At 32.7% G+C, this 222,868-nt stretch overlaps 10 protein-coding genes and 2 long non-coding RNA genes across 18 annotated transcripts; 4 read left to right on the top strand and 8 right to left on the bottom strand.

Annotated features, from left to right (window-relative positions):
• Positions 1-321: 321 nt before the first annotated feature.
• Positions 322-31,815, bottom strand: LOC132714648 (hydroxyacid-oxoacid transhydrogenase, mitochondrial-like). 3 transcript variants are annotated; one of them, XM_060697553.1, is made up of 13 exons: positions 31,414-31,815; positions 29,542-29,564; positions 28,365-28,456; positions 27,642-27,796; positions 26,856-27,052; positions 26,123-26,200; positions 25,366-25,471; positions 24,573-24,725; positions 23,453-23,551; positions 22,758-22,836; positions 22,335-22,431; positions 4,400-4,557; positions 322-1,800 (listed from the first exon to the last, which is right to left on the bottom strand). In XM_060697553.1, the coding sequence occupies exons 1-13, from the start codon at positions 31,476-31,478 to the stop codon at positions 1,717-1,719; spliced, it is 1,386 nt and encodes a 461-aa protein (XP_060553536.1). In that variant the 5' UTR covers positions 31,479-31,815; the 3' UTR covers positions 322-1,716. The 3 variants fall into 3 exon arrangements, with proteins under 3 accessions (XP_060553536.1, XP_060553534.1, XP_060553535.1); XM_060697551.1 differs by lacking the exon at positions 4,400-4,557 and adding an exon at positions 21,809-21,966 and having other exon boundaries at positions 31,414-31,808; XM_060697552.1 differs by lacking the exons at positions 322-1,800; positions 4,400-4,557 and adding exons at positions 17,426-18,959; positions 21,809-21,966 and having other exon boundaries at positions 31,414-31,806.
• Positions 31,816-36,094: 4,279 nt separating this feature from the next.
• On the top strand, positions 36,095-50,179 carry LOC132714649 (zinc finger protein 780B-like). 2 transcript variants are annotated; one of them, XR_009623588.1, is made up of 11 exons: positions 36,095-36,198; positions 39,008-39,212; positions 39,712-39,821; positions 40,646-40,796; positions 41,378-42,528; positions 42,944-43,120; positions 43,416-43,568; positions 44,710-44,843; positions 45,546-45,730; positions 46,410-49,561; positions 49,716-50,179. XR_009623588.1 is itself a non-coding variant. In XM_060697554.1 (10 exons), exons 2-10 carry the CDS (start codon positions 39,014-39,016, stop codon positions 46,682-46,684), a joined length of 2,535 nt encoding a protein of 844 aa, XP_060553537.1. In that variant the 5' UTR covers positions 36,095-36,198; positions 39,008-39,013; the 3' UTR covers positions 46,685-50,179. The 2 variants fall into 2 exon arrangements, 1 of the variants encoding a protein (XP_060553537.1); XM_060697554.1 differs by having other exon boundaries at positions 46,410-50,179.
• Positions 50,180-51,789: 1,610 nt separating this feature from the next.
• On the bottom strand, positions 51,790-83,971 carry LOC132714651 (X-ray repair cross-complementing protein 5-like). Its single transcript, XM_060697555.1, is given in 22 exon segments — positions 51,790-53,269; positions 54,403-54,533; positions 55,572-55,668; positions 56,789-56,901; positions 58,020-58,092; positions 58,557-58,650; positions 59,710-59,903; positions 61,233-61,308; positions 62,385-62,445; positions 64,931-65,039; positions 66,062-66,199; positions 68,544-68,606; positions 69,439-69,548; positions 70,552-70,687; positions 71,233-71,347; positions 71,860-72,021; positions 72,992-73,020; positions 73,022-73,118; positions 74,264-74,312; positions 79,286-79,469; positions 80,660-80,773; positions 83,941-83,971. Coding segments are annotated over 22 exon segments (2,175 nt in total). The 5' UTR covers positions 83,956-83,971; the 3' UTR covers positions 51,790-53,254.
• Positions 83,972-88,016: 4,045 nt separating this feature from the next.
• Positions 88,017-89,437, bottom strand: LOC132714659 (uncharacterized). The gene is made up of 2 exons (XR_009623590.1): positions 88,939-89,437; positions 88,017-88,307 (listed from the first exon to the last, which is right to left on the bottom strand). It is a non-coding gene; the product is annotated as an uncharacterized LOC132714659 (long non-coding RNA).
• Positions 89,438-90,859: 1,422 nt separating this feature from the next.
• On the top strand, positions 90,860-121,347 carry LOC132714652 (protein Mpv17-like). Of its 4 annotated transcripts, none has more exons than XM_060697556.1 (8): positions 90,860-91,051; positions 103,429-103,544; positions 106,983-107,072; positions 107,753-107,848; positions 108,599-108,631; positions 109,311-109,363; positions 114,122-114,330; positions 120,772-121,347. In XM_060697556.1, the coding sequence occupies exons 1-7, from the start codon at positions 90,976-90,978 to the stop codon at positions 114,285-114,287; spliced, it is 630 nt and encodes a 209-aa protein (XP_060553539.1). In that variant the 5' UTR covers positions 90,860-90,975; the 3' UTR covers positions 114,288-114,330; positions 120,772-121,347. The 4 variants fall into 4 exon arrangements, with proteins under 4 accessions (XP_060553539.1, XP_060553540.1, XP_060553543.1 ...); XM_060697557.1 differs by having other exon boundaries at positions 114,122-114,299; XM_060697560.1 differs by having other exon boundaries at positions 114,122-114,230.
• A 644-nt stretch (positions 121,348-121,991) lies between these two features.
• Positions 121,992-122,851, top strand: LOC132714654 (uncharacterized). The gene is made up of 2 exons (XR_009623589.1): positions 121,992-122,464; positions 122,547-122,851. It is a non-coding gene; the product is annotated as an uncharacterized LOC132714654 (long non-coding RNA).
• Positions 122,852-126,399: 3,548 nt separating this feature from the next.
• On the bottom strand, positions 126,400-129,248 carry LOC132714661 (vitelline membrane outer layer protein 1-like). The gene is made up of 3 exons (XM_060697565.1): positions 128,950-129,248; positions 127,108-127,317; positions 126,400-126,678 (listed from the first exon to the last, which is right to left on the bottom strand). The coding sequence occupies exons 1-3, from the start codon at positions 129,139-129,141 to the stop codon at positions 126,436-126,438; spliced, it is 645 nt and encodes a 214-aa protein (XP_060553548.1). The 5' UTR covers positions 129,142-129,248; the 3' UTR covers positions 126,400-126,435.
• Positions 129,249-141,511: 12,263 nt separating this feature from the next.
• Positions 141,512-144,140, bottom strand: LOC132714657 (uncharacterized). Its single transcript, XM_060697563.1, has 3 exons — positions 143,487-144,140; positions 142,151-142,759; positions 141,512-141,805 (listed from the first exon to the last, which is right to left on the bottom strand). The coding sequence occupies exons 1-3, from the start codon at positions 144,138-144,140 to the stop codon at positions 141,512-141,514; spliced, it is 1,557 nt and encodes a 518-aa protein (XP_060553546.1).
• Positions 144,141-165,292: 21,152 nt separating this feature from the next.
• LOC132714662 (uncharacterized) lies at positions 165,293-170,345 on the bottom strand. Its single transcript, XM_060697566.1, has 5 exons — positions 170,180-170,345; positions 169,323-169,679; positions 168,781-169,011; positions 168,126-168,223; positions 165,293-165,644 (listed from the first exon to the last, which is right to left on the bottom strand). Exons 1-5 carry the CDS (start codon positions 170,295-170,297, stop codon positions 165,558-165,560), a joined length of 891 nt encoding a protein of 296 aa, XP_060553549.1. The 5' UTR covers positions 170,298-170,345; the 3' UTR covers positions 165,293-165,557.
• Positions 170,346-179,374: 9,029 nt separating this feature from the next.
• Positions 179,375-189,290, bottom strand: LOC132714658 (uncharacterized). Its single transcript, XM_060697564.1, has 6 exons — positions 188,947-189,290; positions 185,816-185,983; positions 183,279-183,470; positions 182,229-182,266; positions 180,665-180,730; positions 179,375-179,962 (listed from the first exon to the last, which is right to left on the bottom strand). Exons 1-6 carry the CDS (start codon positions 189,008-189,010, stop codon positions 179,435-179,437), a joined length of 1,056 nt encoding a protein of 351 aa, XP_060553547.1. The 5' UTR covers positions 189,011-189,290; the 3' UTR covers positions 179,375-179,434.
• Positions 189,291-191,806: 2,516 nt separating this feature from the next.
• On the top strand, positions 191,807-200,980 carry LOC132714655 (uncharacterized). The gene is made up of 4 exons (XM_060697561.1): positions 191,807-191,950; positions 194,710-194,808; positions 199,546-199,636; positions 200,415-200,980. Exons 1-4 carry the CDS (start codon positions 191,863-191,865, stop codon positions 200,587-200,589), a joined length of 453 nt encoding a protein of 150 aa, XP_060553544.1. The 5' UTR covers positions 191,807-191,862; the 3' UTR covers positions 200,590-200,980.
• Positions 200,981-209,388: 8,408 nt separating this feature from the next.
• LOC132714656 (phosducin-like protein 3) lies at positions 209,389-217,995 on the bottom strand. Its single transcript, XM_060697562.1, has 6 exons — positions 217,837-217,995; positions 212,597-212,729; positions 212,182-212,272; positions 211,311-211,454; positions 210,515-210,723; positions 209,389-209,655 (listed from the first exon to the last, which is right to left on the bottom strand). Exons 1-6 carry the CDS (start codon positions 217,840-217,842, stop codon positions 209,516-209,518), a joined length of 723 nt encoding a protein of 240 aa, XP_060553545.1. The 5' UTR covers positions 217,843-217,995; the 3' UTR covers positions 209,389-209,515.
• Positions 217,996-222,868: the final 4,873 nt, after the last annotated feature.

The following is a 222,868-nucleotide window of genomic DNA, read 5'->3' on the forward strand; positions in this document are numbered from 1 at the left end:
TTTGTCAGACTTGAAGCTCGTCTGCTTAGCTCAACAGGGTAGATCGTTGGACTGTGAACCCGCCAACCCTGGTTCGATTCCCGGACGATGAGGGTCACTTTCGTTTTTATTAATCATGAAATCCTTTCAGCGATCATCCGCACTGTACCTTTCCTCCGGCATGTACAGAAATTATCGGTTCCTTGCGAAAGTGAAGGCTACTAGGACTGTAGTAGTAAACAGCTAGACAGCCTGCCCAGGGACGATGCTCAGTGTCAATTCCTCGAAGATAGTTAAGGTTCGAAATTGATATAATATGTTAATAAATCCAACAAAATCATGTCAGGTTGCAAACATTTATTTCAATATTACTTCAACAAATATATATACATTGAACCCTAAGTAAACAAATCGCCTATTATTACGTTTATAGTTGCATGTTTAAACGAGGATGTTAATTGACAACCACTTGAAAACTTTATCTAGCAATTTCAAACTTCTTCTATTAATACAATGCAAACAAGTTAATTAATAAAAATAAGATAAAATCAAGGTTTAATTCTTACACCCCATTCATAAAAAGCGTCAGAAGTAAAATGTGGGGAGACAAATTTATTAGTTCTGCAAAAATGGATCTAGTTCTTTTTCAAATACAGAAACACATACATCGGGTTTAACTTTCCCCATATTCCACACCTTGTGTTGCTTGAGTCGTTACGTCATATAACTGTCATTATAAGTTCAGCTTTGTTAACGCATTTTACAGAAAAATGTAATCTCTATATGTGTTAAAGTAGAAGGAATACAGCACGAATGCACTAATCTGGTGAATTCTATCAATTGTTGATTGCGTAAAGTTATATTCACACTGGCCCATAAGTACATTTTATTTAAAAAATACAATTCTACCAATCAACTCGAGCAATATAACCTCTCGTGTAATATATACGTAACATATTTTATCGCCAATCGTCCCTTAGTTTAGTTAAAACATATTTAATTCCTTAACCATATTCGTCCCTCATATGTTCGTATGTTGCAAAACATGACATTTTCTTGTCATTGGAAGTAAAAAGAGGAGAAAGGATACAGATTTTTGGTACGTATGCTTTTTAATTGTGCACACCATAGAAAATGCATTGGTGTTCTAAGATAGATCAAAAGTAAATGTTAACGTTTTACAGTAATGTAATTACTTGTTTTGTTTTTAACTCCATGTTTATAAAGTCGGTTTTCATTGGACGTTCGTGAAGTGTATATCATTTATATATACAGCTACTGTAGATGAATTACTGAGCCATAGAACATGTCAGAATTGTTCATAAGAAGTTATATTATTTATTGCAAGGGTTATATTGCAATTAACCGTATATACGTGGGCATATAAACATGTCAAAAATCCGTATAACAAATTAATAATTCATTACAACTCTTTCCTTTGAATTAAAAATGAAAAATAATCAATAAATTTACAACAGCAGTACAAAATAATCCGTTGCATTGAAAAAACGACCGGAAGTACTATTTTCTCGTGCATGTTTTGGGCAAGAGTATGATGTAAATGTCACGGTTATCCAATGAAAATTGACGTTACAAACGTGCAGTTCAAAGGTATCATAATAAGCATTATTATCGCAAACACAATGCTTTTCTTTTCTTAAAGCCTGGTCCCGAGTTTACAGGTCATTCGTAATGTTTATAACTGTTTGATTTTAGCTGAAATATGTTCCAATATGGCTAGTAAATTTTCATGGACTTCTCGAAGAGTTCGCTCATGTTATCCTCATGTACTTCTCGTGGTGACAGCTTAATCAATCGGTGCTGAAATAGATAAAAAAAACACCATAAAATATGTAGAAAGGCACAGGGAAACGTATTTTTTATAATCATACAAAGACAGTACACATAACATTTCTATAATATTAAAAACATGTATATAGATACTCTAAAAAAATGACGTGTGGCATTACTGATTATCCCCAAGAATTCATATAATTAAATTATAGGCAGAAGGACATTCTGGTACATTTATCAGATATTAATTTAATGATGCCAACAAAGCACGCGCCAGACAAACAAACATCGGAAGAATATTAGCCTTAAAGCACTGTGATATTTCTTGTCATAAACAATTTTGTCAGCTAAATGTACAATTTGTTTCATTTTCGTTCGAATACAATGTATGAATTTTCAGATATTTTAAGTTTGTTACAACAGTCATTTCATGCTGTTTTTTATGTTAAACTAACAATGTAAATGTAATGTGGCGACTCCAGGCCCAAGCGTGCACATGTGTAGGACCGCGAGCTTTCTGCGATACAGGGTCAACCGTATTTACAACGTTTGTTTTCGATTTGTTTCACTCAATAGTACAATACTCTAAATAAATAAATGAGCCGCGTCACGACAAAACCAACAAAGTCGGTTTGCGACCAGCATGGATCCAGACCAGCCTGCGCCTCCGCGGATGCGCAGACTGGTCTGGATCCATGCTGGTCGCAAACGCATTATGTTGGTTTTATCATGACGCGGCTCAAATAAGCCAGTTCTTAAAGTTTACACCTTCTACCATATACTGTCAAACCAGCATCGGAACCTACATGTAAAAAGCACTATAAACACAGTCAGAACCGTTATTCTACATCTTCAATTTAAAGGCCCGTTATGCCTCAGATATGCTATCATTTTCATTTCTTTAAAACATTTTATTTTTTGGTATCTTGTAACAGTTTCCAAACAATTATCCATTTGCCATATATATAAACTACATTTTACTTCTGTTGCTCTATTAGCAATTGGTATAATTATAGTGAATAAGTACTGTTTATGGCAGTGAAAGTACTATTTTGCTTACAATTCGCCACCTTTACGACATATTACTTCACGTTCAATGCTATTTTCTTCAGTTATTAAACATCTAACATGCTCTAAATCTATTATAAAAATATTATTTAAAGATATACTATGCTCAAATTTGATTTCAGGAATTATTGGTAATTGCTACACAGTCTCTTTGTAAAAGTAAAATAAACATGTTTTGACTTCACACAAAGTAGAAACTGGCAGTTTTGTAAAGAAAATACCAACTTTACTTGTCCTGTAAAAGGGAACGCGACTTCCAATACATAGTTAATTTATCTTACTCAAAGATGAGCATAGTATATCTTAAACACACGTTTTACAGTTTAAAGAATAAAAAAACGAATTTATGAGGTATCATGTGTCTTTAAAAAGCACGATAAAGTTTCATGATATGATATTTTGAAGCAGACATTAATTTGTCTACATTTTCCTATCAACACACCCTGTTTTAATGAAGCTGAAACCTACAGGTTTTGAATATATCACGTTTTGTCAATACTTTAACAGACGTATATTTCAGGGAAATAAGAAACTTAATTAAGATCGTGAGGTTTAATATCTGCTCAAACGGACTTATTAAAGGACGGCATTTGAGCAAATTAACTGCTGGAAATGAAAAATATCTCCAATTGCACGCAAAGTACCATATTTAATCCAAAAACATGAAAATTCCTTTTCGAAAATTATTTATTTGATATCAACAGCGATTTAGATATGCTATAGAAAAACGTTGACAGTTCAAATGTAACAAAAATGATACGTTCTCCAAAAGGAAAGACCAATTTAATCAACAGCAATGCGGGCGTATGACGACAGTAAATTAATGAATTAATAAGTAACTTACGTACATACTTAATAATATGAACAGAAGAGAACAGAATTTCTGTGCTAATCATTTAACTTGTCAAGTTTAATACAAATTAATTATAAAAATTACTATCTAACCTTAAATGCCCGATAATGTAAAGATTATAGACTCGATTACAAATGTATGAAAATGGCAAATGAATCAAAACAATCTTTAAAAATAAGACAGGTGTCTAAATGTTAAAAGTTTCTGACAGTCAACAAGGTCGGTGCAGGATGGGGAACATGACTCTTAAAGAGTCTTTGACTCAAACTCGTATTATAATGAAATTGGAACGTGGCGTAAAATCATGACGTTGACAAAAACTACAAAAACATCAAAATTATTTCTTGAATTGTAAAAGTTTTGTCTTTTTACTTTTCTTAGAACCTTAGTACATTTTTCTCAAAGTTGATTTTCTTGATATATTTTGGCTCATCTGCATTTCCATAAAGTGTAGTCGAGAGTATATTTGAACATTACTAAGTATCCATCCATGTGACCATACAATGGCGATTATGGTCCATATAATGTTGTACAAATGTACTTGTAGTATGATATTACTTAATTGGTCACGTGAAAACTCAAATTTTTATTTCACACGTTTTCGTCTGCCCAGATAAAACATCAGCAGACGGAGCACTGACTGTATGAAACGTACGTTGTCTCCCTTTAAACTGCTTCTACCATATCTACAATGTTTGTTCATACCTGCGGCATAGCGCCGGCAACCATTGTTTTCACGTCGTCGTTGGAATAACAAACCGCATTTAGAACATTAGGTACCTTCAACTCATCAAGTATATTCCGCAGACAGTCAGACAAGATCTTACCAGCGTCCTCTTTTCGTGCATTGCTAATATCAACACCTGAAAAATAATTCACATTACATATATCACATGTGGCATTGACCTTGACATTATGACCCTGATATCTGGCATTACAGGACGAACTCATAAAAGTGTATCCGCATATCAAGTTTTCAAAGTCAAAGTTGAAATTATTGAACATAAACAAAAACTAAATAAAAAGTTCTCGTCGTTTTATATAGGGAATTACATAGTTAATGCGACTATTGCTCGCTTCAACACTTAGTTCTATTATGTTTGTTCATTTAATTCTACAGATGCCACTTCATTGCTTTAATACTAAATAAAGAATATTTACAAGTTGACACGTTCAAAATTACAAAAATTTGAAATATGTGTCCAAGCAATTAAAACCAGTGCCCATGTGATACTGCTATCGTGTGCACATCTATGCTTATCAACTGAGAAAAGAGTTCACCTTTTAAAGTCGATGCGAGAAATATACTACATATTCTGGTGAATGGAGAAACGCTCCTGTATTGAAAATAGGTGCTTGTAGACTATTATAAAAAATGAAAATATATTACATCTTTTCTACAGATTATGTGTTTCAAACACAGACACTTGTTTAGAAGCGAATATAAGGCATTTATAATGGCATTACTTCAGTATATACTATTAAATAACACACTTGTTTAGAAGCGAATATAAAGCATTTATAATGGCATTACTCCAGTATCTACTATTTAATAACACACTTGTTTAGAAACGAATATAAGGCATTTATAATGGCATTACTCCAGTACTATTAAATCATTTAAGGCAATCCGGATATAAGCCAATCCGAATAAAAGTCAATCCGAATAAGCCTTTTAAAAGTTTTAAAAAATCAGCATCTGTGTTTAATGAATAATTTGTTTTTAGTGATCCAGGAGCACTTGACATTCTTGAATTACAAGTTGTTTAAATAACCTTTTTTTTAGATATTCTTCAATATTTTCAAACGATCTTGTCTGTAGTTATTGCTTAATGTTTTGTCTAATTTTGTCAAATAATCAATTCAAGTCTTTCATGATGATTTCTAAATGTTTTCTCCATCAGCATTTAATGTCACGATTTTCAATAAAACTAGATTAATCAGTGTGACAATACTGTGATGTTTATGAAAGATACGACATCAGTCAATTCCAGATTCATGTCATTTGAATACTTCAGCCAACAGGACTCCAAAAATATTGCAAAATTAACCCTTTTTATAAGATGAGTCTAATTGCCTACACTTATTGTACATAATTATCATTATAATTTGATTTACAAGACTGTTTTTGTTGCTTTTTATCGGTTTTTTTTTTCTTCAAACGATCGGTTTCCTTCTCCGTTTTACTGTTGGTTACCCGCGGGGAATAATACGTGCAACGCTCTGCTCACTGTTGTGAATGGAGCCACCGTGAATACTTTATCTTATAATCTTGGCATCGTCGGAACACACGGTGCACAAACTCTGTATACTACATACGTTTTAATAGTGGACGGAGACAAAACGATCACAAAATAGTAAGAGGAGTAAATTGTCAAGGCTCAGTAGATTTATATCAATTTTAAAAGTTGCTATATAAAGATGTTGGACTACACAACAGCATTTCAATCAATGCTTTAATCATTTGAGAAGTTCCTAAGTATACTACTATATGTTATTTATTTTTTATCAAGAACAACCCTATTTATTATTTAATTGAGATTATTTAACTTACATATTTTATATGAGGTTGGTTGAAGTAAACGATAAACAAAGTCCAGTTTAGTGCTGCAAAGCTAAGCATTGGTGTACTGACCAGAGTAGGAGCAGTACCTATTCTAACTAACAATTGTGATGGCGTTAATAGTTTTTACTTTGGATCACGGTAGAAGGCAACAACAACATAACATGGATTGTTTATCACAAACACATGAACCTGTCAATATAAAACAATGACATCAATTCTAACTGTTCTTGAATTGTTCAAGCAGACTATGGTTGACTTATGTTTTGAATGTAAAACCATTTGAATGCTTTTTAAAACATGATATTAATGGCATGACACCACCCCCGCCTGCATTTGTTCAAAGAAAGTAAATTTTGTTTCAAACAAGCGTGACTAAATCAATATATTTCCCCTGCATATTCTTTAGAGATTATTTTCTATTCATGTATAATTAAAGGCACGTTACTAATGGCGATTAAGCCTTTAATACACTTCATTACTCAAATAAGCCGATTATATACTACATGTTCATAATGAAGTCACTCTTGCTTCCATCGGTCAAAGCTTTATGATAGGTCTAGATGTATGTATAATATATATGAGCTGCGCCACGACAAAACCAACATAGTGCGTTTGCGACCAGCATGGATCCAGACCAGCCTGCGCATCCGCGCAGTCTGATCAGGATCCATGCTGTTCGCTATCAGTTTCTCTACTTGTAATAGAGTTGGTAAGCGAACAACATGGATCCTGATCAGACTGCACGGATGTGCAGGCTGGTCTGGATCCATGCTGGTCGCAAACGCACTATGTTGGTTTTTTTGTTACGCGGCTCAAATGAAAGCAGCAAAGAAATAGCCAGTGTAAGGATTTTATCCTTTGTAAATAAGATTCAATGTCGATCCGAGAAATTATCTAAATATTCTGGCGAATAGAAAAACGCTCCTATATTGAATATCGGTGCTTGTAAACGTTTTTAAATGAAAATATAGTACAGCGTATCTGCAGATTATGCGTTTCGAATGCTGTATGATCAGATACTGCTGAGTTTGTTATTAAGCACTTAGTCGCACACCTTACGTCATAATCCCCAGGCATCCAGCAGCTTGTTAACAACATGTGAAGGTGAATGATTTTAGTTTAAATCAGGTTATCCAAGGGACATTCGTACTAGAACTCGTGCATTTCGTATTTGTTTTTGTTCTAAATTTTCATATAATTATTATTTGTGTCTTTTCGCCTTTTTTTGTTTGTTTGTTTTGTTTTTGTTTTTTGTTGTTTTTTGGGGGGTGGGGTTGGTTGTTTTAATCAGGGGGTGGTTGTTTTAATCTAAGGCAATCCGAATTTATGGCAATCCGAATTTAAGGCTATTCGAATCTAAGAATTTCCCGAATCACATAATTTTAGGCAATTCGAATCTAAAGCCATCCTAATCTAAGACAACCCAAATTTTAAGAGATCTGAATTTAAGGCAATCCGAGTCCAAGCAAACCGAATTTTAGGCAATTAAATTTAAGGCAATCCGAATCGAAGGTAATCCGAATCACATCATTTAAGGCAATCCGGATTTAAGGCAATCCGAATAAAAGGCAATCCAAATCACATCATTTAATTTCTTTGTAATTCATCAATAAAAACAAAATGATATTTCCTCATATTTTCTTTAACAGAAGAATCATTTTATACAAGTTTTCTTTTTAAAAATAACCTCAGCATCTGTGTTTATGTTTTGAGTGATCCAGGAGCACTTGAATGCCAAGATGTTCATATAACCTGCTTTTTCTAATAATTCTTCAACATTTTCAAATGATCTTCTCTGACACCAGTGGCTTTCAGATTGTGTCATTTGAATGCTTTAGCCAAGAGGACTACAAAAATATTGCTATATTAACACTTTTTATAAGATAGTTCTAATTGCCTTCATATGTTGTACATACATGTACCACTGTACACACAATATAATTAGATTTACAAGTGGTTTTTATTAAAAAATGGTCAGTTTTATTGTCCGTTTTTCTTTGATTTAACTGAGTATAATAACAATTAACTTAAGTTTCATTACAATTATTGACTTCTTTATATCATTGATTTCTTTATATTGATTGCACTGAAATGTACACGTTACTTGAAAATTATTTTGTATATATTTTGATATACTATGTACAAATAAAAAAAGCTTCCTACTCAATCCGTAAATTTATTTCATGTACCTTATTATGTAAATGTATGGATTATTAATAAATATTGTTTAAACCAAACTAAATCAAAGAATAAATGTTCTGTCCTATGAAAATGATTTTACGAAATGTATATGGTCAGGAAATGAACAATATAGATTATTAAGGAAATCACTATCATATATAATATATCACTATCCTGAAAGTATATGTAATGTGAAAGTGAGAAAATTTCCGATACAAACAGTCATTCTATGTGTCACGTAAGGTATACAGTTAACAGTGAACTATATTACTGGCGTATGTATACATTAGCTGTTTAACACTCTCATGAGGATGTTACACTATGGATTTGTTATTTATTCGATAAGTTGGTTTTCTGATTTTGAAAGGTATGTAAAATTTCTCCAGGATATATATTGTTTTCTTTCAAAAATAATGAAAATAATAAGGGTTAGAAAACATAGAAAACAACAAGTATTTAAGGTATCTATCATTAAAAAATATATATGATTGGTTGATTGGTTGATTGGTTAATTGATTGAATGAATGAATGAATGAATGAATGTGCGTGTGTGTGCGTGTGTTTTCTGTAAAAATAGTTAACTTAACCTATTTATTGATGACTAAAAAAGGTTGCCCATCACTTTAATCGTAAGTGAATGTTAATACGGTCATTTTTGTTGCATTTTTACGAAATTTCTACGAACTATCGATACGATGAACCTTAAATGCTTCTCAAACTTTGTATATGATCACTAACTTAATCAGAGTTATTATGGATTATTACTGAATGGAAAAAAATCGATATTTATGGCAAAAATTAAAAGCTATATAATTCTTCATATAAATGCTCAATCTAAATCACCAATGCCTTCGTCAGCAATATTTTATAAGGATATATAATTGATACGTTTTTTGTTTTTGTTTTTATCAAATTTCGAAATATCTATAGAAATTGTGCCAATTGTAGACAAACCCACTTTAATAACAACATAATGGCAGAATATCTTCTGAATTCGTCAATATTTTATAACCCTCATTATTGGACTATAAAATTATCAGTTTATAAAATATTTATAGAGCACTCTCAAAACAAAGGAACCGGAATGAAAACAATCCTTATTAATATCAATATAGTTGGGCAACATCTCCCCGTTGGTATGGATATGATCACTCTACAGTGGTATTTCCGTAAATTTAAAAATAGGCTTGCTAATTGATTCACACATAAAAAAGGAAAAATAAGCATGCTAATTTAGATACAACACCAGAACAAACGCTCATTTAGTTATAAACAACAGACACAACGCCAGTCTGTTATATTGCCTAGCTGTTCTCAGAAAGGTTGGTAAACAGATGTTTTTATTTGAAACTGTTTTGATAGATTTATTTGAAAATTTCAAATGATTTTATGATACTTGCTACCGTTTGAATATTTATTTAAAAAAAAACACCACCGTACAATTACATATTTATTGTTCATAATTTCCTAAAGAATTTATGAAATATTTACACGTTTTTTTGTTGGTTGTTTTATGTACGTTTATTTTTGTTCTTTTTTAATCGTTTTTTATTTATTTGTTTATGTTTGTTTGTTTTGTTATTTTGTTGGGTTTTTTGTTATTGTTGTTTTTCATTTTATTTTTTTCTTCGTTTCATTTTTTTTCTTCTATCTGTTCTTATTATTGTGATATTGAAGAAATTGTTGTTGTTGTCGTCGTCGTTGTCGTCGGAAATTTCTTTTTCTGGTTGTTGTCTGGGACTTAAAATATCTTAAGTCCCGGTTGTTATATTGTAATAATCTACATGTAATTTGTTTATCAGCATGTACATGTTTGTTGCCAGCAATAACAAGAATTAAATCCTCATGAAAACATCGTTCACTGGTAGAATTAACTTGTTGGAATAACTACTTGCGTTATAATTGAGACCACATGTTTCTGTGCTTGCTTTGCTGCCGTATTTTTCTGCATGCAGATTAATATGCGTAAAAATGAAATAAACAGACACATGGCTACATATAAATTATAAATAACGTTGTTGTAGAAATATTAACATATGAAAACAAACACTAATTAATAGTCTACGGGAACGTCCTGGTGTCAATATATGATGTTCTATAAAAAAAAGGATAACTCCTACGTAGGAGATAAAATATCCTAATTAGGAGTTTAAAACTCATACCTAGAACTTTATAACTCCTACGTAGGAGATAAAAAAAAAGCTAATAAGGACTTTTTTACTCCTACGTAGGACTTAATAACCCCTACGTAGGACGTTATAACACATACGCTGGAAAGAAAAAAAGGCCTAATTAGGAGTTAATAATTCCTTCGAAGGACTTAATAAGTCTTATATAGGACTTTTCAATTCCTACATATGAGATAAACAAAAACCTAATTAGGAGTTTATAACTAAGGACTTAATAACTCATACATAGGACTTTGTAACTCCTACACATAGGAGATAAACAAATCCTTATTATATATAGGAGTTTATAACACCTTCGTGTGACATAAAAACTGATTCATAGGACTTTTTAACTCCTACCTAGGAGATAAATAAAAGTCTAATTAGGACGTAAATAGCAGCAGCAGCCAGCGTCAAGTACAAATTAGAGACCTATATCTTTGTAAAATATTTGATTTGTCAAGAAATGTATTTACATTAAATATTGTCAGAAACTGGCAGATGGACATGAACATTGTTTGCCGAAATAGAAAACTTAATGTGTATTACAATTTTATTTTGTATAATGATTTTTCAGTTGATAATGTTATTTTCTATAGTGAAGGAAAGTTAAAGTATCCGGTAGCTTACTTGAAAATTGATAATACAATCCTTTAGTTTTCTTTTCAATAATAAAAACGTCGGGATGCCGCCTTAATTGGTGATGTATCTCCTGGCAACTGGTCGATCCTTTCTCTTTCGTTCATTGACATATCATGTTTGAAGTTTATAATGTTATACTATGTGTACAAAGTGTGGAAAAGGGTGTATTTCCCAGCGTTAGTTTTATCTTCATTTAATTGTGTATTTCAGAAACATTAGACATTGGTATGTTGAAAATGGCTTCTGCGGTAAAGCCGTGTTGTCTTGCAAAACATGTCGGTAGTGTACAAGAACTTGCAATTATGGTAATGGGGCGCATGCGCGAAGACGAGTCAAAACTTATTCGCCAAATGAAAAAACTCATCAAGGACCGGAAAAGCCTTGCCGTGCAAATATTTTTAACCAATATCGACGGGTGGACACCAGTGCACGCTTGCGCATTTAGAGGATCTAAAAATCTTTTAAAAGTGTTCTTAAGTTCAGGAATTGACATTAATTCGAGAATGGGTCAACCGGAAGGGCTACCTGGCAACTGTACATTTTTGCACTTGGCATGTTTACGGGGCGATATGAAGTTGATAGAATATATTGTCTCTGAGAAAGCTGATCTTGAGGCAAAGGACAGTAACCACATGACCCCTGTGATGTACGCAGCACGAAGGAAACATAGAAGAGCCATTCTGTTCCTTCAAGAGAAAGGTGCCAATATGGCCGGTGTGGAACTTCCGGCTTATGACTGTATTACTCCGCAACCAACAAGTGCCAAATTCTGCTTCTTTTGATATAGAAATATGGGTGTATGAAAATGTTTCGTGAGTAGAGGATCGTTTAAAAACATAAAATGGATTCCACAAATACTTATTTCATCATTTAAGTCTTATTTCAGTCAATGAAAACTTGATAAATGAGTTGTTGAACAAAAGAGAATACCTTACATTCAAGGAATCAAAAATCTCTCTGTTGTTTTGTGGAAAAGGGGTATAATGAAAATATCCGGCTTAATTTCACACTTAGGACAATCCTCTCCAGTGGTAGCATCTGCTATGTGTTAATTTATGTTGAAATGTCAGGTGTGAATAATTAAAGTTGTTTTACACTGGAAATACTATAAACAATTTTAAAATATTTTAAAGAATAATTTGTATTCAATTTTGTTGGAATTGAAAAACAAAATCTTGGAAACGGGAGCATGGGGAGCGATGGCCTAGTGGTTAAGGTGTCTGCCTCTCAACCAAGGGATCATGCATGGGTTTGAGCCCTACTCGGGTCACCACCATGTTTCTTCATACGACACCAGTACTGTTCTGGTACTAGTTGGTTCCAGAAACCGGACTCGAAAGTGATTGATATAAGTTGCAAGAACTTGTTTCGCAATCGAGCTAAAATAAATAGCTATGTTTAAACCAATTTGACGGTAGCCGGATGTATACGTAATATAATTAACACGATTAACCAATGAAAAGCACAAATGTGAATGAACAATTCTGGTGTTACAGCATCTGTTGTCTATTCACTTGTTTTGTTTTATTATCTTTATTATCATCAGTTTTATCATTATCTCATTATCTTTACCTTTATCTATAGCCCAATTTAGGTAACCTCGTCTTATAAAAATTTAATCCAAAGTTACAGGCACCTTATCCCTCAGGAATTCATATCTTTAAATTCTTTAGAAATGCTAAACATCTGTTTAATAATGAATGTTTTAATAATTGATTAAGATGTAAAATGTTTAATCATTCAAAAGAGTAGCACTGAATGTGCTTCACACCAAACAATCATACTCATTTTTCTTCTGAAAAGATGTTACAGATGTTAATAACCATGAATAAAACTTGCACTGTGTAAGTATAATAAAAATGTTAGCATGTGCGATTTTTGATTTTGACTATACTCATTGGGACTTTGGGAAAACATTAAATTAAATGTCATATGTAAGCATTGTTATAGAATTGCATACATTCTGCAATTTAACGCCATGTTTTTGCTTTTTTTTTGTGTGTTTTTTTTTTACCGTCGAAGGATGAAACGTTATGGTTTTTGATGTCATTTTAGTTTGTTGTTGATTTTTTCCATTACTCTGAAAAAGATTTGCTAAATCGCACTAATAAATGTTGAAGATAAAAGTAATGTGTTTTGTTTGTGTATTTATGTTTATATTTTTTGACTTACAATAAAAAGCTTGTTAGTCTTACTTGCCGTTCACTTGCCCTTTTGGAGTTTATGGTCTCATGTCGCATGCGAGCAGCGGTAAAACTTCATCCAAACCATATAAGCACCATCTGATAACACTATTATCGAAATAAAATGTACTTTCATTCATTCATTCATTCATTCATTCATTCATTCATTTCTTTTTTTTTTTTGTTATTGTTGTTGTTTTTGTTTTTTTGTGTGTGTGTTTTTTGTGTGTGTTTTTTTAGGGGAGGGGGTCGGTTGTGTCGTAAACACGCTCACAAATTCATGAGAGAAACACTTGCCGTGTTATCTTTTCTACTTTATTATATCCAGAAACAGTTTCCCTAATGTCCTGCTGAAATATAGACAAATGAAATTTTAATTATAATGACTTGAAATGTAATGAGATCTACACCCAGTGCACCCTATTGTCTATTGTTGACTAAAAGATGCTCCGATAATTAAGTACATTATCCGAGTGCATTTTTATCATTTTGATTTTGAACTTTATCAAAATTTATGACACACGTGCAAGATAATTCAAAGGTTAAATTTTAAGTATTTTCCGGATATCTCTTAAGGTTGATACATTGATCACTAGCAGTAAATGTTGATAAGATGGTTATAATTGTGGCTGTAAACGTTGTATTCTCGTCCTGGTACAAAAATGTTGTGTCCTCGTATCTGGCTGAAAAAAAACTTGTTTTCTCGTATCGGCGAAGTCTATGGTAGCTGAAAATAATGTGTCCTCGTATCTGGCTGAAAATGGCGTGTCCTTGTATCGGCGCTATCTCTGGTGGTGGAAATGCTGTGTCCTCGTATCGGCGCTATCTCTGGTGGTGGAAATGCTGTGTCCTCGTATCGGCGCTATCTCTGGTGGTGTAAATGCTGTGTCCTCGTATCGGCGCTATCTCTGGTGCTGGAAATGCTGTGTCCTCGTATCGGCGCTATCTCTGGTGGTGGAATGCTGTGTCCTCGCATCGGCGCTATCTCTGGTGGGTGGAAATGCTGTGTCCTCGCATCGGCGCTATTCTCTGGTGGTGGAAATGCTGTGTCCTCGCATCGGCGCTATCTCTGGTGGTGGAATACTGTGTCCTCGCATCAGGCGCTATCTCTGGTGGTGTAAATGCTGTGTCCTCGTATCGGCGCTATCTCTGGTGGTGGAATGCTGTGTCCTCGTATCGGCGCTATCTCTGGTGGTGGAAATGCTGTGTCCTCGTATCGGCGCTATCTCTGGTGGTGGAAATGCTGTGTCCTCGTATCGGCGCTATCTCTGGTGGTGGAAATGCTTTGTGTCCTCGTATCGGCGCTATCTCTGGTGGTGGAAATGCTGTGTCCTCGTTATCGGCGCTTATCTCTGGTGGTGGAAATGCTGTGTGTCCTCGTATCGGCGCTATCTCTGGTGTGTAAATGGCTGTGTCCTCGTATCGGCGCTATCTCTGGTGGTGGAAATGCTGTGTCCTCGTATCGGCGCTATCTCTGGTGGTGGAAATGCTGTGTCCTCGTATCGGCGCTATCTCTGGTGGTGGAAAATGCTGTGTCCTCGTCATCGGCGCTATCTCTGGTGGTGGAAATGCTGTGTCCTCGCATCGGCGCTATCTCTGGTGGTGGAAATGCTGTGTCCTCGTATCGGCGCTATCTCTGGTGGTGGAAAATGCTGTGTCCTCGCATCGGCGCTATCTCTGGTGGTGGAAATGCTGTGTCCTCGTATCGGCGCTATCTCTGGTGGTGGAAATGCTTAGTGTGTCCTCGTATCGGCGCTATCTCTGGTGGCGGAAATGCTGTGTCCTCGTATCGGCGCTATCTCTGGTGGTGGAAAATGCTGTGTCCTCGTATCGGCGCTATCTCTGGTGGTGGAAATGCTGTGTCCTCGTATCGGCGCTATCTCTGGTGGTGGAAAATGCTGTGTCCTCTCGTATCGGCGCTATCTCTGGTGGTGGAAATGCTGTGTCCTCGCATAGGCGCTATCTCTAGTGGTGGAAATGCTGTGTCCTCGTATCGGCGCTATATCTGGTGGTGGAAAGGCTGTGTCCTCGTATCGGCGCTATCTCTGGTGGTTGGAAATGCTGTGTCCTCGTATCGGTGCTATCTCTGGTGGTTGAAAATGGTGTGTCCTCGTATCGGCGCTATCTCTGGTGGTTGAAAATGGTGTGTCCTCGTATCGGCTGTGTCTATGGTGGTTGAAATGAACCAATACAAGTACTGTCGCCTGATATATATGGAAGCTGAATTGTTGTGTCCTCGTATCTGGCTGAAATGAAAATTCAGCTTCCAGAGATATCAGGCGACAGTATTGTTATTGGTTTATTTTGTCTGGGGTTTCCATTTGAAACAAAAGTGAAAGGGAAACAAAAGTGAAAATGGCTGGGGCGACATCTCGGGATGTTTCTGCAGAAAATTGTCTCGGACTAACGACCTCGCCAATTTTTTTAGCTGAAACATTCTTCGATGACGCCCCAGTGTTATATTCTCGTAACTTACAAGTTTCATATACTATAACTATTACAAAGACAAAAAATCTTTACTTATATGTTGCATGATCAAATGTTATGAAGTCTTTTTTCCAGCAATGACACTGTAACCTTGATAAAGAGGGGATTCAACCCCTCGAAACGTTGGAGTGCAATAGATAGTTGATTACTGTAACCTTTGTCAGAAGGTGTTTATTAGATATCACGTATCATATTAATGTAAATATGGAGATCAACAATTTTCTACAAAATCTCGTAAAATCTCGCAACATGATGCGCTAGAAATGTTATCTGTATTTACATCTCAGTGCAGTATTTCCTGATAAACAGTAAATTCCGCGTCTTTTATCGGATTTAACAGCGATACGAAATAATAATAAGATTTAAAATGCTTATGTCGGTTTTAATATGATATTTATAATGATATATAGGAGTCTAATGCTATAGATCGACAGTCAGTTTCTAGTTGTCGTATTTAAGCCTATAATGTTTAGTTTCCGACGTGTATAAGCTAGAAAGACTGTCATAGATTAAGAAGTGCAAGTTGAATGGAGTGTGTTTGTATGTGTCTGTATTTGATTTGATTTATACCCGCCACCGGTGCCCATATGGGCGAGTCCCCCATAGAATATTAGACGACTTTGGTGGATAGTTCAAGAAACAGATAAAGAAAGATGCCCGAATTACAGAAGCTTCTTCTGGTTCTTAAGCGTACCCAAGGGACGCCGATTTAAAGTTTCATCCGGAAGACTGTTTTTGTTGGCCAGCATGGGAATCGAACCCACAATGTCGAGATCACAAGTCTCAGGTTCTAACCGATTATGCTATGCGGGCTGGTATGGGGTGTGTTTCTCGTGAAGATGTTGCAAGTGACATAGTATTAAAATACGTATCATGTACTGCTTAATATGAAGACTTGAAGGACGTGTCGTTGGTTGAAAAAAAAGAAACTCAATTTTCAAAGTGTATGCCACATTTTAGGTTGACATTGGACGTAAAGTTTGCATTTTTCTGAAAGGTATCATTTTTGTGAAGGCCTACCCTGTGCTCAACTCTTGAAGATGTGTCATGGCCCCTTAGGTGTACTGTTGGCTTTGTTTGCGATATGTCAGAGGGCGTGCCATGATGTATTACTGTATAGAAGGTATGTCAGGCTTGAATGTTATATTGTAGCCTAAAAAGTGAATCATGGGCTAAGAGTGTGTGACTGTATAAAAGGTATGTCATACTTGAAGTTCGTCCGCTAAGCTCAACAGGGTAGGGCGTTGGACTGTGAATGCGGCGACCCTGGCTCGATTCAGGTCATTTTCGTTGTGATTGATCATGAAATCCTTTCAACGATCATCCGCACTGTACCTCCGTTCTGACATGTACAGAAATATCGGTTCCTTGTGAAAGTGAAGGCTACTAGAACTGTAGTAGTAAACGGCTGGACAGCCTGCCCAGGGAATGTGTTCTGTGCGATTTTCTCGAAGGCAGTTCAGGTTCGAAATTGATACATGTTTAAAAATTAAGCAAAATCATGTCAGGTTGCAAACATTTATTTCAATATACAATAACAGATTATATACATTGAACCCTAAGTAAACAAATCGCCTAATATTATGTTTATAGTTGCATGTTTAGACGAGGATGTTAATTGACAACCACTTGAAAACTTTATCTAGCAATTTCAAACTTCCTCTATTTATACAATGCAAACAAGTTAATTAATAAAAATAGGATAAAATCAAGGTTTAATTCTTACACCCCATTCATAAAAAGCATCAGAAGTAAAATGTGGGGAGACAAATTTATTAGTTCTGCTATATAATTAATACTTAATATAAAGCAAAAATGGATCTAGTTCTTTTTCAAACACATACATCGGGATTGACTTTCCCCATATTCAACACCTTGTGTTGTTTGAGTCGTTACGTAATAAAACTGACGTTATAATTCTTCAATTTTTGTCAAGCTAAAGTTTGTTTACGCATGTTACAGAAAAATAAACATGTAATAATAGAAGGAATAAAACACGAGTGCACTAATCTGGTGAATTCTATCAAATGTTGATTGCGTAAAGTTATATTCACACTGACCCATAAGTACTTTTTATTTAATAAATACAATTCTACCAATCAACTCGAGCAATACAACCTATCAGAACAGCTCACTGGTGTAACATATATTATCGCCAATCGTCCCTTAGTTTAGTTTAAACATATTAATTTCCTTAACCATATTCGTCCCTCATTTATTCGTATGTTGCAAAATATGATATTTTCTTGTCATTGGAAGTAAAAATAGAAGAATGGATACAGATTCGACGTACGTATACTCTTAAATTTTTCACACCATTGAAAATGCATTGGTGTTCTAAGATAGATCAAAAGTAAATGTTCACGCTCTACAGTAATGTAAATACTTGTTGTTTTTTTTTTTGTTTTTTTTTTAAACTGCATGTTTGTAAAGTCGATTTTCATTGGACGTTCGTGAAGTGTATATTATTTATATATACAGCTACTGTAGATAAATTACTGAGCCATATAACCTGTCAGAATTCTTCATAAGTAGTTATATTATTTCCCGCATGGGTTATATTGCAATCAACCGTATATACGCGGGCATATAAACATGTCAAAAATCCGTATAACAAATTTATAATTCATTACAACTCTCTCATTTGAATTAAAACTAATTAATGAATTTACAACATCAATACATATAGACCTTTTTATCACGCGGTCCGTTGCAATGAAAAATATTATTTTCTCGCACATGCGCAATCTGCGTAGGACAAAAAAGCATTTTATAAATGTCACGGCTATCCAGTGAAAATTAACTTTACAAACGTGCAGTCCAAAGTCATCATAATAAGCATTATAAAACAAACATAATGCTTTTCTTTTCTTAAAGCCTGGTCCCGAGTTTACAGGTCATTCGTAATGTTTATATTAACTGTTTGATTTTAGCTGAAATAAGTTCTAATATGGCTAGTAAATTTTCATGGACTTCTCGAAGAGTTCGCTCATGTTATCTTCATGTACTTCTCGTGGTGACAGCTTTATCAATCGGTGCTGAAATAGATAAAAAAACACACACCATAACATATATACAAAGGCACAGGGAAACGTATTTATTACATGCTTTTCGGTGGTTTATAGAAATATATCCGTGATATAAAACTGGTAATTTCACTGTTTGAAACAGTGAAATTACCACTTTGATAATTTCACTGTTTTGAATTTAAGCCCCTTACGTTGTTTCAGTGAAATACCAGCGTGCACAGTACTGGGTACCAACTTAATGACGTAACGTCGTAAATGACGTCACGTTGTGTTATTATTTGGCGCGCTTTTCATTCAGTATTAGGTTCAATGTCTTTTTAAAACGTTTCTTTGCATATAATAATAAGGAAATTTGTTTAGTTTAGTGTAAGACTGAAATATATTTCACCTTGTGAACACCAAAAGTTCATATTTCACTCGTGGCTGCGCCACTCGTGAAATATACCTTTTGGTGCTCACTCGGTGAAATATATTCCGATCTTACACTGAAGTAAACAAATATCCTCTATTTATTTATAATCATACAAAGACAGTAACATTTCTGTAATATCAAATACATGTACATTAGTATATAGATACTCTCAAAACATGACGTGTGGCATTACTGATTATCCCCAAGAATTCATGTAATTAAATTATAGGCAGAAGGACATTCTAGTACATGTATCAGATATAAATTTAATGATGCCACTCACTACCAACAAAGCACGCACCACGCAAACAAATATCGGAAGAATATTAGGCTTAAAGCACTGTGATATTTCTTGTCATAAACAATTTTGTCGGCTAAATGTACAATTTGTTTCATTTTCGTTCGAATACAATGTATGAATTTTCAGATATTTTAAGTTTGTTACAACAGTCATTTCATGCTGTTTTTTTATGTTAAACTAACAATGTAAATGACATGTGGCGACTCCAGGCCCAAGCGTGCACATGTGTAGGACCGCGGGCTTTCTGTGATACAGGGTCAACCGTATTTACAACGTTTGTTCGATTTGTTTCACTCAATAGTGTAATACTCTAATTAAATAAATGAGCTGCGTCACGACAAAACCAACATAGTGGGTTTGCGACCAGCATGGATCCAGACCAGCCTGCGCCTCCGCGGATGCGCAGGCTGGTCTGGATCCATGCTGGTCGCAAACGCATTATGTTGGTTTTATCATGACGCGGCTCAAATAAGCCAGTTCTTAAAGTTTACACCTTCTACCATATACTGTCAAACCAGCATCGGAACCTACATGTAAAAAAGCATTAGCAACACAGTCAGGACTGTTATTCTACATTTTCAATTTAAAGGCCCATTATGCCTCAGATATGCTATCATTTCTTTAAACATTTTATTTTTTGGTATCTTGTTACAGTTTCCAAACAAGTACCCATTTGCCATATAAACTACATTTTGCTTCTGTTGCTCTAATAGCAATTGGTGTAATTATAGTGAATAAGTACTGTTTATGGAAGTGAAAGTACTATTTTGCTTACAATTCGCCACCTTTACGGCACATTTCTTCGCGTTCAAGGCTGTTTTCTTCAGTTATTAAACATCTTACATGCCCTAAATCTATTATAAAAAAACATTATCAAACACACGTTAACAGTTTTAAAGAAATAAAAAATACGGATTTATGAGGTATAATGTGTCTTTATAAAGCACGATAAAGTTGCACGAGCAGACATTAATTTGTCTATATTTCCCTATCAACACACCCTGTTTTAATGAAGCTGAAACCTACAGGTTTTGAATATATCACGTTTTGTCAATACTTTAACAGACGTATATTTCAGGGAAATAAGAAACTTAATTAAGATCGTGAGGTTTAATATCTGCTCAAACGGACTTATTAAAGGACGGCATTTGAGCATATTAACTGCTGGAAATGAAAAATATCTCAAATTACACGCAAAGTACAATATTTAATCCAAAAACATGAAAATTCCTTTTCGAAAATTATTTATTTGATATCAACAGCGATTTAGATATGCTATAGTAAAACGTTGACAGTTCAAATGTAACAAAAATGATACGTTCTCCAAAAGGAAAGACCAATTTAATCAACAGCAATGCGGGCGTATGACGACAGTAAATTAATGAATTAATAAGTAACTTACGTACATACTTTATAATATGAACAGAAGAGAACAGAATGTCTGTGCTAATCATTTAACTTGTCAAGTTTAATACAATTTAATTATAAAAATTACTATTTAACCTTAAATGCCCGATAATGTAAATATTATAGACTCTAGTACAAAGGTATGTAAAATGGCAAATGAATCAAAACAATCTTTAAAAATGAGACAGGTGTCTAAATGTTAAAAGTTTCTGACAGTCAACAAGGTCGGTGCAGGATGGGGGACATGACTCTTAAAGAGTCTTTGACTCAAACTCGTATTGTAATGAAATTGGAACGTTGCGTAAAATCATGACGGTGACAAAAACTGCAAAAACAGTCATTAATTCCATTATATAACATCTAAATTATTTCTTGAATTGTATTTTTGTTTTACTTTTCTTAAAATCTTAGTACATTTTTCTCAAGATTGATTTTCTTGATAAATTTTGGCTCATTTTGGGTACATGCATTTTTAAACAAAGGTTCAGTCGGATGTTTATTTGAACAGTACTAAGTATCTATTCATGTGACCATACAATGGCGATTACCGACCATTTAATGCTGTACAAATGTACTCGTATTATGATATTACTTAATTGGTCAGGTGAAAACTCAATTTTTATTTTACACGTTTTCGTCTGCCCAGATTAAACATAAGCAGACGGAGCACTGACTGTATGAAACATTTGTTGTCTCCCTTTAAACTGCTTCTACCATATATACAATGTATGTTCATACCTGTGGCATAGCGCCGGCAACCATTGTTTTCACGTCGTCGTTGGAATAACCAACCGCATTGAGACCATTTGGTACCTTCAATTCATCAAGTATCTTCCGGAGACAGTCAGACAAGATCTTGCCAGCGTCCTCTTTTCGCGCATTGCTAATATCAACACCTAAAATAATTCACATTTTAATATACCACATGTGGCATTAATCTTGACATTTTGACCCTGATATTAGGCATTTCAGGACGAACTCATAAAAGTTTTAAAGTCAAAGTTGAAATTACTGAACATAAACAAAAACTTAATAAAAAGTTCTCGTCATTTTATATAGGGAAAGACATTGTTAATGTAAATATTGCCGCTTCAACACTATTATTATGTTTATTCATTTAATTCTGCAAATGCCGCAGTATTACTTTAATGCTAAATATAGAATTTACAAGTTGACATTTTCAAAATTACAAATCGTGTCACTATTCTATACAGCAGAGAGGTTTTATAACAGAAAACATAACAGCGACATGAAATACACCTGCCTAAAGCTTCTGCGGCTCCCAAATGTCTGTCTGGGCAGGCTGGTGCCGTAAACTCGAACACGGCTGGAGCGGACACAACTACTGATAAACCATGAGGCTGAAAGAGGAGAAATGATAATAACATGTGAATGATATAGAAAGGTACAAAAATATTAAAGTTTAAACATACGAACACATGATTTTAAAAGTGAGACAATGCTTTATCCGGTGTAATCGTTTACTAAATTAGACGATCGAATTGGAAGTTGACAACAAAACGATCTTGCCAGCATATACATGTAGTTGGATACAGCAAACATAACTGTATGATTTCTTTAAACTATTTGTAACAGGCATAATAGGAATATGGTTTATATATTTCTTTTTACAGCAAACTTTCAAAGACTGGTAAAGTATTAAGTATTAAGTAAGTTATTAACTTACAATAAGAGGCAGATCTGGGTTATATCCCTTTTCAATATAACTTTTAACATTTCCCGAAATAGGATACGACATTCCATGGCTAGAAAGATAGAAAACAAATTTAAATACATGTATCATGGCTTGCTATAGTAAAAAAACGTGTTTTTTTTCAGTATGAAAAGGTTTTTGTCAACTGAATATATATGATAAGATTTAATGTTCTTCGATAAAAACTATCGTAGTTAAGCCTAGCCCGGGTGGCCTCGTAGTTAAGCCTAGCCCGGGTGGCCTCGAGTGGCGGCATGACCAAGTGGTTAAGGCGTAGGACTAGTAATATGAGGATCGCTTGCCGTGTGGGTTCGAAGCCCGTCCGGGGAAAGCCAATGTTTCTTTGCACTCATTGCTCAGTACTGGATTGTTCCAGGAACAAATTCGAAGATGTGTCTAAAAGATTATAGGTTCCTGCACTATCGAACTAAATAAATCCTGTACAAACTTTAGTGACTTTTTTGTTTTACCTATCTCCTGTAACAATTACATTATGTAAACTCTCACTTGATATGTTACTATACATGGCATCGTATATCAATTATGTAAACTACATACTATTATAAATGAACTCGAGATTGTTTAGATGACTTTTATGAAAACGGAGGAACTCGTACTTGGATAAGAGTAATTTAAAGTTAAATATAAAACATTCAAAAAAGAAATACCACAGATGACACCCAGCGTTTCCAAATCCGACGCCAGCATATGCACTGGCAAGATGCATCGCAGCTCTTGCTTCAAAATCGTCAGCATTAAATGTGGCTCTGTTAAGTGTAGAAGACTTATATCATTGTCAAGATACAAAATTCATATATGTTGTGATTATGTAGATAGGATATAATTCTATTGGAATAGAATTGCATTTAATGCAACTTTAAAATGCACTTTTCTAGATCAAGGTATATGCAATCTAATTTAACAAACTAATAAATAAGTCTACGTTACTTGGAAAACATAAGAAGATCTGATACACTTAACAAATATTCAAAGTACTCCGAATGTATATCTCCTGGGCCAAATTGTAAGTTATTTTGTGTTGTTTAAAAATAATGAAGTATGGGGTGTGTTCCACAGATCATGACCGCTTAAAATAGATTTTTGACTGCATTTCACGTTTTATTTCTCAAATGAAAAATGCGTTGTTGGACATGTAAAAGTTATAAGAAATCAAAATTCCTTGTATGTCTCTTACCTAAAAAGAGTAGAGGGTGTGTGAAATTTCGTGTTCTCTTTTATATTAAAAAAAACAAAACAAAAAAAAAACAAGGAATTTTGTTTCACATTTTACGTAAATGGCCTCCCAGTAGGAATACTGACCAATTTTCTTCCATGGAGCAAGCATTATGAAAATACTCGAAAGATTAATAGGTCAAGTTTGACGCCGAATGCTACCAAGCCGGATGTGTCAATGATGAAAATAACAGGAAATGGTGTATAATACAAATGTATATAATTATTATTTCACAATCTAATTTTGTTAAGTACAATATAACACCAGAGTACTTAGCACTTTAGTTAAGTGTATAAAGTCAAACTCGGTCACATGCCTAGTGATACGATAATTTTATAGTGATAAGATAATTTTATAAGTTGAGGAAAATGTACAACGCTATAACTTTAACTCTTTATGCACTAGCCGCATTCCTGACATTAAAAGCCACCAATATGGGGTCATGTTAGCCTGTGAAATGTTAAAATGCCCAACTTCACTATCTATTAAATAACCAACGTGCAAAAAATTGTTGTCTTAGTAAAGTAGGGCAATGTACTTAATAGAAGCCTTACCTTTTGATGAACTTTGAGGTAAGTTTTAACGCATGAAGAGACCAAATGTCGCTGATTGGATTACAACCTTGGTATGCTGGTCTTAGCAGTGGGTCGGTCGGCCGTGGAGAACGCTCGAGATAAAATTTAGCAGTGTATGATTCTATAGCATGGCTGAAAATAAACATTTAATTTATAGATACGCGCTTAATATATACATGAATTTTGTTACTAAAACTTTAACAATATGTTGTGTAAACGGTAATATGATTGAATCGTCATGTTATACCAAAGATTGTTCAGATATATATAATAAAAACATTATTTTGCAGGAGTTTAAAGGCCCGTATGACACGTTCGTAGTTGAACTTACGTTCGTAGTTGAACTTACGGAATCATACGAACTACAGAACGTAAGATTTTGTTCGTGAAGAACTCAAGAGTAATTATGTACACATTTCTTTTTAATGATCTCAAATTAACCAAATCTGTTCTGTTTTTGGAATTAAGTATGACCCTGCATGTTTAAATTTAACCAGGAAACTATTTTTGTCATAACAATTAGTTGAACTGTTATACAGGTCAACGCATTATTTTATGAACTCCAGACACTGTAATCTATGACCGGGTAGTGGCATGTTAAGCTGGTAAATAACCGTTCAATTAGCGCCACAAGGTCATGTTTGAAGATAGGATCTTATGTCAAAAATTTAGATTATATCATTACATATGATATAATATTAAACTTATCTACGATTAATTTACAGCTTGACGATGCTTCAATGCTATGTTAAAAGCAAACGTATCTACCTACCACAATACGTCAATTCCGGAATAGCACGCGACACGTTCGGGCATGGTTACTAAATGTTCGGGATCCACAATTCCAAGTGTGGGTCTAAGAGCTCTATTAGCAATGCCTGTAAAATAGAGAAATATAGAATAAAAAGCTTTTGATGGGCTTCAGGAGATTTTTTACCCAGCAGATTAACAGGGACAGGACATGTTACAAAACAAAAACATATAGAATCTACTGGTAAGAGTATATAGTACAAGTACAATGTATATATACATGTATAAGATTGAGAATATTATGGTTTAGCCGGTGCTTGGGGAGCCTGAGGGATGTTGCTCTTTTTCATTGTATATAATCTCATGTGCAGACTCAATCAAACGGAGTCCATAATTTTCATGTAATATTTTTGTGATTATTGCTTTCGAGGGATAACATTTTATCAAGATTTTGATGTATTATACATGTATTAGGTTTGCCTGGCTAAAGTGAGAAAGCTTTCTTTGAGCTGTGTAAACCCTTATTTTGCAGGACCTATATCAGATAAATGTATCATATAGTAAATATCTCTAAAAATAGGCTTTGTTCAAATATGGCTACCTAATATATCCTATGAATACAGTATATCAGCTTCTCCATGTTCTCCGAGGCCAAAGGCTTAAAATAATAATAATAATATCCTTTTTCAAGAAGGTAACATATAAGCGCACATCTAAAATACATCTAATTTTCATATGGCAAAAACAGGTACAATGTCATATATGGGTTTGTCTATTACCTGTTTTGGCTTTCATTGGAAGATAATCAAACACTGCAACACCAGTTGTTTCACTTCCGGTTCCAGCAGTAGTAGGGACTGAAAGATCATAATAAGGGATTATTTCCAATTTGGAGAGAAAATTCAGAATATTTAACAACTATTTTCCACTTTACTTTTTAAAGTCGCAGGACGTTTGGCGACATACTTAAAAAAAATAAATTAACGAATTTAACATTTAAAAAAACCTTATATAATTGCTGTTAAGTTTCACTTATGTCGTATAAGATATTCATATAAAAATTTATAAGATTGGTACAAAATGCCATGCCTTAAATCTGAATTCCTCCAGATGAGCCGATATATTTTAGGAAAAACAGAATTGGGAAACTATAATAAGATTTTAAGAAAAGTAATAACATTCACAAATTAAGAAATAATTCACATGTTATTTGCAATAAATTGTATATTTTATCAGCATATTTCTAATGAGTGATTTACGCAGTAATGGCTATTTTTTCATTCCAACCATTTTTTGGTATTTTCTAGATTTATAGTGCCGTTTGCAAAGTGTTAATTACCGTCTTAGTTCACTTGACAATATTCTACTTTATAATACATTTAAAAAGAATAATCAAAATTGGAATGAATCTGAAGGCATGCTGCTTTAAACCTATTACATGTATTACAATGAAATACATTTACATCTAACATAACTTTACCTTTTCGTGGAAAAAAAAAGACCTTGTCTTACCTGCGATCAAAGGTTTGAGCTGATGTGTAATTGGGAGACCTTTGCCAATTGGAGCATTCACAAAATCTAGTAATGTTGCGTCTGGTTTTGTAGAATACAGATTAGCTGCTTTACAGGTATCTATTACACTTCCCCCACCCACCGCCAGAAATACGTCAAAGTTATCGGCCTTTGCAAAGTCGATACATTCCTTGAAACTGTATAACAAGATAACAAAAATAATTTTGATGCACAACATCATAATCGCCGCACATGTTTATGTAATAAGTTGAAGTAATGAAATGTCATAATCATATCTAAAAAAAAAGCATGTGCAAACATTTCTTTAGGTAATGTGTAATACAAATGCATTTAGTGGTCTATTCATTTTCGTACAGTAGGTATTTATAAATATTTCAAGTGGTAGAAACATCATTCAACTTTGGAGCGCTTGTTAAGGTCCGTAAACTAGCTTATAAAAAACCATGGCCTACGAATTTTGGGATCAGTGATTAATATACATATATTACATGTGTATAAACGTATTCAGAACGGTAAAACAAATACGTATTCAAAATCTCAGTATTCCAAAATCATTAGTTTGGACGATGCAAATTTATATTTTATTTTTAATTATAATATAATAGCTGATGCTCCCAAAACGATTGCACAAATTTCCTGAGTGTTATAGTTTGCCGCCGCGTGAAATAATCTGATTACGACTTATGTGACATACCTATTTGGGTGATAGCTAATTTATATTGAAAACAATGTCGTTGATCAAAAGTTTGGTACCAAAAAATTTACCTTTCATCTGTAGGTTCAACAGCTACTTTGTCGTAAAGTTTGAAAGGTACACCTTGTGAACTAAGGGACTCTATAACCGTCTGAACTGGCTTCATTTTAGACAATCTACTGTCCGTTACCACCATCACATTCTTAGCACCCATGTTCTTACAGTCCTGTTATGAACAAACATTCCTTGGTTCATAAATAAACGTACAATAAATGGACGTGCTTTTTAGAACATTCATGTCTCAATATATCAAGTAATTTATACAAATATTTTGCCGGTCCAGTTTAGTTGTCTGTTTTGAATTTTGTCCTAACTGCAAATTTATTTATTTATTTATTTACTTAGTTATTTAATGGCTTCATAGTGACTTGATACTAATTTCGGTGTATTGGTAAGTCATGTTCTTTCATTAAATAACGCTGAACAATTACATAATATCTATAATGTACAGAATTTCAGAATTGATCTGCAAACAGTTATAAATCTGATAATATCTCAAAATCATCATTTGAGAGTCGTGGTTCTATTTCATGAACATCAATTCCAACTTTCGTAAAATTGAGCTAGGGACAAAAGCTAGTTCGGTGCTTCTTGACGGCGTGTATGTGGTAGTCAATGACTCATGACTCATAAAATCATACGACATAGATGTGGTATGTACGGAATATATACCGTGGGTTATCGACAATGTAGTCACTGATGCTTAATTGCTAGTTATATCTAACAATACTTACCATACCTACTTCCCGCGTCGACCCAGCGCCATACCTGATGTTGGAGCAAGCCATTTCGATGGCGTATTCTGTGTCCGGGGACGAACTGTACGCTGTAATTATTGTTATCAGAAGTTATTATTTTATGATATAAAAATACATGTATATCAAGATAGATAGTCACGTTTTGACACAAAGTTATTTTAAGAAATACTATGTGGGACTGTGTGTAACCGTGTTAAAATGAAAACTATGGGTAGTCGTGTTAAAGTAAAAACTCATTTCAAACAACGTAATAAAGATATTGATGGACCCTGCCATGGTTTTGGTCCTTAACACATATGAAAAATGTTATACGAGATCCGTGCTTATTAAATTATGAAAATTTGATTTGCTTATTTGGCACCGTGATAAAGAACTTCGGAAAAAATCGCCATTTCCGTCATAAAGACCATAATATATATAACCAAGATCATGATCAATAGAAAGCTGAGAGTACGTAATTACTGCGTTCAAAAGATCTGCAGAGAGTCGATCGAATTTATAGATCTACTAAATGGGTTGAATACCTTAAACATATTTCGTCCCACTTGGTAAGTTTAATTATGTATGGCCTTGATTTACAAAATCAAAACAAAAGAAAATTTAAAAGGTCTAAGGCTTTACAAACTTATATTTTGTATGGTAGTATAAAAGCATTTGTTTACATTTACCACCCCTTTGAAAAATTACTTTACATTCAGCGCTATTTTGTTATGGCGAAAAGCCTCTTATATGTTTTAAATCTATTATCAAAAAAATATAATTAAACACATGTCTTCTTTTTCTTCTAAATAAAATAATATATTCATCTCTGAGGCATATTGTGCCTTTAAATAACATAGAAAAACTATGGACTATGTTAAATCATTGCTAATGCACTTTTAAAATAAGCAATAGAATGTCTTGATTTGCCACTTACAGCTTTCCACTCTTTGAATATAGACCTTTTTACAATACAGTATTTCCATAGAAACGGAAGTAGAATTCCGCGCATGTACATTCTGCGTAGGGCAAAAAAAGCAATAACGAAATAATAGATTCTATCAGTTTTCAACAGTTTGATATAGTCTAAATGATTAAACATAATTAAGTTTAAAACAGTTTGTTTTACGTTTGCAATACAAAAATATCTTTTAAATTAATATGATATACTAACCTTGAAGTCGAGAAAGAACACATCTGAAACAAAATAAAAAGAATATAATTCAATATCGTGTACAGATATGTCTTTTTTGTTACTTTTCTGTGTTCTAAATATCATTACTGTGCCATTTTTTGGGTTTGTATGATAATACTAAATAGGTTTAAGGTCGTTTATTGAATTTTCAGAATTTGGTTGTGGAGACCTTTAGATGTCCCTTCTTTCGTTGCTTTGAAACAATGGAAGCCTATATTAGAATACAGTGTATTTCATATGGTATTATACAACCAACCTAGATTTAAAACCTACATTCTGATCCGCTGTCATATTATCATTGCTTTTCCGTTGTGCATTCCGCCGGTGTGCAGATGATATATATTGGTCTTACTCTCTTTATCATTACAAACAATAATTCAAGTGTTTACAAACTTGTGCAAAGTTATAACAAGATAAAAGTGACATCTTTAAATTGATAAACGCCGAGTGATCAGTTTTGATCGTTCAATTAATGTATAAACTAAAAAGGGCCGGTGAATTTATGCAAAAACAAAGAAGGGCCGGTTAATGTATGCATTATAAACATGCAAGAAGCAGGAATTCAAAATGTCAGCTTTTCTTCCATCATCAAACTGTTTATTTCAGACAGACCTGTAAATACTTGCTTACGTTTGACGGCACATGGCCAGAAAATCTTTGTATATCGGATGCGATGTTGATTAAGCAAAAAAAAAGAAGAAAGAAAACATTTTCAAGTCATGCAGGAATCCTGCTTGTAATTACATGCGTCAACATGAACCGAGTCCGCATGTTATAAAATATATGAACCGTGTTTTTTTATTATTATTATTTTGTTCGACGGATTTTACTAACATTGGTGAAAAAAAAACGATTATGTTACACCATTTTAAAATGACATGCATGCCTAATGCTAATTAAAATATGGATAGCAAAATTCACATCTACTTTTGATTTGATCTTTATTATACACAGGCAAATTAGAGTATATTTCGAGTGAAGAAACGGAATTCCTCGTCACTATTACATGTATAAGTAGAACTGCAACTTTTACATACACAAAACAATTTCATTTTGTATAAAACAGTATGTTAATTCACTGGAAATTAATCAAAATAAATATTTTGTATATGACACACAGTATACAATGTATATGTATTAATTAGATACATATTGTACCAATCACTGTTGCGAGTACTATGTGCAGGTGTGTGTTGTAAGTACTGTAAAACAAAAGGAGAAATTCACAGCAATATAAGCAATATATGGTGTACTTGTGAGAAAAATTATTATCAAAACAAACATCGCTGATAAAATGATCAAATATTCGATAAAACGTGTTGAACGTGTTCAAAAAAACCCTGGTCTTATTCCAGTAATCCCAAGGACATGTGCGGGTAAAGAGGTCACTGACTGAAATGAAAATACATGTTAAACTGCTTTAAGTATGCACAAACTCTGGATAAAAAAGGGAAAATGAAATAAACAGTCGTTAATTTTCCAGCAATTATGGTTACTGTATCCTTGATAAAGATGTGTTTAACCGTTGGTGATTTTGATTGCATTATTCCATTAGATATAAATCATACCCTTCAATCACTTAATATATACACTTGCTTATTTACTAATCAAAACATTTTTTTTATTAAATTAACGCAAAACTGGAGGTGCGCTGCTTTAAAGTTTGTTATCAAGGGAGGTAACTCGTATACCGGATAACAACATTAATTAGACCGTTGAACGTGTCCTACTTATTATTAAATAAACAAAACTATAATGCAATGGTGGATATTTACCATATTTAAGAAGACTTTATAATTTATATAAGTAGAAATTAAACAGTATGTAGATTTCTAATAAAGAAGGACTTGCCTTGCAGAATTGTTTCGTAAAAGCTGACTTGCTTCACATCTAAGTATTTTCCCAAGGCTTGCCATAGTTATTAAACTCCTGAAACACGACTGAACTGTAATCCGATAATAGTTTTAACCCAGTCGTTCACACTTGTGACCCGCTGTACATAACAGTATCCTTGGCGAGATAACGAGTGTGGTTTTACTTAACAGCCTATTTAACACTGGGTGATAAACTAGGTCGCAAAATGCACGTCTGATGCACATTGACACTCTATCTGATTTCCTACCAGCTGTTAATAATGTGTAAAAGTTGAGATTTGTATCTAGGATGCGAATTTGTTTTTATTTCATTCGTTTTCCACTTGGTTAATCACGAGAAAGAAAACAAAAACAAGAAAGCATTTAAAACGAAATTGGAATTGTTTTCATATTACCAAGGATCACTACCACGTAGAAAGTTTGCGCGATTGTAATATATGTTTAACCAGGAAGGTTTATTTACATGCCCTGGCTAACACATACAAATCAGGGCCAATCAACAAGTGGCTACTGTTTAATGGACCTGATACATTCACGCATGGAAAATCTCGAGACTTATATTGTGGATTTCCATGTAATAAAACGTAAAAAACACATTATTGAGAGATTTCGAGAACTCCATGCGTATTTAATGCCATTTTCACGGTAACATTGACCAGTACATAATGCGCGACATCTTAATATATCCCTAAATATTTACAGACAGCTATATCATCTCCAGGTGCTCGACATGATATTAATAATTTTCTATCAAGATGTATAGTTAAAAACAGTTATACAATTAAAGGGACTCCACTGATGTTTAAAAGCGTAAAAACATGCATAACATGTGAATCTCATACATAAATGAGCTGGGGCATTTTGAAAAGAAATAAATACAAAGATAGTTAAGAAATATACTTTGAAATAAATTGGAAATCGCATTTTTATGCTTTTCTTAGCCCGATTTGAATGAAAAGCGTAATTTAAACGCTTTTCATTTTGGGTCATTTTTTTACAATTTGAATTATTATTCTGGAAAAACGAAGTGCGCGAATGATCTAAAATTTTGCACAAAGATTAGTGGTCTAAACCTACATCAAATGGTACATTTATCTGGAAAAAATATTTTCAGTCCAATCATGTCAAAAAACCTCAGTGGAGTCCCTAAGTTTTCTATCATTCTATCAGTTGTTATGTCCATAAAATCACATGAAATGTAATATAGAGAGGTCAAGTTTTAATTTGATGCTCGCATAATACATTCATTTGGATAGAAGCCGGGCTGAATCAAACCTAGCTAGGTGATTAAATGAATTCTCAATGATTCTTTGCTTGTTCAACCCAGTCGAGTGTGAGGCTGTACGATTATGTATATTGTTTCGTACTTCTCGCTAAGTCTGCGCTAATTAACAACCGTTTATCGACCGATGAATGGGTAAATATTGTTTTGGACTACAAGATCAATATTAAAATGTACCGGTGGTGGTGGGGGTGGTGTTGGTAGTTTTCACCCCGAATCACGACAGTAAGCCACATTGAATTCACCAGAGCAGAGTTCAACCACCGCATCGTTCCTGGGCAGGCTGTCAAGCAGTTTACCAGTACTAGTTGCCTTCACTTTCGTAAGGAACTGAAACTTCTGAGCATGCCAGAGCAGAAATACAGTGCGAATGACCGTAGAACGGATTTCATGATCAATCACAACGAAAGAAACTTGAGCCGTCCGGGAATCGAACCCGGGTCACCTATTGCAACGATCTACCTATTTATTTATTTATTTATTTATTTATTTATTTATTAGTTTATTACAGTCTCATCAATGTACACAGTTAAAATACATATAAAATACAATATAAATGTACATTGCCAATCTATAAGATTTACAAGAGACTAAAGGTTGACTTACTATTTACATATAAAATTCTAAAAATCTAAAATACCCTTGCTAATTTAAACCAGAGTAGAACATATGATAAAATGAATCTACTGATGTAATTTTTAAAATATTGAGGTAGCAAAGTACTTCCAAATTCTATATAGAAATTATGTTGTGGTTAAATTTAATCAGAATCCGGTTTAGAAGATTATTAGCAAAGGTATTTTCTAAATCGTACATGTATATCTAAGAACACATAAAAGTTATTTAAAATAATGTCAGTTGTATAAAATTAGTTTTCTTCTATTCAATATGTTAAAACAGGTTTTGGCAGTTAAAAATACAATGTCTGCATTGGAGAGAATATATCCTACTTTATCAATGTCTGAGAGGCATCAAAAACCATCGTTTAGCATTTGTGCTTCTCGAATCAAGTCGTTACGAATGGAATCGTATAGAGGGCAATATAATAATACATGCTTTTTATCCTCTACAATAGTTGACAGTGGAGCACAATCGTCGTTCCACTGGCAAACCATTGTAGCGTCCTAACTCTATACCGATTGGAGTTGTGCCACTGCGAAATTTAGCTAAGGCACCCCTGTGTGACCTGTTCAAAATTAACTTACAATAATTTTCAGTTTCAAAGTTATTCTTGAATGTTTTATATAATCTTAATTTGTTTCTACCAGAGCCATTTCGGCCTGATTCTTGATTAACAGTACAGTTCCAATTATGAATGTAATCTTCTAGTACTTTAGGCAATATAATATTAAACAACTCTTGTTTTTGTATCGGATTTTCAACATTGAGCTAACCGGACGGCTCTTGAAATGTACCGTGCTTCTGTTCCCCTTTTATGTCTTCTTGTAAGTCTGCCCAGATTCTAATAAACTCCCCAATCAGAATGAAGAGATTTTCAAATGTGTCTACATAAGATAACAACAGAACATATTGAGTGGTAATTAATGGAGCAATAATGTTCTAATATACATGTATATATAATTTATCATAATAGAAGCATTTTGAAAACATGTAAAAGCATTATACTAATATTAACATATGTAACGTGTATAAATGCAATGATCCTAAAAGTGCTGTAGTACCTTTCGTGTTTCATTCGCGTTGGACAATATTATACCCTTAAGAAAATTAAACTTTAGTGTGATGCTAGCAATGATTGTTGCTTTTTTCTACATTTATAAATATGTAACTGTCTACCATTTTGACATTCAAGCCTAATTTCCTTTCTCTTTAGTCGAAAACGTGATTTCTACATTCGTATTTTGGCGGGAATACAATATGTGGTTTAATTTATTGTTCCTCATGTTTTTATCCTATTTTCAAAACATATCTGGGATTGAGTCATCCGAATACAAATTTCGAGCCTGAAAGCAGGTTCAATGACTTAATTCAAGACTTAAAATACATACATTTAGGTGTGTAAATGTGTCCCTGCTTCCATCTAATAGCATTGCATCGCCCAGTTTCAGAAACTGCGCGAAGAAGTAAAGTTCATTAGAGTACAGTTTTTCTAATGACGGGGAGGTAACTGCCTGAAGATATGTTTGTTTAAGCTCTACCAAGGACCATTTTCTAATCTACAATTAAAAAAATAGATAAATAAACACCAACCTGACATATTATATCAACCTAAAATCGCTACCCGTGCCGTGTGTTTCTCTCCCTATCCCCACATCCCGAAGATGTGCTAGTTCTACGTGTTGAGAGAATTCAGCTAGTTTATGCCTACTCTTAATATATACATACATGAATGTATATCAATAAGCCAGTCTGGTAATTTTGTACCAAATGAGAAGAATACGTCTGTATCTAATGCGTATTTTTTTCCTTTTATCTCGTTTACTTGTACTAGTACAGCTACTGCTGCTGCCAATACTGGTGTTGCTATTGCTGCTGCTGTTGCTGCTATATGATTTCTGTCACTTCTGTCGCTACTGCTGTCACAAATACAAACAAACTGAAATACTGTCAAATGTAGAAAGGGTCTAATGCTCTTGAGGTGCACATTAAAATGCACTGGAAATGCACATGCAGTGCACACCAAGTGCATTTTGTGTAACCTCTGGTGTGAACTCAATTGTACACCAAATAATATACCACCACCACGAACACGAACACCACCTCTACCACTACAACTACTACTACATTTTTTTCTTCTTCTTCTTCTCCTTCTTCTTCAAAATACGGAACATAAATCTAATCTGGATTCAATTTGTCCAAACGAAGGTACAGTAGGGATAATGAACTTATTAGGCCTCCGTGGCCGAGTGGTTAGAGTCGTTGACTTGAGATCACAGGTCCCTCACCACTGTAGGTTCGATCCTCACTCGGGTCGAAATCTTTCATGTGAGGAAGCCATCCAGCTGGCTTACGGAAGGTCGGTGGTTCTACCCAGGTGCCCGCTCGTGCCTGAAATAATGCCCGGAGGGGCACCTGGGGTCTTCCTCTACCAATAAAGCTGGAAAAGATCGACGAAAAATCTCGGCGGGGCGCTCTAGGATGACCCGACATGAGTGTACGGTCGCCCATATGGGCTTTCCGGCGGCGACCTTAAATAAACGCATAAAAAAAAAATGGCCTAAAGCCATATTGTATTTCGTGTCTTCAATTGATAGGAGCTAGACTAACATTGTCTTAGAAAAGAGGAATAAACACTATAATTCTTACGTTGTTTTTCACTTTTGTTGGATAAGAAATTTCTTTCTTAGACGCTGTTGCGCAGTTGGACTAATTTTGCACAAAAAAATATTTGGTGGTGTTCAATCTTAAAAATGTTATGCAGGGGAGATAATAAAAAAAATGCAAAATTATGCTACAAGTATATACGTAATTCTCGTCGATTATTGTTGAATAACCAAAAGGTTTAACTGTTTTTAAAGGGTAATTATATAAAACAGTTTTTGTTGTTTCAATATATATTGTCCTAAATGACTTCGTCATGTCGCCTAAGTCGCTTGCCAATATTAGATATTGTGACATTATTCGGACAGACCAATTTTCGGTTACAAATTTATTTAAAAACTAACTTAAAATCTATGGACATTTCTCCTATTCATAACACTAATTATCAAATCACAATAACTAATTTTTTTTATCTGTGTATATATGATATTATTGTTGAACATACATTAGGCAAAAATTTGATCTTGAGTATGATAATGTTGACATCTGCTATACTTAAAGGTCTAGACATGTTTTACTAAGTACTGTCATACAAACTCACTAATACAGTTACACCTAATTGTTATTATAATTCAGGGACATCATAGGATAACTATATAGCTATCAATTATGAAAATTAAAGTTGCGGCAATCATCCGTTCATCGTTATAATTAGTTATTAGAAACAATAACAACGTTTTATTGCATTATATTGCACTATATTGCATTATATTGGCCTACGGCCTGGTCTCGGCCAAAAGTGTATTAAAAAAGACTCTAACTTTAGTTAAAGTGCTAAAATGCTTTTCAATTTGACTTAAAGTGGGAGAGTTCACATGTATGCTGCTATATTTTAACTCTGACAAGTTTGATTATGAACAGAAATCTACATGTATAATTATATACTTTTTACAGCAGTATGACATTAACAAAAAAGGGCCAACTTTTAATTGGACATTCTATAGGGGTCATTAATGTATACAAGAAAGAGGAGTCAAAGCACTAACTCCTGAAGGGCTCCAGAAGTAACCTGTACATCTTTAGAGAGGGATCCATATCCATATTATTCTCATATAATTCTGTAGTCTCAATATTTCAGCTGCATGACAGACCTATTTTACAAATTGATATTACATACATGTAGATCTATATCTGAGAATAAGGGGCATCATATATAACAAGAAGAATATCAGCCATAAATTTGGTAGATCAAGGGCCCTGTATTCATTATCTGATATGACAGTGACTTTTTTTTTCAAATTTCCAAACAACCTGTGGCTTTCTGAAGGGGAAAATATAGTGTGATAAATCAGAAAAGGGGTTAATAAAATTATGGAATTTACCCACACTTTTTTCATAAATTTTTTAATTTCAATTCAATTCTACATACAAGGTATACAGTAGAGGCTATCTATAGGGACAGCTTTCTGTCTTCTAGCTGATAAAAGTCAGCTGCTGTTAAGTTCTGGTTCTGGTGAAGAATGTGCACAGGGCATTTTAGGGGAAAATATTAGCATTTTCAGGGGAAAATATACCTATTTTGGGCTAGGGGAAACTGCCTTTATTCGGCTGTAAAATACAGGAAAAAAATCACTGTATGAATATATTTCATGTTAATTTTGTGAATGTACACAATAGTAAATTGTGATTATTGTCACGGTTTAAAACTGTTTACTATTTAGGGGAAAAAATAAGCGGCCAAATAGTTCATTTGGTTAAGGCGCAGTACGGTATTCCAAGGATCCATGGTTCAAGTCCCGGTCAGACTGCACATTTTTCTCACCCTGTAACATTTGGAGCCCAACATGGGACAGTGACTACATTTAGCTCAAAGTTTAATTTACATTGCTTTGTAACTCTGTGAAATTCTAAACGAATTTCAATATAGCAAAAAAGTATGTTACGGTTCAAAACTGTTCACTATTTAGGGGGAAAAATGTGTAAGCTGCAAAATAGCACAGTTAGTAAAGCTGTGGTATGGTATTCCAAGGGTCCCGAGTTCAAGGCTGCACATTTTTATCACCCTGTAACATTAGGATAGAGAAGACAAAGATGTGTATATTCTGTAAGATTCTTTTTTATATGCCCAAAAGAATTTCGGGCATATTATGTTATACCCCCTGGCGTCCGTCCGTCCGTCTGTCCGTTAGCAATTTGGTTTCCGGAGCATAACTTAAGTTCCATTTGGACCACAATATTCAAACTTCATAGAATGATTGTCCATATTGGGTAGAAGACCCCTATTGATTTTGGGGTCACAAGGTCAAAGGTCGAGGTCACTATGACCTTTAAACTGAAAACAGTTTCCGGAGCATAACTTGAGTCCCATATGGCCCACAGTGTTCAATCTTTATAGGATGATTGTCTATATTGGGTAGAAGACCCCTATTGATTTTGAGGTCAAATGTCAAAGTCACTATTACTTTAAAACTGAAAACAGTTTCTTGAGCATAACTTAAGTTCCATTTGCCCCACAGTGTTCAAACTTCATAGGATGATTGTCTATATTGGGCAGAAGACCCCTTTTGATTTTGGGGTCACAAGGTCAAAGGTCAAGGTCACTATTACTTTGAAATTGAAAACAGTTTCTTGAGCATAACTTAAGTTCCATTCAGTCCACAATATTCAAATTTCATAGGATGATTGTCCATATTAGGTAGAAGACCCCAATTGATTTTGGGGTCACAAGGTCAAAGGTCAAGGTCACTATTACTTTGAAATTAAAAACAGTTTCTTGGGCATAACTTAAGTTCCATTTGGACCACAATATTCAATTTTCATAGGGAGGATTGTTATTTGAAGGAGGTAATACTTTATTCAATTCCAATGTAATACAAATGCTTCATCTTTACTAAAAGAAATCACTTTCGGGCATATAATGCTCTGCCTAGCGGTGCTCTTGTTAATACATGTACCATTAGCATGAATTATCTTATATTTTTCTTTCACTCTGTTTCAGATACGTTTGAATAATTACATATATATATATATATATATATTCTAATTTCTCTTGTTTATCTTTTAACAGAGAGACATGTTGCTATTTGAGAGACACAACGAAGATTTACAACGGCACATGTACAAGTTGTACCAAGATGGTGACATGTGCGACCTTGAATTGTTTTCTCAAGATGGAGTCTCATACCGAGTTCATAGACTTGTTCTCACGGCATCATCTAAATATCTGTATAACCTTTGTATACAGTCCACTGATTTTACCAGTTTTCCTTTAAGTAAGTTACTTTAATAGTGTCGTCCCTACAGAGTAGAAGGGACATATAGCCTTAAGAATAACTTCTTTTTTCAGAGTAAAGGCCCTTTAAAGATTTATATTTTTAAAGTTTGTCTGGACTACTCTTATACAACTAATGCATTTTCAATGAAACTTTACAGGATTGATCTGTAGCTCAAGCACTTGCACATATAACACAGGTTTTGTGGTTGAACAATTTTGGGCTGAGTTACTGCCCTTCAATAAAAAATGTGTTTTGCAATATTAATGATTATTGTGTCTCCTGCTACACAGTACATTTAGCTGCAACATGAAATTGGCACATATGATCACTGATTGCTCTTGTATTTATTTTAGCTCAGATCCTCAAATAAAAAGTGTGCATTAGCAGGTATTCATTAACAGAGAAGATGACATGCTTTAACAGACATAATCATTTGAGCATGTTCTGTAAAATATAAGTGTAAAGTTTGACAATAATTATAATTTTCTAATGACAGATATTAAGGGTGATGTACTGCATGTTTTGCTGGAGTTTTGTTACACAGGCAAGTTATTCCTGACAGCAGAAAGATGGGCAGATCTACAGGAGGGTGCAGTTATATTACAGGTATTACCAGTAACATTTTTATTAGACCATATCCTCATCGGTCGAGCTGGTTAGATAATTACTGTAAAATCATTTTCTATGGGATTTATTTACATGAAGAAGCTATAAATCTGATTAAAGGGTCAGTGGTTCTGCTCATGTGTTGTTATAAGCCTGTGATTAATTCTGTGTCTTCCACCAAGAATTATGTTTCCAAAACAGTCAGAGTGACTCAAAACTTGTTTAGAAAGAAAAAAGAAACAAAGAGATGAATCTTGTTTTCAGGCCTTTGTCAGAAATCAAATATTTTGAAGTTGACTGAGAGCTTGTAGCAGTGGTGTCACACTTTGGTAAAGTTTTTGCATGCAAGTTGCTATCTCCAAAACTACTGAAGGGTATTGGTTGAAACTTCACACATTTGCTCTCTGAGATTATCAGACATGATGGGCACAGATCCCATAACTCTCTTTTACCTTTTTACAGAGTTATTTAGAGGCATCCATGGCTGAGTGGTTAGGACTGTTGACTTCAAACAGATTGCCCCTAAATGCTGTGGGTTTGAATCAGGACAGGGGTTTTGGATTCTTACATGTAAGTAAGCTATCCAGCTAGCTTACTGAACATCTGTGGTTCTGCTCAGATGCCAGTTCAAACCTGAAATAATGCACAGAAGGGCACCTGAGGTTTTCCTCCACCAGTAAAGCTGGAAAATCCCTATGTGACCTATACTTTGTGACATAAAACCCAAGAAAAATAACAAAAATAAACAGAGTTATGCGCCTTTTCTAACCATCAGGCACTGAATATATAGTTGAGCACACAGACAGCTCTTGTTATGTTTTCAGATGTACAATGTTCTTGAATTGCTGAGCAAACAAAAAGGTGGAACCAGTCACATAAATGAGAATATAGAAGTAGGGAACCAGTCACAGACTGGTGATTATCGTGTAGATAATAACAAGGACAATTCAGCTACTAGTCAATATAAACTTGAAGGTATATTACAATCATTGTATTAAAATTTATACAAGTAGATGAATGCAAAAGGCACAGTGTAAGGTCTGCTGAATTTTTTGTGCCATAACTTTGAAAGTGCATGATACAAAAAGTATTGTTTGGATTTTAAAAAAGAATACTGCCAAAATGCTTGTATAAAATAAATATGGTAATTAATTGCCTTAAAGCAAGTGGTGCATGCACATAATCATTGCTAAACGGATAAAACCTTACTTAAAATAGCAAAATAATATTCTGTTCCGAAACATTTTATTCTGTTTATGTACATTATTCATGTGTGATAAATAACAGAGACATTCCATGTTACAACTTTTTCGGGAATCAACCATATGATAATGGAACCAATGTAATTTTACTGTTGATCAATTTTATGAAATTATTTCATAAGATATAGCTTTATACCCATTAAGCTAAACGCTGTAATTTACAATAGAACTGAATGTTGTTATTTACACCAGAACTGAATGTTGTAAATTACACAAGAGCATACTCAGATTTATTTATCTGTACAACATTTAATAGGGTGAACATTGTTTAATTCTGAATTTTTACATTTATAGGTCAAACAAATATTGATGATAATGAAACACTTGAAGGAAACCAATCTAATCAAATTATTATTGTAAAAGAGGAGGTGCCCATGGTTAATGAGGAGGGTAATCCACAGGGTTCATCGTCTTATAACAATACTGAAAAGGTCAGAATCGCAAAATATAAAACTCGGTCATGCTCAAAAGTCAATGAAACTAAAAATGATGTAAAAGACGTTGAATATCTAGATGACCCTAATCACAGTAAAAGGTCAACAGCATTTACAGGGGTCAAAGGTCGTAGATCATCTTCAAAGGTTAACAGTAGTGATCCAGATTATGAACCCGAGATTAAAAAGGTTAAAATAATGAAAACTAGAGTGATCAAGACAAGAAGTAAAAAAAACTGTAAGGAAACAGAAAATGTTAAAATATTCAATGGATCTGATGAAAAAAGACAGATTTTTATAAGAATTAAAAATTCCAAGATTAAAAAGTCTGTTGGGTGCAACAGGAGGAAAAAGGCAGGCCGTAGTATAAATAGGAAAGTTTTTGTCCCTAAAGGTACAAGCAGAAGTTGTCCAGATTGTAGCAAGACCTTCATGTCCTCAGTTTTACTTCATAGACATCAATTATGTGTACATTTTACCAAAAACTGTTCTGGTTTACGGCATATTCATACCGTAAAATTATCAAAACATAGCTCTGATATTAGTAACTGTGAGATAGATAAAACCTTTCCTCCGCCACTTATGAAATTTAAATGTAGAGTATGTAATATTAGGTTTACGAAATATTGCCAGTTTACACTGCATCATCGTAAAAGACATAAAAACCTTACAAGACCGCTGGAGAGTTGGTTAAGATATTGTTCAGTTAAACTAGCTATGCAAAAATTACTTGTGCCATTTGCAAAGGATAGAAATTGTAATAGTGGTTTAGTAAGTACAACAAAGGGAAGTGGTAGGAAACAAAAGGAAAGGACATTTCAGTGTACGTATTGTAATAAAATGCTCCTAACACATTACACACTGGAGGCACACAAGAGGAATATGCACGGAGATATGGGGGGACGGGAAATAATACGTAGAGAGAAGATCGTGCCACCTGAGCCACTGTTTGTCTGTGCCGATTGTAATAAATCTAAAGGGACATTGCGGGCACTCAATCATCATTTACAGGTAAAAGTCATATTGCTATATGTATTAGGTAGTACAAAATAACATGATATGATGAAAATATCACAAACCGACATAGTTTATCAAAACATGTTTCATTTTAATATGCTTCATCAGTTGATATGATACATGTAAGTAACAAAGGAAATGACGGAAACATACCAAACAGACGTCAATGTTAAAAGATGCCACATTTGGCGTGTAAAAGATAGGTTATAAAATAAATCGTCTATAACATTAATAAAATATTGTAACATGGGGGTTTTTATTAAATAAGAATATGTTACAAAGGTCTGTAAAAGAAGTTACATAGTAAATGTTACCTTTGGAAATTTAACCAGATTCATAATCATGATGAAGTCCATGGCTAATAGTTGATTATTGCTTGAAAAATTAAGTTTTCTGCAATCTCTTTTAGCTTCAACACAAGTACAGCTCTAGTGAAGCAAACAGTATACAGCACTGGCTGCCAGCCAGTCTACCATGTGAACACTGTGAGTACAAGACACGGGATCTACAGATAATGAAAACACATGTGACTGAGGCACACCCGTTTGTAAAATACCAGTGTACGGAATGTTCCCTCACATTTAAGGTAAACAAATTTACAGGCTTGTTTTGTTAGTTGTGCTATTTTAAATAATGTTGCATTTTTGACAATGCAGGACAAGCTTACCTATGAAATGATCTACTTAAAAGTTAGTCTGATAGCTTCCTCACATGAAAGAATCCAAAGGTGGTGCTGGGATTCAAACCCACAGCGGTGCATGAGTGTCAAGTGGTTTGAAGTCAATGACCTTAACCAATCGGTCACAGACACCCCTATTATATACTTGATCTTTTTATGATAATATATGTACGTACATATACATTTTTGTATATGTTTCTAGGTTCTTCTGCTAATGAAGCGTCATAGATTTAGTTGTCACGTGATAGGAAAATATAACTTCCACTGTCAGCACTGCGAGAAGTCATTTAAGAAAGGATCTATGCTGAGAAAACATGAGTACTTTAAACATGGTATTGAGCACGATGATGTGAAGGTATGTATATGTGTGTATAATGTCACTAATTATGAATTCAATTTATCTGTAGATAGTATTACTGTAATAATAATCTGTAGATAGTATTACTGTAATAATAATTATGAATGGAGATGCTAAAATCCAGCACAAATATTTTAAACTACATTGTATATGTATACATATTGCATAATACACTGCATGTTTGTAATGTTGATTTAATCACACAATTGAGATGGTTATATATATGGCTGGTGCAAATATTTTCATAAAGTTTTTGTCTTTTCCAAAGCAATACTGATGTGCATTATTAAAAATTTGTTATAAAAACTTGAAACAGATTAAATGGTCATATATAAACAATCTTTTGCTATATATCCTTGTGAAACCATTCTTACTTGGCGAAATAACCTGTCAGATATATACAATATCTAGACCTAGGTGGCAAGATAGCTCAGATGGTTACACCACAGACTGTCACTCCTGAGGTTCCGGGTTCGATCCTGGGTAACACCCTTGAGATTTTGCAGAAACACCTTCAGTGTTTCCCACCTACCTAAAGGTTAACTGGTACTAAACCTAGATAATCCTTGCATGTATAAGTGCTATACACTTGGCATGTAAAAGAACCAAGAGGTCTATTCAATAAGAGCTAGGGACTCATTCCCGGATTCCCTTATATCTCATAACTGTCTCTGGAGTCTGCTGAAGTAAGGACCCTACTGGCAATAAGTCCTTGTCCCCCCAGTCTAAAGAAATTCATTCATTCATTCAAATGGTCATAATTTGTTATAGAATCTGTGGCATAAAATGTATCTATGACAATAATGCCTAATGATTAACAATATTGTCAAATATAACCATTTTGACCTGTTATATTTATATATATATTCAACCATAATGTAAGCCATTATGCTGCCATTCCAGATCTCACTTATAAACAACATTTAATGTAAGAGGAAATAAATCGTGACTAATCCAATATGACATTTCAAGACTTATATGATTTCCAAATGTGTCACATATTGTAGCAGTTCAATGTAAAGTAACCATTTAATAACATGTTAATAGCTTCATAGTGACATATTGTCTAAGATAAGAGCATCTCATAATGTTTTTTATCTCAGCTGGCATAATCGTAATTTATATATTTTCATTTTAGATTTTTTTCTGCAAGCACCCAGGTTGTACGTACAAGACGTATGCATCAACAGCCATAAAACTTCACCAGAATAAACATGTGACAGAGAAATTATTCCCATGTGAATACTGTGGACTTAAACTCAAAACCAAATTGTAAGTTTTGTTGACGAGGTACTTTCAGTGATTTTTTACCTTAGATAATAGTGGTCAATAAAAGGCATCTTTCCAATTGAAATTTGTTTAAGATCATTCAGTTTTCCCAAAAATATGAACTTAAATTAGCTTTTTACGTCCCAAGTTAGCATTTTATGTGATAATTTTCCACGAAAGCATGAGGCTTAGACTGAATTTTTCCCAAATGATTGAGAGAAGAAAAAAACATTAATTTTTTACTATGATAATTATTTTATAATTCTCCAAATGGTATAATGTCATGTGTTTATGGCACCAGTATACATGTAGAGTAAAGTAGTTGCCAAGTGTAATTCTTTATGAAAGCCTCAAATGGTATAATGTCATGTGTTTATGGCATTAGTATAGAGTAAAGCAGTTTTTATATCCATGCAGATAACAAAATCTCTGATTCTATAACCTGCTTAAGGCAACTTTATCTGCACATTTAACCAGTGTAGACCTAGGTCAACTCTGGCACTTTGGTACCATGGTGGATACTGTTGGCTATTCAGTCAGTACATCTTTAGTCGAAAAATGGTAAGTGTGAAAGGAACAAATCAAAATTTAAAGCAGTGAAAGTATGTTAGCGTAAAGGTAAGCATTCCAATGTATGCCAAACATTTAATTTAATTGTGTTAACCTGTACTGTTATACAGATATGACTAATTATAATATTTTCAGGATTCATGAAAAGCATGTGGCAAAGATGCATCTTGGGATACGTCCATTTTTGTGTCAGGTGTGCGGTTTGAATTTTGGAGAGAAACACGAACTTCAGTCACATATAACAAACAAACACTCCAATGAGAGAAATTATCAGTGCCAGTTCTGTTCGTACCGTACAGCTGTGAAGGCAACTTTTTTTAGTAAGTTTTGACTTACCAGTATTAAACTTAATGTATTGTAGATCTGTATAAAATTAGTTTGGCTATTCAAATAATATGGAGAGATATTTTTGATTTTTCTGACCCTGGCATCGGTGTCACACTTTGATTAAGTTTTTGCATGGAAGTTAGTTATCTCCAAAACTACTGAAGGGAACGGATTGAAATATTATTCACACATGTATTTGAGAGTATAAATAAAAAGGTCACAATCCATAGCCTGTACCTCTAACTTAGAATTTAATAGAATGGTGGCACTTTTTGAACTTATAAAATTCTACATAATTCTACATTATGCAGGCTCTTGCTTTACTATCAAGCACTGAAAATAGTCGAGCGTGTTGTCCTACAAACGGCTCTTGCTTTATTTTATATTTATACACTATTCGCAGTTTAAATTGACATGTTATTTTCAACACTTTTTTTGTTCATGTAAAACTTTTTATGCCCCCACTTAAGGGGTGATATAGATTTGCTCTTGCCTATCCATCCTGCTCTCCTGCTGTTTAGTCTGTAGACAGTGGAATGTTGAAAATCTTTGCTTTTTGGACACATTTTTAGTTACTTACTTATTAGAAAAATCCTTCATTTAAGTTAACATACATAAGGAGGCATGGTGTTTTAATATCCTTTTAAGAATTGGTACAATTTTCTATTTCAGCTCATGTTTTCAACGTGCATAAGGTTCGGGCCGAGGAAGACAAGAGAGAACTTTTCTCATGCCCGCATTGTCCATTCACGTCCATCCTCAAATATCGATACCAGACCCATCTCAATGGACACACAAACACCCGTAACTATGAGTGCAAACTTTGCTCGAAAACGTTTGTATCAGCTAATACATTACGATCTCACAAACAATGGGTGCATTCTGATAAGGTATACTCTTGTTCCCAGTGTGATTATCAGACGAAAACTTCGCAAAAAATTGAATGAACATATCCGAGTCCAGCACCAGTTGCAAGGCTTCAAACCGTATAAATGCCCGTATTGCGAGTTCCGGTGCGCTACCGGAGGTAACACTAGGAAACATGTGAAACAAGTACATAAAGGTCAAGAGGTGACCTATGTAAGGGATGATGATTTATTGGCTGCAGCACGAATGGCTCGAGCCTCGGGACATTATGCCTCGTTACTCAACACTTTGTCATCGGTGCATCTAACACGTGAAGTGAGTGAAGATGAAAGATCAGAACTCTCAGAAAATATTCTCCACATAGCCTTATAGTTATATGTTTTATATACATTACAGTTACTGTTGTTTTTATTGGGAAATTGTATTCAACTTAGGTGGTTTTTAATAGGCCAGGATCTCATAGAGCGCTGAAGCAACAAGGCTTAAGGTTATAAAACTGTCTCAAATCTTATGATTTTCATTGGTCGGTGCTCTTTCTTAGCAAGTTTCAGACCAATCAAATGCCTGAGATCTGGGTTCCATTATGGTGAAATACATGAGAGACAGTTAAAAATACTAGGTAAAGATATTCTTACAATCTTTAATTGTAAACATGTTCATCTTTGTATTTTTGTGGCATTAATATTTGGAGATTATGGAGGAGTCTATGAACCTTATTGGGTGTCTGACATGTGAAGTTAGTGAAAATGAATGGTTAGAATTCTCAGATAATATTCTCCACATAGCCTTATCATTGATATGTTTTTATATACATAAATTATGTGGTTGTAAGAAAGTTTGTTGTTAGTAGATAAATATTGTGAATTTATTGGGAAAAATAATCTATGCTTATATGTTATTATATTTTTAAAATTTATACATTGATGATTTAAGTTTTCAAACCACAAGGGGGATTACCCTAGTGGTTTTTTTTACTGTATAAATGGTTAAGTTAGCGACACAGAAATATTGGCAAATTGTGCAAATTGATGAAAATCGCTTACATTTCATTTAGAGTAAATATAAACCAACTGGTCGCTAAATTCTACTTTTATTTTCTTGGAATAAATGTTAGTGACAATATTTTTTTCTTTTTAATACTTTTTCAAAATTTTCATAAAAATTAGCATGAATCTGGAGGCATGCTGCTTTAAAAGACAAGTTGATTTTTATACTGAATTATAATCAGTGTGGTTCTTGGTCTTACATTTCATTTGTTTATATATTGATATTGTTAAGGATAAGTAAAATCATGTTTTAAAATACTGTAGTGTTCAACCCATTGATGAGTGTTTCTTATGACTATCAAATAAAATAGTGTTATCACAATAGAAATTGCATATTTATCACATTTTAATTTATAGTTGAATCTCTTAATTTTACGATTAAGTGATTATCAGATTTAAGCCATGAAAAATTCAACTCTAGCACAGTTTTGATATATTTATTTTAGAAATACTTATTCATTTGTTTTTATAACATATTCTTTTGTATGATTTTTTGTCATTGTTTTTAATCAGGTAATGGCAATTTAAACTTAAATATTTGTTTTCTCTTTCTTACCAATTAGTGGTAGTTTTTATGTCAATACTATTTTTTTATTCTTTTTATTTTTTTATCAAAAAGTGGCAGTTTTAATGTTAATATAAAGAGAATGCGGAGGGTGTTATTTCAGTTCAAGGGTTGCTAATATGCACTTTATTACCCTGAGAGATATGTTAATTTTTGATTATACCAAACCAACATTTTAATGTAATTTTTACCGCTATGCATACATTTTTTTATCAAGGGAGAGAACTAGAAATACGTTTCCTTAAGTCTATATAGATTACTCTCCCCTGGGGAATATTACAAAGGTGATGTTCATTTCCAGGATGAGAGATCAAAATAACACCATGTGACGTCACATTAGGCTGTAGGGAGTTTATGTGAGGTAAAATAATATTATTTTAAAGTATGCCTACAGTCCTATTTTAAGTGTTACATCAATAAGTTAATTGTATAAATTCTGCAAACTTTGTGAAGTTCTAACATAAGTCATGTTGAGCTATAATGACTACCTGATGTAAACTGATCATAAGTGTGTCAATCAAATGATTTCTATTCAATTTTATATACTAGTATTTAAAAATTTAAGTGTTGACAATACTTTTTGCGTTGTCTTGTCATAAACTAGCTAGATCTGTATAATGAAAGTTAGAAAAGTTTGCTAGATTTTCTCCCCCCCCCCATCCCCCCGTCTGTGATTTACTCCAATAAATGCTGTAGTTACTTAATATTTTCATAATTTACTAACAGAAGGTGCATTTGTCTCAATTGTATTGTGTTTAATTTCATTTCATATTTCTTGTAAAAATACTTAATTATGCACCTTGTCAGATTTTTCATAAAAACTTACACCTGCTTATAAATGATTGGCTAATTTTGTCAAGTGTTTGGCTAATTATATCATGTGTTTGGTAAATTATATCATAATGGTTTTCAAATTCTTGCCAATGTATGGCTAATGACTTGTGTTTCTCTAATTCTATATGTTGAGTAAAATTCTTACTCATAGATGTTACATTCTGATTTAATTGTGGGGTATACAGTTGGCCTGCTCTAGCATGATTGAATTATTCTTTGAAATGAAAAGCTTATTAAAGCGTAATGTTTTGGTGATATCGAATTATCCCAAATGTCAATATTTTTTTAAACTGACCAATCAAATTACTCAAAATTTTAAGTTTTTTAAACTGTCATATCAAATTACTCCAAATGTCAAGTTTTTAAACTGACCAATCAAATTACTCCAAATGTCAAGTTTTTAAACTGACCAATCAAATTACTCCAAATGTCAAGTTTTTAAACTGACCAATCAAGTTACTCCAAATGTCAAGTTTTTTAAACTGACCAATCAAATTACTCCAAATGTCAAGGTTTTTTAATTGTTTTATCAAATGTATCCAAATGTCAAGTTTGTTTTTTAACTGTTGCATCAAATTACTTCAAATATAAAGTTCTTTAAACTGACCAATCAAATTACTCCAAATGTCAAGTTAACTGACCAATCAAATTACTCCATATGTCAAGTTTTTAAACTGACCAATATAGAAATAATTTTATATTTAGTAATACAATTCTTTATTCAAAACTGTTGGCTGTTTAATTTCTTGTTAATTATTGTACATATTTCTTATGCTTATTGTTTATAATAAATTTATGTTAAATATATTATGTTATATAATATATAGCTTTATATATTATGTAAGATGTTTTAAAGTTTATTTTAGCTGGATCATGTTTAAATATTGAAGTGTATCAGAACTAGCAGTTCTGCTGTGAAATTTCTTTAAGAATTTTGTCATTTTTATGCCATAATTTGCTTTTGTTATAATTCAGCATAAAATTATGGTTATGTAAAGTTTTAGTTGATGTAATAAAGTATGTTACTGTTCAGTTAGGTATAAAATGTTAAAATATATTGCCCGATATTGTTCACCATGTTGTTATTCAAAGTCAAATGAATATTGTTAATAAAATTTGTTTGGTTCTTGTTCACGTAGTTTTTATATATCTCTTATACACATTTTTACACAGTGACTAAAGGACTTAAGACTTTCTGTGAAGCCAATATTTTTTACATTGGGAGGTCAACTTACAGTTTAATGACAAGAGGTTTTAAGAGCATGTGGCTGAAGTATTTTCGTAGACAAACAGATTTCTAGTTAATTGTTTTATTAGTCTCTTAATGGTGGTACTTCTAGTTTGCCAAACTATTAGGCCTCGCATTGAAGTTAAGAAGACTTGTATCCAACCATATGCAGGGCTGCTATTGTTAGCCAATCAAGTGTTGTTGTTTACTTCATATCATCAACTATAGATGTATTACAGCACTATCAGGGATACTGGGCTAGAAAAGGTCACATTTTTCTTTTCAATGATATATGCAGTAATTGGTTTGACATTTGATATCAAAGCTGCATAATTTTCAATTCTAACACTATCGGAATTTTTTGTATATAAACAAAGAAGGCCCGAAGCGTGCATTATTCTACAACAATGCAATCGCAGTTCTTATTATCGCCCTATGTATTTTCACATTGAGGGCGCCATTTTGTTTGAAAAATGTGATAAATAAAAACAATTTTTTGTTGAATTTTGTTGTGAAAACTATCAGGAATGAAAGAAAATGGTCTAACTAAGAAAATGAATCCGAACACCAATATCTTTAATTCAGTCGTTAACGCTGTACAGACGTTCAAAGTGTTGTTTACGCGACGTCACAATGTAGCGCCAAATAGCACGTGCAAAACAATCATAATCAAGTACACTATTTAAATGTCGCAAACGAGTTAAGTTTTACATTTATTACACTTTTAATAATTTGTATTTTGCTTGGAAAATAATAGACGGAAATAAAATAAACAAAGTTTTATCAACGTTTTCAAAATTCGTTATTCTCAAAATGTTTCTACACATGGTAGATTTAACGACAGGTTTTTTCAACCCACTGGAACAGCCTTTTAAGAACGTTTCTATTGGAAACTCTGAGGCGAAACCAAACATAGAGTCCAACTTTATAATTATATTTTTTCTTGATGTGTTAGAATGGAAATAGATATTAATTCTTCGTGCATTATTGTATAATAACGCACGTTTTTCCTTCAAATGCTTTGTAATTAATCACTCAGGCCTATGGGCCTTCGTGATTATATTACCACACATTTGAACTCAAACCGTGCATTATTCTACAATGCACTCAGAATTGATATCTATTTCCTAAATAATACATTAATGCAAAATGGGCATTGCACTTTTGTTGAAGATTTTTAGGAAATTTTCACTGTACAAGTCTATGTAAATTAAGTGACTCCAATTAAGATTGGGGCCGGTTTTTTTTACTCCCAGTATAATAAAGTCTATTATTAACTCCTGTGACCTACTTTTGCATTAGGTTGGCACCATTTATTTTCATTTTGTAGAGGCTCACCTAAGTATCATTCCTGTGAAGTTTGGTCAAAATCCATCATGGTTTAGGAAGGAGATGATTTTTATGGAAGTTGTGGACAACAGAAGACTTCCAACTACAGACCAACTGCTATCACAAAAGCTCATTTATTAGCACCAATTGCTCAGGTGAGCTAAAAATAAACAACAATTATAGTTCAACTTCTATATTTATTAAAATTCACTAACAAAATAGAAAAAAATACTGACATGAGAGTTATATAATTTTAATAATTGTTCATGAAAAAAGGAACAATTTTTTCATGTGGAGAAAAAAAATCAAAAGATGCGTGTATTTCTACTAAACAACTAAAAGAAAATTTAATGCATGAATGTATATGTGCAAGTTGTGTAAATTTATAACAATTTATCTAAAGACTGTGAGACTATAACCCACAGAGGCAGACATCTTAACCAGTTGGTCGATAGTATATGCTTTATGAGGGTCCACCTGCCCTTTCAGTTACCAAGAGTACGTACACCAGACATGTCACCAGTCATGATCTTGATACCTTTACCATAAGTTCACCGTTCTCCTTTATTGCAGCAATGTTGCCTTTATCTAGTGTTTAGTCAGTATAATTAATGTAAATAGATGAAATATTGCATTACATACATGTAAAAATCTTTGCACATACAAAACATGAAAAAATTTAACAAGTTTTATTCTGCTGTTTGTATGTGTGTATCATAAATGAATAAGACAGCCGAATCAAAATGAAATTTGCAACCACCTTATCCTTCAAAAAACAAACTACTTCTATTAATTTCAATAAACAAGAAATGTATTGAAAAGCACATCAAAGTACTCTAACTGCTTGGCAAATGTGACTTTGTTTCAATTTTTTTTCTTTTCTTTTTTTTTTTTACTTTATAGCTGTAGAAAAGTATTACTTTACTTTGATTTTATCCAGTTTGTCATTAATAAAGTGCTTGGCAGTTACAAATGTTCCTTGATAATGAACCAATAACTCACTTATTTACACAACATCACAAGTTATTTCCATCACATTCATCAATGATAAACAAAGAAAATAATGTAGTTGAAAATTAGTAAAAATGCTAAGATAAGCAATCATTTGACATGAAATCATAAAAAGAATTATATCAAAATATCTATTTTTCTACAACTAAAAGAACAAAAAAAATAATTGAGGAAATTTCACATTTTTTGAGTAACTTAATCAATAGAGGTGGAGAATATTCATCACTAGATTTTGTTTGTTTGTTTGATTGAGTTTTATGTCCCACTGACACATTATAGTCGTTCCAGCTTTACTGGTGGAGGAAGACCTCAGGTGCCTTCCTCTAGATTTTGTAAAACCAATGAGAAACTCAGAATTTTACAACACTGTTTTTTTTTAAATCTCCCAGGCAATTAATGTCTCAAGATGTTTTGTACGTTTCTCGTCTTTTTGAATATGACATTTATGATAATTCATAATAACCATCAACTATTAAACAGACTTTCTGTTTTATATTACATACTTGAAAAGTAACATAAATTTTTGAAGGCTTCTTTCTATACATGTACATTGTATATAACTATTGTAAGTCAAGAGATCAACTATAAAAATCTTTTACAAGTTCCAACGATCAAAATGGCAGTTATCACCCCTTCTTTATAATTCATCAAGCTGAAAAAGAATACAACAAAAAGGAATTAATGACCAACTTTCAATACTTTAAGTTCAAGAAGTCAAAAGGAAATAAGATATCAATCTGCATGCCTCATATATTTATCTATAGAGTTCCAGGTAATTTTTGGGCACACGTTTTTACAAAATATATTATGTTACAAACAAATTTATGTATACAATAGGTAAAGGTTGTCTTAATTACTGTAATGCTTTTCATCAGCTAATATTGTATTAAAATCGATCATTTCCGGAACCTTATTTTTTACAATTTTCGTTATTCAATAATTTTTAAACCCTTTATAACCAGAATTTAGTACAGAATGATAAAGGATGTGTGAATGGAAATAATCTAAAGCCCAAGATTTTGAAAAAATAACGTTCCAGAAATAACCGATTTGCTACAAAATTGGCCGATATTATAATTTTTGGCTGGAAAGCTTTACGGTGGAGGAAGCCCTCAGTTGGCAATCTGTGTATTATTTCATGCATGAACAGGAACTCAAAGTAATACCACTGACCTTCCGTAAGCTAGCTGGATAATCTTCCTCATATGCTTAAACTGTTTGAGTTAGGGTAAGTCTTCCTTAATTACAAAACCAACAAAACCAGAATGAACTGGCCTATGTACAGCACTCATTCTTATACACTACGAGTGTATATAATAGAGCTGTCATTGATTCAGTGCAAAGCATATCAACGATATATCGATATCAGATGTCTAAAATCAACTATACACCGATATATCGATAATAACCTATAATTACTTGTCTGTCATTCACTTTCATACCTCTTTAAATGAATTCAGTTAAAAACATGTTCTGTACAGTGTATTGTCCACTGCATATTTTTTCCAGACAATATTTTTTGTCACCATTGCTATGAAATATTTTCACTATATAACAAAAGCATAACATTAGACATAAATAAATGTTCTGTATATGTTTTGGGTGATTTTCTTATAATTTCTAGACATTTAATTAATTAGTCAAAAGTATCGATTTTTTGAAATGTGTATCGATTATTGATTGGCAAAAAAATATCAACGATACATCGATATTGTCACTATCGATGACAGCTCTAGTATATAATGAAATCACCAAGCAGAAACAAACTGACAAAGTTTTACTAACCAGGTCTTCAGCAGAGTCATCTTCCATTGGTTGTTCTGGTTTCTGGGACTCCTCCCCCTCATTAAACTTTTTAACATCATCTTCAGATGCACCGTCCTCACATTCCATCTTGGAGATCAAACCCTGCTTGTCTTTATATAAAGAAACAAGTTAATATCTCAATAAATCAATTACTGTAGAACTTTGGTAAAGTGGAAGTTGAAGGGATTTTCGTAAAAACTTCAGACACAGTAAGACTTTGACTCAAGAATCCCTTGCAATTTAATGAAAAATTTTATAAGCTAATTTTAAAAGGTGTTACAAAAGGAATTAAACCGGCTTATAGTAAATATATCCATTGATTATCACAGACCACGAAAAAAACAACTTTGATACAAGTAACATCGAAAACTTTGACACATAAAATATAGGTTTTTATAAAGAATATACGGAGGAAGAAATCAGGGCTTTTATTTTACTTGACACACCAATAAAATCGACTAATCAATTTTTGACTTACTGAAGTTCTACTGTATAATTATGCTTCAAGATATAAACAGACTCTTTTAATTATACAAACTAAGTTCCATCATATATTCCAGTGTCTAAATGTATTTATAAAGGACCATCAGGGACAATTTAATTCAGGTTGGATTGTTTTAAATAATTTAATCCCCATCCCTATCACCCCCACCCACAACAAAAAAGGCAACTTGTCAAAATGATATGACATCAGATCGAACAAATAATATAGTGTGTCATAATTATAAACATTCAGTATTGGGTGAACATATGACAAAAACAAAACAACTGATGTATTATTTACATTGCAGGAATACTTCAAACAAAACAACAGTGAAAGTAATTAGTATAGCCTAATTCATTCACAATTCAAATAAAACTTAATTTTTGCTACTAATTATCCAACAGAATCTAACATAACATATCCATTGCTCAAATGATTTTAATCCTCTTAACAGTTTTTTTGAAGTCACATTGACATTGTCAAGGTCATATGGAGACTAGCTAGAGTAACAGGTGATGGTTACATCATCAGTTATTCCCCTTTGGCATTATTTCAGGTACAAACGGGCATCCATGTAGAACCTACATAAAACCTAGATTCCTCAGATGAATTTATTTCAAACTATGTAAGTTAACAGTAATGAAATACATGACAAATCTTTTACCTGCACATAATTTGTCAAGGAAATCCCTTCTTGCCTTTGATATAAGCGTCTCTTTGAACTCTTTTATAAATGTATTGTAAGATTTTGCCTCTAATTTCTGTAAAATATAATACCATTATTTCCTCTCAGTTTTAATCATATATCAGCTATAAGGTTTGCTATCTTCACACAAACTCACTGTATGAGAAATTACAATGAAAGTTCAAAAATAAACACTATGTAAATATGACTAATAATTAACACTATGTACATAAGACCAAGTCATTTTTAGAGATACCATCGATAGAAATGATATTGATGTACCATTGATATTTTTCTGTTGATTAATAATTGATACACATTTTAGAAAATCAATAATTTTGACTTACTAATTGAATGCCTAGAAATTATGAAAAATTCACCCAAAACATATACCAGTATACAAAAGCATACTTTATAGCTGTGATGACAAAATCTGGTCAAAACTCATGCAATAGGCATTATTGCATTTATAAACAAGACAGATGTACATAAAGCATTTTAAGAGTATGAACAAGAGCTGGTATAACTCATTAAATGCTCATGCCGGCATAAATAAATTTATAATTTGTAAATTTCAGTCAAATTTATAGAAATTTTGTCAACAATTTGTTTTCCAAAAATTCAAAGAATTTACATCTTTTACTAACTTTAACCTATACATTTAAGGGATACTCAGGCAAAATAATGACAATAAATATTAAAATGATCTTTTGAAATCAAATCACGCTAAAATGACATTTCTTAAAGTCCCAGAATGAATGTCTGTATAAATTCTATATATTTTGAGTTTGAAGCTTAAATAAATCTATATATGTTGAACGGAATTTAAACACCAACAAAATCACCAAATAGTTTTAAAACAAGTCAAGTGACTTGAACAGACCCTTGAGTTAAATAACAGATATTGTATGATTGAAAAAAGTCTAAGTCATTCATTTGACAGGTTCTTTAACGTTTCCAGACTTCACTATTACAACTATTGTGAAATCTTAGCGCTCTAACCTGACCCACACGAGCCACGTTAGGAAACCATCATTTTATTCTTTATATGGAGAAAAGTTTTGTTCCTTTGACAGTCTTGTGTATTCATTTTGAGGCCATTTACGGAATAATGAATGAAAATATCAAAACTAAGAAATGAAAATTTTGCCTCTGTCTCCCTTTAAAGTTTAACAGGGCTGCATGAGTGTACTCACTTTTATACATTGTTCCCTAAGACATTTAAGACAGTCCATGGCTTTCTCATAGAACTGGTCACCAAAACTGTCCAGTACTATCTGTTGTATTCTTTTCTGCATCTGACCACAAGCTAAAAACATGTTTAAAAAAAACACCCTCTTATATCTTATAATTTTTTATTACACCTAGGTATAACTGATCTTTCTTTTACACAAGTTCATACAATAGATATATGACTTCTTAATGAAGATAGGATAGAACCGAAACCTTTTAGAGAATAAATAACCTCAACCTGACGTATTATACTTCTTCCGTTTCCTCATATTATGAAATATATTACAGTAGAACTTCTATGAGTCAAACTTCGATTAGTCGATTTTCTACATGTGTCGAATTAAAACGAAAGTCCCGAATTTTTCGCCTATATATTCTTTATAAAAACCTATTTATGAGTCGAATTTTATGTGTTGAATTTTTCCATGTGTCAAAGTTTTTTCATGGTACGTATAGAATAAATCGAGTACAAGTTACCACATATAAGTCGAAGTCCTTTGATTTTTTTGACACCTTTGATCTCAAGATATTTTTCACACCTTATCTGGCCGCGAAGATGATTTCCAATCAACTTTGGTGACAGGTGTTAATTACACAGCTGTGTCTTTACACCGCCTTTGTATGCGTTTAAATGTGTGATAAATTGTTACCATTCAAATTGATGTCGTGGTTATTGAAAGTAAACAATAAGTACTACATGTACTTCATGTACTTTCATTTGAGGACATCCGTAACCCGGTGTCGCGTGATAATCACACGCCAAATATTTACTTAAAGCTGGTTAAGTTATCGCCCTTTTCTATTGTTACGCCTTTTGTAACTTCCTTGTTTACGTCAACGGGTCGAAATTTTGTTATGAAATCGAGACCGATTCATGAGTCGAAGTCCCGATGTGTCGAACTTTTTACACATGTCCCTTCAACTTCGACTTACCGAAGTTCTACTGTAATTATATTCATGTATTACTTGTATGAAATGACCTAGAGTTATATTGGAAGTAGAAGAACTAAAATGTTCAGAATTTTTGGAAAGATAAACTTTTTTTCGTTATTAAGTCAATTCAAGCCTGTTCAAGTCATATGGCCAATACACAACATTACCCTTGCTGAATATCTCTCTTGTGGCAAGCAAACAATTTTTAAGGGTTGTCACTGGGATTTCGTTACTGCTTACAATGTATATTAAAAAGTTTACCTTCTTCAAATTTATCCTCATCTTTCCTATTTACAATAGCAACAAAGTCATCCACAGGTGTTGTTGATCCAACCTTTATAAAAAAAAATAAATAAACCTGTCTCTTCATTTTTCCTAAGAGGTTTTTAACTCATAATTCAAAAATATTTATCATTCTACCTAACCCCATACAATAAAACTTAAAACATTTCATAGTGAAAAGGCTAAAAGCAATTCAGTGCTTAAACATCTAGGTATAAGACATGTCCATGTAATTGTTTCTGACCAGACATTATTTGTTGCTACAATTTAAATACATTGATAAAGATATCATTTTTAAAACAGGACAAATCCATAACACACACATTCGTCTGCATGTTATTTGATTTTTGTTAATCTGCAGTTTTTATTTTCATCTGACGCAAGAGTTATAAAAACAACAGGGGATTTTTTTAATCTACAGACTGAAAATATAACCAATTTTAACAGCATTTAAACTGATGATATTGTTGGCCCATCTGTTTATAATGAAAATCCTGAGTGTGGCTTTAAATATACCTCAGTAACTTTAGATTTAGCTATATCCATGATGCCACCATCGAGGTTATCATCGACCTTGACTTTCTTAGCTGCAGGACCATCTTCTTCACCACTGTAACACATACAAGTTAATGTTAGCATTGATTTTGTCATAATTCAGTAAAACTTTCATATAACAAGTCATAACACACCTTTCATTATTATAATATAATGCTTGATTTGATACTTGAAACAGCTTACATTGTTTGTAACAGTAATACAAGCAGAATAGTAGAGCTGTAATCGATTCTGTGTAAAGCACATAATTTCTATCTATGGTAGCTCTACAGGGAAGTTAAGAATGCGACTTATATTACATACCGTGTATAAGTTGATATTTCCACATGTCAAAGTTTGCTAATTTAAAATTCCAGACATTTCATATGAGGAAATATTATCAAATTAGTGACAGGTTGGTTGCTATTTATCATAGAGGAATCTTAGAGACTTTTGTCAATTTTGCGAAATTCCCAAATTTTTCCACATTGCAAACTTAACCACTTAAACAATATGTTACATATATTATTATGTTAGTAAACTTATATTAACCCTTCACCTGCTGATGGCAATGGATTCTAATTATGCAACTAGTACAGACCAAGAATGCTAGATCAGCCGGCACACCTGTGGCAGCTGAACATAATTTGCAACGTTTCCTATTTGCTCAGTACAAATATGAGATTTTCTTTAAAATGATAAAAACAGTTTTTCCTAGACTGAAAGATGGGAGTCCAATTAAGATACTTACATGTAGCAAAGGAAGTGTTTAAGTAATATGATGTACCTTATTTGACAATAACAAAATACACTTTATGTCATAAAACTAATTCAACTTGCGTATGTTACAGTAACAAATGCACACTTTAAATTGTTATAATGTGTCACAAGGGAGATAAATGAGTGAATGGATAAAAAGTGAATTTTATAAGGACTGTATACATTACATGTATTTTTACAGTCCCCCATTTAGCATTAATTGTCACAGGGTGTGAAAATGACAGACAATTAAATTAACAGGGTGAAAAAACTGTCTTTCTTGTTGTATTCAGTTTTGTTCTGACATGCAAAGGATTAAACTGGAGATCAATAGTTTGACAAAGAAGGCAAAAAAAAACCCAACAAGTACACATACTTTTCCTGAAACATTTTTTCTCCGGTTTTCTCTTCTTTTTTCTTTACAACCTCAAGTTTGAATTTTTCCTTTAGTTTATCCATACTTTGTGAACAGTTCGTGACAACTTCCTCTGGTGGTTTAAGATAATTGGCTATAAGGGGAGACAACTCAGGCAGTGCATCGTCTGGATTTAATGCCCTGTGCTGTAAACACTGAAAGTGAAAGGCAACTGTTGAGAAATACAGCTTTAGATATCACTCAGTTATGTTAAAGGACCATTATTGTGATCAATATGTTAAATATAATATGATGAGGGACCATATTGTGATCATTATGTTGAATACAGGATGTTACGGGACCACATTGTGTTCAATATATTATGTCAAAAGGCCATATTGTGTTTATTTTGCTGAAGATATTATGTTCAGGGACCATACTGTGATCATTATGTTGAATATATTAAGATGACGGACCATATTGTGATCATTCTGGTAAATATATAATGTTGTGTTCATTTTGTAGAATATATCAAGCAGTTTCTTAGAGCAGCACGCCTCCAGATTCATGCTAATTTTCATGAAACTTTTGAAAATGTATTAAAAAGTAAAAGTTTTGTCAAATGAACAAAGAAATTAAAGTTCACATTGCAAAAAAAAAAAGGTCAAAATATGCATAAATAGCCCTTACGCAGTAGAAATATGATAAAACATACTGCAAAATCGGTCATAAATCGCACATAACATGGAAATTATTACTTTTATTTTGAACCTTTTTACTTTTCTTAAAATCTCAGTACCTTATTCTCAAGTTTGATTTTCTTGAAATATTTTGGTTAATCTGGAGGCATGCAGCTTTAAAACGTGATCTTAAAAGTCATATTGTGGTCGCATTAACATTGTTAACTTGGACATCTGGCATATGAACTGACTATTTTAATTAAACAGAAACTCAGTTACTGTCAGTGCAAGGAGACTTTCAAAACTAGCATGGTATGACTTCTAGAAGGATAAAAGGGAGTTGGGGGGAAGGGGGGGGGGGGTATCACTCGTGTAAAGTAATGTTGAAACTTCACCAGCAGTTTGACCTATGAAGACGGACAAGATTTTCTTTTTATAGCTCTGGCATCCATTTTATGCAGCAAAGCGAAACATGCCGGCAATATGCACAACTAGGGATGGTACTGATCACTGTGATTAAGTTTCATTGAAATCTCACCAGCAGTTTGACCTGTGAAAACAGGAGAAGATTTTTCTATTTATAGCTCTGTTGGCCATTTGTGCAACAAAGAGAAACACACTAGCTATATGCACAACTATGGCTGGTACTGATTGGTTTGGCTAAAATCCCTACCAGGAATTTGACCTGTGAAAGCCGGACAAGCTGTATGCAGATGGACAGGCAGAGAGATTTTTGGAAGACGTAATTATAAGCTTTAAGTCATAATTATAATGTATGCTGAAATAATGAAATTTACCGAATCTAACTGACCCTTTCACCATTTAAGCAATACCTCATATTTTAGCAAAAAAAGTATACAGTACCTGATATAATCTCTGGAAGTGAGGGTTAAATATCAACTTTGGCTTTAAAACTTCACAGGGTTTATCATCTTCATCTCTGAAACAATTAAATAATGTCCCTATCTATACAATAATTAAATAATGTCCCTATCTATACAATAATTAAATAATGTCTTTATCAATACAATATTTAAATAATGTCCTTATCAATACAATAATCATAGAACACAATCATGGACTATCAACATTGCATATTTTAACACACTCCACTGAGGTTTTTTTATCATTTTGGGACAGAAAATATTTTTTTGCAATAAATGTGATACAGGTATAGACTAATTACTTGGGTGCAAAATGTCAGATTATTCGCTCACACTGTTGTTCCAGAATAATTATTTGAAAAATTGAAAAGCCTTGCAACAGTTTTCACTCAAAACGGGCTAATATAGCATAAAAATACAATTTTCAATTTATTTCTGAATATGTTTCTAAATCATCTTTTGTATTTTGTCTGTTTTAATGTTTTTAGGCTTTTGGACCTCTGTGGAGTTCCTTTATGGAAAAAAAATCTATTTATACAACGTGCCTTTTAGAACAGGTAAGACTACATTTTTAATTTAAGAATAAATCATTTTTTTATAATTTCCTATTTCTATATTTTTTAGTTTTCTTTCTTTTTTTAATTTGTAAGTTTAGCCAAAACTGAGTCTGTTATGTACATAGTCACTTTAGAGCAATAACTGCTTAACTTCTATTAAATTTAGAAGGACTTAACCTGTTACTGCACTAAGGTGATGATAAATCATTATGGTGTTTTTACGGCTTAACTGCAACAGGAAGACTTCAGATGCACATTTAGATTTATTGCATTCTTTTCAATGTCTATTCAAGGAGGGGGGATGGGGGGAACTTACTCATATTTTTGAGAAATCCCCCCTATTTATTCAGAGGCAGGGGAAAAAATTTACATAAAGAAAGAAGGAAAAAGATCAACACATGTAATAAATTCTCCCTTTTCGATAAAAATCCCCAGTTTGTTGAATCCTAGAATAGAGACTGCTTTTTCGGATCAGTTTTAAGACTAAATGCTTTATTATTTTCATCACTTAACATTACTTAACAACTTCATCATCTGTTAAACTAAGGATGTATATAAGAGAAAATATCACTCACCGCCCTGCTGTACTTAAATCCATACTTGTTATTAAATCATCAACAGCTTTACACTGGTCCTCTACAAAAAAAATCATTTGGTATAACAATCATAGTTTGAATAATTAATTAAAGCCGAATTAACAACTTGAATCACATAAATAGCAAAGTATTCCACTAGTTTCAAAATACAGCTGAACTCAAAACAAGAGAGCCATAATGGCCCATTATTGCTCTTCATGATATGGAAGTGCTCTGGTAAGCTAAAAACTAAAGAGTACAATTACATTCTCAAAAGTTTCTATTTTGTATGAAATCCAATTTACTTGAAAGGTTTGATTTTTTTAATTATATTACAATAACCTATTCATATAATGGTTTGGCATTCAATTGACAGATATTCCTATAATTCAATACCGTAATAAAGCTGAACAAAACTAAAAATAATGAGGACAAAAATTAGCTCAAAACAAGATATGTTTGTAAAACATGTATGCCCCCTATCAGCAGCCAATTAGTCATGTGATAAGGTTATTATGCATGACTTCTGACCCAGTGATCAAACAATTAATAAGGGTTATCAAGTATCTACTGGTCATGACCTTAACCTTTGACCCCTTGACCCAAAACTCAATAGGGGTCATCTGCTGGTCACGACCAATCATCATACAAAGTTTGAAGTTCCTAGGCCTAAGCGTTTTTAGTTAATTGATCGGAAACTGTTTTAACATACAAGGTCAATGTGACCTTGACCTTTGACCCCTTGACCCCAAAATCAATAGGTCATCTGCTGGTCATGACCAATCACCATACCATGTTTGAAGTTCCTAGGCCAAAGGGTTCTTAAGTTATTGAATTGAAAGCATTTTTACCTACAAGGTCAATGTGACCTTGCCCTTTGACCCCTTAACCCCAATATCAATAAGGGTCATCTACTGGTCATGACCAATCATCATACCAAGTTTGAAGTTCCTAGGCCTAAGGGTTCTTTAGTTATTGATCGGAAACCGTTTTTACCTAAGAGGTCAATGTGACCTTGACCTTTGACCCCAAAATCAATAGGGGTCATCTACTGATCATGACCAATCACCATATCAAGTTTGAAGTCCCTAGGCCTAAGGGTTCTTTCGTTATTGATCGGAAACCGTTTTTTACCTACAAAGTCAATGTGACCTTGACCTTTGACCCCTTAACCCAAAATCAATAGGGGTCATCTGCTGGTCATGACCAATCACCATACCAAGTTTGAAGTTCCTAGGCCTAAGGGTTCTTTCGTTATTGATCGGAAATCGTTTTTACCTACAAGGTCAATGTGACCTTGACCTTTGACCCCTTAACCCCAAAATCAATAGGGGTCATCTGCTGGTCATGACCAATTACCATACAAGTTTGAAGTTCCTAGGCCTAAGGGTTCTTTGTTATTGATCAGAAACCGTTTTTACCCAAGAGGTCAATGTGACCTTGACCTTTGACCCCTTGACCCTAAAATCAATAGGGGTCATCTACTGATCATGACCAATCACCATACCAAGTTTGAAGTTCCTAGGCCTTAAAGTTCTTTAGTTATTGATCGGAAACCGTTATTGCTTACAAGGTCAATGTGACCTTGACCTTTGACCCCTTGACCCCAAAATCAAAAGGGGTCATCTACTGATCATGACCAATCACCATACTAAGTTTGAAGTTCCTAGGCCTTAAAGTTCTTTAGTTATTGATCGGAAACCGTTTTTGCTTACAAGGTCAATGTGACCTTGACCTTTGACCCCTTGACCCCAAAATCAATAGGGATCATCTTCTGATCATGACCAATCACCATATCAAGTTTGAAGTTCCTAGGCCTTAAGGTTCTTTAGTTATTGATCGGAAACCGTTTTTGCTTACAAGGTCAATGTGACCTTTGACCCCTTGACCCCAAAATCAATAGGGGTCATCTACTGGTCATAACCAATCACCATACCAAGTTTGAAGTTCCTAGGCCTTAAGGTTCTTTTGTTATTGATCAGAAACCGTTTTTACCCAAGAGGTCAATGTGACCTTGACCTTTGACCCCTTGACCCCAAAATCAATAGGGGTCATCTACTGGTCATGACCAATCACCATACCAAGTTTGAAGTTCCTAGGCCTAAGGGTTCTTTAGTTATCACTCGGAAACCATTTGGTCTACGGACCGACGGACCGACAAGTGCAAAGCAATATACCCCCTTTTCTTCGAAATGGGGGCATAATTATCTTTTATATCAGATGATATTCAGCTTATGGTCAAAGGTTTTGTATTTACCGGAAATTAGTAATAAATTTTAAAATAGATGTAAACGGTCTACATTTTCATTTTATGCAGTTTATATACAGGTTTAACTTGCAAGAACTACATTAGAGCAAAAATGCCAAGTGCCACAGTTAGTGATAAAACAGCATTCTTATAATCAACAAATATAGATCATCTTGCCCTGCTTTATTTTATTAGAATCCACCGATACATCTGAAGCCTATTTCATGAAAATCAGAAATTAAAGATGGTCAGCTCCAATGTGACCTCTGACTAATAAATTTCACATATCAATAAATACCTGAAGGTTTGTATTTTTTATTTGTTGGATTTTCTTCTTTCACTGGTAGAGATCCAAATGTAAACTGTCGAACATCTTCCATAAAGGGCAGCTCAAACCAATATAAACACTGAAATTATAACAACTCTATGAATGACAGTGACCATGAAATAATAACAACTCTATGAATGACAGTGACCATGAAATAATAACAACTCTATGAATGACAGTGACCATGAAATAATAACAACTCTATGAATGACAGTGACCATGAAATAATAACAACTCTATGAATGATAGTGACCATGAAATAATAACAACTCTATGAATGACAGTGACCATGAAATAACAACTCTATGAATGACAGTGACCATGAAATAATAACAACTCTATGAATGACAGTGACCATGAAATAATAACAACTCTATGAATGACAGTGACCATGAAATAATAACAACTCTATGAATGACAGTGACCATGAAATAATAACAACTCTATGAATGATAGTGACCATGAAATAATAACAACTCTATGAATGACAGTGACCATGAAATAATAACAACTCTATGAATGATAGTGACCATGAAATAATAACAACTCTATGAATGACAGTGACCATGAAATAATAACAACTCTATGAATGATAGTGACCATAATAACATATCCATAAACAACAATGTAACACATGAATCACTTAGTTCTTTTATTCACATATAACACTGCAATGGACTTAAGGTACTTTTTTAACTCTTACTGTTGAAGGTTTCCTAAATTTACTGCAAACCAGTCAGCTCAAACAATATGTATATGATAATACCTAAATCACCCAATGTAACAAGAATTGTTCATAATACAGCACACTCGACTATTCTCATTGCATGAAGTTTCAACACCAACTTGCATGCAAACATTATGCGCTTTCTACTACCTATGCTATGCCATGTTTGTGCTATTTTGTATTTCACAAGAGGAAAAAAAATTATGGACAACAGTTACATCAAATGAATTATAACATATTAACAAGATTTGCTTGGACTCTTCAACAAGCAAATAGTGACAGATCACATACATCCATTGCATTTATAATTACTCGGCTTAATAAGCTTGGATTATTTCTATTTTGTTCACAATCAAACATTGTATAATACGTACCTCGTATTCTGCTTTTATATGTGGAATTAGACAACCCACTCTAGGACTAGAAGCTGCATTATACACTCTCCTCGCTATGGCAACCATGTTAGTCTCGTACAAGGCATTTATAACAGCTGATAATGCTACAGCAGCTGCCTGTTGTCATAGAAACATTTATCGTTGATATATATACCATAATACAGAGTTCCAGATAATTTTTTTACACTGGGGGTAATTACCCCCACTTTTCAGAATGTGGGGGTAAATTTGAATATATCGTAAATCTAAAGGGTACAATTAAATGACTTACTTTTTTGTACAAAAATAATATGATCCTTTGAAAATAAAATATTTTTTAATGAAAATACATTAAAGATATTTATTTTGTATTAATTTAGCAGATATTCAGCGTGAATTCACTTCAATTGAAAGGCCTTTACCATATTCTTATTTTATTTTATATTGTTTACAACAAAAATTGGTGACAATACATAAACAGTAACATTACAAATAATCATCAATCAATTGCCGATTTCTGCATGTTAATTGCACCTTCATTAGCCCATACATGTTTATGTGTTTATGTGTACTTAATATGTTTTAGTTTAAACGAAATTTATTTCATTTTGTTTGTGTACAATGTACTTGTCTTATTATATTGAAAAATGTGTCTTGACTATTGAAAATTGTCATTAATTTTAACTTCTTTATAACTCATTTATTATTATGTAAGTTAGTGTAATAATTTTACAGAAAATGGACCCCATTGGAAATAAGCTTTTAGCTTAATGGGCAATCCTAGGGTTACATAGAACATACTTATTAATTAATCTTATAATTATTTCTGTGCATTTATTTGTGTGTTTTTATATATATGCAAGTTGATTTCTGTGATAAAATTGTATGTGTATAATTATGTCTATTCCCTGAATAAATCGATACGATACATTGCCAGCTTTAAATTTATGACAAGTCAGATATTTCATTCGTACTTCAGTACCAGTTGTGTGTTGCGATTCACAATTATGTGCGCCCTTTCCGTTTTAAATACACAATCTAAAATGTCTTCAACAATAGGATTCACAATTGTTTTAGTGTGTAACTGAGTTGCGTTAAAAAATTGTCAATTTTTGGAAGCAGCCATGATTTACGTCTTTATTAACAAACGCTTGCAATTATAAATGGAAATCAAGCCACACGTTTTACCAAGCGTCTACGCGATTAAGACATAATTTGACTGGTTTATAGAATGAAAAGTAGTTGGAAGTATTTTGGCGGGTATTAAACGGAAAAAGATACACAGTCAACTGTTAAACGGAAATGGAATCAGCTGTTTCGAAAATGAAAGTACACACCAAATACGCTTCGATTTTTCATTCTTTGCGTATTTAATTTATAGCGTGTGTAAATGAACGCAACAAATTTGAAATATGGTGCGTATTTAGCTGCTTTTGAAGCGTAAAATACGCCGATACGCACGTTATCTGGAACTCTGATAATAGCATGAAAATATTATATATATTTATAGCATATAATAACTTAAATTCACTTTAATATTTTGTCAAGCAAATAAATAAGTTATGTTAAACTATACTTTTAAAAGTATCCAATTTATTCAAAAGATATATAAGGCGTGACCTCTGCAGACACTGATATCCTTTTCAAGATATTAAACAGCATGTTTATCTGTAAATAGTAACACATTACCTCATAGAATGTTTATAAATACCTCATAGAATGTTTATAAATAGTAACACATTACCTAACAGAATGTTGAACTATGAATAGTAACAATATTTATGTAGAGGTCGCTCAACCTGTATATAGGCCCCCCCCCAACCCAACGTTGCAGGGCAATTTAACCCGAGGGCTTTTATTTGCACAAACTTGGTAGACACCCATAAGAAGATGTTTCATGCTAAACATCTAAGCTCTAGCTCATTGGGCTTTTTAAAAGAAGATTTTTTTTAAGTTTTTACTATACACATATAGTTAAAAACAATGACACCCCTGGGGCCGGGCCAGGGCTTTTATTTGAACAAACTTTGTAGACACTTACTAGAAGATGTTTCATGCTTAATATCTAAACTCTAGCTATTTGGGTTTTTTTTTTTTCAAGAAGATTTTTAAGTTTTTGCTATACACATATAAGAAAATCAATGACCCCCTGGGTAGGGCCAATTTTGACCGCAGGGCTTTTATCTGAACAAATTTTGTAGACACTCACTAGAAGATGTTTCATGCTTAATATCTAAACTCTAGCTATTTTAAGTTTAAGTTTTTTCTTTCAGTTGCCATGGCAACAAGAGTTCTGCATGGAATTAAATTCTTTGAACAATTTTTAAAGGTGACCACCAAAGGAACATTCCTGTAAAGTTTGGATGAAATTGGCTTAGTGGTTTATGAGGAGATGTCATTTAAAGTAAAAGTTTATGGACGGACGACGGAGGGACGCCGGACGAAAAGCGATCACAAAAGCTAATAAATAGTAACACATTACCTCATCCCCTTTTTCTGCTACTACAGTCATAACACCATCACCCATCATCTCGTGTCTTTTTACCTAGAAATAAACCAAAAGATTCTTTTTGTGGATTTCTTTATTTTATTATTATAAACTTGTATAGGTTCAAATTTTAAAATTTAACCGGAATATCCAAGTTCAAAAGTTTGAGGAAATAAATAAAAGTGCTTTAAATTTGTGTCTCATTCTACACATGATTATCATATATATTGAAACAGCATCTACAGTGTCTATTCTAGGATTCGAAAAACAGGGGGGATTTTTATCGAAAAGTGAGAATTTATTACATTTGTTGATCTTTTTCCTTCTTTGTCTATGTAAAATTTTCCCCGTCCTCTCAAAAAATAGGGGTGAATTCTCAAAAATAGGGGTGAATCCCCCCATCGACCCTCCTAGAATAGACACTGGCATCTACCTTTACCTAACTTTTTTTTGGGGGGGGGGTTAAGTTTTACGTTGCACCAACACAGTATAGATCATATAGAGGCTTTCCAGATTTATTGGTAGAGGAAGAGCTCAGGTGCCCTTAGTGCATTATTGCAGGCACAAACAGGCACTGTTATGTAGGCTAGCTGGATAGCTTCTTCACATAAAATTATCCAAAGACCCTGTCAGGAATCGAACCCACAGTGGGGAGGGGCAAGTGGTAAGTAAACAACCTGTACCATTTTGCCACAGACGTTCTCTTATCTTTACATTGAATATAAACAATGCCTTTCATTTCTTTTTTCACAATACAAAATTGACTACAACTGAAGTTTTTAGTTAAAAAATCTTACCAGGACATTTCATCTTAAATATATACTAAGTCTTAACAATAAAATATGTTAACTTATTATAATGCACAAAAACTACTTAAAGAAATATTTACATTTTCTGCCTTTGTAAATCCTAGAACTTTGAAACATTTCTCTGCCTTGTATTTCATGTTTAACTTATCATCATCTGTCATAGGTACCAACGTGTTTCCATAGCGATGTCCTGTAACAAAAAGCTATTTTAATGACCAGAACAAATACAAGAGGAGAGTAGCACAGGAAATAAAGTTTTCAACCGTGATGTAATATTTCCATAATAATGTCTAATAGTAACCGTGATGTAATATTTCGGCAACAATGCCTAATAGTAACCGTGATGTTATATTTCGGCAACAATGCCTAATAGTAACCGTGATGTAATATTTTTGCAATAATGTCTTAAAGTAACCGTGATGTAATATTTTTGCAATAATGTCTAATAGTAACCATGATGTAATATTTCTGCAACAATATCTAATAGTAACTGTGATGTAATATTTCTGCAATAATGTCTAATAGTAACTGTGATGTAATATTTCTGCAATAATGTCTAATAGTAACTGTGATGTAATATTTCCACAATAATGTCTAATAGTAACTGTGATGTAATATTTCTGCAATAATGTCTAATAGTAACCATGATGTAATATTTCTTCAATAATATCTAATAGTAACCGTGATGTAATATTTCCGCAACTATGTCTAATAGTAACCGTGATGTAATATTTCCACAATAATGTCTAATAGTAACCGTGATGTAAGATTTCCACAATAATGTCTAATAGTAACCGTGATGTAATATTTCCAAAATAATGTCTAATAGTAACCGTGATGTAATATTTCCACAATAATGTCTAATAGTAACTGTGATGTAATATTTCCACAATAATGTCTAATAGTAACCATGATGTAATATTTCTGCAACAATATCTAATAGTAACTGTGATGTAATATTTCTGCAATAATGTCTAATAGTAACTGTGATGTAATATTTCCGCAATAATGTCTTTTAGTAACCGTGATGTAATAATGTCTAATAGTAACCCCTTCGGGGCATATGGGTAAATATTTATCTTAAGCATGAGTGGACACTTAAGTCGAGCCACAAACCTTTCTAAATCTAGCTGGATAGAAGTATATGTTTGTGGCTAAACTCTAACAATTAAAACAAATATTACACCACCTACCTTCTACCATATCCTCTTTTTCAACTTCTGTTTCTTCTTCATCGTTCTTGTGAAAAGTTCTTAAAGTTCCAACCTCCATGTCAGTGTCCTTAGCATAAACTTTCTTCCAGGACTGCTTTAACTTGAAATCTTTCACCTTAATTTATAGGTCAAGGCTAGTCATTATTTGTAGAATTGAAACAGGATTAACAAAAATGAAATATGACAGGTGTTTTAAAGCATTCAAGTAAAACCTGGCGCATAGTTAAATGTAGATGACAATTAATGAACAAGTTACATACATGTACTCTTGTCCAAAATTGGCATGAATTTCACATTTCTCACCAATAATTGTTCAGTTAAGTGGAAATGGGTTAGTTTTTTCCAAAACTTAATTTTTGTCATAGTGGTATATTTACAAAAGTATGCATACCTTATAAAAGTGAAGTGTTACATTAATAAGACACATCATACCTGGTATTATGAATGATAAGTTTCACAAACTTCTGGTCATGACCAACCTCCGCAACAAGTTATCTCCAGTTTAACTCAAATAAGTTTAAGTGACCTTGATCTTTGACAAAGAATAAGTCAAAGCAGGGCTACAAAGATACCTGAACCTTTACTATGATGCCTTGACCATTGTAATATATCATAAACCATCGTAATATTTAATAATTTGAACTTCAGTCATATTCTCACCTTAACATAGCCATTTATAGGTATTTTAAGATCTGTTCCTATTTCTAGAGGGCATTTCCAGGCTGTTGGTCTCACTTGTCTAGACTGAAAGTAGGAGAGAGCTGGCAATGCCTCACTGCAAATATATAACATAGAAACATTCTACAAAGCTTGTAACAAGCAGGTTCTATGTTTCAATGTTTTTTTGCCCCCAATTTAAAAAATACTGAAAATAAGGAAGTTAATTACAAGATCTAGAAAACAAAACTACAAATTTCTGTCATTTAGCCTTCTTTATCAGTTCACAAAATAATAAGTGGGTTTGTTTTTAAACTGAGGAATTGTCCCTGTAACAAAATCTTTACTATACTGTAAGCACTCAAAGGGGGTGGTACATTTAACAAGCCTTTTGAGATGATTACATCAACTTTTTTTGCAGTTTATACATAAAATGTCCATATGCGTAACACTTTCCAATCACTGCCTATCTTAAAATCTAATTATTTCTTTTTCAAAAATATAGCTTGGTTATTCATATTGACTTTTTAGTTTTTTACATTTTTCATAATGCACATCTGCCTTATTGCCAATGTCAATATTTGATTTTAATTGTACAATAAATTAATAATAACTGATTGTTGGCATTACCTAAAAGAATAACACTCCCCATCAACCTCTTCTACTATATGTTTGATCAGAGCTGTGCCAGCACGCTGTTGTGGAGTTTTGGGTTTGGCTGCCCCGTTCTGTGCCCCGCCCTTATCACCATCACCATGATCTTCCTCATCATCATCATCAAAATCTGGTCCACTTTATTAAATGAATAACAAAACAATATTTAATCATACAGATGCTACTGTATAAGCACTTAAATGAGAAGAACTATCAATATATAAAAATAACTTTTTTATGCAAATTATACATTTTGTAGAGGCAGAGTAAAGGCATTTTTCCAAATGGAACACCATATCAAAAATCCTCAATTTTATTTTTGGAAATTTCACCACTTGATCATTTGTAATAAATAAATAAAGGTCAAACAAAAGTAAGCAGCATTCTGACATGGTTTCCGCTACTTACTACATATAATTATACATAAACTGATTCAATTTTAGGTAGTTTATAACAATTTTCAGTAGATTTTACTTTAGTTTTAAACATATTTTATTTCAATATTTACATATTACATTTTTTACATATATTACACGTTATATTTATATAATTGTTACATAAAATTGAAGGGAATAGAATGAAAGAAAACTTTATATAGTTCCTCTCCCTGGATTTACTTTATATGAGTAAAGAAAGGAAATCAAAATAAATTTGCTTTCATTTTTTTTTTTTACAATATAATTGAACAGTTTATTATCAGTATCAGATAAGTAGCAATTACTGTGTTTATAAATATACAATAAATACAACTGAAAAATAAACAATGCTGATATTGTCAGAATATTTTGATAGCATTTTGTTGAATGTTTTAATTAGCAAAAAATGAATTGGGAATAAACTGTAAGTAAACAATCAACACCTTAATATTTATCTAAATAAAACATTTGCATACATTAATTATTTTAAAATCAGTTTCTGTATTCATTATTTAAAAGTGACCAAAACTTATAGACAATTGATTTTTGTATTTCAGTTTGTATAGTGTATGCATTTTGTAAAACTTATGATGTTGTCAAAACTTATGTGGAATATTGAATTCGCAACACAACCGATTCACAAATGAAAAAAAACCATTTCAAAGAATGCTTGATTTAAAGTAATGACTCACATGACGTTGAGTTCAGTCTCGGAGTTTTTTTATGCTGGCAATAATATTATCAAGCTGATCATCTCCAAATTCTCCACCGAGATCTGTCATCAATATGAGCCGCTTGTTGGCAAACCCCTTCTTACCCCTGAAAATAATGACAACAGTTTTTCTTATTCAAATTGTACTACAATTAACACATTACCATGACATAATGACAACATATCTTTTTATTTTTATCGGACTATCACCAAACACAATCACCATGAAATAATGACAACATATATATTTTCATTCTTATCGGAGTACAAAACCAACACTTCACCATTAAATAAGCAAGCATTCTTTTTATTCGTAATGGGACTATCGCTAAAAGCTTCACCATAAAATAATGACAAACATTTCTTTTTATTTCTTAGTCAGACTTTAACCAACACTACACAATGAAATAATAACAACACGTTTTCTTATTCTTATGGTACTACAATTAACACTTCATTGTGAAATAATGACAACACATATTTTAAACCATATCGAACTACAACCAACACTTCACCATGAAATAACGACAACATGTCTTTTTGTTCATATCGGACTGTCGCTAAAACTTCACCATGCTCCTAGCAAAATCCAGAGTGAAAGTTCTACACATCCAGGAATAATTTACAATGACTGTTAAATTAAAAACAATATGCTGTATGCTATTTCATCACCTTAGTGCAGTAAAAAATAAAATAAGTAATTTTACTGTCATTTCGTTACATTTAACTGTACTGTGCCATTGAAAATTGTTATCTTGCATTCCCAATTGTAATACACCTTTGTGTTGATGAGTGAAACATACAACAAAATATTCTTTGTCTTTTTTTATGTACACAGTATGTTGCCAATTTTTCCCAATTTGTCTAAAACATTGTAAAAATAACCAATACTGGGAGTCCCTAAAGTTGCTGAGAAAAAAAACGTACATTCTTTTCATGCATAGCAGACTGATGTTTCCGTGAGTTTTACACATGCCGGAAATTTCATCTGGCATGGGTGGTGACAGAGGAGTTGTGGCACTGCCATACGTCATTTTAGTGCATATAATGAATGAACCGCATTATAATGACGTCATTTGAGAACAGAACTATGTGCTTAGGATGACATCATCTCCCTGTTTCTATTAAAGTTGTAAATTCATACACTATTGTAAGCTTGTTACAGCCCAATGGGCAGGGTCCCCTTGGAACGGATATTCCATTTCCAATCTGAATCACAACATATGACAGATATTATTATTCTGATACTCACTGCATGGCATTAACTAGATGGTCCATTCCTACCACTATTCCATCAAGAACTAGACATAGTTAAGGTCATATATTAAGCTTAAATTTGTTTTTTGGAAAATACTGATAATTGCTATACTGTCTCTTCTTAAATGTAAAATAAATATTTATTGACTACACGCAGAAAAGTCTACATCATGGTTCATACCAAATTCTCAAATCAAAATTCAAGGACTTTTCAAGGACTTTTCAAGGTAAAATTGTCATTTTCAAGGCATTTTTTTCCCGATTGATCTTATTTAAAATTATACTTTTACAACCATATCTGTGATATACATTTTTATTGCAATTGATCTTATTTAAAATTATACTTTTACAACCATATCTGTGATATACATTTTTATTGCAATTGATCTTATTTAAAATTATACTTTTACAACCATATCTGTGATATAAAACATGTAAATAAAACTTGTGTATTTCAATTTAAGGTTCAAATGACTAGAATTGCAAAACAGTGACTATATTAAGAAAATCAGCACAGTCAGTAGAATATATGAACACCAAAACTGTAACATATAGGTGATTGAGTAAATTCACACAACTCTATCTAGTTTTTCCTTTCTTTTTTGGATTTCTCTTCCAATTTCCTCAACTTCCAGTTTCTTTTCTTTGAAGCCCTTTCTTAGAATGTTTGATTCAGTCACAAATCAATGATTACTAGAAGTGGGTGGGGGTGGTATTGTCATGTCATGCACAGTTTCCGTTGTGGATTGGGATGGCACAATGTTATTATTTGAATCAGATCTAATGCAATTTTCAGTTTTGACATTTATAGTTCCTTCCTGTCTGACAAATGCAAGGCCACACTTCGTCAATGAAGACTTGATGTCTAGATTTTTTAGGTGCTTTGCACCCCTCGCATGCGATGTTAAGGTGATTCCGCTTTGTCAGCCATGTTTGTTTTCACAAAGTCTGTCCAAAGTGAAAGTAGGCCAAAATTCATATAACAACAAAGCTCTTATTTTAAAATGATGAACCATTTGAAAGTACACTTCCAGGTTTATATTTTAAGGACAATTATAAACAAAAATAAAAATGATAACAATAAGAATATTTACCTTGAATGTGCTACATTTCTGAAGACCAAAAACATTCTGTAGCAAAGTTTTATGCACATTTCATGAATGGCAAAATCCTTTTATAAGTCTGTTTTAGTGCCTACAAAAGCTATTTTTTGCAGCAAATACAAAAATCTTTCAAAACTTAACTCCAAATAAATCCATATCTCATGTCCTTCTAAGCACATGGCCTCCATTATTTTTTGTAAAAAAGTAGTGCAAGAAAACAATCATCATTTATAGCCTTATGAACTACAATTAAAATGAAAACACAATCAAAATTTAAAATCTAACCTTTTTTATGTGTAACAGTGAAGTGTGTCTGTTTGTCATGTACACAAGAGATAGATAAATGATGTTTATTTTCATGGTACTACTTTTTTACACATGTCATGGTGGCCATGTTTTTTCAAGGTCAGATAAACTACTTTCCTAAGGTTTATATTTTTTAAAGTTTTTTGTATTTTCTGCAAAAAGTAGCTTTTGTAGGCACTAAAACAGACTTTAAAAAGGATTTTGCCATTCATGAAATTTGCATAAAACTTTGCAACAGAATGTTTTTGGTCTTCAGAAATGTAGCACATTCAAGGTAATTTTTCTTATTGTTATCATTTTTATTTTTGTTTAAAATAGTCTTTAAAACATAGAACTGGAAGTGTCCTTGCAAATGGCTCATCATATAACAATGTGAGCTTTGTTGTTATATGAATTTAGGCCTACTTTCACTTTGGACCCACATAGTGAAAACACAAGAGCGATCAGTAATCACATGTGTCGCCTCATGATGGCCAATTTCATGTTGGGACAAATTTTGTGACAGACGGACAGACAGACGGACAGTGCACAACTAGACTAACAACTTTGTACTGATCATTCCTGTAAAGTTTGGATAAAATTGCACCAGTAGTTTATGAGGAGTAGTCCGGACAAGCTTTTGCGTATCTGGCAACACACAGAAAAAAACACCTTTTTATCAAAGGGCCATAACTCGGCCAAAAATCATTCAACCGGAAAACCCGTGCAATATGCGCAAGGACTTGAGCTACAGATCAATCCTGTAAAGTTTCATTGAAATTGCATAAGTGGTATAAGAGAAGTAGTCTGGACAAACTTTAAAAATAAAAATTTTTAAAGGGCCATAACTCAAACAAAAATCATTGAACCGGAAAATGCTGACAATATGCACAACTAGACTTGGTACTGATCATTCGTGTAAAGTTTGGATGAAATTGCACCAGTAGTTTATGAGGAGTAGTCCGGACAAGCTTTTGTGTATCTGGCAACACACAGAAAAAGAAACCTTTTTATCAAAGGGCCATAACTCGGCCAAAAATCATTCAACCGGAAAACCCGTGCAATATGCGCAAGGACTTGAGCTACAGATCAATCCTGTAAAGTTTCATTGAAATTGCATTAGTGGTATAAGAGAAGTGGTCCGGACAAACTTTAAAATTAAAAATTATTAAAGGGCCATAACTCTGACAAAAATCATTGAACCGGAAAATGCTGACAATATGCACAACTAGACTTGGTACTGATCATTCCTGTAAAGTTTGGATGAAATTGCACCAGTAGTTTATGAGGAGTAGTCGGGACAAGTTTTGTGACGGACGGACGGACAGACGGACGGACAGACAGATGGACAGACAGACGACGGAGAAGTGATCCCTATATGTCGCCACTACTCCGTAGAGGCGACACAAAAAATGGCTGACAAAGCAGAATCACCTTAATGCACTCTCTCCCATTTGCGACAAATCGATGGTTTTCATACACATGGTACATTGTGCTTTTCGTGGGTCTTGTATAACTTGTTTTACCCAACTGTATTGTTGAAGCCATTTGAGCTGAAACGTACATTTCTTAGTGTATTTTCCCATTTTTTACTTCGCAATGGAAGCTGACATTTTGTACACAATTTGCGATGACGTCATACACAAGTGCTTGTTAAAATCCGTGCCAAAACCGTAACGCTGGCTCAACACTACTAAAACAGATCCAAATGGGCGCACTCGATCGGGCTGCCTTCGTTCACATGTCCGATTTGTAGCGGAAATTTGCCTGACCTTTACAGCGACAGGTTTTATACCCTTTTGGATTTTCAAGGCATTTTACCGAAATTCAAGGGGGTTTACTGAAATTCAAGGACAATTTTAGTGTTTTTTCAAGGCAACCCTGAATTCAAGGACTTTTCAAGGTTGAAACCAAATTCAAGGACTTTTCAAGGCCCGTGCGAACCATGTACATACTACCGTATAAGTGGTTTTTTCTGCGGGCTCCAAATTCTACGTTTTTTTCCAAATTTTGGCATGTTTTTATTTCTGCGGACTTTATTTCTGCGGCACAGTCTTTGGACAAAACGTGATTTAAATTCTGCGGCTCATCTTATCAAAGTCTAATTCACATTACTGTAACTATTTTATTTGCATGTACACATCCGTAATAAAATTTTGTTTATCGTCGTCACCGCAAAACTATATTATAGTAATTACAAATAATTATATTGTTTGCTTGCACAAATATAATGTGCAACAATAGACAGCATGCATCTTTTGATAAGCGTGAAATGACGTGTGAAAAATTTACCTCGGCAGTATCTATGATTTAATAAAATAAATAGAAGTTTGTCGTAAATCAGACAACAATTAATGTATACGACGATTATTTAGCAGTATAAGGGTTAAACTGGTTTTAATGATTTAGTGGTTAACAAATCTTTTTAGGCAAACACTATGATGTTTAAATATCTTTTTCATAAATTGGCATAATTAACAATAGGTACATCCTTACAAGCACATATTACATACTTAGCCGAAAGCAATTTTATATAACTCGATCACCCGTTATAATCTGTTAGTCGTTATTACTTTAGATGAAACAGGTCATAATGTAGGACATAAATCGTTAAAAAATGAACAAGGAGAAATATTCTGCGGTATTTATTTCTGCAGTGCTGAAACTGACCGCAGAAAACGCAGAAATAAAGTCACCGCAGAAAAAACCACTTATACGGTATTTAGGGCATAGTGTTATTTAAAACAAAAATGGCAGTCTTTAAGAAAGAGCAAATGAACTTGATCAGTAAATGGGAATGCAGCTTCCAAACAATAGTTTGTGCATTCTCTTATCCAAATTAGACATATTCAGTAAAAATTCCTAGATTTCAATTCATTTCTGCTAGGGATGGCAACGAATACCAAAATCAATACTCGAGTACTCGGTCATTTTTCCGATCGAGTACTCGGTTACTCGGATGATTTCCAGTGATCACACAATACCAACACCTTCTTCTTGAAATAATATAGACTGGTCGGCGGCACCAAAAGTTTAACTTGGTCTAAATACTAGTTACCTTTATTCTTACATTCATGGTAACAATCGGCCCTTGTTGTTTTCAAAACAGTTACTTCGGCTACACAATTAAAGGTAATTAAATATCATAAGAGGCTGGATGACATAAGCGACACAGGTGCGCGTGTCAAACTATTGATCGCCTCGTTAAATTTATGATATAATTTTCGCACCTCTGCAAAGATGTTTTGATTGCATTTAACGTGTATTTATGAAGATGCACACCTCCGAATTTCTGAACTAATTGGATACACCAATCTTTCTAAATCGCAAAAAAAGAAGAAAATATTTTTTTTTTCCGAGCAATCGAATATCAATTTTGTTAACCGATATTCGGACGTTCGATCGAGTACTCGGTTAACCGGTTACTCGTTGCCATCCCTAATTTCTGCAATAAAAGTATAATTTCTACCTAAGGAAGTTTCAACTAATTCCCTTCAGTGGTTTTGGATATACCAACATGCACACAAAAACTTAACCAAAGTGTAAAGCCGACCCCAACACCTGGGTGAGTACATTTACCCTTCCTTTGTTTAGAATGGTCAATCTAAACAAACATAATATAAGGATACAATCTCCAGCAGTACTGCTTGCCTTCACGTCATTCTGTACCAACTGTAAGAAGTCAAAGTCAACTATGCCCATTGGATTAGCTATAGATATATGTTCATAACATTCTCCATTAGCCAGAGGGTTATCTGTTTCATCAGTGCCCACCAATATCAAAGCTATCTCATCTTTTGACTCTGCAAACATCTAAAACAAAATATCAAATTTATACATATGAGCAGGGTCACGACAAAACCAACATAATGCGTTTGCGACCACCATGGATCCAGACCAGCCTGCGCATCCGCTCAATCTGATCAGGATCCATGCTGTTCGCTATCAGTTTCTCTACTTGTAATAGGGTTGGTAAGCGAACAGCATGGATCATGATCAGACTGCGCAGATGCGCAGGCTGGTCTGGATCCATGTTGGTTGGAAACGCACTATGTTGGTTTTGTCGTGACGCCGCTCATATGTCTACATGACTTGTTGTTTGACTTTTACTTTAAAAATAACAAATTAATCTTATTTAAGTGTTAAAGGTTCAATGAATTTTGCTTAAGCCCGTACTAACTGGCAATTGGACAGTATCCTGTATGTACCATCCATGAACAGGCTCAATCAAACAGAGCAATTCCTTTTCTTCCCTATATTGTAGAAAAGTATGCAAAATTGGCTTATCACACAAAAATTTGTAGAGTAGGCATAAGATTTACAAATAAGAATATTTTCAAAACTTAAATTCAATAAAATAACTTTTGCAAATCATAATAATGACTGACTGGAGAAAAAAGTAACAAAAAGCATTTGTTTCAAACATCTAAAACATATACAAGATTACATGCAAGTTTTCTTCTTTTGTCTCAGTGACTACATGTGACAAAATCAACTTAAACTTTACTTTCCATGGAAAAATCTTAACAAATACTTCAATTCATTAAGATTTCACTTTCATATAAAATCAAAGAGGAAAACATTCTTTTAAGCAATTAACATGTAGCTGAGGTGGTATGGCCGAGTGGTCAACGGGTTTGATTAGTTATATAAGGATTGCTTTCTGTTTGGGTTCAAATCCTTTCGGAAGCAAGTCGTTGTTTCCTTGAGCAAGAAACTTTACACTCATTGCCAAGTGCTGGTAAGATCCAGAAACGGATATGAGAGTGTGTTTGAAAGCTTCCTACATAATCAAATTTTAAATAAATTCTGTATAAACCAAACATGTTGCTGTAATAATCCGTACAGTGTCTATACTTTAAAGTAAACAGTCGGGTCTTAAAAATTACAAATTAAAAATTATATAATGTTACATATAGATAATATTAATTTTTGAGGAGAAAAAAATTGAAGATGGAAATTATTCAGTGATAAAAAAATAACACATCTGGTAATACTCAAACCTTTCTCTGTAGAATCATTGTAATAGCATCCAAGGCTGTTTCTAGGGGTGTAGCCACACCTGGTGGGGCAGAGTTCATCGAGGGTCCCACATCAAGCACTATTGCTATTGCCTCCTGCAGATAGATAAATGAGTAATAAATAGAGCTATCACCAAAGGTGATTCGTACCCCCAGCTGCCACCTTAACTTTCCTAAAAAAATAAGCAGTCTAAAGCAATATCTAACTCTACCTAAGGCTATATTTTATGATGTTTCATCTGTGTACTTATTAAAATTAATTGCCTTGTTAAAAAAGAGAGTAATCAACCATTATCTTTGTAAAAAAAAATGTATGGATAAGCATTTTTCTATTCTTAGTAACAGTGACCTTGACCTTTAACCAGCAAGTCCAAATGCAATTCCAACCTGGTTCTTGATATATACATGTAAGCTTGCTATACACCAAGTTTGATTACAATATCCTATTTCTAACTCTAGTTCATGTCTGAAAACCATTTTTCTATTTATAGTAACAGTGACCTTGACCCCTAGGTGTCCAAAAACAATCCCAACTTGAGTTTTCATAAAAGGTTGATATATACAATATTTGATTATAATACCTAAGTCCTAACTCTAGTTATTATTTGGAAATCATTTTTCTATTTTTAGTAATAGTGACCTAGAGGGTCCAAAAGCATTCCCAACTTGGTTTTCACATACTTCTACATCATACTGCAGTGTTTATTTCCACTTTTGGTGGAAGGGGGTTGATGTCCCTTGGAGGGGGAAAATTGCAATAGGAGGGGGAATTTTATTTCTTCACAAATGAGGAGAAACCTACAATAAGTTTGCTATATATATATACAAAGTCCAGAAACCTGTTAAATTGGTTTGACCGGTAGGCTGACACCTATATACTCCCTAAACTTCTTTTGTTGGCAGGCCTTCTAGCCATGCTGGGATAAAAGTACCTTGCACAGTTTGGAGGTTTGCTTCCAGATATTGCTTAATTGGAAAAAAAATGGCTACCTTTTTGTAACTAGTCCTATTAGTGTAAGGCAATAAATGAGTACTGCAAGATAACCATAACTCAATTGAAAATAGGTCATCTTTTAAAAATATGCATGAGCAAAATGTTAAACATAACGGGGAAAGTCGCGAAGGCAAGTTATACGCGGAAAGTCCGAGCGGGGCCAAAGGCCCCGCATGGGCTGTAGCGCTCTTAGATAACATGTATGATGCGTATCAATTCAAATGAAATCAAATTTAAAGTAAATGAAAATTTCAAAAAAATATATATCCTATACCTAATGAGCTGTGAAAAAAAGTTTCCTTTTAAAAGGAAAGGCTTGCACAGTTGTGCCTTCATCCCAACCCTTTAAAATTGTGTGTTTTTTTGGTTTCAATTTATTATCACATTTTTTTTTAATTACGGTATTTGTATATCATAAAGGGTTTATTTAGTTGGGTTTTTTTTTTGGAAAACCGAATATTTTTTGTCAAAACGATTTGAAATCTATTCTCTATTGTATAAAACTAATAAAGAAAATGATCAATCGTAAAAATACTAACGTGATACTGAAGGAAAACAAGTGTACACATTTCATTTCCCCTTTTTCGCAGCGAAATCATTCCTTTGCTTTATAGACAAGTAAATGCACTAAAATACTTCGTTACATGGTACCAATTAATAAGCATGTATCAACTATGTTACACGATCACAAATAGACGATATCAGCACCAAACTCCTCACAGCTGTTACGTCACGCTTTGCTACTTTAACTGTACAGCTCAGGGGAAGTAACCGCTGCGAGGAGTGGGAAGGTTAATGATATGCATGGGCTATTTTTAGATTACCTCACCAAGAAGTTCAGTATATCTAAATATAACTCGATCATGCGTGATTTTGTAAGCAGGACCACCCTTTGAAGACGGAATACTAAGTACTACAGTGTATAAAACTAATACAGACAAAAAACAATTGTAAAAGAAACTAAGTTTTGCGTCTTGAAAAACAATTAAAACGGAACAATTTCGTTTATAATTTATTACGGTTTAAACCGATAAATCAAGTAAAAATAGAAATCCTATTTATATAAACAAACTGGGATTACCGAAGTAACTAAAATAGCTTAGATTTCAGTAATAATTACTTCGTCTGATTCCGCAGTATGACGGAATCGCCCGAATTGTCACGATTGCAATCGGAACTACAGGGGTTATTATCTTTTAACCCGGGAAAGAGTGAGGGAAAAAAGGCCCGAAAATTGGGCAAATTGGCACGATTGCAGTTTGGTTTCCCTTTCAATCATGCCAAAAACCCAGAGGTAAACGGGAAAACCCAAACCTAACCGGAACAATTTTTCCCCATATAAAATTTGGTTTTGCGCCATGGCTGCAAGCCAAAAAATCCTTAATTAACTGGGCGCCGCCATTTTGAAATCCTTTTGAGCTAAATATAGATATCATAGCACTTTAAATGAGCGTCTACATAATTCAGACTATTGCTAGCAGATGCATGCTAAGTAAACTTCCGGTGAAAGAATGATGTACAAAATCAGAAAATAAACCTGCATTTCATTGATAAGAATTTTAGTTACGATTATAAATAAAAAAAGTTACTTTAACATATCCTTTTTGATGAGTTAGCACATTAAAAAAAATAACTGTGATTAGAGATTAACAAAAAATGGCGGACGGGATTTTCCAAACTTCGACGCATGCGCAGAGGTCCCCCTTTACGTTCGGAGATTTTCGGAATAATCCGAGCGATCTGATGATAGGTTGACCACTACCAATTTATTCGTTTTGTTTATGGTACAAAATGCCTTCAAGAAAGATCACACTGCTAAATTCATAAGAGCTTTTCCGCGCCATAGGTAGCACCTAATTTCATATTATAGGTCTTGTTTACATAATTTGACATTGTTCTGATGATTAAGGGGAGATTATTCTATATGAATTTGATCATTCTTGGCAATGAAAATGTGCCGAACGCCTCTGACCGGCACGCAAAAACTTCACGAATGTGGCACCGACGCTTACTGGGTAAGGTAGCTCTCCCTGTTTTTCGAACAGTCGACCTAATATAAATAAAGGATCAGTACAGGTATTGCACACATTTTGGACGACCAACTGAGAATTTTATTTGTCAATCACCGAACACCCACAGGGTGTCATGTATCAAAACCATTACAGAGTGAATTTGCATATAAAACTATTTTTTTTTTCTTGTTGATTTCAACTCCTACTTGTTAATTTAATCAATATGCGAAATTTAATGATAATTTGCTGACTTTCACCTTATTTGCCGCCATGATTGTTTAGCGCCACCTAGTCCTATAAATATGACGTCGCTTTGAGATATTTTTGCTTCTTGGCAAAGCAACGTCATGTATCGAAATTGCTCAAAAACCCATAGCATGTTCCGCCAGAAAATCGGGCGGAACGAAAAACAATGAAGACAGCGTGTAAATACATATTTTTTGACCTATTTATGAACAAAACTAAAAAATAAATACCTTTTGTCAAAATAATTAAACTGTCACATCCGAAAAATCATGATTAAATCCTCTCATGTATTTCAATTCCTTTTTACAGCCGATAAACAAATGGCGGCCGTAAAGTGCGCGAAATCTGATTGGCTAATTCAAATGCAAGCGTTTTAACTGAGTCAGAAACAATCTAACGGAATATTTTTTTAACGAAATAATTGCCCATGCACCGTCAGTGTGTTCGAATATATTTTTCCGTTCAAAAATTTGGAATCAATCTGTAAAGCACCTTGCTTAACCAGTATGGCTGATAGACAAAAATTGATTGATGTTTTATATTTGATTTTAAATTGATAAGTTTCATCGTTTGACAGTTTTTGTGTATGATTGAGCATGAAATTGAAAGAAAATATGATAAGCTTTTGAATAAAGCTTGAAAGGCAGGACAATAGACATTTTTTGAATTTTTTATGATGCTATGCGTTTTTGAGCAATAACTATTAGACGTCAGGCTTGACCGACAAAAACTATAACAAGCCTGTAACGTCTAATATATTGGACTAAGCGCCACCTATCGTGCAACGATATAAAACCAACAACATACTCTCAGGGTCTGACACCGCTAATATTTGTATTTATTTTCGCACATTTATTATAAATCATGTAAAATACCAGGTCACGGTATGCTTTATTTCGCTAACGAGAATATGCTCAAACAATGACTTAAATACCATTCTAAATAAATAAATAAATAACAAAATAAAAATAAAATAAAATAAAAAAACAACAAAAAAATGAAAATCCATACTGTACTGGTTTCCTAACCGGTTCCAATTATTAAATAGCACATTTTAACAAACCAAATAAAAATCTGTCTACGGACGAGTGCAAAACTTTGACAGGACAAAGTTAGGAACTTGAGGGGAACCTGGATCGTATTCTTTTGTCATATGAATAACCTATTGTGTTATTAACATATATTGTTTCATTAAAACATTTGTAATTTGTTAAGACCAAACTTAAACAAGCGATGAGAAAAATAAATCTCAGTACCTGAACACATGTAAGAGATGCTGCATGAAAACGTGTTTTCAAATGATAGAAGAAAATTTGCCTAAAAAGAAATAATTATTTGCGTGATCAAAAATTTGCAAATAATTTCATTTTTCAAAAATCGCAAATATTTCCACATACATATACACTCTTCCATGAATTGTATGTATTTGATTATAGTGTGCACCAGCGTATTAGATCGAACCATCCGGACGGCCATGGGATAACGCTAATCCTCACAAGTCTTTCAACACACAAAGTACAAGAAATAGTATGATCGATGACATTCGGGGGAAATCGAACCTTAGCTCGTGTTTGAAAATTGGCAGCTTAAATGTTAGTGTTTAAAAAAATAAAACTTAATGTGTTTTTAGAATAAGTTAATTCATACGAAATTTTCTGTATTTTAGAAACCCCTATTGACTCATGGAATAAAGTTGACATTCCTGAATATGTTCTTTTTTCATTTAATTTACCTAGATCAAAAAGAATATAGATTCAAATCTGCAGGTATCGGTGTTTCCTGTACGTTTAGGCTTATCCCAGTATGTTAAATTAGTATATAGACTATGTATTGTGGCTGTCGTTAGATACACAGCTATTACCAATTTCACGGAAAATGTCTTAATTGGTGCTATTTATTTGCCACCTTTTTACAATTGAAGATGAATTTAATACTTAAGCATGTTTGAAAATGAGTTGTTAGTATATGTTGCAAATTGAAAAAAATACTTAAGTTAATTGGCGATTTAATTCAAGGACGTCCGAATAAAGAAATCATATACCATCTGACCCATTTTATGAGACTTTTTTTGACGTATACATATATAACACACACGTGGAAGTCCTGTTTTGATAAGCATTTAATTTTAGAAAAATTTGTCCGTGTCATCAAACAGAAAAATGTCAAGATTGTAGATTAAATTCTCATGGGTTACTAGTACTTCGAAAGAATAATATGTTTATCTCATATGGTCGAATGTGAAAACGATCAAAATGGTGCTTTCACTTTGAAACACAAGTCTGTCATTGATTCCGCCTTTTCAATGGCTTATTATTTTGAGTGATAAATGTATATTTTAACGTTTATTGAAACGAACCATTTACTGTCAAATGACATAGTTTATTAAGAGTATATCTATAGGGCCCTCCCGTCTCCTGAAATCGATTCAACAAATACATTGGCAAAAATGATAAACTCGCACAATACCGTATTAACATAGATTTGGCAAGGTTGCAACGAATTGCTGGTCAGCTTAACTCCTCCTCACAGTCACCACAAACAGTTGCGTTTTATTACAAACCAGGTAAGCGACCTACTTTCCATTGCGACAAACACTACTTTTTTACAAAAAATCTCGTGGGCGTAGTAAATTCTAAATAAATGTCCTTGGCTTGAATTCACCTCTGGCTTTCCCTAATAATGTCCTTTAATATGTCCTTACCTGCACCTCCCTCTGTTGTCACTATACTGTTAAGATACAGGTATGTAAAGGATTCAATTGCATGTATCTTTACTGGGGGCTTAATTTGTGTTTAAGGACATGGTCTCTCTCATATTGACTTCCAGGCCAATTTTACTTACATTATCCTGGAGTTTTTTTTGTTTTATGTTGCTTAGTATCAGTACATCTTTCTAGAAGTGATAGCAAAGCAAGGTCATCCGCATAGTTGAGATCTTCCAGATTTGTAAAGTGAGACTACTTAATACTTGTGTTGTCTCCACTCGTTGATTTGTTTACCCAATCTACAGCTATTATAAAAAGGAGAGCTGCTTTATATCTTTCAACACAACAGTTTTTTCCTTTTCTGAAACCTACCTGTTCCTGTCTCAATTTAGTGCAACTGCAATTTTTATTTGATCAGTTATTATCCTACTAAAACTTTAATAGGGATAGATAGTAGTGCGATTCCTCTCCAGTTACAGTTTGTGAGATCTCCCTTCTTTGGAATCTTCATTATGTCTCCCTTAGACCACGTTATTGGTATCATTGTTCCAGATCTTTATGAACACATTGATATTTGGTACAAGTCACCCATTCTTTAACATCTTTCTCAGCCTCTCTTGCCATTCCCTCTATGAATTGTTTAATTATGATATCTCATTGTTGCCTCTTTTACATCTCTATTGCAATCAGCATTTTGTTCTTTTAATCTTTCTTTTATTCTCCCTCAGTGTTAGATAATTTAATCTTTAGTTTTTTCTGCTTTCAAATTTTCCGAGTATCTGGTGTAAAACATTTTTTATGAACCTGTCTTTCGTACCTTAGAATCTTCTTACTTGCTTCCTTAAATGCAGTACATACTTTCTCCCATTGTTCATCATTCCTAATATCATCACTTTGCAAGATTTGAACTCTGTTTGTAACTTCTAATTGGAAATCATGTCTTGTTTTGCTGTCTTTCAGTTAACCAGTATTTATTCCTTTTACACTGTTTTCAGGTGTTACTTTCATGAAATTAAGTTTGATGTTTACGGTGATCACTTCCAATATCAGCCCCCACGTCTCACTCTTCCAGGAAGTGGAAAAGAGGGAGGTTAAAACATTTCTATGCTTTTCTTACAATTGAGCTCAATAAACTGAATTAGAAATATATTTAAGAACATTAATTTATGCTATTTTATGTTAAACTTTTCATAGAATCTAACTAGATGTTTCTAACAGAGTATAAAGCTTAGAGTATTAATCGTGAAGGTATAACAGAACTAGATATCGTTGCTCCACAATTAAATTACTAAGGAAAATGAAGTACATGTTACTAAAATGAACAATTTTACACTTATCCGATAAATATTGGATGCCAAAAAAAACAAGCATAAAGCTACAAGAGTTTTATCAACAGTCAGTTTATTGTTTGGTCTATTTTCCAACATCAGGATTGTCTACACAACAATAGAATTCTACATCATTAAGAGCCGTGTCATCACCATCGGTCAAAGGCTGTTCAACGCGTGTCTTTATCCCACAGATAGCTGACATTGGAGGACAGCTATCACTCCAGCCGCCCATCTGTCCAAAATGTCCGTATCCCGGTGGGGAAGCAAGTTCAAATGGTTTGTAAACAGACCCAAAGTCTCTGCATTTAAACTTCACGTAATTGGCCGCTGTATCGTCAGCGTACTAGTTATGAGAGATTTCAGAAGGTTACTCAATATTGTTATAATAAGATCAACAGATTAATATGATATAGAATTAAAAAATATCAAACGTTTTCAGTGTATAACATTACATACATTCTGCTGCTTTCAATCTAAATTAAAACAATTTTGGAATGTAAATGTTTAAAACAGATTTGTTGAGTATATTGTTATTGTGTATCTCTTGTTAATGTTTCATTAAATGAATTTCAAATACATCTTATATTAGATCATATCAACCCTTCTATCTTAGACAGTCCTACAATTATCATTATTTATCAATATGCATGATCAATCACTACCTGTACATAATCGATAGTCCGTTTATATTCCCTTTATCTATCGCCCCAGCTAATTCTCTAAAATATAAACTAATTTTACTTTCCGATTTTTTTTCTGTAAATTTGTAAAGAAGTTTAAATGGGGGTTTAATTTTGAAAGTTTTTGTCATAATTGCAAGTAGCTAACAGGCATGCGTAATATTTTAAATGATTTGTTACAGCTTGTTAAAATTGCACCCACCGTCCCAACACTTTCAAAAAGACCAATATGATTGGATTTACTATTCATTTAAATAAGTCAATCATATGGTCTCAGAATCTTTAAATACATACCCCTACACTTCCTTGCACTTGTAGTTGAAATGCTGTGAGGAAAGCAGGCGTTCCATCGATATTGTGACACGATGCGTTGTTATACCAAGTACCCCAAATACCTTGATTCGAAGTGACCTTCCCTCCATAACGAACTCCGTCAGGATCTTTACACACTAGTGCAATCGCATTCAAGGAAGTATCATCACCGTTAAGTTGATATTGCTCAATCTATAAAAACAAGTTCTAGTAGTAAAATGCTTCAAAAGGAGATATTAATTTTGCATATTTAACTTTCCAAAACATACAAATTTAATGAAATAGAGAAAAAAGGAATCCTTAAAACGCTCAAAACTGCAAAAATTGAAAACCTTGCAGGAACTTGATCGGTTGATTGAGCCAGTGGTATTTATCATTTAAACTGAACTGGTAAAACTTTTAATTTAGTAGGATTCGCAGATGTGTTCATACGGCGGCTATCATGAAACCTTCAATGCGACACGTTCATGTCATTCCATAATCAAGCGTTGTAACTATGCCCCCAAGTCAAAGGGTGCGTGTGCCCCCAACGATAAAACAATAGGCGAAACAAAATAAGATAGAATTATGAAAGGGAATTAGAGGTTATGAAGACTGCATATCGCAGAAAAGCAGATTTTAAAAGCTGGCGACATATACTTAGGCTGATTCAACATTAAGTATGGTGTACTGGAACCACCCATCTAGAAGAAGACCAGATCGGAAGAACTAAAGGTTCCATTACCCAACCAAAATGTCGTACTGAACGATCTTCAAACATTGGAAATATAACACTGAGTGAAATACATGTGTATGATAATTCTCATACCACTACATGAAAATAAATCCTGTATTAATAGAAAAAAACTTGAATGTTCTGTTTCTTATATACATTTTTTTCTTTTTGATATCACAATGTGAAAGACTTCCCCTTAAATTATGTGTGTTGGCTGAATTTTAAAGAAAGAAGTCCTGCAAGATACAAGTGAACATACCGAAAATATATGTTTAATACAGTATATTTCATTGATAAGTATATAATAAAATGTTAATTTCGTGTTAGTTCGTTACTGAATTTATTGAACTCGTTGAATAATTTTAGTATTAAATCTCTACTTCATTCAATTATACCCTCTATATCCGCTCTTTGTTATTAACATTTTTGTGAAATGGTAGAGCCGAGTACCTTTACGGTTTAAAAACGATATAGAAAAAGAATTCATGGCGTGCTTACCTTCAGTTTGATAGCCGACAGCATTACGGTTCCTTCAGCACAAAACTTGTGTTATTACCCCATCTTTCCCCATGATCCACCGTTAGATACTTTTAAAACTTTTTACTATGCGTCGTGGAGCAATCTGGAAGAAGAAAATAAAAGACACTGATATATTCATACATAAAAGAAATAGAAAAAACATTTTCTATCCATTGTGCTTGAACTCACGTGCACAATCTGATAATGAAAGGTACTTTTAGTCTTATCTTGCTGTCAGAGATAGCGAAAAAAAAAACAACAGTAACATAATTAAAAGTTATAACAGTGTGACGTTTTCGTTATCTCATACACTATTATGGACACTGTTACCTTCGTGAAGGTCTCACCCAAAGCCTGAACTTTAAATTCTTACAAATTTTAGAAACATCGTCAATTGATTTTATGATATACTACCACTATCATTTCAAATGTTTCAGAAAGAGGTCCACAAAAATATCCCAGTATTTTACCGGAATGATATTTTATTGGATCTTTCTCTGAAATCTAAAGTATTTTAAAAAATGTACAATGAAATATCGATATTTTGTTTAAAGAAAAATATCTAAATAAATTTAGTGTCTTAATGCCAAAAAAAATACTGTACGGTATAGGTAGTGTTTTATGAAATATTTTTTCCCAGGGTGCATTTTACTGGGACACCGAAAAGTCGCTTACGGTATGGGAAAAATAACAGACGATGCTTATCTGTTATCTGTGATAAATACTAAATTATTTATATCTAGATCTGAATGACATAGCTTTATAGCAAGTTATATTTAAAGTGAATGATGATATGGTTGTTGAAAGCATACCAGCATGCGCTGAAAGTGCATCCTATCCGAACGGCAGCAATTTCTGCAGGTAAAATTTTCCAACATTGCTTTACCGTGTGACATGTTCTTTTAATGCCATTAATTTTAGAACACGGGCAGGGCTTTGAATGAGTATCTGAATAATTTTTATAGTGATGAGAATGTTTGCCAATTGCCAATCCACTCTTTATTCTTTACAAAACAAAACAGATATCTACTTTACAAAAAAAACTTAACCATTTAGGAAATTTACAGTTTATTTGAAGTAAAATACTTCTTTCATACAAATATCTATTTTATTTTTTAGAAATACATCCCATATGTCCGCAAAAACTTTAATGTTTTCCAGATACACTTATGTTTACTGTGTAAAATGTAATGATTTCCAGGTACATTCATGACTACTGTAATATGAAATTAGGTGCTAGCTACCTATGGCGCGGATTTTTTTTTTCACAGCTCATTAGGTATAGGATATATATTTTTTTTTGAAATTTTCATTTACTTTTAATTTGATTTCATTTGAATTGATACTCGTCATACATGTTATCTAAGAGTGCTACAGCCTTCGCGGGGCGTTTGGGCCCCGCTCGGCTTTCCGCGTATAAAATGTAATGATTTCCAGGTACACCTCATGATTGACTGTATGAAATGTAATGATTTCCAGGTACACTCATGATTACTGTATAAAATGTAATGATTTCCAGGTACACTCATGACTACGGGTGATGCTATAGCTCAGACTGTTATAGAGAAGAAGAAATTAATCACAGTTTGAACTTAAACGATCACTGAGATTTGTAGTGTTTGGTACTTTCTTGGCTGTAAGTAGTAGTACATCAGCATGCCTGAAAATAGCCTAGATTTGAGCTAATTGCACTATTTCTGACTTATTAGGCTCTTAACCTGCTATGTTTGTGGTAGCAGAGGATTAGCTAAGCTTTGAAATATGGAACAATATATTTGATTTGATACAATGCTAAAAATACAAAAGCTAATCACCTTTGGTTCCAGCAGGTTAAGTGTCTAACCAAGATGTTCTTAGCATAACTGTTGAACATATTCCACCTAACCTTATGTTATCAAGTTGCAGGGTTGTTTTGTTGTTGTTGTTTTTTTCGTTTAGAGATGTAGTCTGGTATTTGACTTCTCAGCAAATTAATGCAAGAGCTAAGATATTGGGGTTGGCATTTTAATATAATAACAAAAAATAAGACTTACTTCTGTTCTACTATTTAGTGTTATAATTAGTGGCGATGACAAAGCATTTTTAGGCTCACTGAGCTTGCTCAAGGGTGGAGCTTTTAGGATCTGGTGAATGTCGTCGTACCAGCGTCGTAAGACGTCCACAATTTGCTTGTGAACACTCTTACTAGCGGTCCAGCATTTTTGCCTCAATCGTCATCAACTTGGTCGGGATGCTTATCTAGTTGAAAGCTCAGATGAGTTTGTTGAACATGGCATCATCATCGGATGAAAAACTAGGTCACAAGAGCTAAAAATAGAAAAACTTGTGAACACTCTAGAGGTCACATTTTTGACCCAATCATCATCAAACTTGGTCAGGATGTTTTGTCTAGATGATAGCTCGGATGAGTTCGAACATGGGTCATCTCGGATGAAAAAGTAGGTCACCGGAGCTAAAAATAGAAAACCTTGTGAACACTCTAGTGGTCACATTTTTGAACCAATCTTCATCAAACTTGGTCAGATTGCTTGTCTAGTCAATTGCTTGGATAAGTTCGAACATGGGTCATCTCTGATAAAAAACTAGGTCACAGGAGCTAAAAATAGAAAAACCTTGTGAACACTCTTAGTGGTCACATTTTTGACCCAATCATCATCAAACTTTGTCAGGATGCTTGTTTAGATAATAACTCGGATGAGTTCGAATATGGGTCATCTCGGATGAAAAACTAGGTCACCGGAGCTATAAATAGAAAAACCTTGTTAACACTCTAGCTGCCACATTTTTGCATCAATCATCATCAAACTTGGTCAGGATGCTTATCTAGTTGATAGCTTGGATGAGTTCGAAACATGGGTCATCTCGGATGAAAAAGTAGGTCACCGGAGCTAAAAATAGAAAAACCTTGTAAACACTGTAGCGGTCACATTTTTGCATCAATCATCATCAAACTTGGTCAAGATGCTTGTCTAGGTGATAGCTCGGATGAGTTTGAACATGGGTCATCTCGGATGAAAAAGTAGGTCACGCGAGCTAGAAATAGAAAAACCTTGTTAACACTCTAGTGGTCACATTTTTGCATCAGTCATCATCAAACTTTGTTAAGATGTTTGTCTAGGTGACAGCTCGGATGAGTTTGAACTAGGTGTCATCTCGGATGAAAAAGTAGGTCACCGGAGCTAAAAATAGAAAAACCTTGTTAACACTCTAGCGGTCACATTTTTGTATCAATCATCATCAAACTTGATCAAGATGCTTGTCTAGGTGATAGCTCGGATGAGTTCGAACATGGGTCATCTCGGATGAAAAAGTAGGTCACCAGAGCTAAAAATAGTAAAACTTTGTTAACACACTCTAGTGGTCACAATTTTTGACTCAATTGTCATTAAACTTGGTCAGGAAACTTGTCTAGGTCATTGCTGGTAATAAATCGAACACATGGGACATCTCGGATGAAAAACTAGGTCACAGGAGCTAAAAAATAGAAAAATCTTGTTAACACTCTAGTGGCTACTGTGTGATCCAAATATTCTGTTAATTGGTCTGAAAGTTTGTTTTTGATGATTTTAAGTCAAGATCGAACATGGGTCATCTTGGATGAAAAACTAGGTCACACTGCCTAAATATGGAAAAAAACCTTGTTAACATTCTAGTGGTCAAATTTTCGACTCAAATTATCATCAAACTGGTCAGGATGCTTGTCTAGGTAATTGCTTGGATGAGTTTGAAATCGCATGTGAAACTAGGTCACCGGAGCTGAAAATAGAAAAATCTTGTTAACACTCTAGTTTGCTACTGTTTTGATCCAAGTATCCTGGAAATTGGTCTGAAAGTTTGTTTTGATGATTTCTAGGTCAAGTTTGAATATGTGTCACCTGGGTAAAAAAACTAGGGTCGCACTGCTCAAATATGGATAATCCTTGTTAATACTGTAGTGGTCACATTTTTGACTCACCTGTCATGAGACTTGGTCAGAATGCTTGTCTAGGTAATTGTTTGGATGAGTTTGATGGTCAGGTGAGTGATCTAGGGCCATCATGGCCCTCTTGTTTATTTGTTTGGGTCGTCAGACCAAACAAATAATGGTAGCGAAATTTCAGAGCTTAATGCTGTTAATTGCAAATGCCTAAAGTAGTCCACTTTTTTTGCAGCGGTTATTTCCCTTTATATGTACACTAACGCCGAAAAATTCAGGGGAGATCAATGCGTAAAGATTGTCAAATGACAGGCACATTAATTTTCAAGCAAAGTAGTTCCCTAATGGTCGAAGATATCTAATATTGTTTCATTCTTTATAGATCAGTGTTTTTTTCTCACTTTTTTTGGGGAAAGGGGTCGGTGCCGTTGGAGGGGGAAAAATGCAAAATGAGGGGGAATTTTATTTCTTCGCAAATGAAGAAACAAAAAAGAATCCAATGCATATTTTAATACATCACTTACCACTTTAAGATTTACTTTTGTTTGACATTGTTTTCTTTCCAGTGAGTAGAAAAGAAAACAACTCTTGCAACACAAGTTTAAAATACGTCGCTTTTTCTTAATATGCGGATCTAAAATATTGACAGCAGAATTTAAAGAGTCGCATGTTAAACTTGTTGGAACGCCAGGAGTAGTTCCCCTTACATACCCGGGAACAATTTGTAAACAACTTTGCTTAACAGTAAGTCTTACAGGCTTAATATGAAACATTTTTTCGGCAGTTATACGCAAAAACAATTGTATCCATGATGCAGGCTAATTTTGGCTGCCATATGAGGGGGAAATTTCGGCTTTTAGATGGGAAAAAAAAATACTATTTTGAGGGGGGAATGGGGCCCGAATTTCGCTGAATATTTTTGGTGAAAAAAAACACTGTAGATATACACATGCTTACAGTAAGCTCCATGATTATTTACATCTGTGTTTAGCGTCAAAATAATAAGAGTTACAAAACCTAATTTAGAATAATATGGTTTTCTTCAGGCCGTTAACATATAACTTCACTGTTGCCGAGGGGTTTTGCACGCTAGCTTATGAATCGAGTGGTCTCGAGTTTAAATCCCAGTTGAGGCAACTCATTTTTTTTTAAGTCAAATAAACATTGAATTGACGATCAGTCTTGCAATTAGTCTTATAGCCAATTTACTACAGTTAAAACACTGGAAAGCATTGGTGGCACTATACAAAAACAAATTGGTTTATAATCTCACAACCTTCACCTTTCTGAAATTCTGAGACCCAAACAAATTCAGCACCTTCTGTGCTTTGATTTCATAAATGCAATCCTTTGGTAAAAAATACAGCATTTAAGACAGGCAAAGAAAAAACTTGATGTGATTTTTTTTTTATATCTTGCTTGAATCAATTGATTTTTTATGGACAAAAATTATATGTCTCTATAAACATGAAAAAGCCCTGCAACTTGTTTAATAATTGTATATTAATTTTATATGCTTAAATTTGCTTAATTTTATTTATTAAATTTTGAATTTTTTTATTTTACATCTAATCTGTATGTTGTATTATATTATGTTTGATATAGTTACAATATCCTTTTAGTTTGTAGATTTATGTTTTGAATTGTCTTGAAATATGGATATAATATAGCATAGCTTTTAACAAATTAAATGAAATTCCTGTACCCTTCTAAATACCCTGCTAGTTTTTCATTTATTTGAAAGTATACATTGAAATTTACTCATCAATTAAATTCCTAAGTTAGCATGTTTTTGTTGTAAAACATTGACTATTCTTTGAATTGATAGATATACAGAATTATTTTTTATTTAAAGCACAAACAGAAGAATATTTGAAGGAGTAATTATTGTATTCTTGATATAGCAGAAAAAACGTAAAGGTGGTTCATATTTTAGTTAGATTAAACCCCATCAGGGGCAAACTGTTGTTTCCTTGAGCTAAAAACTTCACTTTCATTGCCAAGTGCTAGGTTTGTTCCAGGAACAGACTTGAGAGTAATTCAATAAGCTAAGATAGGCTCTAGCTTCAAACACTATCAAATCACTAATAAATTTGTGTAAACTAGAAAACTTCTTTTTTTTTTGGGGGGGGGGGGGGGGGGCACTTATATGGGTTTATGTGGTAAATTATGTAGGTTTTGAATGCTGTAAATCTTGAAAGTAGAGAATTGTCTGTAGTGTTTAGTGTTATTCCAGTTTTATCAGGTGTTATGTAATCATAATACTAAATGTTGTAATAATTAAATATTACATTTCCCATCTTTCTTATCATAATAATTATGTTTATATTTATCTTAACTTGAGAATGTCCCATATGTTGTGATACATAGAGTAAATTGTAAGGTTATTAAGTACAAATTTAACTTTTATTGTAAAATCATCTGTATTTTATTGAGGAAGTTCTTGAGACTTGATAGATCTTATAAGTTCTGCGAGTATTATGTGTATATGTAATTATATGTAATATTATGCGACCCCCCCCCCCCCCCCACACACACACACCAAATTCAATGTGTATGTTACTCAAATATAAGGGTTTTTATTAACGCTTGATCAGACTAAATATTTAAAATGTGATGAAAGAAAGCAAAATCTGGACCGTCAATAATGTATCATATTTTTGGCCCCCACAGATCTGACACAAAAAGTTGCATGGTTTACTCCAGGCACCATGGCAACTACATGTTACACACTGTAACACAGTGTTTCTTCTTGAACAAAATTTAAGAGGACTTACAGGCCTGTTAAATATAATTTTTATAGATATTTGAAAAAGTATTTCAGATAAATATTCTATAATTTAAATATTGAAATTTAGTCCCAATATTTACATTGTCGGTCTAGCTATATAGTTTTTGTTCAAACTGTAATGATATTCTACATTATGATAATACTAAAACTACTAGTAGTAGTTGTTGAACTTAACATTAGAAGGTTTATGTTTTTCCTCCAATTTATCTTAACTTTAATGCATTTTTTCTTATTCATAAACTTACCTGTGTGTCATATTTTACCGAATCTTGTTACTGTATACACGCCCGGCAAACTGTCGCTCCACTTCAAAATTGTGGTGTACGGTAAAACGAGCGAACGGCATTTCCGAGATAGAGCGGAAGGCCGATTTAAACGCCTAATTGTAAGTATTGTTTATGTTTTTGTCTTGTTATTCATTTATGTTGTATTTTTTCGAAAAACGGAAAATGTAGTTCCGTGTAGGATTGATTTAGGCTTCCAATTATCTAAGCTGTTACAAAAATAAAATTATATTAAGCCCGGGAGAACTTTTCTCCCTGACGAAGCGAACGATGATTTGTAGAATATTGAACTTCCCAACCATAGAAATGCCATACCCTTCAGATTTCTTGAAAAAGTGTATTAGTAAATTATCAACCCGTAATAAGAACTTGTCCTTCGTGCAACATAAATTACCCTTGAAGGATTTCTTAAATTTGTAAATCGATATTTTTCGAAAGTAGTGGAGCGAAAGGGCAAGAGATGGAGCAAAAGGTTCGATGTTGAGCGCAAGGGGATATTAATTTGACGTATTAGGAGGAGCGTAGTCTATGATTTTTTATATATAAAAGCTATAGAAGTTAAAAAAGACATGATCAAGTGTTAACACCGAGATATATATACCTTTTAAAGACAACTAATAAAGTGTGATATCCTTTCAACGACTATAGCGTAATAAAAATGTAATCGCGAAGGTGTCACCTATGGCTGCCGTGTAGAGTTCGAAATTTGGATGAGGCCCGACCATTGAATCATACACATGTATGCATGGCATAATACAGGATGCCATTTTTTCGAGGTCAATCATGATTTTTCACACGATTATGTACATTTAAAAACGTGTGTCCGTGCAAATTCGACAAAAATCGAATATTTTCAGTTCTACCGCAAACAAATGTTTCCGAGCAGGTACGTGTAACTCGATTGTTCACGCCAAAATGTTGTTTTTCGAACAGTTAGATATTCAAGGTGCAGAACAGAAATAAAATTATCCAATGCATGGAACACATTAAATTAAATGGATCAATACTACCGAGTTCAGGTCACAATGACTTTCTGTAATTAATAGCCCTAACGTACATGTTCAGAGCAAACACAAATAAGCCACCTTTTCATGAATTTCTAAGGTGAGGAATCGCTATGAAAATGGTTGACAAGGTGTCAGTCGTTATAAGGATATAACACGTGTTTCAGTTATGTTTCAAGATACTTCGATCCTCCCTTATTTAGCATCGTTGTTTAGTTTATTATTTTCCTCTCAAAGTGTAAATAGAAATGTTTACTTTTATAATCAAACACTGCAGTACAAATCTTGGTTTAAGAAAAAATAAAGTTAAAATAAATATCTAAGATTTTGTTTGTTTATCTATGAACAAAACGAACGTAATAAAAAAGGCAGAGCTCAGTCGGTGTACGGACTAGAATTATCAATAATATAATAGACCTAGTTATAGCAGAAATTTCTATTTACACTTTGAGAGGAAAATAAAAAAAATCCTTATACATATGTAACGACTGACACCGTGTCAACCATTTTCATAGCGATTCCCCACCTTGCAAATTCACGAAAACGTGGCTTATTTGTGTTTGCTCTGAACATGTACGTTAGGGCTATTAATTACAGAAAGTCATCGTGAACTGAACTCGGTAGTAGTGATCCATTTAATTTAATGTGTTCCATGCATTGCATAATTTTATTTCTGTTCTGCACCTTGAATATCTAACTGTTCGAAAAACATAACATTTTGGCGTGAACAATCGAGTTACACGTACCTGCTCGGAAACATTTGTTTGCGGTAGAACTGAAAATATTCGATTTTTGTCGAATTTGCACGGACACACGTTTTAAATGTACATAACCGTGTAAAACATCATGATTGACCTCGAATAAGTGGCATCCTGTATTACGCCATGCATACATGTGTATGATTCAATGGTCGGGCCTCATCCAAATTTCGAACATAAATAATGGAATCTACACGGCAGCCATAGGTGACACCTTCGCGATTACATTTATTACGCTATAGCCGTTGAAAGGATATCACGCTTTATTAGTTGTCCTTAAAAGGTATACATATCTCGGTCTCAACACTTGATCATGTCTATTTTAACTTCTATAGCTTTTATATGTAAAACATCATAGACTACGCTCCTCCTAATACGTCAAATTAAAATCGCCTTGCGCTCAACATCGAACCTTTTGCTCCATCTCTTGCCCTTTCGCTCCACTACTTTCGAAAAATATCGATTTACAAATTTAAGAAATCCTTCAGGAGTCATTTATTTTGTACGAAAGACAAGTTCTTACAACGGGTTGATAATTACTCATACACTTTTTCAAGAAATCCGAAGGGTATGGCATTTCTACGGTTTGGAAGTTCAATATCTTACATTATTGTTCGCTTCGTCAGGGAGAAAAGTTCTCCCGGGCTTAATATAATTTTATTTTTGTAGCAGCTTAGATAATTGGAAGCCTAAATCAATCCTACACGGAACTACATTTTCCGTTTTTCGGACAACATAAATGAATAACAAGACAAAAACATAAACAATACTTACAATTAGGCGTTTAAATCGGCCTTCCGCCTTATCTCGGAAATGCCGTTCGCTCGTTTTACCGTACACCACAATTTTGAAGTGGAGCGACAGTTTGCCGGGCGTGGTATAGCAGATATACAGTATACAGAGTTCAATATTTTATAATACGGTTGTAAAGATGAACTTGTAGGCATACCCACCGTGAGCCTGCATTTATAGTCGACCGATATTTGAATACTTATGGATTCTGGTGGTGATCCCACTTTCCTAATTAACTTTAGTGACACTATTTTAGATAAGAAATAAAAAAATTACTTGTGTTAAACAATTGTGCATAATTTACATGAATTTTCTTTACCTTTTTTGGAGAAAAAGAGTTTAAATCAGCTACCTGTATAAAATATGATAATATACTAAATATATATATCTATATTCAATATTATATATATATATGTATATATATATATTCAGGTTAAAGGGTCATATTATAAGTATTCATCGAAAAAATTTCTTACGACACGTTTATATACTTTCATGATTTGTCAAGCATTTAATATCATCAATAAGTACCTTTCAAGATTTAATCTTGTTTTTATGCTCAAAACTTGACGAATTATATTACTGTAAATCACTTTATATTCGCGTGATCTTTATTTCGCGGGAACCCCACCCCTGGATTATTTCGCGAACTCATGAATTCGCGATGGCAGGGTCAGAATTTTATATTCGCGATTATTTGAATTTTATGTTGAAGATAAATCATATACTGTGTCGCTCTTATGCAAGGTAAATTAATGTTAATGGTGTTAATAAGAGACATTTTTTATTCATTTATTTTAAATACAAAATGTACCTACATACATGTTACAGACTTATTAGGAACAGTTTTTCTAATCATTTGTCAAATTTGTTTTTGTTTGCAAATACCGTGTTTGATAAAACGTTTAATGTTTGTAAGAAGGTGTAATATACTTGTTTATTAATACCTAATCTACAGTATAAAAATTGTCCGTTGATCACTGTTTTACCGTAAATATATTGTCATCTAAACAATATGTGTTTACATTTGTCTGTAAAGTGCAAAATTTGTGGATATTTTCCATTTGTGTGTTTAACATGCATGTATTCATGAGGTAAAAGGAAAGGGAAAAATCTTTAACCTTCATATCTTTATTATGATGTAAATAAAACATTGCACATATCAATTATTTGCATTCAGTTATTGTAAACATTATAAAATTTAATCACAATTCGAAACAAATTGTCATCAGATTTATTTTTTATAATGTATGTTTGTTATAAAATTTACGCGGCATCATGAATTCGCGACGAGACCGATTCGCGAATAATAGCGAAAGTAAAAACATGGCGAAAAATACCGGATTTACAGTACTTTAAAGTAGTGAAGGAAGGCAATTTGAAAAATTATTCATTGATGCATTTTAGTTTTGCGATTATTAAGCTTCTCTCCTACACAAAACGGGTCTAAAACATAAACAAATTTGTTCAGAGTTATTAAATTTGCATAGAAGTAAAATTTGCAGCTTCCATGTGATAACTGTGACCTTACAGTTATGTTTCACTTGACACACATATAAACACACCTATTATCATACCCCTGAACATATTGCTAGTACGACAGCTTGATGCAGATAGATTTTTTTTTATTATTATTACTACATTGTATATAAATGTCAGTTTTAAACTGGATTTACCAAGATATGTCCTTCTTTTTTGTCTTTTTTTTATAGACATAATTTTCTATGATATACTGTGCAGCAATCCATTGCAGGATATAGCCAACTTACCAAGCACACAATTGTTCTACCCGTAAGCAACTGATCTACTTGCAACCAGTTAACAGGGGTGCTTATAATTGAAGTCAATATCATTGCAAGGGTTTAGAACTACAACAGGATAAACATTGCAAATACTTTTTTTTAGAAGTTTTTTTGTCGGATAAGACATGTATAAATCATCTTGTTTCATATAAATGTTCAAGCCTGCGGTGAAATGTTATCTTTTGATGACATTTTACTTTTTAAAAAAGCCCAAACTCAGTATAGAAGCTTTAATTAACTGTCATGCTGAAATACTTACTGATCAAGGGAGCTAACTGCCACTGATCAGGGGAGCTTACTTCTGCAGACAGTTTATTTACAAAGGATTTATAGATGGAGTTTATATCAAGTGCTGTAGTATTTTCCCATTAAATGCACACAAATTTGTGTTCTTAGTATTTCTTCTTATTATTTTAAGCATTTGCTCTAGAACTTTATACATATATGAATTTTTGAAGAAAAAAATGGTTAGGATTTTCTGAAATTGCAGCAAACTTATCATATTGTTAAACATAATAATATGCATGGATAATTAAGTTGTTGGGCGTATAATTTCAATTGGAAAAGACAGCATAAGAATGATTGCTATATTGACTTTCAAGCCCCCAAATCAGAACAAATAGGATATAAATATTTTAATGATAAAAAATCCAAGTGCTCTAGATTGGATTTTGTTTGAGTTTAATAGTTTCCACTACAACTTATTTCTGCTTATTAAATTTTTCACTTACTTTAACTTTTGTTGTTTTAAGTTATTTTTCTAAAAATTCAAAAAAGTTGCATATTGTGAGCACTGCATCCTGCTAGCAAACCAATTTTATTTTGGTTTTAAAATAAAATTGTGAAATACAAGTTACATTTATTGTTACTTTATATTCCATTAGCAGAACATTTTAAAGTGACATTTATTGTGTTAATCATCGGGTCAGTGAACAGGTATAAAAAATAAATTAATGTTTTTCCATAATTGTGTTTAATTTTTTATTTTTTGATATGAACAAAGAATTATTTTTTAATATTCCATGACTTGTGTCCAACAGAGATTCGGTCTCAATTCTTAAAAAGAGTTGGGCACAGTCTTATTGTAATTTAGGAAGTTTTTATATTAAATCATAAACAATTATTTCAATATAGATTATTGGCCAATCACCAATTATGCTAGCCATTCCTTTAAAATATGTTACTAACTTACCTCACTTGACTGTGTAAAAATGAGTATTATAATGTCACTTTAATTTTGCAGTTCATTCACAGTATGCTTATTTTTGTATATTTACATGTTTATGTTTTATAATAAACAAAATTGTTCAGTGGCATTCTTCATTTCAGTGAAAAAAGTTTCTATTTTTCCAGCATTGATTAATTTAAATTTTAATTTAATTTTGCAGTTGGTTTGGCTTATATTACCAAGATTGATCTAATTTCATAAAAAGGAAAAAAAAGCCCAGTTTGGCACACCAGAACCAATTTAAAGTTGAAAAAAGAAAGCCGCTTATGATTTTTTGTTTGTTTGTTTTAGCATTTAAAGTGAATTGGTCTGGAATACAATAAATTATAATTTTGATAGTATTGTGTATCAATCACTAAAGAACTATACTAATATTTTATGGATGTTTTGACATTGTGAGACACATGATATGATATTACATAAATATATATAATGTTCTAGGACAAAATTTTTCATTATATAAATGTTCATAATAAATCACTAAAAACATTATCAACTTTCTTTCAAGTAGTACTCAAAAGAATAACCATTTCTATTGTTTTTATCTGAATATTTGAAATTCTAATGGAAAATTTGCCCATTGTAGACCAAATCACTTTAATAATATTTTGTATTATAGTGTATTATTTTTGTTCTTTTATTTTGAAGATTATCCTTTTACAGGTACCCTCTTGTCTGCAGGGGATGTCCTTGCCCAATTAGTGGTTGAAAAAAGGCCCCTTGAAATGTACAATGTAAAGAGAACAATTAGATTTGCTATATTTGGTACCTTTTTTGGCGTAAGTACTGGTTAACGGTGAAAACCCTCAGGATTAAGGGAATAATTTTATTATGTTAGGGTTCATTGTTACACTTTCCTAAGTTATTAAACCTAAAGAAATGTTACACTTTCCTAAGTTATTAAACCTAAAGAAATAGTAATTATTAAAGCTTAATGAACTCTAAAGAACTAGTAATTAATTATAGTTTAATAAACCTAAAGTAATTATTATAGCTTAATGAACCTAAAGAAATAGTAATTATTGTAGCTTAATGAACCTTAAGAAATAGTATTTATAAAAATAGTAATTGTTATAGCTTAATAAACCTAAAGAAATAATTATTAGTTATTAAATATAGCTTAATGAACCTAAAGAGATAGTAATTAATACTAATGATCATAATTATAGCCAAATGTCAATCTAAAGAAATAGTAATTATTATAGGTAAATGAACCCAAAGAGAAAGTAATTATTACAGCTAAATGAACCTATAGAAATAGTAATTATTATATGTTAATGGACCTAAAGAAAAAGTAATTATTATAGCTTATTGAACCTAAAGGTATACATGTAAATTTAGTTTCTTAAGAAAAGCCATCTACTGGAACCCTTATTAAAACTGTTTGTAATTTATGTGTTTGTGGAATTGGTATCCCCTTGATGATGTGTGGAATAGGTATCCCCTTGAGGATGATAGGAAAATACTTTCAACAATGAAACATGGAAAAATCAAATTAGACACCTATTTTTATGCCAGAACTGCACCTTTTTTGGTGCAAAGCCACCCCCCCCCCCCCCCGCTTGACCTATTTTATTTTATATCATAATCACTCACCTATGGGCTGTGGCTTTAAAAACATCATCTTCTGTGGATGTTTATTGCATGAAACAAGGTGCATTAACATCAACAAATTAAAAGTACCATGCAATCTAATCGGGATCCATGCTGTTCGCAACTTTCTCAACTTTCAGTTTCTCAACTTGTAATAGGGTTTGTAAGTGAACAGCATGGATCCTGATCAGACTGCGCTGATGCGCAGGCTTGTCTGGATCCATGCTGATCATAAACGCACTAAGTTGGTTTTGTCATGGCCTGGCTCAAATGGTAACTGTTCCAAATCAAAGCAATGCAAATCCACAGGAATGAAACAGAATACTTACTCAAACAATAACTGGTGAGCGTTTCACTATCATTGTGTAAAATTTGCAAACCTTTTTACATTAATTTCGACTTTCACAAAACATAAAATTACGTTAGTTGCGTTTCACTAAACAGAACATGCAATGTACGCCAGTAATAAGTGAGCATAACTTTAAGTTTAAATTTACGCAAATATGTAGCTAAGAACGTTTAGTGAAACGCAAATAAATACGTAAGTTCTGCTTACGCAAAAAGTTAAGATCAAGCTTGAGTTACAATAACGCAAGTGCGTTAGTGAAATGCACCCCTGGTATTTAAGTCTGCCATCTTGTAGAAAATGCACTCATTCTAAGTTTTTATGTTGTCTGTTTTTTCCCTAAACCTTCCTTAGTAACATTAAATGAATGTTTCCTTATTGTTATTTTTAATTTCCTTTTTCTTGTTGGTTGTTTTTATTTCTTAATTTTCACTTTAAGACTTTTATAATCTAAAGTTCTGAGGTAGATTTTGAAAAAGATGTTCCAATCCGGGTAATATCATTATCTCTAGTGATTTAATTGTAATGAATTTTTAGCTCACCTGTCACTTTGTGACAGGGTGAGCTTTTGTGATCGCTTTTCGTCCGTCGTGGGTCGTCCGTAAACTTTTACTGAATTAAATGACATCTCCTCATAAACCACTAAGCCAATTTCATCCAAACTTCACAGGAATGTTCCTTTGGTGGTCACCTTTGAAAATTGTTCAAAGAATTTAATTTCATACAGAACTCTGGTTGCCATGGCAACCAAAAGAAAAAAACTTTAAATATCTTCTTCTACAAAACCCAAAGAGCTAGAGCTTAGATATTTTGCATGAAACATCTTCTAGTGAGTGTCTACCAAGTTTATTCAAATAAAAACCCTGGGGTCAAAATTGGCCCAGCCCGAGGGGTCATTGATTTTCCCTATATGTATATAGTAAAAACTTAAAAAATCTTCTTTTAAAGAACCCAAAGAGCTAGAGCTAAGATATTTAGCATGAAACATCTTCTAATGATTGTCTACCAAGTTTGTTCAAATAAAAGCCCTGGGGTCAAAATTGGCCCCGCCCCAGGGGGTCATTGATTTTTCCTATATGCATATAGTAAAAACTTAAAAATCTTCTTTTAAAGAACCCAAAAGAGCTAGAGCTAAGATGTTTAGCATGAAACATCTTCTAATGGATGTCTACCAAGTTTGTCCAAATAAGAGCCCTTGGGTCAAAATTGGCCCCGCCCCAGGGAGTCATTGATTTTCCCTATATGAATATAGTAAAAACTTAAAAATCTTCTTTTAAAGAACCCAAAGAGCTAGAGCTAAGATATTTAGCATGAAACATGTTCTAATCGATGTCTACCAAGTTTGTTCAAATAAGAGCCCTTGGGTCAAAATTGGCCCCGCCCTGGGGGACATTGATTTTCGTAATATGTGTATAGCAAAACTTTAAAAATCTTCTTCGAAAAAACCCGAATAGCTAGAGTTAAGATATTAAGCAGGAAACATCTTCTTGTAAGTGTCTATAAAGATTGTTCAAATAAAAGCCTTGGGGTTAAAACTGGCTTTGCCCCAGGGGTGTCATTGTTTTTAAATATATGTGTAAAGAAAAAACTTAAAAAAATCTTCTTTTAAAAAACCCAACGAGCTAGACCTTAGATGTGTAGCATGAAACATCTTCTAATGGGTGTCTACCAAGTTTGTTCAAATAAAAGCCCTGGGGTTTAAACTGGCCCTGCTCCGTGGGGCCTATATACAGGTGAGCGACTATAGGGTCATCATGGCCCTCTTGTTAATTATTATCACTGTGAGTGAGTCAGGCGGCTTACCATATAGAAAATAAGATACTTGTTCTAAAGAATCAAGTATTTGTCTTCAATATGATGTTTACATTGCTTGACCAATTATAGATTGGGTATATGTTATAGGTCTATTTGTCATATTTTAATATGTTTAAAAGTTCAAATCTGCTTCATTTAATTTTCAAAATTATTGTTTAGATTTTATATAAAAAAAAATTGTTCTGGAACAATTTTATGATACTGCTATTTTAAGTAGAGTTAAATCCCCTTAAAGAATGATTTTTGCAGCAGATATTCACTTTAAAATGAGGTTTCTTTTCATTGTATAATAATATTTGCTGTTAAAATATGTGTATCATGATAATCTAAAGCTTGTACATTCAAATAAATGATAACATGCTGAAAATAAGCATAGAAATTGTATAACATCAACATGCTATAAACATATATTTTATGTCTGTTATTCTATGTACATATACTCTATTTCTGGATTATATTTCAGGGACCAATGTTTAGTGTATGGTACTCAACTCTAGCCAGGAAACTAGGTCATACCAAATATGCTGCTCTGAAAATGGTTGCCTGTGATCAGGTTAGTTTTTGCATGTGTACAGCCATGTAATAGACTGTTTATGTTTATATACTATCTTGTCACTCATCTTTTAAACGTTTAATTTGTTTGTATGAATAGCATCCTAATTCACAATGATGGATCAAGTATTTTTAATATTCTGTATTTCTGCGAGTATTTTGAATGACCAAAGTGAAAATTCACTCTATTGCCCTGACCTCATGATGTTTGAAATTATGTAGAAACAAAGAGGCTCTTGTAATAAGCGGGAAATTCATTTACCATTTATTAATACAGAACCTGTATCACATAATCATTTTTTCAAGAAAAAGACCAATAACTTTAGCGTTGGTTTTCATTGGATTATTGCCCTTTGTGAAATTACAGTTTTACTAACAAGCACTGACTGAGTAAAACTGAGCATGGCTGCTCTTTTTATATATTGGTAGAGTTTTATTTGTTCCTAGACTTCGGTTTTTATGAAGAAAAAAGGTAATAAAGCCCCTTTTGCAAGTAGTACAAAGTTTAAACATTATGCATTTGACTATTAAGTTTGTTAAGAACTTTAAATATCTTGAAGCATCATTATTTTTGTAGTGTTACATTGAAAGATGCCTTTCAACTGCTGGTGTAAGTCTTAACTAAAATTTAAAAAAGATGATTTTGAAGCCTTTACATTTATGGTGTGTTTTCTATTTCAGTTGTTATTTGCTCCACCATTTATTGCCTATTTTCTTATTGTGATGGAATTAATGAAAGGAGAGGGTTTGCAGGATATTAAACTAAAACTACAAGACGTAAGTAAATAAATTTTTTAGGGTTTCATTATAATGCTGCATAAGTCTTCACTGTGAACTTTAAAGTTTCACTCATCCAGATCAGCAAATAAATAGAATACAAAACTTTCTAAAAATGTATTGACTGTCGCAGCATTTGCTTTATACATGTGCAAAATATTTCCATTACACAACTGTGCCATTTTGCATGTTTTAGAAAGAAAAAAACAACGGAATTTGCTATCATTTATCACCATATTTATACCATTTCACTGATTTAGTTAGTGATATTGTTTACATATGTTTCTAAAATGCTGTTTTTTAAAAACACTGCATATTTTAGGATTCATTTATTTGTGATTAAAATTGTCAATCATTTTTGTATATGAACAGCTTTATAAATTATCATGAAAATTAGTTTGAAACTGGAGTCTTGGTGATTTACAGTAAGTGCCATAATTGATTAACTCCTATTCAATTTAGAAGGACTTGACCTGTTACTGCACTAAGGTGATGTGTAGAGCTGTCTGAAAACTTTTAAATATTTTAATCTAAATTACTCTTTAGTGCACATGATATGTAAATCAGACCAGATGTCAAGTGACAAACACAAAAGATGATGGTGACTCAAAGAGGGCTCGTATATTATACTGTCCCTTAGAGTGCGGACATATTGACAACCATGAGGTTGATAGAAAATTGGAAAAATTATATAACAGCTGATTATGGTCTATGATGATTTCCTGTCAGTTGTTTCTTTTTATATTTCAGGATTATGGGGATGTAATGAAAACAAATTATAAGGTAAGACTTCAAGCCATAGTTTCTAGGTTTGTGTCTCAGACACTAAAATACTTAACATTCAGAAGATTGTACGGGGTGGCAGTATCTGTTGTGAAACATTTAGTGTTTCAGGGAATGATATGAAAGCTAATGATTTTTTGTGGTGACACATTTTGTTTGTACACATTAGATTGATAGTCTCAAATAACAATGGTCACTTCTGGAGAAATTGGTTATAATTGGTTAGTTAGTTAGGAAATCCGGTATGGTTGATAATGAAATGGCAAATGAGTTGCCTCTAATTCATTTTATTTATTTATCTGTATATAGACAACCTGTGTTTGTGTAATTGACTAAATTTTTTATTGGATACTACACCCTTCTTGTAAAAAAACACACCCTTTTGTAAAATTACTTTGAAATACTCTACATTTTTAATATAAGGATACTTGTTTCAGGTAAACCTATGAATTGTTTTGCTCTTTTAAAAGGTTTAAAAACTTTGTCATGATTTTATCATTTAGGTTTGTAGCATGTACAGCACACAAACCCTGTCGGTGAATAACTAGCTCACCACCAAGAGTCATGTTTGTGTACTCATATATGGGAAACATTCCCTTATGTTAATTCACCAACTTAAGATTTTGCATATTATTATGCTGATTATCAGTATTATGATATTCTTCCAAAATCGTTACAGATTTGGCCAGCTGTACAGGCGATGAATTTCACATTTGTACCAGTGCATTACAGGTAAGAATTGTGTATTTTGTGTGCTTGGCGTTGCTAGTTACCCTTGTCTGTCTGTCTGCTTTTAATTGCACATTTTAACCTTTACTATTAAGGGAATGTTAGGGCTATCTTCACCCTCCTGCATTGACACAACACTTTTGTTAAATATTTTAGTACAGAGTTTTGTACAACTAAATGGCTCATCAACTAGTAAATATATTTGCTTAAAACTTAATATGACAATGTCTTTAGCATCACAATAAGAGGTCACTTGCCAAGGCATGGCTTTTAACTTATTTATGGCCTTTTGTAGAAAATTTCCTGATAAATGTTTTCAAATGCAAGATAAATCCTCAAAACTACTGGAAGTGCATGTACTTGCATGAAACTTTGTAAATTGCTTCTGGAGGTCATATATTATACATGTCTGCCAGATGATGAATGGCTGTCACTTCCTAAAAGCATAAGCTCTGACATAAACTTCAAATTTTGTGAACTTAGAAAATTCTTGGTTATGCAAGATCAACCTTTGAAACTACTGAAGGTATTAACTTAATGCATGTCTTTGAGGTCATAATTGAAGGTCCTTTCATTAGCCCATAACATAAGTATTGACTTTTATTGAATTATGTTCCTTTGTGAACTTGGAATATTCCTGGTCAAAGTTAAGCATATAAAATTAGCCTTGTTTACATGATCTACTTGAAGCTTGACATACCCTTGTTACTGAGGGGTTGCCTTTAAGGGTTGAGGCATCAGAATTGCAGCCACCATTCATCCATGCATAAGAGGGGTTGCCCTTATGGGTACCATTTATTCATCATATTTGCAGCCACAGTTTATCCCTGCATAATTGGCAAGCGAATGGTATAGAATTACTGGAGTCTGTGCATCTCTTAGCTCCAGAAGGTGAGGTTGTTTTGACCCTTGGTGTTGCTTTAAGTTTGTAACACAAGTGGTTAGCCAATATGATCATTACTATTTTGGCACCATTTGACCTAAATTGTGTTGTTGCGCTTCAAAAAAAAAAGAGTTTGACATCATAATTGAACCCAACTTTCTAAGAAACTTTATTAATATGATTAAATCTTCTTCTTTGTAACCTCCTACATTATTACGCCTTTAATTATTAAAAGAATAGTGGAGTGACTGCTTTCATACCGACAGCTGTTATTTAGATATATATATAGTTTGTTTTATGCTTTGTTAAAAATAATTTATGTTATTTCACAAGGTACTTAATTATTTTACCTAATTTTTGAGAGGTTTATTTAAAACAGAGTAATTACTTAAATCTTTATGAATAATTTGTAGTTAATTCATAGACTAGGTTAGGAAAACGATAGAAATGTCAGATATTTATAACACTTTTAATTATGCTCAATATTTACATATATACATTTAACCCTTTGATAAAGACCACCTCTAAAGTTCACATTTACAGATAACCTGTGATTTTATGAAATTTATAAATAATATTCTTTACATAATAAGAATAGTTGTTGGTTTTTCCATACCTATAAGTATTATGATATTTCTGTGTGATGTCTAATTTCACAACCCTTGTTTCAGACACTACTTGTCAGCAAAAACCAGAGACAAATTTTTCAAGACTGGTCTTTGAAGACAAGTTGATTGTATATAAAGGATTTAATGCACTACTTGCCTCATATAAATTACGTATATTAAGCTTCCGATAATAGATTTTATTTGGAGGCATACTGTTCATGTCATGTTTTTTCTCTTCAGAAAGTTTAACATTTCCCATATGACTTTAAAGTGGATTGGTCTACATTTTGGGCACATTTTCCATAATTGTTTCAAATATTGATAAAAAAAAATTAGAAATGTATCAATTGGGTATACATATAAAATATTTCTTGAAAGAAATGTTGATAGAATTCTATGTGATTTGATTTAGTATGTACATTTATATGATTAATAATAATAATAAAAAAAAAAATTCTAAAAAAATTAATTATCATTTTGCTATATATAGATATGTTGCTATTTATAGATATGCTGCTATATATGGATATGTTGCTATATATAGATATGTTGCTATATATAGATATGTTGCTATATATAGATATGTTGCTATTTATAGATATGTTGCTATATATAGATATGTTGCTATATACGGATATGTTGCTATATATAGATATGTTGCTATATATAGATATGTTGCTATATATAGATATGTAATATCGAGTCATGTATCTCAAACTTACAAACTTTTGTGGTTTGTTGATGCAGATGATTATTATACTAAATACTAACAACATAACTATATATAGTATTACAAACCTTCCATTAATGGACTAATTCACTTTAAATTCTGTATTATAATTTAAGGTCATTTTAAGATTGGTAATATATAATTAGTCAATTACAGAATTTGAACAGGGTTATTTGATCTGTATAATTAGTTTGTAGCTGTGCAAGAAGTGTTAATGTAACCTTATATTTTTCAGGTGTTGGTAGTTGACCCATTTTCTTTCTCATACCCATGTTGTTTGCACTTTAGTGTAGTAAGATGTTTTACACCTTTGCTGTTAAATTAAAGGGACTCCTCTGAAGGTTTTTGACATGAGGGGACTAAAAATAATTTTTCGAGATTAATGTTCCATTTGATGTAGATCTAGATCAATAACTTGTTTGCAAAATTTCAGATCATTGGCACACGCAGAAATCAAATATATTCTAGTTGTAAAAAATGACCAAAAATTTTGAAATCGGGCTAAGAATAGCACAAAAATACAATCTTCAATTTATTTCAGAGTATATTTCTTAATTATCTTTTGCATATCCTTCTGTATTAAATGCCTGAAGTTGATCTATGTAAGAAATTCAAAATTTATTCATTTACGTTCTGGACCTCAGTGGAGTTCCTTTAAAAAAGTTTATGTTTGTGGCTAGTGTATATACAGTCAAACCTGTATCAGAGACCATCTTTGAAAAATGAGCTGCGTCATAGCAAAATCAACATAATGCGTTTGCGACCACCATGGATCCAGACCAGCCTAGCATCTGCACAGTCTGATCAGGATCCATGCTGTTGGCTTACAGACTCTATTACAAGTCTTACAAACCCTATTAAAAGAAGAGAAACTGATAGCGAACAGCATGGATCCTGATCAGACTGCGCGGATGCGCAGGCTGGCCTGGATCCATGCAGGTGGCAAACAGACAATGTTGGTTTTGTCATGGCGCGGCTCAAAATATAAACTACATTGTACAAGGATTGTTTTGTTGGTATGTAGACTGGAGATAATTCTCTAGAGTAATAATATTGCATTTAATGTAAGTTTATAGACATAGTGGGTATTGAATGAGTGTAAGTTCAATACTGAATTTATTGAACAAGTTGAACCATATCATATGCGAGCCTCTGGCGAGCATGATGTTATTTTATTCAAAGAGTTCAATGAATCAAGTAATGATGCCTATAATAGGAAATTAATCATAAATTCAAATAATGAAGCTATACAAAATTAATATTCTATTGATCACATATCCAAAATAAGAACTGTTTTAATTAAAAATGAGTAATTTTTTGCATTGACATATGCAGGTTGTGTAAGGCAAACATTTAGCTTGTCCTTATAATGCAAATGAAGTCACATCAAAGTATATTCACAACTGTGCAATACTGTTTTTTATGAAGTCCAAAAGCCCCACTGATATGTGATTATCTGAATTATGCAATCATGTAAAACAATGGCTTCTGTGATGCTGCTCCGAATTTACAACATTATTTAGCTAACCTTTGCAGTATGTTAACAACTAAACAAGTCTTCATACATGCACAAAACCTCTTTTTTGAAGCAAGCATTTTATTTTTCACAAATGAGTTATTATATATATTAACAGGTTTGACTGAATATTTAGAAATAAACCGTGCATGTGTTCATAAATTGAAATTATTACATCATGATTATCAAAAAAATTATTTTTTATTTCATTCTTTTTATGTAGTTCACATTGATGACAACCTGAGCTTAAATATTCATTTTATAAATTTCAAATGTTGGTTATTATCCAATAGGAAGTTATTAAATTTTGTGTGTTGTAACTGCCATCTGTATTGCTTATGGTTCACTTTTTTGGGTAAAGGTGAAGTAATATACAGTTCACTTATTTGGGAAAAAGTGGCATACTATATGGTTCACTTATTTGGGGAAAAAATGGCATACTATAATTATGGTTCACATATTTGGGGGAAAATGAAGTACTACATAGATCACTTATTTGTCAAAAAGTAAAGTACTACACTGGAAAAAGTGAAGTACTACACTGGAAAAAGTGAAGTACTACATTGGAAAAAGTGAAGTACTATACATGTATAGTTTATTCATTTGAAGAAAAATTTCAGCACAACAAAGACTATTTAAGTACTATTAAGTTTCCTTAATTGGGAAAAGTGAAGTACTACCGTCATGGTTCGCTTATTTGGGAAAAAGTATTACAAAAAGTCAAATACAGCTCAATTCTCGGCAAATAATGAAACATCAAGTTTTATTTATGTTTTGGTATCTTTGACATTCTCTTGTAGGGTTGTAACAGTCAACGTGGTAGCTGTAGGTTGGAACACCTATCTAGCGTGGATGTCGGAGAAAACACCTGCTCAGCCGGACAATGATCAGCAGGAAATCACTGAGGAACCTCGACCCTCCCCTTGATCTTAGTTGTTATAGTTATTTGTAGGCATATTTATAAATAATTTAGGAGAATAAAATGTACTATCTTTTTTAGTTCTATTGTTTTTCATTTCCGCAGAGTTTTAGTCGTAAATTTGGTATCCGTGGGATGGAACACGTACCTAGCGTGGAAAGTAGAACTAGTTCACCCGCATCCAGAGCTCGCAATGAAGAAAACCTCAGAAAAGGTGATTGTTGCCGCAGTCAAAGAAAAGAGTGTGAAAATCTCGGAAACTTCTCTTTGATGATTTCTCTTGGTTAGGAAGACCTCTTTTTATAGTTGATATTGTAAGTGACCTGATAACTTCAAATTGCTTGTAGTCAATCTATTCTAAGCTGGTTCAGGTTTTGCATGTTAGAAAGGAAAAAAAAAAATATGCAGTGCAACTCCTGAAAGTCAAGCACTTGCACTATTAGATAAAAAAAAGTTCAGATTTTGAAAATTTAAGGATTGTAAGAAGTCAGGGTTATTCGGGACCTTACTCTGATTCCTGACCGGAATCTGGCCAGTGACTTTCAATTGTTCCATGTGAGGAAGCTATCCAGCTAGCTTACTTACTGTACACACTGTTGTTCTACCCAGTTGCTTACACATGCATTAAATAATGTAATGAGAGGCACCTGAGGTCTTCTTCCATCTGTGAAGTCAGAAAGTCGCATAAGATCATAACAGTGTGACATAAAAGCCAGCCAAAAATGGAAAAATATGCAAATTTTATGGAGGTCTTACAAATTTCCACTATTTTACTTTCCCCTTTATTAACTGACTGGTGATGTAGCTATATTAACAAATCCTTCACTATATTTGATGTAATGCTAGGTATTAAATCTGCACGCCTCCTGATGAGCCAAAATATTTCAAGAAAATCAAACTTGAGAAAAATGTTCTACAATTTTTTTTAAAAGTATAAGAAGTTCAAGATTCATATAATTTACATGTTATGTGTGACTAATGACTGATTTTGCAGTATTTATCACCATATTTTTACTTTATTATTAAGACAGTAAAGGGGTATTTTTGCATATTTTGTAATTTGCTTTTTCTTTTGAAATGAATGTTGATTGTAAGCACCTTTTGCAATGTGTAAATTACCTTGAATTCTTTTTTTTTATTTTTTCCTCGCCTCAAACATTTTTTTTCTTTTAAAGTACTTTTTTTTAGAAAAGTATTCATGAAAATGAGCTTGAATCATTATCTGGAGGCATGCTGCTTTAATCCACTAATCAATTCTTAAATAATTCACTGCTTTCCAAGTTTCTAAATATAATAAAACATTTTATATAATTGTTATATTATGACATTTTAAAAAAAAACCAACAACATAAAACAACTTGATCTCAAGTTTTACCATTATTTACATCTTATCTCATCTTAGCATAAAGTGCTCAGAGTTGAGATTTTGTGATGGCGTGATGTCAGTCGGTTGTTTTTTTATTGTAATCTGCCATAAACTACATCTTCAACTTAATCATATGCTCGAGTTTGACCAAACTTCACAGGAATGATCCCTGGGTGGCTGTCTACAAAACTAAAAGTTATATCAATGATGTTATATCACAGGAGCTAAAAATAGAAATGAAATTGTTTAAACTCTTCTTCTTGAAAACTGCTTTGTCTGTGGCTTAGATATCTGGCATGGTACATCACTTTGTAGTCTTCTACAAATAATTATGGCCCAAATGTCAAAATTACCCCTTCCCCCCTTTCTTCACTTAGTTTAATTATACTTATCTAGAGACATATGCATTTAAATCATCATCTTTTAAACTAATTGTACCAGAATTTTGATATTAAGCATGTATTTTTATCTAAAAAATATTTTAAATCATTCATTTTGCTTTCTAGAAAATAGTATATTATAAATCATACCACTTTGGTCAAAACTGGTCCTGGCCCTTGGTAAATGTTGTACTAATTGACTAGTATAGGAATCAGTGTTAAAAATCTTCTCAGTTTCTTCATTGACAAGAGATTAGATGTTTGTTATGGAGTGGTTGGCCTTTCTCTTTTAAATCTTTCCTACCATGATGGTCAAAATTGGCTGATGCTTACAGGTCACTTAGTTTTAATAGACTTGAATGGGAATCCATTTTTAAATCTTCTTGTGTGAAAATACATGGCCTACACCTTGGAAATTTAGCATATACAATTGCCTTATGAACATCTACTTAAGCTAAATGAGTCATAGCCCTGTTGACAAAATAGCAAGCTTACCATCCAGCCAAAATATTTGTTTGATTCAGCCAAAACCTCTGAGATGTTAAACCCTTGTTTCTGCGAAACTTCTCTGATATTTTAAACTGTTGATTCTGCGAACCTTCTCTGAGTTTATAAACTCGTTTACTCCCTAATGTACAAATCAGATACTGCCTTGTGTGTTTTGCTACTCTTTCTATTAAATGGGATCTGATACACATTTTTTGTATTACATGTATTACACTGAAACTGAACTTTAATAATAGCTTGATTTTTGAAGTTTCGCAGCTTCTTAAGTACACATAATGGGAAATATGTTCAAGGTTATTATTTCTCATACTTTTTACCTTTTCCTGTGACATGATCGTAACAATGGGTCCATAGATTTATATATGTTCATGTAAGTATATAATTATACATTCAATATTTGATGTGTGCAATTTATTGTTTGATTTTATTAACCTGCCAGTTGCATAAAAATAAAGAGTAAGTCTAAAACAATGGCAACAGTAGGGATCCAACCACTAACCTCTCATATATTAGGCAATTACTTCATCAACTGTGTTATTGTGTATGTGACAATGAAGGGCTGTCATTGATAAAAAAAAATTTGTATTGATATATCAAGAGACAAATATTGACAATATATCAACTTTGACAGTAGATACAATGAAAAACATTTAAATATGTGTTATAAATTGGGCTCAAGGTGTTAATATGCATGTTTACAATTTATACAAATTCTGCAAACAAGCAAAAAGGTAGTTTTTTCTGTTATTTTTGTCACTGACATTTGAAAACTGAGTTTAAAGTTCAAGTTAGCCAAGAAAACTGGAAAAAAATGACTTCTCTTATTATAAATTACAGGCAAAATAGAGATGTATATTCACCAAAAGAAATGCAATGTAAATTAATTTTAGATTATATCAATATTTGAAAGTGGGTATCGATGAAAATTGATGATGTATCGATATTGCGAGATTCAATGACAACTGTTTGTGACAACAACCTATACATGAAGCTCTAGTGTTCCTTTTCAAAATATTACTTATTTAAACTGTAGTAATTTTTGAAAACTACACAGGCAAACAGAAAGTGGGATCGAATATTAAAGGAGTGCTATAATGTATTCATAATTGACAGGTTGATAAAATCAAACTAAATGTGTGTGTATACTTAATTTAATGGAATAAAGTGCTGATGGTAGATAAAGTGACTTTCTAGTGCTTATATCTTCAGTTTTAGTTTTAGTGCAGTAGAGGTACATATGATCATTAATTTTTTGTTGCTCTTTATTTATTCAAGAAACATTGATATTTGTTTGAAAAGTTTGAAAAATGACTGCAAGAATAAATCGTGCTGCAAGAAGATATCTAGCTGCAAAAATAAATCTAGGTGTGCATGCAACTTAAGTTATTGCACTTAATTAACACATTTCAACAAATTTCTCAACTGTATCTGAGGTTAAGGCGACTTCAGATCTATAAATTTTACTGCACATGCAACTTGCGTCAGTGAGCTTGAACAAAATTCAACAATTTAAGTATCTTGTCTAAGTCTGGGTCTGACATCACAGTCAGCTCTATATCTAAAATGAGGTAATTCTAAGGTAATTAGAATGGTTGAGACATAAGAATTGTAGCCACTGTTTATTACCCAGTGCATGATCGTTAGGGGTGACTATTTGGGTTTGACAACTTGAGACTTTGCGTCTCTCAGCTCCAGCAGGTGAGATGGTTTTGACTACTGGTGTTGCTTTGATGTTTTGTAACATCGTATGTTTGCCAAAATTATCTTTCCTGTTTTGGCGCCATATAACTAAATTGTGTTTGTGCTCAGTTAAACCAAACAAAACATAAAAACTAAGGTAATTCAATAGTATTGCTAGAAAGTTTAATAATGCAATTTATTTTAGCATTTCATTACACTCACTACTGCCAATAATAAACAATCACACTAAAATCACACACACATATTTCACTTAATTGCAATAACCAGTAACTTCCCAACAAATTCTGCGAGCATGGGTAACATGCAAATATCTATCTTCCCAGCTGATACTGTAACAACGGTGCTAAAAGTGTGGATGAGTGGTGAAAATGATGGACTTTGAATACTGTATAAGGATAACTGGGCACATGGGTTCGAACCCGTCATGGCAAATCATTGTTTCCTTGAGCAAGAAACAAAGCAGTTATTGCTTTACGTACCCAGTTAGTTCCAGGAATGGATAAGAAAGTATCGTGGGCGTCCTACACAAACTAAATTAAATTTTGAATGATAGTGCTGACAGCAATGGGATAGTTTCAGTGTCACTTTGAGTTATCAATCAAATTAAATTGTGGAAAAGTAGTAAGAGGTTATTTGATTGCCAAAAGGAGTTTGGTGCCCAGTCTTTACTAGTAATTGATTGTTTTTAGGTGGTTAATCTTTCAGTTTTGTAGTGTTGGTTTTTGTGTCGCCTCTACGGAGTAGTGGCGACATATAGGGATCACTTCTCCGTCGTCTGTCTGTCTGTCCGTCCGTCCGTCACAAAACTTGTCCGGACTACTCCTCATAAACTACTGGTGCAATTTCATCCAAACTTTACAGGAATGATCAGTACCAAGTCTAGTTGTGCATATTGTCAGGATTTTCCGGTTCAATGATTTTTGTCAGAGTTATGGCCCTTTAATAATTTTTAATTTTAAAGTTTGTCCGGACTACTTCTCTTATACCACTAATGCAATTTCAATGAAACTTTACAGGATTGATCTGTAGCTCAAGTCCTTGCGCATATTGCACGGGTTTTCCGGTTGAATGATTTTTGGCTGAGTTATGGCCCTTTGATAAAAAGGTGTTTTTTTCTGTGTGTTGCCAGATACGCAAAAGCTTGTCCGGACTACTCCTCATAAACTACTGGTGCAATTTTATCCAAACTTTACAGGAATGATCAGTACAAAGTGGTTAGTCTAGTTGTGCACTGTCCGTCTGTCTGTCCGTCTGTCACAAAATTTGTCCCAACATGAAATTGGCCATCATGAGGCGACACATGTGATTACTGATCGCTCTTGTGTTTGTTTTGTTAGGCTTTTTGCAAGTTTTTGATTTTCATAAAGTCTTGTGCTGTTAGATAGTTGCTTAGTTATGTGTTGCTAATTCAGTTTAATTTTATTCCAATTGTTTCAATTCAAATTTGTTTCTTTTCAACGAAATTGTTTGCGTGTTCTGTCTGTAGAAAGTACCTTGAAATCTATTAATCCTGTTTTATATTAATTTTTTGTGGCTACCAAGTAGTAGTTATTTACTTTTGCAATGTTAACACTTTCCAAGATGAAAAATAAAGCTATACTCGTACAGGTAGTTTTTTTTTCATTTGGAGATGAAGTTTATTATAATACTATAATTATACACTAATTAAATGTATGGTACACATATAGAATAATTTGTTTAGTAGGAAAAATTTAATAATTTATACCCCTGTGTGCAAGGTCATAATGAAGACTGTATCTCAGATTTTTGGTATTTGATTGGCCAGAATCTAACACAGAATGTACATTGACTAATGCAAATATTGAGAAATTTGACACAGAGCTCAGGAAACAGTCTTATTACCTAGAGGTCAGACCTTAAGGTGAAATGATGAAGTTTTAAACTTTGAATCTTTAGCTATTCCCTTCTGCAGGTTAGAAATTACCAGTGAGGCCTGTTGAATATAAGATACCTTACTTACTTATAAAGATTAGTGGTCTTACCTGGATTATGTGCTTATAAAGATAAGTGAACTTACCTGGATTCTATGCTTACAAAGATTAATGGTCTTACCTGGTTTCTGTGTGTTTAAATATTTGTGGTCTTACCTGGATGCTCTGCTTATAAAGATTGGTGGTCTTACCTGGATGCTATGCTTATAAAGATTGGTGGTCTTACCTGGATTCTCTGCTAACAAAGATTAATAGTCTTTACCTGAATTCTGTGCTTATAAAAATTAGTGGTCTTACCTGGATTCTCTGCTGACAAAGATGAATAGACAATACCTTGATTCTCTGCTTAAAAAGAATAATGGTCTAACCTAAATTCTGTGTGTATAAAGATTAGTGGTCTTACCTGGATTCTCTGCTTATAAAGATTAGTGGACTTACCTGGATGTTCTGCTTATAAAGATTGGTGGTCTTACCTGGATTATCTCTGTGCATCTAATTGAGCATTTCAGGTTCTCTAGCAGTGAATGCCTTACATTTGTTTAAAAACCTTGAAAATTTGTTAATTAACCTTAAACCTGTTGAATTTGTTAAATAAATTTGCCCTGCTTTGCATTTGAAACATTCTATTTCAAAGTTTAAGGGATTTTAAAATAAAAATACAAAAAAAAATTACTAACCAACACTGTATTGAACTTGGTCACACTGCACGGATTTCCAGGCTGGCCTGGTTGAATACTGGTTGCATTTACTGATAACCACTGTTGGTTGTGGCAGGTTAAGGGTCATAGCTAAGGTAGTAATCCATCGAATGATTATGTAAATAAGAATCATATACTTTTGTCGTTTCAGGGTAGATGAATCTCTTTGAATTGAATGGGATTACAAGCTTCATTTTAAAATTGCACCAGTGTTTATTCAGAGGCCTTATCTTTACGAATTATATTAATTCTATATGTTGTGTAACATTTTAAATATTTTTGTATGCCTTGTTTGTTTACCTCCTAGAGGTAATTTTAGTTTTTGTTTTTTCAAGTGCTCTTTACTTTTTGTTTTACTTCGGACACAAGAAAAAATAGTAGAACATTAAAATTTGTTGCTCAATGGAACACTGTGGAATGCTCAGTGGAAAACTGTGGTAAAGTCCAGTGGAATAGGCAGTTGAACACTGGTTCAATATCCAGTAGAATATTTACAATTAACTGTGATAACTCTGAGGAATATATGCTATGCCGGTACACTTTGGTAGCTATATTGACTTTTGTTTAATTAAGACTAACGTATAAACTTTAAGTAATTAACTTAAATACTTTTATCGCAGAAATTTATTGAAATCTTAATATAAAAATGTTAATGATTTATCTTAATGGAGATAAAGAAAGCCACTTGTTTAAGTTTTTACATGATTTTATTGTTTTGATTGCTATTTTTTTAATAACTTAAAATTTTAAACTTGCAGTAACAATTTACAGCAGAACTAGATGACTCTGTAGATAACAATTATATAACAAATCAGTGTTTCCAAAATTGTTTTTATCTGTTGTCAAAGCTGTTCAAATCTTGATAACGTGGGTACTTTAAATCATTCTGAAAATCCAGATTTTAATAGTTTTATATAGGGTCTAGGGTTTGTAGTCTCTTAATCGTGACTGGCAGATTAATCCTCAAAATTTTCACCCATGTTATCAAATATGATCAAAGAGAATCAATTGTTACGGTAGTGTCGAGTTAATTAAGGTAGTTTTGAATATGTAAGATATTAATTTGAATCTCAATATATGTACTTAAAAAGAAAATTGCTCACATATTTAGTTGTATGTTATCTTCTTTTATTTATAGATGATATATCAGACATTAAAGACATTTGTTAAGGATCCAATTTTTTTTAATACCCTTTATCTGCCAGAAATGAATGAAAATTATCCCAACTTTGTGGTGCTAATGTTATTATAAAAATATATAGAGGCTTCAGTTGTATTCACAGTTTTTATCTATAGATACCAACTGTAAAAAAGAGACATGTTCCTGACCACATCACATCATAACAATAAACAGGGCCATGTTCCTACATCTACAATAAATAGGGCTTTGTTCCTGATCACACCACATTATCAACAATAAACAGGGCCATGTTCCTAACCACACCACATTATCTACAATAAACAGGGCTATGTTCCTGACCACACCACATTATCTACAATAAACAGGGCTATGTTCTTGACCACACCACATTATCTACAATAAACATGCAGAGCCATGTTCCTGACCACACTACATTATCAACAATATACAGAGCCATGTTCCTGACCACACCACATTATCTACAATAAACAGGGTCATGTTCCTGACCACACCACATTATCTACAATAAACAGAGCCATGTTCCTGACCACACCACATTATCTACAATAAACAGGGCTATGTTCCTGACCACACCACATTATCAACAATAAACAGAGCCGTGTTCCTAACCACACCACATTATCAACAATAAACAGAGCCATGTTCCTGACCACACCACATTATCAACAATAAACAGAGCCATGTTCCTGACCACACCACATTATCAACAATAAACAGAGTCGTGCTCCTGACCACACCACATCATGAACAATAAAGAGAGCCAGGTTCCTGACCACACCACATTATCAATAAACAGAGGCTTTATACATGTGTAATATATAGAAATACTTGATGGTAATGTTACATGGAAAACATTAATATCTATTTTTTGGGGTATTATATAAAAAAGTCAAAAACGGCACATTGGAAAACACTTGTATAGGATCACATATATTCCAACATATATTTGCTTGTCTAGGTTACTGACGAAAAAAATAACTCCTAATAGGAAACATAATGTTCATAGGGAGGTCTGTATAAAAGTACGAATAAATACTCTTATTCAAATAAATACTCCGCTAATGGCTTATTGTCTGATGTATCATGATATATTGTGTTACTTTTTGTTGTATAAATATCTTAAAGGAACTCCACTGATGTCAAAAAGCTAAAAATTATAAACATTTTAATTCTTGCTTAGATGAAGTTCAGCACTTGCAGTGGGAAAATCTGCAAATGACTATTAACAGATAAGCTTAGAATGAAATGGAAATTCTATTTTTATTGGGTATTATTAGCTCAATTGCATAGAAAAGCCTTTTTTTCATTTTAAGGTCATTCAGCACTATAGAAATGATTATCCTGGAAAAATGGGACAAAAAATGATCTTAAAATTTGCATGCAATTTATTAGGCTATACCTACATGGAATGGTACACAAATATCGGTAAAGATATTAGTAGTCCCATCATGCATAAAAACGTCAGTGGAGTCCCTTTAATAATAAAAAGGGTCCCAATCTAAATGTACACCGGTTATATTGATGTACTGATTCTAAAATTGTTTTGTATGATTTTACAAATTTCTTGTTGTTTTTTTTTTGTTTTTGTTTTTTAGCTCACCTGTCACTTTGTGACAGAGTGAGCTTTTGTGATCACTTTTCGTCCGTCCGTCTGTCCGGCGTCTGTAAACTTTTGCTTTAAATGACATCTCCTCATAAACCACCAAGCCAATTTCATCCAAACTTCACGGGAATGTTCCTTTGGTTGTCACCTTTGAAAATTGTTCAAAGAATTTAATTCCATGCAGAACTCTGGTTGCCATGGCAACCAAAAGAAAAAACTTTAAATGTCTTCTTCTAAAAATCTAAAGAGCTAGAGCTTAGATATTTGGCATGAAACATCTTCTAGTAAGTGTCTACCAAGTTTGTTCAAATAAAAGCCCTAGGGTCAAAATTGGCCCCGCCCCAGGGGGTCAATGATTTTTCCTATATATGCATATAGTAAAAACTTAAAAATTTTCTTTTAAAGAACCCAAAGAGCTAGAGCTAAGATATAGAGAATAATAGGTTGGTGCCGTGGATGGAGAAAGTTTATCTGGCGAGGCGGAGGAATTTATTGGGTGAGCCGAAGGCGAACCCAATAAATTCCGGAGCAGAGCCAGATGAACTTTCTCCATCCACGGCACCAATCTATTATTCTATTTATCCTGTCACCGTTTTTTTAAAAGAATTTTATTAGGCAAACTACCTTTAATCACACTATCGGAAATGTTTCTATATAAACAAAGAAGGCCCGAAGCGTGCATTATTACATTATTACAAATATTGTTCAAATAAAAGCCCTGGGGTCAAGACTGGCCCTGCCCCAGGGGTGTCATTGTTTTTAAATATATGTGTAAAGAAAAAACTTAAATAATCTTCATGTTTAGCATGAAACATCTTCTAATAAGTGTCTACCAAGTTTGTTCAAATAAAAGCCCTGGGGTTTAAACTGGCCCTGCTCGGGGGGGGGGGGGGGGGGGTCAATATACAGGTGAGCTACTTCAGGGTCATCGTGGCCCTTTTGTTTTGTTAAATGATTTAAGCTGTCTGAAAGTGCCAGTTCTAATATACGCAACTGTGCATATTTTAATCCATATATTAAATGGCAAAAGTTTGTCAAGTTTAATGTTAGAATCTTTATATTAAAATGTTTTACGTTATTTCTATACGTTTATTCGATGTTTTAGTTTTTACATATAATTTAAAATTTATAATCAGAATGCAAAAAGAAGCTTTGTTCCTATCAGAAAAGTTTACTGGTTATAATGAAAAAGGACGAGTAAATACTGCAATTTTTCTTATTTTGGGGTCATGAAATTTTATTGTTTTGTTTAATTCGTAGATTTGTCATTTTTCCAAAACAGTTAAATGCAAATAATGAAATAAAAGCAACCGTGCAGCACAAGAAATAAAATGTTGTTGTTTCTTATTTCTAAGATTGACCACGAAGCTGCATGAATAATTATGACTGCAGTATATTGTCATGTGTGCAGGTACAGCTAAGTAATTTGCCTAAATCACTGTAAACTATATGAGTTAATACTGGTATAGTCCCAGGAATCTCGATTTTGGTTCACAGGGGCGTCCGTGGCTGAGTGGTTAAGGTCTTTGACTTCAAACCACATGCCCCTCACCGCTGTGGGTTCTAATCCCGACAGGGACTTTGGATTTTTCATGTAGCTGTCCAGTTAGCTTACGGAACCTCGGTGGTTCTACTCTTGTGCCGTTCTTAACTAAAAAATGCGCCAGAGGTCTTCCTCAACCAGTAAAGCTGGAACGTCGCCAAATGACTTTACTATGTCGGTGTGACGTAAAACAGACCCTAGTTAACCGAGCATATATATATATAGTAATTGAACCGTCCTGTTCGTCCATCTGTAAGTAACCTTAAACGGCAATTTTGATTTTTTTTAAGTTTAACCTGTATCAATGGCTGCGTGTGGCAGCTGTAAAAGGTTGTTGCCCCGTACATTACTTCAGTGTTGTTACATTTTCCTGTGTCCTTCGGGATTATTGATGCCAGCACTATTTAGTGTACCTCTAGGCGGCTTGAGGGATGTTGCACTTCTTCGTCAACCCCCATGCATAGAAACAAACAGAATCTGCAATTTACATGTAATTTTGTTGTGATTAATGTTTCCGAGGGATCACTTTGTTTCCAGATTTTCATACTTTACACATGATCTGAGCAAGTGACATAACTATGGTTTCCATTTTTCCAAGTTGCACTTTTCAGCTTCCTTGAATAATGAAAATGTATCTCTGATTCAGCTTATGTTTAAGGCGGCTTATGTTGAAGATGTATTTGGACATTATGGCTCTGCCAAGTTTTATATATATGCATATATATGCGATTTTGACCAAAACACTTGCATTTTGTCCACTTATTTACTGTATCCTGAATATTTTGTTATATGATCTTAATGAAACTTACGTCTTGGTCACTTGGTCGTTACAAAGAAATTTTGATACTGAATTCGTCCTGTCGACGGTTAACCGCTAAAACATTGTAAATTTTCATTCATTTTTCTACAGATACTTGTAATGTTAATCTTATGTGGACATGAATGGTTTTGATATCAACCGGGCAAAAAATCAACAAAAACACCCTGCTCTAATTTCCCCATCCCATACCCTATATAATGTTTATACAATGCATCTAACAGACGTTCTATCTTTGATACAATTGCACACGTTTTAAACAATAATACGAAATAAACGTGCAATTTGTGAGTAAAACCGAAAAAGATGCTCTGATCACGTACATGTTCTTCAGTCTCTAGTTATAACTTTCACGATGATGCAGAAAACGCAAATGTAGGTATGTCCAAGTAACACACACTAGACGTGGTGAACAATAACTTTAAATGATTTGTATAGTTTGAAAACCGCGTCTTGACAAAACCAACATAGTGTGTCTGCGACCAGCATGGATCAAGACCAGCCAGCGCGCCCGTGTAGTCTAATCAGGATCCATGCTGCTCGCTTTCAGTTTCTCTACTTTCAATAGGGTTTGTAAGCGAACAACATGGATCCTGATCACACTGCGCTGATGCGCAGGCTGGTCTGGATCCATGCTAGTCGCAAATGCACTATGTTGGATTTGTCATGACGAGGCTCATTTATTGAAACTCACGTACAGCAATACATTGTTAAATCATTGAGAGCTGTATCATCAGCGCCTCCTTGAGGTTTCTCGATCTTTGACATGAAACCGCAAATAGCTGAATTTGGTCCGCAACTAGCACTCGAAGGACCCCAGCTACCCCAGGTTCCGTGGCCGGGAGCGATTGCTAGGTCATATTCAGGTGTAGCGGCCTCGAAGTCTCGACATTTGAACTTGACAAAGTCAACGATAGTGTCATCACCGGAACCCTGAAATAAACAATTAATTAAATTAGAATACCAGTTTTGTTAGGTTTTGATAAGATGCGAGTGAGTCCTAATATTTTTTTTATTTATTTCAGTCTGATTATATAGAAATCGTTTTCTTGCCGACATGTATATATGGTGATTTAGTTTCGCAAAGGGTTTTTTTTTCTTTGCCCTTTTAATGCCGGGGATGTATTGAATAGACTCGTCAGACCCCAACTTTATGGAGTAATCTTTGTCATTTATTAGCTTTTATCTAATACTTAATTGTATCGCACTTTAAATTATGACTTGCATAAAAGAAAATATATACAGAAAAAAATATTCTTTTCAATTTCTGTTTGTACAAGGTAAAGTTGTGTTTATACAATGGTTAATTACTTTAACATTTAATTTGCAAAGCCTTAGGTAAAGGAACATTGATTAACTAACCTGGTCTTGCTCCACATACATAGAAAATCCTGTCATAAAATGATGTAATCCTTGGTTACTGTCACAGTATTTAGGGTCCTGAGCAACCCAGTCTCCCCAGGGACCCTCTCCTGAGTGTACCGTACCAGCAAAGAGTCCTTCTTTGGTTGCACATCTTAATACTAAAGCATTTAAACCAGTGTCATCACCTGCCCCTTGAGGTTTTTCTATCTGGAAATATTTCTCTTCAATTAATATTAAGTGAGCTGGGGTTCAAAGGTACTAACTAGACACAGACTTACTCGTGGGGAAAATCACAGGTACAGGTTCAGAAATAGTCTACTTTGGTTAGACCTTTTTATACATTTTTGTATCTAAAAGTACCGCCTCCGTGGTCGAGGGGTTAGAATCGATGACTTCTAATCCAGTTACCTCTCTGGCGTGGGTTCGATCCCCGGGAGATGCTTTGTTAGTTTAGCGCGGAGGAAGGTAGTCTAGTACTGGTGTAAGTCTCCAGGAACGATGGTTAGGAAACTACCCGCCTATATGACTGAAATACTGTTGAAAAAGGCGTAAAATGAAACAAACAAACATCTAAAAGTAATGTTGTTTAGCGTCATTGCATAAATTGGAACCAACAGAAATCCTTTGCAAGTCATTTGACAAATCTTTAAACGTGTATCATATGTAAATTCTATGTGAATGAAGGTTTTTTAAAGAAGTATCTTTAAAACAAAAGATGCTCGTCCGAAGTAATACTGGTTAACATGCGCATGTTAGTTCTTAGTTTTCCCCGTAAAGCCATATAGAAATGTAAGCATAGCTTGCATAACAATGACATAACAACAATTTTTAGGAACAATTTAAGATTTATGTGTTTTTAAACGAACATGTCGTGAACTCAATTTCTAACACCAACATCTTAGCAGTCGGTAGGTAATTATGTTTATAAATACTTGATTGATACGCAAAATTATACAAATGTATGAAAATTATAAACATTATATCGATGTAACGTACACTTCAATAACCATGTTATTAAACTCTTAGGGTACCTGATAAGTTCTGATATTATTATGCTGTTGTTTTTTTTTTTGACAAAATTTAAAACTTAGATCTTGTGTAAGATAAACATATAGTAAAATTAAACGTAACATAAACTTTTCATTAGAAAATGTAATGAGATCTGAATGCAGATACTTTGCGGGAGGAATTATTATTATATCTGAGCAATTTAATTACAAAGTGAAAGCACTATCCTGTACATTTCATTTTAGAACTATCCTTTAATTCTATCCTTTATATTTTAATTTAGAACTATCTAAGAATGCCAAAAACTATCCTTTATATTCTAATTAAGAACTATCTAAGAATGTCAAGAACTATTCTTTGTATTCTAATTTAGAACTATCTAAGAATGTCAAGAACTATCATTTATATTTTAATTTAGAACTATCTAAGAATGTCAAGAACTATCATTTATATTTTAATTTAGAACTATCTAAGAATGTCAAGAACTATCATTTACATTTTATTTTACAATGGCCAATGGGATTCCAAGAATTCATTTTGTAATGACCAATGAAACCTCTTCTTATATATACAGTTCTTCCCGGTAATTATTAGAGGAAGTTAACTGATTTAGGCCGGCCTTTGTCGGAAAAAAATATGATAACACGTTAATATTTAATATTTAGCTTAATTTCTTATCGGGAGTTCTAAAACAAAACTCTAAGATTGGTCTTGGACTTTAAATAAACAGCGTATATTGTATTCTAAAAGAATTTTAACATATTTATACAAAACAAGTTTTCAAAACAATAGACAATAAGTTATTCTAGAAATACTGGTATATATACAAGCCTTCATATTGTATCCGATTGCATAAGATCCTGCTGCACAGAACTCTTTCGTCGTCCATGTTCCCCATGGTCCTCCGTTTGGAACAGTCAATATCTTTGTCACGTTCCTCTGAATATTCTCGTGAACAAGAAGAAAGCCAACAGCATTGACGGCACAAGAGATAAAAACAATCAAGTTAAAAACGGCCGCCATTTTGACACGTTGATATCTACTTATTTGTTTTATCTCTCTTCAGTAAAAACTTAAGTAACGTCGAACTAGTGATTATATTTATAAATATTTACCATCGAGTGTTTCGAATAGATAACGAAAATGACTGTTACTTCACAGTCTTAAAGTGTTCCACTAATGTAATTTATTTTGTTCGTATAAATTAAATCATCTTCGACACACAGGTAACGTTACTTGTTTATTGTTTGTAAGTCCAAAAAGACGCAAAGATCAAGCTTATGTTAGCTGGCTCAGTATTTTCATGTTAGAGTGAACTGTACAGCTTAAGAAAATTTAAGACCAAACAAATATTTTGTAAATCTAAATGCTCATACATTTAATATCTTAATGAGTTGTCAGGCTGAAAATATCATAGATAATTTGGCAAAGTTTGTGTTCCATGCCTTTGAAGAAAGATTTTTGTTTAAACATAATTTTACTTGTACTATATTATATAGTACAATTATTCTATTGTATGTAAACGTATTGATATGTATATTTCGCTTTGGGCTAGAGGCCTTGAATCAATAAACCTTTTGTCATCTTCATTGTTTTTACTAAACTAATGTAAACGTATTGATATGTATATTTCGCTTTGGGCTAGAGGCCTTGAATCAATAAACCTTTTGCCATCTTCATTGTTTTTACTAAACTAACAAAAATTGGAACCGAACATCGCGGTTCTCATCAAAATTCCTCACAGTGATTTTCCTTGGCGAATTGTAATACTGATAAGGGGAAATCACTACGTAGAATTTGGCTGACCCATAAATAATAGGCAAATATACTACTGAGCATACGGACGCTCTATATCAATCAATGGAACTATTGAATAGTGCCAAATGTTAATAGTTCATAAAATGTTACTGTATATCGTTATTATGATAAAGTGATTAAATGAAATGAAATGAAATGAGGAAACTAAATGTTAAACAAGTTAAAACTATACAGTAATTTATTTTACACATTACACGTGTTCTTTTATGTGTGTTTCTTCTTCTTTTTCGTCTATTTAAGAATAACTTGAATCATATATGGCTTAAAGTGTGTTTATTGAAGTAACTATTACATGTTTTTTTTATATTTTCGACGTATTTTAATAAGATGAATCCATTTTAACATGTTAAAAACAAATTTACTCTTTTTATCGTCGTAAAAAAATTAAAATCCTTCTCTCTATGGAAACCTTGGAACCAATAATTAACCAAACGTTTTCAGGGTTAGGAGCTCCTACGTCAACTTGCATTTGAAAATTGACTAAGCATAAGGTACGTACGAAACTTGGACGACCGTTCAACAAAAGCAAGATATTTCCGGAAGAACGTTATTCCTTTCTTATCAATGCCATGTTGTTAGAGCCGACATTTTTCATTCTAAGCCATCTATCTCCTTCTTATCCTTTCTTTTTTATGATGGTTAACGTATTTTTTTACATCACATAATTTTTCAAACCCTTTACCAACCAGCTGCATACTCGTATAACATAGATTTTTTTCTAATAAAACTTACTGATTGTGCATCAACACATATCCATGTACATATACACACTGCCAATTTTTTAGCAAATAAATTCTAGGATGAGACTTTTCTGAGCATCAGTTTTCAGTTCTTATCCTTTTTCGTGCATTTCACGTGTTGTTAAGGTTGTTTATTGTGAATATATAAATGTGTATACCTTTTTGAAATAAACAACACAGGTATGGTTGAACTTAAAAAAAATTCAGTTCACTCAATTAGTTTAATAAGATTCAGATTCCAAGCTAAAATATTGAGTATCCAAAAAAGAACAGAATAACAAATTACAACAATGTACAATATTTTATGTTATTTCTGAAGAAGTGTAAAAAAATCATCAATTCCGGATTATCCAAAAAAATGAACAGAATAACAAATTACAACAATGTACAATATTTTATGTTATTTCTGAAGAAGTGTAAAAAAATCATCAATTCCGGATTGAACTACATACATCTGCCCCTAAAATATATTACAAAATATTCTTTTATTGTCATCCCCATTGGAAAATCTAGCAGACTATATATAATCATCGGTTTTGCAAATAATAAAAAATCATTTTAACGTACAATTTAATACATAGAAAATGAACAATATTCCATACTTTCATTTGGTTAATTTTATATTTTATTTGTATTTGTTATAAATTGGTTTGCTCTTACCCCGCAGATGTTTTTTTAAGTATATTTTTTTTATTCTATTAAATATTTTAGTTTATCGAAGGTTGCTGGATGGCACAAAAATTAATGCGCCTGAAAAATAGTAAAATGCTCCTCTTATAACAATCTGAAATATATCTTTTTTTATAATTAATCTATTCCTTATTTATATCGATGTATCTTATTAGTTTCATATTCTTTTGTAACATCATGTTGCTGGAACACGACATCTAGCGGCAAAAAATTCATATGCCTGTTTTTGTCACATTAAAGTAGACTAATTAACATTATACAACATTCAGTAATCATAATCATCCTAAGAGATTTTTGGGGAGGCTATGCCGACCCAATGTTAATAACCATCTGTCAAATCTTACTGCCGCGGTAATCAGGTCAAAAAATAGTACCTTGATATTTTCTAAGCTGACTCATCACTCATCACAGACATTTACAATATGAAAATATTTTCATTCTTTAATTTCATATCTGCAATTTGTAAAGATAATAATTCTCTGAAAAATTCTTGATTTTTGTTTAAATCACTACTCCGTGACGTCATACTGCCGCGGTAATCAGGTTTAGGCAAACGTACGTCTGTAATAAATAGTTCTGGTATGAAAACCCTTCAAAATAATAACTTTATCAATATTTTTTTAACAAAAAGCATAAATGAAAATTTATAAGTAAATGCTTTAATTTAGTGGCAAATATTCTTTATTATTTTTGATAACAATTTTCCAATTACTACGCAGCGACCAACTGTTTATGACGGGTCATTAACTAGAACGTTGCAACACCGTATTCTCAATATCATGCATGTTCTTTTGTTGTTATAAACCATTAATAGTCCTTAATATTTTTTAAAGACAAATAATTGTAAACTGTCGCTTACATCAGAGACATGGATCATGCTTGCGTGATAACTAAGGAAAACTAACTTATTAGTACACCCCAGGAGGCTGTACGCGGAAAACGCTCATAAACCGCTATATCATATAGCTGTTAGTAAATATTTTGCATACATTTAACTAAAAATTCACTGATGGTGATGAACATATAGTTTGAAAACATTATATTCTTGAACCATTATCGCCGAAAAAAAACTATTTAACTACAAAACCCCTAAGGACCCTCCGACAAAATTCCAGCACAATATTACATTTTACATTAGCAAAATAAAAAAAGCAATACTTATATTTTCATCTTACATAATTCATTAATCAAACTTTTAACATAAAAGTATCTTTTAAAAATATGTCTGGCAATTGACAGATCCCTACTCTGATCTTTTATTTGTATAGGAATAAATTTAAACATGTGCTCTTTTGTTTAGGAATATTTTGTAGTGAAAGTCTTATATATTCACTAATCTCATAATTAGAATTAGACAGGTCAGGGATTTATACAACCAGTTGTTTAGTTAACTATGCTCATTTTAATCCCAATAGAAACATTCAAATATTTGGGGTAAAAAACATGACCAAAGTACCTAGTAGTCGTTTACCCGGTGGTGATCCCATTAAACTGATTATAGATTCGAATTGATTAGAAAACACAAATAGAAACATGTGTTTCCGTACAACAAAAATCGGAAGTAAAGTGAACAGTTAATTGACAGAAATATGTGGTCAAATATGTTTTAACAAGGAAATAATTATTTCAGAGAAAGACGCAAAGATCAGTATGACCCCGTATTGTGTAATTAGAAAGTTTATTCAATTCTAGAGCAACGCATCATAATTTGATAGTCCATGTGTAATAAAATTCAAATTTTCAATACAGATTATGAGATACATAAAAATTTTTAAAGAATAAGAAGCTTTAATTAAAAAACAAACATCCCCCCCCCAAAAAAAAAAACCGCATACATATAGTAGTATACAAATTACTTACAGTCGAGCATCGGGAAGTCATTAAAGGGAAAGACAATGTTAGAATAAAAACTTGATTTCAGAAAAAGAATACTATAAATAATAAGTCTGCAAATTTTCTGCCGCCAAATAATAATATTAAACGAATGATAACAAAATTTAAATCGCTAAATCACCGATTTCTACAAATCAGTAAGCGCGGCCATGTTTGTGTATTGGCCGTATAAAAACAGGTGCGCGTGATGTCATTTCCCAACATCTTTAGATTCATGATAAATCTAGTTGAATCGTAAGGAAATATTAATGACCAGACAATTTAATTTTCACAGGAGGTGTAGAGGAGATTTTTATGGTTCAAAATACGTAACAATATCAAAAAAAAAAAAATAAATAAAATAAAATAAAGAAACGTACGGCTAGCCAAAAGTTCTAGCCGTACGTGAGTCACGAACGACTAGCCAGGACGCACTGTACGTATTGTCTAGCCGTATGGCACTTTTCAAAATTATATGGAATTCGAACGTTATAAAATTGTTGATTTTCATGCTTATCATTTGTTGTTTTATTTGTATGAATTATTAAATCATTTTTGTTAATTTTAAGCACATGGATCGAATAAAAAATGATCGGAGTGGAATAAATACGAATACGAATACGAAAAGTTTATTTGTATAAAGCATAGTACAATGCTTATAACAAGTATAAATTGTAATATATACAATGTTTGGAGATCAAAACATGGATTTTTCCAGCAAACATAAGATGTTTCATGGAATATTATGTTCAATATTCAATATGATATTTAACATGTTTAATATATATGTTGCGCTTGCATGCATAAGTTTCAAATAAACAGACGCCAACCTACAATATCCTGAATAGTCTGCACTTAACTTATTCTATCATTTTCTAAAATATAAAGACATGAAGAACACTAAAGTCCTTTAGACTAAAAGTAATATTCACTGTTGCAAGTCAGTTCTTTTGAAAGATATACATGCAAACGCAAACATCTTAAACAATAAGTTATGGTTCGAATATATTTCATTTTCAAATATTACTAGAAGAGATATTATGAAATACGTTGTCTATTTGTTAAGTAAGTAAATTTAGACAAAGCACAATATAGTTTTCATAGAATTAGAAGACATTAGGCTATCGAATTTTATAACAAGTATGAATTGTAATATATACAATGTATGGAGATCAAAACATAGATTTTCCAGTAAACATAGGATGATTCATAGAATATTATGTTTAATATTCAATATTTAACATGTTTAATATATATGTTGCACTTGCATGCATAAGTTTCAAATAAACAGACGCCAACCTACAATATCCTGAATAGTTTGCACTTAACTTATCTCTAAAATTTAAAGACATGAAGAACACTAAAGTCCTACAGACTAAACGTAATATTCACTGTTGCAAGTCAGTTCCTTTGAAAGATATACATGCAAATGCAAACATCTTAAACAATAAATTATGGTTCGAATATATTTCATTTTCAGATATCACTAGAAGAGATACTATGAAATACGTTGTCTATTTGCTAAGTAAATAAATTTAGATAAAGCACATATAGTTTTCTTAGAATTAGAAGACATTAGGCTGTCGAATTTTATAACAGACGGCCAGTGACAATAATAAGGTTTAAAAAACCTTTTCCTCAATTCTCTATAACGTGGACAGACTAACAAAAAATGATACTCTGTTTCAGGTTGTCTCATTAAACAAGATTTACATATTCTTTCTGATCTTGGTATATTTTCATATCGACCAGATTCTACACATAAGTTATGTGATGACGTTCTAAATTTAGTAAGAGCAATTCTATGATTTTTGTCTGTAATTAAATCAAAATACTTTTCACATTTAAAATCATGTTTAAAAATGCTATAAGTTTGCAGGCGACCAGAATTGTTTATATCAGTATACCACTTCTGTATAAAAGTATCTATAATTCGTTGTCTGATAATGACAAAGGGAATATCTATATCAAACTGGTTAATCCATACATACGCTAAACCATGGGTTGTTAAAATGTTTTTAATACAAAAAGCCCAGTTTTTTGAGTTATATGTATTCCCGGAATCAACATCTTGCTTAAGCATTGAATAAACTTTTTTAACAATCTCTGTATCGTCAAGCTTAATAATTTTCACCCAAAACTTAATCATCTTAATTTGTCTCATCACAGAAAAAGGGTAACGGCCTAATTCACCGTATAGCGCCGAGATGTTAGTTGATTTTCGAACGCATAAAAGTCGTCTCAAAATTTTGTATGTATTTTTTCAACATCGCGTCCGTCATGCATTCCCCAAATTTCTGATCCAAAGTTAAGGATTGAGCCGACAAGTGAATAAAAAATTTTACATTTCTGAGAAACAGACAACTCAATATTATTAAATATGGTGAAAACGTTATAAAGAGCAAATGAGGCATGTTTAGAGATATATTTCTGAATTCTATACCAGTTTCCGTTCTTTAACAAAGTGATACCTAAATATTTGAATGAATCTACCAGTTCAATGAGGATGTCGTTAACATAAAAATCATGGCGTGTATGTCTGCCCTTTTCAAAAATCATTGCTTTTGTTTTCGAAATATTTATCTTTAATCCCCAAAGACTACATTATCTCTCGACATCAGACATCATCGACTGTAAACTCTGCGGGGACTTAGCAAACAATACTTGGTCGTCTGCGAAAAGTATTAAGAATAGCTGAAGTTCATCAATAGAGAAAATACCTTCTAGGTCGGTATTAATATACCTTAAGATGTCGTTCACGAAGAACATAAACAGCAGAGGGGAACTCGGGTCCCCTTGCTTCAAACCTATATGCGATTCGAAGAAGTCGGAATAATTCGACTTATATTTAACACACGATTTTACCGTCATATACATTGACTTTAGAGCTCTCACAAGTCTAGAACTTACGTTTTCTTTAAGCAATTTATGCCATAAATATGTCCTGTCGATCTTATCGAAGCATTTCTCATAATCTATAAAAATGCAATACAGTTTATCACCAGAGTTAAGTACTTTTGATATTATAGAATGTAAGATAAATATGCAGTCTACAATAGATTTTCCTTTCTGAAAACCATATTGGTTCTTGCAGATCTTATCATTCTCTTCTGACCACTTCGTGAGCCTATTTAGTAGGATTTGGGAATATATTTTTGCCAAGATATTTATAAGTGTAATGCCGCGGTAATTTTGGGGGTCATTAGTATCACCCTTTTTAAAAATAGGTGTAATTATACCCTCTCCCCAAGACTGTGGGTATTCCCCACATTGAAATATTCTATTATACAATTAATGTAAAAACGGGGAGAAAACATCGTAAGTAGATTTAAAAACCTCTGATATAAGCATGTCGGGTCCGGGAGATTTGTTGTTATTTTGGGAAAATACAGCCGCACGTATTTCTTCCTCAGAAATATCACGATCTAAAATATCGTTTCGTACATTATTCTCAATGGTCAAATTATTGTTATTTATATCCAATCCCGGGGGTTCTCCAAATAATGACCTGAAGTGGTCATGAAGTTGATCGACATTTAGATCGTCAGCTTCCGCCGTTTTCTTTTTAAATGTTTTTCTAATAATTTTCCAAAATTTTCTTGGCTGAGTTTTGGCCAATTGGTTAACTTTTTTACCCTCAGCTATTTTATGTTTTTTAATCGCTTTACGTTTAATACGATTATAGTTTGTTCTCGCGCTAACGAAAAGGGTCATATTTGTATCTGACTTATCTCTATTAAAGATATTACGCTTTCTTTTAAAGTCGCGTTTTGCATTAACGCAATCAGCATCAAACCATTTTTGGCTAGATCGATGACCAGTGTCGCGTGTATACCTATGAAACTCTTTATTAAATACGAACATTGAATGAAAAAAAAAAACGGTGAAATGCAAAAAAAATTATATAATTTTCAAAACAGTAGATAAATATCGAACATAAAAGCACAGTCAATCAATTAATTAGTCTTAATTAAAACCTATCCAGGGACTGACAATAGAATTTTAGAATGCCTTTTACGGAACATGCAAACTTTCCTTGATGGACAAACTTCTATACAGTACCGTCGGTAATTGTCGCAATTATCAAGAGCCTAACAACAATCATTTTCAGTGTTTGTTGGTTTTTTTTCATATAAAAGGTGTCGAAAATTAAACTTAATGAAACAAAAAAGGATTATTATCAAAATTTTGTAAACTATTTCAATTGGTGTAAATGCAAGCAAAGGCTATTTTTTTTCTCGACATCTTGCGATGACAAAGATTGATATATATATATAGCGATCAAGGCGATTAATCTCTAAAAAGTTAACATCCAAAGACAATTAATGCTGTTTCTTGGTTAAAATCCTCGCTTAAAGTCATAAAATAACATATATGCATTTTCGACTTCCATAAAATTTTGAAAAGTGCCGTACGACTAGCCAATACAGCGTGTCCTTGCTAGTCGTACGTGACTCACGTACGGCTAAAACTTTTGGCTAGCCGTACGGGCCCATACGCTAGCCACTTCCATTATAAAAACCCTACTAAAACGTGTTCTTAATAGTACATATAATTAAATTTTTGCAGTTTGATTCTGCCTTTCAAATTTAAAGGTGTGAACATATGTTATAATTGATGTACACATTTCAAAAATATAAGCAACTCTTTTGAAAAGTAAATTGTTAACATGTCTGTCAACGTATGATGCTGCGCATCGTAATCGTAGCCTAATATTAACTGCAGGCAAATCATTTTTATTGGCTGCTCAAAAGTCTAATTTGCATAATTTATTCACACAATTGCTGGTTCTTACTACTTATGTCTAATACTGCGCATTGTCCATTTTAATTGTTCCTAATTTGCACCAAATGCTCCTGTCACACTGTGTACTGACGATTTTTATTGCTCCTTGTATGCCTCTGTGCCGACAGACCTTTTGATCATGCACAATGTTGCAGCCCTGATTGGTTAATCACCCTTGTCAAATATTCTAATGACGAAATAGACATCTATTTTTTTACGCTTCATCAGTGAACTGAATGACCTTAGGGGGAATTAGGTTCCACACCTGTCAAATTATACTGTAGTAAATTACAGCACGTCATAAAATAGCAACACATTTTTTTCAGTTACCAATAATCATTTTAAATATTAAGTAGATTTATGATTTTTTTTGTTTTATTGGATTAAATTTACGGTAGTAGAAATGCGTATCTGTCGGGGAAAGGAATTTGGTAAGTAGATATATATTGGATTTAGTTGATATTTTACCTGATAAAAAGATACATGACCGGCGATGTACCCTATTTGGACAGCTTGTCTACCGAAAATTAAGTACAAAATAAAAGGATATATCGTCAATTTGAAGAAGTTTCTCATAGTACCCAAATTAAATTTATGGTTTATCTTTGAAAATTAAGCAGTCATTGCTTAAATCATGTGGTGGGATCATCAGCAAGCTTGAATATCGGACAAATGATAATTAATGTCGCGGTGTCTTCAATTAATTAATTAAAGCAATTCAGTTCCATATGATGTTTTCATAAATAATATATAATGTACACAATAAAATTAATAAGTTCTTCATCAAGATATATTTCAGTTGTACCAGCGTGTACACCTATACCGGAAATGGGTATAACACGTCACAATCTCGGTCTCGTCTGTCTCGCGAGAATGACAGAACGTCAAAATGGCGGCGCCCATGAACTTATTTCTCAAGTAAAAAATAGTGTCTTCAAACACGAATTTCTCTCTTATAGGGTTGATGTCAATAGGAAAACTGTCATGGTTCCTCTTTTTAAATGATGAATATTTATATTAGACAGACATCAATCCATCCATTCCTATTCCTTTAACATATCTTACGAAACTTTAATTTGAAAACGATATTTGCGCTCGCTGAAGTGATTAATGTTTATTTGAAAAATAAAAAAAAGAACTTATATGTTTGTGTTCTAAAAATAATCGGCGGCATAAGAGGAATTTCTTATTCATTTTACAACACTTGAAAAATTACTACAGAAAATGTGTTGTTGTTTTTTTTGTTTTGTTTTCAACAAAAGTGTGTGTGTTTTAAGTTTATTTATACTCGGCGCCGGAATAACCATATGTCCGAGATTATAGCATCTGGGACGTCTTTTTCAAGCAGATTCTTCCTGGAAGCCCATTCTTGGTTCTTTGGTGGTAAAGGAGACGACAATACCGTCAAGGCATCAACTTTCTGACTGACGACAACAAAAACGGCATCTATTAGCGCCAAACCTCCAGAGTAAGTCACGACAGGTCAACCAATCACCTCTGGTACTTATGATGACTTGACTATGACCTTCCGTGTGCCTTCTCTGCGACGTGCACGCCTCTGGAGGGATTTGGAGAAGTTTCAACAAAAACTTCCAAACACGCCATTTATAACACCATTCATAGCACTGACGGCTTCGATGTTCGGGAAATGGTCGACAGGGAAAACCCTACGTAATAACCGCACACCCTGTTAACAACAGATTTTCCGCAGTATATATTTCAAGCTAGTGAGGTTTAAAAATACACGTAGAATCTACCGATTGAACTACCATAAGTTGGTTGAGTGTTGGCGGTAAAAAAAGAAGATATAACTTCCTGATCAATTTTCACTTAGGTTGATTCAGTTTTGAATAAGCTTTGCAGATATGTATTTTTTAAAGAAATATTTAGCTTTAATATTATCCGACGCCGTCAGTAATGAAATGGGAATAATTTTCTGAAACGTGGTTTTATTCGAGATTTGCTTCTGGAGAAGACAACATTCTGTCCGTATAGCATGAATATTAATACTCATCACAAGACAGTATCTTATTGATCTCAATTATGGTACATCTAAATGTGTATAATTTTTATGTTCAATAAAAATGTTGCATCACTTGCAGTTGTTATTATCATTCAATAATATTAAAATGACATAAAGTATTTATGATGAACAGTCCTAGAATATTTTGATAAGGAACCGTCAGTTGTAAAATGTTATTGTTATCTGATAATGAACAGTCGTCATACTTGCTGGTATGTCATTTATTATTGACAGTTTAGGTTTTTCAAAATTTGCATGATTAACAGTCCGAATGTAGACCTCAATGAAATGTTCTGGAATATTAACAAAATGAATAGTCAACCACATTAACCATATATATGAATGGTTGAACACAACAGTAAGGATAAATAGCGCAATGTGCATATCTTTTTATTTTGGTAGCACATTTTAAGGAAAAAGGAAAGAAACTATAAGTCTGAAACATTCTCTCATAGCCTCCCCATCAGTACATTCAGTGCTTTGATTCTATTTCTCAATTAGTTTATAATCTACTAGACTTTAGACTTTGCGCTTCACTAGAGGTTCAAGGTGAGATAAAATGTTGAAAATAGATATAGAGCCCCAGATTTCTATTTACGATATTAATCGATGATAGAAGTTAAAATTTTATTGCTGCACAAGAAGTAATGAAGCTGCTTATATTATTGTTATAATTTCCATCTAGAATGACAATGATTCATTGCCCAGTCGCATTATACTGGCTCCGGACTGATCATTCACACATAGCTTTAATATATATATCTCAACGATTTTCAAGCAATTGCTGTATTCCCAAACATCTTGGTCTTCTCTTAGCAGTTTGCTTGCAAAAGAGGAATAAAACTTGTTTGCAACTGTCAACAGTTGTGATAAAAAACAAATTAAGTAAATAAAGTCATTGTTGCTGTTGTTGTTTATTCTTCTAGAGAGCAGTATGTTAGCTTTAACAAATTTTATCACGTTAAAACAATGGTTCTTATGTTTGATTCAGTAATTTTCACAATCACAGGTAATACTATAAAGAATTGGAAATTACTTACGAAATATTAACAAAACAAAAAAGAAAGAAAAAAAACAACACAAATTTACATTTTTTTTTTGAAAAAAAAGGAAGTTTCGTCTTACATACCAATAGGGCAAAATGTGTTTAAATAGTGCTTGAAATTATATATTCTTTTGTCCAATAGGGTTACAGTATTTCAAATAAATCGTAACACATTTACTTGGGTGGTTCGGCTTACTATAAATTAGTCTAGTAACACGACTGTTTTAAAAAGAATCACTTAATTTGTTAGTGTATATTAGTGAGCATTTAACAAATTAATTTGGTCGAATGGCTGTGCCGTTATTGACCAATTTCTTTTTTGTAAATGCTTACCTATAAACACTAACCTGTACTAAATGTTCTCACATTTAGATATAAATGTACATTTAGTCAATACCATAAATCAAGAAATGAATCAAGCTATAAATGTGTATCTCTCAACCTGGGAATGAATGTATATATATATATAATTTGATAAAGTGCAATGGTCATGAATAGTGAAAGAAATGTTTCATGAATCGAACTCACAGAACTCTTTGTAAAGTTCGGATCATAATCATCAATGCACACAGAATACGTTGTTTTGTTCTTGGCGGAAAAATAGTACCCTTCTAAATCATTGACAATGTATTCGTTACTTCCTAGCGTAATATTTCTTGAAATTATCAGAATGCCATCCCTTATAACTTCAATGTCAGATTGTGGTACCCGGACCTGCAAATCAAGACAAAAGGATTCATTACTTAAAAAATAATAGAAAAAGTGCCCTTGCAACGGTTATTTGTGATATTATCATTATTTTGATATATAATCCTATATAAAGCTGCTTCATAAATAATTACAAATGCGTATGTATCATCATGAATATATATAAATAAAATCACGATACTTGTACTATCAAGTGGACAAAGACTTCATACTCACTACGAAATAATTTACAACCCTCAAATTTATATAATCATCATCAATGTACAATTGTAAAATTAACAAGCTCATGAAATCTTTTTATCATGTATATATGTACATTATAAGCTATATTCGTAGATACAGACAAATTACCTGTTTGCAGAAGAATGGTTTTGTAAGTGTTATTGCATTACTTTGCACCAATTGTTTTATAGGTGTTGGACCCTCGGTAAAATATGTATACGTGTCTCGTTTAGGTATATTCTCCAACGAAGTGTCGGTTTCCTCGCTATATCTGTCATTACCGTTGTAAAAATCAGCTTTAAATCTAATTGTCGAATTCCTAATCACTGCTTTCCATTGTTTGCGTAAGCATCGCTCGAAAATTGGAATTGCAACAGATGGGTTTATTCCTTTTAAATTGTTAAGCTTTTTATAGATAACTACTTTCAATGATGAAATAATACATTCTCCGCTTCCAAGACATGTAGATCTATCTGTGTAGGATTTACTGATCAAGTAAGCTATTGCTAGTGAAGTTATTTTGATTTGCCTGCAAGGAATTCTGAGCCAAGTAAAAGGGTTTGTACGTTCTGTGTTTTTAATAGAGTGCAATTTTGAAACTGATAGCTTAGCTTCTGCATCAGGCGTTAGACGCAGTTTTACTACTATCACAGGTACATACCAGTTTAAAGCAAAATACCTGCAACCAATGTTTGTTTTAACCATTCCTTCCGGGCAATAAATAGATAGGCAGTTTTTCTGGAAAATGTAAATAATAAAATGTAAATAATAACTGATAATATGAGTAACAAATGCGTTTAATGATTCAGTGTTAAATACACACCTAAGCGACATTTAAAATAATGCTTGATATCTAAATACATGAAATTACTCAGCTAAATTACAGATACATAACAAAATTTCCATTTGCCGCCGTACGTGATATAAATGGAATCGTTGCAACTATGCATAGATCCCTGACCTGTCTAGTTCTAATTATCAAAATATTGGATGCAAAATGCATTTAATAACATTTGTAACCACAATTTTGTAATGATAACTAAGTTTGAAACATGGAAAGATAATAGACAGTATGAAGTGGCAGGAAACGTATCTTACTAAAAAACGTAATTTTCTACGTTCTTTGAATGTTAAAATATCCGGTGTCGTGTTATTTTAAAGACAATAGATTTTCATTTGTGTTATAATAATAAAATATGTTTAAAGTAATTACCTCTATTCCTGTAGAGCAGACTGTTTCGAACATTTGGTTATCCTTTAGTGTATTACTGTTTAACTTTGACAGTTTTATTACGGAACTATCAACAAGGAGAGAAAATGATGAAGAAAAAAACAATTTAAAAGTTTCAAAACTGCACACAGGATTGATGCTGTCAATTTGCTTTTTAGAACAGAGTAAACATATCCCATTTCTGTATATATTTTGTAAAATATGCTGAAACGGTAGACGAAGGTTTCGGCATACCTCAAGCAAGTGTCTATTGTTTTGACAACTTTTAATTTCCAAAAAGTTATAGTAACAACGTTTATGCGACCAATCCTGGTCTACTGGTGGTTCATATATCACTTTTCCCAATCGATTTTTAGCATATTGTTCAATTTCAAAAGTGAGATCTCTTTCTATTCTAGCAAATGATGATATATAAAGATAATTCCATTGTTGTAATTTGCTCGTATCTAATTTATTACATTCAGCACAGGCTTTGTTAATGTAAATCATGTTTGTTTCTAGTGATGACACTGGAGATAACAATGAATTTCCAAATTCATCCTTTAAACGACATTGAGCAGCTTCTGCGAATGGTGGCGTAGCAGTTTCACATTGTTGTACCATGTAATAACCAAAATCATTTGAATATACCGTTGCGTTTTCCTCGGCTTCTCCTTTTGGATTTAGGCATGCAACCCGTCCTGATTCAATTAAATTGTATCTATCAAGATGGTCAAAACAACAGTTAAGTTGGAGACCACAATCTTCGCTGCAACTGCACGACGAGCAACATGGTGTCCTGCCTGTATTTTTTTCTAAAATACGAGAGGCAGTTCTGTTGCATACATTGGAATACGGACATAATTTATAAAGATCTTCTGGAATGTCATCACTGCTGAATTCATTCATTGATCTTTGAGTTAAACACATCATAATTATTAAGCATCTTTTAAACTTTTCCATTTTTCTAATGTACACGAGTTGCCTTAAGCAAATTGATAAAATGTAGTATCTGGTACAAATGCAATATAGAAAATAAGAAGAGTTTTGCTGTTCTCAGGTTGCATTAAAAACTCCTGTTGAACTACATACCTTGCGTCTTGCTTATATACAGATTGTTGTACAATTCTATACAGGTGCTTTAGATATCTAAATTCAATCATTTTTCTCTCTAAAACTCCGATGTCTATTCAGTATATAAAAATTGGCAAGCAAAAACACATGTATCCAAGATGTATTCAGTGTTGTTTCCCAGCCAATGCAAATCAGGAGGAAGGCAATTTTAGCTTTTGTATTGTCAGAATATTACATAATCATTTTTTGTTAACAGACTGTATTATTGGGGAGCAAATTTTTGTTTTTATTACGTTTTTTTCACATAAACCGCGCACAAAAATGTAAAAAATAGAAAAATAAAAAACACTAAAAAAAAAGCCAAAAGACAAAATTAAAAATGGTTGCAGGGTGGTTTTATTGAGCCTGTTCAAAAGGTATGTAAAACAAACTCCCTCCCCGCCCCCTAGCAGGCTTTAAACAGAATTAAACATTTAACTTAAATAAAAAAAGATTTTAAAAACGATATTAACTAGTGTAATACACTTTTTAACGTGAGTAATTTGCGTCAATATAAAAAACATGCGTTAAAGGCCCCGGGTAATGTTTGCGTTACATTATAGGGTGTAATGAAAAATGACCTTTTTTACGTTCCCCTTCTTTTTTTATATATTTAAAAGAAAATTTAAAATCTTGAAAATTCAAACTAAAAAATTTAAATCGTTATAAAACAATTTAGGGTTTAAAAAATTAGCAAATTTTTTGTTGACCTTTTAAAAAATCTTGACCCTTGGGTTTCAAATCTTATATAGAAAATTTATAAGAAATTCACCTGAAAAAAGATGATGGTTTTTTGGAGACTACATTTTGAGCTTAGAAAATTCCCGACATATGATATCTTTGTGGACCAAAAATTCTGGGATAAAATATGCCCTTTTAATCAAAATGGCCCGCCCCCACTTGGTCACCTGTTTTTTTTTGGGTAGGAAAAACCATTTAATTTATTTTTGATTGCCCTTTTTTGGGGCCCCTACAAAATTAGTAGGGAAAAAACCCCCACACCACACTTTGGATTTGATTTTTGTTTTGTTTGAGGAAAAACATTTCGGTCTTTTTTGTAAAACCATAAAGCCAAGAGCTAAGATATTTAGCATGTAGCATTTTTTCTGAATCTGTGCAAAAAAGATATCAGTCATGCCCCTGGGGTTAATTTTCGCCCGCCCCTGGGTCACTTTATTTATAAAAACTTATATAGGAAAACATATTTAAGTCTTTTTATGTAAAACTACAAAGCCAAGAGCTGAGACATTTGGCTTGTAGCATAAAAGTGTAGATTTCTACACAAGTTACTCAATCATAATCTTTAGGTCAAAATTGTCATCATTTGCTTTATGTAGCTACTATGCCTGTATGTATGGCATATAGCGTTGCCTAAAAGGTTAAAAAGGTTTTATGAATCATGAACTTAGGGTAAGAAATGGCTCTACCTAGGAGGTCATATAGTATCATAAGCATAATTAAGTTAAAACTTTTTTAAGACAAGTTTCTGGATTACCCAAACACAATCAAATTCGGGCGTATATTGCCCCGCGTTTGTGGTGCTCTTGTTATTCAATGTTCAATGTTAATGAATATTTAGTTATTTTCTTTCTAAACGAAAATCTGACAAGATTTTGTGATGTGAACAGACATTATTTTGATTCTAGGGCTTGGTTGATTTTATGTCACCCGTTGATTTCTCACCAATAATAATTTTAATTCTATTTTTTGTTGCCACATGATGAATGGAAGATGTCTGATACGAACGCCAATGATTTTAGTTACTGCTGACTTGGTCATAAACTAACAAGTGGTGACCAGCGGTAGATGCATGGATGAAATAAAGAGAGAAAAAATACTTGTTTCAGTTGCTCTTTAGATTTTTTATATAAAAGAAATATATTGTATTTATCTGTCAAAGCCTCTGTATTATGTATTACTTTATATATTAAAAGCAAAAATTAACCAATAATGTATTATGTCACGTCTCGGTGGTGGCCAACGTTGAAACTGACGAAGGCTAGTTACAGTTTTTACAGTGTTTTGTTTTTCTTTCCTGTTACAAAAACATATATTTCTACATCAGGTATGTTAATAAATGATTGTAAATAATAATATATGGTTTGCAAATTTTAAGCTCTTTTCTGTCATACCATTCACGGTTTCAGTGATTTCAGGATAAACAGTATTTACATTACCAGTGTTATGGGTGAATCAGAATAATGATCAAGACTGGATTAAGATGTGTGTACACACTCCTCACTGACATCTACGTGATCATATTTGCTCTGTTCAGAAAAGCATCTCCTCTTCAAAATCAAAGCCAAAAAATTTACCAGATTGTTCAATAACATCAACATATCCATTCTGAGTTACGGCGGCCTTGCCTTGTTAATCTTTATGCTCAATTTCTAAGTCCAAGTCCGTATCAAGCAAATCGTCGGATATGTTCAACAGAAAGGTGCTTTCTAACAATTAACAGTAGGGCATTTATGTACATGTTAAAAGCCGCAGACGAAGACGAAGGCAGACAAAATTACGAAGTCTCTTTTTTGATATGAAGGTTATTTGTGTACAATCAATAGGTTTTGAAGTGTGTACAAAATGATTTTATTATAAAAATGAACAAAACACGGTTAAATTTGTTTGTTTATATATTTTGATAGCGGTTTTCCGTTAAAAATACTAAAAATAGAAACGGATTTCCCAAAAGTGTCCTATGAACGAGCTTGGATCAACTATAAATACAAAGTTTAAATGCTTCAACATTATTGTTCTAAGGTATAACTTTCGATAACAGAAAAATGGTCGACTAAATTCCATCTACGCTCTTGTTGATCTGCAAGATGTTTATTTTTTCAGTCAAGTAAAAACAAAAAAGTTACAGGATGCAAAGTTTAGAGAAAACGGTGGATATTTCAGGATATTCACTCGTTATTTCTAGAAAAAATATCAATTACAGTAGCACCTTTGTGTGTAGGAGCGTTGTCCTGCAGAAAATACTGGCCTTTCATACCTGGTCCAATAAAAGGATAAACTTTATTGAAGTGGTTTTCAGTTCTTCTTCTTAACACATCATTTCTATAAATCTTGGATGTGACAGAGCTGCCTCTAGAAACAGGAATTTAGACAACAGTTCCACGGGGATATCGGAAAAAGGACATAACTTTCTTGATACTTGTCAGTCACTTGGCAATGCATGGTCGAAGAACATTTTTGGTGGCCCAAATTTTATTTGTTACACGTACAAACTGGCGTAAAACAGTGAAACCAGCTTTCATTACCAGTGACAATATTTAGGAAACATTTTGAATAATTTTAGAGCGCATTGAACTCACTCTTTCTTCAGATCAGATGTACGCAATCTGGGTATACATCTGGATGATATTCGCCTACTTTCAAATGACTCTTCAGAATAATATAAGTTGACCCTTTTCTTTAGGCTATCTGAGTTAAAAAACGTCTTGCATCTTTGTCAATGGTAAGCTTGACTATGTAAATGTTTAATCAGTAACTACGGAGCTTTTAAGCATTTTTAATTGACTTCTGCCCATTTGTTGAATGTATGTACTCACCGCAAAATAGTATAAATACTTTTCCTAGTTTTGCTCGAGATTTTCTTTAAGCCCGTATTTTAGCACTTTTAACTGGGCGTTTACCAGCCATATTTTACATAAAGTTATCGTGTAAGGTATTTGTAAATGTATTTAAGATTTTATTCGCTGACTGCACACATTTGAAAGCATAGCATTGTTTATAAAAACAAGAATCACAAGCTAAATGAAAAGATAAATTGTTAGTACTTTATATTTGTTACATATTGATATCTGGAAAAAGTGATCCCTCGGAAGCATTAAAAACAGCAAAATTACATGAAAATTGCAGACTCCGTTTGATTGAGTCTGTACATGAAGGGTATTGTAAAAAGTCAACATCTCATCCTAGTACTGGCTTGAGCGGTACTAAATGTTAAACACTTAAAAGCGCCGGAATCAATGATCACGAAGGACCGGAAAAGTATTACAACACTGAAGTGAAGTACGGGGCAAATTTTTACGGATGAAACACAGGACTTGTTTCTGTTTTTCTTTATTTTACACTGACTCATCCAAGTAGAAACGGTTCTTGTTTTCTAATACTACGTAACGCAAAGTAAAGGCGGGAACCAACGAAGAAAAATAGTCTGGCTCTTCCATATACATGTATGGTATCGTACTCGTTACTAACATAATATGGATTTTTCTGTCCGTTGAAACGTATTCTCGCCTCAATATCTGCCATTTTATCAAATTTAAATGCAATCTATGCACAACAACCTTCATTAACTTCTTATTGATATAATTGCAACGAACAAATTAGTCACATGGAACATCTATCTTAAATTTATCAATCTACCTTATGTATAAAACTAGATTGCTGTAAATTAATACGATTTTGTTGCCATTGTCAAAAATAGAATAAAAACTTCTCCATCATTTTAGCTATCAAAATATTATCCAAAAAGATCTGATTTTTATACTTACATTATTCTATGACAGAATAGCAAAATACAAGCTCAGTTCTGTCATTTCTGTCAAATAAAAATTCATTTATTCCAGATTAAACCACATTCAGATGCCGCCAGATGTCGAAATACAAAATATTATTTTTTTTTTGTGTTCAAAACCACTTATAAATCTAGCAGACTAATCATATTTTTATAATTACAACATTCTAATATACATGTACAACTGAATGAAAAGAAAATGAAAATACGAGAGACTTTTGATGGTAAATTAGATATTTCTATTACATATTTATGGAAGCCTTGGAGGGTCACTTTTGAGTTTTGACTTATAGATTTATTTTACTATTTTCTTATGACTTTTGATTTATGACTTTTGATTTATGACTTTTGATTTATGACTTTTGATTTTTGACTTATGGATTTTATTATTTCCCACGTGCTTTCCATCATAATTATTCTTTCCAAGGAAAATATGGTAGAATATGACAACGATTCAGACGAGGTAAGTTCATTTACCTAAGTTTCCTGGAGACTTATTTAAAAAAAAAAACAACAAAATATGTGGGCTCATATGCAAGAACAGAATGTTATTCTTATATAAGCCGTTTAAATTGATTAAGAAAAGAAAATTCTTTGCTTGCATTGCATTGCATTGGGTATCCATTTTTTATTTTGATCTCCGGAACAGGGATATATAATCTCAAATTGACATACAGCGTATGAATCAAACACTTTATTTTTTATATGGGTTCCAGTTTTAAATCCAAACCAGTCTCGCATTGTTATTTGCTGCAGTTACAATCGGTTTTCACCCGTAGTTCATTCTTCGTCCATCTAATATTGAATATAGACCAAATTATAGACCTTATTTTGACAAAGAAATTCGTGGTTAAGAAGTTTCATGAAACATGGTATTTCAAAAATAATAAATCATACAGCTTTGAAACTTCACACACGTGTTTAGAACACGCTCTAAGTTAGAAATATCTGAATTGCATTGTTATCAAATTATGCCTCTTTTTCGATTTTGAATTCATGGTTTAGAAAATGGTTTCTCAAACACTATTGTATCGATTCATTTGAAACTTAGAACACATATTAAGTGTTGACATCTTAGATCAATGACCAAGTTTCGTATGAGTGGCGCAAAGTTTGACATACTTATGCCCATTTTTAAAGCTAAAAAGTTTTGTCAGAGGTGGTCCCATAAACCAGTTATGATATAATATTGAAACTTTATTCACTTGTTCAGTATCAATAACTTAGGTCACATACCAAGTACAAAATACATGTTATTTGTATATAAACTTTTGTATACAGTTATGTATAAAGGGATTTTTTGTATTTCATTTGGTATATAATTATATGTATTTCATTTCAATTGAGATAACACATACTTTTAATGTTTTCAGTTTAAATTCTAGTAAAGCTACCTGTAGGAATTCAGGACGTGCTGTCGAATGGTTTCAACTACAAAGCAGTTGCAAGAGCATCAGCGATACATATTTGTCAAGTTTTCGGAGCCAGTTTAGAAGACTAAGATGTTTCATGGCAAAACAGCGTTCGTTTCGAGTGAGAAGTAGTACAGTTTAGCAAATGCAAAATGTCCAAACACTAGTGATTTGGTTTTCTTCGTTATTCTCTATGGAAATATTCAGACATTTTTGGAATACGAGCGTTACTTTTTCACACTTGTTTCAGAGCTCGATAATTTTCAAGATTTAACCCCACCACTTATTGTGGACGCTTTATTGGAAACAAGCAATGTCACGTCCCGCCACGTTTATTTTATACTGTCCATACCTCCAATATGGTACAAAACTTGTATCGATATACACGTCATGGTGAGACAGAGAAAAGTGTGAAAAATCATGAATTCATAATTCTGGCTTTTATAATTTTCAGTATTTGGCCATTGTAAATTTTCAAACTTAAAAGAAAGGTATCGAAATCAAACTTTGCATGTTAATATAGCTTGGCGAGGCAGAAAGAAACATACTTCTGTTATCATAGCTACATTTTAGAAAATCCCCTTTGTTGTTGATTTTTTTAAAAAAAATTTCATAGTTAGATTTTGTTAAACTCATAATTATCTCAAAAAATGGCATGAACTTGAATTTACTGGCAGATATATCTCGGCGAGACAGAGTGCATTGTGTTGTTAACTTTTTCGACATGCTGTGTGTTGGGGATATGCTCATTACGAAAGACTATGATAGTTCCATTACAAATAAAGTCGGTTATTCTTCGAAAAAAAAAAGAACTTGTGGACGTTATTTAATATATACATTATACAATGTATACAGTTTCTTAAAAGTAACTAGGAAATTTTTAGCTAGAGACTGTGTTTGTTTTATTCTCTCTTTTGAACATTTAGAAATGAAAAAATAACGCTTTGACAATGATTTTAAAAATCTTGACTTCAATAATAATACAGACACTCTAGCGTTGCTAGTTTACCTAAGTAATCTTATATTTTCAAAAGCTTCGTTAGATCACTTATGATTTCTTAGTTTTTCATCAGTAACGTATCAACGATGTGTTGTTTTGTAGAAATATTGCATGTATATATGTCTTCTGTGACGTAAATACTTGATGTTTTTGTTGATGGCAGTGTTTATTTTTAGCTGTTCCTTAGTGTAAGCTTTTAAGTAAGGCATGTGTGCTATTTTTAAAAAACATGCTTACCTCTGTATTTCTTATCTCTGTTTTTAAATCAAATATAATGAAGCTCAAATTCAGTTTGTTTTGTCTATCTAATACATTTGTTTTCTTATAAGACAACAATTTTGTTAAACAAAATAAAGCACGGTTGTAGAATAAAAAATGTTTGTTGTTATCTGTTTAAACGCATTTATTCCAAACAATTATTGAAAGCTCTGCCAACCTGTCACGGACAAGACCGTGAGGTAAAAACCTTTGGTAGTGTGGTCTCTCGGTAGAGGTATATTTAGGAAGTCTGTTAAGGGGGCTGGCTGGTTCCACACAGTTTACTTCTATAGTGATTAATATTCTATTTCTACTTTGCTCATTTCAACCTCTTACTTATAATTTTAATGGAACACTATCTCTACATAGATAAATAAATTCTCTGTTACATTTAAATACTGTTTATTCCGGCTTAGCTGTGTCTTACGTAGCATTTAGAAACGGGAACCAAAATTATAAGAGGCGTCGATGTACGTCGCCGGTTTTGCATAAATTACGTATTCATCCGTCAGTCATATATTTATTTTTTATTTTCTGAAATTTCTTATAGAAGTGTAGTTTAATGAAAATCATTTTACTAAAAACAAAAAGGTATAAAATAAAAGTAAAATTATGTTGTAGTACTATTCTGAGGCTATGCATTTTTCTACTTGCAACATTGGAAAATTGATCAATTTTCCAACGCTGCTTGTAGCAAAATACAAAGCCTTAAAAAGCTACTACTACATAATATCCCGTACATATATCTCCTTTTTTTAATATATTATGATGCCTAACGCTTATACCCTCTTTAATAGTCAACACGGAAAAATAGCGTATCAGTCAACCGTGACTAACTTCAACAAGGAATTAAATAATCTATTTCAAGATGTAAAATGTTAATAAAAAATTGTAATAAAGCAACACATCTAGAAAATAGCTAAGAACTGTTTAATCTGAATAGAAAATTCTTTATTTATCAAGAATAGTTTATTTAATTTAATACTGAATGCTGCAGACGGCACTTATAAATGAATGTCCCGAATTAAAACTTCTATACATATGATTTCACATTAACAATGGATGTTGATTCTTCACGTAAAAACGATCAACTGTGATAAAAACATATGAATGCAATAATTCTAATGCAAAAATGAGGCTGGTGGCTAAATGTACATGTAAACATCATATGACTTCAACACCACTCTCGGCTGATGTGCTCCCTTGCGTTTGGTGATTGTATCACACATTTGCTTATTTTGCATTAATCTAAAATTAAGTGAAACTAATGTCTATACCAAGGCAAAGAGTAACAGCAAATGGCAAAAGTTATAAGTCAAAAGATAAAAGTCATAAGTAAAAAGTGATAAATTATAAGTGAAAAGTCATAAGGCAAAACCTAAAAAATAAACACGAGAAAATAAGTCAGCATTTATTACAAAGATCAATTACTATTTTTGAAATAACAATCATATATATTCCTTTTAAATACCATAATACATCCTATAAAGTATGGTTGCTATTTGTTGCGAATGAATAAGACATTTGAATCTAATTACACATACTTGAAATTACACGTTTAACTTATATTTAACCTATAGCTCTTCAGCGCTTCTTATGTAAAATTCTTCCGAGTATAATTTCCAATAACCGTAAATTATACCATACCCAGACTATGGTATAATTTTCAGTTTTGAAGATCGAAGGAGTAAGTGTTTCTGGGCGGAGCTATAGGTTAAAACAGATACACCATTGGTGCGTTGACGATTTCTGGGTTTGCGTAAATTATACCATAATCACGTGACCTTTCTCATGCAACCTCACTCGACTTCGTCTCGTGAGGTTAAGGCATAAGAAAGGTCACGTGATTATGGTATAATTTACGCAAACCCAGAAATCGTCAACGCAGCAATGGTATATCTATTACATATGTCACGGTACGAATCTATTCAGTAGATGATGTGCAATCTCGGTCGGGACAGAGCTAGCCCTGTAAGGGGTTCCGGGTTCGAATCCTGGTATTGCTTCATATATTCCTCCCCCTGTGACATTTGGCATAGTGGAAAGTGTCCCTGCCAGTCACGCGGGTCACCGAGGTGCTATTCCTAGTCGGGCAGCCGTTTTGTTACCAGGGCTTGATAGAAGAGTTGCAACCATTATTTGCATATAAACAAACAACATTTGCAAAACATGTTGAAATGAGATAACACGGATATGTTTTAGACTTTCAATACATGTATTTCTTTTAAAAAAAACCTTTTTAATGTATATATTCTGACTCATAATAATGCCTACAACTCAAAATCCTTACGGTAATTTTTTCTTAAATTTTGCATACATATGTCCTTTAGTTATACCACTAAACAATGTTGTCAATTTCATAATGCCTTATAATGCAAATTAGAGTGGTTATAACTTAAATGATATTTACAAATACATTGTATATTGTAATTTGCTCAATATTTACAAGCCAATATCTTAAAACAATATCACATATCATATCACAATAATGAAGTGAAATCGTAGACTATCGTCTTTATGATTTTAAAACATCATTTTTTGAAACTTAACCTATAGTAACCTATATTATCAATAACACGAAAAAAACCAGTATAAGTCGTTTCAAAGCGTATTTATATTAAATCTATTCTCAAAATTAAATTTTTCAACTCGGTACACAGTTGTAGTGCTGAATCAGCGTCCAATGGCATCTGTAGATCTGGCTTCAGAAGGGGTGCTAATTCTATGAATTCCTCACATTGTCTTCTTGGGCGTGAAAACATGTTCTTTGCAAATATATACGTCTCTCAAGTTAACTGCATTGCCGAAGTCGGGAGTTTCATACAGACCTGGTACAAAAACAGTGTGTCAGGTTTACCACAAATAACAGAAGAACTTTTTTGTTGCCTTATTTCATGTGCAATCCGGTCTAACTCGGTTTGTATGAGGTCCATGAAGCAAAATTTAAGTTCTCACATTGTATCGGATCAAGATCATTAAATACACAAGTATCGCGTACGTACGTGTTTGAAAAAAAATCTACCAATGGATTCCATTTTTTCTCGTAATGTACACCACCACTTCTCAATGCGTTGGTTAGATGTGCTTTTTCCAGCTACAATGCTTCGAGTACTAACTTTCGGATCTGTAGAATCGTGTCTGAAGTATTGCTGCAATAGTCAAGCAATGCAGTTTTCCGTACCAACATCACAACCTAGTAAATGGGTGAGGGGGTACTTCATAATTTCATTAAAGGTGTCTAAAAGTATCTTGCAATAAGGTGTGGGTCGTTATTTGAGTCGAAAACCTCTAACCATCTTATTTTTCTACTTTACCCATTCACAGCACCATGGATATAAAATCCTTGTAATTTAAGTTTGTCTTTACCGTCCATATGTCATATAAAACTGGTTCTTTGGCGTAGTATACGCGTCGGCATAAGCGGTGAGCTTTCCGCATCTCAATACCACCCGGATCAAGGGGTCTCATTATTTCCATGACGTCGTCTCCCTTGACGTACATGTGGTAATCCAGCTTTAACCTACGCCATATTGTACGGTATTCTATGCGTTGTCCATTTGTTTGTATTTCTCTGTTTATAAAATCAGACACAGTCTCAATAGGAGTATATATTTCATTACGCCGTTTAGAATTTAAGCGTTTAAAAAGTCTATTCACTGTACTAAATGACGTCGTAATGCCATGCTGTACCAGAAAGTATTCCATTATCAGTTTTGTTTGTTATAGATGTTGAGGGTAGGTATCTTGGCACGGTAGCTTTGGTAATGTTGAACAGCATAATGATGAAGACACAGATCAACATCAAAGTTTTCATCCTCGTCACCTTTTGTCCAGTAGTTGTGTCTGAAATAATAGTTTATCTTTTATCTAAATCTTTATACATTCATATTATATAAAATGGGTAAATCTCTTAGCTCCGTTTTCTAAAGATTGATAGGTGCGAAAAAAATATTTTAAATGCTAGTAGGATATTTTGTTCTAACTGGTTCTATATCTACGTTTATTCTTAAGTGTTCTTTTCTCAATTGTTAAAATATACAACAAAATTAGACGCAAATGGTGCTCGATTACAATTTTAAGTCAACTTTGTACTTGTGTGTATGAACATAGCACTTGCCGTTCTTTACTGATTCCGTGTTAGCTCAATAAAATGCTGAATTGCGATACATGTTTAATACTGTGCACCATGCCATTTTAAGACGTAAAAACTTGTATTCCCTGTCTACTTGTAAAACAGTTATTTTGTTTGTTACTCATGGACAGATTTTGTGATGAGGACAAAAGATGTATAAGCACTAATATAATGAACATATTTAGAACATAGAAGATTGTACACACACAGTCACACTTGTGGAATTAAAGTCTGTGATATTTTACCACTACGGGATTATATCAAATAATATTTAATTCCCTCCTTAACACATCCTCTCCTCCATGACAAATCTGAATGAAATTATTTAAAACGTTTAAAAACATACCTGAAACCAAAGTTGCTGCTTTCAGCTTCTAAAGCACGTGGGTTAGCCAAAAGTCATAAGACGTAAGTCACAAATCAAAAGTCGAAAGTCAAAAGTAAAATATCTGAAAGTCGAAACTCAAAAGTGACCCTCCAAGGCTTCCATACATATTGTACTTTTTAGATAATGCCTTCCCAAAAACTGTTCACTAGTTGGTGGTGGGAGCGTATCAAATATTTATTATTATTTTTTATTATCATTAAGAAATCCTCAACCCCACTGGCAATTAATTACATATTGTGTGTGCAAAACATGTAAAATACCCTTATCGTGGACTTTTTTAAAAAAAAAACAAACAAAATAAAACAAAAACAAACCAAAAAACATTTTCTTTAATTTTCTTATTGTGATTTATGTGTGAAAGTGCAGGACCTAAAGCTTTGGTGTATAGTATACAACATCATATAGTATGCCTCTACCAAAGTCGATCAAATATATCTTTATGGTCAAAATTGGCCCGTCCCGGTGTTATTGGGTAATATGTTATATGTTCGTATATAGAAAACTATTTAGACATTTGACATGAACCTTCATGTAATAGATTGCTATCAAGATTGTTGAAATTATAGTTTTGGGTCAATATTGGCTTCGGCAAGGAAGGTCATGTTTTTCCTTATATGTGTTTACTAAAAAAAACTCATCTTCTCTGAAACCCTAAAAGGTAGAGCTTAGATACTTCCAATTATGATTGTTCAAACTATGGTCCTGGGTTCAAAGTTGCCTGTCCTATTACAGCCGGACCAAATGATATCAGTGATCTTACATTATGCTTATTTTAGAGTAAATTTCCTGAAAATAGATATTATAAATCTAAAACAAAAGGACCTTGTTGACAATTACAAAAGTTAATGTATTTCTTCACGTCTAATTGAGAAATAAATCCTGCTTCCGGCTTTAGAAACGACAGTTTTCATTCCGCTGATCTTGCACTCATCCCTCTTTTCAAGGTTAAATTTTAAAAGCAACATAAACCAAGTTTGATTGACCACTGTGTAATAATGTTGTTAAGAGAAATGAAGGATCCATCTTTAGGGTATCGAGATGTCGGCTGGTTAAAGAGCTGACCTACAAAGTCAATCAGTGCATTAAATATAAACGCTGTACATGCATCTACCAACTGACTTGTACCATACCAAACAGTATTTCCCTGTACAAAATCTCAAAACTTAAACTCAAACATATTGGCAACATTTCCGCAAAATGGCTTCCGATAACTACTATGATGTTTTGTAAACATGTTTTATGTTTTCTTTTTTTATGTTTGTCATCATCCCAGATGCAACATTATTGCGCCTTTGTTATTTGATATTAAAACTTTGTATGTACTCGTAAATTGTAGAGGACCTATTTTGACCTCGAGGTCATTCGAGTAAAGATCAAGGTTACCATTATCTTGACCACTAAAACGAGTCTGACTAATAAGCGGAAAAAGGATTTTGCTAGCCCTTAGTTTTGGTGAGAAGATTGAACATGACTAAAAGATGATCTTCTTTGATTTTGATCAGAGTCCTATGGGCATGTAAATGTATGTTAAGTTGTTAACGTTATAAAGAGCAACCTGTGTATAATGCCCTTGCTTAAAACTTGGTCTTCTGTTCCATCGTCTTTAATAACTTTTCAAATAATTGTTCAAGGCGCCGGTGTCTCTGTTATTCGGTAGTGGTGAGTGCAAACTACAGTCCCCGCCACCTATCACAGGCTTAAGCACAAACCACAAACTTATGCTCTAATTGTGCTTACAAAAAGTATTTAAATTTCAACATTTACTCATTAAACATAGTGGTTTTTATAATCAGGAACAATATATAAAAAAGCCAATTTAATATGCCCCGTCATATTCACAAATAAAAATGGTTTGTGTAGAGTGATTAATTTTGCAAACGAAAAGTGCTTTTCCTTGGTAAACTTTAAAAAAGAAATGGTCTTTTTTTTCTTTGGCATCAAGAAAACAAACACAATTTTTATTATGTTTTCGGGTGACTTCTTATTAGTTAAACAGTATCATTGTTTCACGTATTTTTCTCATGAAATTTTACAACTTAATCATGTTAATCACAATAGACCTACATCAATACGATAGAATTTAAGTTAAGATTTTTATGCATCAGTCTGCATATAGTCCATACATACAAGGCAAATAAAATATGTACATACGTTAAGGGGTATTAACCTGATTTTTTTTGACATGATGGAAGTGGATTTTTTTTTCTAGAGTAATATTCTATACGATGAAGATAAGAAACAATATTCTTTGCTGTGCCAAACAGAAATTCGCTTAAACTTGTTTTTTCCAGAATAGTTATTTTTTTGAGCCAAATTAAATTAGTTTGCCAAGCTTTTCACTTAAAAATGGGCTAGTATGTAACAAAAATCGACTTTCAAATTATTTATTCTTTATTTTTTTAATCATCTTTTGTTATGTTTTGCATGCTTTTTGTGGGGAGCTAATTACGTAATCAAAATTCAAATTTTTTTTTTTTTGTTTGCGGGCTCAGTGAACTTCTTTTTATCAACATATTTTTCAACACCATTAATAAATTCAAGTTTACATAAGTTTTACCAGAGTTTATTCCCATTATACGTGGGTTAACATGGGTTAAATAATAATGTTTCGTATTAATGCATGTTTCAAAGACATAAATTAGTTTTCACTGAAGTTGAAAAAAGGAACTTTGGCAAAACCTGTTAATCTCGTAAAAGTATAGATGTTAATGGGTAAAAATACTACTGGTGTAAAAGTAAAAAAAAAATCAAATAGACATGAAAGGACAGAATTCTTTCATGAATCGGAATCTCAGACCTTTTTTCATAATCCGTCATGCAACCCAAAAAACGTTGTTGTCTTATGTTGGAATAACTACTATCTTTCCAAACCCATTTACAAAGGAATTCGTTATTTCCGTAGTTGGAAAATCAAAAATAATCTTAAATTAGAGTATAACAACCATAAAAACTTGTCTTGTTGAAAAATTCTTGATGATACCATATGAGCCTCCAGGGTGGAGGCACTTTTAAAACCCTAAGAGCCTTGATACTTAAAACTTTTTATACAATGTAGAAGTCGTACTAGACAATCGTCATATCAAAATATTATAGAATGCATATTGTTAAATCAACTTTAAAAAGTAGGTTTGCCTTATACCACGTGCTAGTTAAAAAGCAACTGACTCCCGGGCAGGGCTTTTTTGGACGCTTAGTTGTCATGATTAATGTAACTTTGTAGAAATAATTAAGAAGTATCATATGTTAAAATCATAAGCTTTTCTTTGCATTTCAAACAATAAGAATACTGTGTTTTCAAATCCAAGGGAACCCAGGGGTTTTTGATGAAAAAATTGCAGCTGTTCAAAAAGTAATACTACATGCTAAAATTTTTTTGTTTTTTTGGCTTTGTGTTTTAAAAACTAAAACGGTTTCCAAAAAAGTTATTTAAAAAACAAAGTCACCTTTTTTCGGGTTTACAAATTGAAAAAAGGGTCAGTTAATACCGTGTTTGGGGGCAACAAGGAAATGTCATTTTTAAAAACTTTGATTGCATTTTTTCCCAAAATAAATTTAAATGTTTTTTCCTTTCCAAAATATTTTTTTGGTTACACCCGGGGCCCTTTTAACCAAAGGGCCAAGTTAATCTTTTTATTTTGGTTTTTCAAAAAGTGTTTTACGGAATATTTATATTTTTAACCCCTGGGATTATTTTACAAAATTCAGATGTTTAATCTAAAAGTTATAAATCAAAACCCTTAGGGGGGGCCAATATTGACGGGAAAATATTAAATACGTTTTTAAGGGGTCAAAAGGAAACCTTCATGCAAAATCCAAATTTCTTTATTTCACCAATAAACTTAAAATGTATTTTCCAAAATGAGCAAAAAAACGGGGGGGGAAAATTTTTATTCGGGAAGCCCAAACCCCTTTTGAACCCCCGCCCTTTATATTAAGAAAAATTTTTCTGCCAAAGATTTTTATTTCTCTCTTTGGTTTCAAATAATATGAGCGACACTAATTTTTAAAATATACAAAAGACTGTCCCTTTTGGGTCAAACCCCCCTCTGTCTAAATTTTAGAAAATTTTCTCATTTTCCCCCGGTCCAAAAAGTTCATGAAGAAACAAAAAAAATCTTTTAACTTAAATTCCTAAACTTTAAATTGATCTCGGAAACCGTATTTGTTATGCAATTTCCGTTTTTTAAAAAAAGAAACTTCCCTTTAATTTTTTAGGTTAAAAAACCACAGGGAAAAAAAAAATTTTGTTGGGTTCTCCCTGCCAGGTTCTTATGGTTTAAACAAGGGGCAATTTTCTTTCAAAAGTTCAAAAATACAAAAAGGGCCTGTGACGCGGACAAAAACGGAAACCAAGAATTTTCATTTAGGATTTTTTGGGTTAAATAAAAAAATCTCAATATTATAATGCAGAATTTAAATAATAACGCTGGTTCCTTCAAAAAATTGGGGTTTCTTTATATATTAAATTTATTTTTATATTTAAAAAAATTTAAAAACTTTCTTATAAACGTTTTAGGTTTTCCCCCCCCTAGCAATTTCGCCATTTCAAAAAAATGCTTCTTTGAAAAGTTGTTAAAAGGAACTTTTGATTTTTTCATGGGTGAGAAATTCCCCCTCTTTTGGGGGGGTTTCTCCCAAGTGGCTTGTGCGGGTAAAAATGGCCCGGGGGCACCTAGGTTTTCCAAAAGTCCCACTAACCATAAAGTTTGGACTGGAATTCATTAAAAAAAAAAAAAACAGTTTTTTAAAAGAAAAATTTTTCGAAAAGGTTAAGATTGCTGTGCAATATTTTTTTATAAAGTGGGGGCCCTCGTAAAATTTTTTCTTTTGGGTTTTAACTTTGGAGGTTTTCGCAATATGTTTTTTATTTGGGAAAAACCCCTTTTTAAGTAATTGTCGAATTTCTAATCACTGTTTCCCTTGTTTAGAAGCATCGCTAAAAAAAATGGGGTGGCTACAGAGGTTTTTATTCCTTAAACATTTTATTCCTTTATAGATAATTATATAATGGAAACCAAATTTTCCCGTTTCCCAAAGACAGTAATATATCTGTGTGGATTTACTGATCAAGAAGTTTGTTTATAAGTTATTTTATTTGCAAAAAAATTCTCAGCCAGTAAAAAGGATTTGTACGTTTCGTGTTTGAATAGAGTGAATTTTTAAAATTTTCCGGCATTAATTTAAAGACTCATTTTTCATAAGAAAAAGAAAACACTCAAAAAAACCTCCCCCCCCCAAAGGGTTTTTTTACCTTTTTCTTCCGGACAATAAAGGATAATTTTTTTTTTTCAAAAAACAACAGATACTCATTTTATAAAATTTAAAAAAGCGTCTATTTTTGGGGTTTGCCAAATCGAATATTATAAGCACTTTTTAATTTATATTTATTCAAAATTTTATTTCTAAGTTTAATTGTCTTTTTTAAAAATTTAACAAAGTTGAATTTCAACTGCATGATTAAATTTTGGAAACATACATTTGGGCAAATTTTTCCGGGTTGGTCAAAGTTTAAAATAGAAATTAAAAATGCAATAATTTATAACCACAGGAAGAGCGTCAAATTCTTAAAATATGCAAATGTCATTGTTCTAAGTTCATTCTTTTGAAGCTTTGTTTGTGATTTAAAAGTATTATTTCTTAAAAAAAATATGTATCAATAAATAAGTACTTATTTAAATATAGAAAAAAAAATTTACATCTCTCTGGTTTTTTTTTTTTCTCCTTTAGTGTATACCTGTTTTTTGGGTTTGAGGGGACTATCAATTAGGACGAAAATGATGGGGGTTAAACGTAAGTATGAACTAGTAAATCGCATAATTTATTGATGCTATCGATTTGTTTATTTAAACAAGGTAAACTTACCCCATTAATATACACAGTTTAAAAAGTGTGCTGAAACGGCAGACGAAGTTTAAAATAATATTACAAACCTCGAGCAAGTTTTTTATTGTTTCGACAGCTTTCATTTTCGGCTAAGTTTTATAAAACAGCGTTCATGAGACAAATCCTGGTCTGCTTGCGGTTCAAATACTTATTTTTCCCCTTTTTTGATGTTTAAAAGTTTTTAAATTTTAAAACTTATGATTGTCTTTTAAGTTCGATATATAAAAATTTTAAATTTCCTTTTGAAGTTGTGTTAATTTTTGACAACAGAAAAATTTTGGTTTAAAAACATGTATTCTAAAAAACAAAAAAATATTATTATAATTAAAAGGCATTTGCACATTTTTCAATTAATTCTTTGGGGGCTAAAGCAACAATTGAATTCAAATTTTTGAAAAAAACAAAATGCAAAAAACCCCATTTGCTTAAATTGATTTAATATCAGTATTTGTAATTCGAATTTTATAAAATTAAAACACCGGGGGGGGAATACTTTTTTTAAAAAAAGAAAACTAATTTTATTTTTTTAAAATGATTTTAAGGAAAAATTAAAAGAAAACAAAAAATCACTTTATAAGTATGTTTTGATTAAAAAGGGTTTCCGAACTGCAATATTAACTCAGAAATTTAAAAAAAACAAATTTTTTCATTTACATATTTAACGAAATTTTGAAAAAACCTGGCTTCAGTAATAAAAGACATGTTTCATAATGTAAATATAATTTTAAAAAAAAAATCAACAGGGCCTCTAAAAAGTTTCTGTCTGTTTTAAAACTATTTGTGTTATTAGTTTAAAAAGTTTTTATACTAGACTGTACATATCAAATGGAAAGACGGACAACACTTTCCAGATATGTTATATTAATAACGAATAAAAATCGTTCTGCAATTCCAGAATTTGATCGCTTACTTGAGATGTAAGTTCTTTATAGAATCTAGTATATATAAAAACATATACATTCAATTTCAGTTTAATTTTTTTTTACATATTTAAGGCATTTCATAATAATCATTTCTTTGAAATTCCGTGTTTTTATCCATGTACTTTAGATTACTGAAACTAAGGGTTACAGTGTTGACAGTGTATTTTTAAGGTTCTGTTAAACAAAACAATAGAGTAGAGTCTAATCAGATTGTTAATAGATGAAGCTTAACGTATCTAAATGTTCAGAAAATCTATATATATCTGTTTTTCATAATGTATTGTGAATTCGACTTAGCCAATGTTCTCGGCTGTTACAGGTGTTGCTTATAATTTAACATTTATTTGGAAAATACTACCTTATACCGCCTTTAGTGTTCTAAATTATGTAACATTAATATAATATTAAGGATACAGCATATAGACGCATCAACAAATAAATTTTTGCTAAATAGAATAATCTACATTTGATAATACTAAGTTCTAAGAGGTTGCAAAATGATTAAGTCACATTCAGCTGCCGTTAGACATACCACAAAAATATGTTTTTCATTTTAAAAGCATCATGTGCAAATCTAACAGACTAATAATTGCCTTTGAAGATCTTTTCAATTGCTCAATTGGTATTTTTATCATCGGGGTTTGGAATATATATGATAAATTGCTTCGCCTTTGGTTCGCAAAACTTTTGTGTGGATGGCTCATCAATGTTTTTTATTCTATATTTTTTATCAAATTTTTTATCATAGAATGCTCGATTTCAAAAACCCAATTATCGTGTCATCCCTATAAAAATGCCCGTATCTTTACAATTTTTAAAAATGTGTTGATTTTTTCTGTATCACTGACATTTTTTATAATTTATTTCTTCTTTCTATCGATGCATCTAATTAGTTTCATTATTGGTAATTTGCGCAAAAATTTCATTTGCTGCCCTTTTTATTTTTCATTTTTTAAAATATAGTTTTGTTACGTACCTAGCGGCAAGATATTCATTTGACTGCCTTTTTTCATAACGAATAAAAACGAGAAATATAATATTAAAATTTTAAAGGGATTTTTTTAAAAAAATTAAATTCAATTTTCCGTTTTTTACTTTTTTCCCTTTTTTTTTTTTTTTTTTTTCTTTTTTGGGGATAAAATTAAAGAATTTAAAAAAAAGTTGCGTGGTTTTTAAAAAAATTGGGGTTTGCCCCCCAAAATTTGTTACTAAATTTTAAATTTTACTCAAATTTTTTTATCAAAAAGGAAATGATTTGGTAAAAACCTTTTTTCGATACCATGGGGGGCCCCAAAAAATTTAAAATTTTGATTTCAAAAAAAAAGTAAAACTAAAAAATCAAAAAAAGCGTTTCCATTTTTTACGAATTTTTTTTTTTTCCGTTCCCCGCCCTTTAAAAAAATTTAAATTTTATTTATTGTAAATGTTTACTTTGTTTCGCCAGATTGTTATTAAATAAGTGTGAAAATCGTTTCTTTCAGAAAATTAGACGCATGTTTGTGAAGCATGTGTTCAAGATCGCCAATTTGACTTTGATTGAATATGGTAAACAAGATCAACAAGGAAATGCGGCGTTCAATGAACGCAAACCCAACACGAACTAGCAACAAGGACCTGTGGCCAGGAGCCCAGGAGGAGGACCACAAAGAAAACCAGGACAGGGCCCAAGGTAGAGCACGGACAGGATAATCACTAAATAATACATGAAAGGAAATCAAATGCAATTGATTGATTAATAGGCCCACAAAGTAAAAGGGGTCTTGAAGTAAAAGGAATCGAAGGGGCAACATTAAAAATATATAACTAGAGGCAAAAGGGAAGATACTTACAGTAGACGAGAAAACAACAAGAGACACAAACAAAAGTGTCACCAAAACAGTATGAAACAACAACTCATACATCTAAGGAACACAGAGGGGCACCGCGTTTGAATGGTCAGCAGCATAAGTACTGAAGTTTCAGGGGCTAACTTCCAGCTATTGATCTTTTTTTAGAAAAAAATACTTTTAAGACAATCATGGGTTGTTTCCTTTCATTTTTAAGCTTTGATCATAGGGATCTGATAGATGCATTAATAGCGTCAAAAAGAAATAAAAGAACGTTGCCTTTCTTGGGTTAACCCACGTTCCCAAGTTTCAATGCAGTTGGAAGTAATTTTAGCCTATTTGAATACTCTTCAAAGCGGAGGTAATGCATCAGAGGTATATAACCTTAAAAGCGAATGGTACATGAAAGACATCATTGCTTATTTATACAAATTCTTATTCTAATGGAAAACATTTTCATAAGATAAAACGCACATTCAAATATTCACATGCAATATCGCAAATTTGAAGAAAAAGGTTTTTAAAAAAAAGCAATCAGCATAATTATAAACATTTCATTGAAAATTTTGCCATTTTTCAAGTTGTTAAGGTATCTATATTTTCCGCTTATTCAAACATTTATTTTAGAATTCACGGAACACATCCCAAATGTACTACACACACAGTATTCAATGAAGTTTATTCAAGATTTATTTAAATTCTAAAATTACTATCAATCAGTTTACATTAGTATGTCTTAAGAAGTTAATGTTACACATTATTTCTGGCGTCATGTATCATATTGTCATTTTTTTCTTGCATTGCATATATAACTTTCATGGATATATATGCTTGATGGCAATGCTTTAATAGAAATTGTAGGTATGTCATTTTTTGGGCGGATTTTGTTTGCCATGTCTCTCATATTGATTTTGGAAGCTTTCATTTGCTGGTTGTCTCTCTGGTTCGGTTTTCTGCAAAACAAAGACACTTCATTAGCAGTTCTTATACAATCAGTGCAAACAAACTATGGTATGATAACAATGCTGTTAACTACAAGAGAGGTGCCCGAAGGGAATTGTTTATGATAGATTTAGACGTTGCTTAAAAACTAAGAAATCGCTATTTTCTTTCATTCAATTGAAGTTCCTCTTCCCTAGAAATGCTCCATTCTAATCGATGGATCCATTTTCAGAATGCGTCAATGTACGCTGATTTGGATACACGTATAAGCTCCTAGAATAGCTAATGCAAGTCTTTGTATGGTATGATATCTACGTTCTGCAAGGATGTTTTTGTCAATTTCGGAAAAAAGAAAAAAGTAGCTAAGGGCAAGTTCTGTAAAAAGTGGTAGGTGCGGCAAATACTGTTACCTTTCCTTCTACAATGACAGATTTATGATCTAGTGTATTACCTGAAGAAATCCTTCATACCGGTTAAAACCGGTTACTGGACTTCATTACTTTAATACTTTATCTTTATAATACTTTCCAGTGACACTTTTGCATTTTTCACTGAAGCATAACTTGCAACAACTGCACTAGAGAAGAAAAATGAATACAAACTTTATTTGCACCGAACTCGTGTTTAGCAATTATCGGCATTTCTGTAAGCTTTGGTACCCCGTAATTAATTGTAAATTTTCGAACGGAACGGATTCAAAATAATGCACTCAAGTCTCGTCACCGGTAACAACATTTGCAAATTTCTCTTTTTTCCATATTTCGGAAATAGTTTTAGCAACTGTTTATTTTACTCTTGCTTCTTTTGATCGTTTTTTAACAAATTACGCATCCGCCTGACAGACATCTTGCTGTAATTCAAGATATTCTTTACATAATGAAATACCAACCACCCGTGCAATATCGCGAACTTTACAATAAGCATCTCTTTCAACAATGTCTTTAACTTTATATATTTTTCTGCACCAGATAAACACTTAAATATGCCTTGTTTGGGTGCGTTTTGAATCGATATTAATCCAGAGTCGAATGTCTTTATCTATCTGAGAGGATGTGTTTATATCTTTGAAAAAGAGGGGTTTACCCTTCGAACCGTTAAATCCCCGGTTAATACAGACACTATTATTACGATTTATTTTATCTTTTTTAAAGGTGTTTAATAGCTCAGACGTGATAAGATTTTAACGCTCATGCGATAACATGTCAAATTTTGTTTAAATTGGTTTTATACAACTAAACTTATCCAAGAGCACGGTTTAAACAAGTTAATAAGATTAACTGACATAATCTATTATAGAAGTTGATTGGATTTCTCAATTTATCTCCAAAATAGATTTTAATCTGGGTTCCTAATGGGTTAATCTCTATAGAAACATATTTAATAATTGTGTATTGACATTCTTCATTTTAAAGTAACATGTTTCAATTAGTGTGTATGATATTAGCTTCATTTTTGTTAAAATAGAAAAAAAAACAAAGCAAAAAACATGCTGTAGTCAGATTATTTTGTAAAAGACAAACTGTTTTTTAAATTATTTATATATGATTTCAAATTCTATAATGTATAATTTTTATAGATATTTTGTACTCTGACGACATTTTATCTTTATTTCATATATTTATTTTTTCTATACATAAATCAAGGAAATCTCGGGGAATTTCCCCTTCTAGAAGCTAATACTCAATATAAAACTTCAAATCCAAGTATTGATTACTTAATCCATAAACAAACCAATTGATAACTTGTCAATGATATTTTTTCAATATGTTTCTTTTTAAGGAAAGAAACTTAAAATAGTTTCAAATGGCGTTTGAAGTACTTGAGGTTATCATGTCCTAAAATTTCTGATATCTAGAAATATTACACAAACAGACCGACACTTTAGGGATTCTTATTTTCTCTTTTTTATATAATTTACTTAAGTGTTATTTAAATTTACAAGTGAAATGTAAACAAATATATCAGTTATTCTTAAAAGTAACTTAGGCGAAATACCAAACCATTGATATATTTATCAGATCAAAATGTGTTAAATGGCTCAGGCATCCTATTTGATAAAATTTGGTAGACCAAACAGCGAAAATAAGAATCCCTGAAAAAATCCAAAACGGCAAAATTGAAAATGTTGCAGGCTCGGTTTGATTGTGCCTGTTCATGGACGGTACAGTCAAGTGCAATCTTCCGTCCACGCCCTGTAAGAAACTCTATGTACAACAGAATCAATCAACCAATCAATCAATCAGTCAGTCAGTCAGCCAATCAATTCCATTGATCAATGGACCGTAAACCATAAATTAATTGTTACATTATTTAGTTTAAAGAAGATAATGTTTTTAACCACTTTATACGATTTTCAATGCAATAATTTCTAGTAATTCACGTTATTGCCTCGTGCTGTAAAATTTTAGTGAATATCTTTGTAAAATTTACACATCTTTAAATTACACTGGTGCAGTTTAACCCATTAAAAGTGACCTTAAAGTAATACTTGCCGATCTCTTTTTGGAACGAATCAACACACAGCAACACATAAGAATGATGAACGCAAAGAGTCCACCAGCCACTCCTGCGAGTAACTTTATGATATTCACTGAAAATATGTATACATGTTCTAATAATCAGGCTAAGTGTGGTCGTATAAAAAATCAGATTTACAAGTAACAGAAGTAAATGCATCGTTTATGCACGCACATATCCGTACAGTGGTTTACTGTCTGAAGCAAATCGATTAGATATTTACAAGCACCCGTGTAAAATTACTTTCAATAATAATGAAACATGGGAACAGAGTGAACGAAATTTCTTATTAAATTAAAAAAATAATTGAAAGGAATCCATCAAAGAATCAGATTTATAAGGTTAAAACCTCTTTTAAAGTGGTGAAGTTGACAATAAATTACCTATCTTCAGTTTTTTTGAGAGCGAAAAGGCTATTTTTTATACAAGATAACTGGCAGTGAACGAAAGGTCTGAATGAACAAATGTAACTAAATAAACCTTTAGATATGGCAATTAAACAATTTGAAACACCTTGGATGTTTCATACTGTTGGTAGTTTTATGCTAACAAAATTGAAACCGTGCTTAGAATAATGTCATTTGTTTAAGTACACGAACGACATGTGTTGCATTGAAATCTTATTCAAACCTCTACGATCCGACGCGTGCTTAGGTTCATTACAGGATCCATTTTGAGATTGCATTGATGCCGGTATCGATGGTGAAGATTTGTTTGATTGTCCGGCCGAAGTTACTGGAGAACTGTTCGAAGTTGAAGAATTTAAAGATGACAGTATCGAGGAACTCATTGATTTAGTAGTTGCTAGAGATGCCGTTGGTGTTTTATTATGCTGGCACGTGACAGTGATTGTTCCATTAACTGCAATAATATAATAAAGTGCATTATGTCTATATTACCGGACTAACTAAATGCTTCAGAAAGACTACTTTATTAATTTAAATATCCAGTAACAATTTTAGGTCAAATGGATGTGTATTTATGACTCGTTTTGTATTGCAACCTTAGTCTCAAAACAAATCAAAAGACCATGGCAGAAAAATCGTATTGAGACTATACTGTATCAAATGTAATGTCCACTTTTCTCTCTATATAGGCCTTTTAATAAAAAAATCATTTGTTGCTTTTATGTGACCTAATTTTAAACTTCAATATAACAGGTTTTAATATACCTTCTAAAACAATCCATAATTTCCCGCCATTACTCGCAGCATTATTTGTCCACTTGAGCATCAAATGTGTCCCTGTAAATGGTCCGTTAATGTTTGTTATATTCATGATATCCTCCATTTTGTTTACTTCCTTCCATTCCTTTATGAGTGTTTTGTTTTCATATGTTAACATAAAAGATTGGTTGTGTATAAGTCTATTATCATATGTTTTCAGGACCATTTGAGAACCTGTCAACATGGCGCTGCATGTACAAGATCCATAACCAGTTTTTATGTTTTCCCATGGATATCCTGAACTTGCTATGTTGATTTTTTTACCTGATCCATGGTAGGTACAACCGTGATCAAAGTCTAGATCTAAAATATATCCATATTTAATTAAAGTGATATAGATAATATTATAAACATGTACACAAAAATAGTTGAAGTTGGAACCTAAAAGGAGCTCCAATAAGGTAAAAAAGCCTGAAAAAGTAAATAAAAATTTTTTCACATATATTAACTGTGGAAATTATAAACGTAAAAAATATGCTTATGGTAACAAAAGAACTTTCATAATTTAATTGAAAACCAGTCGTATTGCGTGTGATTCCTAACTCGATTAAAATTAAAAGCGTTTTTCACAATCAAAAAAAATTTGCATACAAGTTATTGATCCAGAAGGTCTACATCAAATGGTATAAATGTTATGAAGAAAAAAGATTCCAGTCTCGTTGTTTCAAAAACACTCCGTGCAGACTCTTTTAAAGTCGCCTAACAATGCAAACTTTGAAATGATGCGGGCACAGTTTCAAACCACTTTGAAGGTCGATAGTATAAAATTATCTATGTTTATTTACAATATAAAACACACCTACCTTCATCATTGTTATGCAAAACACAATCGTACTTTGCTATAAAATATGCAGAATCTTGTTTGCAGTGATCATGAACAGACAGTTTTTGCAGATTAACAGGTTCCTTGCCGGAAAACATTGTCGTAAAATTTTGTACACAGGTGTTATTTCTAGTTGCAGAAATCGTAATGGCCGAACTGTCTATCGGAGGAAAGAAGCAAATGGGGGTTGTTAAAAAGGTAAAAATAAAACATATACATGTATAAATGAACACAAGCATAAAACCACCTAATATGGTAAACATGAAAAAGCAGGCCTCGTTAGCACAAGATCAGAGACATATATTATCATGTGTAGATTTGCATCCTTTTAATATAATTGAAAGCAATGATACAAACAAATGATCAATTTCAACAAACGAGAACAAACGGTATAACGTTAACTATTTGTTCAGTAAAAGGCTTTATTACTTTGAATGTTTTTGCTATGCATGTTTAGTATAAAGTAGATTATTGTCGGTTGATATAGTAATTTTATTTTCTAATAAATGTTTGGATATGTACACATGGCTTACATTAAAATCTAAAATTAAATAACATCGCGCTTTCACACATTTCTTTTGCATTATTTAGTCTTGCAAAATGAATTAAATTATTTCGTGTACCCTCTCACTAATCGCTAATTGTCCATTAGTTGTTTTCATAACTTTATAGTAGTTTGCAGCTGTAGGAGGAGAGAAAGAATATAAGGACGGTTAAAGTTATCTAGCAGTTACCTTGAGCGCTACAATTAGTTCCATTTGGCAGCAAACCAAAGCCTAGATCTTTGAAACCTATCCAGTATACTGAATTATTTGGGCAACTAAAAATATCAGTACCGCATGACGAGTTGTTTCCCTGACAGTTGCACATATGAAATGTCTTACCAAGTTCGGTAGAATCTGTGGACATTTAATATTGATAAAACTTAAACGTATACATTACAAATATAAAAGAGAAATGATTCAATGTCTACACTAACCAATCGGAGTTACTAGTATGTAATTACAAATAGAAAAAGGGAGTCGTTATAGAACAAAATATAGCTGATTTTCAAGTCAATTATTGGAAAGTTAATGCCTTATATAAATATTTTTTCAGGATGAATAAAGTATTGAATATAAAGTATTGAATATATACATCAAAATGCTTTCAAACAGTACTTTACGTTTTATTTTTTACATTTGAATTGACAGGACGTAACCAAAAATAATTGAATGTCGCTTGTAATATTTCAAAAGTAAATGCAACAAAAAAGTTTTAAAAAAAACAAAGGTTGAAAAATATCATTATGCTGTATTTTTCCATTTGCTTCTTTAAATATACTTTTCATAAAAGTAATATATTTTGTCGATTATTTAAGGAATAATTTGCTAAATTTTTGAATTTCAGAAATATCGAAATTATCAAGAAGCGAAGCCGCTGACATGTGCATGTATTGTAATTGACTCATCTGACACTTATATGATAATTTCATGACGTCTACATTATGTCTATGACAACATGAAATATTATCTAGAAAAAATTATTCAAAGTTCCTTTATCTTTACCTTAACTGATGATGATTATTAAAACCAAACATGTTTTGATTAAAAATGTTGGTTCATTTATCCTATCCTTACTTTAAGAGAGAAATCATTAAACATTAGTCTAAATTGAATCATTTCAGTTGGTAGAAGCGATTATGTCATAATTCTGTTTGTTGATTTATTAACTTCACGATTGTATTTTCATTGGTTAACTATAAATTTACGTTTTTATCGTAATTTCTGTTTTAAGTATAATAATAATATAGAATCTATTCAGACAGTAAACATGTCATTGTTAAAGTTTGAAGCGATGGTGTCACAGTTTTATCTGTCGCTTTTACATATGCATTAATGGTATAAATATAAATAGAAAATCTTATGCCCATCTGAAGGTATATAGTGAGTGAACAGGGGAGAGTCAAATAAATTTTCATTTTGATGTAATTCCTTTTGATTTAATAATTTACTTCCCATAAACAATAAATAAGCCCCGGATTCAAACGAAGTTTCTGTAAATACCATTTAGAATTTACCTGTAACGTTCAATTTATAAAAAGAGTGGGGCAGTCTTTTATTATTTAAGGCAGATTTTAAGTTTTATAATAAACATTTTCCAATATAAACTGTTGGTCAAACACCATTTACACAGTCAATGTTTTGAAATATAAAGTCATTTCAGCTCAACTTGACTATGACTATGAAAATATGTGCATAATGTCACTTTAAAACAGGAAAAAAGAACATAGTGACTGTTTGGTTATATTAAAACCTTAAGGAATTTAGGATGAATCTTGGAAAAAAACAACCTTGATATGAGAAAAAAACATACTACATGTATATATGTATAATTCAATAATACCGTATGCTTGAAAGATGACAAAGTTATACATTGTACAATTTGCATTGAGATAATATGTTAAGCTTATAAATCCAGTATGATTCTTGTAATAAACGTTCCATATCATCGGAGACAATCTTTATATCCATACATTTAAAATCCTTAATACAATGATTGTTTTTATTTAAGAATGGAGCGACATTGGTAGAAAAAAAAACGGATCTAAGAAAGTTGATATCAAACCTAAGGCTATTTATGCGTTAAGACACTTGTTGCTTCGTTTGACCAACATATTGCTCTTTACATTTATCACATTTGACATAGTATATAACATTTTTCGTAGAACAATCAGTATTACTATTTACATGATAAATCTTACCCGAAATATTAGTTCTACTAAAAATATTGCTTTCAATAATGGAGCTGCAATGTGTAAATCTACTTCTATTACATCTGGATGAACATTTCGCTTTTTTGTTAATAGACCTTACAATTTTTAACACCCATATTCTATTTTATCAAAGATAGTGTCCACAAATATAACTAATCAATGTTTCACATATATCAAAATTCATTAAAGTTATTGTATAGCGAACGCCGGAATAAAAAAATGTGTTTTTGTTATTCATGCAAAGGAATGACACTTACAAAACACAAATACATGGACAATTCATTGGATGAATAGATGATACACACCACACAATTAGCATCTTGGGCAGTCAGAAGGAATAAAAAACAAAATCAATAAAAAACATTCATTTGATATCTATGATTAAATAATTCTAACCTATCTGATGGCACTGTGAGTAGATTAGAACGAAAAACATCAAACTGCACACGTTATTGTCCATGTTGTGAGGTGGTTGAAAATAACATACAAACTAACACCTTTATACGAAAAAACTACGTTTTTATTTATGTTTTATATAAACACAGTTCGTTTGTTCTTTATGAACAATGCTATTAGCTAATGCCTTATCAATATGCTTATTCATAAGATTAAGCTCTTGTTTTAAGTATTTGTTGATGGGAAATTACAAATTGAAAACTTAAATACCATTTCAAACACTCAATTCGTTTCAAAATTAGTGCCCATATAAAAGTATATAATCTACTTACATGTTCTTTTTTTAATATGAAATTTTATCATAAAAACATTTACATGATTTTGATATTTAATAAACGAGAATTCCAATTTTAAATATGAAAACGTGTCACTCAAAGGTCTCGATTTATCTAATTTGCAAGGAAGGAACAAGGAAGTACTTAATTGTATTTAATTAATGCTCCATATTCAGATATAAGTACAATAAGTAAAACTAAATATATTTCTTTAAAAAGTAAACAATGAGATTGAAATTTGAAAATAGCGCGTTCGTATAGAGTACCGGTATACCCAGCACTAGCACCCAAAACGCCGGCTATTGTAGTGTACAATCATTAAAAAAAATAGATTGTGTGCATGGAATAATGAGATTTTTTATTTATTTTTAGCTAGACGCTTTATCTATAATATACATTACAGTCTAGCGTTCTATCGTTCGGCTGCGAAGTTGCTGAGTCCAATGTGATTTTGAATAAGACGCTTAATTTACTGAGGAATTACACGATTTATTTTGAGAGTCGTCAATAAACACAAATACATAAAAAAACATTCACCACTTCATGACCAATTTTTCAATTTTGGCTTTGTTGCAGAACATTTCTATTTACATTTTCTTCTAATTGAAAGACAAATGTATTTGTAAATGTGTAGAATTTCAAACACAATTTAATTATAATTATAATGTATATATTTTATCTAGTCTACCTTCTCTTCTTACTCCACCTAAATAAAAAGAGAACTGTTCCGCATTTTGATTAAACGTATCGTTGTAAGAGCTGTTACATTACACTGTCATAAAGCATCTGAATTTTTGAATACATTGTATATCCATTAACTAACTTTTAGAAACTAGGAAACAATTTTGATACCAAATTTGCCACTATTTTGCACACTTTTTTTGCAAATGGGTCTATGAATAAGATACATGGTGTCGGATTCATTGCATTTACGACTTTGACTGAAGCGTACCCGTCCTGTCTAAGTATAAAACGAGTACTTCTACTGGGTCTGTAATGGAACTTTCGTATCGTAACACTTCACGTTTACATTACAAAAACTACGCACATCTAAACAGACATTCGCCTAGATAGCATTTTATTCAGCTCTTCTAAAGGTATGCAGTGCACAGCTGACCATACCTTCGCAGCCATTTTACGCGTGCGTAAAACCTCGCTTACTTTTATTTATATGCCGTAGTGGGCGACTTACTTGAAATCAAATGAATTTAATTGAAAAAAAGGAATGCTTTATTCATGTCAAACAAATGCAGTACATATAAATTTTCTTGATAATAAGTAGAGGGAGTCAGTACAGATTCACGCATTGTTTATTGTATATTCAATGAATACAATGTAAATTCTTTTGGGATTTGAATATGAACTTTTTTCCAAAAACTTACGTGTGGTGATTGTTATTTATTGTTAAAATGAGTATAATAATAATAATAATAATAATAATAATAATAATAATAATAATAATAAAATAGTATAAAAAAATCATAATAACAAAAACAACAACAACAATAATAATAATAAATATGTTCCATTTATAACTAAATATTTTACTAACTTTTTGTGGCATGAAATGTTAATTTCAAATAGCAGAAGAAATTATACGCATTTCGAAAACATCTGTTCTCTTTTATTTTACAAAGCCATTGCTTGAAATGTTCATAAAAAAACTTTAAAACGAGTAAAAATTAGGTCACATTTTAGCCCAAACAGCGTGATTTATAACATATGTTTAGATGTCTAGGAAAGGAAACATGCCAATTATGCTAAAGTAGTTTTCAACAAGAAACATTAAATTTTTCATGTTTTTTTCACTTTTCACTATATCATTATTTATAAAGATATTTGACAGGTTATAAGGCCCTATATAAACGGTTGTTTACATATACGTGTATAACCTAGACCCCTAGGTGAGTATTATTTTGCAAACTTCCTTTTTAGAGAAAAAAATCTTCATAAATTGACAGCAGCTGTGTATATTTAAATATGACCAAAGTTCAGATCTACTTCAGTTATTTTTTTCTTCTAGATCTGATTGGCACCGTATTTGTTTCACCTTTAATGTGATTCGGGTTTCAAAAGAAAACATTTTAGCCATGCAATTAAACCATCCTTATAAGACAGGCATAAGACGTAGAATAAAATATTGTTGTCCATGGAAGTAAATATATGGCTGATATTTTGTTAGAAAAGAAGTTTTTGAAGTAATGTGAAACAAATAAAATGGAAAAAAAATTCAATTTTAATTATTTTGCCAGTTTACCTGCCTGTTATATGGACAACGCCATATATGCATGTTGTCCTCGAAATCGTGAAGATTTCCCACCCATTATTCCTATTATTAGTTTTCCAGTAGTTAAATTTAGAAACCGCATCGCTTTCAAAATAGTGATAGCTTGCCAATGATCGGCTGTTTAAAAGGTCAGGAGAAGGTGACTTTCTATTAGTGCACTTCAGATCCTAATTAATGCGTAGCGTTAATTTGCAGCTGATTTTGATCAGGTTGCTGTGTATATAAAACTGTTAAACGTTGCGATTATCTTATGTAAAGCGCAGTATTATAAATGTCAATATAAATAGGTGCCAATGGGTGCGGTGGTACTTTTTATTTGCTCTCTTGTAGAGGATCAAAAGATGATGATACATCCCAAATCTTTATGCTCGACGCATTTTTGTATCTGAGAAGCAGAAAATTTTTAAAAGTCATATTAATGTCTATTTTTTACTAGCGTTACCTATGTTTGCATTTACATGTACATATAATTTTCGTCGAGAGACACCATAGCCAGGTTGGTGAAAGTCACCTAAACCTTTCTTTGTCAAACAAGTGGCGTGTGAACTGTCTCGAAAGGTCGGAAATAAAAAATCTTTGATTAAATGTATAGGAATGCATTTTTCAGCTGTCAGATTTACCAACTATTGTTTCTAGCTTTACACAAATCTGCGGAGGCATGAATACGCCACCAAGGAACGAAATTGTTATTGAATATATCGTGTCAAATATAGACGTCTTTTTTATTATTATTATTATCAATCAGGATCTCATGGTGAATTATCTATGAACAATTATAACTAAGGAAAAAATATCTGACAATTAGATATTCTAATACGTACGTTTATAATACATGTATAATAGGAGATAACGTCAAGGGGTATGTCATTTGTACTTTATATTTGTTTAAACGTACAAATTGTAACGAGACTATAAACATTAGTGTACAATAATATTATACTTTTTATATTCAAATTGATACTAGCCGTTATTATATACGAGCATTGACTTTTTGAAGATGTTACGAGATAAATTATAATTAGAGGTTAATTCTTGGTTGCTGATCTCCATTATGATCGCCCGAATATGTCCTTAATGGCCTGAGGGCCGCAGGACATTTGTGTGCAAGTGACTAATTGGAACGCCTCTGCTATTTCTCATTAAAACCTTAGACTTTATAGGGATTCCAAAGAGTCCTAGCTATTATACCGAGTGGTTTTAGATGTAAGCAAAAACAGACAGTGCAATCTTTCAGGAATGTATATATTTGACATCCAAAGGAAAATAAAGTCTATTTCTGTAAAATTTTGCTTGAAATTATGTCTTACAATCATAATCAATTCAAAAATGCCCACTGATGTATAATTATAAACAAGTCTGATTTAATGTCAACAAGTTTTCGGTTTCTACAACAATAATAATTAGAATATAAACAATGTTCAGTTTACTTTTATATCTATACATTTACTTAATTTATTTGAATTTTTGTCAAAATATTGGAGTAAACTTAGCCATCAACGCCCAGCATCAAACTACTTTTTGCTTATATGTTTAGTCTCATGGCGAAGGTTTGACCGAAATACTGTATTCATTTTGCATATTCTTACTATTGTTTTAGTGGTCCTTACCCGAAGTTTGACGGAGCGCGCATGACGAAAAGTTGCGATAGGCAAATGAATACACTTTTCTTAACGCCAACAGCTATTTTGAAAGTCACATAGATTTGATTACATAATTGTGCACGTTCATTCAATCACTCGCCTATAATGAACAGCACGGCACCCACAAATACATTATGATCAAGATCTTTCTATAATAGCCTTGAAATACCATAATTTTTGTTACTATATATAGTAACATTAGTATTAATTAGAAAACAAACATAAGTGCACAATCTACATGTTATATTCAATTAAAAATAGGCCTTTATTATATAGTGACTTCTTCAAAATGTAACGAATATTGTTAATCGGCACATCCCTGCAATAAACACATTTTTATGTATTTGCATTCATTAATCCAAAAAAGTCTTTACTGAAACTTTGACACTGTTAGCCAAAGAAAAGGTTGTAATGCACAAAAGACTTCGACAATGTCATTTTTGGCATCTTTACACCAACTTGCATAATTTTGTGAAGTATTTTGCGCAATTATCGGCATCATAAATAAGAACTCCATGAATGAATAATTATTTTATTAAGTGTTTAAAGAATAGGAATAAAAACTTTATCATCTAAAAGAAAAAAACGTGATATAATATTTACAATAACATTTAATAAATGTAATCTAAAAAATAAGACAATTATGCACCTTTTATGCCGCTCTTTGTAAGACACATTCAAGCGATTTAAAGATTGTTTATGCTTCTTAGAATTCATACGATGGAAATGTTCAACGTAATTATGCACTTTGTCAAAGATGTATATATTGTTAAAATTGTAAGACTTTAAATGTCCGAGAAAACCCTATTTATCACTTTTCTCTAACTGAACCATTGAAAGTCACTTTCTCTCAAACTGTCTAAGTATTTTGTAGTCGATGTATTCATTTTTTAACCATTTAATGTATTATCCGACGAAGTTTATATACTCTGAAATAATTAAAAAAACTGGTCAAATACATTACGTGAATTTAAGGAATTTTGGCACTTAAGAATCGCCGGAAATGTCTACTAGTTGATTTTTAATAAATAGAAGTAACTAGCACGTATATATTTCAACATAAGGACAAACCAAACCCAGCATGACCAGGTAGCATCTAAACAAGCACTCCAATCAATCCAACATCTTTGTTTGAAAGGCCTTTTATTTCTTCATGTGGTTCATATTTAGGTAAAATGTTTTTCCTGTTATCTTTCCACATGCTCTTGACCCAATTTAAAACGGCGTTTTATCCAGCGTAACTAACTGCATACATAAATCTCACGATTTATATTTGTCATACGAAAACCACGTTAAAAACATCCTTTAAAACGCTTGAATTAATTACAGTAACGCCAGCAGAATGTTTTCCAGCCATTTATACACTAATACCATAACATCCTGTATTTTGAATGACTGTGTAAATAAATCGTTGTAAGGATTTTTTAACACACTTCATGCATGCTAAGAGGATTTCAGTTATACATCCTAACAATTTTGGTCTCAGATACACGAAAATACAAATAAAACGAACATTCCTAGTAATATTCTAGTAAAATAAAATTTCTATAAGTTGAAAAGTACAAAGAATAGAGATTTACCATGGAGGGTGAAACTAGGCATCGCAACCAAGAAGCCGACAGGTTGAGCATTTATATTGACATTAATTCTTTTTACAAACTACTTATACGTTTTAATCATATGTTCATTTGACATGCCTTCATTTGATATTTGGATTGAAATTTACAAATATAATACAAAACTATCGTAGGAAGTATATGTACTTCTTTTAAGTATCAATAAACGATATTTAAAATTATTAGTTAATTCATCACTTTTGTTTCTATGCATAAGAAGTATTTTCTTCATCGAGCAATGCTTCTATTGTGTTCTTCTTTTTCCTCTTTTTCTTCTTTTTCTTCTTCTTTTTCTTTTCTTGTTCGTGGTCTTGACAATCTGACACGGTATTTTCCAATTCACCAATGGTGTTTCTTTTATCAAAAGTATTTTCCGTTAAAGGTACAGTATCGTGACTGCTCGTCCTCGATATATCCTCAAACAGTTTAGCATGAAGATCTTGACTCAGTCTAGCATTTTCTGTATCGTTTGCCGTAACTTTTCCATTTTTCCTCTCTCCAACTGAGCCTTGATGCGCACCAAATTCATTTTTCTGCGAAATGATATCGCTTCGACCCATTGGAAGTGGTGGTAAGGAGTTATTTGTGATGGAATTATTGCTTGATTGTTCTACAGCTTGTTTGCTTTGAAGTTTGCTTTGTCTGTTTCCTTCATTCGGAAGGTCTTTTACAACACGGTCTCGGTTAAACTTGTTGTTTCCTGGTTGTGTATCTCTCTGCGGTTCTGTCCTCTGCTGCAAAAATATAGAATATCATTAATAGCAACAGTGCAGAATTTGGTTTATTGCACGGACTACACTTATACTACTCAACATACTCAATAATAAAGCTTTTATTTTTGCCGATAAGAGCACCATTTAGACGTGTACCTCAAAAAGATAAATTGCCATTTAAAAAGCGTGGGGACTTTATAGCATTGTGTGTGTGTTTTTTTTTTGTTTTTTTTTATCGGGGTGTAAAATTTTTATTGAATATGTATAGGTATTTGCAGTCTCACGTTTGGAAATGTTTAAAGTACAATTCACAAAAATGACGACCAAAATGCAAAACAATGTGATCAAGTGTACTAAGCATGTTACAACATAAGTATTTGTTACAATTTGATTAGAAATCTGAAGAACCTTTTCTGCATTTCGCAAAGGGTGTTTACTTTAGGGTTTCATTTGTAAAAGCACGTATTATATTGTTTATCGTCTATCTTTTTGTAGCGTAATGTAGGGTAATGTTTTCAAAATACATGTCTTTAAATAAATTTGACAAAATGATATAATCGATCTTTTTCATTTTGTTTAGATATTCTAAATTTCACTTGTAACTTGATTTGTACAAATGTACAATATCGACGATCTCATAAGGGATCAGACATTGTTATTTCTATCAAATTATGTCGTTTTAAAAACCTCTTAAGTTAGGAATATCTTTTTAGCATTACTTACTTGTTTTTTCTTCAGGCAATAGAAAATGCAGCACAGAATGAGAAATATCAAGGCAAATGTACTCCCCTAAAATTTCCCAATTAACTTTCCAAATTTTATGTGGAAAAAAATAAATATACAAATTTTGTGTGGTGGTACAAAAAAGAAGGATAAAAAAGTTTTTTAAAAATCTATTGTTTTAAAAATACTTAAATTTAATAAACTTTTGTATAGATATTTGCTTCTTAAACAAAGAAAAACATCGGTGCGATTTTTTTCCCTTCTAAAAAATGTTGATTTTTGTATGAAAAAAAGAGTCAATGGCATAAAAACACATAGAGCTACGTAAATGTAGTCTGGTTGTTGGGGTTTAATACCTTTAACACATATTTTTAGCAAAAAAATTTTCAAAAAATTGACTTTTTTTTTTAAAATTTGATTAAAATTTTAAAAAACATGAGTGGGAAATAACAACTTTGGGATTTTTTTCATTACAAAAAAGCGTGATAAACACAACGAGTACAAACACCTCTTATAAAAATGATAAATTATAATTGTAAATGAACTATGGTACCAATATGAATATTTATTAGTACATGTATGATAATTACCCTTGCACTACATTTCTGTTAATGTATTAAACATGTTTCATTCCAGATATATTATGAGATTTGCATTACAGTCAATGTGGAGATTTCATAAAAAGAAGAGTTGAAATCTAAAAAATAACCTTTTCCATCATTTGGCTTGCTTGAATCTCCAGGTTTTTGTGTCTGTGTGACGGATTGACCGGCAGGGGTTTTCGAAAATATATTTGAAGTAATCGATGTCAATAAACCATTAGATCTACTTGGGTTAACAGATGACATTCCTTGCACGATTGAAAATGCGTGTTGTGATGATTTTGTAGACCGTATATCTAGAGGCATTGATGTTACATTTACAGCTTGTGTTAGGTTTGAAGTATTCTGTGTTGTATATGACAACGACAAAGACGAATTATTTGACGGTGAACGTGAATGATTTAAAGCTGCAGAGGGAGATGTTAACGCTGGTTTGTAAATGTTGTCGGGGACTTGTGGAATTTGAAGATGTTGTTATTTCCATTACAAAACTGAAAAGATAAGGCAAAATCTTCATTAAAAAAAATTTACAGAAAAATTTTTGGGCGGCCATTCAAAATATAAGTCCAAAATACATTAAATGTCTTTTTTTACTCTATTAATTGTATTTTAAAAATTTAATCCCCCTTTAATAAAATAGAAAAATACTTTTTTACTTTTTTTGAAAATTTTTTATTATATTTTATAAATTTTTTTTTTCATTCTTTTGCAGTTTTCTTTTTTTTTTTTAATTTTTTTTGAAAATATAAGGGGGGAAGTTAAGACTAAAAGTATTTTCGATGTTTAATTTCCCTTTGCTTTTTTTTGGGCAAAATTTTTTAAAAATAAAAATATTTTGTTTTTTAACCTTAAAAACTTATCCATAGTTTTCCCCCCTGTGAGGGCATTATTCTCCCAGTTAAGTACAAATTGTTCGCTTGAAAATGGACCTAAATCAGTAACGTTTATCATATCTTTAATACTTCTTGCCATTTCCCACCTCTTTGTCCAATTTTGGTTTCTGTTTGACAAGAGCAATAATTGGTTTTCCACAAGCCTGTTGTCATACGTTCGCAATAACAAGCGTGTTGAAGTTATTGTGAGATTGCAGGAACAAGACCGTATACTTGTACTTATATTTTCACGTGGATACTCTACACTCCACAAACTAAGTCTTGAAGCCGTGTTATGGTAATTGCATTTCTGATCAAACTGCAGAGCTTGAAAAATAATGATACGTTGTCTTTCATCAGAACTTCGTAAAAGTGTGAGAAAAAAAAACAATGTTTTAAAGAAGTTCAATTAAAACAAATTATATCGTAAACTGTTACAGAGACAGTTCAAAAAGAATGTTTAAGACAAATCCTTTGGCGAATATTGTTGGCAATATTTAGCTGAGACTGATTAATTTTCAGAAGATATTTTTGTCCCCTTTTCTTTTCGTATTTTATTTAATCGATTATTATTTTCTAAAACTTATATGCAACATAAGTTGATCAATCTTATTTCTAGCGTTAATTCTTTAAAGAAATTCACAACTATAAAAACAAATATTTTCATTTTGTTATTTTCAATTACTTTGTAAGGCGTACAATTGGTAATTCGCATGCATGAAAAACATAGTGGTCAATTGTTCCATTTAAATATGTTAAAAATATCAGAGAAAATATAAAAAATAATGTTAAAATAATAATGTTTTCGTTCCTACAACCTCTAAAGTTGTAACTGATTGTCTTACCACCAGTCATTGAGAATAGAAAGGTAATATTCAAGCCGTCTTTTGCTGTGATTTAACAATGTACGTACACATACCGTTGAGGAATAAATTAAAAAAAATATGGTTTACTTCTATATCCGTTAATTTCCAACATATAGTCATTAAATACTCAAATGTTTGAGATAAATATTACCAAACAATATGTTTTATTTTAATTAAAACAATGCAAAGTGTTGTTTTTACCAATTTCATAACACAACAGCATGTATTTACTAATACTGCAACAAACAGTTTGTTAAAGTACAACATTCCTTACCATCATCTTCATCTTCGTGAATACAGTCATAATTCGCGATGAAGTATGCACTTTGGTTCGGGTAGAAGTATTTGACATGAACATCTTCTGTTTCTTTCGCATTTTGAAGTCCAGAATATTTTCCCATAATATCTACTGTGAAGTTCCGTATCATATCCGTGTCGTTTGGTTTAGGAATTAACGTAGAACTGTCTTAAATTAGAAAAAAAAGAAACAACAACTTGAATCTGATGACTTTTTTCACTTGGTTCATTTTGTAATAGGAGTAATAAGAGTAACACTCTTGATAAAGTGTTATCCCTTGGGAGCATTTAACACAAAAAATACTTGAAAAATTGCAGACTCTTTTTTATTGAGTCTGTACATAAGAGTTAATGAAAAAGTAAGACTTCAACATCACTCATACCCCAAGGCACTGGCCAATCTATTTGCAACGTAGCCTTGCCTGGAGGTTTAATGATGACCTAGAAACAATGTTTCATATATTATATCAGAAAGAGAATTAAGGAAAATCAACGACAAGACAGCTGATCTAAAACCTGAAGGGGAAATGATGGGAATAAACAGGATCAATACAAAACATATAACATGCTAGTATGCTACATTTTAACTTCTGAAAACTTTGTTGCTGAATTACGTTTAGAAAAAAAGTTTCTTTCATATTGGTACGTGTCGTATCTATATTTTCATTTTTTATTATTATCTTACAAGAAAAAACTTTAAATTTATATTTTTGTAGACATTTTACATACTATTCCCTATACTCATGCATCGCACTGCTATCCAAATAAGGTGTTGGATACATTAAACAAATTCATACGGAAGCGTCCTGCTGCAAATTTAACGTGTTCTATAAAAATTGAAAACTCCTACGCAGGAAAGCCTTTTTAGGAGTGTGTAACTCCTACGTAGGACTTTATAAGTCCTACGTAGGACTTTGTGACTCCTACGTAGAAGATTAAAAAGCCTAATTAGGAGTTTATAACTCCTACGTAGGACTTTTTGTAGCACTTTATAAGTCCTACGTAGGAGATAAAAAAAGCCTAATTAGGAGTTCATAACTCCTACGTAGGACTTTAAAACGCCTACGTAGGACTTTTTAACGCATACGTAGGACTTTTTAACTCCTACGTAGGAGATAAAAAGCCTAATTTGGAGTTTATAACTCCTACGTAGGACTTTTAAACTCCTACGTAGGACTTTTAAACTCCTACGTAGGACTTTCTAACTCTTACTTAGGACTTTCTAACTCCTACGTAGGAGATAAAAAAGCCTAATTAGGAGTTTATAACTCCTACGTAGGACTTTATAACTCTTACGTAGAGGAACACTTGTAAAGTCCTAAGTAGGACTTATAAACTCTTATGTAGGAATTTCAAACTTCTAATTAGTTTTTTTTATCTCCTGCGTAGGAGTTATAAAGTCCAACGTAGGACTTACAAAGTCTTTCGTAGGAGTTATCTTTTATAGAACATGTTGAATTGGCACTAGGACACTTCCGTAAATACATGTATTCGTCTTTGAACTTTTTTCTCGGTTATGAGATAGGTCTAAACAGTTTGAAAGTAGTTTGAAACATACAACAAATCTTTATAATCCATTATTATCAGTAACATTTAGGTAACCAAATTGTTGACATGAGCTGAGATCTGAACACCTTCGACGTAAGTTAAACACTTGATATTTCAGATAAAAAGCAACTGATTCCATATGATCTATTTAATGACACTTTGTGCTAGTCAGCATGCCTCCAGATACATTTGCTTATTTTCATGAAATTTAGAAATTGTAATATAAGTAAAACAAAGAAAGTAATTTGCATATTGCAATCGACACTTACAAGCCACGCAAATTACACCAAAAAAAGTCAAGACCATGCAAAAACAGCATCACGCATTTGAAATATGGTGATAATTACAGCGAATTAAGTCTATAATCGCACGTAACATGTAAATAATTATTGGAATTGTTTTACCGTTATTATCAGATTTTCTTAAAGTATTTTGGCTCATCTGGAGGCGTGCAACTGGAGACTGGATTGTCCCTTTTCTTTGTGTGTAAATCATTTTATTACATGCTTTTCGGTGGTTTATAGAAATATATCAGAGAAATATAAAACTGATATTTTACCATTTAAATCAGTGAAAATATTAATTTGATATTTTACTGTTTTGAATCTAAGCCCATTACGTTGTTTCGGTGAAACACCAGCGAGCACAGCACTAGGACGTGACGTCGTAAATGACGTCATATATGTAGGGCATTATAATTTGGTGCTCTTTCAATTTTGAATTACGTTAAAATGCCTTTTTAAAACGTTTCTTCGCATGTAATAAAAAGATTTTTTTTAAATTAGAGTTAGATCGAAATATATTTCACCTCGTGAACAGAAAAGGTTTATATATCACTTGTGGCTGCTGACTCGGTGAAATATATTCCACTAAACAAATATCCTCTATTTGTTTTGTATCGGTCTGATAAAATGGAGGAATGACGTTAGGCCTATGGATAAAATTCAACTTTTCAAAAATAAATACCTATTGCACTGCAATTATTCCCGTTTTCCAAATGTCCAAACCCAAAATACCGAAAACCTATCCAATGGATATCATCACCACCCACGCAAGAAATGCTACCAGTTGCACATGTGAAGTTATTATTAGGGCATCTACAGAAGTAAGTTGTCTTGTTAATCATGTCTGTCTCTGCAATATAATAACAAACAAGTAATAAGCTAGAGTCAATCATCCCCCTTTCAAACACAAAAAATTAACACATTTTTTAATGATAAATGTAAGTCAGAATCGAATCGTTTGTAAGTTTAAAAACAAAGCTAAGAAATATATCCTTAGGTTATCCGGTTTCAAATTCGTCTGCAAAAGAGAGTAAACAGACGGAGAGCAAATGAAACATCAAACACATTGGCCATTACTGATTTGTTTATATTTATTTTCTTAATCTAAATTAGAATCTTAATGGTAATTTCTACACTTACAAAATGTGCGATTTAATCCTAAAATATATGTATTTCAACCATAATTATATCTCTCTTATATAACTACTTTATCAATCATATGCATCCAATGAGGTAAATTTATCATATTTCAATTTTAATGGATCCAACGTAGAGTTAAAATAAATTATCTTTTTTACTGGAAAATGAATTAGAGAATATATGGGCAGACATGGTGTCTTAATCCTTCATAAATGGTCAAATGCAAATATACATGTATTTAAATTGAGAGCATACTTTATCTATAATTTTCATTTCAATTGTTTCTGTAAGATGTCATTCATCCTAAAAAAGTATTATCTCTTATCACACACTACTAACATAATAGTATATGCTTTATCTAGCTATATGCAAAGGTGCAATTGCATTGCCAATCACAAATGTAAGGAGTAAACAATTTTTTCCAGAGAAAATATAAAAAAAATAGTTAGAAATGTTTATCTTGAGCCCCACATGAAGTGTTTTCCGATCAATCAAGTACAGAATACAAAGAGTTCATATAGCTGGAACTCTTCGGAAAAAATCATAGCGTTACATAGTAGTAGTATCAAAATTTCAAAGTCACCGCACGATCTGCTGAGTACTATATTTTGCTTACTTTATTACTTTCTTATATTAAATATATCAGTATATTTCATGAATCAATGAGGGAAACCCCCAAATTTTATAAGCAATAAAACAAGATTGTCATGTGCGATATCAACCTATTGATTTAGCACGCTGGAACATAGAAACGCACTCCTACTTTTAAATTCGTTGATTGCGATAAGCCATACAGATTATAAAAGCAATAAAATAAAATTTTGATTATCCGAACTCTTTGAAATCTGTTTGCTTGTTAATGGTTTGAAAAAAAAGTTACTCATTTCTTGATTTGACTTAAGGTATCCACCTAATGTATTACCTCCGCTTTGAAGAATACGAGTATTAAGATAGGCTAGAATAAATGTAAACTGCATCAAATGAAACTGAGGGACGTTTGTAAAAACGCCAAAGAGTAAACTTTACTTCTCCTTCTTTCTTTTTACATTTTACCTCTTGGAAAGAAATACGGTTTATTTCTAATAATATAACTATGTATAGGTTAGAGTGCATATTGGGTGTTCTTCGTAAATAAGAAAGCTAAAAAGGAGCGGAGCTTGCGAAGCGACTGTAGCTTTCTTATTTACGAAGAACATCCAATATGCACTCTAACCGGCTTAGTGCTCCGCCCATTTTTTTCCGCCCAACACACTGTGTGACGTCACACGATAGCCTAAATGTGTATAACCATATTTGGAAGAGGTAGCGGTACACATTTTCGGGTCACATGTTTTGCATAGCTTATTCTCGCATTCTGTCTAGGTAAATAGATGGATAACAATGCAGTAAAAAATTCATTGTAATAAGGAAAGGAGGTATGACACGTAAAAAAGATGTATACCACGGAACACTAGAATGTTTTATTTATGTGCTGATTTGTCATGTGCCCGATTTTCATGTACTGCAACTTCACAATAAGCTACAAAAAATCGACATGTCTTGCCTCGCCCGTCACCTCGACATATTTTTCGGGCTGAAATGAACCTGTAGCTTGATTATATATGCATCATACATATTTATTATGGTCATATACATATCATCTTCGGACTAATGGCAGTATATTGTAAAATTAATAAAAACGCCCTACTTTCGGTTTTGCAGCTGCACGGGCTGTAATATTTACATAAAAAGTAAGAAATATTACATACATACTTTGTTGGAATAAGTGAACTTTTTATTTGGAAATTATAAATTGATACTGGTTCCGTTAGTAATAAAACATTTTTACTGTTATTTTGCCTGTTTTCATTTCAATGAACCTCTTTTTTTAATTTTTTGCCGTAGTGACGAAATACATGTGCGTGTACGGAAAAAACATTTTGCATAAATATTAATTAGTAGGAGTAAACTACAAGAACTCTGCACATGCGTACATTTCACTTAAGCGCTCTTCGAAACTTAGCTCCGCCCACTTGCGTTTTATAATATAAAACGTTCAGTTTATATAAAATCTGTTCTATTAAGATTTGAAACCTGAAAATTTGAAAAATCCTCGTCGGTGATTGGCTTAAAAAAATTGGCGAGCACTAAGTAACTATTGAAGGTATTTATAGGCTAAAATAAGGCTAAAAATTGCCAATTTTTATAAATAAATATGGTACCTAATATTTTCAAAGTTAAATAAAATTAAAACTACACGGTAAAAGTATCAGTATATTTTATTTGATGATATTAACCAATATATATATTTTTAAGAAAATTTAGGCAAACTTTAAAAACAGTCCCTAACTTTTGTAAACTTAAGGGATATTTTGAATAAGGCTCTCTAAGTAGGAAAACGGTCAGATAAGTGATTATGGGTAGGTATGGGTAACATTTGTATACATATTTCAAAGATTTTTAGTAGAACCAATAATTTTGCGTGTGTGATATTTTTAGCTTAATGATGACAAGACAACGACAACGAGGGGGTTGTAAAGGTGATGATGGATCATGATAAATAAGGACTAGATATAAATCTAAAATTGGTATCGGGATTGGTAGTCTTGAATAATAACATTCAGTAAGATTATAGAAATATTATTATCGCCATATCTGAATAATTTGAAGGAGGGGAAATAAACGAATTCTTACCTGATCGATATCTTTGAATACTTATAAATATAATGATCGCTTTGAATAAAAAGTAAATTCTCATCTTTCTTTATCAATGCTTCACAAAATAGTTGAAAAGTTAATTAGTATTATAGTCACATCACTTCAACTGGTACAGTAACCGTTTGGTGTTGCATGCGTATATAATCGTGCCAGTCAAGTGACAGATTGATTGCGTTATCTACGGATTAATATCGACTTGTCTCGTATTATAAACTCATGCAAGTTATATTATCAAACCTTTGTCTTAAATATTGATAAACCACTGGAGTGTTTGGCGCTTATCTTACCGGCTTGATTTAAACTTCCTATTAATTTGCTGTAGAAACAAAAACAGTGGTCTATATATGTACTATATCAATAGACCACCCGTGCTTTTTTTGAAGTAAAGATTGATATTATCTCTTGGTTAAATTTATTTTACTTTGTTGTTTCTTATCATTTTTCACGAATTGAACAAATCCTTGAAAGATTATGTAATATATTGTTCAATACATTTAGTATGAAAAATATTTTCCCATTGGTAGTTGATTTACTGATATGTAAAAGATGTCATGTTTTTTTTTTTTTTTTTTTTTTTTTTTTTTTTGGGGGGGGGGGGGGGTCGTTTGTTGTTTTTTTTTCTTCAAATAAATGGTTATATAGTAACTTCATCATTGAATCCCATCCCTCACCCACCCCCGCAGCCGCCAACAAAAGTCCCTTAAATGTTGCTATTATGTGATTAATTCCGCTGTTACCACCATTTTGATAATATATCTCCCCAAGAGGTCTACTGTTTTGCACTTCCCTCTAATAGAGCTTTAAATGTATGTCATTTATCTTTTTAAGAATGTTGACATGATTTAATAAAAAAAAAGTAGAACAAAGTCTTTAAATCGCCTATATTGGAAACGCAGGAATGTAAAACTAACGTAGAAATAGTGCAATAGTATTACAAGGAAGTGCAAAACAGTTCAATGTTATTATTTGTTTCATAACTATGACCAATAGCAAAACATTTTCAATACGGATGATATCATAGATCTCAAAATTATTTATTACTGAGTTTCTTCATTTCTGAAAAAGAGCCCTTCTAATAACCAAGCTTTAGTTCATAAAAATATTCATAACTCGTAAATCATACGGTAAACTTAGGGGAATCTTACCTCCAGCACACATTCGGTGCGTAATATATTTAAACAACTTCTACACTATTTCGATCATTATATTATATTATATTATATTATATAGTGTTCAAGTCATTTTCTTTCACGTATGCTTATGTCCACATTTTGTTCAGTATTTTACACTTATAGCATTTTTTTCAGAATAGGCGGCCACTTTTACTATTTAGCGTTATGACCGGAATGTCAGCATTCTTTAATGAAAATGAACCCCTGTCATTATTTGTAAAAGAATATATTGACTAACCAGGCATAATATTATGACCCCTATACACATTGTACAATGGTCCACACTAGGAATTGTGACCATCTCAGAAAAAGAACACTCTCAGTATATAGCACGCACATGCTGTAGCAAAACATATCACTCTCATACCAAGAAATGGTTTACAAAACATATATAGTTCACCAATTACTAGTATTAATTACTGTTCAAATGTATATATATATGTATATCCATGCTGAAGTTGACTATCCCGAAATGTTAATTAAAGTTTCCAAAGATACCATTGAGTACTGTATTTACAAAACACAAAAAAGTTATATCAAATAATGATAAATATAAAGAGCAAATATTGCTCCATATGATTTGAGAACAATGTGGTCACCTAGCCTGAGTAATGAATGCCATATTGGACAAAAATGACAGTGTCGCTTAAATAATATTTTATTAAAATATGACAGCTGCAAAATGTTGGCCCTTAAATCATCTCAGTGTTTTCATATTTTCCAACGGATCAGGTACGTATATTAACGTTAATATACGTACCTGAACGGATCAATGATTCCATTACATTTGCTTGTTGAGTATTGAATACAGATTAATCGGAGATTGCGGGCGTGAGAGAATTTGTAGCTTTTCAATTTAAAATACTTCGGAACAGTCTCAATCATACAATATAAAATACAAGAACAGAATGGTTCGTGAGCCTCCGTAAACGTTTATAGGTCTGCATATGTTGCATAACATAAAAGTCAAAGATAATTACTTAAGACGGTGTTGCGATGTCCAGCAACGGTATAAATAATTTAGAGATCTATCATAGTCAATATTTTACAGGTTTCTGAGGAGAAGGTTATTGTCCTTCAGAGGGAGTATATATTTATTTTTGTATATTCAACTATTTCTTCCCGAGGCCAGTGACCTGTTTTCAAGGCAAATAAAATACCTTCTTAAGTTTGTAATAAAAATATTTTGGGACGTATTAGATGCGGCTAATTAACATGAAAACATTAAAAAAGTTACCAAATTAGAAAAGATCACTTATATTACTAGATGACCAAGTCATATATATATGTGCTTGATTGTGGGTATAAATTGTTAAAACAATTGATTGACAAAGCGTCTGGTTTATAGATCTATGTGTCGGGATAATCTCTTCACCCACTATAGTATAAATATATTTATTTATTTGAATTGCTTCAACCAACAGGTGCTTGAAACAAACTTTTTAAAGTTTTATATGGGCAATATAATACTATATAATATACATATAAAGACCGATTATGAAAAATATTTGATTATGTGACTAGCGCCTGTGCTCAGACCACTAAAGTATATTAAATATAATTTTTTATTTAAAATGCTCACAACTTGTTTTCTTTTTGATATTAGAAAAAGAGACATTCTTGTCAATCCGAGTCAATTAGCATTTAGCGGTGTTTTCTGGAAATTAAAATAATTTAGTATTCTTTCACCTAATTCTATTTTGTTGATTTAAGCGACAAAATGGAGGAAAAAACTTCGAAGGGTAAAAGTCATGCCGATGAATTTACTGTTTTACCCGCACATATGAGTGGTGGGCCAAAAGGTTTAGGTAATAAGTAAAATATTTATAATTTATTTCAGAACTATTATTCTATGTGACTGACAATTTGTATACTTGAAGAATTTACATAAATTAAGATAGTGTAACTCTTTCGGATTTGTATTTTCGTATAAATGACATTGGATTATATAAAAAAGCGAACTTTTTAAAGACTCGAGAGTAAAATAAAATGTAGAAAAATGTGTCCAGGATTAACATATACTCTTATTCAGTGCATTATACAGTATTTCTGGATCTGGATTGTATGTGGCAGGGCCATTCAACACTGTTCAACATGTAACAGGGCAGATCCTGTGAAACACAGCTTCTTGAATTCACAGATGACATAACCCGGAACATTGAAAATGGCAAACAGACTGATGTTCTCATCATGGACTTCGCCAAGGCCTTCGACAAAGTATGTCACAGCCTTTTATCCCACAAACTGGAGCACTATGGCATCAGAGGCAAGACCAACCTGTGGATTCAGGCTTTCTTAAGCAACCGATAACAATCTGTAGTCTTGGAAGGGGTAACCTCAGATACAGTATCTGTAGAATCCGGCATCCCACAGGGCTCAGTCCTTGGCCCGAGTCTGTTCCTTTTCTTACATAAATGACATCCCAGAGGGTCTCAATGCAGTCGTCCAACTATTTGCAGATGATACGCTGGCCTACCTTGCCATCACCAACAAATCTGACTGTTCCACCCTACAAGCTGACCTCGACACACTAGCTGTCTGGGAAGAGGAATGGAAAATGTCATTCCACCCAGACAAATGCCAAGTCTTCACCATCTCCAAGAAAAGAAGGCCAATCTGCCACAACTACACTCTTCATGGTCATACTCTAGAGCATGTCACATCAGCTAAATACCTTGGATGCACCCTGAATGACAACCTAGCCTGGGGCCAACATATAAATAACATCTGTAACAAAGCCAACTGCACCACCAGCTTCCTGCGAAGAAACCTTAACATCGCCTCTACGTCCACCAAAGAAACGGCCTACAAAGCTCTAGTCCGCCCCACAGTGGAGTATGCAAGCACTGTCTGGGACCCCCACGAGAAGGGAGACATACACTGTCTAGACATGGTCCAACGACGTGCTGCACTGTATGTTAAGAACGAGTACCACAACAGGTCCAACGTCACAGACATGCTTGCAGACCTAGAATGGAAATCATTACAAGAACGTTGCAAGGAGGCCAGACTGATCATGCTCTACAAAGTCATCAACAACAAGCTCGCTCTAGACAACTCTTAACTTATACCCTCCAACTCCACATCTACAAGAAATTCACACAACCTATCCTACAAGATTCCCTTCTGCGGTACACAATACCTTCAACAATCCTTCTTCCCACGCACCATCAAAGACTGGAACAGCCTACCTCTGGATGCTACGTGAGCCGGTACAGTTGAGTCAATCCATACTCATCTGTCCCAACTCTATATCTTAACCACACTCTTGTCTGTTTTTAACCTGCACTGTATATATTCCTCACTATTTTTACTCTTTCTTTCCATCTGGCGCATTAACCTGGCAGTAAACTTCAGTTAGTTGAAGGTGGCCAGTATATTGGAAGAAGAAGAAGTATAATCAATGGGAGAGATGAGTTAGTCCAAATGGAATACCGCTGATTTGAAGCTGTCTACTGTCTTAGCTTGCAGTGGTGGTGGTGGTGTTGGTTGTTTTCACTCCGGATCACCACAGTAAGCCACAAGCCCACATTGAATTCACCAGAGCACAGTTCAACCACCGTATCGATCCTGGGCAGCCTGTAAAGCAGTACTAGTTGCATACTCTTTCGCAAGGAACTGAAACTTCTGTATATGCCAGAGCAGAGGTATAGTAGAAAGGATTTCATGATCAATCACAAAAGTTACCTGCGCCTTCGGGGAATCAAACCCGGGTCGCCCATTTCACAGTCCAACGCTCTACCTATTGAGCCAACGTAGAGCACAACTCTATCACTCAATATATACCAACCGACAATTGTTTGTGGGAAAGAATGATTGGTTAATAACTTAATGTTTTACATAGTACAGTTTTAAAGAAGTTTTGAACAATTTAAACCTGAATTATATCTTATGAACATGTCCAGTGCAAGTCAGCCCTTCTCCAAGTTAACCTTGCCCTAAATTAGACAGTCCAGCCCCATGTAAATGTGATCCATTAACATGTTTAATTATGCTTTGTTATCATGTTAAAACAAGAATAATTATGTTTTGTTATCATGTTATAACAAGTATTATTATGTTTTGTTATCATGTTATAACAAGTATAATTATGTTTTGTTATCATGTTATAACAAGTATGATTATGTTTTGTTATCATGTTATAACAAGTATTATTATGTTTTGTTATCATGTTATAACAAGTATTATTATGTTTTGTTATCATGTTATAACAAGTATTATTATGTTTTGTTATCATGTTATAACAAGTATTATTATGTTTTGTTATCATGTTATAACAAGTATTATTATGTTTTGTTATCATGGTATAACAAGTATTATTATGTTTTGTTATCATGTTTTGTTATTATGTTATAACAAGAATAATTATGTTTTGAAATCTTTGTCTGAAAGATAAAAGGTAGTTATGCTCTGTTTAAACTTAAAATTAATCTTTACCTGTGATACTTAGTTGTCTTTGGGGTAATTAAACTAACCCTGTCTAGAAGTTCTACATATTTGTTTTCTAGCATTATTCAGAACATGACAATAAATTTATACTTTTTTTCCTCTTATCATTTTGAAACAGGTGACCCAGATGACAGAACCTTGCGAGTACTAGAAAATGAGCTGATATCAAAGAGAATGAGAGAGGAGTCTAGGAAATTATGTGTTGATGATGTTAAGGGTATGATTATTGAACTTCCAGTTTTTAACCAGGTTTTCCGAAGGAAAAACTGGTTATTAGATTGAGGTATGTCGGCGGGCGGATGGGCAGACGGGCGGGCGGGCGTAAACAATTTCTTCTGTGCGCAACTCCTCCTACATTTCTCAACGGATTTTGACCAAACTTTCACAGAAGCTTTGTCATCAAGTGCCCTGGCGCATATTGTCGGGGTTTTGCGATTAGATAATATTTGACCTAATTATGGCCCTTTGTTTTTTTTCCTTATATAGAACATATAGTGAACAATTTCTTCTGTGCGCAACTCCTCCTACATTTCTCAACGGATTTTGACCAAACTTTCACAGAAGCTTTGTCAACAAGTGCTCTGGCGCTTATTGTCGGGGGTTTTGCGATTAGATAATATTTGACCTAATAATGGCCCTTTGTTTTTTTTTCCTTATATAGAATATATAGTGAACAATTTCTTCTGAGCGCAAGTCCTCCTACATTTCTCAACGGATTTTTACCAAACTTTCACAGAAGCTTTGTCATCAAGTGCCCTGACGCATATTGTCAGGGTTTTGCAATTGGTCTATATTTGACCTAATTATGGCCCTTTGTTTTTTTTCCTTATATAGAATATACAGTGAACAATTTCTTCTGAGCGCAACTCTTTCTACATTTCTCAACAGATTTTGACAAAACTTTCAGAGAAGCTTACTCATCAAGTGCCCTGACGCATATTGTCGGGGTTTTGTGATAGGATAATATTTGACCTAATTATGGCCCTTTGTATATTTTTTCCTTATACAGAATATATAGTGAACAAATTCTTCTGTGCTGCACTCTTCCTACATTTCTCAACGGATTTTGTTCAAACTTTCACAGAAGCTTTGTCATCAAGTGCCCTGGCACATATTGTCGGGGTTTTGTGATTGGATAACATGGTTCGCACGGGCCTTGAAAAGTCCTTGAATTTGGTTTCAACCTTGAAAAGTCCTTGAATTCAGGGTTGCCTTGAAAAAACACTAAAATTGTCCTTGAATTTCAGTAAACCCCCTTGAATTTCGGTAAAATGCCTTGAAAATCCAAAAGGGTATAAAACCTGTCGCTGTAAAGGTCAGGCAAATTTTCCGCTACAAATCGGACATGTGAACGAAGGCAGCCCGATCGAGTGCGCCCATTTGGATCTGTTTTAGTAGTGTTTAGCCAGCGTTACGGTTTTGGCACGAATTTTAACAAGCACTTGTGTATGACGTCATCGCAAATTGTGTACAAAATGTCAGCTTCCATTGCGAAGTAAAAAATGGGAAAATACACTAAGAAATGTACGTTTCAGCTCAAATGGCTTCAACAATACAGTTGGGTAAAACAAGTTATACAAGACCCACGAAAAGCACAATGTACCATGTGTATGAAAACCATCGATTTGTCGCAAATGGGAGAGAGTGCATTAACATCGCATGCGAGGGGTGCAAAGCACCTAAAAAATCTAGACATCAAGTCGTCATTGACGAAGTGTGGCCTTGCATTTGTCAGACAGGAAGGAACTATAAATGTCAAAACTGAAAATTGCAGTAGATCTGATTCAAATAATAACATTGTGCCATCCCCATGACAATACCACCCCCACCCACTTCTAGTAATCATTGATTTGTGACTGAATCAAACATTCTAAGAAAGGGCTTCAAAGAAAAGAAACTGGAAGTTGAGGAAATTGGAAGAGAAATCCAAAAAAGAAAGGAAAAACTAGATAGAGTTGTGTGAATTTACTCAATCACCTATATGTTACAGTTTTGGTGTTCATATATTCTACTGACTGCTGATTTTCTAAATATAGTCACTGTTTTGCAATTCTAGTCATTTGAACCTTAAATTGAAATACACATGTTTTATTTACATGTTTTATATCACAGATATGGTTGTAAAAGTATAATTTTAAATAAGATCAATTGCAATAAAAATGTATATCACAGATATGGTTGTAAAAGTATAATTTTAAATAAGATCAATCGGGAAAAAAATGCCTTGAAAATGACAATTTTACCTTGAAAAGTCCTTGAAAAGTCCTTGAATTTTGATTTGAGAATTTGGTATGAACCATGGATAATATTTGACCGAATTATGGCCCTTTGTATATTTTTTCCTTATACAGAATATATAGTGAACAAATTCTTCTGTGCTGCACTCTTCCTACATTTCTCAACGGATTTTGTTCAAACTTTCACAGAAGCTTTGTCATCAAGTGCCCTGGCACATATTGTCGGGGTTTTATGATTGGATAATTTTTAACCTAATTATGGCCCTTTGTTTTTTTTTCCTTATACAGAATATATATAGAGAACACTAGTCTTCTTCTGTGCTCAATTCCTCCTACATTAGTCATGTTTTACATTGCACATAGTTACATTGTTTGTTGCTTGTATTTGTATTTCAAATACAACATAATTATTTATCTACAATGGTGATAATTGAAAACCTGGTTTCATGGCATTGCCATGTTTCTTGTTTCAGTTACTACTTGTACTATTTACTAGCCAACTGCTTCTTAATTATATCTCAGTGAGTTATTTTATAGATGATATAGAATGATAAGGGTTATCATTTAGAGGTGGCAGGAGACCAAAAAGGCTGTCTCAAATGCATTTTGGGCCGCCTCGAAACTAAGAAAACACTCTTTGTTATATTTGATGAAAACAAGAATGACTGCCTCAAATTCTAAACAAACGTTAGAAAAAATAATTATGACAACCCTGAATGATACACAGTTCTTCATACTACAGTTATGTGGAGAATATGACAATCATGTCCTATTTATACACAAAACTCTTCATAATACAGTAAACTCAGCTTATAGTGAACTCCCTGGGACATTAATAATTTAAACCATGTGATGCATGTGTGTTTGTATGTCAAACAATATCTAGGACTCTGGGTCACTTCTTGCCTAAATTGTATGTAATGTGTCAGTAGAAATGTTTGGTCAAATTTGTAAAAAAGGGGGCCCAATAATTTCCTCCGAATCATAATCTTGAGAAAGAAAAGGACAAAATATTTTGATTGATTTTAAACTTTGTAATGTGGCAAATTTTTAAATGTTAACATATGATATAATTATAGTACAGGTAATTATAGTACAGGTAATTCTAGCGATATTGTCACACGGACATTTACTTGCCACAAAAAAATTCAATATCTTTATTAAAAGCAACACCAAACTGGAATCAATTTTGGTTGTGTTGGAACTATCAGGCCTCCCTGATGTAACTGACTTCATTTCAGTCTGAAAGGAAGCATTAAAAGGTACGGTATATTGTACCAAATATGTTTCCAAATTAAGCTATTTTACAATGCAAAATTTCAAAAACTTAATTGATTAGGAAGAGGCATGTGTGTGGCATATCTTCTTCATGCAAAGATAGATTTTAAGTAAAGATGGTACATATGATCACCAACCTGAACTATAGTGATTGAACAAGGTCTCAAGGTCAAAGATCAAGGTCACACTTAAAGGTCAGTGGATAAAAGCTTGTCTGGAGAAAAACTTCTTCAAACATGCAAGGTTTTATTGTGAATTTGGTTCACCAGTGTGAGTTAGAGAGTTGCTCATTAAATTCAGGTCCCTTTGGTCAAGGTCAAGGTCACTCATAGATGTAAAATATCACATAAAATATGAAAATGGTTGTGTATGGACAATTTTATAGACTTTAAAGTGAGGGATTATCAAAAATGTTCACAATCAATGACTGATTAATGTTTGCAATGTTCACCAGAGATGATTAAATGTAAAGATTGTGTCCAAAGCATTGCTTTTACATGCTTGGAGGGACCTTAATATTACTTGAAAGTTTTGCCATCTTGAGACAAAATGTTGCTAGTGTTGCACATTAAGTTGGTTAAAGGTCATAGTCAAATTAAAACACTTTTCCATAGTGAAACATTGTATTACTTAGAACAATTGTTATACGGTTCAGCATCATGAGGCATAGTCCAATGTATGAGTATTTAATATTTAGGCATCCTGAATTATGTGATTTTAATGTAAATATTCTCTATTATGAGACTGAACATTTGAATTGGTTGTATCTTGTGATACTTTTGTATTTAATTTGGACTAAAATACGAGTTCCTTATAAATGTTTAGTTTACCATATTTTTATATTGAAAAAAGAAGGGCTGAATTTTGGCAAAATTATTGCTCCTTATAACTGGAAATTTGCTTTGGGTTCACTACAAGTTAAGTTTACTGTATGTATGTTTGGGTTATTGGACATAAAGGTTTATTCTTGGTGAAATGCCAAGTTTCTGTGGACCATAATTATATTATAATCTCAACTTGGGCAGATAAGGGCATTGGAAACAAGACTATCCTGATTTATGATGACGACATTTGCATGATAATTCATCTTAGTACTGTTGTATATATATTGCATCTTTCGTTATGCAAACAATTCCCTTATTTAAATCAACTGAGTTTTGTTACCCCAGACATTTATTTACATATAACTTTTGACAAAGGGGACATAAATCCTGCCAATTTTTATCAGGGTGGACAATTTCCTCCCATCCTCAAAAAGGCATATCCTCGCATGCATTTATACCATATTTAATTTTAAATATTATACATGTAGTTTGTAATATGTCAAAATAGAGATTCAGTGATGATAAAAATTAGTGGAAATGAAAATGAGCTGGGAATAGCCAGGAAAAAGAATAATGGTTATTATGATTTGCTATCCGAATTGTTTTATGTTACAGGATTCGACGACTGTGTGTCAAAAGCTGGTTTTTTCTTCTTCATAAAGTGTCAATCTGCAAGTAAAACATTGAGGAAATGTCAATTGAATTGGTTAGTATTTTCAAAATATTGTATGCCACAGCAGCATTTGTGATGCACATAGCGAGTCACACAAGTGTAAGTGGGGATGTGTGTGTTTGTGCTCTGTTATATAGATTATATACTGAACTTAAAAAAGTCTTATTAAAAAACTTAGAAACCCAAAGTCAGATTTTTATTATGCCACTGGGCATGTAGTAACCAAACTGTAGGTCTGTTCTTACAAGGTCAACCTGTAACAGCAAGATGGATTTATTTATCTTAAGTTCTACCTATACCAATGGCGTCATGAATTACACACTTACTAATCAATACAAAGTACATGATCTGGGCAAGTTACATAACTATGACTACCATTTTTTAGCACTTAGAAAATGAATAATTGGTTAACCTAAACTGGCAAGTTGGATATATCTTGAATTCTATCTACACTAATCACTTCATAATTTCCACACTTGCTATCAATACAAATGTTTCTCATTTATTTCATGATATCTTCCATATCTTATGTTTTTGCTTTTGGATTAACAAAGTTGAGACTTAGTGCATTGTTTTAGGCACAAGCAAGCACATTAGTAGCACAACAAACCTTTGGTAAGCTATCTGATTAGCTTCATCACATAAAAGAATCCATGGGATTTGAACCCACAACGGTAAAAAGATTTAAAATTGGTCGGCCATAAGCACTTGACCATTTCGGCATTGTATTGCTTCTTTTCAGCTTTAAAAGCTGAAAAAGAGTCATTTTCCATAACATATACGTAATGTTTAATCACTTGCTATTTTTAAGGTTTAACAATGAAGAATTCAGGACAAAAATCACAGAAAAATACCTGGACGAACGTGCCGAATATCGGCGGACCGGAATTACTCAAAAAATGAAAGACTTAGAAAAGAAAAGGGAGCAACAATTTGAGGAATGGATGAAACACCAAAATGAAAATAAGAACACCAGTGCATCATGAGGCTGTGTTTGAAGTTGGAAATTGTTAACAGTTATCTTTTGTGTTATGTTTTCATTTTGTGAAGTTTTGTTGTTTTGACCAGATTTCAAGTTTAATAATGGGATATGTAAAATGAGAATTTTGAAATCTAGATGAAAAGCTAATATAATAAAGATATACAGAGGATTTATAAGGGACTTAAAAAGTCCATTTGCTGTACATGTATTTTAACAAAAACTGTATTCATGTATTCACCATATGTATAGTGCTATGATAGTTATTATCAATGAAGGTTTTGAGAAAACTGCTGCTAAAATCATGAATCAAACTTTTGCTCAGTTTAGCACACAAAAAACATACAATATGTAAAGATGGAAAAATGAAAACGAAAATAAAGTTTGAACATGTATAATTGGATTTTTATTGTGTTTGATGCTTTAAAGATACAATGTATAGAGGATATTAAATTGAATGTAGGTTTAATACTATATTTATTATAATATGGGAGTTGAATGAAATCATATCATGCGTGCCTCTGGCAAGCATAATATTGTTTTATTCAACGAGTTCAATAAATTTAGTATTAAATCTGCATGAACATAATATACTATTTATCACATAAAATAAATAAGAACGGTAAACTGTTAAAAAAAGTCATTGTTTATTGATGCGCCCATATATAGTGTACTGTGATGCGCCCGTATATAGTGTACTGTGATGCGCCCGTATATAGTGTACTGTGATGCGCCCGTATATAGTGTACTGTGATGCGCCCGTATATAGTGTACTGTGATGCGCCCGTATATAGTGTACTGTGATGCGCCCGTATATAGTGTACTGTGATGCGCCCGTATATAGTGTACTGTGATGCGCCCGTATATAGTGTACTGTGATGCGCCCGTATATAGTGTACTGTGATGCGCCCGTATATAGTGTACTGTGATGCGCCCGTATATAGTGTACTGTGATGCGCCCGTATATAGTGTACTGTGATGCGCCCGTATATAGTGTACTGTGATGCGCCCGTAATATAGTGTACTGTGATGCGCCCGTATATAGTGTACTGTGATGCGCCCGTATATAGTGTACTGTGATGCGCCCGTATATAGTGTACTGTGATGCGCCCGTATATAGTGTACTGTGATGCGCCCGTATATAGTGTACTGTGATGCGCCCGTATAGAGTGTACTGTGATGCGCCCGTATATAGTGTACTGTGATTGCGCCCGTATATAGTGTACTGTGATGCGCCCGTATATAGTGTACTGTGATGCGCCCGTATATAGTGTACTGTGATGCGCCCATATATAGTGTACTGTAACGATTAATTTAGCACACTTTAAAACTATGTTTATATATAATGCAAATGACATCATGTCAAAGTGTTATTACATTAGTGATATATCATTTTTGTGTCGCCGTGAAATAGGCGACATATAGGGGTTACTTTTGTCGGCGTCGTTTGCGTCCTCTTAAGCTTGTCCGGAGCATAAGTCTGTCATTAAAAGTCGGATTCAGTGGTGGCATGGCCGAGTGGTTAACGCGTTGGACTAGTAATCTAATGATCGCTAGACGTATGTGTTCAAACCCCGTCAGGGGCAAGTCGTTGTTTCCATGAGCAAGAAACTTTACACTCATTGCTCAGTACTGGTTGGTTCCAGGAACGGATTCGAAAGTGTGTCTATAAGCTTATAGCTTCCTACACAATCAAACTAAATAAATTCTGTATAAACCAAAAGTAGGATTGACTTCAAACTTGGTATGCATGCTTCTTATAATGATTTGAAGTGCAGTGCACAAGAAACGGTACTCTTATTTTTTTAGTTATTGCCCTTTGTTTATTTTCATACTTTATTTTTGTCCAGGCCATTTCTCATAAATTATAAAAGCTATGGACTTGAAACTTCATAGGATGATAGATCTTATTGACAAGTGCGGTGCACAAGAACTGCTGCTCTGCACTTTTTATTTTTTGAGTTATTGCCCTTTGTTAATTTTCATATTTCATTTTTGTCCAGTCCATTTCTCCTAAACTATATTGTTCACAAAGAGACATATCCGACTTGCAGAGTTCTAGTTATTAAATGCCTTTATAACACTTTGCGCCGGAGTTTATGTGATAAAATGCACATTAATTTCTCATGAAATCAAGTATAAAATTGTTATTATTTGGCTTGCTTTCACGGCTCTCTGTAGGTGTCATTATAGTGCTGTGGGAAGCTGCTCTGAAAAATTCATCTCTAAATCTAAAATATTTTCTGGTCTATTTTACCGGATCAGTAATTTCAATGCTTTTAGTGTTGAGGATTAAAAACTGCCTTTTAGGACAGTCACATGAATATGCACCTGAGTAGAACACTTCCATAAGCTGACTGGAAAGCTTTGTCACATGAAAGAATCTTAAGTCCCTGTCAGATTTATACTGGCAACGTTGATATTTGGTACTTAAGTATTGACCGTATTGCTTAGAAAAAAACAGTTATATAAGATATATCCCTTTGGTCAAATATTATATATCAGTAGTATCAGATAACAAATCAGTGTTTTGATTAACATTTATAGAGAATGATTTACCATCTACTACATACTTTATTACACCAGGTCTTGTCATCTACTGCATACGTTTTATTCTAAAATGATCTTATCAGATGTGAATGACCGTTGACACAAGACTCGGATAGGACTCTTGTTTCAAACCAAGAATCTTTCCTCAGATATCATTTACAGACAGGCTTCTTTCATTTGAAACATCACCTTTTTTTTCATTTCGCTTTGGCATCAATTACAGTCCTATATTTCTTGAAGGCATCGTGAAATTTATTATGTTCTCTCTTGTTTCTATTTGGCATCATTTACTGTGATCTATTCATTTTCTTTTGATTATCATAATGTAGCAGTCTCCTTTTCTTTGTTAGGCATAATTCATAGGAACATGACTAACATCAATATCAACCAATTTGTCAGACTCAAAATGTTTAAAAAAAAAAAATATAAATGAGCCGCGTCATGACAAAACCAACATAATGGGTTTGCAACCAGCATGGATCCAGACCAGCCTAGGCATCCGCGCAGTCTGATCAGGATCCATGCTGTTCGCTTACAAACCCTATAACAAGTAGAGAAACTGATGGCGAACAGCATGGATCCTGATCAGCCTGGTCTGGATCCATGCTGGTCGCAAACGCATTACGTTGGTTTTGTCAGGACATGGCTCAAATTAAGGTGGGCAGTAAATTAAGATGAGCTCAACAGAAGCTTGGCAATTTAAAGGTCCACTACTAACACCCTATAGAAAGTAAACTGTACATAAGAAATTTTCAATGTCATCATTCAAATGTTAAAAGTATGTAAATCTGAGCAGGTTGAAATCATATATTACGATTGACCAAATAATGTCATTATCATGTCCCTTTTCAAACCAAAGAACATTTTCCAATTTGTACCGTTTGTGTCATACATGTACATCTTCAGGTTTTTACGGATTGAGAATAATATATCAATTTTTCTAAAATTATAGTCAAGTTTTCTCTTAAACTAATGTGCGTAACCGTAAATTTTATATACATTATTCCAATACAAGGCTTGAATGCCCCCATTACTGGATGGCTTTTACTGAGCTAAAAAATCATTCCCAGACAAGGTCAAAATATTGATCATCGCAGATCGTTAAGAATTTAATACTCGTACAACATAATAAGTGCTTAAAGGTTATTGATAACATAATCTTATGCAAGACACTGTGTGAAGTCCCAGATCATCAACATAAGTAACCAGCAGGTCAGGGCCTATTTTGATATCATTGCCACAATAACTAGAAACCCATAAACTGCTTAATTTGGAACATTCCATTGGAAGTTTAAAGGGATTTTAATACTCAAGCCTCGATATAAGCGGTTATGCGTTGATCCGAGACAACCTGATTTTGGCAAGGACCACCTAATTTTACAAGCAACTGGTTTTTCAGACCACATGGATTTTCTGGTTGGTTCAAGGCTCATCTGAAAGAATGGCAATTTGGTCCAAAAGCATATCTGTTGTCTTCAGTTGTAAATAATACATCTCTTTAACCAGTTTTAAGTGATTTTTTCTAGATCTGAAGTTTTTTTTATAGATTGTGTTAAAAAAAGTACAAAAACAATGATGGATCACTTAAATTTCAAATTCTGTGGTACGGCTTACCGCCTACTAAAAGAGTTAGTGTCTGCCCTATATTTAATATCAAATTACAAAAAAATTGTGTCATCAACAACATAGAGCCATCAGATGTTACACATGCTCCAGCAAGTTGAAGGTTAAATTCAAGAAGGTATATGTTCATACAAAATGTCCCTTTTTCTAGGCATTGTACATGTACTTTGTAAGGTTAAGATTTTATTTAACAGAAACATGTGCTTGATAATTGTGCATGCCTCTGGCACAGATTCCTGTCACTGTGTCAGTAGCTTATTTGCCAAAAAGGTTAACCAATTACTCAATTTTTATTTGGGAAGGCGACATTACTCCAGAAAAACTGTTGACAGGACCTTTTCGTCTTGTCAGAAGAAAAGTAGTGACATGTTACTGATTAGATGAATTAAAAATTACTTAGTTCACTAACATAACATCACTAAGGGAAGATAAATGGAGACAAATGGATGCTGCAATGTTGAGTAATTTGCCTAGATCATGGCCTTTCTTTTGAAGTTACTTCATCTGTTAGTATGCATATTTTAAGTAATTGGTAAAAGTTTGAGCTAAGATTCACCCAACAAATTCTGTTAACTAGTCATATTTTCAAAATAAAATAATATAAGCTATAAAAGGGGAAAAATAACCTCCCATGTGTATTAAGTGCCATTTGTGTGTACCGACCACTATAAAAATTTTCCGATCATTTTCTCTATATCTTTAATGTATTAAACTTGACAAACCACCGCTAATTAGTCAACTAATTATGATCAATCTTTAAGCTGTTAAGTCTTTGTTTTTTACAGAATGCCACCTTGTGCGATCACAAATGCCATGGAAGTCTACGCATAGGTGGGATGTGTATTACCAAATAAAACAAGAGCACCGCTAGGCGGAGCATTATATGCCCGAAAGTGATTTTTGTATTTTCTGATCGTAAGATCAGTAAATACATAGCTAACATCCAAGGTCTAACACAAAATTTCCTAACAGTCCTAACAACGCAAAGTAGTTCTCACTCAAAACTGCTTAAAAACCAGCAATTTAAAGAAAGAATAATTTTTAATGTAGGCATTTAACGAATTACAGTGCATTAGTCAATAGAAATATGAGGTTACAATCACAAATTTCGCGGATGAATATCTTTTTTACCCAATGAAAAATGTTCGGCTATTTCCGTAAAGCTTCGGATTATCATGAATATCATTTTAATCAATGAAAATGCTATTTTTAGCTATGCCGATTACCGAATACTCCAGAGCGTAGTACACAAATAAATCTGACTGTCGAGTAGTGGAATATATACATGTCGGACTGTTTTGGCGAGAAGATTTTCGATAAATTATTTTCATCAGTGTTAAACAACACGTTTATCGTGAACAAAATACCTCGAAATTAATAAGGATTACAAACACGAAATGGAAATTGTCAATTTAGAATTACATAATGTATTCGTTTTTATTCAAGGTTCATATGTATAACTTCGCCGTGGTGCAGAGGTAAGCGGTCTCGTTGAGGGTGTGAGAGGCCTATGGTTCAAATCCTAGTCGAGGCAATTCTATTTTTTTTCATGCAAAATTCCATATGTTAAAATCTCAAACTGTTATAGAAGAAAATCAAAACGCTGTCGCTGCGTAAGATGAATTATAGTATATAAAAATAAACTTATACTGGAAAGTACATACAGATAGTCAGTATGATTTAGATTGCAAAGATCAGAAAATACCATAGAGCTGCAGCCCTTTGATTTTATAGTAAAGATGAAGCATTTGTAAGACATGGGAATTAAATAAAGTATTACCTCCTTCACAAAACAATCCTCCTTTGAAGTTTCAATATTGTGGTCCAAATGGAACTTAAGTTATGCCCCGGAAACTGTTTTCAGTTCTAAGGTAATAGTGACCTTGACCTTTGACCTTGTGACCCCAAAATCAATAGGGGTCTTCTACCAAATATGGACAATCATACTATGGAGTTTAAACACAGTGGGCCAAATGAAACTTAAGTTATGTTCCGACAACTGTTTTCAGTTTTTAGGTAATATTGACCTTGACCTTTGACCCCAAAATCAATAGGAGTCTTCTATCTAATATGGACAATCATCCTATGAAGTTTGAATATTATGGGCCAAATTGAACTTAAGTTATGCTAAAGAAACTGTTTTCAATTTCTAAGTAATAGTGACCTTGACCTTGGACCTTGTGACCCCAAAATCAATAGGGGTCTTTAACCCAATATTGACAATCATCCTATGAAGTTTGAACACTGTGGGCCAAATGGAACTTAAGTTTTGCCCCGGAAACTGTTTTCAGTTTTAAGGTAATAGTGACCTTGACCTTTGACCTTGTGACCACAAAATCAATAGGGGTCTTATACCCAATATGGACAATCATCCTATGAAGTTTGAACACGGTGGGCCAATTGGAACTAAAGTTATCCTCCAGAAACTGTTTTCAGTTTTAAGGTCATAGTGACCTTGACCTTTGACCCCAAATTCAATAGGGGTCTTCTACCCAATATGGACAATCATCCTATGAAGTTTGAACACTGTGGGCCAAATGGAACATAAGTTATGCTCCAGAAACTGTTTTCAGTTTTAAGGTAATAGTGACCTTGACCTTTGACCTTGTGACCCCAAAATCAATAGGAGTCTTCTACCCAATATGTACAATCACCCTATGCAGTTTGAAAATTGTGGGCCAAATGGAACATAAGTTATGCTCCGGAAACTGTTTTCAGTTTAAAGGTAATAGTGACCTTGACCTTTGACCTTGTGACCCCAAAATCAATAGGGGTCTTCTACCCAATATTGACAATCATCCTATGAAGTTTGAATACTGTGGGCCAAATGGAACTTAAGTTATGCTCCGGAAACTGTTTTCAGTTTTAAGGTAATAGTGACCTTTGACCTTGTGACCCCAAAATCAATAGGGGTCTTCTACCCAATATGGACAATCATCCTATGAAGTTTGAATACTGTGGGCCAAATGGAACTTAAGTTATGCTCCGGAAACCAAATTGCTAACGGACGGACGGACGTTCCTAGTTGACATTATAGGTTTTTTTCTTTGATCTCCTTTGATCTCTATAACCCCATAAGCAAAGTATTTGCACCCCATAAGCAACCTTTTTCCTCACAAGTACCGTCTATACGGATTGAACATGGATATTCACCCCACATCGTCATTTCAGTGAGCTCGGACAGACGGACGGATAGACGGACGGACGGACGCCAGGGGGTGTAACATAATATGCCCGAAATTCTTTCGGGCATATAATAAAGAAAACGAAGCAATGCTTCGCCCAGACTGTGATGGTGTATACACTGCTATGTTGATATTTAGGTGCCAATGATTTGACCTTGATCAATTATTGCACTAAGACGTACCGGTAGGTTGTTCATTTTAAATGACAAATTGCAAAACAGAAATAATCAACAATTCTGAAAGGTTTAGTGCCAGGGAACATTGTCGAAGACATAAAATTTCCCAACAATACTTCATGTGTGCAAATAATAAGAAAGTCAAAGTAGTTAAAAATTGAAAAATATCTTTATTAAAATAAAATAAAGAAAAGAATAAATATCGAAAGATGCTTCTGCTGCTGTATACATATCAAATAAATTATTTACTTATGTCAGCTTTACCTTTAAATAAAATAATTCAACAATGAAATATTTATTTTTATCTCTAGTACTGTTTATGCCAATGACATAACATCAGTAACTGCAATACATAATCATTATGATAATGTAAGTTTCATGCATGTAGTTGATTAAAATAAAATCATTACAGTATGTATAATTATTATTTGCACATCATTAACAAGTTTCAGATAACAACCACATGTATATTTTATCATTTTCTTAGTTAAATTTTTATCATAGAATTTAGCAATAAACATGTTCAACCATGATCTTTTCAGAAAACAGATTTCTCTGTACAAAATTTAATCCATGCATTGTAAAAATAAAATATTTCTTTCAACTCTCGAGTATTTTCGATTTAATGAGTAGCTGTCATTGCCGTTTCAGTTAGACTGTTAGTTTAATTTATAAGTAGATAATTCTATTAAACTTCACACAAATAAATTTCTGATTTACCTCAAGCATAATACATGGGCGAAAATTTAAAGATATAAAAAACAACCTAAAAACCCTGAATTTAGTATTATTTCAATTTGTTACATATAGAAAAAGAGAGAGCTTTCAGCAGTAGAAAAAAACAAACAACTTTAACTTCAGGCAAATGTCTGAAAACTTGTACCCATGATGATAGCACTAAATGGGTTATCAATGATGGCAGACAATGGTTTTATGATATCGGCGTAGTCAGTGATTTGTTAAGAAAGACAACTCTTGTGTCCTTGATAATTGCTGCTGTGATATGGGGCAGACTTCTGCCGGTACCAAAATTGAGGTTATACACTCATTTTCTTTCACATTATCTGGTACAACTACTTCGCACCCTTGCTGAATTTATACCAGCAGTGGTCCTCCTACTTTCTTGAACAGATACAGATACAAACACGCACCGACATCTGCCTGTGTCTTGAAAATAACTTTCAACTGATTTTTTTAATGTTAAATATCTTTCAGCATCATATTATTGAATTTTATATCAAGAAGCTTGTAATTTGTAGCTCTTTTTTCAAATCATTTAAAAACACTGAATGTTTTTGGCACATTTGCTATAAATAACATTTCAGAATTCTCACTTGATCTTGCCCTAAATTTTTGTTGTTGTTTTTTATAGTGGGACAGGTAAAAACTTTGACATTCATCAATAGTCATCATCACTGTCATCTCTGTTTATTGCACTTTCTCTAATTGCTATATTCATAACATCTTTAACTTCAGGCTTTGGTGGCTCCTCAAGGTCTGTCTGTACTGCTCCTGTTTGTGACAACATCCATTCCAGTTCTGATGAAGGAAAAATAACAACAAATATATTTATGCAAACTTGTTTTGTTAGGTTTTACGGCCCACCAACACAATTTAGGTTATATGGTGCCAGAACAGGAAAGATGGTTTTGGATAACTGTTGTTACAACCTAGTAGCAATCCTAAGGGTAAAAACTGGGGCCAAGAGATGCATAGACTCCAGTGATTGGAACACATTAAGTCACCTCTTACAATCATGCAGTGGCTGCAATTCTGATGCATCAACCTTGAAAGGCAACGCTCAGCCACAAGAGCATTATATTTGTTTGAAATATCTACATGATTTGAAAATGAATTTGCTATTGTAAATGATTCATACTGATTGAAAACGTTACTGTTGTATGTAAATATATTTGGGTGGGGTATTGCCGTAAATTTATCCGATCTTGTGAGGAGGACTATGTACCGTAAAATTCCTAATAAACGCCACTGCCCTAATAAAGGACCCCCCGGGCTTTTTGATATGGAAAAAATCTACTCATCTGTGCTGAACTCATGAGTATATCCATAATTTTATTCAAATCATTCAGAATCCATTTTATTTCAAAGTAAACACAAAAATGTATCATATGAACTTTATACCTTAACAATTTTTAATGCTATTACCAACACTTGCTAACACTAAATGTATTTACAATGATCTTTGGATTTAGGAAAAAATGTGTTTTAATAAAAGCCCCCCTTTTGGAAAATGTTTAGCCGCCGGGGGCATTTAATAGGAATTTTACGGTATCCCAAGCCTGTTTATATTAATACGGTTGGAGACTTTGGACCCCAATTTGAGCATTATAACTGGATGTATCATTTAAAAAGTATAAAAACATACTAAAATACTCACCATTTTGTTTTAAATTCATTCCACCAAAGGCTAATGGACCAACAAATTGTTTCTTCATCACATTTTCATGATAAACAAAGATAGTAGGTAAGTTTTTATCGGGATAATTTGGTATACACACAGATGACACGCTGCGTAGGAATTTTGTTGACGGGAATTTCTGAGCCAAATTTGATATGTGTTGATTTACTAATTTACATAATGGAATTCTGAAAAGAGACCAAAAACAACAAATTTATATTCACAGTAATCAATCTCTAAAGTGAAAAAAGTTTTTACATAAACCACTTTTCTCATTTGTTTCATAATGTCTTAAATTGTTTATTTATTCTGTAACGTCATAACTGGTTTCTTAAATGTCATAACTGGTTCAAAATTTGTGTCATAACTTTTTTTGTAATGTTCTAACTTGTTCAGTTTGTTTTGTCAAAATTTGTTTTTAATGTCATAATTTGTTATGAATTGTCATAATTTGTGTATAATGTCATAATTTGTTTTGTAATGTCATAATTTGATTTTTATGTCATTAATTTGTTTACAATGTCATAACTTGTTTTATCATGTCATAATTAGTTTTGTAATGTCAGTTCAATCACAGCAGCATTGTATTGAAACATTTATGCCAAAAGAAAACTTTCTAACATCCTGTTCACAGTTATTTAAAATATCAGCAACATTGCTTAGTCAGTCTCCTTTATTTTCATTATACAATGCTTAAGTTAAAAAAGCTTGAATTTTGAATTATGAAATAGTTCATGTTTTGTTTCTTAGATATACTTAAAGCAATAAAACTTACGAAGGTTTATAAACATGTATAACCACCCATATTCCATCACCAGCTTTGTTGACTTCCGTCACCCAGTCAGATTTACTGATTTCACGAACCTCACCAAACTTGTTCTTTTGCTGAGCTTCTCTCATTTCTGCCATTCTTTGACGCCTATGTGAAAAAGTATTTAAAATATTTAACTATTAAATTATGTATCTATATACACATGTACTTACTATAAAGGCAAGTCTGTGACTCATATGTACAATTATAGCATCTGTCAACATTGGAAATGATTGCCAACATGTGAAGTTATCAGAAACTGGTTTTATAATGTACAACTTTTCCTCCCGGGCTGCAAATGTTAACAACTTCAAACACCTACATGTAATTACCCCTTTCACAAGGACCAGTAACACAAAGTACCGGGTCGAAATAAATGGCCGAAGATTTAACAAAGTACTAATCTTCAGTTATATTATTAGTTATAAAAGTTGTTGACAGGTTATATGGCCCTATATCAGCAGTTGTTTGGAAATATAACTTGAGCCGATAGGATTTTAACCTATTACAAATTCATAATACTGCAAACTTCTTTTTTAGAGAAAAAAAAGTGAGATTTCTTTATAAATTGGCAGCAGCCGTGTATATAAAACTATATAAACGTCATGATTATCCAAAGAAAATCGACGTTACAAACGTGCAGTGTTATAAGTCCCATTACATATTATGTCCCAGTAATGCAGGCTATTACATGTAAAGATATCAAACTACATGTTGTATAGTGAAGCAAACTCATTCTCTCACATGACTTGTATAAATTTTTTTCTCACCAGTATTGTTTATAAAATCTATCTGCACTCATCATATTGTATGTAAAATTAATCCCTGGTCTTACCTGTATTCCTCGAATATTCTTTCTTCTTCTTCATCTATATCATCTTCGATGTCATTCAATTCATCCAACCCCATGTCAGACATATCCTTACCTGCAAAGAACACTCCACAATATACTCACAAATTAATACCCAATCATGGCTGCATTAATTTTGCTGCCGTAATTAAAAAACAAGGACGCAAATCTAGGATCTATTTAACATTACGGTAGCAGTTTGTTTCACTATTTTAGTTTTATTTTAGCAACAGTCACTTAGTAATGTACATAATAGCTACTCTAAATGTATACCTAATTTATAATTTTACTCTTTCATGAATATATCACATTGCCAATGTTTTCACATACAAAAAAATAATTGACAATTCACAGTGAGGGTCATACAGTAAGTATAATTTAATAGTTCCTACATGTATACCTTTAGCTTTATTTTCTATTGTGTTTTCTACCATGGCGACAATGTCATCTTCTGTTAGTTCTTTTTCTTCCTTAGGCGGAAGAATTCCCTTTGCCCTCAATACATCGTTCCATTCTGTATCTGCATTTGGGTCCTAAAATAAATACAAGTTCAAAATTTTAATGCTCCTTAAAAATCCTGTAACTCAAATTTTTTATGGTTTTATATCATAAATCTGACGCTCAAATGAAGATTTATCAATATTGTAGGTTCAAAAAAAAAAAAAAATTTGTAAAGATATTGCTGAATTTACATTTCATGAAAATAAAGGGGGGTAATTAGAAAATTATTTTTGATAAGTCTAAGTCTTAGCCAAATTTTTCAATACGAAATGAATGCATAGATTTTAATGATTAATTTTAATGCCATAAACATTTGCAGTACATATTTTACATATTCTTCGATGTTTGGAAATTGTTTTAGAAGAATAATTATATACATAAAATTTCACTTAAGTGTTGTTACACCCTTAATTACAACATACAGGATCTTAAATGCTAGTCATTCCTTAAAAATCACAAGAGCACTACATACTGTGCTAACACTCTGCTTAAATATCCAAGTTAAAAAGTGGCATAACTCCAAACATGCTTTCAGAATTATGTCCCTTGTCTAACAACTGCATCATGTCATGATATGCAAGTATTCACAGTTATATGTAACACATCTTTTGAAAGGCTATATTACAAGTTTTGCACTACAATGAAAACGATGATGCAGCGATCATAAAACCCCTACTTTTTCATAAAAAAAAAGTGTACATTTCATCAGACATCTAAATAAATATTGAAATATTGAAGATACAACTAAAGACCTTGATCTGGGAAACTTGAGCTCTGCATATAATTTCATTATAGATAACATTTCTGCCAAGAATTTCCAATTTAACCAAGTAAAGCAAATTCTTAACAAGAGCAACCACTTAGCAGGGGCTATGCTTACTGGTCGGGGACCACCAACCGGACACTTTTTGAACATTTTTCCATACAGATTTTATAATTTTAAAGCTAGAGATCTGAAAATTTGACACAGTACAGCTAGGTTCTTTTCCCAACTAACAGACTAGTTTGTTTATTTCTGATTATGTTGACACTAATATCTGAGACCTGTGAAGGAGGGTATCAAAATTACCTGAATTGTCCACACTACAATACCATGTGTCCGGACAGATATGTCCATGATGCTGATTTAAATCAATACAAGCTTTGGTGTTTTAATTTTTATATTAACATAATATAAAATATTTCAGCAGCAAATGCTGAAGTTTTGGATATTCTATTATTTAATCTACAAATCATTACAGCTAGTATAAGTGGTCAGGTATTGCACTCTTGACGTCCAAATTTTCAAAGTCAACGTTCTTGAAAGACATTACAATATTAACGTTTACGAAAATTGAAATAAATTTAATTACTTAATTGTAGAACAAACATGCAGTTATTGTTGATATAAAAGCGACTGATTGATCAACTACCACTGAACAAATAAAATAAGGCATTTTCGTGTCTGGGTTTGGTGGTTGTCCGGTTTTGGAGGTCTCCAACCAGTAGTCTAATTAGTTCAGTTGTAGGATATTGATATACGTATATAATATGTTTATAATGGTATTAAAAGAAAAAAAGAAAAATCAATATTTAAATATATTTATTACAATGACTTATGGAGAGGGCGGACCGTGAGACAGGGCGGACCGTATGTTTGAACAGGGTGGACCATACTAAAGTCTGCCCTGTCTAAGGGTCCGGCCTGTCCATAATTGACTGATTCAGCTAGTTCTGGCTTCCATAACTTTACATATACACTGATTCTCATAAGAATTGTGAAATTGACAGATCAAAAGTCGAAAAAATCGATCTTCTTAATAGGGCCTAATTTCGAAGATTTCGAAAAGTAGAACCCTTAACTGAGACAATTGTGAAATTTTTTGAACATCAACCAAATACTTTGCGAGTACTACTCTCTGAAAGAAGCAACCCTAGTTGTAAAATTTATCCTATTGTAATGTACGCTACTACCAGTTTATTAATTAAAACATTCCGAATTTCATATGAAATATTAAATATATCCACTTCAGAAAACTTTATTTTTGCCATGTATTCATTACATTTATAAAATAACAAAATATTTCACTATGAAACGCTTGAAATATTTTTTTCTTGAGCTTGCAAAGTTATCGCAATAAAACGCAATTCTACAAAGTGTGTTTATTTAAAATGCGGAATTTTTGATGATTGATTTCAATTGTATGATTCCATTTATTTGTTCTTATGTTTTGTTTAAACTTTACTTCAATAATGATAACGTGACGAAAAAAACTTTGCAACCCAAAAACATGACTAAAATTTTGTGGTAGAGTCTTTTTGACAGAACATCAATTGTCTCGGACATTACGTAATACAGTAAAAATATTCGTTGTGGGTAACAGTAATGGTTATTATTATTATCATTTTATTATACAATCATTTTTTTAAGTTTAAACTTAATATTATTAAGTGTGTTCATTTTAGCTTGAGTCAATAGCATGGGTAAATAATATATACAAACAAATTAAATTACGAGTATAACTATGTATCCGACGTACAAAAGAAGTTAAATACCTGTCCTTATATTAATATCAATGTCATAAAACATATTTACTGAGATCGTGGGCATATATGCAGCGTACAGAATAACAATACATATATTACAATTCATGCTTTTGATATTATTAAGGCTACATCAAATTTTAAGATTTGAGCAGAACATTTCAAAAAGGGCACCTTACTAGCCAGTATTGAGATAAAATGTATTTTAATTGTTAATTATTATGTGCTTCCTACGTAGTTTAAAATATTTCAATTACAAAGAGCCAACGTTGTCTTTTCCTCTTCTACACTTGTAAGTGCAATTGCCACTCATTTCTAATACAGATTTCACCATACATGACTGTAGAGATGAAGAAAATTTTCAAGATCTGCGTGTAATGTTCGATACTAATATTGTAATGTTTGATACATAGTTGTAATATGTTGTAGACGCTATCATGTGTATAATATTGTAGATGATATATTTTAAACATGTCAGCAACTATGTTAATAGTATCTGATAATATTTTCAGTTATTATATGCATGTTTATAACAGTAGTTTTTTTTACCAACGCGGTGAAACGTTATTGGGGTTTGAAACTGATTTAGATGATAATCAACAATATTGCCTCATATATATTTAGTAATAAATATGCATTTAAATTACAAACACCTATTTACTTTATTTAAACAATATATAATTATGGAATATTTTCTCAAAACAAAAGCAAAATCGCTGAAAACATTAACAAATGTATAGATTGCCATCAGAATAATTCAGTAATGTTCGATACGAAATGTAGTGAACATTACAATACCTATTATGAAAGGCATATCACTTATAATCTATATCTAAACAATTTCAGTAAGAAAACTTTGCATACAGATTTTGGCTTTAGAAGAAAATAAATATTAAACGTATTACATCTTTGTTTTCGTAGTTACTAGAATCTGATATTCAGTTACTAGATTCTAAAGCCTTACTTACACAAAATTAAGAAAATTTGATTATAACTGTAAAAATACAAAGTATGTATACATTTATGCTGCATCTATGATTAAGTATAACACAAAAATGACTAGTTTAAGTCCTTGTTAATTGAAAATTAAGTATACTAAAGCCATGTTACATTTTTATTGTATTGAACATTACAGTCGCGTACATTACAGACCTATGTGTATATAGATATATTAAAAGATTCGTGGGCACAATTCTTTCAGATTTGGTTATTATATATCGCTCAAAATGTAAATCATTTATTAAAAATTCCTTAATTGGGAAATAGTGCATGGAACGTACTAATTTTTAAGTAGCGAACATTACATGCTTAAATCATCATCTGGCACAGGCTGTCAAAGTAATAGAATCTCGGTTAATTCTTAGAATTTATCATAAGAGAGATAAGTCTGGCTATAGTAGCATAAGTATTTAATTGTAAAATAACATATAAACGACTTAGAATTACTTAGTTATTTTTCAGTTATATGCGGCAACTTAATTTACAAGTCGCGTACATTACCGATGCAGTAAATTTTGGCGACAGTTCTAAAAACATTCTACATATGACAAAGATCAGTCTTTTCAAGTGGGTCAAGCTTCGAAAACAGATAAGAAGACATACATACTCCTGCACAAATTAATTTTTTGCCGAAATTATATAGGTTTTTTGGGGTTACACTAGCTCAAACACGAATAATCCAAAATGGCGACAGTCTCGAACATTACATTTCCAAAAGCTTCCCTCATAAAATTTTGGTTATCGAATGTGTTATCAATGAAGTCTATGGATCAAAAAAATCCATTATATACTTTTTGCACGTTAGCTATCAAATAGCAAGTTTTTCTGAATCGATTATGTTCAGAGTGTGCAGCGACATCAATTTCACAATTCGCGTGAGAATAAGTGATAGCTTCAGAGATTTTTCTACTTATAAACAGACTCCGAAAAAAGGCCTCTTCCCAATTGAAATTTTCTTTAAATTCATGCAGTTTTCCCAAAAATCTTAACTAAAACCAGCTTTTTAACTTCCCAAATCAGCAATTTTAGCAATAATTTTTCCCAAAATCAAGAGGCTAAGGCCTCTTCCCAAGAAAGTGAGAAAAATCACTGAGCTTTTATTTTGACATTGCAACAGTCACAGGTCTAGCAGTACTATAAAACCTGTTTGCTCAACTCTCTTTAGCTATGATTCAGCGTTAACGGTTTGACTCATTTTTACAAACTGTTTTCTTCATACAGTCAAACCGTTAGAAAAGGATATCGCCTGGCAAAAATTATCTCGAGTCTTATAAGTTGGTCTAGGGCTTAGTCCATTAAATTAGACGTTACAGGCTTGTTATGTTTTATGTCGGTCAAGTTGCTTTGCCCAGAAGCAAAAATATCACAAAGCGACGTCATATTTATAGGTATGCATAACTTTTTCTTCACACATCAGTGGTAAATAAGGAATATATACTGGGTATACCACGAAAAGACCAATATACATGGGACCCCACTATACGGGACCCCACTATACTCCTAGAAAACATGATTTTGACATGATGAATCTAGAGCTTTAAATACTGTTGAGAAAGATTCTAAATTCCAGCCTTCTTTTATTCTTGTGAAAATCAAAGCCATCAAATAAAAGCCTACCTGCATGTTGATCTGCTAAACTGTCGAAGTATACTGCCAGTACCACTAAAAATTGAAATAGTTATCTAGTCATGCCACTTCCGTGTTTGGACGAGTTTTGTGTTTTTAGGCGGAGAAATTATGAAGCAGGCCTGTAATGGCGGTGTATCAGTCTAGAATTTGGTACGTCAGTGATATCCTTATCCATATATGGATGTGTGAAAATACTGGGTAGTCATATTTCTAAAAATAAATATTCGGAGTCACCGATCTCTAAAAATAACTATTTCGGAATAACCGGTGTTCATGCATTTTCAGTGTTGTAGCTTTCTTGGAGTATGACTAAATTATGCAATGGAGAATTTTTGGCGCAACGGAGTTCAAAATTAGCATTTATCGATAATAAAACAAGAATTTTCAAAAAATAAGATTGTTTGAGTAAATGTCTAAATGTACACATACATGGTAGTTTGTTGATAATAAAACTAATTAAAAAACAAAGCCTATAATTTTATAGACCTATATATCGATGATATTATTTACCAAATGTCTAGCTAGATATTTAATATAAGCTTTAATTGTACCTTCAGACAAGGAAGATTTTTACTAAAAATGTACATATTAAAAACCATTGACCACCGCGGTGGGGCAAATTTTGACATCATGGAGCCTATAATTTGACAATGTGACCTTCTGTCTTGTCCTTTAATGTGCAGTGATTAAATTGGAACATGTGCACAGTTGAAGATGTAATTTGTAACTTTGGTATCAGCTTACCTAGATTTTGAGGAAGTGACCTCCTTTGTTTTTATGTACAGCTATATAAGAAGTAGAACTTTAATTTGATATCAAATGACCTAGATCTAGATCATTCTTTCTTGTTTTAGATGAACAGCAATAAAATTATGGGACCACGTATATATATAGTATTATCAAAAAATACATTTTGCACAAAGTTTCATCTACATTATTCAAATTCTTGTAATAAACACTAGCGTTCACTGCTTTCACAAAAATAACGGTCTGTCATCATGTAAGCTCTTAAGGGCAAATGCCCCCTTGTTATTTTATGTTTTCAGAAATAGGTAAAGCTCAATTGAAAAGAAAATTAAGAAATAACCTAACTGTACACACATATAGTCACTACTGCATTAAGGCAAAGTTCGCTTGTGCAGAAATACAAAAAAGGCTATTTATGTTCCTACTATTTTAAAGTGTTGTATTGATGAGGTGGTATATAGCATTTTTTTCTTTTATTTTAACTTATATTTAGCTCCATGACTTAAAATTAATCTTTTTTGATTACTAAAATATTAAAATGTTAACTATTGACATAAATAAACATACGTCTGTTGCTAAAAAATAATTATGTCAGTTGGCATATTTTAGTCATAACCCCCTCGGTCCGCAACTTCTCGGCTTTTCCCCTTATTAAAAATAGCGCGAGATGTTTACGATTGGGAGAAACGAAAATGATAAAGTAGGAAAAAAAAATGGGTAAAACCAGCCATGCTTTTTAAAAACCAGGGTCTTTGGTAAAATCTAAGACAATTTTATGTCCGGAGTCAAAAACCGTTTACGTGAAATATTTTGCGTCAATATACTGCATACATTTATCAATAGTGCAGGTAGCTCTGTAAGTGGTAGCTGGGACATAAGATAAGTTATCTTATGTCCTGGTGTAAGTGGGTTGAAACCCGGTTTACAATTTAAACCCGGCTTACAGTTATATTATATGTAGATAGTTGAAACTTCCCATTTTCGGAAAATCAATATTGTGAGTAGCGCTATATAAATTAATTCCACGTACTGTAACGGCTAGATCATTCAGGTGTTCTGTGGACTATTTATAAGCTTAATAACTTACTTTGAATTTGGAACAGTTAAGAAAGCTGAGTGGGTGGTTAGTTCTGGCTTCCAAAACTTTATAAGCCGTTAAATTAAACATTTTTGTTTTTTCATCTGATGCGGCATCTAAACATCTAAACGGGGGAAAAGTGTCAACTCGGCCCTATACCAACTCGGGGGGCACGGGTCAAACTCGGCCCACTTTACAAAAAATATATAGGCCTATAACGTATTTACTTTGCTTTGCATATGTTGTTAAGGTAAAATGAATAAAAGAAATATCTTAATTATTATTAATATAATTATACATTGTACCTCTGCTGAAATAAAGTATATTTAGAAAAAAAAGTTATTTATTTGTCTTGCAGAGATTCGAGATGTAAAATTGAATATAGACACAGGCACGATTATCCGTAACCTGGGGAAGAAAAAAATAGAACAATTTGATAAAATAACTCATATTTTTTTTCTTCCCGATACTTGTGCCTGTGAATATTTAGATATAATAAAAATGTGTTTTCCTTTAGATGCATTTTTTGTTTGTAAAAGTAATTTTTCAAAATAAAGTTATGAAACAAAAACGTGTTTACTTAATTAGCATAGGCTTCTAATTAATTGGTAGGTGGTCCACTAATTTGAATGAATAAGTCCCAATCATAATTATCACCCTAATTAATCGGTATATTTAACATACACATTGATTATAAATAATAGCCCTGACAAAGGAGTCCTTTGATGTCCTTTAACTCATTTTAAAATCAGGAAAAACATGTGGGCCGAAGTTGACCCGTTCAGTTGGAATATGGCCGAGCTGACCCGGGGGCCGAGTATGTTTTAGGGGCCGAGCTGACCCGGATTCCTAAACGGGGACGCTTGAAGACCTTTTAAGCTAAATGGTGGGGAGGCTCAGTTGGTTAGAACTTAGACCCACTGGCTGTGACTCTTTGAGGCCAGGTGTCGATCCTTGGGTAACACCCTTGGGGATTTTTTTTTTTTTTCAGAAGAACAATTTCAAATGTTTTTTACCCAACATGCCAAAATTGCATAGGTACCTTGAATTTTTTTTTTTGGGTGGGTCAAATTTGGGGAGATTTTTTTTTGATAAACAAGGAAGGAAATTTCTGAACCCCCTTCAAAAATTGGGAGATTTTTTAATTTGAGAAAAATACCCCCCCGAAAATTAAATAAAAAATTTTTGAAAAAAAAAAGGCTGGGGAAAAAAGGTAGTCTCCTGCTTTTAATCAAGTGGGAGGTTCACATGTTAACTTAGAAGGGGTACGGAAGAAAACTAGGTTTCCCTCGATGTTTAAACATGCTATACCAAAATGGGCATGTAAAAAGAAACCCAAGGGGGGCTATTTATTAAAAATAGGGGACAAAGGGTTCCCCCTCATTGCTGTTTTAAATTTAAATTTTGATTGGGAAGGGCCAACCCATTTAAAAATTTGTATTTTATAAATATGGTCTTTTATTGAAAATTTTAAAAATAAGTGGGTTGTGCCCCGGGAAAGGGGCCCCCAATTCTAATTTTAATAAAAAAAAAAACGACAATTGTTCGCAAAAGGGTTTTTTGAAAAATGACTAATTTTTAAATCATTTTACATCCTTTCCCTGAGGGGTTTGGGCTGATAAATTTGAAAAAGATTTGATTAAAAGATTAAGATTAAAAAATCATTAAAAGAATTTAAAATTTTTGGGTTTAAGATTTGATTATTTAAGTGATAAAAATATTTTAGATTTGATTAGATGAAAAGTAAGATAAAAATGGGGAAAGGGTTTTGGGGGGAGGGGGGGGCAAAAGGGGCTTTCGCATTGATTGTAACAGGGATATATAAATTTTTTTTTGACTTTTCAAACCAAAAATTTTTTGGAACTAAATCGATGTTTTGCACAGAGTAATAAAATTTGGGGAAAATTTTCATGAAAGATCTTTAAGGGAAATTTATGTTTTTACAATAAAAAATTTTTTATGGTTTTTTAATTTTATGGTGTTCCGTTTTACAACATGATTTTTGTTCCCCCCCTTTAGGGGGGGCATTTTGGTTTTCCCTTTTTCCCCTTTGTTCACCCTTTTTTTGGGCGCCGTAAAACCCCAAAAAATAATTTTAACTAGAGCCCTGAAATTTACAGGAATGTTGATCACATGTGTAGTTTTTGCATTTTTGGGGATTTTTGGGCAGGGTTTTTTTTAGTTTTTTTTAGAGTTTGCCCTTGACTTTTGTTAAAAAATTTTTCAATTTTCCAAAATTGGTGACTGGGGGTTTAAAAGTAAACTCAAAATTAAATTTTAACCCCTTTAGTCTTTAAAAATTTTCAAGGAAATGTTGGGTTTAAACATTTTGTGCCCGCCGGGTTTTTTTTTTTTTTTCGGATATTTTTTTTTAATTTTTTGAAAATTTTTCCCTTTGATTATAAAAATTTTTCAATTTTTTTAACCTTTTGTCGGGCCCAATAAAAAGTATTTGGGGCCTAGAGTCCCTGGGGGGCTTTACCGGAAAATTTATCACATGTGTGTTTTTTTTCCCCCATATTTTGTCTGGATATTCTTAATTGTTTAGAGTTATTGACCTTGGGGCTTTGGTTAAATTTTTTCAATTTTTCCCAAATTGTTGTGCATTAAAATCAAAAGCTTTTACCCAAGGGGGTCCCTGAAACTTTAAAAGGAAAAATTGGGTCAGCATGTATATTGTGGGAACCTTTGGGATTTTTGTCTGGATTATTTTTTTGTAAATTTTTAGAGTTATTGCCCCTTGCTTAGAAAATTTTTTCCCAAATTTTAATTGGGGTCGCATTTAACTCAATAAATTTTTACATGAGTCAAATTAAAAACCCTTTCGGGGAAAGGGTTTCTTTAGCATATTTAGTTTTGGGACCTGGGGGTTTTCCCCTTTGGATTTATCCCGATTTTTTAAGTTATTTCCCCTTGGGCTTAAGGGAAAAAACTGTTTTTTATTTCCCTTTTTTTTTCTTGAGTCCCGGAGTTAAAAATTTAAACCCCCTTTAAAAGGAATAATGTCAAACCAATAAATAAGGAATAAAGAATTTTAAATCACGGGGAAGCTATCCTGGGAAAATTTTTCTGCAGATTTTTTTTAGTTTTTTTTGCGATTTGCCCTTTTTTACCTTACAGTAGTAAAATTTTCAATTTTTCAAAATTTTTATGCCCAAAACCCAAAAAAAAAATTTCAAATTTAGGGCCTTTTGA

The sequence above is a fragment of the Ruditapes philippinarum genome, unplaced genomic scaffold (assembly GCF_026571515.1).
Source record: "Ruditapes philippinarum isolate M1 unplaced genomic scaffold, ASM2657151v2 ctg5755_1_1_1_1, whole genome shotgun sequence".
NCBI classification, from domain to species: domain Eukaryota; kingdom Metazoa; phylum Mollusca; class Bivalvia; order Venerida; family Veneridae; genus Ruditapes; species Ruditapes philippinarum.

Excerpts from the sequence above, each read along its gene's own strand:
- LOC132714649 (XM_060697554.1), top strand. The coding sequence starts at position 39,014 with ATGTTGCTATTTGAGAGACACAACGAAGATTTACAACGGCACATGTAC. Across the intron at positions 39,213-39,711 it reads TTTTACCAGTTTTCCTTTAA|ATATTAAGGGTGATGTACTG; the intron begins GTAAGTTACTTT and ends TTCTAATGACAG. Across the intron at positions 44,844-45,545 it reads CTTAAACTCAAAACCAAATT|GATTCATGAAAAGCATGTGG; the intron begins GTAAGTTTTGTT and ends TAATATTTTCAG.
- LOC132714648 (XM_060697553.1), bottom strand. The coding sequence starts at position 31,478 with ATGGCAAGCCTTGGGAAAATACTTAGATGTGAAGCAAGTCAGCTTTTA. Across the intron at positions 22,432-22,757 it reads ACCCAGATCTGCCTCTTATT|CCTCATGGTTTATCAGTAGT; the intron begins GTAAGTTAATAA and ends CTCCTCTTTCAG. Across the intron at positions 4,558-22,334 it reads GGGAGCCGCAGAAGCTTTAG|GTGTTGATATTAGCAATGCA; the intron begins GCAGGTGTATTT and ends ATTATTTTTCAG.
- LOC132714658 (XM_060697564.1), bottom strand. The coding sequence starts at position 189,010 with ATGAGAATTTACTTTTTATTCAAAGCGATCATTATATTTATAAGTATT. Across the intron at positions 183,471-185,815 it reads GAATAATTGCAGTGCAATAG|ACAGTTCTACGTTAATTCCT; the intron begins GTATTTATTTTT and ends TTCTAATTTAAG. Across the intron at positions 179,963-180,664 it reads ATTGCCTGAAGAAAAAACAA|CAGAGGACAGAACCGCAGAG; the intron begins GTAAGTAATGCT and ends ATATTTTTGCAG.
- LOC132714661 (XM_060697565.1), bottom strand. The coding sequence starts at position 129,141 with ATGGCGGCCGTTTTTAACTTGATTGTTTTTATCTCTTGTGCCGTCAAT. Across the intron at positions 127,318-128,949 it reads CAATCGGATACAATATGAAG|ATAGAAAAACCTCAAGGGGC; the intron begins GCTTGTATATAT and ends AAATATTTCCAG. Across the intron at positions 126,679-127,107 it reads TGTATGTGGAGCAAGACCAG|GGTTCCGGTGATGACACTAT; the intron begins GTTAGTTAATCA and ends TGTTTATTTCAG.
- LOC132714656 (XM_060697562.1), bottom strand. Across the intron at positions 211,455-212,181 it reads AGAATATTCGAGGAATACAG|GCGTCAAAGAATGGCAGAAA; the intron begins GTAAGACCAGGG and ends TTTTTCACATAG. Across the intron at positions 210,724-211,310 it reads ATACATGTTTATAAACCTTC|AATTCCATTATGTAAATTAG; the intron begins GTAAGTTTTATT and ends GTCTCTTTTCAG.
- LOC132714657 (XM_060697563.1), bottom strand. The coding sequence starts at position 144,140 with ATGAATGAATTCAGCAGTGATGACATTCCAGAAGATCTTTATAAATTA. Across the intron at positions 142,760-143,486 it reads ACAATAGACACTTGCTTGAG|AAAAACTGCCTATCTATTTA; the intron begins GTATGCCGAAAC and ends TACATTTTCCAG. Across the intron at positions 141,806-142,150 it reads AACCATTCTTCTGCAAACAG|GTCCGGGTACCACAATCTGA; the intron begins GTAATTTGTCTG and ends CTTGATTTGCAG.
- LOC132714652 (XM_060697556.1), top strand. The coding sequence starts at position 90,976 with ATGATGATATGGTTGTTGAAAGCATACCAGCATGCGCTGAAAGTGCAT. Across the intron at positions 107,849-108,598 it reads TTAAACTAAAACTACAAGAC|GATTATGGGGATGTAATGAA; the intron begins GTAAGTAAATAA and ends TTTATATTTCAG. Across the intron at positions 109,364-114,121 it reads TTTGTACCAGTGCATTACAG|AGTTTTAGTCGTAAATTTGG; the intron begins GTAAGAATTGTG and ends TCATTTCCGCAG.
- LOC132714655 (XM_060697561.1), top strand. The coding sequence starts at position 191,863 with ATGGAGGAAAAAACTTCGAAGGGTAAAAGTCATGCCGATGAATTTACT. Across the intron at positions 191,951-194,709 it reads TGGTGGGCCAAAAGGTTTAG|GTGACCCAGATGACAGAACC; the intron begins GTAATAAGTAAA and ends ATTTTGAAACAG. Across the intron at positions 194,809-199,545 it reads ATGTGTTGATGATGTTAAGG|GATTCGACGACTGTGTGTCA; the intron begins GTATGATTATTG and ends TTTATGTTACAG.
- LOC132714662 (XM_060697566.1), bottom strand. The coding sequence starts at position 170,297 with ATGTTTTCCGGCAAGGAACCTGTTAATCTGCAAAAACTGTCTGTTCAT. Across the intron at positions 169,012-169,322 it reads ATTATGGATTGTTTTAGAAG|TTAATGGAACAATCACTGTC; the intron begins GTATATTAAAAC and ends ATATTATTGCAG. Across the intron at positions 168,224-168,780 it reads GCACGCGTCGGATCGTAGAG|TGAATATCATAAAGTTACTC; the intron begins GTTTGAATAAGA and ends ACATATTTTCAG.